At 37.7% G+C, this 207,861-nt stretch overlaps 8 protein-coding genes across 10 annotated transcripts; 3 read left to right on the plus strand and 5 right to left on the minus strand.

Annotated features, from left to right (window-relative positions):
• Positions 1–504: 504 nt before the first annotated feature.
• LOC134747224 (nuclear transcription factor Y subunit alpha) lies at positions 505–18,008 on the minus strand. Of its 3 annotated transcripts, none has more exons than XM_063681825.1 (9): positions 17,852–18,008; positions 17,055–17,228; positions 15,251–15,314; positions 14,346–14,474; positions 13,195–13,286; positions 10,160–10,348; positions 5,903–5,987; positions 5,245–5,339; positions 505–4,703 (listed from the first exon to the last, which is right to left on the minus strand). In XM_063681825.1, exons 2-9 carry the CDS (start codon positions 17,220–17,222, stop codon positions 4,629–4,631), a joined length of 897 nt encoding a protein of 298 aa, XP_063537895.1. In that variant the 5' UTR covers positions 17,223–17,228; positions 17,852–18,008; the 3' UTR covers positions 505–4,628. The 3 variants fall into 3 exon arrangements, with proteins under 3 accessions (XP_063537895.1, XP_063537897.1, XP_063537896.1); XM_063681827.1 differs by having other exon boundaries at positions 5,245–5,335; positions 5,905–5,987; positions 17,852–18,007; XM_063681826.1 differs by lacking the exon at positions 17,852–18,008 and adding an exon at positions 17,648–17,833.
• Positions 18,009–22,290: 4,282 nt separating this feature from the next.
• On the plus strand, positions 22,291–27,368 carry LOC134747273 (uncharacterized). Its single transcript, XM_063681893.1, has 4 exons — positions 22,291–22,487; positions 22,591–22,767; positions 23,461–23,814; positions 24,040–27,368. The coding sequence occupies exons 3-4, from the start codon at positions 23,471–23,473 to the stop codon at positions 24,662–24,664; spliced, it is 969 nt and encodes a 322-aa protein (XP_063537963.1). The 5' UTR covers positions 22,291–22,487; positions 22,591–22,767; positions 23,461–23,470; the 3' UTR covers positions 24,665–27,368.
• A 2,650-nt stretch (positions 27,369–30,018) lies between these two features.
• LOC134747225 (uncharacterized) lies at positions 30,019–32,055 on the minus strand. Its single transcript, XM_063681828.1, has one exon. It carries the CDS (start codon positions 31,940–31,942, stop codon positions 31,253–31,255), a length of 690 nt encoding a protein of 229 aa, XP_063537898.1. The 5' UTR covers positions 31,943–32,055; the 3' UTR covers positions 30,019–31,252.
• Positions 32,056–32,482: 427 nt separating this feature from the next.
• On the plus strand, positions 32,483–151,067 carry LOC134747253 (N-alpha-acetyltransferase 15, NatA auxiliary subunit). Its single transcript, XM_063681861.1, has 16 exons — positions 32,483–32,693; positions 32,968–33,052; positions 33,234–33,496; positions 34,759–35,066; positions 40,363–40,497; positions 41,298–41,438; positions 42,215–42,482; positions 43,562–43,718; positions 44,599–44,723; positions 45,576–45,789; positions 141,170–141,267; positions 143,017–143,115; positions 144,916–145,024; positions 145,611–145,768; positions 145,919–146,095; positions 147,697–151,067. The coding sequence occupies exons 1-16, from the start codon at positions 32,637–32,639 to the stop codon at positions 147,862–147,864; spliced, it is 2,562 nt and encodes an 853-aa protein (XP_063537931.1). The 5' UTR covers positions 32,483–32,636; the 3' UTR covers positions 147,865–151,067.
• Positions 47,955–61,805, minus strand: LOC134747250 (mucin-2). Its single transcript, XM_063681859.1, has 2 exons — positions 61,578–61,805; positions 47,955–51,715 (listed from the first exon to the last, which is right to left on the minus strand). Exon 2 carries the CDS (start codon positions 51,713–51,715, stop codon positions 48,380–48,382), a length of 3,336 nt encoding a protein of 1,111 aa, XP_063537929.1. The 5' UTR covers positions 61,578–61,805; the 3' UTR covers positions 47,955–48,379.
• On the minus strand, positions 150,817–156,945 carry LOC134747283 (deoxycytidylate deaminase). Its single transcript, XM_063681904.1, has 5 exons — positions 156,809–156,945; positions 156,512–156,667; positions 154,818–154,906; positions 153,233–153,446; positions 150,817–151,273 (listed from the first exon to the last, which is right to left on the minus strand). Exons 1-5 carry the CDS (start codon positions 156,847–156,849, stop codon positions 151,195–151,197), a joined length of 579 nt encoding a protein of 192 aa, XP_063537974.1. The 5' UTR covers positions 156,850–156,945; the 3' UTR covers positions 150,817–151,194.
• A 481-nt stretch (positions 156,946–157,426) lies between these two features.
• LOC134747256 (ecdysone oxidase-like) lies at positions 157,427–162,639 on the plus strand. The gene is made up of 3 exons (XM_063681871.1): positions 157,427–157,627; positions 158,296–158,429; positions 161,049–162,639. The coding sequence occupies exons 1-3, from the start codon at positions 157,510–157,512 to the stop codon at positions 162,612–162,614; spliced, it is 1,818 nt and encodes a 605-aa protein (XP_063537941.1). The 5' UTR covers positions 157,427–157,509; the 3' UTR covers positions 162,615–162,639.
• A 24,614-nt stretch (positions 162,640–187,253) lies between these two features.
• Positions 187,254–189,267, minus strand: LOC134747479 (alpha-(1,3)-fucosyltransferase C-like). Its single transcript, XM_063682100.1, has 2 exons — positions 188,241–189,267; positions 187,254–187,631 (listed from the first exon to the last, which is right to left on the minus strand). The coding sequence occupies exons 1-2, from the start codon at positions 189,257–189,259 to the stop codon at positions 187,346–187,348; spliced, it is 1,305 nt and encodes a 434-aa protein (XP_063538170.1). The 5' UTR covers positions 189,260–189,267; the 3' UTR covers positions 187,254–187,345.
• Between the last annotated feature and the right edge of the window lie 18,594 nt (positions 189,268–207,861).

Here is a 207,861-nt window from a genome sequence, read left to right on the forward strand (position 1 = left end):
CTTGTAACTTTTTAGTTTAGGTAAGTATGATTCGTTTTTACGATATCCGAATGTTGCTAATGAAGCTCTATCTTACATTCGAACCTTAAAAAAATCTTAAGTATGCATAACTGTTTAACTAATTAGATAAATAATTTTAAGAGTAGACAATTCAATCATTTTTTAACGAAAAAAAATCTTAGTGATGCTGATGCTCATCATTGTGTTTGTAAACTTGATATTATGAAGCTTATATTATTGTTTTAATATTTTAAATTATGTTGATATTTTGATAATTGTTATTTTAAATGTACGCTTTTATGTTATACTCTTATTGTTATTACATAGTAATTAGTAATTTAGATATTCATTAATTTAATTAAATATACCTGACACCTGTGAGGCCAATGGAACAGAAAACACTAATCTACCTAAACCTTCATATTATTAAAAGTAAATTTCTTAACGATTTATAATAAACTTTTTGAAACTGATTAGCATTTCATTATAGAAATAAAACGATCATTTTGGTGCATTTTATATTTTGTACTCGTTTAATTGCAATATAAAACACTAAAATACGTTTATACTCAGTTGTAGATATATAAAAAGTCATATTTACATACATACAAATGACTATGCAATAAAACCGAAAAGGAATCGTCTTTATTTCGTCTTCTATCCCGTTCGAAAAATAGAATATATCAAGGCCTGTTTACACATTAATTAGTGTTTTGTGAAAGTTCATATATTTGCCACTAAATGCAACTAGTAAATAAAATGTATGATCTCGCAATTGACACAAATCAATGTGGAAACAGGTCCTTATGAGTGCGAACAGAATATATAGAGGAAAAAATAGAAACTTGACAGCTTTCAGGCACATAGTAGTTTTACAATGGCGAAAATAATGTTACACCAACAAGTCTGTAAAAATTATCTTTGGATATAATTTGCTATAAACGAAATAAGTACAAAAAATTGCAAAGATACCGTTAATTGTGATATTGGCACTACATTTTGTAGGGTATCTGTCAAACATTGTGAATATTCCTGTGTTTATGTTAACTTAAGATACAGCAAAACTATTGGACAAATCATGCGGATCGTGCCACAAAATGTACATATTATAGGTACATACTTCAATCAACTTTTTCTTGTCACTCGTTGGTAAGGTTCCGGTCGCCTGGGTCACTTTTAGAACGTAGTTTCTTCAAACAAACTATGTTACTATTGTCGCCTGGCTGACGGGACAGAATAACAACAAAAAGTTGATCTACCCTAATACAATAGTCTAGATCTGGATTAATAAATACAAAAACAATGGAAGTTAAAAATATGGTGACCGCCAAACGGCGTTACGTCGTCTGTATCCTAAATGTACGGCTTACAAAATGTTTCATCGAAATATATATTTAAAGTACATATATCTAAAACTGTTTGTGATGCTCAACAAAAAAACAAGCAATATAAGATTGCTTGCGTGAAATTTGAACCTCGTGGTTAGCCCAAGTAGGGGATCGGACTGGCAGTTACTTTTAAACCCCTTTATTCATTAAACTGTCCCTTTCTAAGGATGGCATTCCACCTGTCCAATGGTCCAATGTCATTGCGTCTCACTCTCTCATTAAGCAAACTGTGAGACGCAATACACATTGGACCAAGAAATTGGACAGGTGTAGTACCACCCTAACAGACAAATCTGTAAATGATGGATAAGGCAAATGATTATCAAAAGCTTGTGAAACTTTTATGAATACACAAATTGAATTTGCCTTTTATTATTACAACATAATATATAATAATTAGCCTCATGCATGAAGTTTATATTTGAACGAAATACGTTTTATTCGGATGTTTGTTACCGTTATATCATGTTACTAATGCATTTCCGTTTTTAAATTACCATTTAATTACTTAAAATTATAAATAAAAAGTACAAAAATTTGCCCGCGAAAAGCTAGTGAGCGAAACGCTCGAAACGCCACGTGACGTCACGCGTTCGACAGATTAGTGTCATTAGTAGCAAACGTTAGTTGGGCCGCCCAACGTGTGACGTCATCACGCTCTGTCGAATTCGCGCCAAAAATTATGAGCGTTTCAACCGCTCAAAAATTTTCAACATTTTAAATATTTTTAATAAAATAATGTTAAGGTTTACAAAAGTATTTTTATCATTTCCGGTGTTCCAACGATATAAATTATGAATCGAAAAATAAAAATAAATTCATGCATGGAGCTAATTGTCAATTACTACTAAAAATCGGTAAAAGCGCAAAGTGAAAATTCGTTTTATTGTGTAGTTGGCTAAAATAATATATTATTTTTAATTATAAGTCCGATCCCCATATTTTACAAAACATTATCAGCAAAAATATCAAACTAACGCAAAATCTGCTGACCAATATTTGATGTAGTCTTTGCTGAGAAATCATTAAGTTTATTAAATATAACATAAATAATAATCAATTTTAAAACAATAATTTAACAATTTCAAGTAATATATCAGTAAATTGCCAGCAATATTTAAAAATAAAAACAAACGTCAACGAAACGTAAACGTGTTGCGAAAAAAGCCTCATGTACGATAGTTTAAAACGCTGATTGTGGCATAATCTTGCCACGAATTAGTCAAAATATTAAAATTATCAACCTACTCTAGCCATTACTACATAGTTTAACATTGATTATGGTATAGTAGTTAACGCTTTAAACGCGAAATCATAAGCATGTTGCATATGGGTGAATCAACTTTTTGTTAATGTCACCTGGGTCCAGTGTTGGCCGAACGTTAATTGCAATTAACCATTAACCAGTACAAATTGAACCGTAAACCGTAACGGACGGTTACAGTTTACGGTTCAACTTGTACTGGTTAGTGGTTAATTGCATTAACGTTTCGGCCAACACTGCCTGGGTCACTCTTAAAACCCTGGTTTTATTGTATTTAAAATAACCAAACATACATTTTTATGGCGGTTTTAAGCCATTTCCATAATGGGTCATCTACTTATTATAGTTAACGTATTTATAACATTATCTTACTATTGTCACTTGGCTGACGGGACAGAATAACAAGAAATAGTTGATCCACCCATATAATGGATTAAGATCCAATAATATAGACAGTCTAAGCGGTAATATTGTAAACCAATTTGGAGCTATCATTATTATTTCACGTCTATTACACATTTAATTGTTTTATGGGCAGTGTTGTAGTAATTTTAGAATTATTTAGATCACCAAGCTTTTAATCTATCTAATGCTAATATCTAGAAACTTCGATTTTAATTGCCTAAACTATTGATACTAATGGATTTTTTAAACAGTAAATAAAAATCAACAATACTTAGATTTAATGTCAATGTCAGGCCTTTACACGGCCCGATGTCTTCAAAAACATAAAATGTATATCACTGCTAAAAGGAGCTTTGCTCCGCAGTACTTAAGTTTACAAAACATGATTAATTTTGTCAGCTACTTAAATACTCTAAAGTAGTCTAAAGATTGTCGATAAGGGTGAATTTCTGATTGCATTCTTATAGAAGTTATGCCTTAGACTCTTTAGAGTCATCTTGAAATCGACCCCAAATTAAATTAATAGGAGTCACAATTTGACAATAAAGATGCTAAATAAATGATTTTAATCAGTCTAGATCGCACATATAATCTCTCTAAACGCAAATGCATCATAATTATCATTATATGTCTCGCTTCGATGCTCTTATCTTAAAAGCGGTCACATATCTACCCATCAATTTATAGGTATTATATATTGTCTATTATGTTATATAGTTTGTCGAAGGACTTTCCCATTTTAAACATAGACAGAGAGAATCATACTATCTTTGTCTTACACTAGTACTAGCATCCAAAAGAAAAGGATGTATAGTTTTTTTTGTTCTTATTTACTGACATTTTGGTTTGACTACCTATTATTTACGTAGCTGACATAAAAAAAGCCTGGCAGCAGTATGATTTCTAATAAATTAACATTTACACGAACCATGGGAAAGGCATCTGTAAAATTGACTGTCCCTACATAAAAAGGAACTATCGTCGAGAGCGCCATCTACAATTACCGCCTTTCACGTATCTCAGTCGATTGGTGTAGTTACGCGGTGGTTTTCTAATAGGCTAGCTTAGCCCTTTATCTTTAACCTTCTTCGAAATCTTTAACCATTTGTGTTGCCTTATGTCCTCACTCACACGCCAACATTATGAGCAAATGTGGGCCAATATAAACTTGACGAGAAAATATGTAGGTTACATTGACAACATACGCCGTAACACTTATAAACGTTCTTGGCACTGCGAGCACTGTTTGTGATCAATTTAGGTGCTCTTGGAGTAAATGTAAATAAATAAATGTAAATCCTAACGTCAATTGACGCACGTGGCTACAGCCTAATAACAACCTTCGTGCATTTCAACAAGGTTTACGATGACGCGTCGCACACGATAGACGTGGGCGTTCTAAAGGTTAACCGTAATAAAACATAACTCACCAATCAACTGAATAGGTGGTATAGCGGTCTTCCCCATAAATGTTCTCCTGGTGCGCTAACATGAAACGTTCGTCGTGTAACTAAAGTAAGCGACCGGCTCGGTCTAGTTCAGTCTCAGTGTGTGTGTGTGTGTGTCGGCTGCTACGCAGAAGGCACGGGTTGGTGTGGCGCGAGGCGCCGCCAGTGACTCCGCTGGCGTTCTTGGGACTCTTCATCCTGGAAAGGTGAGGAAAAATGGTAAGTTTAAAAAAAAAGAAAATAGAAATGATAACAAAACGATAATACACCGGGTACTGCTATGTCTTTCCCAGGCATAGTACGAGCGAGTTATCGATCACATGCGCGCCAATAGAATTACAACTTTAGCATTCGCATTTAAGGTTCAAACTAAATTGCACTTTCGGGAAATATTACTTGTCTTCAAATGAATCATCAAAGCTGGATTAATTGGAATTAATTTGAAATTTTTTGGGAAAACTTTGTAGATGGGTGCGGCCTGGAAAAGGGTAAAATTAGTCGTCGAGTCCGAGGGCAAATATAATATAAATGCTTATTTATATTATACTTTAGTTGGCGCTTGCCTTTTGTTTCTCTGGAGAAGGAAAACACCATGAGGAACCTGGACTAACCTCCAAAAGGTATGATTTACTGTGTTAAAAGGGTAGATGGCAATCGGTTTCGTAAAAACAGTCAGATGATTAGAAATGTTAGGAAGATTATTAATTTTGGCAACTTATAATGCAGAGAATATATTTACCTGAATAATGGTGATAGACACGGTATCCGGTTTGATATCTTCCAGAGGCTTATGTTCCTCCTCCGAGCCCTGCTCCGCCATCTCCATATTCCTACACATGTAATTTTAAAACACGTCAGTATGTGAACATAATGCTCGGCTCACAACCAAATAATTCTTGCACTCAGGAGAAAAATATATAACGCCATACTGGTAAAGTAAGGTCAAAAATATAAGAGCAACTTTTCCAGCTTCATACTATTTAAGGTTACTTCTTTTTTATGTAGTGTTACAATAGGGGGTATTACTGCAATGTTATGCCACCAGATTGCAGCATTAGCCAGTTTAGTAAACCATAGAGTAACTTATACATACTGTGCCTTTGACAGTTGTTTAACAAGTTTTCAGAGATAATAAATAATCAAAGCGGTTTGTCTACAGAGGACCTACCGGGAAACGCGAATCCGAAATTTCGCTATCTGCCTCTTTATCGCTCGAATATGCAAGAGTGACAGAGATGTTAGATAGCGAAATTTCAATTTTCTTGTTTCGTAATAGACCCTCAGATTGTGGTAGTGGCGCCCTCTACGCAGTTTCGCGTAATAATCCCTATTATGCTGGTACTTGTGTTGTGTCAAAAATACTAGGAAATGATTGTCCAAAATGTATACAGATACTTACTTCCTACTGCCGGAGTGGAACCTGCCACCCTCGCCGCGTATGCGATTCATTGCGTGCCTGTGCCTGGACTCGTGTAGATATTTCTAAAAACAAAAAAAATATATAATTAAAAAAAGTGTTTTAAAACTCTTTTAGGGTTCCGTACCCAAAGGGTAAACACGGGACCCTATTACTAAGACTCCACTGTCCGTCTGTCTGTCCGTCCGTATGTCTGTCACCAGGCTGTATCTGATGAACCGTGATAGAAACGCAGTTGAAATTTTCACAGATGATGTATTTCTGTTGCCGCTATAACAACAAATACTAAAAAGTACGGAACCCTCGGTTCGCGAGTCCGACTCGCATTTGGCCAGGTTTTTTTTGAAGGTATGTATGTAGTGAACTGACCGGCCTCTCCTTGGGTATCTTGCCCTGCTCGTGCAGCCTGCTTGTACTGAAGGTATGTATGTAGTGAACTGACGGTCTCTCCTTGGGTATCTTGCCCCGCTCGTGCAGCCTGCTTGTACTGAAGGTATGTATGTAGTGAACTGACCGGCCTCTCCTTGGGTATCTTGCCCTGCTCGTGCAGCCTGCTTGTACTGAAGGTATGTATGTAGTGAACTGACCGGCCTCTCCTTGGGTATCTTGCCCCGCTCGTGCAGCCTGCTTGTACTGAAGGTATGTATGTAGTGAACTGACCGGCCTCTCCTTGGGTATCTTGCCCCGCTCGTGCAGCCTGCTTGTACTGAAGGTATGTATGTAGTGAACTGACCGGCCTCTCCTTGGGTATCATGCCCTGCTCGTGCAGCCTGCTTGTACTGAAGGTATGTATGTAGTGAACTGACCGGCCTCTCCTTGGGTATCTTGCCCTGCTCGTGCAGCCTGCTTGTACTGAAGGTATGTATGTAGTGAACTGACCGGCCTCTCCTTGGGTATCTTGCCCTGCTCGTGCAGCCTGCTTGTACTGAAGGTATGTATGTAGTGAACTGACCGGCCTCTCCTTGGGTATCTTGCCCTGCTCGTGCAGCCTGCTTGTACTGAAGGTATGTATGTAGTGAACTGACCGGCCTCTCCTTGGGTATCTTGCCCTGCTCGTGCAGCCTGCTTGTACTGAAGGTATGTATGTAGTGAACTGACCGGCCTCTCCTTGGGTATCTTGCCCTGCTCGTGCAGCCTGCTTGTACTGAAGGTATGTATGTAGTGAACTGACCGGCCTCTCCTTGGGTATCTTGCCCTGCTCGTGCAGCCTGCTTGTACTGAAGGTATGTATGTAGTGAACTGACCGGCCTCTCCTTGGGTATCTTGCCCTGCTAGTGCAGCCTGCTTGTACTGAAGGTATGTATGTAGTGAACTGACCGGCCTCTCCTTGGGTATCTTGCCCTGCTCGTGCAGCCTGCTTGTACTGAAGGTATGTATGTAGTGAACTGACCGGCCTCTCCTTGGGTATCTTGCCCTGCTCGTGCAGCCTGCTTGTACTGAAGGTATGTATGTAGTGAACTGACCGGCCTCTCCTTGGGTATCTTGCCCTGCTCGTGCAGCCTGCTTGTACTGAAGGTATGTATGTAGTGAACTGACCGGCCTCTCCTTGGGTATCTTGCCCTGCTCGTGCAGCCTGCTTGTACTGAAGGTATGTATGTAGTGAACTGACCGGCCTCTCCTTGGGTATCTTGCCCTGCTCGTGCAGCCTGCTTGTACTGAAGGTATGTATGTAGTGAACTGACCGGCCTCTCCTTGGGTATCTTGCCCTGCTCGTGCAGCCTGCTTGTACTGAAGGTATGTATGTAGTGAACTGACCGGCCTCTCCTTGGGTATCTTGCCCTGCTAGTGCAGCCTGCTTGTACTGAAGGTATGTATGTAGTGAACTGACCGGCCTCTCCTTGGGTATCTTGCCCTGCTCGTGCAGCCTGCTTGTACTGAAGGTATGTATGTAGTGAACTGACCGGCCTCTCCTTGGGTATCTTGCCCTGCTCGTGCAGCCTGCTTGTACTGAAGGTATGTATGTAGTGAACTGACCGGCCTCTCCTTGGGTATCTTGCCCTGCTCGTGCAGCCTGCTTGTACTGAAGGTATGTATGTAGTGAACTGACCGGCCTCTCCTTGGGTATCTTGCCCTGCTCGTGCAGCCTGCTTGTACTGAAGGTATGTATGTAGTGAACTGACCGGCCTCTCCTTGGGTATCTTGCCCTGCTCGTGCAGCCTGCTTGTACTGAAGGTATGTATGTAGTGAACTGACCGGCCTCTCCTTGGGTATCTTGCCCTGCTCGTGCAGCCTGCTTGTACTGAAGGTATGTATGTAGTGAACTGACCGGCCTCTCCTTGGGTATCTTGCCCTGCTCGTGCAGCCTGCTTGTACTGAAGGTATGTATGTAGTGAACTGACCGGCCTCTCCTTGGGTATCTTGCCCTGCTCGTGCAGCCTGCTTGTACTGAAGGTATGTATGTAGTGAACTGACCGGCCTCTCCTTGGGTATCTTGCCCTGCTCGTGCAGCCTGCTTGTACTGAAGGTATGTATGTAGTGAACTGACCGGCCTCTCCTTGGGTATCTTGCCCTGCTCGTGCAGCCTGCTTGTACTGAAGGTATGTATGTAGTGAACTGACCGGCCTCTCCTTGGGTATCTTGCCCTGCTAGTGCAGCCTGCTTGTACTGAAGGTATGTATGTAGTGAACTGACCGGCCTCTCCTTGGGTATCTTGCCCTGCTCGTGCAGCCTGCTTGTACTGAAGGTATGTATGTAGTGAACTGACCGGCCTCTCCTTGGGTATCTTGCCCTGCTCGTGCAGCCTGCTTGTACTGAAGGTATGTATGTAGTGAACTGACCGGCCTCTCCTTGGGTATCTTGCCCTGCTCGTGCAGCCTGCTTGTACTGAAGGTATGTATGTAGTGAACTGACCGGCCTCTCCTTGGGTATCTTGCCCTGCTCGTGCAGCCTGCTTGTACTGAAGGTATGTATGTAGTGAACTGACCGGCCTCTCCTTGGGTATCTTGCCCTGCTCGTGCAGCCTGCTTGTACTGAAGGTATGTATGTAGTGAACTGACCGGCCTCTCCTTGGGTATCTTGCCCTGCTCGTGCAGCCTGCTTGTACTGAAGGTATGTATGTAGTGAACTGACCGGCCTCTCCTTGGGTATCTTGCCCTGCTCGTGCAGCCTGCTTGTACTGAAGGTATGTATGTAGTGAACTGACCGGCCTCTCCTTGGGTATCTTGCCCTGCTCGTGCAGCCTGCTTGTACTGAAGGTATGTATGTAGTGAACTGACCGGCCTCTCCTTGGGTATCTTGCCCTGCTAGTGCAGCCTGCTTGTACTGAAGGTATGTATGTAGTGAACTGACCGGCCTCTCCTTGGGTATCTTGCCCTGCTCGTGCAGCCTGCTTGTACTGAAGGTATGTATGTAGTGAACTGACCGGCCTCTCCTTGGGTATCTTGCCCTGCTCGTGCAGCCTGCTTGTACTGAAGGTATGTATGTAGTGAACTGACCGGCCTCTCCTTGGGTATCTTGCCCTGCTCGTGCAGCCTGCTTGTACTGAAGGTATGTATGTAGTGAACTGACCGGCCTCTCCTTGGGTATCTTGCCCTGCTCGTGCAGCCTGCTTGTACTGAAGGTATGTATGTAGTGAACTGACCGGCCTCTCCTTGGGTATCTTGCCCTGCTCGTGCAGCCTGCTTGTACTGAAGGTATGTATGTAGTGAACTGACCGGCCTCTCCTTGGGTATCTTGCCCTGCTCGTGCAGCCTGCTTGTACTGAAGGTATGTATGTAGTGAACTGACCGGCCTCTCCTTGGGTATCTTGCCCTGCTCGTGCAGCCTGCTTGTACTGAAGGTATGTATGTAGTGAACTGACCGGCCTCTCCTTGGGTATCTTGCCCTGCTCGTGTAGCCTGCTTGTACTGAAGGTATGTATGTAGTGAACTGACCGGCCTCTCCTTGGGTATCTTGCCCTGCTCGTGCAGCCTGCTTGTACTGAAGGTATGTATGTAGTGAACTGACCGGCCTCTCCTTGGGTATCTTGCCCTGCTCGTGCAGCCTGCTTGTACTGAAGGTATGTATGTAGTGAACTGACCGGCCTCTCCTTGGGTATCTTGCCCTGCTCGTGCAGCCTGCTTGTACTGAAGGTATGTATGTAGTGAACTGACCGGCCTCTCCTTGGGTATCTTGCCCTGCTCGTGCAGCCTGCTTGTACTGAAGGTATGTATGTAGTGAACTGACCGGCCTCTCCTTGGGTATCTTGCCCTGCTCGTGCAGCCTGCTTGTACTGAAGGTATGTATGTAGTGAACTGACCGGCCTCTCCTTGGGTATCTTGCCCTGCTCGTGCAGCCGGGCGCGCGCGGCGCGGCGCTTGAGGATGCGCTTGTACTGGCGCGCGTTCACGTACAGCAGCGGCTCCTCGTCCGACGCGCAGCTCTCCGACGGCGCCGACGACGTGCTGGCTCCCGTGCTGCTGCTGTTGTTGTTGTTGTTGTTTACCATCTGTGGAGAAATGTTTACGGTTAATAAAAACCGGACAAGTGCGAGTCGGACTTGCGCACGATGGGTTCCGTACCATCACTACATAGTATAAAATAAAGTCGCTTCCTGCTGTCTGTCCCTATCCCTCTGTATGCTTAGATCTTTAAAATTACGCAACGGATTTTGATAAGGTTTTTTTTTTAATAGTGATTCAAGAGGAAGGCTTATACCTAGTCGGCTCATAAGTTCTGTCACTGGCCTTTAAAATTTAAATTTGGAACTCCTAAAACAAAAACCGTTCTGCATTTGAATTTCGAATCTTTATTAAATATTTGAGTAGTATAATTTTGCAATTTTCTGTTTTCTTCAACATGGAGTGGACGCTTAAAGATAGCCGTACCGCAATAATTGCACTATATCGTTGTGGTCACTCGCCGACTAAATTTTTTAAGCTACTTGAAAATTTAAAATTCTCTCTAAGATTTGTGTATCGTACCATAGAAAGATACAGTGAGGTCTCTAGTTTAAATGACAAGAAAAGAAGCGGTCGTCCGCGTACAGCTAGGACTCCAGCGGTTGTACAAGCAATTAGGGCACGCATTGCCAGAAATCCCGCTAGGAAACAAAAAGTTATGGCGCTCCAGATGGGTTTGAGCAAAAACACGGTGAAAAGAGTGCTTAATCAAGACCTGAGACTTCGTGCTTATAAACGAAAAACTGGCCATCTTCTCAATGGTCGGCTTAAAGCTTTAAGGCTTAAAAGATCTAAAGCTTTATTGAAGAAGTACGCTAAAAATAAGCACCGTTGTATACTGTTTTCGGACGAGACTTTCGCTTTTAAAAAGCCGTTTTCTACTCCCAGCTATCAGCTGGTAAACGGAAGCAAGGTGGACAGCACCTACGTTACAAGGACATGCTTAAGCGTCACCTAACTGCCTGCGGTATACCACCTGACAAATGGGAGGAGTATGCTTCTCAGCGGCCAGAATGGCGTTCTCGTGTTAAGATGAGCGTAAAGAACTTTGAAGACGCTCGTCTCATTGAACTTGATACGAAACGTCAGATACGTAAGTCCCGGCCGAAACCCTCCTATAATTACACTTACAATGATTCTGGTCAGCTTTACTGCCCCACCTGCGATAGAGTCTTTAAAAATAAGTTCGGCTTTGCCAGCCATGTCAGAGCCCACGCTCGTAATTAGCTAGGGTCGCCGTTGCCGATTACGGCATGGAGCTATATATATATTCGGACGAGAAAATTTTTGACATAGAAGAAAACTGTAATAAACAAAATGATAGAGTGTACGCTCGCAATAGTAAAGAAGCGTCTAATAGCATTCCCCGTATTCAAAGAGGTCATCACCCTTCATCTGTGATGGTTTGGCTGGGAGTTTCTTATGCGGGCGTCACTAGTATGCATTTTTGTGAGAAAGGAGTAAAAACTAGTGCCAAAGTGTACCAAGACACGGTGTTGACTAATATTGTGAAACCACTATCCCATACGATGTTTCTAAACCAGCATTGGGTTTTCCAGCAGGACTCTGCTCCAGCCCATAAGGCAAAGTCTACACAAGCCTGGCTCGCCTCCAATAAAATCAACTTTATACGGCATGAAGATTGGCCCTCCTCTAGCCCAGATCTTAATCCTTTAGACTATAAAATATGGCAGTATTTAGAGGAAAAGGTGTGCTCAAAACCTCATGCAAATCTAGACTCGCTGAAAAAATCTCTTGCTACGGCAGTGGCCAATATCGACATGAAAGTGGTGCGTGAATCCATTGACGACTGGCCACGAAGACTTCAAGCCTGTGTAGATAATTATGGCGGTCATTTTAAATAAATGTTATACATTTAGATTCTCTAATTTATAAGCTTTCAAACGCTGTACAAATTATACGGAATAAACTTAAACTTTTGATTTTATTTGATACTATGTATATGACAGAACTTATGAGCCGACTAGGTATGTATAATTTGTAAAAGTTTTGTGTAAATTAATTGTACTACCCGTGCGAAGACGGGGCGGGTCGCTAGTTATCAATAAAAACGGCAAAAAAATCACATTTGTTGTATGGGAGCCTTAAATATTTATTTTATTCTGTTTTTTAGTATTTGTTGTTAAAGCGGCAACAGAAATACATCATCTGTAAAAATTTCAACTGTCTAACTATCACGGTTCATGAGATACAGCCTGGTGACAGACGGACAGACAGACGGACGGCCAGCGAAATCTTAGTAATCGGGTCCCGTTTTACCCTTTGGATACAGCACCCTGAAAAGCTGCAAATTGAGTAAATATAAGCGCTAAGAGTAAGGGAATGATCACAACATTAAATTCCACATTCCTGAATTTACTGCATAAATTCGGTAATTATTAACAAGATTTTTAACAAGAACGTTAAATTGGTCATATTTGCTTGGCGCAGCAGAGAAAGGCTTAAAAAACAGAATACTTAAATGTTGCGAACGCAACTTTTTATTTATATAAAATATTCCTAGCAGTAGCTAAACGCAGCCGTCGGGCTCGGTTAGTATGCGTATGCTCCACATCATTTGTATCGCGGCCAATTAGAGGCACCTAAATTTAAACCACCTTTTTCTGTTCAATTTCGCTAAATCACTCTCTCATCAGCCTCCATACCATAGCCACCGCTTCTACACTTTTTGAGCGTTTCGTAAACTGTACCTTTGTAACCAGTATTGAAGATTATATCAGTTCACTTCGAGTCAAAGTCTTTTTATTTGAGTCGTCGAGACCTGCACGGCAGCTACATAAACATAATTATGTCGACCCTGTTGTTCCTGGATTGTATATGAAAGAACAAAAACCCAATTTTATCAAACAAACCAGTATTCATTTATATTTACCATCACAATATTGGGCTGGTTGACAATTTGCTGCTGCTGCACCGCGTTGCCGACATTCGCTACTTGCACCAAATTACCATTTAAGTTGATAACTGAAAAAAAAAAAAACAAATTTCATTAGGTATAAACCAAGGGGCACACAAACAACAACAAATTAAAGATAAGAACCTGCCAAAGAGCCATGGAAAGGAGCAATCTCAGTATAAAACTAAAGGACAAGGTTAACAGCAAGTACATACGATCCAAAACAAACACCATAGATGCCCTCGAGTTTGTGCTGAAACAGAAATGGAGATGGGCCGGCCACATAGGAAGATTGACAGATGACAGATGGACCAACAAAGTCACAAAGTGGCCAGGACCCCATGGCAAAAGTAGGCGGGAAAACCCATAACAAGGTGGTCCAAGGATATTATAGCCACAGCCGGAGAAAATTGGCTAATCAAGGCAAAAGACCGAGAAAGGTGGAAAGATATGGAGGAGGCCTATACCCGACAGGGGTCCTTAAAATAGTAAAAATGGAAAACAATAATATTAGAAAACTTCTTTATCATGTAAAACTATTTAAGGAAAAATAAAGGCTTAAAAAATAAAAATAATAATAAATAATAATAAGCCAAGGAACATTAAAAAGTCAAAATGCCGAAAAATACAAAATACGATGTTTTTTTGGGATTTTAAGGTCCATTTTGTTCAAACGAAAATGACTGACAAGTGTCAGGACACGTAGTGAACCTGAGTCGAGAGTGATAGTGAGTCGAGAGTATACAATGGTAAATGGAACACGAATATTGTCTGTTCTATTCTATCAGGAGGAAAAGTCGAAGTCTAATTTATATCAGCAAAATCCACCCTGACATTAGTTTTGACTTTTATGAATCTCCTTTAACTCCATTAAATGAAAAGGCATTCATAAATTCCCATTTGTCCCCGACGGGCACGGGAAGCGCCTACGCTTCATATAATCATTCCCATAGTCCAGGCGGTCACGTGGGGCGGGGCTAATAGATATATAAATTGAAAAACAAATTTGAATATCGTGCCTTTTGCCTTTATTTATTATTTATTTATTTATTTTATTTTATTTATTTATTTAACTCAAAAATTGGCTTGACAGATTATAAATATGTATGTGTATGACTGTGAATTACCAGCAGGTTGATGGATGATCTGGTGCTGGTCTATGGAAGGCTGCGGAGCGCTGGCAGTTGGCTGGTAGATGAATGTTTGTCCGTCTGCTGTTTGCACCAGCTGCATTGGCTGCATGTTATTACTTGTGCCTGAAATACAAGTTATCACATTTGACATTTCATTGTAACACAAACCTGAACAAGAATATTCCATGGCCCTGTCCTTGACAGTTTTCTGGATCGATTTTTTTTTGTGAAAATCTACAAAACTATTTCTATGGGATGCATGATACATAATTTCGTAGTAAGATTGTAAAGTAAATAATTGCTATACATGTGTATAGTCGTTCGATTTGTAGCTGGCCCCGAATGGCTAATCCTTTGTAACCCTGCAAAAAAAGGGTCAGTCATTGGTGTATAATTCTAATTGGCACCTGAGCGCGGGCTCCAACGCTAAAAAAACCAGCGTAAGTGCGCTCTCCGATACGGCGCCTTTGTTACGCATCTCGATGACACATTTTAGACTGCTTCTATAGCGTTCGACTCGCCGGCACTCAGTAACCGTAAGAGGGACCACACAAGAAATCGCAATTTTTTTTCTGTTCATTTTGAACCTTATTGCAATCTACATAGTGGTAATTCAATAACCGGTTATAACGAACCAACCATTTTTTAATGCAGGTAAGTAGCACGTGCGGTTTTACTTACAATAGACAAAGAGTTATCCCTTAGGGGCCAGCTTGAAAGCTAACGACTATACCTTAAAATGTGACATCCCACGGTAAGGTAAAGGTATGGTGTGATCGGCGCTTACGTTGCGTAGCACCACATTGGAATTGGAGCGTCGTTGATAATAGCGCAAGCGCCAACCACCATAAGGTGCCTTTACCCGTGGAACGTCACAAATATTTTAGTATTGACCTTACCTTGAAGACTGGACAGAGGCAACACTTGTAATTGCTGGAGTTGCTGTCCATTGGGCGTTGTCATCTGTAAAAGTCAAGAAAATCTTATTTGGCAACTTTATACTTTTAATTAACACATTATACTACATGTATTATACTACATGTATGTAAAATGTATAATTTTGGTGCAATAAAGAATATTTACTTACTTACTATACTTGTAATTTAATATATTATATGTCCCCTTTAGCAAATTGTAATTCCTTCAGTACCAATGTTTCAGTGTTCATACTACACAAACATGGGGCATTTTCTATGAAAAGGGACCTTATTGTCGATGGCGCTTACGCCGCACAGCGTCGCGCGGCATTGTATTTATATCGGAGCATCGTTAATAATGGCCTAAGTGCCATCGACAATAAGGTCCCTTTTTATAGAAAATACCACACATATACTCATGGACAAATTTAGAGGAACGCAAAAAAAAGGTTTAATTACTGGATAGGTTTAACTACAGCACCTAAACTACCTAAAGTAATTTCAAAATTTGTAATTAAACTTTTTTTTTTGCGCACCTCTAAATTTGTCCATGAGATGATGTCACAAAATATTAGTTAGAATTTACTTGTGCAAATGATATTAATTAATCGCTTGTTAAAATACTACTACCTGGATTTGTGAAGTTCCCAGCTGCGTATGCATGTACAAATAAAAATAGTTTATAGTTTTATTACTAAATAAATGTTACATATCTAACTGAAATGCAATAATATTTTGAATTATCTAGTCTAGTCTTTCGAGATATTTGGCATAAAAGTTAAACAATTTTAGGCCAAAAAACTGGTTTTCTGGCCATAACTTTTGTGTTAATCAGTTTCAATTCAATTTATTTATTTCGCTTGAACATACACAGTTGTTATGGTTACATGTCATTAGGATGTTATAGGTACATAGTGTAGCTATTAAGTGTTACATGCATGTATGGTCTACCATGATATGGCATGCAAAATCTTAGACTAACTTAAAATAATAATCTAAATAATCTAATTACAATTAAAATGTCAAGTTATCAAAATATTCATTCAGATTATAAAATGGTCTTATTAGTAGAAATGATTAAAATTAAAACTTTAGACAAATTTTCAGCGACAACATAGATGAACCCAAATATATCGATTTCGTATATGTAAGATCATTCACAGCAATCGAGATACGAAAAAAGTGTTTTTTTAGACAATGTTTAAAAAAAAGATAAATATATAAGTATTCATTTCTTTCGAAATCCGGTAGACAAAAATGGAGATAAAAGATTGAAGAACCGATAGCTGTTTGTCTTATAATTCTATATGTAGTGCAAAAATAGAAGATATGATTCAAAACTTGTCAAAAATCAATGAACAACTCAGGTAGCCCATTAAAATAAAAATCTAAAACCATATTAGATAGACTCTGACCATGTTAACTTTGCACAAACTTGGCAGTGGCATGCCATGTGCTCCATACTTGTAGCACATGGCATGAAATTCTTGTCTAATTTTTAGTGTAAGAAATGTTATAATTTTTTTATTTAAAACTAGAAGATGTGGTTTGGTACACAGTTACATACATTAAAAAAAATACAAATAAAACAAGTATTTCCTCTACTCAGTTATCTACTACTTAGGTCAAATTAAGTTATTATATCTGCCTCCCTGCCTGTCAAATAAATACTAAAGGATTTTGTTTGATATAAAAACCTATTTATTTATTTTGTCGTGTCTGCATGGAAAAATATAAAAAAAAAACCATGATACCTTTAAATTTTAGGTTTAAATTTAAGCAATACCTGAATAGTTTGTGCCGTGGTTGGTATAGCGTGGACCACAATCTGCTGCCCATTGGGCCCCTGGATCATGTGCGGGCCGGCATTGTTCATCTGCAGCACCTGCAGCTGCTGCCCGTTGATAGTCATCACCTGCGTACCGTCCGAGCTCTGGATCTGAGCATGCTCCATGGCTCACTGGAATTTGTTACATTACACAGTTAAGTAGAAATAAGATATTGTACTTTATTGGATAACTATCTTGCGCACGACTTTGTATACATAGTATGGTTCACACCACGTTCACACTATGGTATGGGTTTTTGAGTTTTCAAACATTTAATTATTAGGTGCCTAGTTTATTAGGTACTTCATAAGAGTTACCGGTTGATATTTTTGCCGTCAAGCGTCTAAAACAAGTTTAATTATGTTGATGGAAGGTTAATTAATTAAGTAGGTATAAGAGTACAGTAGGAATATTCTACATTACATGCATGTAATGTTTATTGGAGTAGTTCGTATAAGTTACACAAACTGGTAGTATAAGAATACTTAAAACAAGCAGATAGAAAGGAGAAAGGAGTACCTAATATCTCGAAAAAGATAATTTCTCTTACGTGGAATAGGAAAAGTACTTTGTCATAAGATGTTCACGTCACTCGCTAGAACTATGAGCGAAGGCAACGCAATCAAAATGGCCGATTTCAAGTTATTTCTTCAAACATGTAACACATTTTCCCGTGTAAGATGAAACTTTTCCGATAATTCCAGTAAAGCATGTCCATTTCCAAAGTGATATTCAGTCAAAATTGTAAACTTACATTGGGTCTCCTCACTGGTTTTTCAATGATTGGTTGACAAAGGATAGACCAATGGCCGAAGTCAATGATCACGGGAACGCAGTAGATTGGTTCGGCGCATTACCACTCCCAAATAAGCGCGGACGTTCCACTATCCAATGTTCGCTCACGTAATTAAAATCTCGTCTATGGTTGGCTTCGCGTTTTGGGATACCCTACTAATGGTAGAAAACCGCACTAATCATGATGATTTCCTGCGATTGAATAAATTGTTGTGTTATTAAACTATTATTAATTATCATTAACCCATATTGGAATAAAGAATACAACGCAAAAGTAATCCTCTTTGTTACCTTTTTGTCGTTATCGTTACGTTACACAAAACGGTTTATGAAAGAAACAAAAATAGTATTTTATACAATCGTGATAAAATAGAGAGCTTTTCAGCCGAGTACTGTGTTTAAGCAACAACACCTCGTAACTGCTAAATTCAATTTTAAGACAGTTTTTAGGGTTCCGTACCTCAAAAGGAAAAAACGGAACCCTTATAGGATCACTCGTGTGTCTGTCTGTCTGTCCGTCTGTCACAGCCTATTTTCTCCGAAACTACTGGACCAATTAAGTTGAAATTTGATATACATATGTAAGTTTGTGACCCAAAGACGGACATGTAACGCAAACAAATGAATTTTAAACATGGGGGTCACTTTTGGGGGGTAAATGAGAAAATTAAAAAAATAAGTTTTTCAAACTATATCGTATTATATATCAAATGAAAGAGCTTATTGTGAGAATCTCAAATATATTTTTTTTATAATTTTAGGATAAACAATTTAGAAGTTATTCAAGAGAATAGGCAAAAAATGCCTCCTTCGCCTTCGCCTTTGTACTTCCATTACTGTAATTTATTTTTGTAAACCTGTGTTGTGTACAATAAAGTGATTACTACTACTACTGCTACTACTAAAAATGACCATTCCCCCCCCCCCTTTATCTCTGAAACTACTGGATCTAAAATTTAATAAAAAATATACAAAATAGATCTTTACCTATAAATTACAGGAAAACCTATTAGAAATTGCAGTCAAGCGTGAGTCGGACTTAATTACTTAGGTTTTGATCCGACCCCTACGGGTTTTTTAAAGACATTTAAGTCACGTGGAACCCTTGGAACGCAAGTCCGACTCGCACTTGGCCGGTTTTTGCCAGAGGGCAACCTTACTTACCGGCAGGAACACAACACAATGAGTAGGGTCTAGTGATATTTGGCTGCAGTTTTCTGTAAGGTGGAGGTACTTCCCCAGTTGGGCTCTGCTCTAGATCTGGAATGACATCCGCTATCCTGTGCCCTACCACACAAAGCGAGATGTCATTCACAGTGCCCAATAGCCCATACCTAAGCTCTCCTTCGGACGTAGTCTAAGGACATACCCAGGTCCTTGATTTATAGAGGGAACAAATTTGGGAATGAAAAAAAAAAAGGATAGATTTAAAAGCAGATTTGTTTAAAAATAAAGGTACCCAAATTACTAATTCCACGCAGACGAAGTCGCGGGCAAAAGCTAGTTATTAATAAAATTAAAAACATCAGTTATTTCAACGAGAGTTTTAAGAGAGATAGGTAACTATTTTACTTTAATTTTTATTCAGGTATTGGCTGTTGCATTTATAAATATTGCTATGTAATTTTCATGTCACTGTAAATGTTGTATAGAGTGTATAGACTTGTAAAAGACCCCTTGAGGTCTATTCTTGCAGAATAAATTTTGAATTTCGAATTTTTCAGCCCTGTTGGAGGCATTTTCTCGCCAAGCACCAGGGCGAATACCCAGTCCTTGGGCATTATTCATCAATTTGTTTATACTAGATTCGCACGACGGAATCCATCTTTTTTGAATGATAGTGATAGGTGGAGCGGCAATTCTTGCATTCAACTGACTGTTAGCCTCTGTTTACATCTATTCCAGAATTAAAAATCAAATTCATGTTGTGGAGTATTACAGGAGTAGAAATTAAAAACACATATGGACACATACAAGAGAGGAAATCAAATTGCTTTCAATGATGCAAGAATATCACGTTAGGTTTACACTGAAGTTCCGTTTTTTTTTTTGCCTCATTTTTATTGTATGGAATGTACAAGAAAGTTGTATAATGTAAATGGGGCTTTAATAGTCAAGTTTATTTATAGCCGGTCAAACAACTTTGTCAGTAGAAAAAGGCGCGAAATTCAAATTTGCGAATTACACTTTACACACACATTACATTTTGCGCCTACATTTTGTAAATTTGCCGCCTTTTTCTATTGACGTAAATGGCTTGACAGACTATATATGCCATTAATTCCTGTGTTGTGTTGTAAGTAAATCAGAATGTGAAAATATTGTAAAAATATAAAGAAATTTCATCTCAAACACACCTACTTTGTCAGTCGAAAAAGGCGCGAAATTCAAATTTTGTAGGGGGGGGGCCTTTATCTCTGAAACTACTGGATCTAAAATTTAATAAAAAATATACAAAATAGATCTTTACCTATAAATTACAGGAAAACCTATTAGAAATTGCAGTCAAGCGTGAGTCGGACTTAATTACTTAGGTTTTGATCCGACCCCTACGGGTTTTTTAAAGACATTTAAGTCACGTGGAACCCTTGGAACGCAAGTCCGACTCGCACTTGGCCGGTTTTTGCCAGAGGGCAACCTTACTTACCGGCAGGAACACAACACAATGAGTAGGGTCTAGTGATATTTGGCTGCAGTTTTCTGTAAGGTGGAGGTACTTCCCCAGTTGGGCTCTGCTCTAGATCTGGAATGACATCCGCTATCCTGTGCCCTACCACACAAAGCGAGATGTCATTCACAGTGCCCAATAGCCCATACCTAAGCTCTCCTTCGGACGTAGTCTAAGGACATACCCAGGTCCTTGATTTATAGAGGGAACAAATTTGGGAATGAAAAAAAAAAAGGATAGATTTAAAAGCAGATTTGTTTAAAAATAAAGGTACCCAAATTACTAATTCCACGCAGACGAAGTCGCGGGCAAAAGCTAGTTATTAATAAAATTAAAAACATCAGTTATTTCAACGAGAGTTTTAAGAGAGATAGGTAACTATTTTACTTTAATTTTTATTCAGGTATTGGCTGTTGCATTTATAAATATTGCTATGTAATTTTCATGTCACTGTAAATGTTGTATAGAGTGTATAGACTTGTAAAAGACCCCTTGAGGTCTATTCTTGCAGAATAAATTTTGAATTTCGAATTTTTCAGCCCTGTTGGAGGCATTTTCTCGCCAAGCACCAGGGCGAATACCCAGTCCTTGGGCATTATTCATCAATTTGTTTATACTAGATTCGCACGACGGAATCCATCTTTTTTGAATGATAGTGATAGGTGGAGCGGCAATTCTTGCATTCAACTGACTGTTAGCCTCTGTTTACATCTATTCCAGAATTAAAAATCAAATTCATGTTGTGGAGTATTACAGGAGTAGAAATTAAAAACACATATGGACACATACAAGAGAGGAAATCAAATTGCTTTCAATGATGCAAGTATATCACGTTAGGTTTACACTGAAGTTCCGTTTTTTTTTTTGCCTCATTTTTATTGTATGGAATGTACAAGAAAGTTGTATAATGTAAATGGGGCTTTAATAGTCAAGTTTATTTATAGCCGGTCAAACAACTTTGTCAGTAGAAAAAGGCGCGAAATTCAAATTTGCGAATTACACTTTACACACACATTACATTTTGCGCCTACATTTTGTAAATTTGCCGCCTTTTTCTATTGACGTAAATGGCTTGACAGACTATATATGCCATTAATTCCTGTGTTGTGTTGTAAGTAAATCAGAATGTGAAAATATTGTAAAAATATAAAGAAATTTCATCTCAAACACACCTACTTTGTCAGTCGAAAAAGGCGCGAAATTCAAATTTTGTAGGGAAGTCAACAATTCGCACATACATTTTTTAAATTTGCTGCCTTTTTCTACTGAAAAAGTGGGTGTGCCAGAGTATAAATCTAAAAATTTATTATAGCTAGTCAAGCAAATCTTGTCAGTAGAAAAAGGCGGCAAATTAAAAAAATGTAGGCGCGAAGGGATATCGTCCCATAGAAAATTTTAAATTGGCGCCTGTTTCTACTGACAAGACTTGCTTGACCAACTATAATTTCTATAATAGTAGTTTTTTACGGAAGCTGGTATCATTATTGAAGCCATAGACTATGATTACGTATAGATGTTGGGTGTTTTAATGACATAGTCACTAAAATAAAAATATATTTTATATAGTTTACAAAGGCGTCATTAAATTACAAATAAGCTCTACCATGACATTCATATTGACCTTTAAGTTACTATTCTGTATTTATTTGAATTGTTTACTTGTAAATAAATAGAAATGCATGACGGTTGTAGTATAAGGTATCTAATAACGAATCCGTTCCTTTATGTTATGACATAAAAGTTTTCTCTATGGTTTCGGTTTTGTGGAAGACGCTAAACATTTTTTTGTTTTCGTAAAACTATTATTTGTACATTGTGACTTAATCAGCGAATGTTAATATTTAAAAGTGCTTACATAAGATGTATTCGACAACATCTGAAGACTTGAGCCGGGATCAATTGGCTCAGCAAGTTACGAAATATCTAAGTAGGTTATGTTATGTTACAAAAAGTTTGTTACAATTGTTACATGAATTCAACTGTTTTAGTTTGCAATGACAACTAATTGACACTGGTTTATTTTGTTTCAGAGAAAATAGCGGAGAATCATCAAACTGTAACTCTATTACACAAGGAATTGGTAGAAATCGACCTGTCCTTTACTGCTTACATTGAGGAAAGTAAAAATCGCATTCAAAACCATCGTTTGAACCTTGCACGTCAAGCTAAAAGTTCCCAAGACGTAGTCGAAATACTCTCTGAGAAATGTATGTAGTACTTGAATTACTTTTATGAATATTAAGACACATTGTCTTTCATCCCTAAATAGTATGAACATGTGCATATAAATGTGTTGTTCAATCAATCTTATAAGATACCCATTAATTTTACTAAGGGCCACTTGTACCATTCACTAACCCAGGGTAAACCAGTTAAACCTGGAGTTAACTTGGTTACCAGTACAATTTGACACTTTGTTAAGGGTTTAACCGGTTAACCCCGGGTTAGTGGGATGGTGCAAGTGGCGCTAAGAGATGTGTGCTTATAGCCTAGACTGATAATGAAAGTATTATTTTGTCTAGTTTCATGCAGCGTTGGTATGTGGATTAAATAAATAAATAAAAATAAAAAAGCCTTTTATTTCTGGGTTGAAACAATCTAAATTTTTCTAAATGTCTAATATCTAATGATCACTCCAGAACCCTCCTAAGAGGTATAGGCCTCTTCCAGAATCTGCCAATTTCTTCGGTCTTGGGCCTCCCATATCCAGTTGGCCCCCACTGTTTTAATTATGTTGTCCGACCATCGTGCCAATGGCCGTCTTCTCTTCCTCTTTCCGTCTGGACCTTTCCAGGCCGTTGTGTGAAAAGTCCACCTCTATGTGGATTAATGAGTTAATATGAGAAAAACCATTTTATATTTTTGGTTTGTCATTGACAATTGTAATTTTTCCTTCACAGAATTCAAACCATGTCAAAATCTCCAGCTACTCCTCGCAAACAAAACAATATTCCCAAATACAAACTAAAAACATACAAAGAAGACAATAACAATGCCACCAATAAGTTTACCGAGCGCCAGCAAGCACGCACATTCATATCTTGGTACAAACGCATGATTGAACATGAGAGGCAGAACTTCGGCTTGTATCTATCAGATGACGCCATCCTTGAGTGGTTCGGCAGAACCATTAAAACTAGAAAGAAAGTTCAATCATTCATGAGATATGACATGCAGTGCTCCCGCCATGATTTTACAACTGTTGAGAGCATTAATAAAGTCCAATTAAGGCATGAAAGAATTATCAATAAGAGGTCTGTATAGAAATGAAGTTTTTTTTAAATAAATTTCTTGCTTTCTATGTAACTTCAAGTTTTCTTTAAATTACTCCTATTCCATACTTAATTCCTTACACCATCACAATTATAAACTATTTAAAATTGCTAGCGGCATTACTTGTATTTTTTTTAAAGCTGATATTAGAAACTTAGCAGGATAGTTAATTTCTTATTCTAATAAGAATCTTATTTACCTTTCAGAAAGGATGATACAGTTTTAGCTAGTCCTCTGCATTCACCTGAGCTAATAAGTTCCAAGTCATCAGCTAAGAAAAGGTTGCTCAGATCTAACTGTAACAGCCCTGAATGGGCAGAGGGTTGCCACCCTGATGATAAAAGCACAGAAAGAAAAAGGCTAAAGAGCAGACATATTGAATCTCTGCATGAATACCAACAAAAATGCTTAAAACGTGGTCACCCAGACTGTGATGTCAGTAGCAAGGGTGATGGTATTGTAGAAAGAAGGATGAAACAAAAGTGTATTGCTGTCACACCACCTAACCATGAGCTTGGACAAGGGGATTGCTTGCCCTCTACAAGCGCCAACACAGCATCTCATGAGGCACTTAATGCTCAGCTGCCAAAGCATGCGGTAGAGTGTAATGGGTACATAGAATTCACTAGAACTAGAAACAATCGCAGTACAGACTGCATGAAATGGGAAAGGAAATGTAAAGTACAAATTAGTTACTCGGAAGACCCATTGAATGTTGGGGAGTACATCATTTGGTCTTTACATTATATTGACGAAACCAAGTGTAGGAGAAATCTGATGGCTGCCTTTGAAGCAGCAGCCCAGGAGGAAGAATCAAATAAGATCAAGTGATTTTTGGTATTACATTTGTGTTTTAGCATTTTTATTTTATAAAGCTATATTATAAATGATGCTATATTTGTCACAAAATGCATGCTGATATGGCCGGTTAATTTGAGTTTTGCAATTACACATAATGCACATTTTCATATACATTTGCTAACCTTGTGATATGATGGTTATATTTTTATTTGTTACAACATTTTATTATTTTATGTGTTGTGTTCCTGATATAAGAATATCTTTACCTTTTGACAGAGCCTTAGGGTGTATGAACTTGATGTTATGATAGTATGTTTGTCTTCCAAACTTGCTTCTAAAAAAGTAAAATATTGTTAGTGGTACCTTTACTATAATTATTACTTTTAAGTTGACATTAAGAGAATATGTTATGAAATATGAATATTGTGATGATAAGGTGTAGATATTTCTTGTATTGATTTTCTGTTCAGCAGATAGTTTTCGCATATACTTATTAATAGAAAAAATGTTAATTCACAATGTAATAACAGTTTGTACTTCATGTAATTAGGGTTCCGTACCAAAAGGGTACAAAAGGAACCCTAATTTTTTATTGTCTTAAACAATTTTACCTGTAGTAAAATGTAAGATCTCTGTATGTATTTTAGTTATCTTTTGTAGCCATATGTCTGACTGATTATCAAGTAACTTGTATTTTTATAACTCATGAAGTGCCTCGAATTGTTTCTCTTGTAAGTCCAGTTTCTTTTCGATCTCTTTATATGACAGTGGTGGACTGGTCAAACTAAGCTGTATCATTTATACTCTTAATACCTTGTGACTAAAGTCGATATTCCTTTGCCAGTACCAATATACTGTTAGTTTTACCTCCACCGTTATCTGACCCCTAGTACATGTTTTGTAAAAATATCATTAACCTCGCATCTATTCATTTGATACTTGATAGAAAAAACTGCTGCTTACCTGTCCAGAATGTTTATGTTTCCAAGCCTGACCTAATTTTTTATGCATTATGGGATTGGTCCATAGTCTTTCAGTCAGTATGACCAGGGGGGCTAACTAAGATAACAATCGTTGATAGAAAACCTTAATCGAAACATAAGTAATGTATGAAACGTGACTTTTTGGAGCCTCTGTCATCCCGATATTTTTTTTTGTTTGGCTTTTGTCGATGTACGATTTGGCTAGGAAAGTCTGGAGGAAATACCATGTATCTAAATTCTAAAACAAACGCCTATGTGCTAGGGGGTCCTTTGACCCTTCTGTCACTATACCACCGATTTGTTTTTTTATTCCTAAAGGATAGTATGTTTAGTTTTAGTTATGTATAGGTTATATCTACTCATTATGTATAGAAAGGTGAAATAATGTTTAATTCTTAAAAAAATAATGCAATAGGTAATTATGTCAGCCTAATATGGCAATGGAAACCGAAGCCAAATCAAAATTTTATAAAAATTGACAATTAAATATCATCAGCAACTCTGTTTGGCTGGCCAAACATAGAAACACAACTGCCTGGTATATTATCTAATTATAATAGTTTTTACAGCTTTCACAAAGCTTGCCCGCTCAAAATGTTCTGCAAAAGAGAATGCTAACCTAATCCCAAATATCGTATAAATGGGGATGGCAACTGTCAAAGGTTTTTATAGATGGCGCCGGCATAGGTTATACCTGTCTCTTCTCTAGTTTTCTGAGATTTGGCCAGGCCATTAAAATGAATTTAACACTATGTGTAGGATTGGCAGGTAAATCCAATGCTGGCGCCATCTGTAAAATCTTCGACCCGCCAACCCCATTCAGATTCATGATTGTGTTGAAACGTTTTCTTTAACATGTTCAGTGCCAGCGCGAGCTACGCGCTTCGAGCGTAGCCAATAACATGGGAAAAATGTATGTAGCGAAAAACGGCTAAGACCAGAGAATCCGCCTGGCGGGTCGCTGGCAGGTCGCTGGCAGTGAATGTGTTGAGATTTAAGGCCTGCGCAAACCGGCGGAGCAACAACTAACAATCCTCCGTGATGCTCCGGGGTCGGTCTCAGGCTATTCAAAAGTATACCTTAAGGTAATTGAAATAGGGAAGAATTTACATTGATAAATTAAAGTGATCAACACTGCGTTCTGCCGGTTTGCGCAGGCCTTTATGATCTTTCTGGGTACCGCTAAGTTATCTACAGATCATATGAGCACTTCTACTAATAACTATATTAAAAAGTAAAAACAATAGTTATTGTATGGCTGTCTATTTTACTAGCGCTCTCTAGCGAAAGATGGCTGTACTAAAAATTGTACCTATATTTTAAACTTGAATGCTATGCGTCAGCGTCATTATATACGAGATCACGAGCGCAACCGTGCTAATACAAACCTTAATTGAAAGTGAAGGTTTGACATCGTGCGCTATTAGTTCTTGGCGCTGTGCGAACAACTACTTATTGGCGTTAAAAAGTATACTCCAGTTGATGTTTAGTTTCGGTTTAAAATTAATTCAGAATTATTTTAAAATAGTATAGTTTTACATTATGACGTATTTAATAATTATAAAATAATTACTCAATTATTTATAGAATTTCAGTAACTGAAAATGATTTTATTGACATGCATTGTTAATGAATATTGAGATTTAGCCTGTATCTTTTAAGTTGTTAGTTCATTACTTGAAGTAATGAGAGAACGGATTTTTGTTTCATTATGCTAAAGTGTATAAGCTCAATAAACCTGTTAAAATAAATCTGGTTTTATTTATTTAACACAAAAGCTGTCACTCGGACGTCACCGAAGTGTCAAAACTGAAATTGAACTTTATGCATATGCACGTAGGTCTATGTTGCTCTGTGGTCTTTGACCGATTAATCCGTCTTTGGCGTTGGACCTGCGGTGCCGATATATCCGACATGGGCGTCCAAAAGGTTAACATAGATACAAGCGCAGCGTTTAATTTTACAATGACTATTTCGAGCATAGTGAGAGATTCGAAGAAGCACTAAGTGGGCACATCAGGCCCATGACATTTTACATCCATGTATGAGACGTCAGTTCTTTACAGGGATCATCAATTCATCATCATCCTTTTAGCGTTGTCGCAGTATTTTGTAACGGCTCATCTGGGGTCCGCTCGGTCACCCAATCTCAAGAATTGACATAGGTACAGGTACTAGTTTTACGAAAGCGACTGTTATTTGACCTTCTAATCCAGAGGGGAAACGAGACTTCATTGGGATTAGTCCAGTTTCCTCACTACATTACAGGGATATATATAGGCTTGTTATCAATGAAACTTTCAGTATAAATATATATTTCAATTCTCTTCTTTATTCAATATACTATACATGGGTTTATACAACACAATCGCTATAGTAATGTATTAAAAAAAGAACGTCAAATACTAATTATACAACTCACTAGGTATGCTGTTTTCAAATATAAACTAAACTTGGAAGTAGTTATTATGCACTCCAAATTTAATGTTTTCGAGTATTGACTGTGTACGTATCCCCCAAACGGAGTAGCCATTAACAGGCGTTTCCCTAGCTCTGTTTGGTTATATCCTCCAAGTATGCCCCTATAGTTGACAATGTTAACTTCTTAGGGCCAGTTGCACCAAACCGTCTGTCACCGTTTTACCGTTCGCAAAATTTTATTGTATAGAAAGTTTCATAGTTCTGGTGGAACTGGCCCTTAGTCTCTCATCATTTTATCAATTATAATAATATCAATTTGATTTTTCTCCGTCTAGAGCTAGAGTAATAGTCAAAATAATAAATTATACCGTACATTTAGTGGCGTAACGTAACCGTATCAATTGGATAATTCATCTTATGCCCTCCCTTTTTTCTGTGGAAAATATTAAGACTTCCCTACCATATAGTTTCCCCACAGTCCTACAATAACCTCAGTCGAGGCAAGAGTCTCAAGCCATTTTAGGTCACAACCAAATAAATTTAGGCTACATTGGTGGCAAGGCAAACAAGCGCAAGGTCCGCCCTGATATTTGATAAATAAACATTCTTGAAAACAACACTGATAATAATAACTTGAGCAAAGAGTACACAAATCAGATCTAAAACTACTCAAATTGTGGCACCGCGATGGCTTATAATTTATAATACTTAATTCAGGCAAAACATTGCCACATGATAACAGCGAGTAAACAAACTGGTTTCTTATCTCACTACTGTCCTGGATGTTTGCATTAATTTGTAGCAATGTATGAACATATGCTCCATTTATAAACCTTTTATATATCAAATAACTTAGCATTTCGCTTATTTCATTTCCTTCTTAAACAAACGAAATTCATTCTAATTTACTATACAACAAAGTTCAAATTAAAAATAGGAAATATTTGTATGTGTGTTGACGACGATATTCATATTGGTTACGCGAACGCAGACAAATCAAGCGAATTCAGATTGTATCGCAAACTTCGAAGTTATTGGATAGCCATCTCTATCATTCTAATAACAGCATTCACCCAATAGCCTAGTAAATTTTAGATCAATAGTTGTTACACCTCTGCGGGTGCTGCCTCTGCATGCGTCCCATCACGGGCAAGGGCAGCATCCACTCGGTGTACTGCTTACATCTCATTAAAGTGTCAAAAGACGTAGACAAGGGGTGAGTGCTCAAACCCGATAACTCGAGCGAAAGGTTTTGTGAAATTAGAACTATATGTAACATACGTAGAGTTCTTATTTGAATGAAAAACTATCTCGACAGCGGGTTTGACCGCTCAGCCCTCGCGTTTATGTGTTGGCTTTAGCTCAGCGCCCGCTTTCCAAATGTCTGGAACACTATACTATTGTTCCGTGATGGGTAAAGTCAAGAGTAATAGAGATGAACATACATATACAATCTTAGAATTTCGAAGTTTTAATTTAAGTACCTCCCATGGTAACTTGAACTTTAAGTCTGTCTATTTTCACTAAATTGAAATAACTTTACAATTGACTATTTGTATAGCTTGTTATATCGTTATTGATACATTGACTTGGCATTCTTGTTGACACATTATACAGGTGACGATGCAAATGGAAACATGACATGAGTTAGGAAATTCTTCACTTAGTTATTTTTTATCCACATTTTTTGTAAGAAAGGTGTGCACAGTGCATTCTCATTCATATATTGTTCCTTGTTTTTACAGTTTCATTCTCCTATTTCATGATCCATTTGGTTTATTAACCCTGTATAAGGCGAATATACCCACATATATAAAAAACCAATTGATTTTATTGTAATGATGTGATATATTTTTAGAATCCCCTCAAAAAGCCCTTTCATATGATACCACACACGATAGGTTTTGAAAAAAAAAATTTTTTTTTCCATACAAAAAAAAAATATTTACCACAGCCCCCCCCCCCGCCCCGAAAATTTTTTTTAGGAACTGCGCGTCAAAAATTTTGTTTTGATCTCTAGTATGCGTGTGCCAAACGGCTAACCTGTACATCGATTTGCGGTTTTTCTTTGTAATGGGGGTCGAGCAGCTTCAGCTTGAGATTAATTTCAAAAGGTATTAACTGCTATACAGATTCATTGTATATTCGACTTTCTTTGACACATATGATATGAACACAAGATTGGTTTCCTGTTCATGTTAATGCCTCCATGTTCAATTTTCTCCTTGCACTATCCCACAACCATATACAAAATCATCAGAAAATAATAGTTTAATAACATATTGTTGACTTCACTATTGAATACAACAGTATATTTAAATATAAAAAAAATATTTCCTTATTTCTTTTTGATGTTTGTACCTATGCATAGTTAAAGCTAATATCAGGTCAGGTGTACTTTTCGGCTAAGATTTGTGTAGTGAAAAAAGATTACCAGATATTAGCATAACTATAAAATTACTTTTAATCAAAGTTAGTTTAGGGTATATGGTACCTTATTCAAAATAATAACAGGTACAATTTTGCAATATTTTGGGTAACAAAAAAAATACTTGTTTACCCAATGTGATTTGAAATGATTGCATGAATTCTTTATAAAAAAAACCATTTCATAATAGTTATTACACTTGTGTGTATTATGGCCTGCGTTGGCAGCATGGTTGCATTTTTATCGCCTGTCACTATGCCTGTCACTTTCACACTTCCATACTTGTTAGAACGTGACAGGCATGGTAACAGACGATAAAAATGCGACCTTGCTCAGTCCCCTGGTTTACTAACCAGATACATAAGCCTAGCTCTTTCCCTCATGTGTAGGCCAGCATTTAACAAAATTAATACATATTATATAAAACATGGAAACTTACCAATTACTCGGCAACAATAACCCTTCTAAATGGTAATTACTTCATATGATTAACAATAGATAACTAAATATAGAAAAATGAGTAGTAAATGCATAAATTAACTATTGTAATATCATATATGATAAAATGTCATGTATATAATTGCACTGGGAGTGTAGTTTTGTTCATACAAATAGTATAAGTAGCTAAAAATATCATAAATCATACTAATTACGGTATAAAATTAATTTGTGAGAACAATTTTATCGGAATTTAACACAATTTGGCTATGTTTTTCCTTATCAGTCAAGATGTAACAATCATCATTATTGCCCTGTCAATTAATCCTTACAATAAAACAAACTTATTTACATCTGTGGATCAAAACCTTGATCATCATTTAGCACATTTGTGTCATCAATGTCTTCCTTGGCATCATTGTCAAGGATAGGCTCATTAAGCGGTTCGTGAGCATTCAAAGCAGGGCTTAACTTAGGAGGCTGGGCGGCAGGAGTAACTTTAGATGACACTATGTTTGCTGCTGGCTTTGTAGCCATAGAAGCTAAAGTTGCCTTTAAATTTTCTACCTGCTTCTCCAAATCTTCTATCTTCTTTTTTCTATCAGCTAATTGATCCGTTAAAGTGACTTTTTCTAATCTCAAAGTCTGGATCACACCTTCTTTGCTCAGCTGCAGATTTTTTAAAGACTCCCGCTCCGCGACACATAGCTGCTCGTCCATTTTCGTTCTATTAACTTTAAGTTCAGTTTCTGTTAATCTATGTTTATAGTCTTTAATGTCGTCAATCAGCTTCCCTTTTTCTTTGTCGAGATCATCGAGTTTTGAAACGTAACCGTCTTTTTGTTCAAGAAGCCGCAGGGACTCTTCCATACATGAGGTCTGTTGTTTAGAGCATTCTTGAAGTTGTACGCTCATTTCAGCTACTCTGTTTCGCAACACGGTGAGCATACTTCCACTATTTAATAGTGAAAGGACCAGCAGAATGCACACGGCGAACATCAAATACATGGGCCAGCGACGCATGTTTTCTATACCCATATTATTTCACCTATCTTAAAAGTAACTATCACACTTATCTCCACTCAGCCACTCACAGTATCTTAAATAAAAATATTAAATATTCAATTTATTTATATACCATCAAAAATAAAAACGCAAGATTAGCCAATGACAATGATTGACGATTGACATTGGCCTGACTTTGACTTTACGTTATGCTTGTTGATAAAGGTTGTTATATTAAATTTAAACTTGATTTAAACAATAACCCACTAGACTGAATATTTATAACCAGTGTGTGAACGCCATACGATAAATAAATAATTAGACTTAGAACATTCATTTCATAAATGTATTAATTTTTTAAACATAAAAATCTTATATTTGATAACAACCTTACCTTGCTCAAATATGCTAAAAAACCTAGTAAGTGCTAGTAAGCAATTGAAATGCTTCTTCTTCGTAACGTTCTCTGTAAACGCAATTCTTCGTAATCATAGACAAAAATCATTTACTTTTAAATAAAGATGTTTATTGATGGTACGTCTGTCATTATTACATTTGAAATTGATGCTGGTATCACCTAATTTGGTCACGTGACCCACTTATCATCTTTCCGAAAGCCCATAGACAATCCTTCATCGACTTCTTTGGTTTATAGCCACGAGGTTTTTAGCTATATTTCAATTTATTAGTGAAATAATAAAAATACGCTTCGTTTTCTTTGAACAAAATGCCACCCAGTAATCCTTTGCCGCCCAAAGAAAATGCGCTATTCAAAAGAATTTTGGTAAGTGCAATTGTAAACATATATTTTGGTTCAGTATAGCTTGTCATCCTCGGCGATTATATTGAATTATAAAATAAAGCATATCTTTTGAATGACAACTCACGGCTCATGCAATTGTATGACACTATTATTTACTAAGGCTACCATCTGTTCCTATAAAAAATGTTTAGTATCATTATTTATATCATATATAACTGGCCTTGCATCTTCGGTGTGCCTGTATCTAATAATAAATAAGGTTAAATAATATCTAATTAAAGCTAATTTTTTCCAGCGTTGCTATGAACATAAACAATATAAAAATGGTTTGAAATTTGCCAAGCAAATCCTCTCCAATCCAAAATTCGCAGAACATGGAGGTGAGTGTTTTTTTACTAATAATTTATGTGTAAATAAGTGTTCCTAATGGTGTTTAAATATTGTTTTCTGTTATAAATAAAAAATCTGACTAACTTTCCATATTTTTGGTGGATATCTATTTTAGTCTAGTAGTAGTAGTAGTAGGGGATTTTAGTGATTCATGTTTGTTTTTTTTTTCAGAGACCCTGGCAATGAAAGGATTGACTCTAAACTGCCTGGGACGCAAAGAAGAAGCGTACGAATATGTGCGCCGAGGCCTTCGCAATGATCTCAAGTCCCCAGTGTGTTGGCATGTCTACGGCCTCCTGCAGCGGTCTGATAAGAAATATGATGAGGCAATCAAATGTTACCGGAATGCTCTTAAATGGGAAAAGGAGAATATACAGATTCTTCGGGATTTATCCCTTCTCCAGATCCAGATGAGAGATTTAGAAGGATACAAGGTATTATTATTTTGTTATCTACTCATAATAACGAATGCAATGCTATCTGAAAGTGTGAGTTGAGATAATATTTGTTACTAGAACAATTCATGCAACATGACAGTGAACTCAGTTGCATAGTAGAATTTATTTATCTCCTACTTATTGATTCATGTGAGACAAGGCTTTAAAACATAGTTGTTTTGTTATCCGAGTTAAAAGACACATTAATGTGGCTTAGCCATTGTGTATCGGAAGCCTAACTATAGCGTCTGAGATGTGTGACAATTTTTATGGATCATTAGCCTCTTCATGGGGTACTCATCAATTTTGCTATGTTTTTTCTGCTTTGCTATCGTGGTTTGCCACACTGGTCATTATACTTTGTATATGAATTGACTCATTTCAGCCCAAAGTACTTGTTAGGGTTCCGTACCCAAAGGGTAAAAATGGGACCCTATTACTAAGACTCTGCTGTCCTTAAATCATTTTACGGTTTAGACTCACTTGTTTTAGTCACTCGCGCGACATGTTTCGGAGAGCCTATGTCGCGCGAGTGACTAAAACAAGTGAGTCTAAACCGTAAAATGATTTAATGTTAGTATGTCTCACAACAGTTTAAACTCCGCTGTCCGTCTGTCTGTCTGCCACCAGGCTGTATCTCATGAACCGTGATAGGTAGACAGTTGAAATTTTCACAGATGATGTATTTCTGTTGCTGCTATAACAACAAATACTAAAAAGTACGGAACCCTCGGTGCGCGAGTCCGACTCGCACTTGGCCAGTTTATTTTTCGAATAGTTAACAGTACTTTACATACTAATTCTCTCTTAATATATTATTACTTGTGTTGGAATAATCTAGCAATCATATGATGGTTATATTATACACTAGCGTCTAGCTGTGACTTTGTCTGCATGAAATGATGATGATGATTGATAAAAACTATCCTATGTCCATTTCTGGGCGTTAAACTATCTCCATACCAAATTTTATCTCAATCGGTTCAGTGGTTTAAGCATGAAAAGATAACAGACAGACAGACAATTATTTAGGTAATATTAGTAGGTAGGTTAGTAGTTTATTTCAGTTTATTTCAATATTAGTAGGGAGTGAAAATTCATAAAATATATTTTGTTGTTGTCCTACGGCACCCCAGACGTGCAAAGGGCCTTCGGAAGCTCGTGCCACGCCTTTCTATCTTCAGCGGCCCTTCAGGCCTCGCTCCAGCTCAACTTTTGTATGCCATGCAACTTTCAAATTTTTATTTAAAAAAAATCAGGACACCCGGTACCAGCTGTTCATGCTCCGACCAACACAGAGGGCTTCCTGGATAGGCTTCGCGATGAGCTATCACCTACTCGGAGACTACGAAATGGCCAACAGCATTCTCGATGCCTTCCGTACAAACCAAATGAAAGGACCGTATGACTATGAACATTCAGAACTGCTTTTGTACCAAAACATGGTTCTTGCGGAGTCCGGACAGTTTGACAGGGCACTGTCACATTTACACAAGTTCCAGACGCAGATACTTGATAAATTATCAGTGAAAGAAACTAGTGGGGAATATTATTTGAAGTTGAAGAGGTTTGTAATTTTTTTTGTCTATCCATCTATGCCTATCCATATATACCTTATTTTAGTTCATTTTGTAGGTTGGTAGGTTTTTAAATACAGATAAAACCCTTAGACATGCAATACGTAGCACTAACAAATTAGCATAACAATGCCACTTTTGTTTAGAATGTTATTGTTAATACTTGTTAATAGAATTGATGTTATATATTGACATGTGGGTACATAGGAAGATCTGCGGGTACCCCCAGTTCGGTTCTAGCTAGCAAGCCAGCACACGTACGTAACATTCTGGCGACGGGATTTAATTCGGGAATCGCGGCTAAAAGTGCTTTAAACATAGTGTTTGAATGTTTAAAAGTGTTATTTAGTGAAATCAATAAAATGCCTCTAAAATTTAGTGAATTTCAGATGGACAAAGACAATTGGAAAAATTACGTGAATAGGTTCGGCTATTGTTTGCTCGCGAATAGTATTCAAACTGATGAGTTAAAAAAAGCGAATTTCTTTGCAGTTTGTGGTCGTGATTTATATGATCTCGTTGAATCGTTAATTTCACCGAAAAAGGTCACGGACATAACCTATACAACTGTAAAGGCCACGTTAGACGATCATTTTAATCCAAAACAAAATGAAATTGTGCAATCGTATAAGTTTCATATGAGGTGTCAATCGAGCAGTGAAAATATAAAAGAGTACGTGGCTAGTTTGCGTAAATTGGCTATAGAGTGCAATTTTACCGATTTGGATCGCACGTTGCGCGATCGGTTAGTATGTGGCATTCGTGATAAAGATGTACAGAAGCAACTATTGCAGCAGACAACATTAACTTTTGATCAAGCGGTAAAATTGGCGTTAACGGCTGAAACGGCGGACGCCGGAGTGATAGTCATGGCGACGCCAGCGACGGCAGCGACCTCTAGCGTGGCGCCTACTAGTACTACTAGTACAGGCAGTGACGAGCCAATGGAGGTTAATAGAATTAAAGCGAAACCGTTGGAACCGGGCAAAGATTGTTGGCGGTGTGGCAAAAGGCACGGAAATTTCTGTAGGTTCAGATATAGTAGGTGCTATGTGTGTAAAAGAATGGGCCATATTGCAGAAGTATGTTCGGATACACGAGACAAAAGTAAGTCAAGGGAATCAAGTCGGGTTAATGGATTGTATGAGGATGTCTTGTGTAATTTGGTGTCAAAAAAAGTGGATCCTTTTTATGCAAATGTGGAATTAAATGGTCGACTAGTCAATTTGGAAGTCGACACTGGAGCTGCATTTACCATGTTGAGAGAAAGTACAGCGAGGGAAATTTGGAATGGAAACATGCCAAGGTTGGATGAATCAAGTGTTAGGTTAACAACTTGGACTGAAAATCAGGTGGATTTGTTAGGAGAAGCGGCAGTTGAGGTAAGGTTTAAGAATATACATACAAAATTAAACTTACTGATCGCAAGAGGCAATGGGCCAAATTTGTTGGGCCGTGATTGGCTTCCAGAGTTAAAGATTGATATTCATGGAATTTATAACATGAAATTGGAGGATGGAGGTATAGATACTTTACTGGAAAAATATAAAGAAGTTTTTCAGTCTGGGTTAGGGAAGTACACCGGCCCAATAGTAACCATACCTGTGAAACCCGAAGCGAAACCAAAATTTTTGAAGTGTAGGCCGGTGGCGTTTGCAATTAAAGAGAGAGTGTTACAGGAGATTGACAGATTAGTTGCAGAAGATGTTTTGGAACCTGTCAGTCATTCTGAGTTTGCCAGTCCTATAGTACCTATCATTAAGAAGAATGGGAAAGTCAGACTTTGTGGGGATTACAGGGCCACAGTAAATATGGCTACTGAGACGGATACTTACCCTCTGCCAACTTTAAATGAAGCTTTTGCGGTTTTGCAAGGAGGAGTTATTTTCAGTAAGATAGATTTAGAGCAAGCTTACACCCAGGTGGTAGTGGATGAACCAACTTCAAAATTACTTACCTTAAATACTCCTAAAGGGTTATTCCGGTGTAAAAGGTTAGCATTTGGGGTTAAAGCCTGTCCTGGAATTTTTCAGCGCATGATGAGCAACTTATTGGCAGGTGTATCAGGAGCAGCGGTACTGCTGGATGATATTGTGGTCACCGGACACACAATAAAAGAACACAGTGACAGACTTCAACGCATCTTGCAGATCCTTAAGGAAGCCGGGTTGAGAGTCAACAAGGAGAAGTGCAAGTTTGGGAAGGCAAGCGTGGAGTTTCTAGGACATGTGATTGATGCCAATGGCCTGCATCCGTGTGGAGACAAGATCGAGGCTATAATGGAGACGCCAGCACCAAAAAATGTAAAGGAGTTACAGGCTTTTCTTGGATTACTGAATTTTTATGACAGATTTATAGCACAGAAAGCAACTGTAGCAGAACCACTGTACAAGTTATTGTTGAAAGGAGCCAAATGGGTATGGTCACCAAATTGCCAACAAGCTTTTAGTCTCTTGAAAAGAATGTTGACCACAGGGAACACATTAGTACATTATGATTTAAAGAAACCAGTGGTTATTACATGTGATGCTTCGCAGTACGGTCTCGGTGCGGTTCTGGAACATCGGATGGAGGATGGTTCTTTGAGACCAATCATGTTTGCTTCCAGGACGATGAGCTCTCATGAACGAAATTATTCGCAGATTGATAAAGAGGCTGCTGCAATTATTTTTGCAGTACAGAAATTTTACTCATATATTTTTGGCCGTAAGATAGTCATTCAGACGGACCATAAACCACTTTTGGGTATATTTGACCCAAAGAAGCCAATACCTAATGTAATATCACCCAGGATGTTAAGATGGGCCTTATTGTTAAACTCGTACGATTATGAGTTACAATATGTTGAAGGGAAAAAAATTGGGAATGCTGATGCCTTAAGTAGATGGCCTGGTCCTGAAAGCAGTGGAAAAGAAGAAGAGCTGCAAGAGGTGAATGTTTTGTTGCTCAATGAGACACCAGTTGAGTTACAGATGACGGCTAAGGATGTGGCTAAATTGAGTAGAACTGATGGTATATTAACAAAGGTGATGTTCTGGATTAGGAATGGTTGGCCAAGCAAAGTAGAAGAGAAATATAGAGATTATTATGTAAGAAGGGATGAATTAACAGAATACAATGACTGTATATTGTGGGGAGGTAGAGTAATTGTGCCTCTGAAGCTACGTGAAAGCGTTCTTAAAGAGCTCCACAGCAATCATGATGGTATAGTTATCACTAAAGCAATAGCAAGGAGTTATTTCTGGTGGCCTGGTCTCGACAGAGATATAGAGAGCTTGATACATAATTGCCAAACCTGTAAGGAAGTAAGGAATATGCCAGCCAAAGTGACTCACAGATGGATTACTCCACCAAAGGCTTGGTCTAGGCTGCATATTGATTTTGCAGGGCCTTTCATGGGCAAAATTTTCTTAATATTAATTGACTCATACTCAAAATGGCCGGAGGTAAAAATTGTTAGTGAGCAAAGTTCAAGTATGGTAATTAATAAGCTAGATGAGATATTTGCTGAACAAGGGCTGCCAGACACCATAGTGAGTGACAACGGGAAAGCGTTTGCGTCAGAACAGATATGTCAATATTTTAAACAGAATGGTATTAGACATATACTGGTACCTCCATATCATCCTGCGTCCAATGGACAGGCAGAGAGAACTGTCCAGACAATAAAATTGAAGTTAAAAAAGATGTCACATCTCCCATGGTCAACCAGACTGCAAAAGATATTGTATGGTTTGCGGACAACACCCAGTTCTGTCACTGGTAAGACACCCGCGGAACTCCTGAACAATAGACGTTTCCGAACTAAATTTGATAGGCTTCACCCCCTTTCGATTCAAGAAAAGGAGACAGAAGATATCCAGGAAAATGAAACAAAACGTGTGAGAGAATTTAGAGTGGGAGAGACAGTCTGTTTCAGGAACTATAGAACTGGGCCTAGATGGTTGGAAGGAACAATAGCCAAAAGGATTGGAGTGTTAAGATATAAAATTAAACAAGGAAATAAATTATTCATTAGACATGTCAACCAGATGCTTGGTTTTACTAGAAGTGACACAGAAGAAGAAAAACAAGCTGAAATCAAGGCAAGACCATCAAGTAATAGTAAAGAAGTTCAACAAGGGGAAGAAGAAAGAGAAGATAAGGGTTTTGGCACTATAAGAATCCCTCCACCGAGTCAGTGGGCAGAAATGATTGGTGTTAAAGGTCCAGAAGAGTGTGTAGTACTGGATTCGGATGATACAGTGCCTAGAAATGAACTTAACAGTAACAAGCGACCCCGGTCGAGTGAAAGCCCACCGTCCAACAGACCATCCTTGAAAAAGATAGCTCTCCAAGAATATGATAGTACAGACATTGAGTCTGGTAGTGGAGATGAGGAACATTATAGTGCAGATAGCCAATAGTTAGATAGTTACTCAATAATAACAAAAGACTATGAAAGCATGTTAGGGTATAAGTGAACAATATAGTTTAAGTGCATAAACAGTGTAGTGAAAAACTGACTATAGATATTGAATTCAAAATGTAGTGAAGTGTCATCTATCCAGAGGGAAAGGCATGTTATATATTGACATGTGGGTACATAGGAAGATCTGCGGGTACCCCCAGTTCGGTTCTAGCTAGCAAGCCAGCACACGTACGTAACAATTGAATAGAAAGTTTGTAAATTATGAGATGAAGTGTACTTTTGTATGACTTACACTATAACACCTTTGCTGTGGCAATTAGTGTAACTCGTAATTAACGTAGGCGGCTGAATGGCGTCGGATCGCACAGGATAGGAACGAATGGCGAAACCTAGTATCGGAGGCCAAGATCCACTTTGGGTCGCTGAGCCAGCGAAGTAAGTAAGTAAGTAAGTAATTAACAACTTTGCATGGGGTCTTTTGACCTGCATTAAATGAGTTAGGGTCTTGAGTTGTATATCCCTAGGATGCTTTGTATTGTAGCTTTAAGCCCGGTTCACATTTGTCTGTCGTGTTGTGTTGTGTCGTGACGCATTTAATATGATTGCGTTCAAATTTGTCTGATGCACGCTGCTTGCATTATTGTTGCCCTTTTGCTGTCAGTGGTTTTGACCCCATAAGGGCCTGGGTGATTCAAAAACTTTATCTTTATCAGTTCATTTGTAGCATTTGCTAAGATCAAGAGAAAACATGCATTTATCTGACAAAGTATTATTAACTTCCTATTTTAAACTATTCATATGGGCCCATGGCAGTTCCCTTTTGGTTCATTGATAAAGGAAGTTTTTCAAAAGAAAATTTTAATTATCGTTTTCAGATTTAAAGAGGCGGAGGCAGTTTATGAAGACTTACTAAAGCGGAACCCTGAAAATGTGATGTATTATCAGAAACTTATAGAAGCTAAACAACTTAGTGATCCTGATGAAAAAGTGGCCTTCTTCGATGTATATAAGTAAGTTTAACCCAGTATGTTGTTTGTTTGAAATGTAGGTTTATTTCAGATATGGTGATTCAGTTTTAATATGACATTATTAAGTCACCCCGTACTAGCGTGTTTTGAGCGTCGTCAGCGTTATTGAAATAGGCAGACATAGAGTTGACTAGACGACGACGCTCGGGAGATGCTAGTGTGGTGTGGCCCTAAATGAAGGGGATGTACCAAACAAATAAGAACTAACTTTAAATCTAGCAGATTATTGAGATAATATTTAATATACGTAATTTAATGCCCTGCAAAATAATACGGCATGCACCGAACGGCCAGGTTAACGAAATAGAAAAAACCGGCCAAGTGCGAGTCGGACTCGCGCACGAAGGATTCCGTATCATTGTGCAAATAACGGCAAAAAATCACGTTTGTTGTATGGGAGCCCCACTTAAATATTTATTTTATTCTGTTTTTAGTGTTTTTGGTTATAACGGCAACAGAAATACATCATCTATAAAAATTTCAACTGACAGACGGGCGGACAGCGGAGTCTTAGTAATAGGGTCCCGTTTTTACCCTATGGATACGGTACCCTGAAAAGTCTTCTTATTATGAGCTTTCTCAAAGCAATGTGTTAAGTAAACTTTTGTTACTTTTATTAACCCCGTGAACGCGAAGCCTCTCGTGCGCGCCGATAATGGGCCGTAGTCGCGCGCGCCAGTGACGTCTTTGGCGGGTGAAAGGGTTAAACACTTTCGATATGTCAACATTTTACGTCGTAGAACACAAATACACAAATCTAACGAATCACACGTTATTTCCAGGAAAGAGTATCCCAAAGCAATAGCGCCCCGGCGGCTGCAGCTGTCCGAGGCGGGCTCGGCGGCCGTGTTCGCGAGGCTGGTCGACGAGTACCTGCGCCACGGCCTGCACAAGGGCATCCCTCCGCTCTTCGTCGACATTAGGTATAGTAGACAATTGAAAGGCACTCATACTAGCCGAAGTATTTTGGCGCTCGAACGCAGTGAGAGCGCCAATAGTCCGAGGCTGAAATGATGCCTTTCACCCGAGTTAAACACTCTACTTTTCATTTCGAATACGGGGAAAGTAAAATGAATGTGTTTTTTTTTAAACATGACGTATACGTTTTGTAGTATTTCTCGAGGGTACTTTCAATTAACAATTTAGGCAAAAGTATAGTTATTTATGGAATGGAGAGTCAAATATCAGAATGGAAATTGTATAACAAATTCATTTAAACTCAATCTTAATTTGCTTATCATAAAAAAATTAAAAAAATCATACTTCGAACGTAAAACGCTCTAGTGCAGACACATATCGTTTTCTGCACCTTTTAGAACAACAATGACCCTCTTTCAGAGCATGAGAAATTAAGACAATATACCACGCGAGTCATGCTCTCAGTGGGTCTTTAGACTCTTTAGGTGACCTAGTTTGTAAAAACCTTGGAAGCAAATACTTCGACTGAAACATGGGAAAGCTCCTTGATTTTACCTCTTATGGTACAGGCTTTGAAGTACCTATTCAGGTAATTTTCAACGCCGCAATAAAATATAACGTGTTCAGGACATTCAGACCCATTGAAACCATGTCGTCAGAAGATATTCATCGAAATTATTAGATTTTCAAGTAATTATAATTTACATTTGTAGTGAATTATTACATCTTGTGATCTTAATAATATTCTACTATTTTAATTAAACACCTCTTTGGATTCCAGATCGTTATACGCAGACAAAAGCAAAGCCGAAACGATAGAAAACCTAGTACTGCAATACATGGAGAATTTATCCAAAACCGGCACATTCAGTTCCGACCCGAGCGAAGCGAAGCAGCCGGCCAGCGCTCTTCTATGGGCGTACTATTACGCCGCTCAGCACTTCGATTATAAGAAGGATACGGACCGGGCTTTGAAATATATTGACGCCGCGATAGAACACACGCCGACGTTGATAGAGCTGTTTATTGTTAAAGGAAGGATATATAAGGTTGGTGCAATGTTTTTATACAATTATCTTGTGTAATCTATGGGCGCACTATTACGCCGCTCAGCACTTCGATTATTCGAAGGATACGGACCGGGCTTTGAAATATATTTAAAATATATTATTATTAATAAATATATTTGAAATATATGTTGGTAGACTGTAATGTTCATACAATATTTTGTGTAACCTATGGGCGTACTATTACGCCGCTCAGCACTTCCATTATAAGAGGTTACGGCTTTGAAGTATATAGATAGAGGTGTTTATTGTTAAAGGAAGGATATGTAAAGTTAGTAAATAGTGTTTTCATGGAATCCATATATCTTGTTTAGTTAGAATTCTGGATTATTTTGCCTAAGGTCGGCAAAGGGAAGTTAGGAATGAGAAGTTACAAAAACCTAAAAATGCTCTTAGTAATATCAGCTTCGATCGCGGTTCATTTGTTCCTTACCGATGTATGGTGGTCGACGCCGCCAGTCTCACTTTCTCAGCCTCCTACGTCGAAGTGTTTAAGCGATTTACGAAGCGTTGAAGTTCAGTAGTAAAATGAAAAGTAAGCAGTATGAAAAAGACGTCATTCGGCTCGGCTCGCATCAGCCGACGCCTGCCGACGTGCCGATGCCTGCCGACGTGCCGATGCTTTTTTCGCTCTTATTGCGCAGACAATAGTTATTTTCGATACAAGTGCGGAAAAGAGGTAATTCGAAACGAGTGGCGATAAATTAAAACACGACCGCAGGGAGTGTTTTAAATTGACACGAGTTGCGAATTACCTATTCGCACGTGTATCGAACAACGTTTTACAGTACATATGGCCCTTTAAACTTTCGACATGTGCACGAAAAGTGTTCTTTTACGCACTAGTGCGAGAAAGTAGCACCATATGTACTGTAAATAACTATTTCTATCGGCTTTTGCCGATTCCGCGTCGACATATGTAGGGAGACCCTTATTCTAAGGTTTCGGCCACGAGGCGTCCCGAGCGCGCACGGTCCGCGTCAGCGTCGAGCATGCTTGGAGCAGTTAGAGCGTGCGTGTCTTGCCCCTCGGGTAAACGTGCCGTATTTTCAATGTTTCAGCACGCAGGCGACCCAGTATCGGCATACCAGTGGCTGGAGGAGGCGCAGGCGATGGACACGGCGGACCGCTACGTGAACAGCAAGTGCGCGCGCTACATGCTGCGCGCCGGACACGTGGCGCGCGCCGAGGAGATGTGCGCCAAGTTCACCAGAGAAGGTATAATGGCTTTGTGGAACATACGCTGGGTACGATTCGGAGAGCTCCGCATCCTTGCACATCTCTGGTGGAAACCCAGCCTAACGATAGGGATTTATAGTTGGTCAAGCAAATCTTGTCAGTGCAAAAAGGCGGCAAATTTAAAAAACGTAGGCGCTTTCTACAGACAAGATTTGCTTGACCAGCTATAGAACAAGGGATTCGTCGCTCAGAATTATAGTTCGTTTTTTTAGCATTAGAAAGAAAGCGAGCAAAGAACGTAAGCGATCTTGACGTGTCTTTTCTATTAAAAATCACATTTGAAAAATAAGTCACAGCAAATATGTTACGATTATAAAGCAAATACGATATTTTACATTCTTTTGCTTTCATAAGTAATATAAACTATTTTTTTAAAAGCGTTTTTCAATATTTTTCAATAAAAAGACATGTCAAGATTGTTTACCTTTTTTTTAAGGAATGTGCCACAGATAAGACTAGAAGGACTAAAACAATCAGTATATTGCATGGGAGGACTAGGGCTAAAGGCAAATACAAATAAAATAATACAGAAAATACAGCATTCAACAAGTAGAGGTAAACAAAAGTTCGGAGGGATAAAACTAAAATATATTCTTCAGGCAGTGCTAGAAGATATCTCCAGGGCTTAATGTGCGATTAACTAAAAGTTTATGCACCGCACCGGACAGATCTATAGCAGAAGAGCATTGGTAGAGCTGAGTTGAAAATAAGCTACACCAGGATTTGAGAAAAAAAAATCTTTGTATTTGTCTGTGCTTGCCTACGATTTATATTTTCTAAAAACGGTTTTATATTTCTCTGTATTAAATTTTATTCTGGTTGTCCACGCAAAACGCTAACATCTTTATTATTTTGACAGGTGTACCGGCCACAGAAAACTTGAATGAAATGCAGTGTATGTGGTTCCAAACTGAAGCCGCTACGGCCTACCAGCGCGCCCGGCAGTGGGGCGAGGCGCTCAAGAAGGCACATGAAGTTGACAGGGTGAGTGGATAATAGTGATGATGACACATGTTGAATTTTATAACAAAATCTAGTAACATAGATAGCAAATGAGCAATTTATCACAATAATGTAGATATTAAAATAATATATGGGGATAATACAAAAATACAGAACTTGAAAGTTTCAAAATTTAAGTAATTTTTCAACTTCCAAAAAGGAAAAAAGTAAGGGTACCATTCGATTCCTTACATTTTATCCAAAAAAATATTGTAGAGCAACTATATACATAAACGCAATATTTCACCGACAAAAACGCAATTTTCTTATTTTGTCTATACATTCAAAATGTGCTCTCAGTGAACTTGACGTCACGTTCACTTATCGTTTTGTTAGAAGCGTTTCGCGAGTAAAGTACGACTGTCGGGCTTTGACTATCATTTCTGACTTTTTTATTGCTTTAATACAATGGGTCCCATTTAGACATTTGATCCTAAAAATAAACCTGATCGATTGATATCATTAATAAAAATTTGTCATCTAGCCTATTAGTTACGCGTTATACAAATATGTGCTTTTTTTGGCAGGGTCGCCCTGTAATGTCTTCTCGAAAACAACTTTACTCTTTCATAATTTTGACTGAAATATTTAGTGTTTGTTACTTTCTCCCTATTTTACCCATCAATTTGTAATGAGTACCTAATATCTTGCGGGATATTTATTTTCAACGCATAAAAATGTAGAATATCAATATGGCATTATCTACTTTCGATGTTGACCGCCGATTTGCGATTCCGAGTCCTAATGACTAATTTTGTCCCCGAATTCGTATTTATGTGAGGGGCATTATGGCTTACAGATCAGAAATTCTGACATAATATTCTCCTCTCCCAGCACTTCTCCGAAATAATGGAGGACCAATTCGACTTCCACTCGTACTGCATGCGCAAAATGACGCTCCGCTCGTACGTGGGCCTGCTGCGGCTCGAGGACGTGCTGCGCGCGCATCCCTTCTACTTCCGCGCCGCGCGCGCCGCCATCTCCGTGTATCTGCGCCTTTACCAGTGCCCGCTGCAGGACAACGTGCAGCCGCAGGAGCCCGATACAGGTATGATCTCTCTCTCTCTCTCTCTCTCTCTCACTCTCTCTCTCTCTCTTTAGCCCTTTTCTACCCTTCATTTTGCGCCATTCGTCACGGTTCCGTGCGACTTGGAGCCACTGCTTCCCCGCAGTCCTCTTGATGTCGTCCCAACGCATCTGGGGTCTACTTTAAGGACGCTCTTCCCCCCATGGTCGCCACTCGAGTAGTCGTTTACTCCACGAATCGGTCTTTCGTTCTATATGATCGTTTCGTGGTATCTATGTTCATTTATACATGTCGGCGGCCGATCCTAAGATCCGGCAGATCATGAAATTTCTAGGCCTATCGTGAAACGTGGAAATCAATGCCTCGTTCCCAGGGTCGACGAAGCCCCGCTCCTATTTTTGGACAGTTTGCCCTTCGGGCACCTGAAGAAACCTAACGAACCTATCCTACCTCATCATCCTCCTTGCGTTATCCCGGCATTTTGCCATGGCTCATGGGAACCTCGGGTCCGCTTGACAACTAATCCTAAGAATTGACGATCCGACGAAGGTTTGAACCTGTCATACCTATCTATTGGTTTAATGTGACTACCGCCAAAACGTAGCACAGGAACTTTCGATCGAGCGGAACGATCGGCCGCCGACATAAATATCATATCATACTATATCACATCATTTATTCAGTAATAATCATACATTGTCATAGGTATGTACAGTCGCCATCAGATATATCGGAGCGGCCAAGGTGCTCACAAATATCTGAACACGCTTCTATTGTCAGGGCGCTAGGTGCGTGTTCAGATATTTTTGAGCACTTCAGCCGCTCCGATATATCTGATGGCGACTGTACATTTCACTTGAAGAAAAGATAACAAAAACGTAAATGTGAAATCAGAGAGCCAAGTTCAATATTAAGAATATGTGTCGTTGTTGACTCGCCGACAAAAGAATTGAGATCTAGGTATATGGGTGCCAAGTTCTGTCTGTGCTGTGTAGAAAATCGTGAAATTATAAAAAAAAATATCATTTTTTTTACCAACTAAATATTTGTTAAAACAAAATAAATTTAAAAGTGGAAAAATTACCGCCTTAGGTGAGACTTGAACTCTCGGCTGCTGGATCGATACTCCAGCGCTCTGCCAAGTCAGCCACTTTTAAATTTATTCTAAACTTAATAGCATCGTTCATCTGTTTCTGCTTGTTAAAAATTAATTTAAAACAAAATAATTTTCAATGTGGAAAATTTCTCAGTTTTGACAGCTTTCCAATGGCACCTCAGTAGCCGTCATCATCGATCTATCTATCTTATCATCATTACCATATCAGCCTAAATATTTGTACTGCTGGGCATAGGCTTCCCCCGAAGATTTTTACGACTAGTATTACGCTACCTTCATCCAATTGGTCTCTGAGATTTGGACCAGCAACGATCAACGCTCCATTATGCTCTTTGTCTTCATTCTATCTATTTATTATTTAGTCTTTAACTCAACATCATAAAAAAACCGGCAAGTGCGAGTCGAACTCGCGCACGAAGGGTTCCGTACCATTACGGAAAAAAACAGCAAAAAAATCACGTTTGTTGTATGGGAGCCCCATTTAAATATTTATGTTATTCTGTTTTTAGTATTTGTTGTTATAGCGGCAACAGAAATACATCATCTGTGAAAATTTCAATTGTCTAGCTATCACGGTTTATCTGATACAGCCTGGTGACAGACAGACAGACGGACAGCGGAGTCTTAGTAATAGGGTCCCGTTTTTACCCTTTGAGTACGGAACCCTAAAAACGGAAGGCAGCTAGAGAGTAAAATAGACGGCGTCAAACCGCAAACCGCCGTGAAGCCAAATAGAGCGAGACATTTGAAAAGTTCTAAATCTAGACTAATCATGTCATTTAACATAAATGCGCAGAAGATTATAATTACTAACGGTAATGGATGGTCTAAATAAAGCGCGACCTACCGGAAACAGGCTGTCGTCTTCTCATTTTGGAAAATCGGAACCATGTTACTATTTTTGTAATTGTAAAATTTAATGTTAATTTATGAAGATTGAAATAAACAGGTGAACCTCTCACATACAATATTATTTTGTATTGTAACATGTTTCTAATTCTGAGCCTATTTGCTAACTATATAATACGGTTTTTATAGTTCCACCTTGAGAGATAAAGAAAAACAAACGTTCAAATGTTTACATTGTTTTATTTTACTTTTTATATTCTTTGTATTAAAAATACAGTACAAAATCACAATGATTTGTTATTATTAATTTGTTAAAAATAACAATCATGACCATAATTACAACACAATATTCAGTATACTGTCACTCTTATCTATCATATCACACATTTCTAACATTTCGAAAATACTGACATAAATAAATAACAAACTATGCATGCACCGCAGTCTTAAAATAATTTAATAAATAATTACGAGCGTCCAACCATCGCTAACGTCCAACACTAAGGACGCACGTCCAAAAATCGTTCTAAATATGGCAACGCGGATTCGCCCGCTAGTCTCTCGCTTACACTACTTAGGACACTTTAACATCACATTTGCGCTTTATATTTACACAATACAACTGTTCAGACTAGAGCTTTGGTTTCACCGTCCGTAGCCGGCCGACCGGTACCTCTCACGTTCCCTCGTCTGCGTCGCCTGGGGCGTGAGGAAGTACACGTGAGCGCCTTCCCCGGGCAGACGGTACGACACGAACGAACCCGGCCGGCCTTCCCCTGCCGCGTTCACGGGCGTTATCCACTCCGCATCTGGGTTTATAGGCGGCAGCGGCCTTCTGTAATTAACCGCCGTATCACCAGCTAACGATGGTCTGTTTAAGTCATATTGCTCCCCTGCTGTGTACTGTGGCCTTTGAACTTGAGATGGCACCCTGTACTGCTGTGATCGGTATCCCGGATTCGGTATCGGGATAAACTCGCTGTCAGGGTTTATCGTTGGCCGCGGTAGCCGCTCGTTCACTAAAGTGTCATCGGCTAATGACGGCGGCTTGGGAGGCTGTACCAGTTCGGCGTTATGATGTCCTATGGGCTCGCTGTTAGGGTTTATCGTTGGCCTAGGGTGACGCTCGTTAACGAGAGTGTCTCTGTCCAGCGACGGCGGATTTGGACTCTGGGACTCGATGATTTCATACGCGTAATTCAGGTTGATGTTGTTATCTATCGGCGTCCTGACCGTTCCAATAGCAGGAGTCACCGCCAAACCGTTGACGTCATGAGTACTGTCTTCGATCTTCTTGCCGAAGATGTCGAAGGAGTTCTTAGTGATGTCGTCCAGATATCTCTCGTCCTGCTGCGTGTAGTACCCGTGGCTGATCGAGCTTGGGGTCACGCTGGGAACTCTGTGGCTGACGTGATGTTGTGCTGGCTTGTCGTTTTGTATCGGAATGTGGTTTTGATTGTTTTTCGGTCTGACTTCCTTGATTATCGGGTTGTCCTCGTAATCTTCGTCTCTGGTCTTCGTTTTAGGATAATATCTTGTAGATGTCGGTGTCTCGGTAGTTACTTGCACATTCTCTATTAAATATTGCTGGTGGGACACAGGCGAAGCTGATGGAGTGATGGCGTTAAACTCGTTATTCAAATTAAATGGCTTACTGTAGCTGACCATGGGTCTAAAAGGTTCAGGATCCAATTTCGGCGCTCGGAAACTGAATTGATCCGGTCTCGGCTTCGATTGATAACTAAACTGGTATACAGGTACTTGCACGGGTCTCGAGGTGATTGCCTTAGGTTTGTGGCCGTGTTGTCTGTGTTGCTTAGGCCTCTTAGTTGTAAACAAGTCGATAGTTTGCTGTATATCAGATATCTGCTGGTAGAATGCCTCAGGTCGTTTTTGTTGTGGTTGTACATACACGGGCTTCTGAATACTGAAGTATTCTTGTGTGAGCGTACGGGGGCCTTGTTTCTGTGGCCACAAGAACAGCGCATCGGCTTGATCGATCGCTCCGTAAGCTACGTCGACAGCCGGGTTATACGCTTGTTGGTTATTGATAGCTTGTTGATTTTGCTGCGGTGGCACAGTTTTATAATAGTTTCTACCATCGAAGAACGATGCTGGGGACGGAGAAGTTTTAGGCTGTTCGTCATAGAAGTAGAACGATGCCAAGGCGTTTTCATTTGGCCTTCGGTTGTACACAGGTTGAAGCTTCGTGATCGGTACGTTGCTATTTTGAGTGTTCGAGTAGTACGCTCTTAATGGCACTGGGGTTGATGTAACGAAGTTGTCCGTTATCACATCGGGAGTTCTCTCTGGCACTTTGTATACAATGTAAGGTTTCTCCGTTGTAGTAGGCGGGTTCTCGTATCTATCAGGATAGTCGTATAAAACGGACACCGACAAAGGCTTCGAGGTAACCTTACTCCTGATTTTGTATACAGGCTTTTCTGTTTTCGGCCTCGGGTTGATTTCTTCAGGTAGATTCTGGACTCGCACTGGGACTCGTTTCGGTATCTCCACAACGATTTGCGGCCTCAATTTCTGGGTCGGGACTTCTTCAACATACTGCGGCGTTGTTGTTGTGGTAGGTACTTCAGTTGTTCTTGTTGGGTATTCTGTGGTAGTGGTGGTAGTAGTGGTAGGTCTAGTCTTGTACTTATTGCGATGCACAGACGGTGTCGGCGACGGCCGTTTTATCGTCGGTTTCGGTCTGGCGTAGGTCGATGTGGTTGTCGGTCGAGTTGTCGATTTGGTCGCTGGCGTAGTTGTTTTATCTTCCAGAGGAGCAAAGAAGTCCGGAGGTGGGGGCAATATAATTCCAGGTACTAATGGTCCCGCAGGCACGCTATTGTTGTAGTCCGCGCGGTAAGAAAAATTGTAAGGCGGCGGATAGTAGATCGAAGGGTCGTCTTCGTCGTACAGGTCTGACTGGTTGCTCGGTGGTGGTAGGAATGCTGCGCCCGGCGGAAAGCCTTCTGGAAAAGAGCCGTTCATGGATGGAGGGAAAGGGAATGCTCCTTCGCTCGCATTCCCGGGTAGGAATGGGAACGGAGGAATTGGCAGCGACGCTCCCCCGGCAGAAGTGTTTCCCGGATGTTCACCCGGGGCGTAGGGCGGACCTGGTGCAAAGGGGAATGGCGGAGGATATAGAGGGCTCTCGCCTTCTCGCGTAGCGTAGGGAGGGAATTGGGGCGCAGGGACACTGCCGCTAGGAGTGAGGAAGACGAGCGGTCCGTCGTCGGAGAGTCGTACTGGAAAGGGCGGTGGCACTTTTGGTTTCTGCGGTAGCTTTACTTGCCTTCTGGGCGCCTCGTAATCGTCGATCGGGGGCCATGGCCTGCGAGCGGTCTCTTTCGTTCGCTCCGGGAAGGAACCACCTTTCAACACTAATAGATGGTCCTCCGCTAGCCAAATTTCGTCTTTCTTCAGACCTCCTAATGTTTGTATATTATCCTTATCTCTAGTTTCCGCGTTTGGCTCGTAACTCACTATTCCCGGCCGCTTAGGTGTTTTAGAGAAAATTTCATTCTGAATGAGACCATATTTCCCTTCGGCCACCTGATCGGAGAGCGTCTTTTTGTCCTCGTCCACCTCTTTGGGTTTGACGGCTTCTTTGCCTTCGCCAGCGCTGGACATGAGCATGCCATCGTCCCATATGCCCTGGTTCCATCCTACGGTGCTGCCCGACTGGTCCGGCACGACCACGCCTACGAACTTGCCGGTTTCGCTCTTGGCGTCGTACGCTATGGAGTTCTTGGGGTTGCCGTACTCTTTATCGGGTTTGATCTTGATATGTCCGCCGATGAGTCGCTTGATGGTTCGCTGCGACTCAGCGGGGTCGGCGTCGGGCGGAGGGCCGAGACTGCGCTGATCGCGCACGAACGAGTCGGGCGGCAGCACGTAGGTCGGCACGAGCACGCTAGCGCGCGCCTCGCACGCCCATGCCAGCGCTAGCACGAGCGCTATCGCCGCCCCTCTCACCATCTGAAAGTTTACAAAACATCACCTTTTAGTTATTACAAGTCACACTACGAGTATTACGTCTAACCAAACACAGGTGTTCTAAAACTATGAATTAACTCATCTAAGTAAGCAGATTGTTATTTAAATACGTTCCGTAGTTTACGCTCATGAGCGCGCGAAGTGAAAGGACTCGGAGACAAAGGCGACGGTCACTGATTCGGGCACTGCCGCGCCGCGCGCCGCTGCTCGCCTTTTATCAAGTTTTTCTGACCACCTCCGACCCGCCTGGCATTGAGAATCAAGCGTTTAATTGGAAATTGAATGGCCAGTAATAACCACGAGACAGGAAGGCCGGCCTTAATACGAAAACTGCGAGTGTCATGCTGTTCGGCTATGACTCCGTATTCCATTTTGGTTTCAATCAATCGCGCCTCATTGTTTTAGATCGCTCATTCTTCTTTAGCCTCGACGAGAGAAATGCTCATTAGGCGCAATCGCTAACGACATGAAATCTACGCGAGTTTTGAAACAATGATCGGATAATTTTTCAATATCGAACGGCACGAGCTTGTAATGCAATTTTATGGTCGAAGTCACGATTGTGCATTAGCCGAGTTGTGTGCAAAATCGCGTCTCTTTAGATGATTGCGGTGTGGGCGACATGTGACACGGGGCCGAAATGCGCGAAATGGTTAAACGACATTATATTGCGAAACGACCGCGTTTGCAGCGAAAGCGCTCGGAGGCTGTATCGAGTGGTTTAATGGTGGAGCTAGATTTAGAGCAGTTAGGGCAGTGAAGGTTGAGTCGCCGGTGTCCGGTGGGCGTTGCAGGGCGCCGTGAAAGGCACGGTAGCCTAGCCGCGATAAGAACACGAACGCTCGGCGGAAAGTGTACCGGCCCATTAAACAGAAATAGGCGGCCGCGCGTGCCCTGCCGCGCCTTGCAAAACTGCGCTATCGATGTTTTTAATTGGTTCGATTCTGCTCCAGATTGATACTAATGATATTACCCCAATAGGTTACTCTGACCTTTCAACTACAAGTTAGATACTAGATGAATTTTGGAGGGTAATGCTGGGACGTAAATCACGGCAACCTTGATTTGTTTAATAATCGCATTGTCGCGGTTGAGCAACGCTTGCATAACGCCCACCGGTTGTTTGCTTTCCGAACCCAGTAACTACCACTTTACTAAACTACATATATATAGCAGCGAAGACAGCGGAGTTAATTTTGTAATATTAACGTATACCGAAGTAAATAAGTAAAGTTCAAAGTAAATATTGAATAGGCACCTGACATTTGCCGAATCATCCTTTAAGTGCATCCTTTCGTTTATCTCGTTAGCCTTTATAAGAATTGTCGCGATTGTCACTACCACTACCGAACTAAATGTTTTATATTATTAAAAGGCTGTCGTAATGCGACATGAGCGATGGAAACTAAGACAAGCGCGCGGCCTTGCGGAGGCAAGGTGCCCAATTTTTTTTGCGGTCAGTAAAAAACGTGCAGTGATTAAACAAAACCAACGGCCTGGGGTTTTATTCCAATCGATTACCGAGCTCAGGGGAATCGAACGCTGCTGCAAACCAGTATAAGGTAGCTTTTCGATTACGCATAGTTGCTATGGATCTCGAGATCACCGATTTACTGGTTCACGTGGCTGAGTCAGCAATGGGAATGCACGGCCTGGGAGTGTCGCAGCCGCTTTCAACAATGCCCAGCCTTGTGGTTGTTGAGAACACGCCCTAACCACCGATCAGCACACAAAGCCATTGTTTTTCCCCCGATTCTAATGCTGTGAGCTTTCTTTACGTTCTCTTTTCACCGAGCGTTGGGAAACGGCCGGGTGATGCATTGTTGACGATTTGTATTCAGCTCGGATCGCCGACTTTCCATCGGCCTTTGTGTGTGCTCGCGTCCACACCAGGATGCGTTTCGTCACACGCATTTTTCAACCCGGTCCTTTCTCGCATCGTGTTTAGCTACTATTACCGTAATTACCGTACGGACGTCTCGGTCTGCATAATTGCATACATAGATCTCCTTGAGCTTACGGAACGACGGAAACCTACGCGTATTTATTACAACTTACACTAAGTACCGACTGTTTGCAACCTGTGGCTGTACCATATTATTAGTTTGATAACTTGTCCGTCAGGCTTGTTCTGGACACGCGTTAATATTGCACAATAAACAATAATGAATCGATCGTATCAAATATCGATATGTAATATTAAAAGTACACGTGGCGATCTGGTTTTGTCGCGACTTTCGAAACTGTAACAAATTGTTGACTGTGGCATTGGTGGCCCCGAGCGGCACAATTATGCACTTTGTCCTTATAAGGTAGTGTGTGTGCGCGGCGGGTAACAATGTGGTCATTATGGTCGGAATGTCCACCTTGAGTGGTCTTCGAAAATTGATTCGGAAATAGAGTTACCTATAATCATCTAGGTTTTCGTATCTTACCTGCATAACAATAATTAATTACTTAAAAACAATGTCAATTTTTTTTTAAACACGATACTGACATTACTGACCAGAACTAGAAAAGTAGCTTCGTTCATGTAATTCGTAGATAAACTCGTCATTTTTGAAAGAAAAAAATCTATTATCTACTATTTTTCGAATCCGGCCTTCACCACTGGAGGGCTTCGTCACTTTTTCTTTAATATATGACATCTATAACAGTTTTTACCATTTTACTAGTTAATGAAACACATTTTTTTTACTCTGGGTATATTATTATATCCCATAGTAATAATCAATATAATCATTATGCCGTATTCTTTCCTAATCAAAATAATTTCAATTTCAAACTATAATTATTTTCAAAAGTATACGGCAGTGTTAATTCGCGTTAACAAGTTGCGACGCCTCACGTAATTGAGTCGGTAAATGTTTCGGCTGAGCGGAGCCGGCCAGCCGTTTAGGATGCGCACGCGTCGCGTCGTAGCGTGAATCGATTAGGGTTGCTAGCATCAAACAAACTTTTTTTATTACGTTGCATAATGAGCATTTTGTACGGTCAACTATTTGTACCTCCTTGATATATCTATAAACAATACGTAAACAAGGGATCTCGATATATAACTTTTACTGTGATCAAGGTTCAGCGAGCTGCAAAAGTGCATACCCAATTCATTCATAAAGTGAGTAAGTATGCGCATTCGCAGCTGGGTGTACGTAGTAGCTTAGAAATCAAATTGGTTTAATGTCAATGGTTTCATCATATTTGTGTTTGTCTAGAATTTTCCGATTTTGTTAAATGGAAATGACTTTATGTTGCAATTTACCAAAATAAGCAACTTTATAAACCCTATTGTGTGAGTATATAACTAAAAGTCGTACCCAGTTCACCAACGAAATTGGCATGGAATGAGAAATGCGTAGGTTTCTGTAAACTCAATTTTATCTATCTCTAAGCTTCTGTTTCGTTGTCTTATAATTAAAACCCATCTGTAAATTACTTAACCATAACAAAACTGTCTAAAACGCGTATCCATGTTTCAACTGTACAGTTGTACACCTAATCTAAATCTTTCAAATCCCCACAAAAAGCGAAGAGAAATTGAAATTACTAAATAATTTTGCGTAACGCAGCCAACCCTAATCGAGCGCGTGCCGTCTGATTGATCTACGGCCTCATTATGCCGTTAAGTTTAAAAGGTCGCAAATACATTGCACTTTATATTATAAACGTGACTTTTGTAACTGACATTGTAGTTGTAGGTATGCTCGAAATTTATCGAAAAATTGTTGCATACAGAAGGTACGTTTTAGTCTGATTTAGTTGCGATGGTAGCAACAAACGTTTAGAGTAGACGTTCTGTAAACATAGTTTAAGGTCTGCAATTTAACCTCGCATCGAAACCAATCTTCCTAAAAATGCAAAATTAAATTTACAAACATACTAGACAGCCGAAACCTGTCATTTCAGCTTCACGGCTTAATAACAATCGACCGAAGCGTCAATAACAAAATTGAAAAGCGAATTCTAGATTAGAATATGACTGCAACTAGAAATCTGTGTCAATTGACACGATCACACTGGATGCGTCTACAATCTACAAACAGGTTCCTTCGCCTTGACCGCCGATCCCTGACACTATTTATTTGCATCTACTATAGGGAACAATAGAAACTTAACGTAATTAACGATACTGAAGACGACATTTGCGCATCCACGATGCTAACATTCAAAGGGATACAACCTTTGTCGATGTTCTGACATTCTGTGATAAATCATTGCGCTAGATATATTGCTTTAAGGTCAAAGAACAAAATAAAAATACGTATAGGAAAATTTTCTTTGATCTCAGAATTAATCAACTGGATGATAACAATAAGCGAGATATATTCTATTTTTGCGTACAATGTATTGAGACTGGATTTGAAATGTTTTGGTTAAACTCGCTCGTTTGCAGTAACAACATGAAAGCAATATTTGCTTTAATGTTGCTCTTACACATTTTATGTGTAAGAACATATTTGCTTTTTTATGTATACCTATTCGGATTGAGTTGTTGGCAGCTGAATGTTTGGGTACTTTTCATGTTTCTACCGTTTTATGTTTTTTGTCTTTTTGATGCATACGAGTTTTTCTATAAGGCATCTTTATTACCTCGAATCATCTCAATTGCTAAATGGAATTTAATGATTGTTTTATCGATTCGTCAGAACCTGTAGGTATACGTGGTTAACGGCTTGCGGGTTATGAGTTCGTAACAAGCCGGATTACTGTAATTTTGTTATGTTTAGGTATTTTCCACTGTTAGTTAACCTTATCGGTTTAAGGAAATAATATTTTAGATACAATATACAATACAATACAATATTATTGTCTAAAAGATGATAAAAAAATACTTGCTCAGTATGTGGAAAATCACTACTTACATTGCGTACCTAGTTTTCATTCATTTCTCATTCCTCTACTATAAATGTTTAGGTATTCTTATTATCTCAAACTATAGATTTAAGATAATGCAACAAAACTAAGTATTGTAATGTCATACTTTATCGTCACTGAATAAATTCGCCACGCCTGGTTAAGGTGCCCTAGACGTCGACCTCGCATTTTAATTCACCTTAATGTGGGAATTCCTTTATAATGTCTTAAACAACGTCTGAATCAGATTATGTTAGCTTTTAAAACACTATACCTTTGTCCAAATTTATAATATTGGGATTGAACGTAGGCGTTTACGATTATTAAGTCTTAAATGTTAAGAGTAATTAGTGATAATGATTGAAATCCTTTTTAGCGTGTCTATAGTTTTACTTAAATAGATTTTATTTGATTATTAAATTAATATTGAGTTCACTTTGCCTTTACCCGTGTGCCTTTTACAGTTTACATTGTCTTAGCGATGGGCTAAAAGAGATGAATTCGCCTCGAACTTTTTAATAATATGTTGTTTTACATTTTACTTCGGTATATTATGCTTATATACATTACCTACTGGTAATGTGCAAAAAAGTTTCTTCCAACCTACATAAATACATATAAGATTCGCAATGACAATAATCTTTGTTATTTTCATTGAATGGTATGAGATCACCTTGTAAAATCGATCTAATTCCCCGAGTCGTGACTAGGTACGGCGCGCACGCGCCAATAGCAGTAAGATATTTCAAACTATTTTTCTATGGGCTCTGTCATGTGGCCCATTGTTAGCAGATTTATGATTTATAATGATACTAAACTCCAAGGTAACGTGCACATTGTGCAAGTCTTTCTACAGTAATGGATATACAACAATTTTCATATGTTATTGTACTAGAAAATTCATTCGTTATGAACATACTTTAGACAGGTTCGTGGGTTGCTTGACCATCTATCCGTCTCTACAGTAGCATAGCATTGTATGCGTATAATTGTTAGTATCACTAGCAAAGTAAAGTACAATTAATCTCCATGCACAGCATTCTTCATCATTGTTGTACTGGTGTAACTTGGCAAGGTCTCAGTCTCATATATGTTGTATGTCGCTTTGACCTCCGATTGACAACTGTTTAGTAGGTTTGCAGAAATATGTATATGGTGTTGTATTATTAGCGGATGTCAAAGCACAATACAAAATATATAGAGCTGCGACCTCGCTATGACTTCGCATACAAATATGATGAAAAACGCAGCTTTGTATAAAAACAGTCTTGTTAATCTTTTTCTACTAGAATTCTGATGTGACTCTCAGGTCTATTGCATACTTACTTTACATATCAATTTACGTTGGTTTGTCGTCTATTTATTCAAATGCACACGTTGAATGCTATCTCACCCTTGAGTTTTTAAGAAAAGAACCTTCACACCAATTAAATTGGTAAACTTCCGTGTGCTAACTAGTTGCTAACTTCGTCTTACAAATATGTCGTGTGTCTCTTATTTAATGTAGAGATAACTATATCACACCGATCTTGATAGCGATAACATGTTTTCATTTGCCGGTTAATTAAACAGATCCATCTTAGTATCATGTCCCAATTTTAAAATTTATATAACTATTTACACACGTTTAGTTTGGCTTTCTTTTCCCACTAAGCGGCTTTCTTAGCATTGTTTCGTAATTCCGTAAAGTGGTCGCATCCAGCTTTATTGTACGTAATCTGCCGTGTAATGCGCTCCCATGTCATACGTTCGTAATTGCTGTTACAGCATCCTCAAATTCTACATCGTTCCGGCCCCATCGAGTACGTGGCTTGTTAACTTACGAACTTCCTTATCGACGACAATTTCATCAAATTAACCATTACTGTCTTTAACATGCATCTTTTATTGTTGCAGGTAAGTCATCTATCTATCATCTCACTGTTATTAGTGGCCAACGATTGAGATCGGAAGGTACGATCAACACCGCTTTGTGATATACCAGTATGAGGTAAACATCAATTAACTGATACATAGATAATGCTAGCTATTAGTTAGTTCTGTATTGTTTAATATGAGCCTCTTTTGCAAGAGTTTCAAAATTTTTCCGCCACTATGCTTTGCCTTTTGGTGTTTTTCGGAGCGTGGCGCATAATAGGCAACCTTAGATTGCGCGCGAGTCCTTCGCTCGGTGCGCGTGAAAAGCTGCATATTTTATTATCTGCTGCATTTTATAACATTATTTTCAAGCGACGGTGATTTGGATAGCTGTCAGATTATCGTTTACGGTAATTATTTCCAAGGTAAACTTTATATTTGTTGCGAGGTACGTGCGGAACTAGCGACATTATGGGCTGACAACGCTGTTATAATAACAGTACCTAATGATATTGTCTTCGGTTACCGCGATAGTTACTCATGAAATAAAACTATGAAAACGGATTATATCGCGTATATTGAATTTATAATACATCCCGACGTTTCGAACTCTTTACAGCGTTCGTGGTCAACGGGTGAGTACCTAATGAGTTATGGTTGCGGTTATTTCGTCTCGTTAGCCCGCTGATGACGAAGCGAGACTAACACAACTATTGTCTCAGTCTCTTGCTACATACGCGGTTACAAAAATCATTGTCTTTTTGTTTTTGCTATCTCGGTTTTCCCTGATCGTATATAGTTTTTGTTGCACTTATATATTCAGCCGGATCTTTACTTGTACCTCTTGACGTCAAACGCGGTCTCAGTCTCAACCCATTATAAATGAGTAGGTATTTAATCGTTATTTGCGTATGCTAATATATAATTCACGTTCGGAACGGCACGCGTTTCGTCTCGTTTATCGTTTAGCAACGTCTGGGTTACTAAAGCGCATATTGTCGAACCCCGTGTGAAATAGACCGAGGACGTCAGTCTTGTCCACTCAGTCACACATGAAATCTGATACTGCACATGTTGTCTGTTATTACCATTTTGTTTATTCAACTTTCTTATAGGTGTCTACATCTAATGTTTAAAGACAGTCAGTTTTTTACCTATCAATATAGGTAAAAGATGCCGAAGCCAAAAGGGCTAGTGCTAATTTGCGTAACAGGATTTTTTTACCTACTCCCAAGTATGGCCGATTTACTTATTGCGATTTTTAAAGATTTTTACTAGGAACTCATTAGTCATATATTTTGTATAAATTACTTGCTAAGTTAAATTTTCAGTCTTACTACATTGTTATTGTAAACACTCAACCCGTTTCGAATTCAAGGCAAAACTTCCATATGGCAGATGACATTGCAATCAGGTAAGTAAGACCCAAGAAGGTGACCTAGCTATGTAGATTATCGATGTGTCATCGCTATTTCTGATATAATACCATAACGGTTCACGTTTGCGCTAATATCAGTCTTATGTATGCGGAATCCTATGTTAAATTAAATGTGTGCGTTTCCACATAAAAGTGAAAATCTCTTTTACTTTCTATGCATTCAAATTTCTAGTGCTACTTGCTATGTTTAACAGACGTAAATACACTTTTAAACACATTTGCAGCTATTAGATTTACAATCACAATCCATATTTGCTTTATCGCGATTACGATCTTGGCTGTTATGGTTTTTTAACCGAATTTATCTGGTTTTTACTCACGGATACAATAAACGAATCTTTGTATACGCGTTTTAATTGATATTTGTGTTATTTTCACACGATTTGCCTAAACATTTAAATGATGAGGATTTACTATTGTTATTGTTTACTTCCTCAACTTTAATATTACGTTTGTATTGCTTCTATAAATAAGCTAACTAGCACTCTCATCTCTTAAGATTACATCATCCTCCTGTGTGGCTTTGGTGCATTTATTTTAATAGTGAGCGCGATCGGAAGTCACCAATTTACTCTCTAATGCTTGATAGCTACATGATCATTATTCATCTTCAACCCATATGGCGAGCAATCAAAATGTTTATATCAACTTTCTTCAATTAAAAAAAATGTAAATCGATTGGCAATTATAAATGGAACCTGCTCCAGATTTGAACGCTCTAGTAATCGATTATGTATTGATATACCTTCAACGATTTGATTATTAACGGGTATGTACGTGACATAAGAGTTAATCGAGTTACACGTATTGAACTAATCAAGCTTAAATAGTCACGTAATTCGTAACGTTAGTTCGATGCAAATATACCATTAGTATCGCGTACACGTTTGCACGACGTACCGTTAGGATTTTATGTCTTAGTTTACAGCAGAATTCTTAATTTCTATCGGTAATTGAAACAACAGTTCTAATTCAAAATGAGACTAAATCTGATTTGAAAATAAATTGTAAAATCCCAGCTACCATGGAATTCCATTGTTTTAACAACAGTATGGTGCAATGGAATGCACACTCATATGCTATTAAGGCACCATATCCTAGACAAAACTCATTATATCTAATAAAGTCATCTAGTCCATGTTAGGTGGTCTTCGCTGATTGCTTTGAATGAGTTGTTACGATGTTACTGATGCTTAACATTAACACACGCATATCCATCCATTCATAAAGTCCTACGCTTGATTTGCTATCGTTAGAATTGTTTTGAAGCGATACAACGTGTGGGTGAACATTTTGACATTGTAGGCGTTTCGGGTCATGTCTTTACTTATTGTTATATATTTGCGAAACTGTTTATTATTCTCTGTTATTTGCATTATCATCCAATTAATGGAATTGATATTCCTAAAGGGTTTAGTCATGTTTGGTAACCGAGTCTGAGATTCGATTCGCTGAAACGCGCATTTGTTTGCATTTTCCCACAGGTGTTTCTTTATACGTGCACGTCAATGAGTTTTATGTCGAAGGCTGAGCTCTGTGAAACTTTAAGTTTAATATTTCTGTCGCGATACCGAACCTTATTGTTGTGGCGTTCATTGTTGCCGGCGTCGTGAGATCTGGGTCGGGGCCCTACTGCAGAATTGTCAATATAAAACCATACTAAAACTCATAAAACAACAGTAAACTTGCGCTTACATTTCTGATAACGGTTGAGGCTGCGGCTATGGTCAACACTTCTTGATATTCAATCGCACATCACACGGATGCTAAAGTCACTTCACTTGAGTTGTTTTTTTTATCACTGTTCAGTCACTGGCACATGTCGGGAACTGTCACGGAGGTCGGTCGGTGCTCGAATGCTGGTTCCCGGGTCCTGTGGTGGGGTGGCACGTGTGGTCGTCTAGTCTCGCGGCGCATGAGTGGCGAGGTGGTAGGGGGCGCTCAGAGTAAATACTCCGGCCGTAGCGCGTGCGCCGCTCACGCACACACTGACGGTTGTCACCCACACGTGTATAACAATGACGTGTTTAACATCTAATGATGAGTGTTTGATACAAAATCGATGGGGGAGCCCTATCGTCCTCGTGCTTAGACGGATGTCGCCGGTACGCTATTGTTCATAAGATGATGTAACGTGTTTATGCTATGGATCTTGGATTAATTACATCCTACTATATAATTTAGTATTGCCCTTCTATGGTCCTTTGATTTGAAATGATTCACTTATGAGTACATAAGCTTCAATATCTAGAACTGATTAATAACTAAATATACTGACTGTATTATCGACCAGTTTTGCGTGGGTGGCTGTACAATTGCCCTTAACTCACGAAATATTTATAGGAAAAAAAAAAATTTACACACAAGTAAAATACAAACATGAACGCTGATAAGTGTTTTATACCTATTGGTTCCTTTCATCGTAAATGTGTTTACAGATAAAAATACTTTGATCTACCAAAATCTTAATTTAAGGGGAAAATGTGTTTTTTAGGGTTCGCCATGTCCGGCTGTCTGTCTGTCTGTCTGACCGTCTGTCCGATGCTTTTCTCTGTGATGGTTAGTGCTACAAAGCTGCAATTTGGCGTGTTTTTTTGAAGGTACCTCCGTAAAGTGGGGGTGGTTTTTTTTTTCGTTTCAACCCTAGGGTGTAAACCCTCCAGTGAATGAACAAAATCACGTGTTTTGCCTAAAATAAGAAATATTGTCATATCTACCACTTGTATTTTTTTTTCTTATTGGTAACTGTTTCCTTTACAATGTCAACACGTGATAAGTATTTATTTATAATTGTTCCATTACTGGCTTATCAAATGTTCTCAACGGTGAACGGTGTGTTCATTTACTGGTGTTGTCTCAATATATATGTTTTTTTTTTAATTTAAATGTTAACGTAATGATTTGAAGCTGATGTTTTGAGACTATGCATAGAGAATGATTCTGATTCATTTCTATAGTCAATTTACTAGCATTTTTTATTCCTATGTATGAACAAACAGAAATTTATTAGATTTCTACTAATCTATGATTCTATGTATGAGCAATGTAACGCCGAACGTATTTTTGCATATTTTGTAAATATTACTTTTTTAACGGGGCTTATTAATAAATTTAATGCTTTAAAAGTTTTTAAATGCTAAAATTAGGTTTTTGGGTATTTTTTGATAAATTCTTTTATAAAACTATGAAAGTATTAAAAAATCGCAGAAATCACATTCTTGTTTATTAAATGAGGATTGATTAAATTGTATTTAATTATTTCAATTATTGATAAATACTGAGAAATATTTTTTTTAAACTAAAAAAATGCTTTAGTGTTCATTCACTGGAGGTCTACCCTACAGTATCGTTGGATAGGTCTTGCAAAACGAATAGGAAAGTGAATATTTTTGGAAATATTCCCTTCGAAAGCAAAATAAATGTGTCCCCCCTCTAAAATATCGTAGAAATAGCTTAAAAATAACATTAAATGAAAACTATAGCGAACATAATCAGTTTAGCCGTTTTTGAGTTATCGCACAAAGTCTCCCCTTCATAATAAAAAGACGTATAGCCACAGCTCACATTTAAACGTTATTACGACATTAAATAAAGTAAAATGTAAGATAAAAATTGCTTATTGTACTCATTTAATTGATATATATATATATTTAATTTCTCTAAAACAGTTTCATTGGCGGAATGAATAATGCTGTCGAGTTGACTACGAGTATTGGCAGTTTCAGAACGATAAAGTAAATAATTAAAAAGTGAGAGGCAATCCCGCTGATTTTCGTAGTTTAATTAACAAATAATTTTAAAATTGCTGCAGTTTCCTACAATATGCGTTATTTTCGTAAATATTGCAATCCACGCAATCCACGAATGCAGTGTCGATACAAACCCGATAGGGTTTCACGGCACTTTTCTGTCTGATGTAATGTAAGATTTTAATATAGAATAAAAAAAAAAAAAAATGTTTTTACTAGTGGATTATTATTACCAGTCATGCAGTCTCCGATTGAAAGTAAGCTCTAAGGGAAAAATCATGGCCATACGTCTATTATTTTAATTAAGTACTGATTACGCAAATTTGCCTTGTCTTTTTGCTTTCCTCGTATTCGATATGATAAGTAGATTGTTTAACTCGGGTGGCAGGCACCAAGCAATCCAAGCACCATTTCATCCCTTTCTTAACAATCTTCTATACTAATAGCTCCAGTTTAGACTATTGTGACGGAATCGTAACTACGGAACCCTACACTGAGCATGGCCCGACATGCTCTTGGCCGGTTTTTTTTTCTTAATATGTATATTTCAATTGCCATCATTTGCCATGATATTTCTGTATTCACGTTTATTCGATTAATTACCTGGGGATATTATAAATCTTAATTTACTTAATAGCATTGTTGTTGTTGTTGGCAACACGGCCACTCGAATCTGAAACTAGTTAACGATCCTAACGTCGTTCCTTTAGGTATCGTCTCAACCAAGACCATCCGATGAGCGAGCAATGTTATTCCACCGCTCCACTTCCACCTGCATCACAATCAACGATTCACTCCAATAAGCAATTAAACAGCGTATAACAGGTTACGTAACGTGTCATCGACACCGCGTCCTCGTAAGGTCGCCCGGACCCCCAATTTGCATAATGGACTGTGTACAGAAACATTTTACAGTTGTTTTTTACGCGTCCCGGATCTTGGGAGTGCATTCCGGTGTGTAGAGTAGCCGATATCTAGAGCAGTCAGGTTTTCAATTGTGGTGAGAATAGGTAGTTTCTGGTTTTTCGTGTACTTTCGAATGTTATAGCCTACCTAGGGTTCCACTGCTTAACAATGACCTTTCCTTTTTCTACTCTGACCTTTTTATACGATTATACTTTTGCGATAATTAATTTAATTTTTAGGTTTACTTCGTTTTAATTTTATAATTAGTTTTTAGCATAATTGATCTGTATTTTTATGAATATCTTGTTTCATAGAAAATAATTTAATTTGTTCTTAGAGTATTATAATAACTAAGATATTGTTGGGCTTTAACAGAAAAAAAAGTATACTATAAATAAATCAATGAATAATTGGTACACTTGGCACGTTTCGGTCACTTTCACAGCATGCGACTGAAATATCCGTCAACTTTTTACCAATCTTAACAACTATCTTCTCGTTGTCATATACATATTATAAAGGCTTACTCAGACTCCGGGGATCTTTTTGTCAAATCAGTATCGGTTATTAGAACATAGTTTTGACCTTTAAAATCGAAATTTTACAGAATGTTACGTATTTCTAGCGTTTTTTTGACACCCACTTAGCAGAACGTACTCATAAATATGATGAAGCATTTCCTTTTATTTCCAAAATGATCTAGCACTTTTGTTGACCTTTAGAAGTCTATAAAAAACAAAACTAGAAGACGTCCTTATTGGCGCCATACGTTTTTTCCGCAGTATAATATTTTATATTATTCTTCGAATCGTGTTTTGGGTGGCGACGGTGTGGCGGCTCTTTGGACATTCCATAACTTTAATATTTACCACCTTTGGCGCGAAGGCTCCGTTTTGTTATTATACTTTAAAAACCGGCTAAGTGCGAGTCGGACTCGCGCACCGAGGGTTCCGTACTTTTTAGTATTTGTTGTTATAGCGGCAACAGAAATACATCATCTGTGAAAATTAGTAATAGGGTCCCGTTTTTACCCTTTGGGTACGAACCCTAAAAACACTTGAAGTAAGGAAGATTTTATAGGGGGAAATCAATATTATAATTAATGTATCACATCTCAGACTATGTAGAGTTTTTGTAGGCAAATAATAGTAAACACGAATTAAAAAAAAATCCTTCATGAACGCACCACGCATTGTTTAAAGCACGTTATTAGGATCTATAATCGCGTCTATTATGCATATTTATGAGTGACAAATACGACATATGACAAATACGAAGTCAAAAATATTATTTCGCACGCATATTAAATTAATAATTCAATTTGAAAATTTTGATCTTGTCGTAACAACTCCATAAAAACTCGTATCAGTCTCAAACTTTACGTGCGTTTTTTTCTTAATGCCCTATGGCCCTAAGTTAACTCATTTGTTCTGAATACGGACGAGATGCTCGCTTCGCGAGGAATGCGATGACAGTTGAACGTCGATCGATCATGACGTTATCGAAAAATTATTTTATTTGCATAGCGACCGTATGACGGTAATCGTTTATTTGATCTGACCAAATGCAGAATCTTTGATGCTGTGTTGAGGTTAAAGATAAAGATAGTTTAATATTCAAGTAGGCATATTACAATGCGCTTATGATCGTCAAATAAAGCTACGCCAGCTCTAACCTTAATAGGGGACATTACTGCAATGTTCTGCCACCAGAGTGCAGGACTAGCCTTTTTAGTAAACCATAGAGTATCGTATACATACTGTACCTACAACAGGTTTTTGACAAGTTTTCAGAGATAATAAAATATGACATTGATGCATCAAGGCTTGATGCTTACAGAGGACCTACCGGGAAACACGAATCCGAAAATTCGCTTTCTGCCTCTTTATCGCTCGAATATGCAAGAGTGACAGAGACGCTAGATAAAGAAGTTTTCTTGTTTCACGATAGACCCTCAGATTGTGGTAGTGGCGCCCTGGCGCCCCCTACGCAGAGTTTCGCGTAATATTTCCTATTGGATTTTCCATGTTTTCGGGTTTTCCATGTTTGTTATGTTCATGCCTGATATTTTTAGTGGATTTTGATATATTAGTATAAATAATACCTATACTAATTACAGCATAACGGCGTACAATAAAATCGGCGTTGAGTTGTAATCATTGTTGTATCGGTATTTTTTTAACCCTTAGACATACTTTGCGAGGTAACTGTAGATAGGTCTTCTTGAACAACTTTTACTATAGGATTAACCTCGAAATAGTGAAAAAAATTTAAAGGTTGGATTGCCTGTATAATAATAATACATTAACTATGTTTTAACTCAGAAAACGCCCTCGACACAAATCCTTAATAATTACTTTGCCGGAAAAAGTGTTGGCGACTGGCGTGTGTGGTGCTTAGCGTTACTCTAAGATTTCTGTCGGTATCTTACGGTATCTGCCGATATATTTTCGCTCCGTCTGTGGCGCGCTTAATCTTTAACCGTTATTTCTCGGCAAAAGGTAAAAATGCACGGTGTAAAAGCAATTCTCTGTAACACCACAATTTCTGATATGGCGCCTCGGTCACTTAAATTATGTAATCGAATATTCATGTCGATAGGTGCAACGCCTTTTCCACTTCCGCACCAGTACACAGCCTCGATGTTATAGATATAATCGATTTCACATTGTCTGTGCCATTTCTCATTATTAACCTGACTCGATTTTTTTTTGATATCTTTATCCGTAGCTTACGCTGTTTGGTAAGCCTTGCTCTTTTAATTGTTACGTCAGTTAGTTAAAATAACAGGTGTGTTTTTTTCTATAATAACGCTTGCTAATTAATTCTCATCTGAATTTGGCGACTGTGGTTAAATATGCCGTGACGTGAGCAAGGATGCTCTATTAATTCTCAAACGGATCCGTTGTTGTTATGCTTATCATGCAAATAAGTTTATTTTGCCCGTACAAGGTGTGCGGAATTCTTTTCATATGACGATATTTAAATTTGACGTAAAATTATAACCGGTTCGATAAATTACTAAGAGGCAAGTCGCAATAGATTGAAAATTATATATACCTATAATATCTTTATCATCTAGAACATTTATATTCGACCTTATCATTCATTATACTCGTAACATTTTTATCAAAGTTCATATATCTGTATTCATAAAATTTATATGGTCTGCGCTTATATCTATACTAGCTTCTGCCCGCGACTTCGTCTGCGTAGGAAGATGATGATGATTGATAAAAGCTAGGCCTAAAATTATCTCCCTACCAAATTTTACTAAGAATTACTTTCGCATGTATAATATTATGTAGTAGGGATTAATATCTTAAGCAACTCTGATTCATTATTGTCATATAAGATTATGATTATTATATCAATAATATAGTAATCAATAATCATACAGCCTACATACGCCCCACTGCTGGGCAGACAGACAGTTACTTTCGCATTTATAATATTAGTAGGGTTATATATATTCCTGTTTATAGAAAAATATATTTTTGAATAGTATTAGGGTATTCAGATCAAGGTTTTAATAAAATTGAAGCTTCCGTGGCTGTATTAGTTTTATGAAATCGTTCGTGCTAATTTAATATCAATACGTCATTTCGCTCAGAATAGCTTTCCTTCACACACATCTGCCATTTGACATTCACGACTTCAGAATATTACGTCTTTATTTATAATGTCAAGTTTATAAGCGTCAAGAACGTCATCTTCAGGTTTCTTAGTATTTATCCCGATGCCTGCCAAGCCCTTTATGAATCAAATAATTCTAGTATTACTGATTTTCTGCTAATTCTTATTTTGAGACTCAACGTTATGTATACGTAATTCAAGTCTTTGGATTACATCTTCTTCGAATTGTTTTGAGGGGAAGTAGGGGGGGGGGGAGTAGTTACGCTTTGTCTTGTTAATTTTCAATATTTTTTTTTAGAATGTATATACTACGTTAAACTTCATAGTGCTATATTTGAAATAGTTGAGCTTCGCACGCCAGGTTACGAAAAGACCCAAAATGTCTTTTGACTGGAACTGAAACCTTGATTAGCCATCCGCCTTCACCACTCTAATGATTAAATATAAATGATGTTTCTGAGGTCCGTTATACATATACTGTTCAAATTGTATAAACTTACCTATATATCCATATTTACATGCTTTCAACAACTAACGCATGACTTTTTTGTTGCAGGTCAGTGAACAACTCCTTATCTTTATTAAGGTACGTCCATACAATCTAAAATTTAATTGAATAATTGATTCTCATCCTAGAGGCTAATTAAGACTGCATGTTCGCACTATGATACATTTAATTCAATTGTTATGTTCTTCTGAACCTTTTCCCATGCGGTGTTGCAATTCGGGACCTCGCCCTGGTTTTTGCGCGAATTTAGCGGTTGTTAGCACCCTTGGTGCACTTAGTACGGGCGGCGATGAGTAACTTTTTAATTGACTTATGAAATTATGCTACATATCACTATTGGAACATACCAATTGTTTGGCTGTTAATTGGAATTTAGCTTTTGTTGTTGGAATTTGATAAAATATGGTCCAAGTTGCGGCATTAGAGACAATATTTATTTTACTTACCTTTTGTAATACAATTGAAAAATTTCCAGGAAGTTCTTGTCTAATATTGTTTGACAAGTCGAGGTCAGACTCGTTTACCTATTATCGTTTAAATGTCAACTGTCTTAACGTTTTATTCACATTTATTCAATGCGGTGAGACTTTTAATCTTCATATTTTAAATAGTTTTGTTTGGCTATTTTTTTTATTGATTACACAGTGCTTCGTAAGAAGCAAAAGGTAGCTATGAATGTTAATCAATTTAGAATAATATGTTATATGAAATATTCACTATGCGACTTTAATAAGGTACGACAGAGACAGCATTTCCGTGTCCTCTCATCATAATTCATATCAGCCGCAAGACGTCCAAACTGGTCATAGGTATCTCCACAATGACCGGTCGTGCGCTGCCCTCATCCATCAGCTCCCTGCGATCTTAACCAGATCGTTGAACCATCTTATTGTGGGTCTTGTCCTGATGCGTTTTCCGGTCGGTTTTCTAAGTCTGTACCATCGTTAAACATAAGCAACTCATCGCTCAAACTGATGCCATACCTCACTTATGCAAGTCCAATTATCATACGTCCAAAGAAAACTCTTACGGACGAGTGAGCGACCTTTAGGTCGGAGGACCTACATTTCGCAATTAACACACTTGCGAAACGCATTTTTGAGTCGACCATTTTAAAAACTGTATTTTTTTGGTTTATTGCCTAACAGTAAGTGATGTTAATTTCTTATGTCAGCATACCTACCTTACGACCTTTGTAAAGAGGGTACTGTTATGAATATTGCAATGCGTTCCAGTTGTTCATAAATAGTTTGTGTTGTTTAACTACAAAGTTCTTTAAAATTGTTTAAGTCAAATATGGATTATACTCGTACTGTCCCACAAATCCAGTTTCTGATTCTTTGTCGAAAATTGAGCTATAATAACGCAGGGGTAAAATATGTCGTTCCGAAAAATATGTTGTTTATCATGCATATACAGGGTGGTAAAAAAATAATGGGCCCCGGAGGGAAAGGCCTTAAAACCTTATGTTAGCTTTTGCTCATTTTACTTAAAGGAAACTTTCTTTTATTTTTATAAAGAAACAAAACTGCATTCAAAGATAATTCAATTTTGCCTATCTAAAATATTCTTGTGTACAAAATAATTGATTTTATGGGTATTTTGTACGACAGACGAGTGCAAGACCTAATGTTTCTTGGAGAAATGTTATCATTAACATTAACTGTATCGACGAGTAGAATAAAATAGCGAATGTTAATTTTTTGGAATTTTTGGTCGGTTCGATTCCCGGGCGAGACAAACAAATTTAAAAAAATCTTTGAATGCAGTTTTGCTCCATTTTAAAAATAAAAGAATGTTTCGTTTAAGTAAAATGAGCTAACATAAGGTTTTAAGGCACTTTACCTCCAGGGCCCATATTTTTTTCCACACAGTATACAGTGTGGAAAATTAGTATATTCGGTAGTTATAACTCGGTAGTTATAACTACCGAATATACTAATTATAACTACCGAATATACTAATTTTCCACACTGTATAGGTATACTGTGTGGAAAAAAATATGGGCCCTGGAGGTAAAGTGCCTTAAAACCTTATGTTAGCTCATTTTACTTAATAGCTCATTTTACTTAAAAGACGTCAACGCGAACATTGATTTAGTATTTAATATTATTTTAACGTAAAACCCAATTAAAATGAAATTTAACGAGTTTTATATTGCCTATAAAATTGTTTTGTTTTTTTTGTTCTAATGAGCTAATCAAGATACCGAATAAAAAATAAATAAATGTATAACCTGTGTATGTAGATTAAACTGGGTCATTCCTTCCCGGAACTGAATAGATGCGAATAAAATATGTTTTATATGATTAATTGTACAACCGAGATAGTAAACAGCAATCAAAAACCCCATAATTTCTCACCTATCATTATCCTTACTTATTCATAACGGCGCAAAATTCCAAGGTCGTCGCACTTTAGAGATTGCGGATTTGGTCCGCCGGCTCCGAACTATGCAAAACGGTATGAAAAATGCAAACTGCCGGATTTTACGCGGATACTCTTACCCCTCATACCCTCCTGAGACTGCGTTGGTGTGGCGTGCCACAAGGCTCTTACTACTCTTCCTATTCTTACTCATATTATTTGGTATTTTTGATGACAAATTAATGTTGATTTGACCCCCTGTGTTAGCTTGCTAGTTTGACGTAGAACTGTTTCCATTTCGGGTAAATACCTATTTGCTCACGATTCATTATCAAGTAAATTTGACCGTCTGCTGGTTTTGCGTTACAGATTTGGACAGGACCTTTACGTAGGTAAATATATTTTTATGACTTTTTTGAATACCGGTCTAACCTAGTAGTGACCCTGCCTATGAAGCCGATGGTCCCGGGTTCAAATCCCGGTAAGGGCATTTATTTGTGGGCAGATATTTGTTCCTGAGTCATGGGTGGTTTTCTATGTATATAAGTATGTATTTATCTATATACGTAAGAATATCGTCGCCTAGTACCCATTCTACAAGCTTTGCTTAGTTTGGGGCTATGTCGATCTGTGTAATATTTTTTTTTTTTTTATTTTTTTTTTTATTTTTTTTTTTTTATGTGATGTTCAGCAAACGAGCAGACGAGCCGCCTGATGGGAAGCAGTCATCGTCGCCCATGGACGTAAGCAACATCACAGGAGCCACTTAAGCATTGCCGACCCTTGAGAACCCTAAATACCCGCTTCTTGAAGAATCCCATGTCGTAGCACAAAGGAAATACCTCAGGAGGCAACTCATTCCACATTCTGCACGTTCTGGGAAGTTATTGTTGTTTGTTGTGTTATTGTGGTTTTTTATTTATTTAAATAGGTAACTTTTACAGAAAGAGTATTTGACTACTTTGAGTTATTTGAAAGGAATGTCTGAATGTACATTACATAACGTCATTACAATATTTCCTCAATAATTTCATACCTACCTACTACTTGTTTAATAGACAAATGTTTGATCCTTTGACCTTCCTTATCGCTTCACAGAACAATTGACTTTTTTGGATACCCGGCTAATGGCTTTTGGCGCGACAAGCTCCTTGTAATTACTCGGTTAGATTGACTGTCCAGGCGTCGTAGCACGGTACGCTTATCACCATGCCTGTCACGTTCTAACAAGTATGTGAGTGCGAAAGTGACGGACTTAGTGATAGGGGAACCATGCTGCGCGGGCTGACCGCAAACATTCTATAAGTATTCTGTCTAATCTTCTTAATCAAGACCACGTTACTATGTGGTGTGGACAGTAAAGAAAAAAAAAAACCAGACAAGTGCGAGTCGGACTCGCCCACCTAGGGTTCCGTACTTTTTAGTATTTTTTGTTATAGCGGCAGCAAAAATAAATTATCTGTGAAAATTTCAACTCTCTAGCTATCACGGTTCCGGTGACAGACAGACGGACAGCGGAGTCTTAGTAATAGGGTCCCGTTTTTACCCTTTGGGTACGGAACCCTAAAAGTTAAATCTTTGGGATCACATTCTGTGTAAATGTTGATTGCTTTTTAATTTTGTGGTTTTGCTTGCGCGAACGAAGTGGTCAAGCTCAATCATGGTCAATTTCACACGATGGAACTTTTGACTTCCATTCCAGTAATGGTATTAAACGAGTGGGGAAAATTTTAGTGAGGAGGTTCTGGAGTGAACTGTATCTATGAGTGTTTGGCATGGGCCAATGGAATTGGTATATATACCAATAATACAGATGAGTATTTGATAGTACAAAACAAAACAGAGTGGCATAAATTGAAGGATCAATTTTTTTTTTTTCGTGTGAAGTGTAAATATTTATTTTATTTTTATTTATTGATAATGGGAAACAAACAGCGAAAAATGACACAAATAGATAATTACACTTAAATACATACATAAGCCGAAACAGTTTCCACTAATGGAATGAGATAATTATGGTTGCTCAGACAACTTGTTTGTACAATTCAATTAAACTATCTCTAGATCTAGTGCTAAAGAACTAAACAATGCGAATTTGAAACCACAAACGTGACATGCATTAATTTAACTCATTTTACAATAGTAAACTTTCAAAATCAATTATATTATTTGCCCTAATAGGAGCAGAGTAATATATTATATTATTTGTTCATTTGCTCTTAATTGTAGAAACAAATTTTTACACGCTCTTACGATAAATCTGTTCTATTAATCGCAATTGAAGGAATTCCTCTTCAATTGGAATTAATAAATGCGAAGATAAATAGATAAGACATTCCTACATCATCAATATCATCAGGCCTCCTCGTTTGACTTTTTTCGATTTTTTTGATTAAACACCATGACTCGGGTACGAATAACTGCGCTCATCACATAAATAAATGCCCTTACCGGGATTCTATCCCAATAATAATATGACACTTCATGTTTAAAATACCTGAACAGCCTACTATGACAAACAATTAAACCCAAGCTCATGATAAGACAGGAGAGAGGCCATTACGCAACGGACGTATCCAGTTCCTGCGGACGCTAGAAAGTGGTCTGGGACCACATAAGTCAGCTGAAGGGAAAGGGATCGTGAGCAAAAACATCCGACGGAAAGAAACTGGGTACGTTTTTGATGAGGGGAGTGAACGGATAGACGGCGTTATTGTCATAACTGTTAGGGCTATTAGACAGTTTTAGATACTGTTGGTGCTTTGTATTCTCAAATATCGTTACTGGTAAAATAATGTAAACGTGCTCTGGGCTGTTTAATTTCGCACACATAAAGGTTATTATAACTATTGACTTTGAAATTAACATATGAAATCCGATTATATCGCTTATATTGAATTTATAATACATCCCGACGTTTCGAACCCTTTATAGCGTTCGTGGCCAACGGGTGACTGAGAAAAAACTACAGTGTGCAAAATTACCCACATACAAAACTCATAACCAATAAACCATAATGAACCATAATGAACCATAATTAACCATAATAAACTATAAACTTTAAGGCTGGTTATAATCCGATTTCATAGTTTTATTTCATGAGTAACTATCGCGGTAACCGAAGACAATATTATTGACTTTGAAGTTTTTAAGTCTGAAAGATGGTAATTAAATAATAAATGATTTAGGACATTTTTACACAAATTGACTAAGCCCCACGATAAGTTCAAGAAGGCTTGTGTTGTGGGTACTCAGATAACGATATATATAATATATAAATACTTAAATACATAGAAAACAACCATTACCCAGGAACAAACATCTGTGTCTTGATACAAATAAATTCCCTTACCGGGATTCGAACCCGGGACCATCGGCTTCACAGGCAGGGTCACTACCCACTAGGCCAGACCGGTCGTCGACCTTGACTCTTTTAATTACATCTTTCGAATATAAGCGGAAGATTTATCCGACAATCCCATGACAAGTATTTCTCAGTCTGACATTTCTCAGAAAATGTACCTATGTACATTCAATGCATTAATTGATTATCAGGAAAATCATCTCATATCATAACCCCACTGACCGAATAGATAACCGTCTGCATATCTTCGTATAACGTCACTAGTCACGTTTTGTTGTCTTTAATCAGAATAATCAAAGGAGACGTGCCTTTAATCTGTTCTTTAGAATTAATACGTCTGATATACAAGATATTCCTTAATTCATACAATCTATTGGAGCCAAGGGACGTAGCTTTATCAACCCATATTATTAGAATATGATCACGTGTAGAGTTTCTAAGATTAGCTGGAATTTACATATATAATCCGTTTTGAATGCCGCATAGGCGCCTTGTGCTAAATTAATGCGCTGGATATGTCTGTCTGTCGCAGATATGGAATATTTCGGGACTACCTTATGTGTATGGGTAAAACTGGTAAAAGGCGATATGGGACTATCGATAAATTTGATATGTATCTAATTGGGGGTCTCTTTGTTTGACATAATTATTGAAAGTCATAATGTAATAATTGTCATATTATCATTAGTCATAATTCTGAAACCGTTAACTTTCCAGGATTTTCCTCAGGTTATCCTATAGATAGATTAGGTTAGGTTAAGTTTCATAGTTCTTTGTAAACGTTAATCAGGCCGTCGATTGTGGCTGATGCAACCGGCCCTTGGTCTGGTCTAGTTTGTCTTTAAATTCCTACAGGGTGTGTTTACTGTGGAGTTTTTTGGTTTCATTTTCCCCTTAATTTTGAGCTAACAATTTTAAGCTCTATCCTTGTAAAATAATAGCACTTGTCAATCTACTCGGCACACTTCTTGTATGTATATGATTCTATAATAACAGTGGTTAGTTAAGAAAGTTGTTTAATTGAATTAACCTCCTATTAGATATGTATAATAATTACACCACTGCCGAATGTTCAGCTAACATTGACATTGATCGTAGATTACGCGGTCCGTCGAGTAAATCAAACGCCGATCGTAAACTTCGATCACGCGTGAAGCCTTTTTATGATTATGTATATTAAATGTTAACTTTATAAACCGTTATTAATCAGAAGCACACGTAAGTCACCATAAAAATAAAGCAAAGTTTTGCATACGTTCGTTTGTACCTAAAACTTCTAGTTTATTAACCTACCACCTACCTACTATTTACTTGTACTAAATACCCCTATCTCGTGAATCATTAAATAAATAGATGCAGTAGGCACACTGAATGCGGGTTATAAATAAATTAAGTTCTTGATTGTTTAAGGTACTTTTAACATGACACTTTATTTCTAATTTTTCACGATTATACTGCTATTTGCTATTTAACGGATGTTCACAATGTTGGGGTCACCTCAAGCTTTCCAGCATGAATCCATAGAAGATGGTTAAAGACAGAATTATTTTTATTTGATGTTAAAAATTTGCCCAAATCCGCATGTCCGCATTCCACCGCTTGCGTGCGCACGCGGCGCCGTCTCGACGACACTGGGTCGGGATTCCCGACCAACATACCCACACAACTAATTTACAAACTTAAAGCTTCAATAACACGGTGTATTTTGCTATAAGACTGTGTGGAGCTAAATGCTTGAAAGCCTGTTCCAATTTGGCCTTTTTTTACAACTGTGACAAAGTTTATTTCGTCGTTAGATGAGATTTGGCGCCAAGAAGAGTTATTTAATAACGTCGATGTATGAAATGAAAACATCTAGAAGTGACCATTGAAGTAAACGAGCGCAAATAAATATTTTTTTAACGTACCTATTTACTATGATAAAGTTGTTTATGTGAAAGTAGATTATGGTAACAACTATTTTGTTACCATTTTTTGATAAAATATGTTAAAATAAATAAAATATAATTTTACGCCTAGATTTGAGTTCACAGTGTTCACACGAGCACGTTGACGGACCAGCACAATTTCATGAAGAAAGTGTTGAACGAGGGCCGTGATTAATGTTAATATTAGTAAAGTGTCACGTGGGAATTTATGTCGTGACCTGTGTTGTGTATTATACCTATTAATTTCTATTTTCGCATGAAAAATGCTAACTTATGACCTATTATAACTTTTACATTAATCAAAGTCTTGTTTAGCGCTAGTTTAACTAATTTTAGTTTTTCTTTTTATTGTTGACTGATAATGATTGAAAATAGTGTCAATTATTTGTATACGGCAAAGTTACGAAAGAAAAATAAGTGAACAGGTAATGGGCCTCAGTAAATGTATCTCTTTCTGTACATAATAATATGTCCTACGTATGTACTAAGGCCAGGATTACACTCGTTTTTACTTGCGTAAGTAGGGACACAGCTAATATACTACAGAATGAGATATGAATATCGTTATCTCATTCTAGCAAATAGCTTTGTCCCTACTTACGTAAGTAAAACTTACTAGTGAAATCCTGGCCTAACAGCAGCTCTCTAAGTAGATGTAAACATTTTAGTACAGTATGTCTAATCCAAATACAATCCACATTTGTATAAATATTGGTGTTGGCCTTTTCTTTTTTTTTTAGATCCACGACAAAAGTGGATTTGATTATGACTGACTTATTTTGTTAAAGAATACCGATTCGGTAAATAATTCAAAAGGCGTGATTAATGTTGGGTCTAATATAAACAAGTTATAAAATCCGGCCCGCTATGGAACCGCCGACTTCTGTATTAACATATTTAGCATACCACATATAAAACTTCGTTTTTACTTTGTTTCTTGTATAGGTAGTCGTAGCTCGGATGACTAAAAAAAAGTACAACTAGCAAGTGCTTGCGTTTTATTGGACGAGTGGTGGACGGAATCGGCAAAATCCGATAGAAAAAACCTCTATATCGGCGCAATAATAGCGAAAAAGTCGTCATTCGGCTCGGCTCGCATCATCGACGGGAATCGGCAAATTTCGATAGAAAAAACATTTATATCGGCGCAATAAGAGCGAAAAAGTTGCCATTCGGCCCGGCTCGCATCGATTTTAGTATTTCGCGGTAGGGCCTCTGATGCCGACGCTTACTTTATCGCATATTAGTTATGTCGTAAGTAAACACTATGATGACGTGTTTTATCTTCTGAATAATATTGCATATGCTTAGTTATGTATTCGATATTTGTTTTTGTTATTTTATTTGGATCATCAACCTTGGATCTTGACCCTAAGAAATTGCTAGTGTATAACCACCTACACAGAAACATAAAAACATATACAGGAATGTTGTTGATGTCTTGTTTTAGCTTTTGCAATAAAAGTCAAAAGTTCAATCTAAATAGCTGATTAGCTTCAGCTTTATATTAAATTATTGTTTTAACACAATGAAACGGAAACGACCGGTATACGTCCTTGAACTTCTAAAGAAATCTAGAGATTTTATTATAATTTTAATCTAGATTTTAATAGGTACCACACCTTCGTTAAAACCGGCTCCAGAAGTAAATCCTTAGCCTGGATAATGGTTTTAGCTAGTTTAACATATATTTATAGTCAAATTCAATCAATGTCCAACACAGCATTCGATACGCAATTTAGTTATGGAAATCATAAGTCATACTAGTTACGCAGCGTCTACGTGCGCGTCTTACTTACCGCGGCACGGCGCGGCGGGCTCACGGTGTTCGCGTTCGCAACGAGATCGTCCACGTAGGACACTTCTATAGGTATCAAAGGATTGATTCACCCCGCGCCACGTGTTGTTCGCCTACGTAGTACGCTGCGTTAGGGTTCGAGTTAGAAAATTCCTTTTTTTTATTTGTGTTTTGATAGTCATATCGTTGTTTCTGATATTACAAAAAAGTTGGTTGAGTATGGTTTCAGTTAAATTTTTGGCAAAGGTACATTGAAACACGAATCCACAAAAATGCATTTAACTACTAGACTAGGACGTTGAAAACACTGCAAATAGGATTGTTCTAAACAAATCTGGACTATAGTCAGCTCCAGAAGTTGCTAAGCGGGCGAGGTGTTCACAATTACCTTGACACGCTCTTATTCCCTTAACAATAAAGTCGCGTCAAGATCATTTTGAACACCTGGCCCGCTTAGCAAGTTCTGCTGCTGACTGTACAAAGTTAAAACATATTTTACATGTATATGCTAATCTGTGAGTCGGAGTCACAGACACCAATGTGATAAGTGCTCTGTTTTTAAACTTTTGGTACAGAATCTTTAAAGAGTACCAAGAACTGGAACAGGCCTAGGTCATGCACAGCAATCATGTCTATTGTTAACATTAACAAGATGAAAGGAATCTGATTAGTCTAATTAGAAACCAGATAAAGCGAGGGAATATTTCACTTTCGATGTACGTATTGTGTTCGGTAGGAAAACTGCTTTTTTCCTACTACTAATCGTTGCATGTGTAATACTTGCAGTGGGTGGAGAGAAATGCCCACCTACCGGTGAATAAAGATGATGCTAGAAGGAGCTTTATTTATGATTTATCATAATATAATGTTAGTTGAAGATATTGGTTTAGGTAAATAAAAAAAAGCGAAAACATGTTTTATCTCTAATATATGTTGGTGTCCACTGTTGTTGTGGATTATTTAGATTTTGAGTAATGAGTTTCCTTACACGTGTAGGTAAATAAATTCTTTCTAAAGAATTAGTCTTGTTTCCGAGAATAGGACATTATAAAATTGTCAGGCTTTATGTTGTAATATGATATTTTTTACATAATGAGTAGATTACATAAATTCTTATAATGAACATTTCGGGTGTTATAAGAGACATTTTATTGTAGCTATTAGAATAACAATATGTTTGACCTCCACTGTGATATATGTATATTCATAAATTGACCGACGTTGATTTGTTATTTGCTACTGAGTTACGAAATCGCTTATAAATTGGGTCGTATTTTTCCAATTGTTTTCGTTACCTATACGTAAATAAAATTAGAATGATAGTCGCTGAAATTCTGTTTATAATCAGTGAATTAAGTCGCCGTTGGTATCTATATCTACCACCTGGGCCCGTTTCTCAAAAGCTTGTAAATTGTAATACAAGCGGATGTTACTTTTTGACAGCTTTTCTTAGAAAGGGACTTCCACTTGTATTACAAGTTACAAGCTTTTGAGAAACGGGCCTTTTTATTAAGTAGGTACCTACTAACTTCTGCCCATGACTGAGTCTGCGTACAATGATTATTTACGTGATAAAAACTACCTATTCTATGTATTATAAATTCGATATATCTACGCGATATAATCCGTTTTCATAGTTTTATTTCATCGCGGTAACCGAAGACAATATTATACCTATTCACTGTTCTTTCCCGGGACTCAAACTGACTCGATACCTAATCTCAACTAAATTGGTTGTGCGGTTTAAGTGTGAAAAGTTGCTTTCGTATAATATTAGCAGGGATTATGTTCTTACATCGAAGCTAGATTTATTTCAATGGGCTAGTTAGTATAGACTCGCCACTTTTTTACTAATTTGTGAGGGAGCTATTATTGTATAACGCTTTGTCTGTATTTATATCTCTGTTGTCTAAAATACTTTACAGTACATATAGTGCTACTTTACCTCACTAGTGCGATAATTAGCACATTACTTAACTTCGAAAATTTAAAGGGCCATATGTACTGTAAAACGTTGTACGATACATGTGCGAATTTCCTATTTTTAGCACTTGTATCGTAATGTACTATTTAAATCTCCGATTTGAATATCCGTGTTCACTCCGCCCCTGTATTTGAATTAATATAACGCCATACCAAGTATTGTGATGTTAACAGATAACAGTGCCGCCGAATATTATTAAGATTGGGATCAGAATACAGCCTTGATGTTACACAATTTCAGATATGAATCAGGTCTATCCCGCCATGTAGACTATTGAGATTTTTAATTCGCTGGCTATTAAAGACCATAGTACTTAATTGTTGTAAGTCCAGAGACCGGAATTATTGTGGCATTTTTGAACTGTCATAGGGAGTTCTCATATATCGACTTCCGATACACATATATAGAACACAAAATATACAATGTAGAACACAAAATATTAAAAAGTCATAATAGTAATGGATATTTGAATGTGAAAGAAGTAATTTAAGCAGACAATATGGAAACTGGATGGAAAGATGACTACATACTTATTTCTTTTATAAAGAAACTAATGGCATATTTCTTAGCATGTATAAATTATAATAATTATTATTTCAATTTAATGGGTTGATACCTAAATAATTAACATTTCTATTTTATTTATTTATTTATTTAAAACATACATTGAACGTGAAATTGAAAATTTTATTGCACATATCTATCTCGCATTTTCAACTACTCAAAAGTTATCTGGAATAGATCGCTCTTAAGCAATAAGACCGCTTGTCATGTATTTTAATCTTTTTTATTATGTTGTATTTTACGTTGTATCGATTTAGGTATATCGAAAGTCAATAAATGAGAAGTTCCTAATGACAATTCAAACTGCCACGATAATTCCGGCCTCTGGTTGTAACATACGTTTGACTAATAAATTTAAGTTCATAGAAAAATGTTATTGAATCTAATGTGCTTTCTGTCGGTATCTTTGAAGATGATGTTTCTTCAATTCGACACGGTACTGTACCTAAATAATAACACCCAGTCAAACTGAGCTACAAAAATGTCACCGCGGGCGTATTGGATTTTAATTAAATAGTAAGTGCCCCTTCTAACGGAGCCAACGATTTCGTCAATACGACATCGCGTTACGTTTTCCATCTTATTCACTAATGACTTCAAAAACATTGTCATCCGTCTGTATGATTATTACCTTTGTATCTTCCATTCTACCTGACATCCTCGCATCAAGTTTCTCACGGGAAGCGAGCAGCAACAATGAGCGGCCTCGACACTGACAATCAGATGATAACCCGACCACTTTCCACTTTCCCGAGGCTTCCCACAAGCGGACTCGTGAAAAGCAAGAAGCTGCCGGTGGAAATTATACCACTACTACGAGTAACTTATATTTTGTAGCGTTCTACTTACTACCGTGGATGCGCCGTTAGATAACAGCAACATTCTTAATCGACCATTGGTCGAACTTATGCATTTGCAAAACGGTTTGCTAATTGCCAGTTAGGTTAGAGTGTGGACGACAGGTACAAAATTTCGGTGGAATATTTAAGTCCTAATTGGCACGACGCGAAATCCTTCGCACTGGACTAATTACATTAGGATGAAAAGTTTATTATAATTCGATAGTGGCGCGGCGAATAATCTCTACTTGGAACAATTGATTTCAATGTTTTACGTATTGCAACGGTGATTTTCCACGTTACCTTCTAAAATCAATTATTAACTCCACTCTGCTAATACCTTTTGGCCTTCTATCCGATTTGGCCAAGAAATGTTTCAGTCGAACGCAGTTCTAAAGTTAATTTCACTACTACACAGAGAGTTCAATAAATCACCATAATAGCCTACAATTCCCAACTCGCACCGCTTTATCATCAATCGAGAATTTATAGTAAAGTGTCGGGATATCATAACTTACGGCCACTTAGACTTAATATCGGCGAGGAACATCCATCTCAGTTACCAACGCGACAGTTGTGCCAAATATGTCACGTTTCACTTATGAAAATATCTTAGAGCTTGTTAATAAACTGCCTGTACTTTCTACACAATTACTGCTAACTGCATAAAGTTTAATTAACATGGATATAGATACCCTTTCTGGAATGATAAAGCCATTATACTTGTAGTTTAATACCGGACGTTGCAACGGATTTGTTGTATTTCACACGTTTTGTGCAAAATTCGCAATCTAATGCTATTCCTATAAACTATAAACCTTCGAGTATGATCGTTAATTTTTACTTGTAAAGGATATACATAGAATTATTTACAAGTAGTAGTAGTAAATTTAGTTTATGTTTTACTTTATACATCTTGTCTTAATAATTCCCATCAATACCAACAATGCAAGGCATTCGTGGTGACATCACTACACCTTATAAAACAAAGTCCCCGCCGCGTCTGTTTGTCTGTATGTATGCATGTTCGCGATATCGCGATAAACTCAGAAACTAATGAACGAATTTTCGTGCGGTTTTCACCTATCAATAGTGATTCTTGAGGATGGGTTAGGTGTATAATTTGTTAAGGTTTTGTGTAAATTGGTGCGTGCAATGCCGAGGCGGGCGGGTCGCTAGTCTCTTATTAAAGTTATATCTATTGCCAGGGCCTACGATCCTAATCGTACACTGTATCTTTATTTTCGTTAAGACGTATTGATGTATCGTGGCTTAAAATAACATGATTCAATTTAGCACACTTGCAGATTACATATCGGTTTGTTTCCCTTACCCCAGCAGGTGCTTTAGATTTCCGTCCACATTTCAACACCTAATCACTGCACGCGGCCTGTACCTGCACATTTTCTCGGTTTGTTGCGTTACGAATACGATCACTTACTATTACAGTAGTCCATGTTATCTACATCGTTCTACATTTCGCTACTGCATTGGATTATTATAGTACAACTTCGAGGTATACTTAAAATGATACTCGAAAGTATACTTTTTCTATTGTGCAAGCAAATTGAAGAAAATTTGCTGCCTTGTTTATTTGTTTTCGAACATAACATGAAAATCGGAGCGTATGACAAGTATAAATTTTATTAAGGTTGATTTTTACCTCCATTCAAAATAGGTACTTGCAAGTGAAACTTGAAGTTACCGAGCAGCCTAGTTTTTCTACTGCTTTTCAATCTCTAATCAATACCTAACAATTGCCAAAGATAGAAACTCGCAGATTTAGCAAGAGTTTTTGGTATTTCAATATTATCACGTCATCTAAATTTATTGACTCCATTTAAAGGAGCGGGCACTAATTGAGGCAATATAAAGTTTATGCTTCCATAACTATCATTGCTTCTCAAATAACATAGTTCATTAGTATCCTATTGAGATTTGTTGCTTTTGGGAACTCCGCTATATATCAAACGAACTAGAAAAATATTTTCACATCATATCCACATAACTCTGTCTGAGTCTGTCTGACAAAGCACGTTCGTCGGTAACATGTTTTTTCATACTCGGGAAAACCAATCGATTCTTGCAAATTTATTTTGGAAATTTTAACTACCTACTGTTGCATCATAAATATTTTGTTTACCATCTACTAATGCTGATTTCATCTTATATAAAATCACCGGAGTGTTAAATCTTGTTTCTCATTAATTACCACGTTATTAATGATGCTAGTTTGCTAATCAACGGACTATTAGATTACGCGTAATCTGTAGATCCGTGAGGTCGTTCTCTACGGTGTGGGGTCAAGTTCAAGACTTCCACATTCGCGGTCCGCCGGCCGCATCTATTGACCCGTCGTGACCGAATGGGCACGTTCTGAGGCGAGATATTGAGGACGGCACCTAGTTCATGACTTGAACTTTGAGCTCTTTAGGAAATGCAGTGGATTTTGGCAATGACAATGAAGAAGCTCCCTTGCAAAATATTACCGTAGGCATATTGTAGTGTGGTTTAGCAAGCTTACAGTTTTCATAGATTATTTTGTCGACATAAGCTTTAAGAATTTAAATTCTGAACAATTGAAATACCACGTCGTTTTGCTAATTATACACAATTATTAGAGTTTTGAATGATTCACGGTTAGTTTCACTAGACTTATATTGACCGGGATATAGACCGTGATTACCTTTTGTATTATTTGTGAGCTCCCGATATTTCGACGCAGTTACATGCATCATGTTCACGGGTGACTGAAGATAGCGGGTGGGTGTCAAAGTTGTGTAGACAGCGCTCTGTCTACCCTCATTCTTGCGCGTCGGCTGCGTTCACTTTCAACGTTACCAACGGTCGCATTCACACTTGTTGGTCCGGTCGCGTTCACACTCGTTGGTCTGTCCAAACACACTACACTCACGGTGTCACTACGCGTGTTTGATTCGGATATCACTGGTTTTTTACACAAACAAATCACAGGATTCCACACATTTGACAGTTTAAACCCATCTTCACGATTAAAATTTTTGTATTTGTGAATTTCAACGGCTTCTCTTACCAATCTTGGTATATAGTGGCGTTCTGTCGAAATGACCTTGGGACTATGCAACTCGATCCAGTGATTTGTACCCGACTCAAGGAGATGCTGAGCAATAGCTGACTTGCGAACGTCATTGTTCTTGACCGCAGCAATGTGTTCTTTAATTCTGCAGGCAATAGTGCGTTTGGTCTGCCCAATGTACGAACTACCGCAGCTGCACTCAACTTTGTATACACCAGGTTTTTCCAGGGGAAAATTGTCTTTGGGCGACCGCAGAAATTGTGCAATTTTCTGGGGTGAAGATAGTTTTTACAGAGTAGTTATCAAACACGCGTAGTGACACCGTGAGTGTAGTGTGTTTGGACAGACCAACGAGTGTGAACGCGACCGGACCAACAAGTGTGAATGCGACCGTTGGTAACGTTGAAAGTGAACGCAGCCGACGCGCAAGAATGAGGGTAGACAGAGCGCTGTCTACACAACTTTGACACCCACCCGCTATCTTCAGTCACCCGTGAACATGATGCATGTAACTGCGTCGAAATATCGGGAGCTCACAAATAATACAAAAGGTAATCACGGTCTATATCCCGGTCAATATAAGTCTATACACAATTATATTAACATAATATAACTATTTAATCATAATAACTCGCAACAACAATTTCCCTTGTTGTCGTAAGTACCTTTTGTTGTAGTGTTATTATTTATATAATTAATGTCAAAGTACTAGCACGTTCAATTTAACCGTAGGGCTTTACTGTCAGATTGCAATTATCGATTCGATGCAAACATGTTACTACGTTTTGAAAATACACATTTGTTGTGTTAATCGTGTAGGAAGTTAAAAATCCATTACAATAGATAGTAAAAAATGTTGATATCATTAAAACCTTTATTGGTCATTGTTATCTTCCAACTAATAATATAGGTTTCTATGAACACTGTTTACTACTATATTATAATTAGTTTATGTTCATGACCGTTGGTGTGTGAAAGCATACAGGCCATACAGCCGTATAATTAGACAGCCGGATGTAAGGATATTTCTAACCGTGAACTTTTCGGCCAGCCTCAGTTCATTCACTTCTCTTTATGTGTGGCAAGAGTATATTCTTTTGTTGTCTATTTAAATAGTTACCAGTTACCAAACAATTTATTTTCTCATGCACTTATAAATTAATTTTCTATAAAATGCCACTGTAACCTCGATCAATCTTCTGAACAAAAATAGCACCGGAAGAATTTGCAACAGTAATGCCATTATACGATCAAAGATCGAAGCCTGTTGTTCCATTGTTATGCGTTAAATCAAGTCAACTGACTTATAACATACGACAATGACCTCGAATGTCACTATGTAAGTCTATTAGATCATACATTACACAAATGGTTAGTGCAAGATCACAATCTCCGACCGTGAATAGTTTAACTAATGTATTTTTAATTTAATCAATTTTTTTACTTTGTTCGCGCGCTGGCAGATCAATTTGCACCAATTGTTATTCTTTAACTATTGACCTTTGCTTTACTGCTGCCGCTTACTCTGATTTTGCAAGAATTAGACGTAGGAAAGGTACCTTTATCTAGTGTATTTAGTTTGGCTAGCAAGCTTAACGACTTTACTTCAATTTGGTTGTTTAGAGACAGTGCAGGGTTCGCTGTGTAAACCTACAACCATCTTCATCATAACTGTTGTTCTTCACTTTGTTTTTAATCAACTAAACAAAAAACAATTTGCATATGAATCTTCATTGCTTGGAGTTGTTCCTTGGTCTTACCCATTGTCAGTGTGGGAACCAAATAAGGTACTCTTGTGAAGCAACAATTAGCAGAATGAATTTCTATAAAACAATGAGTTCGAACCATTTGCAGTATTAGACATAAAACCTATGACGGAAAAAAGAGTCATTTATTTTGAAAAAGTGTTAGCATAAACCAGCAAAAGAAAGTAAGAGTATTTACTTCATTAGAATTATAGTCACTCTCAATGCTTTGCTTTTGGTATAGAAGAGTCTCCAGTTTATTAATTAACTACTACTGAATAAGACGTTTAATTGGAAAAATATGGTTGCTTTGACTAAAATTTCATTAATAGCAATAAAATATTACAATGGGCTATAATCCTTTACATTTTCGACCTATTCCCAGAATGTATCTTCGTGTAAACCGCAAAAAACCTTGTGTAATCATTATTCGATAACTGTATCAGACATAACATGGTTCCGAAAAAGCTCTATGCTTAGATGTGAATCATTATGTAAGAAATAGTTCCCCAGATACGTTTGGCATTAGACGGCGACACTACGCAACCGATGCGCCGGCGCCGCGCGCGCCGTGAACTTGACCGATTCGGATGCTCCGCCGCCGGTCAGCCTTCTCTCAATATGGCGATCGCAATGCCGATGCCACACCGCACCCTACTGATCTTGATCTTCTCTATATTCAATGGAGATTTTGCAAGCATTGCTGTCATTATTGAATGTGTATAGATCTATATTTGGATGCTGTTGTTTGTATGCAAGCCTTTATGTTTAGCGTTTCAACATTCAAAAGAAGTTCAGAGAGAAATCTCTGGTATTCCTGATAATTGATTTCGCAAACTACGTCTTCTCTAAATTCACCTTTAAAATCTCGACTCCGAGTCAACATTCGCAGTATATTTTTTAAATATGGGTCAAAGTTACGCGTGCGTGACATATTTATGCATTTGCGAAGGCAACGACTTTCGTTGGCCCACAAACATGGCCACGTTAGAAATCGTGACATGCACGAGCAAGTTCACAGTTTTACGGTTTTATTTGGCCCGTAATTATACTTTTGATTTATTGATATAGCTTTTTTGACCTCAGTTTTAAGTCACATCGTAAAATTGTAAAGTTTTCTATCCTTCGCAATATCCGTTGAATGGGTGTTGGGTTTTACGAAGGTCTTTTGAAGTTCGTACAGTTTATATTTACTCCGGGAAACAGCATTCTTAATGGTGTTCTGTCTTTTCGCCAACAAATTTCACTTGCCAAATTTTCGCAGAATGATTCACTTTGCCAGCAAATGGGTGGAATTGATTTACATATTGACATAGCGTTTTTGACCCCAGTTTTAAGTTCCAAGAATGCAATTTTGTTAAAGTCCTTTTTAATGTTAAAATCGTTTATTCTAATTTAGACATTCAAAGATAATTTTAGCTTTAGACATTAACTTGCATTATGTAGGATTTTATAATTTTTATTTTGGCAAATACTTACTGATAAAAAATGATAAACACGTACGTGGAACTATATTATACCGGTTATCAGTGCTTACTTCATTATAGCTTCTACTATAGCTACTTTTATCAAAGAACCAGCTTTACGATTGAAGCAAAATAGTATTCGAGATAAATTTAACTAGTTTATCACCTCGTCCCTCGTAATGGCTGGTTGTAGACTGTACACTCCAGAGCAATAAAAACGTCATTTACATATTTCCATAGAAAGTGACTCGCATTTATTGCGTTTGAGAACTATCAACATCATATTTAAATGACCATCGGTAGACCTTATGTATACGCAATAAGGGTTAACACACATTGGGAACAGTTTAACAGTGTGGACCTGTGGACCACGGTATATAAGTTCACCCGCTCAGTAAATTTCGTTGCGCCATGATACACTAAACGCCAAGCGTGTTGGACTGTTGGTCATGGACCCATGGTATTTGAAAGACAATTCTCATCGACCTTGCACGCTCGTGGCTGTCGTAGCCTTTGCATGTGGGACCGCGTTTTGACACGGCTCTGGCTGACATTGTGTGACTGTGACAGTTTATATTTTAATATTGTGGGCTAAGAATCCAAAATCACGAATTCGAATTTTCCACTCATTTAGTCTAAGGTGGTTAGCTGGAAGAGATCCCTTATAGGGATAAGCTCGCCTTTGTACCTAAATTTATATGAATTTCATGTTAACAATTTTTGTTTTGTACAATAAAGTGATTTACTACTACTACTACTACTACTAAGTTTGGCACGAATTCTGTTTTATAGGGTTCCGTACCCAAAGGGTAAAAACGGGACCCTATTACTAAGACTCCTCTGTCCGTCTGTCTGTCTGTCACTAGCGGCAGTAGCACGGTCGCATTTTTATCGCTTGTCACCATGCCTGTCACGTTCTAACAAGTATGTAAGTGCAAAAGTGACGGGCATAGTGACAGGCGATAAAAATGGAACCATGCTACGCCCGCTGGCTGTATCGCATGAATCGTGATAGAAACATAGACAGTTGAAGTTTTGACAGATGATATATTTCTGTTGCCGCTATAAACAACAAATATTAAAAAGTACGGAACCCTCGGCGGGCGAGTCCGACTCGCACTTGTCCGGTTTTTTATGTCGGTAAAGTCATTATCTTAATAAGTCGGTATTTAGACTACTTTGCTGAACTTACTGATTGAATTAATTATTACTCGTACCTACAGCACAACCTATGTCGCTTCCACAACCGAAACTGATCCAACAACTCCAAACACGTTTATCTTATCTAACAAATAAGTACTTAACCTACCATAAATTTGAAAAACCTTTTTTCATTAATCGAAAAGTTCTATAGGGCAGATGCCCGGTTTTGGCCAGTTGAAATTTTAATAAATATATAAGAAACTATAATATTAAAATTATCTTTTATTTTTGGTAACGAATCGGGTTTGTAATGATATATAAATATAACGAATAAGTTTATTTTATACATATTAAGTTTAGACAATAAATGGCCAAAACCGGGCCAGTGGCAACAACCGGGGCATCTGCCCTACCTAAAATGTAGGTATACATTAGTCAAATGAGCCGATGTACGACATAAGTACAGCTATATGATGCACAAGTTCAACAAGTAATTATGTATCAATATTAATCTTGTAGTTAGGGTTGCCTGGGTTAGTGTTGCAATATTTTTCTTCTTTTTGTGAAAATGTTACGGTAAAACATTTTCACAAACAGCAACATTCAGATAATATGTATTTACATTTGAGGATATACGACTAGTGATGGGCGAGCGGAAAGTTTCCTTTATGGGAAACTTTCGGTAACGTAATTTACTGAGAATATTTCCGCAATATTCTCCTGACGTGAAAAATAAGGAAATTTACATTTTTTTGATGATTATATTGCACTTTTCTTAGTGAGTAGAGCTGTCAAAAGAGTTACTTAGTAATATTGCAAATGGAAAATATAATACATACCTAAAAGGGTTTCTAAGGTAGGGATAGGAATATTTTGAAAATTTAAATTTAATAGAAAAATTAACGTACATAAATTTGTGCCCCATCATTCAATAGAGTTTTAAAAATGATTTCAAGGTATTTAAGATCATTTTTTGCTTAAATAAATACTTTGGGAGATAATCGAACCGAAAGTCTTAAGAGATTATGAACCTGAATCAACAGTTTCCTACAGTTTTACATTATTTTCTAGCTAAACTTTATTTATTTTGCTTTCTTATATTTGTATAAAATTTAAGAATCTTAAAAAAATCTAAGGAAACGTGTGTAAAAAGAGCGTATGTTCTAAAGAAACTTACGGCAGTTATGCCTTTTTGACGGTACCACTATTGTACCAAAAAAAAGTTAGTAGGTAACTAGGGATATTATGTGACCTCAACAATGAACTTTCGAAGAAACCAGTCTCATCGAGGGGACTGATTGATGCGTTCACATGCAGTTATAATTTGATTTAACATAACCAGCACTTAAGTAAGTAAGTAAGTAAATATTCTTTATTGCACCAAAATTATACATTTTACACACATGTAAAACTACAAAGAAATATTTAAAGAAAAAATAGAACCAGGTAACAACAGGCGGTCTTATCGCTAAAAAGCTTAAATATATGTCAATCACTAAAATGCATTTTTTAAGCATTTTTTTTGCGAGAAACAACATATAGAAATGTTATTTATACACCATATTTCCAAAATAAAACATAAATTACCAAGGAAATTTCCCTGCAATTTATGAGAATTTTACGGCAATTTAAGGAAATTTACGAAAAGTTCATGAAATTCAAGTGAAATGATCCTGGTTTCAACGTAAGGATAATGAACCTTGTATTTCTAAAATATTTCATCATTAGAAAAAATCTAGTTTCTATACAAAAAACACGCGCTTTTAGATAAATTGCCAGTTTTGGAAATGTTTCCGTAACATTTCCTAGAATATTCTCTCAATCGGAAATATTCTCGGCAATTTCCCATCACTATATACGACATATTAAATTATTTTAAAACGGGTCACTCACGTATTATTAAGTCGAATAGCTCGACATGTTTCGATTCTCGTAAATTGGATCGAAACATCGACCCAATCGTTCATTCAAGCTATTCGACTTAATAATACGTGAGTGACCCGTTTTAAAATAATATGTTTGAGTCTCACGGGAGTTTTATAGTTAAAATTGAAGATATACGACTTAGTTTAGAACCATAGTCGGGAGCGGGAGCTTTTGCATTATAATTGGGTGGTTGTACGGTACTTGTGAAGTTTAGTAATGAAATACATTTTGTTTCTAGTCTACATACGAGTAAACATAGCCTCCTTCATTTGTCAATAGTAATTTGAACGTAAACAATCACCTGAGTAAATCCTAACTATGAGTATTACCGATTGCTGCCTAGTTTGTCTTGTTAGTCATTTAACTTAACGTTCAATGAATCATTATCTCGGATTGTAGGCACCAAGGCTAGGAAAGTGGCGGCCAAAGGTCTTGTGGGCGCCACATACTAAGGAAACTCTTATTAATGATCAGATATATCCTTATTTGAACATATCATATGTCTATTGAATCATTATTCTTCACCGTAATCTTGATGCTATATTTCCATTGGAGAAAACGCATCTATCTTGCGGTTTTTCATTGGGAAACTGTTATTTATTAAGACGGCTACAGATAAATATATCCTGATGCAAATCCGTGATCGTAAAACCAAATAATCGTCCAGGTGTCAGCGAAGTTTATTAATCTGCTCGCAATCTGTTGAAATCGTTGCAAATTTAGTGTTTTGTCTTAACATTGGTCGGTAATTAATTTGTCCATTCTTATACAAATTTGTATCGATAGATACATGAAGCGGTTTGTAATTACTGTATACATACGTGTATACCGTGTACAAGAAATTTAAGATGGCTTATCTCTTATTAAGAGGCAACAGGAGTGGTAATTTCTCCATACATACGTACTCGACTGTTTCCTCCGTGGCTTTTGAAGCTAGAGCAATGATTTATTCAACACAGATTAATATTATTAATATCTGTGTCGGACTGTTTTCCTTTTTTTATATTTTTTTTTTTTTTTTAACCCGCTAGACAGTTCAAATATTCGCAAAACCGGCCTAATTTACTAGGCCGCAAAGAGAAGCATGGTATCTAAAACTGACATCAATTAATTCAATTAGCCTAAAAGGCAAAACAGTCTGACACAGATAATTTTATTACCATTTAGATCTCAACATTTCGTTACGTTTGGTTAAGTTTTGGAGGAGGAAACAGTTGGTACGAAACCTCGTTTTTTGAGATTTTTACTCAGGCTTGGCGAACGCACTAGTCTGAGGAGCCGCTTCCGTTACCGTGAGGGATATATTCACCTAAAACATTTACATCTCAGCTCCCATATCCTCTTAAGCACCTAAACAATGGTCTAATACTTTCAAAATGTCGAGCAAAGGTCAAACTGCCGACTGACCCTTTCTGACCGACAACTCTGACAAAACTCGATTTGTCTCAATTCAGAACACCAGCATGGTTCCTTTCATGTTGTCGAGTATTCATTTAAAAACATTTAATTACAAAGTAAAGAAATAATCGCAAACGACGGTTTTAAAAGTAGCAGCGTCTTGTTTACCAATGTAATGATGGTTGTATTCCTGACTTACAAGATACCTATTGATTAACTGTAGATATATTTTTCCTTTTTTATTGTGGGACAATCTATAAATTGTAAATACAGATGTCAAACACAATGAAAAAATCAACGATGATCACTCTGGCGGAATTGGTAACGCATTGGACTGGCAGTCCAAAGAGGTGGGTTCGAGAGTCTCACGTTGGCCAGAGTAGTAGTAGTAGTAGTAGTAAATCACTTTATTGTACAAAACAAAAATTGTTAACATGAAATTCATATAAATTTAGGTACAAAGGCGAGCTTATCCCTATAAGGGATTTCAGAGTTCCACATCGTTGATTTTTTCATTGTGATTGACATCTGTATTTACAATTTATAGGCATTGATTAACCTTTCCATACATTATAGACTAAACTCAGGACACTAAAAGTCCGGTTTAACCCACATTAATACCTCTTACATTTCAGTCCGCTTGTCCGCTAGCTAGGCGTGTCTCATTACTTCCTTATGTACGAACACGCGCTGGCTTTGTTCTAGCCAGACCCATTATATCGCTGGTTTGGGGAATGTTTGTTCACGACTTTTCAATGTGTTGCATTATATGCCAAGTTTTTTTAACAAACTACGAGTATATATTATGGTAGTATTTCCTATATCGTAATAGTTTGAGTAATTATACTTACGAATTGTAGCAAGGCCGGTTGGACAGTCGCCATCAGATATATCGGAGCGACCGAGGTGCTCAAAATATCTGAATAAAGTTGTCCGCGAGCCGGTACCCGCCACTTCAAGGGATATATTTGATGGCGCCTGGACCTGAATATACAAAGGCGTTAAAGAAGGGCCTTATTAATTTATTTACCTAAGAACAAGTGGTATAAACAACAAACAATAAAAGCCTTAAAATAAAAATTACAAACTAAAACTAAAAGCTAAAAACTAAACTAAATTTAAAATTTGCTCCTAATCGCCGTCTATTGGCAGCGTGTCCTTCTGGCTGGCACAGCATTGCCACGTTGTATGGCGTTAAATGAAGCCCGACCAATATTGTGCTTTTCGATGTATTGGTGACGTTTATGACTGCCTATCTAATTTATTAATACAATTTCTCAATTATCGTAAATGCTGACATGATTATACAAATGTTACAATATATTTTGACGACCGGTCTGGCCTAGTGGGTAGTGACTCTGCCTGTGAAGCCGATGGTCCTGGGTTCGAATCCCGGTAAGGGCATTTATTTGTGTGATGAGCACAGATATTTGTTCCTGAGTCGTGGGTGTTTTCTATGTATTTAAGTATTTATATATTATATATATCGTTGGCTGAGTACCCATAACACAAGCCTCCTTTGGCTTACCGTGGGACTTAGTCAATCTGTGTAAGAATGTCCTATAATATTTATTTATTTAAATTATTAATTTATATTATTTATTATTATATTTAATGCAATTATTCCTAAATGTATTCATTGAAATACGTTGTTCAGGGGTTGGTATTTATACAGAGGAACTAACCGCATTTGTAGAGATATTCAGGTTTACCAATTTCAGAGACAAGTTTTATTTTTATTTTAGTGCCAGCACGCTGTTGTGCTTGTACTAAAGGATGTGATATATCGCGTGACAGGACGGAACTCCGTCCAATTTGCAATTTCAAAGAGACACATTTTTTTTATTATAGTACCGACATGCTGTTATACCTACTTAAGTGTTTGTACTGGACTAAAGGATGTAAAATACCCCGGGGCATTACGGTACTCTTAGTCAATTTGCAATCTATAAATTATTCCATTATTCCACACTGTGAACTTCACGAAGTTACTAAATTGAAATCAACATTCGCACAAACCAAACAATAGAGTAGCATTTATTTGATGCATGAATTGAATGTGTTTATGCACAATGAATAAAGCTATTCTCACAATGATCGGGCGTTGGGCAATGGCAACTTAGCAACCTGTTGGTGCAGAAGTGCATTGAGCGGCTGTGTAGGTGTAGCAGGTCCATTGCGAAAGGGAGTTGAGATTTGTCAAAAATGGCGGCATTAAAGTGGTGCCATATTAACGGAAACAAGGGCTAAAGTGATTGGTCTTGTAAATTGAACCTGGTACTTGTGACGTCCATTAGTATGGTTACTTTTATGAATAACAATTGTGATCAAATTGCATAAATTTTTTACAAATATTGACCGCGATATGGCCACACGATTTGCGAACTGAAATAAAATTATCTAAGGCTAGTTTTACAAAAAAAAAAACTAGTAATGTAAGTCGCTTATTGTATGCTTTGAAATAGATACTATTTTACAGTGCAACAGGTTTCGCGATGGTATTTAAAGAAGATTAGCATACTGCATCGCAAGCGCAACGCCTGGCTGCGCATGAGTCGCATGACCTTGTAAGGTCGTACTTCGTCCGCCGAGGGCAAATCGCTTCAAACTAGTTGTATGGCGCATAGGGAAACTAGTTTCTTTTTAATCAACTTGAAAAATGTGGAGCATCTTCCTACTATTTTTTTACGTATATGTATTTGTACCTACTTTTTAGTACCATTTACATCTGTGGTTTTTTTTTAAATTAATTTTCCTATAAAAGCAAATTTTTCGATTGTAAGAGGAAAACCGGTGGATATCGAATTCTATGAATGCCTTATCTACTGGTATTTATACGTCACTTGTATTTACTTCTCTTATCAAAGTTATCATTCTTGCTAGATCAGTTTTGATCTCTGTTCTAGTAGTCGGAGTATCTAAAAGCATAATGGAGATTTAATTAAAATGCACAATAAAGTATGCAACGATTGCAAAATAACTGTTATGTCGATGACATTTTCATTTCACCTTAACAAAACCTTATTTTTGTTTAAAATGTCCCTGACATCTGTCAAATGTCATGACACTGTTAAGGACATGCAGATCATTCTATTATTAACATTTATCATTCGGAAAAGTTTTGAGTCATAATGCGTTCAGTTGTTTTGTGATTGAATTTTATCGTCTCCGTGACGTATACTCCGAATACGTATGTTCGTTGCCTAGCTATGTATGATAGTATGACGAAAAATTCATTCTTCAATTCTTTATTTTTAGATGCTGACAAATGTATTACAGCAAATCATCGTTAAAAGTAGGTAGTAATTTGAGACCGCCGTCCACAGAACTTATATGATAGTAGATTTTTAGAAAATGTTTCAAGTTATTCCAGTTCTTGCTGAAATGATGTCTTGGTAATGTTATTGTACTCGTATCCATATCTGCAAATGTTCTGTCTTACAATTATTTTCTTACTTTTTGTTGTTGAGACTCGCAAGCCTTAAAAATGCTTGAACTTTTTTGCAATTGCCCTTACCTGACGCTTCACTCTGACTGATAATATTGGCTCTAAGAATAATAAAATAAAATTGTCAAACAAAATTGTAGGCCATTTTGTTTAATATATGTAGCGCTCCATGTCACAGAATAACTAATAGTACTACCGTACAGAAAATTAACTCCTTCACAAAAGCCAGATTTAGGTATAAAATTATACCTACACTCGCCGCCTGCAAGCAAAATTGAAACATAACCGCGCACGAACCGTGAATCTTCTTTGCGCGCCGCAGTTTTATGACCGAGCTGTGAGTGTCGGCACGGGGTTGTCACTTGACAAGTTTTTCTACCTATACCTATTGATTTATTATTTTTAAGATAAATATGTAGGAATTACAAACGTTGATTCTGTAAACATTTTTAGCCGGAGATAGTATGTCTGATTCTCACGAAAGTAGGTATGCCACAGCCGTATTCCTTTGAAAATATGTCGGTTAGTTCCTAATATTGTTTCTGGGCGACCAATATTCAATAAATTAAGGATGTTTATTTTAACTAGCTATTACAAGTAAAGACTTAGGGAACTAAAGATTTTCAATTTTGCGCGAGCGCCACGTGACACGACTATCGTGCGAGCCGAGCGGCAGCCCACTGCCATACACCTGCCCGGGCGGTGCGCCGGCCAAATATACCTAAACTGCGTAGTGACACCCCCCATGTCTAAAGGGTCCTTATGCACAAGGAGCATCTGATGGAAAGCCACATACTGTCACACTCGTACAAATCTTGCTATTTCGCATGCCGTGCACAGCTAATTATTGGTTTTTAAGACGTCGTAATTTCTTCAATGGCTTCTTTACCTAATCAACCAGTTTAAAGTTGCGCAAGAATTTGCGCAATATAACTGTTTGTATTGTGTATTATGTAAACAATACTATGCTATTGTCGCTTACTTATATTAATTTGTACACCGAATTTTTACGCAATCGTGGGAAAACTTTCTTAGTTCTTCCGCATTGTTTTAACTGTTTTAATCGTTTCTGTGGAAATGTTTTTTACTGTGTTTATAGAATTAATCTCTTTTTAATTAACACTTTAAGCGATACATTAATTATATTGCCCAATTTTTACCACAGTACCGGCCATCAATATATTATGTTTATGCCCGAAATATTTGTCAAACTAAAAGGTTTAGTTTAGTTTATTCATTAAGCATAACGTAATATGATCATTACGTTATGGTTAAAGGTAAAGCTAATTAAACTACACTTTAGTTACAGTTAAAAATATCAACGTTGTGGGAAATGAAATACTTAGTATATGTCAGTTTTTATTACAAAGGTTTACTACAACGGTAATCATGCGCAAAACTATATAAGTATTGATGTTTGTTAAAGTTGTATATAAGTATTGAATATCCATTTTTAAGGTTTCGTACACAAAGGGTAAAAACGGAACCCTATTACTAAGACTTCGCTGTCCGTCCGTCCATCTGTCACCAGGCTGTATCTCATGAACCGTCATAGCTAGACAGTTGAAATTTTCACAGATGATGTATTTCTGTTGCCGCTATACCAACAAATACTAAAACAGAATAAAATTCATATTTAAGTGGGGCTCCCATACAACAAACGTGATTTTTTGCCGTTTTTTGCGTAATAGTACGGAACCCTTCGTGCGCTAGTCCGACTCACACTTTGCCGGTTTTTTTTAGGAACTTGTAACGAAAAACACATATTTAGACATCCAAGCATCAAACTTCTTTAACTGTTTTTCCACTTGATTCCGACACTTACTAAAAAACTGAGGATGCAAAAGGGTCTCTATTGTTTTCCATATAGTTTTAAGTCATAATGTATTGTTTGTCCACATTATCGTTAGTCATAATTTGGTTTTTGTCAGAAACGCGTATCTTTTCAGGATTGCCATAAAACAAACCTAACCTAACCTATCTTTAGGATAACCTGAGGAAAATCCTGAAAAGTTAACGGTTTCAGAATTATGATTAATGATAATATGACTTTCAATAATTATGTCAAACAAAGGGACCCCTGATGCGCAAAAACATCACGATGAGATACTATAAAATTAATTTGTTTTCGACAACCTTTTTTAATTGAGTCTTTTGCGTTATCAAAAAAACATGAAACCTTTTAAGCACGAAATTAATTAATGTTATTTTAAATGGCAGGTCACTTTTATTACACAGCAGTGGGTAATCAATCGAGTTCTAGAATAGGTATATTGCCGATTAATTACGGTGTATTTAGATAAATGTACTAAACGGGATCTGCACTACGCAGCGAGGATTTGTCCTCAAAATGAACTAACGACCTTGTCAAGGTCACCAGAAGATGATGAAGACAGGTTTAAGAGGGGACTAACGCAAAATTGTAGTTTTTGTTTTTATGCTGAATTGTTTCTCGATTTAACAAAGTCAAATGCCATGATAAAAATTACACAGAAACTATATTGGTAAATGGTAAGGGCAGACTCTAACCAAAAACCCTAAAAGGATAAAGTTGGCTCGATAGAAAAAACCGGCCAAGTGCGAGTCGGTATCGCGCACGAAGGGTTCCGTTCCATTACGCAAAAAACGGCAAAAAAATCACGTTATTCTGTTTTTAGTATTTGTTGTTATAGCGGCAACAGTAATACATCAAACATCATCTGTGAAAATTTCAGCTGGTCTAGGTATCACGGTTTATGAGATACAGCGTGGTACAGACAGACGGACAGAGGACCCTATGGTCCCGTTTATATCCTTGGGTACGGAACCCTAAAAATCACCACAACATGTATAATTTTCTTTTATTTTCAATTGTAAATCGTAAAAACAGCAATATAATTTTAGTATAAAAAAGCTAGTCATATACCCGAGGGATTTGACTAGCAAAATTTTAAACAGAAGTACTTGAGGAAAAACGTTAAAACCCACGTGATCGCCAAATTTTCCGTTCCAAGTTTCGCGCGGCGTGCCATATCTTTTGTTCCTTTCTAATTTGCTGGCTTTACGAGGATTACAAAAATCTTGTCGTTAAGTTTCGATTAACCACAAGTAGTTTAATTCAAAATTTGTCACTAACCTCGGAGGGTGGGTTTCACCACGCACGTGTAAATCGATGAACAGATAATTTAATTAACTTTACATAATTATGTCGCCGTGCACCATGCCGGCAGCTGTCCTCTCTTAGACACTGTCAAACAGTGCAAACCTCGACGTAGATTTTAACAAACCCATTAGGACTATTTTTGATGTCTTTGATTGCTCTCTAATTATATTTTAACAAGTTACTTACTGCAAACCGAACATCCAGGGTCTATCTTGTATCTTTGTTTCAAGCATCTAATATTCGGCCCACGTCATCTACTGATCTCGTTTTAATTATTAATATTGCCCAACTCATATCAACCCACTTGTTTGACGGACAGACGATAGTATCTCCTGGATGTCCGAACACTATGAACGATCGACTTTATATTGTTGTTTTGTTGTCGCAACAAAATATATCGTGCCATATTTTATGAGGAATTTAAGCATTGCTAACGCTTATATTACTAGTTTTGATTATGCGATATGCAAGATACTATGCGATATCTTTTTGCTAAACAGGGCGTATTATCTTGCGTGTGGTTTGCTAACAAACTGCATATTATAAGCGGATTAGAGACAAAAAGCTGTCGTGTTAGCCTAGGTTCTAAGCCGTTAGTACAAAAACATTACATAAAAGGTTTTGTTTCACATGTAAATAAGCAGATGTCTTAGTGCCTCACAATCAGCTTGATTGGACGTTGTTTAAAAAATCCGCATACAATAGAACTGCAATGTTTATTACTAAGACTTACCTAGCATAGGCGAGCCAAACGCTCAAGCGAACTGGTGTAAAATACTTTTTTGATTTAAGCTTAGTTGCTATGGATCTTGAAATTCTGGAAGTCACTGATACATTTGTGGTTCCTTCTGGCTAGCAATGGTAATGTTCGGCCTTATGCATAGAAATATCCGGCGCGTTGAAGTTTTCACACGCTCTGCCTCGTTGAGTTAATTAAACATTGCATGGGTTTGAACGGTCTTCAAGAAAAAAGTAGCATTTATGTTAATGTTGGCAAATCTTGAGGTAGGTCGGTATATCCATTATCAATTATTGTAGACACCTATTATGAAGTGCATTCGATGTATTAACTTAATGCACTATAATTGGCTTCTCTGATAACATTTACCACTGGTAATTTACTTACGTCTTGTATTTAACTGCGATTAGATTGGTCATGTAATGATTTGTATCGTTGATGTCATGCCAGATTTTACATAATAGTATTGTATGTTTATGTGTATTTATAAGTTAACTATGTGACTTAAATTTATTACGAGACCATAATACTATTTCTATGACACTGTCTCGCGCCAGTTGACAGCTTTCTTCTACGGCTAGCCTAGCACAAAAGTGAAATCACAATTCAATACGAAACACTGAAATCGTGATCTATCTAAACAGCACCTGCACTCGTGTGGTTTGGTTTGGATTAGGGTACCTACTAGAGGTATTTTAAAATTCATAACGACCCCGAGATGCAATCGATGTTGGTTTTTGACAGTTCCTGAAATTGCTAATCTTATGGTGTTCTCGTTTAACTTTCTGAATTGTGGACTTCAGAGAGTAACGTTTTGCAATTAGCCGTTTTTTATAAGTGTCTGTGATTAAGCTCGTAAATGTGATCAGATATGCTGCAAACGGTAAACGAAAAGGGAATATATACTTCTCGTGTTAATGGTACCTTCATTTGTATTTCGTTGCTTTCTATTATACCTATACAATTATTATAAATAGAAAATATAGTAACAAACATAGTAGGCAACAAAAACGTATAAATTGTTTACGAGACATCTTCTTCATATCGCCAGTACACGGCAAATTTACACACCATAAATAATCTTTATGTATATTGGCAGTTAGTTTAACAGCTAAGAAGGTGTCAGTCTTTACTATGACAGTTCATTATGACAGTTTTTACGCTTTCCCCGTCACAACATACTGCCGAGAAATTTCACGTGGGTGACAATCTTCACACAATGTTTGCAATTCTTATAGCGTCGTCATTTCGCAACTTTTACGCTTAATTGAGTATCTTTTAAATGGTTATTGTCTGCTAAATTTCTTATTTGCTCTTTGACACTTGCGAACAAATTGTCCTTTTGTTTGCATTGTGAGATCGTTTCTACATTTGTCTATCAACTGTCTAGTAATATTTACACTTTTTTTTCTTTCTCGTTATTACAATTTATTTAGGTTTTTTTCTTATCTTCCTATGCTTACGATTCCTTTCCTTTAAATTCTTTTATTAAGTAGTCCATCTACTGGGCCTTACTGAAAATCAGCGTCGCGGAGTGTGCCATGTTGGCTCACACCGGGACACCAAGCTGAGTAAGGACCATGTAGCGCAACCTCATTCTGTTTAATTATTTCTAGTTTTAGTCTTATGTTATGTTGTGCTAATAAATGCTTTTTCTTTCTTTCTTTCTTTCTTCTTTCTTTCAAATACACTCATAATTTAAAATACGACATAGAAAAAATAGGAGATGATTGTGCCACTTTATCCCCTTTTAGAATAATTCCTAGGTAAAAAGTATCTTAATTCTGATGTTCTTCCTCGGTACTCAAGTTGTTTTAACACCAAATATCTAATCTCATTATCATCAATACATCTTTTTCACACTCTACCGCTTAGTGTTAGTGTATCTCTATTAAACGTTCACTTAAATCATTGCCTAATGCTGTCCAAAGACAATGATTATATCTCGCCACTGATTAATGATACCCTGGCACCTTTCTTAACTAAATCGACGTATTTACGAGATACAGTTTTAATACGAATATAATTACCGGCCACACCAACAATGGACATTAAACATTCCTCGCTGACGGATGTGTCTGTCTTATTGTGCTATAGGTTGTGGCCTGCGGTTTCGTCTGTAAAAATATTGTTACGTTTTATAACTTTTGTAGTTTGTCAATGTTGTCTCAGACATGAGGTGTGCAATAAAGAGTATTGTATTGTATATTGGTGTTGAGGGAAATGTTATTAAGTGGTTTGTTTTTTTCTCGAGTCACGGTGCCTACCCTCTAAACCTTTCTGTATCTGGCTAGGGCTCGATGTATTGAGAGCTCTTACACATTAGCGTTTCTGCGCCGCGTTTTCTCATCGGTTCCATACTAATCGGCACGCCGCGTGAACGTCGCGAGTCGGATATTGAAGTCGTGACCTTTCTGATAGATGTTTTTATTATACGTCCTTTCCCTTTGCTCCTATTGCCATAATTGCAGGCTTTGCAGCCAACCACAGGAAGCTTTTCAAAGGAAAGCGTATTTAAATAATCCACTGCAAAAGGGTCCTGTAGATAAGCGCATTTCTCGTTCTGTCCACGGCCCGGGCTCTATAAAATTTGATTGGCGGATTTTATTCTGACGTAATGGATCTTGGAACACGCGTTACAAATTGTAATATATTCGAACCTTTTCCTGTATGCATCGCGTGAGCAACAGCAACTAAGTAAATTTCTAATGAACATCGCCATCGATACCTTAATGTGACAATTACACGAGTGAACCATTTCTCAGAAACCGTTAACAGATAAAAATGGTATTATGATTTTGATTAGCTTAGAATTGTTGATGTGGAAATTTCGAAATCTGGAAGCTTCTACTGACTAAACTTTCAGTCGTATGCTTGAATGTTTACTAGTTTTGTAACATTAAACATTATTGCCCGTAATGAAACCTCAAAGCTTGAAGCCACCCATAATTGTTGAACTAACAATGCCAACAATCACATTTGTCGCCACTGGCAGACAGGTTAAGATATTAATAAATTTCTTGCTTTACTGTAGTCATTATTTTGTTGAAAGAATTTGTCTGTTTATTTTCATTGACTTTCATAACAATAAAAAATATATGAAATAAAACTTTGAAAACGGATTATATCGCCACCGTCCGATCCGTTTCATAGTTTTATTTCATGAGTAACTATCGATAATATACTTTCCGAGTGTTCAGATTGACTTACGGGACACGATAATTAGCTGCGTGTCATTATTGAAAGTTGTTTTGGACGTAAGAGTACAGTCGGACTTACTTGTTCTAATCGCTTGATATTCTTCAACTGATTTCGTGAAAAGTTTTCAAAATGTCGCAGTTGTTTGACTTATTAAGCCAAAATATTTGAGGAACTACTCGAGGGTATATAAATCTCTGGCTTTCCCGGTCTTTCTACCTTGTTCCTAATAAAACATTTATTTTATAAAACATTTTTTTTATTCAAAGTAGTTATCCAAAGAATATACATTATCATTTCATGTGTACTCCTTTAAGCTTTGTTTATTAGGGTACCGACCCTACTGTAATACCCTGTATTTCGTGAGAATACACAAGCTTAAGCGAGGTTATAAACTAATTACCGTATCGGAGTAAGCACTAATATCTGTTAGTAGATATTTTTTTTGAGCGTTTTTTTATTAACTCCATCATCTCGTTTATCTAGTTTTGATGCAACACCAACATCGCGTGCTGTTTTGTTACGATCTATCGGCTCCGTTACGTCATGTAACGACGACTTTTCAATTACCTAATAAGTACGATTGTTTTATGTGTATTTACTGGGTCATGTTGGCCCGTGGTCATCACTAGTAACTAGACAACCAAGGACTAGATGTACAATACGGACCTATTATACCTTTTCAATACCAGTCAAAGCTGGTTTTCTTATACTCCAAAATGGTGGAGATGATGGGATGATCCGGACAATTGATTGATCCTTAGGAACTTACCTGTAAGTGATCTTGACATAGTTATACAGAGGAGGCGTCAACGAATATAATATCCAGTTTGTTCAGTGTTGGACTGCTGGTGATGAAAAATAGTAGCTGTATCCCAACTGCCACGCAATTCTCATTTAAAAAAAAGGAAGCCCGATATTAATGACTTGCCTATACCGATTACTACTCCGTAAACCTTAATAATAACATGTCAACTTGATTGATATTTCACACGTCAATATTAGTGTATTACGTATTTCTGGGCGTTTTAATTTATGTATCATGAATTCAGTTTGGTTGCCCGCGTCAAAGATAATTGCTCTAAACATGTGGGTTTGAAAATGTGTTTTAATTTGGTATTTATATTTATACTAGGCATTATTGTTTCAATTAACTATATACCTTCCTTTTTTCGTTTTAGGTATAAGAAAGCGAGGTTCAGTTCATGTTTGTCGAGCGTATGTTTGTATTAGATACCGACGTCACCCACGTGTTTGGCGCGCTCTACAGAACAACGGTAAAGCCGGATATTTTGTTATAATTATCTTATACTCGTCCAATCTGTGGCTTTACGTGTTTTTGTTAACTGACTCAATCCATAACACGAAAAGAAAACAGTTCGACTTATACTAAATAGTGTAAACGCATCCTAAATATCGGTGGCAGCGATGGTCGCGTGCTCTGCGAGTAAATATGCACTATTTCCACATCTATCCAACTGGTTTAAGAACCATCTCTTATGATCAGCCAGACACGAATTCAAAACAGTGACCGGCATTCCAAAACTAATTATAGTTACGCGCCCGCTCAAAACAGTTGCGTGAAATTGAAAATTATCAACTCGTAACTTTATAATCATTCATAATATATTATTATCGCTTAAGTGTATATTATAAAAAGACCGTTTATTACTGTTCGTTTTGCATACTTTAGTTTCTGATGACCATAACTACGCTGAGCTAATGCACCATCAAGTCCTGAATGATGCGTTATAGAATATTGATGTGATTTATTTTATTTTATTTTCTTTATTGGAGAAACAACAGAAGTAAGTACTTACAATAATAGCAAATGATAATAAGATACAGTTCAAAACATGAACATACCTCCTAAAACGCTCTCACTGAGAACTATACATAATATAATCATAATCATTGATTTCGTAAATGCACACAAAACATTACACGTCAGAAACAGGAAAATACATTTTCTATCATTAACATAAATAATAATAAAGATTTTTTTTAAAATTAATTAAATAATCCAATGTCAGTGTTAAATTAATAATAACAATAATGAAAAATAATAACAGATTAAAAATTACAATTAAACATCACAAAATTCGCGTATGTCATAGAAGGCATTATTAATTAACCATTTCTTTAATTCTTTGTAGAATGAATTATTATTTCAAATATTTTGAATGTCACTCGGAATGGCATTGTAAATTTTCGGACCGATTACGTAGTTGGTTTTGGTAGACTTGGTGAGTCTGCATTTGGTCGTAGCTAATTTTACTCTTTGCCTGTCTGTTTCCATAGGTAAGGTACTTAATGCTACAGTAAACTTAACTAAACTTAACGCATGATGTTTGTTTATAGGTGATTAAAACAACCGGATACTTAATTATTAGGTATCTTCTAGATGGAACGAAGCGTGATTATTTTTTAATGGTCCGTACTTAAGCTTCTCTGATGAATATGTAGTTGTTTCCTGAATTGTAATAGGGCACAACATTTAAGATTGCAAATATATAACCCTTTACATACTTGCAATCCTAACGACATGCGATCTTATCGCACATGTTAAATGTTCAATGCGTTCCAGAGAACATGTTGCATAATGCAACATAACAGGTATGTGACAAAATACTCGTAGAGAAAATTCACACGTGTTATTTTTAATTGCCAGTCTATTAAAGCAAATTTCTCTTGAGTTATACCTACTATTAAATCTCTCTAGTTATGCTTTATAGTAGGTACTTAAAAAGCAAAATTGTGTACGTGTAAGGGCCTATTTTTAATAAAATTACCATCTGAATGCAGATAAATATCGTCTGGCATGCATTAGCCGTCTGTATGCAAATCGTGTAGACTTTTAACGTACTTTTAATTTGCTAAAAATGCGTACGCATACCGAGACTCCGGCGCATCTTGCGTACGGCATCGCTAATTAATTGACGACTATACTGACAGTCGATTTCATACCTTATGCGTTTTAGATTTGGGTTGATTTTTGCGGTTAAAGTCGAATTCTCCATGACTTTTCGTATGGTTAGCAAGTTTACGCCTCGGCTGTGACTACTCACGTGTGACATCGTAGTCAATCAGTTTTGTTTTTTTTTTGTTTTATTGAATAGTTGATTATCTCGTTGGTGTAAACATATTCATGAAAAAAAAAAAGCTCAATTCGATGACTGATAGAGTGTTTAACTGTTTACAAATTGCTTATTAGGTTTACACATGAATTAATAAATAAATCAAAATAACAACGACTAATAGATAACTAAAAAATTCTCATAAATTCGTCGACTAATAAGATAACTACGAAGCAACTTTCTGGCAAAATAGACAAAAACATAAAATCCAATCTGAATCCGCTTATATAGTCCTCTACGGCTACTTAAACTTTTAAGTGATTCATATCTTGTACGTGGTATGTCATCACGAGCGATTCAGATTATCGGTTACCAAAAGTAAACGAGTACAACTAAAAGTAAAATTAGTTCTATTATGCTGACCACACGCATGATATGCGCTAGCTCATTGTGCCCATGGCATGCGCACGCGGCACGGCGGGCGCCGCGCTCGTGACCGGCGCGCGCCGGCGCCGCCAGCTGTCTTATCTATTCACAAGCCGTGGTTCTCGTCTATTACCTCTCTAGTGTTGTTCAACCATTGGACTCTTAAACGTATACTGGTCACAAAACGGTAAACCTTCTGAATTGCAGATCTGTATGTCCAAACGTAAAAGGGTTTAATGGCATAGCTTTGTGAATTGTTACAGTCTTTCTCATTCCGAACTCAGTCTAAGGGACTTGGTATGCAAGCAGCAATGTGAGACCGATAGATTTATTCTGTATATGTAAAACAAATGACCTTATTAGTAGTATCTTTTTCTCCTGTAGAAATGAATGGTTCTGAAACTTATATTAATGGTTTTGTAATGTTCTCCTGTAGAACTTAGTGGTTCCTAAAATACGCATGTCTTGTGCTTTCAAATTCAGCAGCACGTGCGATTGTTACGACAGTGTAAAAGTATGAATTGTATTCATGGATTTTCTTCTGAAAAGTCTGACGATACTGTTACGCTTAGACATTCAAATTAGACTTATTCCAAAGTATCTATGAAAAAATTAAATGAAAATGAAAATATTTATCTTCTGGCTGCCAGGTGGATGCCGTGTATACCGATTTCTCGAAATGTTTTGACAAAATTAACCATAATCACTTAATCAAGAAATTACTCGAACTCGGTATACATGGTGACCTTCTGAGGTGGATTAAATCGTACCTAACTAATCGAAGTCAGGCTACTGCCTTGAAGGGATACACATCATGCTTTCTCCCCATCCCCTCAGGAGTACTCCAAGGCTCACACTTGGGTCCATTGGTTTTTATCTTGTACGTTAATGATATGGCGACCTGTTTCCGGAGTTCTGAACATCTCGTCTACGCTGATGACACAAAATTTTTTAGGGCTATATCGTCGGAGGCTGACTGCCTATCATTACAACAAGACTTAAATAATTTCTTCCAATATTGCTCTGATAATCACTTGTTCCTAAACACTGAAGAATGTTTCGTTATTAGTTTTAGCCGAAAACAAAATCCAATAACTTTCAACTACACTTTTTCTGGTAATATCATAGCACGGGTATCATCCATCAGAGACTTGGGTGTTACCATGGACTCACAATTAAACTATAATTTGCATATCGATAATTTGTGTAAACGTGCTTATAAAAAGTTAGGGATGATCCTTCGTATTGGGCAGCCTTTCAAACGGCCTAATACCTATAAATTATTATTTTATTCCCTAGTTAGAAGTATCCTGGAATTTGGTAGCATAGTTTGGTCACCTCAGTACCAAGTCCACATTGACCGTTTGGAGGATACAAAATATTTTCTTAAAATCTTTAGCTTACAGAACAGGTACATACTTTGAAAATTCAGCATTAGCGGCAAAGCATTTTTGTGTCCCTTCTCTCCTTAATCGTAGGAATTACTTAGATATTATGTTTTTGTTTAAAATTTTAATAACAAAACTTCCGTGAGACAGACATATTAATATATTTAATTTGTTTAGAATTCTTAAAAGTAACATCAACTGTCCTGATCTCCTAAAATTAGTGACGTTTGGTTGTCCGCGTCTCCCTTTACGACCTAGATCTTTATTCCATGTGAGCTTTTCTCGCAAGAACTATTCTAGACATACCTTTTTCAGACGAGTCCCCAGTTTCTATAATAAATATTGATCGATATTGATCCTTTTAATAATCCCTTGTCTAGTCTAAAAACGCTAGTAAAACGTAAACATTTTTAGTAATTCTGTTAGTTAGTTATGTATTCTTAAACTTTAGTATTTATACTACGTTTTTCTTACCTACATTTTTATTCTATTAATATTGTTTTTATGAACCTCCAGGTCTGTTTGTATCGCATCTCAATTCGTACATTGTGTACAACATATGTAACATGCATGTTATGACTGTTTTAGTTCTAAATAAATAAATAAAAACAGACATCCTGGTGATAGTTATCTGTGGGTGTTTGGATATCTATAAATCTAACCACCTAATTACCTAAAAGGAAAGATGTATACCTAGGTACTAGGTAGCTATAGGTAACCTTAAGACAAGACCATAGATAAATACCTAATGTAATCAAATAACTAGATCACACGCTTTGTTTCTAGATGAATGCGACCACTTATTTACAGTACTCGCCTAAAGGTTTCCGTTCAGTTGTCGCTATAAGCCGCTCTATTTATAACGAATTCCTGCTACGGGCTCGATGCCGGTTAATTGGGAAATGCACGCACATTGTGTCGCGAGTGCGACTGTTTTGCGAATAACTTAAATGAATTCCTACAGCCGCTCCCCTTTTTGCACTGGGAAAGGGTTGCATTGTAGTTCCACCTCTATTGTTTTTGTTTCGTTAGTAACACTGAGAACTTTATTTTTAGGGTTCCGTACCCAAAGGGTAAAAACTGGACCCTATTACTAAGACTCCGTTGTCTGTCTGTTTGTCTGTCTGTCCGTCTGTCAGCAGGCTGTATCTCACGAACCGTGATAGCTAGATAGTTGAAATTTTCTCAGATGATATATTTCTGTTGCCGCTATAACAACAAATACTAAAAACAGAATAAAATAAATATTTAAGTGGGGCTCCCATACAACAAACATAATTTTTTTGCCATTTTTTTGCGTAATGGTACGGAACTCTTCGTGCGCGAGCCCGACTCGCACTTGGCCGGTTTTTTTATAAAAGCATTGCACGCTGCAAGTAAGTGAATCATACGACAACATTGTATGCAGCTATGCAGATACAGATGTGTTAACACGTTACCAGTTAGGTGCTTACGAAAGTATCTGTAGAAATGCAGACACTACCATCAAAAGTGAGAGAAATATTTAATCCTATTTGCATGTAAGCATGTAATGAACATTTACGGCTCGATTTTTAATTCCGTCATCAAAAGAGTGAACTGCGGAAAAATAATCGAATAGAAAATAAGTAAATAAAACATTTAGCACCAATGTGAAGACCCGGATGAAAGAAAAACCATACCCCCCCAAGCGGGGATTTCTTAATAATCTTATAAATATCGCAATTATGCCACTATGATCTCAACCATACGTCAACGCATGATGGAAAAAACATCTCAAGGACGTTGCAACTTGAAGTAAATTAAATTCGAGAATGCTGTATCACAATTACCTACATCTATAACTATACAAAGTACCTACCTAATACAAACTTGTTATAAATCGAATGACTGTTCGGAAAGAGTTACTTTTTTATGCGAGCGCCAGAGAGTCCTGCCAATATTCCGTATTAAAATGCAGTTTGCAATTTAAATACAACTGAGAATTATTCAAACGTGCAACTAATACAGTAGGTACTTCCTTTTCAAAAACCTCAACGATTCCATGTTGCTAAAATGCGGGAAATTATGCGTCGATGTTACAATTGTAGAAGGATACCTCCCTAGAACCCTTCATAGAATATGATTCTCAGTGGCTTGCTTTTCAGAACTAAGAACATTATCCTATAAGTATAGTCATACAAACTCCTGCTTAGACTAAGACCGATATCCTTACTTATCTAAACCACAATTGTTTCGATGTCTCTAGGACGGCACCATCAACATAGACGTACCTCTACATTACTTGCGTATGCGCTTTAGCTTGATGTACCTAATGATTATGGCGAAGTACGTTATTAATAATTCAAAATGAAACATGGCAATGAAATATCAACTCATTATGATTTTCCTATACGCCCTCCATCTGATCAAAGCAGGTACCGACTTTATAGGATCAATACAGTACTGGCGTAAATAAATATCAAAAGTTTTTGCAAACGCAACCTTAGGACTCAGCGATACAGCATATACTTCCAGTGAAGTGTGCTATGTAGTTTTCTAAACGCACATTTTGTACGAAGTCATTTTGCGCCCATGGGCTGACAAGGCCTGGCTCGTTCATTTTGATTTAACTGTAATTAAAACTTTGTTTTGACAAGTCATTTTATAATTGCAGGTTATGAAAATTGCTCCAACATGGGCGTAGAAACGTAGGAAGTTGTCTATTACTATAAGACGATTGGATATATTCATTGCCTCTTTGTTTTTTACAACGTGACCAATATTTTGTCTATGCGGGTCATTATAGCATCAGTTCCAAATTGTCTGGGAACCAGTTAAGATTTTTCGTGTTTGATTTAATCAACTTTAAATTTGCTTTGATATTATCTTCAACTATTCTAAATAATCCCCAAAAAAGTAACTAATGCCCTTGCACATTTTTGAGAAGAGCCAACCGTAGTAGAAATCACCAGTTTTAGAAATTTCAAAGAGCCGTAAATGTGGTTTTCAGTGGTTTAATAGCTCAAAATGTGATTTTTTTTTGGTCGCTTGAAGAGCCGCATGCAGCTCGCGAACCGCGGTTTGCCGACCGCTGATTTAGTAGATTAACAAAAACATGAATGAGCAAAACGGCATTCAAGGCAAATAAGTTTTGAAACTCTTTGTTTAAGAAGGCTTTAGTCTGGTTATCTTAAGTAAGCACTACGTATATCTTTACACATATTTGTGCTATAACACGTGCGCAAACATCATATTAAACGCGAGCACTGTATTTATATTTAATGACCATAGAACATTTTGCGCTGCAAACGGCCTGCTGATTACCACGGACGGTTTGAAGCGGCTAAAACGACACTTATCTTAATAGTAATCGCCTTGTTAATGGTAAAGCTTAACGTGTATCTCGTAATGTTGAAAGTAAAGCTTCCTGGTCTTTACTCTTTTTTATATACTTGAATTTTTTTTATGTTACATGTGTTGGCACAGTCGGCAGCCTAATATCCGTAAAATACAGTTTAGCCTTATTGGTGACATTCGACTAGAGAAAGGCGTGAAATTCAATATTTCTATTAGTGAGAAAATTGCCGCAACTACATTTTTTTACCTATATATACAAATATGTACGCAGGGTTGCTAAGCAAACAATCCAGCTGACTGAACCTAGAGTTACTCGTAATGAAGTATGTTTGCCTTTTTCTTAAAAACTTGATAAATAACTCCATGACCATCATTTTTAATTGTTAGAAAACTCTCTTGCTCTTGTAATTATCCAAAAGCGTTGTGAATTGGTTCTCTAATTGCCGTTCCGATTTTTCCGTATTTTTTTATTTAAACTATTGCACAATAAAAATATTCATTCTCTACCAGTCAACCAGTTTTTATTGTTTTTAATGCCCTTACAATTGCCTATTACGTCTCGACCAATTTAGAATGCTCTCCAATGGGTATTGCCCTCGGATCAACAACACATTAGCATCCGGCAAACGCGTACGTTGAATATGTATGTCACGATCGATCTTGCCCTTAGTGAAGTCCTGTATAAATTGTTTAATCCGTCTAACAATAGACGTGCAGGTTGCCAAAGGATGATGTACACACGTACAAGATAGGAAGACTTCCAGGGTAAATGCACAGATTTATATTTATAGTTGGATTTCCTCATAAGATTTTGCGTAAATGTGCCATTTTTAACCAAAAGGGTTTATTGTCGGTTGTCGATAAGACACAATTTCCATAAAGCTTTAATTTGAAATCAATGTCACAAATGTAGATTTGAGCAGTGCTGTTAGGTTTATGTGGTTTTCAGTTACATCATGAAAACCTATTTCCCCAAAACTTTTATACCACATCCTGTTCAGTTTCACGACCTCTCATTTAAATAGGCTCCTCAGCAATACTCTTATTCACTTGACCACTTCCGCTTCCAAACTGCAAACGATTTGTCTTGTGTAATTGTTAACGAGCGTCTCGAACTGCTAGAATGAGTAACGAAATATGCGCATCGAATCGACAAATTACTATGTTGAATGGTGGGCGAGACGATGAGTCCGTAAAAGGACACCTGCCATGGCGCCGTGATTCATGGTCCTTCGTCCGCAATTGGTAACAAGCATTTATTTTGCATGGACTACATAGAAATCTGAACGTAAATATATTAGTTCTTAAAAGGGCCTTATGTAGTATTAATCTTGTCTTAGTATCCTGATTCATTATAACAATCTAACCGTCACATCAAGTTTCAGCTTATTTTTAATTTTGTCATTTTATTTTTTTCTTTTGTTGAAATCAGTTTTAGTTATGGTCACAAGTAAAGAAAACTTTGGTTTTAGACATATTCCCCTTCTCTTTAAATATCGGTCAAAAGTTTGTTGTGTTTGTCATTCAATAAAATCGGCTCATTAGATTCGACGCTACGGTGTGAAACACGAACGATACGACCGATTATGATACGAACATCCAAATAATACCTATACATACATACTACATAGACTACTAAAACCAAACTGATTTTTTGGTTTTGCCGTGGTCTGAAAAAAAAAAATATGGAATTTGTGGTTTTCGTGCTGTCGCGTTGTGCCTTCAGTATTAAACCATTGTTCAAAACGCAACTATAATTGTTCTTCGTGTTTCTATTTTTTATTGCGACAGCTTCATCATGCAAATGAGCATTTACATAGCATCGTAAAAACCCCACACATTCGACGATTCAAAACAATAAGATCGTCCTTGTCAGCTGCAGATTTATTCGTTCCCACAGAATACGTTATTACACCAGGATCCACCTGACTATTGCTCTGTTCTCTTTATAATTATCTTTGTATTTCCTAGTACCGGGCGCTATTTCTATTACGTTTTTCTATCGTTTTATTATGGATGAGGCTTTGATTCAGCCTTCACATATTGTTTCATATCCTTACTCGTATATATGATCTATTCCAACTAATGTCGTTTTAAAATTATTAAGATACCTTAGCTAAAAAAATGTTTATGTGGTGAAGTAATCTTATCAAGGAACATGTATGGTGATTTGTGATTACATTTGCTTCATGGAATTAATTTTAATGGGTCACCGTTAAAGGCTGGTATTAATTCCGGTGACTTAGATATGATGTCAGAAATACGATTGTTGAAGGTAGTGGACATAAGAATAACGAGTACTTATGTTCTTGTTGGAGAATTATATGTTAGAAATGTTAACAGACTTGTTAAAAGGCTAAAAAGATGCAAAGACGTTTTTGGTAAGTTTATATTTCAGTTTAACGATGTTTGCGTGACGTGCATTTAGAAATAAACTGCTATATACTGGATTTATATTGTTCTCCTTTTTAATTCGCAGACACGTTTTGACCATATTCCTTTTTTCAAAGTGTTTAAGTCCCGGATCTTGGCGTTCAAGCAAGTTTGCACGTACTCCGGTATCCGGGTCGCTGCTCGCTTGGATACTATATCAGATTGTTGTCAATTGCCACATCCTGATTGCTGTTTTCGTTAATGTTTAACTAAATCGGATATGTCTTTTAGTCATTTGTGGTCATCGTTTATAAAAAGTTCTAGTACAAATAAGTTGTTATGAGTCACATATCTGTTTGTAGAAGCGGTGCTAAGTTCATTGTCAAATTATTTGTCACCGTTTAGCTATGCTCTGACGTTGAATATAATGTTTCGAGGTGATGAACATGATGTCATTGCGGTTTGGGGCTCGTCCCGTCATCTATGACGTATTATTTCAACATATATTCGAGCTTTTCTGTGTCGTCACATATAACGTTGTAGCATTCTGATATAATTGGTTTTGCAAGGCACATTCGATCCGAGCTGATACGCAAAAATATGTTGCTGGTGTTAGACACGGCAAGGAGGACTGAATTATGTAGCATTATCAATTACTGTAGCCATCTATTCTTTATATTGTTTCTGTTACTTAACATTAACACCGCTAATGGTTCTCTAAACATCATTATTTACCTATACCCAATTATCTTGATTTAACCTGGCTGCACCTTGACACGTTATCTTAGCCATACTTAGCGTTATGATGCATTGTCTGTTTCCGCTGACTTGGCAGGGTCAACGATTTATGCCTACGTCACTCCCACGTTTTCATTTATTGCCTATTGGCGTGATGAGGCTGTATGGATGCCGCGCACGCGCTTCGCCTACAACATCACCCAGCTTAGGGTATGACTACACGAAGTTGACGTGGTGTTCGTCACACAGGAATCGTGTAGGTTTTTCTCGGTACTTGCCGTGTAATTTTATGGGATTCACGAGCCCGAGCGACGTGAACTCTCAATCCGTAACCTAATATAATGTAATTGAAGAGCGCTTTTATACTGGTTTGTCCGAGCGATCAACAAGCGCAGCGATTGGGATGACTTTCATGTTTACGGCGCTAGCGGTGCGCGGACGCCGGCAGACTGCGAATTGGAAGCTTTACGGATGTGTATCGTGTGGATTTGCCAGCTGCTAATCGCGGTGTTTATGCATGCGTGACTTGCCGGTGTTTGTTTACATTTACATCGTTTTCGTAATTGGCTGAACATTTTATGTCATCACGCTTAGTCTCTGTTTATTAGATCTCTATCAAATTCGCATTCGCACTCGATCCATCTTAATTGACACCGTTCTGTTTGGAGCATGCCTAATAGCGACATTATCTCAATTATTTCCAGTTGCGTCTGTCTAGTACCTTTGTTACGGAAAATAAGATATTACCTTAACTGTCCTTCCCGGATTCTAAGTTGTAAATGAGCCTAGATTTGTTACAGATTTATGTAATTGACGTAATTTGCCTGTCATCGTCCTTCGCGGTCGCACGATCGCTGTGACGACAATTTGATAATTTTACTTACAATTATGAAAATCTATTTTGGTCGCTGTTTGTGTTGCAGGTTCGCCAATTTCTAGATTTTACGACTGACTAATCAATGTTTACTATGATTTAATGTGTATTTTAGGATTGTAATTGAAGATATCACCAAAACATTATTTTGCCGTGTCTATAAACTCTACTGTTTTGGAGACCTGACATATGTCATTTTATGAGATGAAATGTTTACTCAAGTGCATAACGTTACGGATTTCGTTTATAACCTCAAACTTAGAACTTAATACAAACTGTGCTCTATCAATTCAATTGCCTCTAGCATCCGCTTGTACCCTTTGCAACACTGTGACAGAGATCTGATCTGCCGCAGCCCTAAATCTGGACATGCTTTCTATTCCGAAACGTTATTCATAATTCTCGTAACGAACATGCGTAAACGATGTCGCAATACCGGTGATATAGATTTTATAGATTATCAAATGCGAAATGCACGATCGCAGACTGACTGTGTTCGTGTATATTAATGTAATGTCATGCTTTAATTCGCTATGGTTTAGTGAAATGTATTTATATTATATAGAAGTAATTTTCTATGGTGAACATTCGATACGATTTAATATCGCAATGTGCTTCTTTTAGACATGAATGCAAAATGGAGTATTTATACGATATCTAATATTCTCAAAACACTACGTGAACTGATTAATAGGTAATATTAAGTATGAATGTGTATACCTAATACTTAGGTAATAAATCCCTCACATCAACTTCTTACTACTCGTATATAAAGGTGGTTTTAATTTTAATTACCATACAAAAAGTTACAGCCAATAAAAAAAATACACACTTAAATATTGTCTACCTGTATTACATCGGGGGAAGTCCCCGAGTGGCGGACACCTAAGCCTTTTTGAAGAAAATAAAAAAAAATATGGAATATTGCCTACTATTCGGCCGAATACCGAATATCTGTTGCACCTACCTAAAAAGTAAAATTACTCATATTTAAAAAAAAAAATATATATTTTTGGAAAGTTGTTAAATACGAAAACCCTTTTTTGAGCATTTGTTCATTACTTACAAAAATATATTTTTTTATCATGGCTCTGATTAGATTGACTCGACATTCATTAATTGTTCAATAAAAAATATGTTATGTATAATTGTGACTCAAAATGTTCGCATGTCATGCAGAATATATATTATATGCCGAATATTCGGCGCTTCAGCCGAGAGAGGTGCCGTTTATTCGATATTCGGCCAAAACCACTATTCGGGCCATCTCTAGTTTATTTGCATAATATGTTTTAAATATGCGAAAATTAATACTGGCGGAAATGTAAATAGTCATCACATGCGCCGACCAAACTTGAAACTACGTGCAGCTGCTGAATTTCGTTCTTATTAAAGAACGGAGAACGGTAATATATTAATATTACCGTGTAAAGGAGCCGGAGACAAGTGTTTACTCAATTTTGGCGTCTGGAGATGTTTGAATTTATTATGGGAGGATGGTTATATTACTTAGAATATGTTACTACATAAATATCATATTATTTGTTTCTACGACGTAATGCATCAGGCATGATTTGTGGAGTTTCATTCATAAGTTTTATACGCCGGTCGCCAATACATAGATGTTCCTAATAGAATCGTAAACAAACTGAATCTAACAATCCTTTCAATTGATTTACATTAACAAACTTAAATTTCATTTATTTTACTAGAAGTATCTAGATAATGTTACTGCCGTTGATCGTATTATATAAGTATGTTTCGAGGCTGCGTTTAGTTCAACATATCTTATGATTTTTCGAAGTAGATATTTTTAACAATGTGTTAATGTGAAAAATTTCCTTTTTCCAGGTAAGCAACTGCTTCTACTAACAGGTCCTTGATGCAGTGTTAGGGCAACTAACGTAAGTATCCCGTCGGTTATATTCGTTTGGTTTGCAACGTTAAGGCTAATGTGTATGGAAGTTGCTTATGAGTAAATAAGGAGGAATATGGGAGAGACCTATGCCAAGAGCAACCAGACAAGACGTCTGCGGAGAAAGGCTAGCAGTAAGCAGTAAATAAGACGTCATAAGTGCACGAAGGTAGGGTGAGGTCACTAATGGCCAAAAATGCGATGACCTCAAAAAAGTATGGCAAAATCGAAATCTCTTAACCAAAACCAAATTAAGACACATACGCGCCGCTAGAACTGCATGGCAGTTTATAAATGAAGTTGAAGAACGTAGTGGAGGTTTTTACTACGTTTTATATTGTGAGAGATTTCTCACAACGAACACGATTTTCAGCATTGTGGTATATCTGCCAATCTTTCCATCCGTCAGTGGGCTGTCCTCATGGCGCGTTGACAGTTGACACACAGTTTATTGTACAAAATGTCTTCGCTGTTTCGTATAGGAATAAATTTCTCAGCCAATGTTAACGAATCCCAACCCGAAACCAATATCATGATTCGACCTAAACTTAAATAGTCTTGTGAAAGAAATACACAATCGTGTTTTCTATCAGCCTACCAGTTTACTGCTATCAATAGAATTTATCGACGTTTATTAAAATGTAGGACAGCGGCGCAACGCGGAACAAAAACGGCCACAGTGTAGCAAGTGCTGCTCCAAAACCAGGCTCAGCAACCTAGATCCGTCTGTGTCTGTCGGCGGCGCGAGTATCTCTAATGGCTGTTATTTTAACTGGAATATATCCTGCGAATGTCCTGCTGCTGCTAAATACATAATTTATATTGCCAGGTAACGAGAGAATTTTAACGTAGAACACTAAAATTCAATTTTGTAAACGAAAATCATACGGAAAACAACACAATCCAATCGCATGGTTGTACATTATGTACAAGCACATAGTAAATTGTGATAGAATAAGATAAAGCATAGATTGATATTATGACAAAGCAGGATTGTTAGATACGGACGCTTTTTTCCTTATAACTTAAGCATCGTAACTAAAATGTACGCTATCAGGGGCCCGTTTCTCAAAAGCTTCTTACTTGTAATACAAGTGGAAGTCCCTTTCTAACAAAATCTGTCTAAGTGACATCCGCTTACTAATTATTAATAATTATTTTGCTACTGACGTGATTAACGGATGTTTCATGTCATCCTGCATAACGTGCGAAAAGGTTGTTTTTTATTTTATTTGGTTGATACCAAAATATTACTTTGCTGTTTAGTTTAACCGTTTTCGTTGCCGGGTGTCAGACCTTCAACATCTCCTGAGGATGCCTCGTAGAGAGGCGAAACGCGTGTCGAGTATTGTTCTTTTGGTGGTGGTTTGTTATATTTATTTGCGTATTTATTCTTGAGGTGGGAGGGTGGGAACATTAATTGCATAAAAAAGCACGTTACCTTTTCGCGGATTAGCAAAGTAATATTTTGGTATTCATTAATAATTATGGATTTCCGCAAAGTAACGCCTGATTCTATTCATTATTTATTTGGTTGACTCACGTTAGTGCAGCTCTATTTCAGGACAGAGTATTTGGAAATAGTCCGGCTTTATATTTTATACACGTGATGCACCTGCGCAATGTTATTTCTAATTGCGAGCCGTAATGCATTTCTGGCACTGGAAATGTGACGGCATATTCACTCTTTCTTATCTTATTTATCCCGGTGTTCATGTTGATGCCAAGAATATAAAAGCACAAGCAGCTATAAATCTTATTAAGGTTTGGTTATATAATTTCTATAAACACTATAATTTAAATCATTGTACGAATTCATACGAGGTGGCACAAAATTTCTTACTAATATCTAAACAATAAACGACATTAACATCACACATTCATCACATCATCATTCATTCATCGACATTCGGCGCATCATTCTGCTGTACACAAGAATACGAGTTGACTTTATCGTTGTAACTAGTTGTATTGTAGGTGAGTACACAATCTTGTTAAAGCGCATTCATTCTTTTTACACACAAGAGAAGAGAACTATAGCTCTATAGCAAATACGCCAATTTGTAATTGGAAAGGCAATACAAGAACACGATTAAACAATTAAATTGATTACAACTGATGACTCAATATAGTTCACATTACGACGCGCATCAAAGCGCTCTTTTACCACACAGCATCGCGGGAAAGAACAAAGTCGGACATTATGAAACAATGTCAACAATCCAGCTTTCCTCGTAGACGGGCTCCAAAATAGTCACTTGCACAACGGTTATATAATAGCTCGATAAGGATTCCCTTAAACATAACTTAACGACTATGAAACGTGGTTCGTTACGTGCTTTCTCACAGTCGGTTGCCTGTTACCGGAATGTTCTGCTGGACATTGGGAAACGGGCAGCTTGCACTGCTTTACTTTTAACATGGATTTGTAAGACTGGGATATTACAGCTAGGTACATTCCAGTGCACTTTTCACTTGTTAGAAAAAAATAATGTTTTTTTTTTCAAATTTCAACAAGTGTGGTGAACTTTTAGATTAACCGATGAAAAGATTGGCTGTATAATAATGTTTTATTTTTCATTAAGTGATACAGTTATTGTTGATTGGTACCATCGTCCATACTGTTACATATCATCCCACCTAAGATCTTAATTGATGTAAATGAAATATACAATTCAATGGCCATAAAAGATCACAACAGACACAACAAAGTATGATATTACTGCTTGATAACACGTAAAGATACCAGAAGTACCTTACACAAGAAAACGATATTTATATTAATAGATAACGAGGCACAATTGTCTTTACTGACGCTGATAGGACGTCTAATCAACGAGCCTTCGGAGAACAGGTCCACGCAGGGTTAATTTACGCCATACGGCTTAGGTCTTGGATCAATGCCAACAGGAAAAACTAAGCGAGGACGATAAGTCAAGGGATTGTAGGTGTTCGATTTATGACTTATTCAATGAAATGCTTCTCGACATCGGAATTGCATCATAAGGATTCTATTAATAGTATTAATACCTACCGTAGATCCGGGAACTTCCCAGAGGTCTGTAAAGTTATAAAATTATATACGAGTTAAAGAAATCCTACAAAAACGTGTAAAATACTTACCTATCTATGCTGTTATGGTATGAGATTTACCAAGGCAAATATAGAAATTTGCCCCGTCATTATTAAAGCATTGTGCTAACTAATAAATACCTACCTCTCTGAAGATACGACACTTATAGACACACGAAGTTGCGATGATGTTATTAGTTACGATATGCCTTTTTCGTTAGCGACAACGAAGTTGCCCTTAGCGATACATTCCACACAGCCTAGCGATCGGAATGGAACGTCATTTCTCAAGATACGGTATTTAAACAATTACCCAATTTACGTTCACTGCCCAACCAGCTTAAATTGCTTAAGGCGTTAGGCGTTACTTATAACTAAGGGGCTGCAAATCACATCAGTTATTTAGAAGGTCGCAAGGGCTTGTCTTATAACACTGGCATTGGTGCATGGTGCATCCATCATTGGCTTTAACAATGATCTGATTTATACATATCCTTGTGTTAGTTACGTCGCTTGTCTGTTGAGTGTAGGTAAACAAACAGCAAAATGCGTTTATGTAACTTTTCAACCAGCTTTGTTGGCTTTAAAGTGTTCATTTGCGATCCACTTACTTATATTGATTTATATTGTTCGGACGTCTATTGTATAATGTTTATAAATGATTTGATTCATTTAGCAAGAATCCGTCCACTTAATCTGCTGATGACTCAATTGCCCAGTGAAACTAATTAATTAGTGAAAACTGACTTGTGATGAGGGTTGTTTGAGAAGTAGCTTTGTTTGATATGAAAAAATTATAACATTGCAAATGTATTTATTTTGTTTCTCTATATACGTACGCACGCACGCACGCACGCACGCACGCGCACACACACACACACACACACACACACACACACACACACACACACACACACACACACACACACACACACACACACACACACACACACACACACACACACACACACACACACACACACACACACACACAAAACACAGACGCCATCACATTCCAGCACTTCCAGCAGACGGAATGCATTTTGCTTTCTTTGGAGCTGGCTCCCCATGACCAAACCATTGTTTTGACTGTTGTTTTATCTCCGGGATGTAGTGATGGATCCAGTTTTCATCCATAGTTACAAAACGGCGAATAATTTTTTTTGATTTTTTTTAAACACCTGCAAATTTTCATCAGACATTCGCATGTGAATACGCATTGTACTGGAGTCAGTAATCGAGGCACCCACCTTGCACAAAACTTTTGAATGTGCAACTTGTTGTGTAAAATAAAATGCACCCGCTCAGAAGAGACGTTTGTGGCTTCAGCTAATTTGCGAATTTTCAATCTTCGGTCGGCTAAAACTATTCATCATGGATTTTATCGATGACTTCGGGTAAAACTGCCGTTTTCGGGGCTCCAGGGCGAGGTGCATCTTCAATGCTTGTCCTGCCTCGCATAAACTCATTTACCCAAAGTCGAACCGTTTCCTAGGAAGGACACGAACTACCTAACGTAGCCAAAATCCTTTCATGGATTTGAGTTTTGCCTTCCAAAACAAAAAGAACTAAATAAATCTACGAATTAAAATTTTCTCTATTTTGCCGCTGAACTCAAACCACTTTTGTTTGAACTTACTGTCAAATGTCAAATTCCCGCGAAAAATGACATGACGCCACAGATTAAATATTTTTAGTTACTAAACTAAATCAATACATATAGAGTTAACGCCAACCGATCTATACGTAGGCGAAACAAGTTACTTCTCAAAGCCCCCTCTTACTTAATAGGTCCAGACAGTTTTCCAGACAGTTACCCTTCAAATGACTTATTTGAACGTCATAACATCGGAATTTTGGGTCGTTCTTCGCACGACGTACATTTGAATACAAAGACTTATGATAATTTGACTTGTAGCAAAAATTGTACATTGTACATAATATAATATACTATACTATACTATACTATACTGTAACTGGGAAATCCCGACCAAAACAAGTTTCATGTTTTGACAATAAATACGATAATAATGCGAAAACAAACATTATAATTTTTGCTTTAGTTGTCTTAGCAACTCTGGGGAGACCTCTGGGGAGTGACAATTTTCAAGTATAACGTATAACTTATTATACGTTATTTATATTTAAAAATTGTCTATAATTAAGCTATAACTCATACAAATTGGAATTGAATCATTCCAATCATACATAAAAATATACCTATGCAACGCATTGATACTTCTTTTTTTGTCAGCTGCAGTAAGTGTCTAGTGGTTTGCACTTTCTGCCATGTGCGACTCTACAGACATATATTATTACCTTATATTATGACTGTCATTGAAGGTACATAATAATTCATCAATAATGGTATCCTGTAACTGATACAATGCAAGCGGCTAACCTCGCTGCCCAGTATTATTGCCAGCTTACGCAGGTTTCCGCCAGTGTCAATGTCACCAACGCCGTACAGTCAAGGTATTAAATATCGACACGGACAAAGTGCTAAAATATGTACACACTACCTTAATGTATGGGCAATACGGACGTGTATACGTATTTTTGGCACTTTGTCCGTGTCGATATTTAATATCTTACGCGACGCATCGCAAGTATCGCGGCGTCATGTGACGTCACATAAATTACTCTTTTCTTTAGTTTGTTATGACAATTTTTTTGCTGTCGATTGCAATATATGCATCCGTGTTCATTCTTTAAAATTAAAGTATGAGGACGAGAGACCTATGCAGACTTATAGGTACATGATATCAATCAATGATCATTTAGGTATTTCAAATAACAAAGATTACATGGTTAGTAACATAATAGCTCATTATCTTATTCTCTACGTTAGTATTCTTATATCTAAAAGGTTTACACTGTTATGTACATATAAATCAATACTCAATTGCAACAGTGCGCACATCACCCGACTACTTGAGCATTGTTATAGATGTGCACACTGCAGTAAGTCGTATGTAAGTACGGACAATCAATCCTATCAGCTATCATGGCCAGGATGCTGTTGCGGCTATCCCGCACCCGCCGCACCAGGGACGCGCATTTCTATTCGTTGGAACAACGAGCAAACCATGCGGGTCAACATATTGGCTCTCACTGACAACGCCCTACGCTCCCTTTTTAGATCACTATCGTCTTTAAGACTTGAGTATATGCCCCAAATACTTAAATTGCTGCACTCTGTTTAGTGGAGAACCATACAATTTAATCTCCGGTACACTACTAGGCACCTTATTTCCCTTACTAAAAACCATGTATTCGAATTTATTTACATTATATATCATACATCAACCCATGATTATGGGCACACTTTTCACTGCTACTCAGCAATTTCCTTAACCCACACACCGAGGCACTCAGCAGGACTATGTCGTCCGCGTAGCTTATATTGTTGAAGGCTGCGTAGTCCACATGACAACCAACATGTTGACTGCTAAGCTTCTCGACGAGTGAGTTTATATACACATTAAAATAAAAATACCTAATGATCACCACAATCAATTCCCACAACCTTCCTCACATCGGCAGAACACCTTGTAGAGGTCAAAATATGTGAAACAAAAACAGAATGTAAAGCATAATTTTATAGAATTATAACTCACGGTAATTATTCTGCAATTGGCTATGTATGGCAGTAGTTTGTGTTAATTTATAGTGTATAATTCAGAGCGAGTTTCAATCTCGTTAGAGACTAACAACCACTAGAACCTACTATTAAAGGTCCGTTTAAAAGCTTCGATAATCACATATTATCTCAACGTCGGATTCAAAAATCTCAGGTTTTAGCGCGACATATAGGGTGTCGGTATGGCGCCAAGGCTTAACTTCATAAATAAGAGATTTATGCCTTAAAATGCTTGAAAACAGTTGGGTCGGTAAGTGGTCGGGTCACAGCCCCATTGGCCACCATTATTGTAATTTACTCGGATCCGGCTATATTTTATGATATTTATATGGAAGGTAAATCCTACGCGGGCGGTAGACGTATTATTTTGCAGCGATTTTTCTTATCTGGTACATTTTGTTATTATCTAAGTTTTTTAAAGCTTACAATTCTTTGTTTTCGTGGAATTATAATGACTGTTTTAAACATTTAAATAAAATACGCGTTGATATCAGAAAACGCTCCAAGTTAGTTATGAAATAGATTTCCATCTAAGTTCTTAAACTTTATCAGTCAACAACTATATTATCGGTTACATTACAACCGCAGTAACCGCAAAGTTCAACATTCTTACAGGTGGTCTGCTTTCACAATGCGCTTCTAACTGTCATCAATCTAACCACATCATTATGAATGATAGGCACACGACGGCTTCAAAACCGTATGCATTCTTAACGATTCCTTTGTGTAATTATTTTCGGTTTGGTCAACTGTGTCAAGTCAAGGTCCGAGTTATGACAGAAAATCACAAAAGGGTAATTTGCTAATTTTGTTGAATGACTGGCTGAATAACTACATTAATAAAAAGTGTGCTTAGGAAAATCCTATTAAAATAAGTAATTTGTTTGGTCTTCTGTGCAAATTATTTTAAATTTCATCCGTATCTCGATGTGTGTTTATGCATATAGGTAAGAGAGTAATATGTTTGAATTTGTACGTATTCTCCTGTGTAAAACTCACAACTAGAGACGAATTTGATGTAAAAACGTAAGTTTAATTTGGCGTCCTATTTTTTTTTTGTCACTACACCTTATAAAACAAAGTCACCCGCTGCGTCTGTCTGTGTGTATGTATGTTCGCTATAAACTCAAAAACTACTGAACGGATTTTCATGCGGTTTTCACCTATCAATAAAGTGATTCTTGAGGAAGGTTTAGGTGTATAATTTGTTAAGGTTTTGTGTAACCCGTGCGGAGCCGGGGCGGGTCGCTAGTTATAAATAAATGACAAAAATGTCTTAGTAAATAGTAAACAAATCGAACTAACTTTATGATTGATGGATTAATGTCATAACATAAGGTAAATATGTATTTTTTACTTTGTATTAATTACTAAAATTGTTAATGAAAATGTCTCAGTTTCCTGTACTAATGTCGCCTTACATTTCTTTAACTTAACCTCTATCTTTAACACCATAGGGTTTCCGGTCGGACTCGGAAGTCACCTTGTGTCCGATATTCGGCACATTAGCCCATTGTCCACTTCAGAACCATGTGACAAGTCAACACGCCTTTTGTCTCGAACTCGTGCCCCTCACTTCCGATGTTGCGCAACCTTATTAGGAAGTGTCCCTCGAATCGACAGGTGCAGGCGCAGCCCATTAATACCTATCACGACACGTGCTCTTTCATCATCTGTCACGTTTCAACCTGGCTTTCTACCCATCGCTTACAAAAGCATGTGAACTCTAGACTATCTGTGGCCACCATATCTGTAACATCAAGGCATAATCGGAGAACAAAGTTATACCGGTCTACCTGATTGGAAAGTTTAGCAAGCGATTTGGAATTACTTGGAGCAGTTGGGCCACCATAAGACATGCCTGTCTCATCTTATTCAGTCATTGTGATTGCATCTTTATTGAGCGAGTAATTAAGTTCAGATTGAAAGTAATCGTTAGATGGTTCATTATAAAGCCCAATTTAATTCGGCAAATTAATCTTCGGATAAAAGTGCTCTCATCTCATTATGTAATGACAGGTGTTCATGTACATGTGCGAATGTTAGCAGCTCGCAGGATTAGAGATGGGATTAAATGTGTTTTTTGCAACAGTCAACGACTGTCGCAATGCTGGATACCTAAGTTGAAAGCTAAAACAGTATAATAGAAATCTTGTTTCACCCAAACAATATTTTGTAAGATTTTGAAAGTTCCTTTGTTATTTACAATTTGCTAAATATTTGCTACGTTTACAAATATGCAGAAGCACAGACCATAAAATAATTAGGTAAGGTTACCTTCGGTGCTTAGCTTACACTCAGCTGATATACAACGTTACAAAATATCAATGTTTTCCTTGTTAAAAACGTTATATAATGTAACTGCTGTGAGGAGGCACCTTTATAATTCACACTATATGTCTGAAATAATTGAATTCAATCAATGTAAAAACTTAATTCTAATAATGCGTACCCACAAAAACTGTCGACTATGATATCTCGCCCCGTAGATACTTGAAGTAACAAAAAACAAACAAGTAACATTCCTGTCTACAAGCTCAAAGGTGAACGAGTCACGACCTAAGCTGTCTGCCGAAAGAATTTGTATGTCCCTGTTAAACCTATACAAAGTATGTACTATGCACAATTGTACAGTCACATGGCAACAGGCAGACGTGTAAATAAGTTTATGGTTGCACATGCACATAGACCTAATGCCTAAAGGCATTCTCTACCAGCAGAGATGGGCATTAATCGATTAATATTTTAGTTAACTAATCAATCGATTAAAAATATCAATCGTCATTTTTTAATCGCGATTAATTTAGTTGCGATTAAATTAGTTGTGAGAATGTTCGACTAACAACTAAATTAGTTTTAGTTTCAATCGACTAAATTTCACGATTAAATCTATATTAAAACTACGTAGTCGCCCGTTTTTGCATTTTTTATCTTGCAATATGTAACTACAAGTACGTATGTATGTAACATACGGAGGTACTCGTATGTTGTAACTATGTTAGTTTGGGTAGAATTTTGCGACTTATTTTGAAGCAGATACATCCGATTGAGCTAAAATTATGTATACACGTTTAATTTGAAATGCTTGAATGACAATGCAAATAATGCCATAATATTATTATAACGATATATTGGTAATAACGACAAATAGCGAAAAACTGTATTGTTTACAAATCGCAAACAATAAAGTAGGTTGGTGCATCTATATCTTCTATACTTATAATAAAGCGGAAGAGGGTCGAAAGTCTGTACATGGAAGATATTCGAAAAAAAATTGGCTGGGGATACTTAGAATCGATAACAGAACACATTCCAACAGTTTTTAGAATTTTTGTCTGTTTATCTGTTTGTCTGTTTATCTGTTTGTCTGTTTATTTGACCGCGCTACAAATGAAAACGGCTGAACGGATTTTGATGCAAACTTTACTAATCTGTCGAAAAAATCCACGGCCAGGTTATAGGCTATAAAAATTTGAGAAATTTTACCCCTAAGGGGGTTAAAAAGGGGGATGAAAGTTTGTATGGAGTTCAAGATTTATTTTAAGCTAGCAATTTGAAACTTCGTAAGAAGATATATTATTGAAATACAAGAAAACTAATTTCAGCGTTTTTGAAAATTCATCCCATAAGGAGGTGAAATAGAGGTTGAAAGTTTGTATGGATTTCAATTTTTTTTTTGAGTGCGTTACTTGAAACTTTGTATAATGGGCATATTATTATAATACAGGAAAAGTAATTTTAGCGTTTTCAAGAATTCGTCACCTAACAGGGTTAAAAGGGGGTTGAAAGTTTGAATCCATTACAAATGCTTTGAAACTTCTTAGAAATGTATGATAGACGATTACAAAAAAACTAATTTTGACGTTTTTGGAAATTTAACCCCTCAGGGGGTTGAAAAGGGGATGAAAGTTTGTCTTGGGGTGCAAATTTTATTTTAAGTCAGGAACTTAAAACTTTGCAAAACGTTAATTATATTAAAAAGCAAGAAATTTTTTTTCAGCGTTTTTAAAAATTCATCCCCCATGGAAAAAGGGGTTAAAAACTTTATCTTGATAACTATATCATTTTAGCTACTAGGCCAAGTTAGGTATCGTTTTTGTATAAATCGGGTATGCCGAATTCATTTATGATATCAAAATGACACCATTCCCGAGTGAAAACACAAAAAAAAAATGAAAAAAACTTTTTTTAATTTCTCTTTACGCTTAAACCGCTAAACCGATTTAGATAAAATTTGGTATAGAGATAGTTTGAGTCCCGTGGAAGAACATAGGGTAGTTTTTATCCAAAAAATGGAGACTGCGTTTGCATGGAGAAGCGGCCGTGCCCTTTCCTCTTAATAATGGTCACGAATTTTTCAGTAAATGTCAAACGATTTGGGACTTATACGCGTTACCATGCCTTCCCGAAAAAAATCGAATCTTTCGCGAAAGTCTCGCAATGCATTGCGGCCACAAGGGGCACGGTCTCAGGAGTCTAAGAAAAACCACGGTGAGAGACTCAGTGGCGCTCTAGCCAGGCAGGTCGCTTCGCTTTCGGCTGAAACGGCAAGCCAGCGCGAGTCTCGATTGTGATCCCAAATACATCGTACGCAATACATATATAGGCGCAGATCCTGACGGAGTGTGGCGCCGGAGAAGCCGTGTTCATCCTGCGTATCCCCCTCCATTCCGAGCAACTTCCCGTTCCGCTTTAAGCGCCTACAGGTCCCCGTGAGCGCCTGCTTCGCTATGACTATCAACAAGTCGTAGGGGCAGACGCTACGCAGTTGCATTTCCCACTCCGAAAACAACAAAAAAAGGGGCAGACACTGCCCGCCGCCGGCGTCATGCTTAGACTGATTTCACTGGAGGACCGATTTGGATGACATGATTTTGATGGGAACACCCAAATATTCCGAAATACGTTTTTTCGATTTTTATAACCACGACTTTCATAATCCCGATTATTTATAAGTCCGAAATATCAAAATTACGATTTTTAAAAACACGATGGAATAAAATCACGAATGTGCTATTTCCGAAAACTTTAAATCCGATTGTCACTTGACAGAAAGCTTAAAGTTCCGATTTTACACTTTTCCGAAAATTTTTTTTTTCCGAATTCCTAAATTCCGAAAAATCATTGTCCGATCGGAAATAAAATAATTCGGTATTCAGAAATTCGGTTTTTTAAGATTGGAAAAATGAAGTCCGTGATATTCAAATGAAGACTCACGTTTTAGTAATTATTACGGGTACCTGTCGTGCCGCGTCATGGCATTCGGCATAAAATATTTTTGGCATAAAAATTCGGCATAAATAAATTAGACAGAACTGCGAACCGGAACTGTTGCTAGAAGTGGGTTAGGTTAGGTTAGAACTGCGACCCCCAAGAAAACAAACTGTTGCTAGAAGTGGGTTAGGTTAGGTTAGAATTGCGACCCCCAAGAAAACGAACTGTTGCCAGAAAAGTGGGTTAGGTTAGGTTAGAACTGCGACCCCCAAGAAAACGAACTGTTGCCAAAAAAGTGGAAATTTAAAAATTGGGATATTTAAAATAGGAATCGGATAAGGGCAATTCCGAATTCGTGATTTTGAAAATCGTAAATGTTAAATTCGGTGTTTGCCACCATCGGAATTGTTATAGTCGAAATTATGTAGTTCGGAATTTACAAAATTCGGCTTTTTGGGTTTTCGGAAATATAAATCTTCGTGATTTTCATCATTCGTAATTATGACAGTCGGAATTTTGATGGGTCGAGCATTTAAAAATCGGAATGATAAAATTCGACATTCTAAAATTCGGAATAATATTTTTTCGGAAATATGTAGTGTACCCGATTTGGATAGGTACAGTCAAGGACGTAAAAATACAAAAATGGTACTGTATCGTTCGATATACACCTACTACTCTATGCCGTTTAAATCACGTCAAAAATTTGAATAAGGGCAACAAAAACCTTTTGGAGTGTAATTTTATTTAGTGGTAGCAAAGAGGATGTAATATTATAGAGCGGTACTGTCATAGTAAATTTTGTAACCACACTGCCATCTATCGACACACTTTAAAACTAAAAATGAAGATTTATTAAAATACGATAAAATGTATTTAAATATGGATAAACGATCTTTTTTATTTGCATTAATTATTTATATTTTTTTGACCCATGTTCTTTCACTGATATGCGTTAAAATTGTTAAATAATAACAAACGAAACCGTTAACGCCCTCTATACGAGAGTAGGCAAAAGGTAGTAGCGACATCTGATCGAGAATCAAATTTTTGTGATTTTCGAGGCACGTTTTTTCCTTAGACTGTATCCATCTATTACGGAGTTATATCTATCTTTGGTGGTAGGTACCTAATTGTAAAATATTTTATCTGGACTACAGTCCTCTAGCGTATCCATTTGTCAACTTTACTTTAAGTTCCGTCTCCCGGGGACAGGGAGATAAATTAGGGGTGAATTAGCCGCTTACTGACACAGACCGAATTCCACGCAGGCGAAGCCGCGGGCACAGCTAGTTATTAATACTTTGAATTATACGATACTGAGTAAATCTTAGACATAGAAACTATCAATATTTTGCTGTCTCTGACAATAGTAAAACTCTTTTTAGTGTCACGCGGTGACAAAACAATGGGATAATCCTACTTACCTGGAACTGGAAGTTGTTTGTTGCATTTTGGTGCAAGTGCCGACGCATCTTCTAAAAATAACACGTTCTATTGAATGACACATCTGCATGTTGTTTATTATATACGCGGTCTATTTTGTTTTTAACGTGTGGTCATTAAACTTACTTACTTTTGTAGCAAAATAATAGTGAGAACAGATCTCACTCCTTAGAAACGGTCAAAATATCGTAAGTAATACATGACTATTTTATTTTTAAACATCCGTTAAGATGTCCTAATCAGTCTGTCAACATAGCCATACCGAGGTATTCTATTCAATTTGCTTCTAACATTAGTCGCGAGAAAATAGTCTAACTAATTAGTCGATTACAAAATTTAGTTGTCCGAAATCAATCGGCAACTAATTTAGTTGCAACTAAATTAGTTGCACTCTATACAACTAAGATTGATCAATCGTCGTTTTCAATCGTCAGTCGCAATTAATTCTTGTAATCTTAATCGTTAATCGTTAGTCGATTACATTTTGCCCATCTCTGTCTACCAGTCAACCATCTACCAGTTAAACATATACTTAATTTTGGGTACTTAAGCTTTTGTACAAATATATCTACATAATTAACTGTAGGTGTTGATGCCGCGGCATCTAAATTACGAAATTATCCATATGGAACACGATATTCTTCTTAATTTGTAAAAAAAAAAACTACTTTTTGAAAGCATACAGCAATTTGTACATCTGTATCTTTAGCTATTGTTCTATGCACGGTCATCAACTATTCATCAGGTAGAGTCATTTTATTAGTGACTTCCTATGACCGAACAAACAGTTCAAACTCACTTTATTCATTCCGCAGTCGGCACACGACACATACATTAATCTTGCAATAAATATTTAGAATAGTTTTCAAAATCGGTACTACTAAGACCTCGGGGCTATGCCATAGCAACCGTTCTATAAAGACAGCCGAACATTTCGAAATATAATCTAATAATTATTAGATACAAGTCTAAAGCAGACTAAAGCTCACCGCGCACGTGGGTGTTTTATAGGCTAATGTGCCTCATTTAGATCTCTTTATGATAGGGATTAAATTTTCAGATATCCTTGAGTTATTTATTTTTTGTTTCTGTTTTTGAGACACAGATGGCACAGAATTTTTTGAAACAAAAACCAGATATGTCTAAACTAATATATCTTGATCCAAAATATGTATTAGGTATCAAAACTGATCTTTTATTTGATAATTTGTTATTTGATATAAGAAAGTAGAAGTGACTTTATGTAACATAAGCATAATTTCTATTACTAACTTTCTAACAATAAGTGAGTGTATGTGAAACAAATATGTACATAACCATCACATCCATACATTGCCTTACAAGAAATTATCTTTCCGTAAAATGTAATTCGTTCTCAATCTCCTTTTAGTACAAAATGAAACCATAAATCACGTCATGTTTGTACAAGTTATTCCTTACAGAGTTGCAACACTTAGGGCTGGCTACCGTGCCCTCTGCGAAATTATACTAAAGCTCACATGCTTGCACCAAAGCGAAGTGATTTTCACTGCTCTACATGCAGAACTTGTACTGTGTACTTACCTACTGAATTCCAATGTGAATGTGTAATTTTCACACACTAACGAACGTCAGTCTCTAAAAATACATTGTTGAGTTTTCGTTAAGAGTTAAATAGGGTCCATTTAACTCCTATGACCTGAACCTATGATTGTAAAAATTAAAAAAATGTCTATTAGTACCTAGGGTACCTAGAATTGGCCGCAAGCAGAGGGCGACTTTCTTCGGATGGCATATTGTTTACACGCTTAAGTCGAGGGGTCAACTGTTTAACCTGGAGTTCAGACTTGCGGTTGACTTGCTGACAGAAACCTAAAGAAAACCTCCGGGCATATATCATTTGTACTGTGGAATTAAGCAATAAATTAAGCAAAACAATTATTTTAATAAAATTCTACGTTTATATGTAATAAAATTCTACGTTCATATGCATATAGTGTTTAGTGGGCGAGTTTCTCGAGAAGGAGCATGATTTTCCAGATTCAACACGTAAATTTGTTTATTAGGATCACCAACAGAAGATACAATTTACATACTAGTATTAACTTACAAAAAGGGCACATTTTTTATTGATCCCCCACTTACAGGCAATCACAGCATGCATTTATTATATTAATTTAAACATTAAGTCAACAGTAACACCTAGAAAAAAAACTTAGTATACATTACAATAATTTAATTTAATTTAAATATCATTCGAAACTCGGCCCTTTTTAAAGGGACGAACAGATTAGGAAGTTACATGTAGTTTGTAGGGCACTCAATCATCGCAAGAATAAATCAATAAATAACAATATAAAAATCGAGCTGCAATTCCATTTTAGTGCTCCATACAAAACTTTTTATTGCTACGTACGAAACATTCTTCACGGAACACTTATGAGATCACTTCGGTCTCACAAATCGATGCGTTTTTCTCAGAGACCTAAAATTTAAAATTAGAGAACTAAAATTTTGAACAAATAGCAACTACCACCACACTAACACTTTAAATAAGTCAAAACTGCATATTTTTATTTTAGGGGGAAATTTAGGGGGTTCGGAGGGGTAATCTGAATTATTTTTTTATTTGTAAGAATCGTGTAGGATACCATTAAGAAAGCTTACATAAAATTGAGTCGTAGGACTGACTGAGTTTATTTTATTTTATTATACGTGCAGGAGTTTCGGTAAAAAACGCGTTAAAAGTTGCAAGTTCAAGCTCCTCTGTCCCTGAGATTTTTCCAAAATAGTTAACCATGAAGGTTGTTATTATTTAACAAACTTAAATTATCAAGTTACCCTGATCTTTATTAATTTTTCGATTGCAGCCTGTTTATCCAAAATTCATAACAAAATGCTTGACCTCCGGCGACCCGGTATGCGCTCGCGGTTTCGTTTTAGTTTTACGAAACCCGAGTGAATTAGAGCAGCAATTTATGTGTGCGACGTGTCCTAGACGGATTAGGGCACAATGCGTTGCGTAACGCGTTATTAACGGAACCGCCGCATGCGCACGCACGCCCACGTTACAAAAAGCATGGCTTTTTAAGGATAATTCAGTTACTTATGTGCTTTTAGAAAAAGGCTAAACTGGGGATTTATCAAAAAGCACACGTTTTTTTAAAGTGTACCTTAGATGTGAAGCTTTAAGTTTAATCTAGAAGTCTTATCGAGACACATTCAGCAACTGGAACGCATTATCTTATGTGGATTATCGTCCTTATTATGGTACTAACTAAAGGGTAATAAACGGTACCTAATGCTGTGCAGCTCTTGAAGCAGAAAAAACATATTCACATTTTTAATTTTTATCAGTGGCCAGTGTTCATGACGAACGTGGACGATTCTCTAAAGAGTTTGTAAGCGATTAGTTTTAACGAGCGGGTATGCGAGTAAATGTATAGTGATGTATTCAATTAAAAAAAAATACCTTGTTATACCACAGATAAAATAAAGTAATTATATTCATTTGATAGCTTATTAAAGAGGCCTACATTGTTGAAAAATCTGGAGGTGTCGCTGGCGTGATAATACTCAAAAAAAAAAATGTATATTTTTTTAAGTTTTTGTATGGCAATATGTCACAAAATTAATATCATGTAATTGTCCTTACTACATGCACAATATACGTGACGCACGTCAAAATCGGCTGGCTAGAAACAAAAATATTGAAGAAAGATCATATTTCGTTTTTTTTTTTGTTTTTATTTAACTATAACGTTTGGGGAGCTGAAATTTGGCATACTCGATACTAATAGAAAGACAAATCAATAAAAACAATTACAAGCCAAAACTCGCTGGGGACAGACTCTCTTAGCTTATCCTGGCATGGCCTTTAAACTGAAACGGTCCATAAGACTTTGGAAATGAATTGTGCCAATCTGTTTTGGGCGAAAGACACGTAAGCCGGTCTTTGCTATCATTTCAATAACGTATTTAGTCATTAAATATATGAGGTTTCAGAAGTATCTATGAAATGCTATTCAAGTACTCGTACAAATTGAACTGCTTTAAACCTCAAGCAAGTTTCGTAATTCATTCTAGTGGTATTAGGTTATTTAAATTCAACGTTATCGAACGGCGCGCTTAAAACTTTATATCCCGTTTAGAAAATTGGTTTGGACTAATTTATCTGAATGGTTTTCGGTAGTAAACTTTAATTTCTTTATTACTATTTTACTCGCTGTGTATAATAAAATAATAATGTATTAACTATTTATTAATAACACTCGTTGTGTATAACACTAAAATAAGCATATTGGAAGGGTGTATTAAATTTTATGACATTAAGGATGTCTGACATGAAGCAACTTAGTAGAGAATTTTAGGAAACTTCAAAATGTTGTTTTCGTCCATGGTGATATCTTTAAAATAAAAATTAATACTTGGTTAGAAAACGTATTCAAAATTGAATTTTCTCTGAAATTGAATGGAAAACTATACGAAAAATGCCGTGATATATTGCAACGCTAATCGCAAAACAATTTCGAACGGAACGTTGTTATCAACTTATCAGCGATCAAGACCGGATCCGAGAGTAAAAGTATACTAACGCCAGGAACACCTGTTTTATTTAGCACTGTCCTTTCTTGAGGGTCATTTTACCCGTTCCACTGGAGTAAGAGCATTACAAAAGAATACTGATAAATACAGAACTGCTTCATGGCTATGAAATAAATAGGGCAACCCAGCATTAGACCTAGTTTAGAAAGACTACACTTTCCAATATAACTAAGCTCACAATTATTATTCTGCAAGTATTCGATAAAATCTACCGTTGGACTTGCTCTCGTATCAATTGAACCTACACTGACCTAATAAGAAACGACGTTTATCTCATAGATTTTTCTGTGCAGTTACGCCTTATTAAATCTGGACAGACAGTACTTATAGTAAAAAGTAGTCGAGATACGTGACTGTACAGCGGTTTATTGGTGCAATGTTATGCATAACGAGTCCCGATACCCGATGGCCATTGGTACGATACGTAGTAACCGTAGATCTTAGAACGCTGGAGACCACGATTGCTTAGTTAAAGCGGCAGGGGGATTGTGTAACATCCTAATTTGGTATTTTTAAGGAACCCAGGAATGTGTGGTGCCTTTAGGAATTTAGTTTTTAAGCAACACAACTCTATTTTCTTTGTCATTCTAATTGAATTCTTTACTTTTTTAGCGCCAACCAACTAACCAATGTAATTGTGTCGTCAATGTCAATCATTTCAATAACTCCCACTACTAACCCTGCCTATCTGGTTGTTTTGGAAGAAATATTTTTTTTGTCAAAGAGTCACGTAGCCATGGTTACCCCAGGCGCACCCGCGGCCGCCCGCGCTCGTGTCGCTGATGTTGCGAAACTGCAATGTCGCTGTGGTCAGCGACCTTAATGAAACCGCCCATTGTTCGGGGATAACTGCTGATACTAAAGGGACAGTTCAGTAATCAGACATGTGCGGTGGCGACACCTGGCTCCTTATTTTGACAGATTAGGTCATGATATATCGAGTATTGAATTCTAAATAAAGTGCTCATGTTATTTACTATGGTTTTGAGCGTAGCTAAAGGATTAAGTAAATCGCAACTAGCATCTCAATAGAGAAGATAAAGCACTCGTCACTTGATATAAATAGCCTGCTCATTAAAATTGCCTATAATATACGTGAGCCTAAACTGAGACCCAACAAGATCAGTATGTTGTTTGTAAAGCTCGCTTATTTCCTTTTGCTTTTATATGGTTGAATGTCGCGGAGTGTTCGTCACGGTTTGGGTGCTTGTGTCGGTATCTAACTTTCCCAAACTCGTGTCAGACTTGATCCACGTCATTATAAACACAAGCTTGTCCCCTCGGACTAAAGGTTACTTTTAAAATCATATGCCTAGCTCAATACCCGCTCTCTGAAAGCAGTTTATTATTTTTAGTTTCATTTCAGCCAGATAATGTCCATACTTGCCTCTGCGGTCGTATTAGCAGCTTGCAAATGATATAATGTCGTAATTGCCGGCCCGTATTTCTATTTATTTACGCATATTTTGTAAGCATACTTTCGTTAAAGAAATTGCTTCACGTGTCTTCATGTAGAACGGCTTCTAAAATATATGTATCGTAGTTCCTGCAATATAAGGTTATGCTATTAAATCGCAACTTCATTTGATTTACGCTTTCATTAAATGTAAATTGAGAAAATTTTGATCTTAATAAGAAGGCATAAGAACCATGATTGGGCCGGCATTAGGATTAGTGTTAACTTAGATATCCGAAAATCGTATCGGCGTAAGATAATTTTAGTTCGACAGGTTTTTGCTACTATTAGATATGCTACCTCAATATTTTATTTTCTAACCGGGTTAAAGTAATTAATAAATTAGTAATCGTGACAAATGAACAACTTGAATAAACATCTAGGTGAAAATAGATCAATACAACTGCGCTTGTCGGCGTCAAAGATGTTTATCTCGCTGTCAGTGGGGTCGTGACTCAAGCCCTGACCGGCTCACGCGCACCTTATCACCGGATCTGACATAATCGGCCGTGCCCACTTTGATAACGGCTGCCGAACCGGCTACCAGCTTAGGGAATTTAAGAACAAGCTGCGATTTATTGCGTCTTGCCTAATATAGATTTTAGTGCTAATTTGACCTACAAAGATTAGAATGTATTCTTAAATCCATATACTAAATATATTTCAGTTATAGATTAAACTAGTGGCTCTATGAGCTGTAGACCTCGTGAACTCTATTAGCTCTGACATTTTGAAAAAATAATTATTGAACCTGATTACCAAAATTCACGAAAATCGGTTGAAAAATGCGATCTGTGGTAGAGGAGAATATACGAAAGAATTTTTGCCCAAGGTGAAACGGAGACCTCTTTCGCTGGGTCAATTAAAGTTTCAGACTCGCTAGCTAAACGTTATTTTCTTTGGTCGGCAATTGATAAGTTCACGGTCGCTTTAGCTTTAGTAAAATACAACAGTACGGTATTTATCTATCAATCAATTATTTATTCACACTTGAATGCACCTGCGTTAACTACATTATGACAAAAAGTTGTCACCACAAGAACTAAACAAGCGTTATCGACCACTTGGCTTTTTCTAGTGGTTTTATCTACTCAACTCAACCGACAGCGAACCTTGTTTGAAAGCTGAGTGTTTTACTAGTATTTAATTAGTAGATCCTGTCTTGTGTAATATTGATAGCAGAGAAACCCACGCTCTTGAGCTAGAACTAGAGATTAGAGATACACCTAAGGATTTTGAACTAGTACGTACAGCGAGCTGCAAATATTATGAATTCATTCATGAAATGGCTCAATTTTGCAGCTTCGTCTACAGAAATAATTGAATCCACCTGCATAGAAATTCGTTTGCAGGGGGGGTTAACTAACTCTGCAGCTGACTGCACATTATGCTTACATTACTGTAATGAAAGCATAATGTTACACCCAGCTAAATATTTCAATGACTTTGTTCTAGTTGCTGCTACACTGCACTTAGTTCTTTGGATGACTGCTTCTTATCACTCACCGCTTTTCAAGCCAATGTATGAGCTAAACAAAGTCCGGAACACCTATTACGATAGGTGTTTTTGGTTAAGTCTGTGATCTCTATTATCGCTTAAAAACGTTTTTTCGTTGTCTACTTTAAAGAATAACCCAGAAGTAACGAGACGTTATCTTGAACAACAATAGTGTGGGTGAAGCGCGCTCCCACGCAGCATCGTTTGAAGACGTCCACTATTTGTTTTATTGTTCAATGCCATTTTACCGACTAGTTAATTTACCGCAACTACTCTCAAAGTGATTCTATTTCCTTTTCAATTTACAGGTCAAAGGCCTTATAATGACTAGCGTAGCCATTCTGGTGACCCTATGTGCAACAGTTGACCTTCGAAGTAAATTGCCATGTGCCTAACACATTGACAAAGTGCCTGCGTACCCTAATGCGGTTGCTAACAGCTGGCCGGCAGCTACGCTAATCGATGGATATTGGCCTTTTACAGTCATGGATAATGAATTAGAGTCGGACTAAGCTAACTCTGCTGGGCGTTTGCAATGGCAAAGTGTGAGAGAAAGGATTGAATATTATTTTTGACTACCTTAACTAGTCCTAGAAAAAGCAGCATCTTCACTAATTGATGCTGACACAGAGCTTTGTATTTTGTCGGGTTCTAAAAATTAGGAAGCTTGTATGGATGACACTATCCAAAACTTAACTGTTTAATAAAAAAAGCCTCAAATAAAATTTTGTAGAAGTAGGTACTTGTACAGAACCTTGAACTGTTAATGCGAACGTTCCCTTACTATCGCGATAAGACGTAGTCGAATTGCTATTAAACTTAGCTACCTAGAAACAGCATTGTTACACGATAATTTGTACCTGCTGAATTTTCCCATCATTTCATAAGTTAACAAAGTGCCGCCATTCAGTGTTTTCACACCATGGGCTATATTGTCACGCGTGATTTTGTACTTTTTATCGCAAAACCACACACTGTTTGCGTGTACGTATCGGTTTAGGTAACCCTCACAGAATAGTACCTTGTTTTACAAGGGGGCAAAGTTGTTTAATCCCGCGTGCTACCCGAGCAAACGAAAGATATCAAAATATAAACTAGCCAACATGAGGAAACAACTTATAACTTGCATCAAATTACTTTGTCACTTGTGAATTAAATGCAACTATCTCATTAATTATTTGAAGAATAAATCGGTGAAATGCGGCGAAAATAAAATTTCAACGTTTTCAGAAAAGGCTACACACATTTATTTTTTCTTCAATGTTGACTTGTAGAAAATGCACAGTGGCGATATTTGTATCGGAATATCGTTAATAATGTTATCGCCTGCTGTAGTCGTAAAACATTCATATCCGATAGACAAATACGTATCAACACGCATGGCTATCTCTACCACTTGTTAATGATGATAAATGATCTATTAAAAAGATAGCAACAAAATGGCCAAGCCCTTATACATCGACATTGACAGAAACTACAACGTAGGCGTTAAGCAAGGAGCGTCATTATTTATTTATTTTATTATTTAAGGAGTATAGATCGAATCATATCCACTGAGCTAATGCACTTACCTGTACTAACAATGGCATTGTATTATTACAATACTATTATCTGCTTTTGTTCTCGTAGCCGCCAACTAGTTACTTACAAAATAAGTTAGAAGTGCATTGCATGTATATTTAAAGTTTTAACCTTATTCCTTGTTGAATGGGGTTAAAATGGTCTAAAAACATGTTGTAACAAATGGTTTTCTACAGAGTGCATTCGTTTTGGGTGTCGATGGTTGTAAAATGCAAATAAAGCTATGTTAGCCATTATTTAGTTAGTGTATTTTGTAGCCTTTTGTTAAAAAATAGAGTCGTTAATCTATACTAACATTTCAAGGCGGTTATATGTAATCTGCTTTTACTACGAGGTAGTTATCCTAATTTGTAGTTTACGACTCAATGGCATTGTACTCTTGAGACTCTTTGAGTAAACAGGTAAATGCATTAGCTCAATTGATATGATCCATCTATACCAACAGCTACAAAATCATTATCCTTATTTAGGTAACTAACATCATTAACCATAATCATTTATTTGCACATAAAAAGGGTTTTACATAAAAGATAATATTATAAAAGTTACATGTCCTAGCCTTTTTAGCTGTTTTTTGGCAACATGAAGATGGTTCCTTATAATACATTAAATTTTTACTACATAAGAATACCTTAAATTAACTTCATTAATTACTAACTACATTAACTTAAATTAAACTACAATCAAGATCCCTATGAAGATGTACGACTATAATGTACTAACTTATTATACATAGTTATTGTCTTATTAAAGCCTATTTAGTTCTAATTCGCGTATTTATACGGTTCTAACAGCCTACCCTTTTATGCTATGTTGCGCTACATCGTTAGTTCGCATGAATTTTAATATACGCTTTACTTCCTAGTATGGTATTAGGTATTACGTGTCCAGTGTCGCCTATATGATGAGTTGCGTTATGGTCTGTGTTTTTAAGAAATATGCACACAGACATGATGTAGCGTATTTTATCTTCTGTGTGCTGTGTGTGTAATAATATTTTTTACTGATAAATTATTTATATTTTTTATTTTATTTCGTCATACGCAATATACGCATACAGTGTGGAAAAAAATTATGGGCCCTGGAGGGGAAGTGCCTTAAAACCTTAAGTTAGCTCATTTTACTTAAAGGAAACTTCTTTTATTTTTGAAAAGAAACAAAACTGCATTCCAAGATTTTTTTAAACTTGTCTTGCCCGCGAATCGAACCGACAAAAAATTTCAAAAAATAAACACTCGCAACATATTTTATTGTACTAGTCGATACAGTTAATGTTAATGATAACATTTCTCCAAGAAACATTAGGTCTTACACTCGTCTGTCATACAAAATATCCATAAAATCGAATATTTAATACTCAAGAATATTTTTGGACAAGCGAAATTGAAAAGAACAAAAAAAAAAACTTTGAATGCAGTTTTGTTTCTTTTTAAAAATAAAATAATGTTTCCTTTAAGTAAAATTTACAATATGTATAACCCGAAAGCTATGATAAGTAAGGTAGCTAATTGATAGATTTTACGAAACTTTACTCCGCTATGAACACAAGCACGTTCGTCGCGTATTTGCAAAATTCTGATATATTATGAAAGGTCACTATTTTTACTCATAAGTTACTATTTTTTATTAATTTCCTTTGTGGGAAAGTCTGGCCAGTGGAAGAGGTTTTTTTTACTAGGCCTATACTTACGGTACCTACCAAACATTTTGTGCTGTCTGTGGAAAGGTTTAGCCTGGATCAGCAATGTCCGAATAATAATGTTTTGCTTTGATTGTTACAGAGAATCTCGCGCCGTCCGAACTAAAGAAGCTGAGGAATAAACAGAGGAAAGCGAAGCGTAAAGCCGAACAGGAAAGCATGCTGGCGGCACAAGTACAGGTTGGTGTTTGGATGCAAACTATCTTCATATCACAAGTTGTCTAGCTTTTACTTCTGACTTTTCTTTCAACCGTATCGTCGTTCACAGACAAATAGGAAAGGATTTGTTGACTTATTACAAAGTTCCTGTGAGCTATTTTACTTATCCACCATTAAATCGCATTGTTATCTGAATTAATGCAGCATTGAGCAGAACCGAATGTTCGTACCTCCTCTATATTATGTTCACACCCTAATTCAGACAAACATACCTAAGAGAGACTTAATTATATAGCTAGGGTAGCGTAAAATCAGCACCAAGCCTTTAATGCTTTAGAAATAAGCTTGTGCTCCGATATATTTAATCACTTTGGCCGTTACTATTTGATGCCGTGTCAACGTCCTCCGTATATATAATATCTACTACCTGTTTTCTATACCTAGTAATTATATGGTGGTTGCGGATATTGGGAGAGTGCGTAACGGGCAGATTCTTCTTTGCTTTTTTCTGGGCGTCACTTTGTTCCACGAGTGACGTACCTAAGTATTACGTCCAGGACGAATACTAGCGGCTCTTTGAAGTTAGTAATAGCTAATATTATTTAGGAATCCAAATTGCCTTGCACCTCGCTACTGCCATCTCTCACGTACTTTTAATTACTAATAGGCATTTTGAAATTGCCACAAGATCACAGACACGGCATATTTATAATTCCCATGTAGAGTACACAAAATATATATTTTACCAGTTTAGAAAGTGCTAGCTTGTATCGGCTAATGAACCGCGATCTCCATAAAATGCAGTGCCGTATTAATTACTCGTACCAGTTCAGCTTTGGCTTGAGTCGCTGTACACGTGTGACTGGCTATTTGTAAGCTTTGTCAATGTGGAAATGGTTTATCAATGGTAATTTTGGAAGTTTCAAGATGTTCAAGAACACTAAAAATAAGTTAAGCGTTAATGTTTAACAATGCAGCTACCACGGAACGTACCTAATATGGCCTCGTACAGCGCCTGGTTCAATTGTCTATAGCAGGCCTATGATATATTGCTCAATTTATACATTGCTGCCTGCACATTACAGGCACTCAAGATTTTAGGGAACCGTGTTACATATTGGCGTGGCGTACTCAGTGACAAAAATTGCTTGGATTGGCAATTCTACCAATTTGTGCTATGAAACTTACACTTGACAAACAAATTATTAATATGGGACGCACGGAGACGCAACACCATCCAGTATGAATGATTATTGAGTTAATAAAATCGAAAATTTACTAATTTATTAAGTTAAAATAAAAATAATGGACCCAAATACTTAAATACATAGAAAACATCACCTATTGCAGGTAAAAAAAAATCAGACTTACCGGACGCCTCCCTAATAAAACGATATTCAATTTTATTTCTGGCAGACGGTGATTCGCCCATACAAAATGGGCCCCAGCAAAATGCGATATCTTAAGTCTCAAGGGCAACATTGACGTAGAAAAATGATACGGGACTTTTCACATATAGGCAAATCGACACTGGTTTCCTCATCTACCTTCGAGAACGCCAGCTCTTGACAGCCAACTAAGGCAGGCCAGAGACAGAGGGCCCTGTCAAACCCACCTGTCGGGTGACAGGACGCCCCAGGAGCGCTAAGGCAGGTACGTGGAGTTGCTACTCCATAAGCTGTCCTGCGGTGACTATTCGCCTGACCCCGGCACCAGTAGCGAGGTGGTCGTTACTAATTATAATTAATTATTATCTTGTTTGGTTTCCAGGTGAAGAGAGAGCAACACCACAAGGCGCGGCAGCAGCAGGAGCAGGGCGACCCGGAGGCTCCTCAACTAGACGAGCTTATCCCCGACAAATTGGCGAGGGTAAGTTGCTTTATCGATTGGCTTAATATAATACGAGGGAGTAGGATCAAGAAATTGATTTGTGTCACTTCGTATCTTGTCTACCTTGTCACTGTGATATCATCATCATCATCATATCCGCCCTTTATCGCTCACTGCTGAGCATAGGCCTCTCTTCCAGTACGCCACTTGTCCCGGTCCTGAGCTAATCTCATCCAGAAGTGACCCGCAATCTTCCGGATGTCGTCCACCCAACGAGCCAACGGACGCCAGGGGCTTCTTTCATTCGAAAGCGGCTACCACTCCACTGTGATATATGAGATCATAACTACTTTCATATTGCTGATCACTTTGACAAGGTATAAAGTGGCGCAGAAATCATATTCCTTGACTACTAGGTCGACTTGTGATGAGGTACCCCAGCGCTCATAGCTTTAGTTACCATAGACTTCACAGGCATAGCTAGTGTTGGTTGGGACTCGAGTCCTTTGAGTCCTCTGCTTCAAGACTCGACTCAGTTTTTCAGACTTTTATAATTAAATCTAAACTCGAGTTCTTTCCAACTTGTTAGTGTCCCGAGTCTTTTGTAGAGACTTCAGTCCTTTTCAGAGAGCTCTTGATTTTTTTACAAACAATTTCGAAATGCATTGTCTTTATGTAAAATTTGTAGATTATGTACACAAATCATACAACAATGCCTAATTTCTTTACAGTTATTTAGGATAAACCTATAAAAATGTTGACGGAGTCTTTATTCGGAGGCTCGAGTCCTTTTGAGTTGCTCGTTGAGAAAAGACTCGACTCGGGACTTAAAAGACTCAGAAGTGTTTGAAGCGCCGAGTCTCGTAAAAACGAGCTGAGTTCTTCAAATTCAGACTCAAAAGACTCGAGTTCCTACCAACACTAGGCATAGCATTATGAAGCGTTTACAAATAATCGAGATCACTACGCAATTTTATTTGTGAAATACAACATAGAGTATACTTCAACAGCCCATGTTCACCTCTACAACTAATCTTTTTAGGTATTTTCAATTTAGTTAAGCACAGGTCATTAACGTCGACGTAACTGAAACAAGCGTTCTTGCTATTACAATAAATTAGTAAGTAGGTACGAGGTAAGAGTCCTATGTGTGGTGACCGCCAATTATGTTATAATCTCCATCTATTAGCTGAGGTGATCTCTGAACCTCACGGATGTACGAGTAGGTAATGTTAAAAATTACAAACAGTGATTCTTCACTTCTAGACATCCGCTCAGACGCCGGTTAACTAGGATATCAGTCACGTTGACTGCAGACACGAGCATAAATAGACGTTTTATATACAGATTAAAATTATTATTATTATGGTGTAGTTCAGTAATGACTTTATTTAAGGATGTTGGAATTACCGTATTATATTACTTTAATGAAACGGCCCTATGTGCCATTGAAGTTTAATTGGCATATTACGGCTTTTAGTGTACGAGTATTGTCTTGTAAATGAAAATTCCCGCCGGAAACTAGTTACCTACTTAAAGTATTTTATGACACGACTAAAAGGAAACGATTAATATTACAAATATCATACTACTACTGCCACAGAAGGGCTTATTTTATCATATTTTTTGCAAATTTATAATTATACTAACCCTAACTTTTGGTAAACATACCTTAAGTGTGTCAAGGAGGCTTATTCTGAAATTATACCCTAACAATAGATAATTTATTTTAAATTCTGAACACTGAAATAGGTCCGATTTGGTTTGAGTCGTTAGTGGGTCGGTATGGCCCCAAGTAGTTAATAATAAATGCTTATGTATTAATTGTATGTGTTCCAGGCGGAGGACCCTCTAGAACAGGCGATCAAGTTCCTGCTGCCGCTACGGACGCTCGCCGCCGATAGAATAGAAACGTATTTAATGGCCTTCGAAATATACTTTAGGAAAGGTAAGCTACTACGTATAAACAGCTATATGCCCCAGTACAGATATTAATACCTAGTAGAATCCAGTATTGGACCAAGCCAAAGAGAAAATCAACGTAGTGACGTATCAGGAGCTCAAAACAGTGGCAGAAAGAAGGACGGAGTGGCGGTTACTCCACCGACAAGAGCCAGGCTCTTAAGAGTTATGATGATGAGAATCCACTTTTATATCCATTAAAATAACAGTTCGATTAGGCATTTTAACTACTACACAATCATCTTGTTTTTGCACTAAAGTGACAGATCAGTGAGAAAAAATGAGGCGATCGAAGTGTCGTTTTAGTATCTGGAATTTAAAAACGAGGGTTACGTAAGACGGTGATAATCCGTCTGACAAAACTATGTTTGACAGCAAAATGCGACGAATCACGTTGGGGGACATGGAAAGATCTCTCACGCATGTCATGTTTTCTTAGTCGCTTACTAGTCTGTGCTTCAATTACTGCTCGAAGCAGTCGTATTCCAACCGCTTCCAAACAATTGAGTAATATATTTCCCTTTTTAATATATTTTTCTATTAACATTTAAATATTATGTATATGATTGCAGAAAAACCCCTCCTAATGCTACAGAGCATAAAGCGCGCGTGGCGGTTGGAGCCCGGCCACCACCACCTGCACGACTGCCTGGTGCGCTTCCGCGGCTGGCTCGACCAGAACCAGCTGGCACCAGCCGTGGCCGAGGTCGTCAACAAGGAGACGCAGGAGGTAGGCAGATACCCCTCTTGACTACAGCTCACGTTCGAATTTGGGCTTTATTAAATTTCGTTATGCTCCTCTTGCAATTATTGAATAATGAAGCGTTTTACGAAAGGTCTCTCTGTTTTTGTACGGTAAAGTGCAACTTGTGTGTTTCAGTCGATGCGGGGTCGCAGCGCGAAACAGATGGCGGAAGAGTTCTTCTCTGGTCCCGCGCAGAGCTCCCAGGCGGGCGCGCTGTGGGGCGCGCGCGCGCTGGCCCGCCTCGCGCCCGAGCGCACCGCGCAGGCGCTCGCGCTCGCCACAAGGCTCGACCATCCCGACCTCACTATACAGGTACACGAATTAAGCCGCATTCACACGTCTGTCGTATCGCATCAGGCATCAGACGAACGTGAACGCAACCATATTAAATATATGAAAAGTGTGCTGTTACTTGTTTAAATATATGGCATTGCGCTAACGGCCGTCTGTGGTTTTACTCGCTCCTATCCCGTGCTTATCAAAACCGATACCCGTCACGACACAACGATAGACAAATGTGAATGCGGCTTTAGAATCTCAGTAGATAAAAATATAGTACAAAAGACATCAACGCACTTCTTATCATTAAATAGCGCGCTGACGTCTTTTGTTCTTGTACGCGGCGACACGTGATAGGTCAGTCATCACAGTTGACTAAAGCGTCTTTTGTGGTGCGCGTGCCGCGACCGCTGCAGGGGACCAGCGAGTGCGCCGACTTCTGGCCGAAGCGTGGCGTGTTTCGGAGGCTCCGGGGCAAACTACCTAATCCGACACAAGACCAGACGATTCAACGGAGCCATGCCGTTCTGTCGCCAAAATGTGTGTGTTTAGTTTTTAAATTTATGAAATTTATATGTATCTATAAGGTATATGTAATATGGCCCTTGTTGTCTGAATTAAATTTTAAAATAAAATAAAGCGTTTCGTAAGTAGTCAAATTATAGTTGAGTCCGGAGCCCATGCGATTAGGTACAGTTTGGTATAGGAAGTCTTAATTCAATTATTAAAGTTGAAGAGTAGAAAAAATAATATAACTCAAACTCCAAGGAAAATTACTCCACTGCTGGTGGACATAGAACTAAATTAATTTTGTGTCAAGCAGAAACGTCTGACGCGAAAGATGCTATTAAGCTTAGAAATAAATTAAACAGAAATTAGACATAAAACTAGACTAAGATACGTATTAAGCTAACGCGTAGAAGTCACTAATGGCTTCGCTCTGTACTTATACTGGAGGAACTTCATCGGACGACTTCGGGACAGCGCTTCCGGAATTTTTTCGCCCGATTTGATGATTTCGATCTCGCTACACATAGGAAATTAGGAAGTCATTATCGTTTTCCTAATGTTGTCTCGGTATTTTACCACGGCTCGCTCGCCAACTTAATCCTAAGAAGAAAAATAGGCCCGAGTTTTACCGTCTGACCTTTCAACCCGGAACGGAAACTAGGCCTCATGGAGACTAGTTCCATTTCCTCACGAAGCGAAAGCGAGTGATAAATTTAAAATGGTATTTTGTACATAAAGTTTGAGGTACGTTTGGCCGAGCCGGGACTAGAACCGGCGACCGTCAGTTTGGATACGTTCGGTACGAACAAACATGGGTTAAAATAACCAAGGGATATAAAGAGACCGGTAACTACCTAATCGTCTAAAGAACCTCTGTCAATATTCTTCTTCTTCGTCGGTCTCTCACTACTGAGAATCGGGACCGCTCGGTTTTGCTGCTCCCGTGATTTGTCTCCATCGGTTTCGATCTGCCGGAGCCCTCAATCGCTAACTTAATTTTGTCATAACTCAATATGTACTCCGCCCTTATCCTCGGAAGCCGGGCCGCGGATCTGAGGACGGTTTTTTATTAAAAAAAAAAAAAAAACAGCACGAGAGGTTAATCGCAATGTCATAATTTGCAGGGTTGCGGAGAAGTACTGGAGAGCCTCCAGGAGGGCGACTTCGGGTCGTGTCCCGCCGCGACGGAGGCCTACGTGGCGGCGTGCGCGGCGCGCTTCCCGCACGCGCGCGCCTTCCAGCCGCCGCGGCTCGACGAGCCCGCCCGCCCGCCCAGCGACCAGCACAACTGAGCCCTACCCTACCCTACCCTACTACTGAAGGCTGGGAGATCTACAAGCGGAAACGTGCGTCCGGGGTGCCTAGCCGAGGGGACGATCGTTTCCGCTCCGTAGCGAACGACACGCTATTGAGTGAAAGATAAACTCGGGGCGTTTCGTTGTCGGGGCGCAAGCGATTGTCACCCCGGCTAGGCACCTCGGTTTGACAAACGGGCCCCGAACGCCGGGCGCGTATATGAAAGGCTCGCTATAGACGGTTAGTCGCGTTAGAATTGATTTTTACGGTTATGAATTGACCCCTGCGGTCGATGTTCCTCGGTTTACGTAATTTCAAAATGTTATCGACCTTTCCGAAACGAACCGATCGGCAAACGAACCCCCCGGGTGGCCGATTCTGGGTCCCGAAACCTCTCCGGCGCGGGGAATGCTTCTTATTTAGCCACCCTGTGTATGAAGTGGGTCCTCGCGTGGGACCGATAGCCCTTCCTTCATATATGTAAATGTCGACTCGTAACTCAATTCTTACGTTGCTCCGACTATAACTGCTGGATTAATACAAATGACGCGCTAGTGACGCTTTTTGCAAATGTGGACGCACCTTAACGATCTGACCACCAATTTGTCGTTTAAATTTATTAAGTGACGCGGTAGGATAGAATGACGCGTGTGCAGGGACCGGCCCGCTATCCCTTATCGGGGTTTTATAAGGGTATTGCATAAGGCTTAACTCACCATACCCTTTGCCTGACGAAACCCTTTGTTTTGCTTTTAAAAACCCTTATATAAAGCTACCACATTTGAGTAATCGGTAGCCCAAATACCCTTACAAAACCCTTATCATCCGCTCACCAACACCTTGCATATTGCTTATAAGGGTTAGCCTTATAAAGGGCTTCACTTTTAGCATATAAGCGTGCTAATTTAAGTCGTCTACCTTGTTCATAAAGCACACATTACTTCGAATCCGAGCGATCATCGGCGGCGACGGCGGCGTTCTTTGACTAGGCACGTATTTTCTTTCCTTTTCATACACTACCGTAGATATATACTAATCCCGTCTCTTTCACGCAAAGGGAAACCTTTATAAAAAGCGCTTAAAGATAAGGGTAACCCTTATTAAGGGCTAGCCTTATTTTTGGTTAGCTTTTCGGTAAGGGTTAGTCAAAGGTAGGGGTATGAATGGGCTTGCAGTTCAAAAGGGAAAGTCTTTCAATGTGTTAGCCGTGTTTAAGTGTCGCCCATTGAAAGGGTTTTATCGCGGAAAGGGTTGTCCGGTCCCTGCGCGTGTGACTGCAAAAATTACAAATAATATCATAATACTCACAATGACTCACAACATAACGACGGATTTTTAAACGACAAACTGATAGTCAAGTTTTAAGTTTGTAGATCTCATCACTTGACTTATTTGGTAAACCGTCACATCGACAGACAAAAATGACGCTATTCGTAAATCCTGAAGTTATTGTTGACGTGTCGAGATTATACTGGCTTTTCTTCTGAGATATTTTGTTTATAATAAACTTGTTTAAGTTGTAGAGCTGTTTACCAAATGTCAAGTAAGAACATGAGTATGAATGACAGTCCGTAGTCTGTAATAATAGGGTGTGCAAGTGCGACGTATACAATAATAGGCGACGTATGTGTTCAGACGGCTCCTAAATTATTGTTACAGGTTCACAAATTGATCTTCAAATGTTTGAGTTATAGAAAAAAAATAGAAATGGTCAAAGTGAACCATTCAGGATTCGTCGCTAAAACTTGTAAAACCCTGTTATTTACTATCTTGTGCTTAAACCGCGCTCATTTCCCGAATGGCGAGTAGATATACGAAAGCATTTTTTGGTCTTTTACAATCCCCGACTGATTCTAATAAAAGAAAAGTTGCAGTTTAGTGACTGCGATGTGTTTGTTCGTTCTAAAAAATATTTTTAATCATAATAATTCCCAATCACAGATAGTTATTTATAAAAATAAAATATACATAACATAATTCTAGGCTTCATCGAATTCTCTTGATTCGAAATTGGCGTTCATATCAGTAAACATACAATTGTTGTCACAAATATCTGGACTGAAAGTTCTACAACTCAATTCTCACTGACAATTTTGCTTTCGTCGCCTAAATTTTTAGGTTTATATACGAAATTACTCCAAATGTGAAAGATTGATTGGCTAATATTAGATTATATTAGTACACCGACTCTCTTACCGTTGTGACAAGATTAATTTTGTTACCACAAACTAATGGTTATACTATAATTGGAAACAGGCTCAGTTGTTTGCTTGAAAACATGTTCCTTTTTATAGTTTTTAAGTGTCTGTTTAGAACATGTCGCGGACCGCCGTTATGAGGGCGACCTATGAGATATTTTTATTTTATTTGTAACGGATTGATGGTTTCAAATTCCTTTTACATGAATTGAACTGAAGTAAAGCAATATTTGCCAATACTTTACAATTATGATACCGAATTAACTAGGAACATAAAATATATAGCAAAATAAAAGGTCTTATGATGTTATATGATATGAATGATCGCAAGTCTAGTCCCGCTCACGCGCCGAAGGCCTCCTCACCAATAGGTACAATAATCTTTTATCTAATTAGTGTAAATTTTCGATATTTATAATAAGCATTTCGTATAAAAATCTGTGTAATCTCTATTTTGGTCTTAATTGACGAGTTAGCGGTGTGGCCTCACGTGTTCAATTCAAACAAATGTATTTAGGGGTTTTAATGACTGGTTTAAAATGTGTATAAAAATTGTGTGGCAATTTTCGAACCTCACGCAATATAGACTCTGAGGTATGCTTTGTAAATAATTCTTATATTTAAGTTTGTACTATACAATATCGTTAAACTCTGCAGTCGTGCAGTTGTCGACGAAGTATTGACTGCTGCTTGGGCGCTAGATATTATTTTACATTGTTCGAATAACATGGAATAAAAAAAATACGTTACTTTTTGTCAGACAGTATATTTATGTGTAAAGTTGGACAATAATTAAATAATTCGATATACCAAATTGTCATTAAATGCACACTGGTTGTGCTGGAACATAACATGCACATGTTAAACATTTATTTGTACTCTAATTACCACATAATTGTGTTAAGAACAGTCATTGTTTCCTATTCAGTTGTGTGACCGGAGTATTTGTACCTCTGTCATCGTGTACATAAAGTAATAAAATTTTATTTTACAAAATTGAATCAATTATTTTATTTCTCACAAAATGTCATAATATTAATATCAAACATTTTTACCAAATTATGGTAACACATTTTTAAAATTTAAATATCTATTAAATGTCCTTATATGTAGATAAATACAGTTGCGTCATTTTCTAGGGCTCATTCTGTCCCAATCAATATCACCGAAGTTTATTTCAATCTTCTCACTCTTTGGTTTAAATTGCCTGAAACAAAAGATTACCATTCTTAAGGCTGTTACCAAAGAGGATATAATAGGATAGAGCGGTACTGTCATAGTAAATTTTGTAACCACAGTAAATTCACTGCCATCTATATCTATACACACTTTAAAACTGAGCTCCCTGCCGAGGTTTTCCCGAGGGGCTACAGTATGGGGTTCATCAAAAAAGGAGTGTACAGGTTTTTAAAGGGTCGGCAACGCGCGTGTAATATCTCCGGTGTTGCAGGCGTCCATAGGCTACGGTAATTGCTTACCATCAGGCGGGCCGTATGCTTCATTGCCACCGACGTGGTATAAAAAATAAAAATGAAGATTTATAAAATACGATAAAATGTATTGAAATATGGATAAATGGTTTTTTTTTTTTATTTGAATTAATTATTTTTATATGATTTTGACTAGTGATGTACCGACTAGTAATTTGGCCGACCAGCCGACTAGTCGGCGCTCAGATGGCCGACAAGTCGGCCGACTAGTCGGCTTGGCCGATCATTGGTTTCGGCAGAGTTTGGATGCAATCGGAACCGTTTCGGTCGCCTCGTTCCTGAGGGCCTACCGCGAACCACGTTCGACGTGTTGCCTCTTTGTCGCACTTGTAAATTAGTACGTAAGTGTGACAGGGATGCAACACGTCGAACGTGGTTCGCGGTAGGCCCTCTGGCAGCACAAGTCTTGCGTTCATGTTTACGTATGACTAGTTTTGTCTACCTAAGTTTTCGTGATTTATTAGTCGCCCTTTCGTGTTTCATAGCGAAAACAAGAAATTGTAATAACTGCTTAAATAAATAATACATATAGTGCTCTTAATAAATACGAAAAATGTCGAAAAGGAAATCGCGAGTGTAGACTTTTTTTGAAGATGCTGAAGGCGATGCAAATAAAGTGAGGTGCACCCAGTGCTCGTTACTAAATCATATCAAATATAAACACAAACACCAAATGCTTCAGCTGGCCGCTGCAATTAAATCTAGCGATTCATCACCTCGTTCCATTTCTCTGCCGCAACTACCGCCGACACCATCACCGACACCGGCGGCTATATCGGCTCCAGCGGCCAGCCAATCTCAAGTTGTTATTCTCAACGTCAACAGAATATCAAAGACTGTTTTTGTTAGAGTAGAATTGAAAGAGTTGAAATAAAAATCTTATCTTTCCTGAAGATTAAATAGTGCCGACTATTCGGCTAATTTTGCCGACTAGTCGCCGACTACAAATGTGGCCGGATAGTCGGCTTTCCCGACTAGTCGGCGACTAGTCGGTACATCCCTAATTTTGACCCATGTTCTTTCACTGATATGCGTTAAAATTGTTAAATAACAAACGAAACCGTCAACGCCCTCTTCTATACGAGAATTACGAGAGTAGGCCAAAGGTAGTGGCGCCACCTGATTAAGAATCAAATTTTCGTGATTTTCGAGGCACATTTTTTCCTGAGACTGTATCCATCTATTACGGAGTTATATATATCTTTGCTGTTACTGCTAACTAGGCATGTGATGTGACCCTTTTCAAATCTACGTCTGATAAGTCGTAGGTATGATTAAATTAAAGTATTAGTAAAATGAACCCAAAATACCCAAATAGTTCACTAATATACTGGATTCACAAGATCTTTGCTATTCTAATCGGTAGTATTTTTAACGTCACATCAAATTACAATAATAATTTTTTCCCCATATGGCATCCGTTCATTGATGCCAAGTCAGATCTTATGCATTGCAACAGGATTTGTCAGACCACGCGAGTGCATTTTGTAACAAGATTAGTTTGAAACTTGGTACAAACATAAACAAGCTTTGCTTGTAATTTTAATCGTGAATAAAGGTAAGTTCATCAAAAGTGAAATTATAACACATCTAAGATGCCGAAAGGAATTATGTTTCAAAATCGAATGTCTCCAGTCTCCACATAAATGTCTAACCGCTTTATGGGGTAAACTTACCAATATTTGACGCCGGAACTGTCAAACATCCTTTTCGAGGCGACCGTCTCAGGCTTGTGTGCGTGCTTGTCTGACAGGTAAATCACCTCTTTGATCCCTGACTGTATGATTATTTTGGCACATTCGTTGCAGGGGAAGAGACCGACGTATATGGCACAGTCTTTGACGTCTGCTGAATTTTTGTTGACTATGGCATTCATTTCTGCATGGCATACTGAAAGACAAACAATAGGTTGGCATTTTTTTAATTAAAAATATACGATAGCTACAATGCAATTCTTCGTTAGCAAACGGAGGATCTTTCTCTTTTACTCCAATTAAGGCCTAATTAGAGTGACAGAGAAAGATGCCCGCAATTTGCGAACTTCGATTTTCGCGGTTATAGCCCAGGTATACGGGCTATACGGCCCGCCTGATGGTAAGCATTTCAATATTATTCTTTAATTTGAATTTGAATGTAGTGTACCTATGTGTACAATGTTAATAATTTTAGATTGATCCATAATTTTTACAAGCTTTTATTTAACTTAGAATGTATTATGTATGTTTGTACGGGTCAAATCTTGCAAGTTATATTGGACCCACTTCCCGACTTCCAATCAAGCTGATTTGCATACATATGTAAGTCTGGTGAGAACGCAATATTATGGTACCATCGAGCTGACCTGATGATGGAGTCAGGAGGTGGCCATAGGGACTTTGTGATTAAACAACGCAACCTTGTTTGGGGTTTTTAGAATTGTCTTGATGAGTATTAGTTGCCTATGGAAAGAATTTTTGACAAAAACTTATTACATGTAAATTCTGCCAAATAGCCCTATCTCAAAAACAAATGATTTTGAAAATGAAACTCAGCTATAGAAACTAAAGTATAAGTTAGCAATGAATTGTCTTTTGAGATAGCGCTATTTGGCTTAGTAGGGCAGAATTGGTATTATGAAAAAAAAAGCCGGGCAAGTGCGATTCGGACTCGCCCACCGAGGGTTCCGTACAAATTTGACTTTTAGTATTTGTTGTTATAGCGGCAACAAAAATACATAATATGTGAAAATTTCAACTGACTAACTATCACGGTTCATGAGATTCAAACTGGTGACAGACAGACGAACAGCAGAGTCTTAGCAAAGATAGATATAACTCCGTAATAGATGGAAACAGTCTAAGAATGTGCCTCGAAAATCAAGAAAATTTGATTCTCGATCAGAGGGCGCTACTAGCTTTGGCCTAGCGTTAGCGTTGACGTTTTCGTTTGTTATTTAACAATTTTAACGCATATCAGTGAAAGAACATAGGTCAAAATCATAAAAATAATTAATGCAAATAAAAAAAAACATTTCTCCATATTTAAATACATTTTATCGTATTTTTATAAATCTTCATTTTTAGTTTTAAAGTGTGTCGATAGATGGCAGTGAATTTACTGTGGTTACAAAATCTACTATGACAGTACCGCTCTATCTTATTATATCCTCTTTGGTCTTAGTAATCGGGACCCTATTTTTCCCCTTGGGTACGGAACCCTAAAAACGAACATGAACATGAATACTACAGCAAGAAATGTAATTAATATGCATCAATTACTTACCATATAGATACTTGCTATCTAATGGAGATGGAGTATTCTTTCCCCACGGGAACACATCATCGCTACATCCCATAGGCATCCCATTATATCTGTAAACATATTTGTATGAATATACTTATAGGTAATACTTATAAACATTTATGATAATTTGGTGCATGTGTGTCTGTTTTTGTGTGTATTTAATTTGTTTTTTTTTTAATGCCCTGGATGCCAGTCCTTTAAGCCAAATCTCATAGAAAAAGGGGCAAGCTATGATGGCGCCATCTCTGCAAACCTTTTGAGTTGCCAACCCCATTGTCCTAGTATATAAGCGACTTGGTTTCTGTTGACTGTAATGCTTATACATTTTGTAATAAATAAATGATAAATGATGATGATATTTTTCAAGGCCTGGATTAATTACAGTAACAAAATTTTTGAATATAACCTTATTACGTTCTTTGTTGAACTTGACCTGTGATGTAAATCAAGTTATGTTAACGACTCATATATTAACCTTGCACTGAGTAGTCAATGTGAACTACACAACATTCAAGATACAAGTCCTTAAGGTAGTGTAGGCCTATACTCCACAGAGGATGGACAGTTTAACTTGTAATATAATATATAAAATATAACAAAAATACAATTATAGAATGGTTTAAATATAATGCGGTGACAAACATATTTCCTGAATATTGTGGTAAGTACTTCATATTTATTAATTACGTAGTAATAAATGCACTTTACTTCTAAAGGCACACTATCAACTTTAAGGATAACATGATTTGATAATAGTGTAGTTTTGGTCTATAGTCTAGTTATCACTTGCCTAATTACAGGAAATAAAGCTTAATATTTAAAAATAAACAATAGCAAGAGCCTCTAATTGCCTTTGAATAATAGCATATGTATGTCAGTGAAAATTAGGACCTAATATAACAAAATCCCGATGGAGTTGGATCAAACCACTAGTGACCAATGTTTCTATAAGAAACTTAAATCTAAACTGGCGTCTGACGTGCACTGCTCAGTCAATGCCCTTTTTGAGACCCAACACTGTACCGAGTAGATAAAACAGTATATACATAATTATTTATTAAACAAAAATAAACAACTGGTTCGCTGGCTCAGCCTTTTCTGGCCAATTATGTAAATCTAATATTGATATTATAAGCTTTAGCATTAAGCACATATTAAATCACATTTAGAAACGGGTCTATCGCGAATTTATTTTGTTACCTTTATTTACCGACGTTTCGACACAGGTTTCACTGGTCCTGGTCGCGGCTAACTGACATCCCAGCAAAATGTCAAAACAGAGATTTGTGTGACTACCCCACGAAAAGTGCATTTAAAGTTCGATTTAGCATTAAGCATTGTAATCTGATATGTAAAATTTTATTTTATCAATAAAGTATTGAAATTGAAATAGTATATACTAGACAGATTTAATCTTAAAATTGTTAAATTAAGACACTCAGATTTTGATAGTTTACGGAAGTAGTTTTGACACTATTCATGCATTTGTACAGTTAAATATAAAATATGACGAAATAAAATTAATTTTTAGTTACTTCGTCAACGTAATGGTTAATAAGTTTATGTTAACAATAATTATGGTTGCTATAAAAAATTACAGCAAAACTGAAAACAGGTAAAGCAAAACATAAAAAATAAAATTTATTTGATGCTATAATTGTTTTTCAACTTACCCAATGCCAACTATTTTGTTGTCTTTATTGACAACGCAAGCACCGACTTGTGAGCTGGGATCCTTGCTACGTTTTGCGGCCAAAAAAGCCGTGGCCATGAAATACTCTCGCCAGTCAATATAGTCTTCTCGTTTTTTCTGAACGCTACTGCTTATACTGAAATTCAGAAAAAGGCCATCTTAAGTCACGGGAATAACAAAACACTGTTATTCTGAGCCGGAAAAAGACATGATAGACAGAGGCATTCGCTGCAACTCAAATACTAATAATTCTAATAAACACGAAATAAGCTCTTACTTTTGTAAAGACATATTAGCGGTCATTTCAGCGAGATCCATTGTTTAAAATTATGAATATTTACTATGGAAAAAGACCACGTTGAGTTTATTCTAGCAGTTGAATCTGAACCAAAACGTCTCAACTCAACGGGCCAAATGAATGTCACTATCTGTCAATATTGTCAACTTGTCATATATCATCGACTTCTGTCAATTTTGGTGTTGCCTGGTAAAATCTACATACATAAGGAACGCCATTCATGAAACTATTTAAAAAAATATTTATAATGAACCAATCTTGTTGTATTTTATGATATTATGAATACTTATTTTATATTATATTTCAGTGAATAAATATGACGTTGTTTTAGAATTGCTATGATTAAAATGAGATAATTTCCGCGGGGCAATTTTAAGGTCCCGAACAAGTCCTAAACATATACCGCGAAAATCGAAGAAACATCTCGAGTGACCCATAACGAGCACCCCTAATTACGTAACATGCAAAAATAATGAAAAAGTGTCCAAAATAATTAAATCAATTGCTCATGTAGGGATACTGTACTGTATTTTAGTTGAAAATATTAAAATACAATTCATAATTCTTGTTATAAATTGAATTTTATTTTATCATTAGGTATCAAAAAGCTTTCCCGCGTAAATATTGAGATCATCAAGATAGCATCAGTGAATCGAACAGTGAACGACGTCCTGTCTTCGATGCAGTCAACGGCCACGAAATCTAGTCTGATACGATGGTTTTTGCAGACACTGGCTATCTTCCAGGCTGTTGAGGTTGTGATGCCGATTGGATGGCCAGCAGCGCATAAGTTAAAAGGTGGGCTATCATGTAAAAGTTAAAGTGCATTACGTTCGTGCGTGCGTTCGTGCATTCGAATGTACCTAATGTTTGTACTGATTCTCTTACTCTGATTACAATTAGGTACAAATCAATATCATGGTGGGTGGTGATAGTCCAGCGAACAAAATCCGAAAAGTCAAGTAAATAGGTTTTTGAAATTAAAACTTACGTTCCGTGAGTGTTTGTTCCAAAATTATCCCGACTTATCGGGTTTTACGTCACTCGCCTCACAGTTTTCATTTTATGGGGGATAGTGATGTTGCCGAAATTGCTCGGTCAATTAAGGTAGGCAATTGTCAGCAGATACTAAAATCAAAAACAATCACATTATTCATCCTCTAAAGAAAGCTATCCCAGCAACTCAGCAGCAGCAGGTTTTTAGAAAACCGAATAACACTAGACCCTACTAATAGTGTTGTGTTCCTGCCGGTGAGTAAGGTTGCCAGAGCTCAACGAGGGAGAGGAGTGTTAGGGTCGGCAACGCGCATGTAACTCCTCTGGAGTTGCAGGCGTACATAGGCTACGGAGACTGCTTAACATCAGGCGGGCCGTATTCTTGTTTGGCACCGACGTATAAAAGAGACCGTAGTATAAAAAAAAAACTATTTACGCTAGGTTCGGCTACATTCTAGTTTTTTCGGCAGATGGGGAGAAGTTTGACTTCATTGTGGTGGGTGCGGGGTCGTCGGGTGCCGCGCTAGCAGCTCGACTGAGCGAGGTGCCGCACTGGCAAGTGCTACTGATAGAGGCAGGAGGAGACCCACCGCCTGCTAGCGTGGTATGTAACTATACTCTGGCAAACCAATTTGTTGTTGTAGAAAAAAGTAAGAAATTCAATCGCGTAACAATTTTAAAAATTTCCGAGTTTCCTACCGACGAAATTGGTTAATTCCATGGCCGAACAGATCATGAAAATAACCAAGTCTAGCATCTGGCTACGATACGACGAAAAAAAAATATATCTAGTTACAGCTTTCAGTAGGTACAGTAATAATCGGTGTCCATCTTACTGACTTTTACCTCATCTTAATATAGGTAGCCGAAATACCTATGTCCACTACTGGATAGTGAACGTCTTCTTCTTCTTCTTTTTCTTTTATTTAGTGGCGGTCTGGCCAACCAAGTTGGCACAAATTTGCCAATGTCAAGTGTTTTGAGGTCTGCACCTGAGGACAGAGGACCACTGTCACACTTACGTACGAATTTACAAGTGCGACAGAGAGGCAACACGTCGAACGTGGTTAGTCGTCGAACCCAGTAATGGGCAGCGTTTATCCAACAGTTTCCTTCTTTTAGTATATTTAGGTTAAATTGCACTGATTCCTTAATCTATGCTTTTTATTAACTGATCTGATTAACTTTTGTTACAGAGGTAAAAATATCTCTAGCTTTTTTCAGGAGATAACTGTGTTAAATTAAGAACCCATCAACGTGCTCACTGGCGCCACTGCTAATAATGAGGGCTATCGTTTTTTTGCTCACCAGTTGGCGCCTCTGTTGATGGTGGTCCAAAAGACTAAAGAACAGCTGTCAGTCATTGAAGTGACAAGTGACATTTGACATTTCGAACTATGGAAAAGACCACCATCTACACTAGCGCCCCTAGCGGCGAATTCATACGCGTTAGCCCTCATTGTGATTATTTAAATTTAACGATAGGTATTTAAAAAAGGGGGGCCGCTACGTACTGTATTTTGTATTTAATTACCTTTATTAAACTAGTTTTTATGTTGCTGGATTCGTCGATCTATAAACTCGAAACAAAAAACGGCCGTTTTAACTTTGGACGCATAAATTGACGAATCCAGCCACGTAAAAACTATTATAATATAGTCAAAAGGTACTTAAATACAAAATACAGTACGTAGCGGCCCTCCTTTTTTAAATATCTGTCGCTAAATTTAAATAGTCACAATTATTTAGCAGTGGCGCTAGTGAGCACGTTGATGGGCTCTGTGTGATTGAATCACATACTACTACTGAGCGCACCAAAAGCAGTGGGAACGGGTATGCGCAGTTGTAATGTTGCCTTGTCCTAGAAATTTTAATTCAGAAAAACAAGATTCCTGCCCAAAACAGCTATATGATCATGACCTTCGCGATGACTGGCTAGCTCCGAAGGTTTTTTATGATGTAATACTTAATGTGAAAAATACTGAATTATTTATTTACAAAGAAGATATATACAGTGGTACTTATCTGAAAAATTTAATTAACAGTTTTGTAGTTGTCCTGCGTAAGGCGGTTATTACATCTGATGCAGATCCACACGTGGCCCCGGTGTGGGAGAGGGACATCGCTATATCAAGCGATACGTATACGTGCGTTGCCCTGTCTCGCTCACACAGCGGTGTGCGAATCCGCAGTGTGATAACCGTAAAATAGTGGTATGTTATGTTTTCCTCTTAACAGAATAGGCGCTAGATATCAATATCAAATTCAGTTTGACATCCAGAAGAATAGATTCCTCTAGAATGAGGGCTAACGCGTATGAATGCGGAAGCTAGGTAATCAAAAAGTCGTTACAAACGTCATAGGTGCATTATGGCAAAGAGCATATAATCACTACATTATGGTAGAGAAGCAAAAACTTGAATTTTGACACTAAATATATCCTCAGTACCTTAAAACCTGCCAACTATAGCCCCGCCGATATACCGACCTTCATGTCGTAAGACCTACGAAATAAGTATTTTTATGTTTTTATGTAATAGGTAGCTTACTAATGTAGTTTTACAAGTGTCTTGCTTGTAACTAACAATTTATGGATCTCAGCTATCTGAAAATAAATAATTTTTATTTTTAATTTTTATTTTATTTTAATTTATTTATTATTATAGTCCAAAGCTCTCAACTATGGTCCAAAATTTACTGTAATTTTTTCGTTCAGGGGCCCGTTTCTCAAAAGTTTGTAACTCGTATTACAAGCGGATGTCACTTTTTGACAGCTGTTGTTAGAAAGAGACTTCCACTTGTATTACAAGTTACAAGCTTTTATTTTGAAAGCTTGGTAACTTTTTACACGGGAATATTGCTAATTTAATATGCAAAAACAGACAGGGCAAATATTCCAAGAAAAACCTCTTCTTAAGAAACTCCATGAGGATATATAAGGTTTTTGCTCAAACCTAAAGGCATAAAGATTACTACTTAAAGTGTATTCAAGAACAAAGCATTAGGTAACCCAGTTTGTTTACAAATAACATTGGTGCACTGCCATTCATGCGTGCGCGCATTATACATTATGCAACACTTAGCCTTGATTGGCAATTAAAGCCCTCAGCACGTCGGCGTCGTCTTTGTGCCGAGACCCTGATAATCCTTAGGAAATCAGTGGGGTTTCTTTGCTCTTGCTCTGGAGGGGTAAACGGTCTCATTGTAAATGTCTGTGTTTCAGTCACCCAGCATGTTCGCGACCCTAGCACACAACCCCACTGACTGGGACTACAAGGCTTCGCTTGACTCAGGAGTGGGCAGCAGCCATCCCAACCGCACAATCTTCATGACCCGCGGCAAAATGCTCGGCGGCTCCTCCTCCAACAACTACGAGATCTACGCCAGGGGCGTCCCGGCAGATTACGACCGGTGGGACCGAATAGCTCCTGGTTGGAATTGGGACACAGTACTACACTACTTCAAAAAACTTGAACGCATGACTGATCCTAGCGTCTTGAAAGCAAACCATTTCCTCCATTCTACAGAAGGACCAGTCGCAATATCGAGACCGGTTCAAAATACTTTATTTGAAGCTATAAATGAGAGGATGCTTAACTCTCTCGATGAAATAGGAGTAAAAAGAGTGCTCGAGAATTATGGACCTGCAAATTTTGGCGCGTCCAAACCACATTTCACGTTTGCAAATGGAAGGAGATCTAGTACTGCTGAAGCTTATTTAGTGCCATTAAAAAATAGACCTAATATTCATATAGCTAAGTTTTCTAGAGTCACAAAAGTTCTTGTCGATCTCTCTACGCGCCATGCCTATGGGATACAAGTAATGACAAAGTCTAAAAGAGTTTACAATATTTTCGCTAATTCAGAGGTAGTTTTGTCTGCAGGTGCGATTGACTCGCCTAAACTTCTAATGCTGTCTGGAATTGGACCAAAAAAGGAATTAGATAAACTGGATATTGAAGTCATTTCCGACCTTCCAGTTGGTATGAATCTCCATGATCATATGTTGACTCCTATTATATTTCAAGGGCAAAGTGGTTTTCAGACAACAGTTCAAAATCTAGCTTCAGTTACAGAGTTAGATTCTTATCCTACACCTATTCAGGTTGGGTTATTCAAATTAAACACATCATCGGCTAATTATATAATGGAAAATAAACCTCAATTTCAGTCATTTAACATTCATATGGGAGCTGGCCTGACCCCTTTTATAAATATTGGTTGTATAATTGTATCTAATTACGATCCCTCTTTCTGTGCGTCAATCGGCAATGCCAACATTTTTAATGAGATTGACTATACCAACTTAGTTCTCTTACATCCTAAATCTCGAGGACAAGTCAAGCTTCGAAGCAAAAATCCCCTCGACAGTCCTGTTATAGAATTAGGGTATTATAGGGATAAAAATGATTTAGACGTCATGGTTGAGGGGATCAAATATATGACGCGTTTGGCGAAGACGTCTTATTTCCGAAAGGTGGGAGGTAAAGTAGCGAGATTAAACGTGAAAAAATGTAGGGGTTTGAAATGGGGTTCAGTTAGTTATTGGAGATGTTACGCTAGGAATACGGTGACATCATTGCTTCACCCGGTGGGTACATGCGCTATGGGGCCTGATGGCGTGGTGGACGAGACCTTGAAGGTGCATGGCTTGTCTGGATTGAGGGTCGTGGACGCTTCCGTTATGCCTACGATTCCAAGTGGTAACACGAACATACCTGCTATCATGGTTGGCGAAAGGGCGGCCGATTTGATTAAGGCTGATTACCAATCTACGTTCATGTTTTAAGTAAATGAGAAAGAATTCGTTTCGTTTGTTTTACTTTTGATTTTTGACAATTATACCGGGTGTTTCCTGTAACAGGAGCAATAAATTAAGCTGTAGGCTGTACTCCACAAACTGACCAACATTAGTTCATCAACTTTTAAAAATAACATGTGTTTTGATTTTTATTACACTAAGTTTATTCTAAGACGCAATGTATTGCAAAATTTGTTATGTTTAAAGGGTGACAAGCAACGTCAAACACACAGATGGCAGCGTACATTGAAAATAATATTTAATTAGTATGGAAAAGGTATAATCTAAAAATTTCATAATTTTAAAAAGTTTCTGAACAAATGTTGGTCAGTTTGAGAAGTACAGCCTACAGTTTAATTTATTGCTCCTGTTACAGGAAACACCGTGTATATAACAGTGAAGTAAAATATTTCGGGATCGGCAATTATAATAAGACAGTACAATAATTTTTGTTTTATACCACTGAGTTCACTTACTATCCGTGGATCTATTCTCCAAAGTATTTACGAGGTACGTAAGGAAAGTGGATAACATATTATGTACATCGCACCTGTTTATTGGCTCTATCGAAAATTCCACATATGCAGAGGTACTAACATAATACGGCAAAACATTCCAAATGATAGGCCCACGAAGTTATATCCATAACATCAACATGGTAATCCTCAATAAGAAAGGTATCTCAACAGCGTAGGTAATTAATGTTTTCGTGCCACGAATCAGTGCTGAAACTCAAATTAACTCTCCGACTGAAAAACAATGAAAGAACCTCGGCATTAGCATAAACTGAAGGGTAGCTTTGTGATGGTAATGACTGCCTGCGCCCTCCGTAGCGGCGCTTAACACCGCTTCAATTACAATATTGTCTTTGTCTTCCCGAGGCCCGTGTTGTGGAATCTAATCTCAATCTCTGGAAGGTTCACGTGATTTGTAGATAGAAAACGATACGTGAATATATTAGTGTAGGATACCGCGCTATTGCTGCACAGTATGAGAAATAAATTTTCGTACTTTATGAGTACCTAAAAAAAATGTGTGCGTGTAATCCAAGTGTAATCTTTACGCGCGATTGAAGTAAAACTTCTTTGACGATGTGTCAATCAATCAATCAATCTTTATGTAGAATGGCTCCATCGATACTGTCGATGATTTCGCCAACGTCAAAGTGGGATCCACGTGGGATCGAGTTATAATTCTTCAATCTTGATGTAAATCAGCCAGTGTACAATAAAAGTATAAATAATACAATTATGGCCTCTAGGGCTCTATCCAGATACGGTTAGAGGTAGAAATACCAAATGCTCTTAGAGCACGACGTTGTTCGGTAGTTGTGATATTATGAGCTCTTGTATAGCGATAGCGACTATACAAGGGCCACGAGGAGCTACTTGGCGTTGACGCCAAAACGGTGGATAAACTCGTATCTAGATTAATTCTTCATTATCCGCACACGTCTTCATTAGTTTACTGCATAATAAGCTATCAGTATTACACTTTAAACAACGGTAATGAGCAAAAACAAAAAATTAATCCCGACTCGATGTCGCCAAGATGGCGGTCGTCAAGCAACTCCGACGTGTGTCCTATTGTGCGTGTGTTACTACTGAGCGTACTTCCGTCAAAAAAAAAAAATCTGAATTACCCTCTAGTCGCGCCTAAAGAAGTTTTACTTCAAAAAGTATAGGTACCAAGTAGGTAGACTTAGTTCAAACAGGTTCAAAGATGTATCTCTGGAGCGGTTTAAACAGCTGAAATATAAGACGTTGCAGCATGCTATACGTTTTGTAGTACCAAGATCATCCAAAGTTATTGTCAAACTGTCGAATTAGCTAGACGAAACAGCGTAGGTAAGTCTACCGATTGTTTCAAATACGTCGTTATGCTTTTGATCAATAAGAGAGAGATGAACTTACGGATTCGCTAATATTAATATAGGATAGCTCTTTCTGTTATCTACGTAAAATTCTTTCCGGTGCATCGTTGATGTGACATCAGTTTAAAATCATAACCGCGGCCTGACCCTTGAAATGGGGCGGTCGCTCGACGAGGCCGTAAAGGGCTCGTTAACATGACTAAGTCTTAGCTGCTGCTATTACACCATGATTATTTCGACTTTGTGTCACTATGAAAACTCACAGCAATCGCGTTATAGAAAGCAGCAAAATAGGGATGATGACACATGTTGAATTTTATAACAAAATCTAATAATATATGTAGCAAATGAGCAATTTATTACAATAATGTAGATATTAAAATAATATATGAAAATAATACAAAAATACAGGACTTCAAAATTTAAGTAGTTTTTTTACTTCCAAAAAGGAAAAAAGTAAAGAAGGTACCATTCGATTCCTTACATTTTATTCAAAAAAGATTGTATAGCAACTTTGCAACATAAACGTAATATTTTACCGACAAAAAAAGCGATTTTATTGTTTTGTCCATACATTCAAGATGGGCTCTCACTGACCTTGACGTCACGTTCACTTATCGTTTTGTTAGGAGCGTTGCGCGAGTGAAGTACGACTATCGGACTTTGACTATCATTTCTGACTTTTGTATTGCTTTAATGCAGTTGGGTCCCATATAGACATTTGATCCTAAAAATAAACCTGATCGAATGATACCATAAATACAAAATTTGTCATCTAGCCTTGCATGACAGAAATATGAATACAATACGAAGTACAGCCGCCATCTTATCGGAGCATCGAAGGTATTTACAATATTTGAACGGAACCTCATCATATGAAGACGTTAATTAAAATGCATGTTCAGATATTTTGAGCGCTTCGATATCTGGCGACTGTACCTACTATTACTATGCAAATCTGGATCTAGCAGCAACTTAATCAATAATAAACAATAACCATTTTTTTTGCTAGGTCATTTATTATTTTTATTAACAATTATGTACCTACCTACAATAACAGGGGTAACAAAATATAATATAAATTAAAGCTAAAACTAATATAACCAATTTGTAGCTAAACTTGTTTCGTGAACATTTTTCGCTTTGTTTAACTAATAGTAGAATAAGATGTGAGTAATGTAAAAGGCAACGTTACCTGCTAGCACGTAATTCTAAAAGTATGCAGTATTGTATCGAGACCGTATTGATTACGCACACAGAGTACTAAGTAAGGGCACTACGAGATGAGACACATGGAATATTCATCAAGCTTTATCTTCTCATCACATGTACATTCCAAGTTTTCATTGCGTACTTAGTCTACAAATAAGTTATTTGCATACGTGTATACAAGTGTGTTTTTCAATTCAACCATTGAACTCCGCAAATTGAAGTTTCTTGTAGTAAAAGTTTTTTCGTAGGTGTTCAATTTAAGGATGACTCAAGCTAGAGCTAGAACGTCCCGGGTCGTCTCTTCAGTATTCTATAGAAAGCATCACATGATCACTGATTACCGATAATACCCATCATAGAAAACCAAGCCTTGGCCCGGACTCGGGACCTTTCTAGCGAGAATCATTCTTTACTCTGCTCTACGGAGAATGGCTTAGGGTTGCAAGTTAAAAAAAACTTTTTATAGGGAGTGTGCAGCTAAACAACTTTACTGAATATCGTTACCTATCCAGATCGCGCGTTTTCTTATTTAGAAATTTTGTGGTGAAATCTAATCCGTTAACCGTTAAGTGACTATACCAGCCAGCAGTTACTGCTGCAAGGACGCAGAGGCGTTGGTCACGAAAGAGAGGGAAGGGAGGAGAGGCTCATCGAGCTTGCTCAAATACTCGTGCTGGTGCGATCCAGGCCGTCGGTCAGAGGCGTATGCTAACAACCCACTCACTCTCAATCAATTGCTCAAAGGTTAACTGGAAGAGATCCCTTATAAGTTCGCCTTTGTACATTGTATATATTTTGTTTTTATTGTGTTTGCAATCTGTCTTATGTACAATAGTGTTTACATACATACATACAACTTCCGTCCAGACAAACCTGTTCTGAGCTAGAACGTGTGTTCGGCCTACTCGTGTACTCCTCCCTTCATCTGCCACCCCGGCATGCTCAACTGACCCTCCTGCCCGAGACACCGGTGAGCCAATAATACAGGTCGGGAGTGTGGGGCGATCGGGATTGACGGGAGTAGAAGAACCAGACCAAATACTAGCACGAGCCCAGTGTAGGACTGTATAGTATAGGGAAGACGGATAGAGTCAAACCAAGAAAAGTCTGCAGACATTTAGCTTCACACGCAGTGCAGCATTTTGAACGTCAAACTTCTATGAAATTATGTCGTATAAAGGCTACCCGTTTCGGTATCTTATCCGGCATCTTCCATTTACTGCTAATAGGTACTTGGTATCTCTTAGTTTGCAATTCATGTTAATATATTTAAAAAAATGCGTACGTATTTATGTATTTGAAGTCTCTAGATCTCTACCATCACATATATACCTTGCGTCCGGCGTGGTAAAAGTCGAATTCAGTGTGCCGTATTTTAGTGGTGAAATCTAATCTGTTTTAAATTCATCAACTGCGAGTATCGAGTGACAACCCTTCCCGTAGTACCAATATGTATCAGGGGTAATGACCCAACTCGCCACGCCGAAATGGGGCTTAATGTCTTGGAATACAGTCGGTTGTCCCCCGCCCCTGATGATAATGTTCACCACTTCACGAACGGCGGAGATACAAAAAGTAATGAAGACGTTCGCGAACCTATCGTTATTCTGATTTGGTTTTTGCTGAAGTATTTGAATATGTATAAAAGTAGGTACTCTTTAAAAGGGTGATTCTTCGGGTTTATGAGCGTGACTAGTGCACATATAAAACGACCTATAGTTTCATTACAAAGAAAATGTTTGTGGGATTACTCCTTTTTTTTGTAAGCGTAGGTTGTATAGGTAAAATAAAACACACGGTTAAATAAAACCCTGTGGCTGGCTATGTGCACAAATGGGGCACATTCGTTATTTGGCCATTGGCAGATGTCATATAAGTAAAAATTTGTGAGTCCTGGGCCTAGCAAAGCGAACTTTGAGTGCGACCATCACTTTTAGTTTCTTCACTATGTATTTACCACATTACAAAACACGTCGTGAAAAATAAGTCGTTATATGTAATGTAGTCGTATCAAAAATAAATAGAAAATTAAGTTTTTGAGTTAGTAAAATCTTAGAGCTCTCCAACTTTTTGCCAATAGAATCAACTGGGTTTGTGTACTTAGCTTTGTTATTTCCTGCATTATTTTATCCCCCCTAAACAAATCTTCACGCTGATCCTAAAAAGCGCCTAACGAATAATTTAATAATTGCGGATCCATTACGGTAGGTAATAATGGGCTAAAAATAGCGGATTTGTGCATTAAATTGAGTAATTCGCGTCGGGGAGCGGAGGCGGATCTCGCAAATGAGATTGAGGATAAGCCCCGAATCCATTTAGAAAAAGTGGGGCTTACACGTGAAAAACAAAGGACTCATCTATATTAAAACTGGTCAGGCGAGGGAACTATCAAAGGTGCCGTTTTAAAGATGTCCACTGGAATAAGTTTATTTCAAAATCAATCAGGCTACTGCGGGGAGTATAGTTCGTTTCGACTTGGCTATTGAAGTTATTACCTAATTTTAGGTATTTGAATATCCATCGGGGTATGATATCTAGTTATATGCCAATGTATACTTATCGTTCTTAGCGTCTCCCGAGCGATGCCCGTTCCATAGCGATACGGAAGAAATACCATATTGTGTGGTGACCCTAATTGTGGTGCTAACCAATAGGCAGGCCGACGCACTTGGCCACTCTGCTCCACCACGCACAACAACCATTTAAAAACAGTTTGTGAGTTTGAATTTGGAATTCCTAACGCGAGAATACGATAAACAAAACAATCCAATGATTTTTCTAACAGTGTTTACCGTTAATATTTCTATGGTTTTTACATACATACAAAAAAGTCAAAAAGAGGTGTAATTGACAAGCATCAAACACTTAAATCTAATATAGAATATTGAACCTCTCTCGCCCACGTACGTACATACAGCGAAATACTCGTAACGCAATGGACGCTGCACCCGCGCCGCATACGGAATGGCGGGTAAGTAACTCGTCTTGCCGTGGGGCTACAAAGTGCCGGTCTTCCCTGGAACCGTTTTGGACACGAGGGCAGAGGTTATAGTCATCTTTACAAACAAGCTTGGGTCTTTCAAAGATATGTTTTTTTATATGAATTTCGCGGGGCCTATCCAAAATGACAATAGAAAACAGTAATCGAAGCTAAAATAACAGGAAATAATAGTCACGTGACTTTTCAGAGCATCTGTCATCCCGATAATGTTTAACTTTTCGTTTGGCGTTTGCCGATGTACGATCAGTATGGCTACCAGTTTGGCACTGGCATAAACGCTATCGTCAACGTAACTTACTTTCTATGCATCGCGCTCGTACTGACATATTAGTGCGAGCGAGATGTATGAAAAGTAAATTACGAAGACGTTAGCGTATATGTCAGTGTTGACACTGTCAGTGCCTCGTGGTATGGGTACAGTACGATTGCTATCTTGCCTAGGCCAGGTTTACCCATGTATGAATATTAATTTCCTGTTTTTTTTAACAAATAATTGACACGGTCTGATTTTGGCCCTCAAAATTGTATATGAAATGTTTGCTATTAAACTACAAAGCCTTGTAAGCATTGTCATGTAGGTGGTTTTGCTCGCGTGATTTTTATTATACTTACTTTCTTTATTTATTTTTCTTCTTAGGGTTTTTATAATATGAATATACAAGTCAAATATAAAAGTACTTATAAAACAATATATACGCTGCGGGCGGCACCCTAGGTTAGGTTTCTTATAATATGTTTATATGTATTTTGTATTAAATATTTTTGTGTAACTTTTTGTATTTTACTTTTATATCCATATTATAAAAACCTAACTTAGGAAGAAAAATAAATAAAGGATAATAAATAAGTAAATTGACATACCTAAAATAAATACTTACCTATAAATAAATGCTTGGAAAAACTGACTAATTGTTGTAATGTAATGTATCAAATTGGACTCAAAATAAAAGGCTTTTAAATTTTATTTTATTTATTTATTTATATTGTTAGTTTTAATACTACTAAAAGGGAGGGTAGCCTAGGTAATAGCCTCTTATGCATTTTCAATAATCGTATGTACTTTGAGTGAGACAACCTTACTTAACTTTACAAAAATATTTATAAAAAGTGTTTCAACATCTCCAGTTTTATAGTTCTACGTAACTTATTTATAACGAATACGCGAGGTTGAAAAACCTGTATTTAGAAGGTTAATGAAACCCGGTTTAAGTTAAATATCGAAACAACTTTCTTTAAATCATGATTTTTGAAACAATATTAAGTATATGGTGGCGCTTATCGAAATGACAAGATAAACGGCCTTTTCTTATTGACGCGCGATGTCGCAAAGTGACCTATGATACCTCCACTACACAACAGCAACAACCTTTTAATACTAATTTTGGAATTTATTTCGTAAAAATATTTTTTTTATGTTTTCCAACATACAGCTGTATGCATTTTAAACTAGTAGCACCACCGTTTTTTTAATCATCCCTTTTACTCAATATGACATCAAATAGTTACCCACCACAAATATGAAATAACTACGTAACTACCTAACTACTTATACCTAAACCTATAAACTGAAATGAAGTAGTGTTTCTACTTGAAATAAAAACAAATTGAAATATTTTCTGAAAATATTTTTTTTTTTACTAGCCCATTATGGTGTCCCACTGCTGGGCAAAGGCCTCTCCCCTTGTCTTCCACGACTCCCGATATAGTGCCTCCTCCAGCCAGTTGTTGAGAAAGGTGTCTAGGTCGTCCCGCCATCTCCGTCTGGGCCTGCCGGGTCCGCGCCCCTCTTCTGGCATCCATTTGGTGGCTATGCTAGCCCATCTGTCTGGATGCATGCAGCAGACGTGACCGGCCCAGTCCCATTTGAGCCAGCAGTCTTCTCACCGACGTCAGCAATGCGGGTTTTTGCTCTAATACTTCTAATATATTTTGTTCTAATACTTCTAATAGTATTTATACCTAGATTATGATGCCTACATAATAGGGCAAAAAATATGTAGCAAAAAATACGTTTATTTTCTAAAATTAACAAGTCATTAGAGATCCTAGTCTAGTCAATCTAATGTACCTACCAATTTATCTAGTAATCCCCGATCCTCTATGCACCTGGCCCCACTGGTTACGTGCCTGAAATAGTAAAGTGCACGTATAAATGCATTTCGCAAGTGAATGCAGTTCACTTTCCGCGGCTTTGCGACTAAATCGAATGTTTACCAATACAAGGTCTGTTTATTGAATTATCACAAATAACAAGATAATTCTTAAAACCGTTTTGCAATTGTCCGACCCGATATCGGATGTCGGATACGAATACAAAGAAGCAAAACGTGCCTTTTTATATTTAAATTTAAAAAATATTAAATTTTTGTTTGTTGTTCAAAAGAAATCGTTAAATACAAAAATAAAAGGACTTGGACTATTAGCACTTCTAGCTGGACTATTAAGACTAGCAGCTGTTTTTCTCCAAGGATCATCCGATATCGGATATCGGATCGGACAATGTGAAAACGCTCTTAGGGTTCCGTGCGAAAAAGGTAAAAAGGAAACTATGGTGCGATTCTGTCTACCTGCGCACAAGTCTGACTCGTAAATAAATCTTTGGTCGAATTTATAATTATATATTCTACCTGCTGTGAAATTTTATGCGTTTCTACATCATAAAATATTTCGGGGTCCATTTTTATTTTGTTGTAATTTTTTTTTCTTTCGATTTTAATAAAATTTGGCTGGTTGGAAGAGCTCCTCATTCTAGGCGGAATGAATATGAAATCAAAATTTGTCCCTAAAAAAACGTATGCAATTTTCCGTTCATTTGCGGAAATACCATTACACAACTTGCGAAATTAAATTTTCGTGACTTAAATGAATTGTTTCAGGAAATCAGGACATACAGTGAAATTGCGCTACATATATTGTACAGAATATGAAACTCTACCTTATCCACCAAATTTTATCGAAATCTAACGAAGAAATAAAATCGATAACAAAATAAAAATCAGCCCTTTTGAGTCCGACTGTATTTTTACAAAATATACTTTTTCTTCAGACGACGCGTTACTGTTATAATTCTACCAAAAGCGAAGGGTTAGCGGAAAGTGTGAGGTGCGTTATAAATCGAAAGTACAGCGATAAACCCCGCGATATGACGCGACACATGCTGCGAATGTGCTAACTTTGTACTTTCGCTAGTATAGTCGTAGTCAGCTAACGAACAACTAATATAACTCGTGTAAAATAAAATTAATGTAATATTAAATGTCACGATTATATTCATTTTATATTTTGATCGGACGAGAAATCCTATATCGCATGTCTTTTATCGTTAAGACTAAAAATGTTATACAAAGAAAATAGAACAAGTAGAAGTCTTGTCTAAACAATACTTTATTTCCAAGAATATGGTACATACAATGTTGGTTAGTAAAGGTGTTAGGTCAGCATATTCTGCCGGCATCATGCATCGGTGTAGAAATATTTACATAACTATTTACATGAAGAGTAAATTTAAACATTAAAATTAAAATTCAGTCAGTATGAGATTAGCAAAATTAATTAACAATTTATAATAAATATCATCTTAAAGATTATCTACATTCTACAGGGTAATAACATAATATAATAGCCCGAGATCCCTTTAGGCGGGCCAGGACAGCACCTCTCGCGCATGAGAGGAGACTGCCAAGCAGTCTGAAAACTCCTTAACGGTGTGAAGTTTGAGTGGAAACGTAATTACAAATAGAGTGTGTGCCGAAAGAGAAGTGTCATAGAATGTATTGGTTACCTTATATTCCACGACCCTTCTCATTCCTCACAGATTCTACCTATTATCTAAAGGGGCCCACTGATTACCAGTACGCCGGACGATATCGGCCTGTTAGTTGGTTGGAACCGTCAAATTTTTGTTCTTACTGACAGGCCCATATCGTCCTGCCGACTGATAATCAGTCCAATTTATTTTGATAAATTGCTAATTTTGTATCTATTTAACTAGATTTAGTTGCTTATTTATAAAATTCAACATGTGTCAACTACCCTACTGGCAGAAAACGGCGCAGGATCGGATAAATTGGCGTGCTCTCGTTTCGGAGGCCAAAACCTTCTTTGGGTCGCTGAGCCATATTAGTTAGTTAGTTCTTAGTTGGATTGTTAAGAATGTTAAGATGTTTACGGACTCGACCCGTAGCTATGTCATTCTGTGCGGTATACTATCTAATTGTCTAGAAGTCAAAGAAAGCAATTCACCGAGTTGATGATTTCATTGAATAACTATTAAATAAATAAAAAAAACCCTACGCTTAATGCAAAAAAAAAAACATTAAATGCCAAAAATGCCTTATCATTTTTGAAAAGAGCTGATACTTTTCAAACTGCTGAAATTTCAATCAAACATAGCTAAGAACCACCGCAAGGAAACTCGCTTTCACATAAATAAAACCGCATCGAAATCGGTCCATCCGTTGGAGAGATACGATCCCACAGACAGACGGACAGAAAGACAGACATTGGTGTCAGACATATAACACCCCTCTTTTTGCGTCAGGGGTTAAACATGGCAAGGTTCTGTTAGAATCCTATGATTTAAGTACCTAATATGCCTGTAAATATACTTATACCACCAATTTCAAGGGGTCACTGTCGTCGCACAGGATCCGGATGTTGACCGGACGAGAGTTGATGGACCGAACCGCATGATTGATGAGTTCGCATGAAGCGGACGTATCAATGAAATAGGGTATTTGCCTGACTAAGGCCTGACTAGTCAAATCAGTTTCTTTTTTCGAACTGTCAATACGATAAGCCATTATGGAATTTATGTGAAATGTGAAAAGCACAACAAGTGACGTCACGGTCAAATTACCTATGGTACCTTTAAGTAAGTAAGTAAGTAAGTAAGTATTTATTTGCAAAGAATAAGTAGGTACAATAGTGTCTTAGGTGGTAAGTGACAATTGGTTGCTTATTCTGCTATTTGTACTATACAGGTTGTACTAGCATGCAAAAATCTTAAAACTAGAAACTACTACAAATATAACTAATATATATATATAATAATAATATATATTTTATATTATAACTAAAGTTTAACATTACTAAAGACAGCAGTTATTTTTTGACACAATTTCTATTTAAGGCCGTGATGCCACTTGTTCTATTTTTCATATAAACTCCATAGTGTCTAATCGTTTTTAACAAATACTCTATAATAAGAGTAGCTATTTATATCCGGATATCATTTACAACACGCCTGTAATATACTCCATACGCGAGCTTACTCCAAGGTGTCTGGAAGCTAAGCCGTGTAATACATCGTTAACGCTTGTTAAAACAGCATCCGTCTCTAATCCCGCCCGTACCTGATCCCTCACGGAACTCGGAGGCCAATTCAAACTTACGTTATGACATCAAAATGATATTTAAATGATGTCAGTCGCGCATGCATTTCGCTCTTACTTATCCGTACATGTATTGACAGATAATGTATGTGTATGATCTGGCATCATTTTGATGTTACAATGTGGTAAATTTGAATTGGCCTTTCGAAGTGCACAACAAATTAACTACCATCTCCATTGAATCTGACTGACTGGCATTGGAAACTAAACCTAGCATGGTCGGGCTAAAGTTGAAAGTTGAACTGGATTGTTAAATAAACCCTCACCAGATGTATGTACCTCACCGGAGAAGGGATGAAGCCGGGAAGAAGTCCCTTGAGGATATAATGAAAATCCTGAAGGCCAGGCCAGTTCTGTGGAAAATACGAGTACAAGAAAAGTTAACGACTCTGGTAGCTACTCTATAAAATGTGTATGACCTATAAATAAAGTTGACAATGGAATATTGTAAGGTTTGCTGGGCACTTTAGCTAGAGCTAAGCAGGTAACGGCTCCGAACACGAGTTTTACAAGGAATACATAAAGGTACCTACCTAGCAACATACTGCGAGGTGGTTACTGTATTAACGCTAAGGGCTACTTTATCGAACACGGACTGTAGAAGCGGCAGGAGGTGCTCCGGGAATTTAAGAAAGTAAGTAGATTTGGTTTAGAAGCGAACAGCCCCGAACACGAGTTGTACACGGAAGACATAGGCACCTACTGCGAGGAGGTTACTTGTGTAAACGCTAAAGGCTATTTTATCATACACGGACTGTGGAAGCAACCGAAGATGCTCGCTTGAACACGGTGTACGGTGAACGGGCGTAACCTTACGTAGCTGCAGCGGAGGTTAAATTGGTGAGCAGCTGCGGACGCCCGAATGACAACTATTAATAGCTTTCAATCGGTATATTTAGTTACCTACGTGTACGCACGTGTGTGCGATTGGGGAGAGACTAACTGGGCGACGGGATTTACTTACCTAGCCTGCTAAGCCCCGAACGCTCGCGCCAGCATATGTATCCCCACACGGGACACCTGAAGTTTGATAATGATACCTATCACTGTCTTCAAATTGTTTTCAATTTGTTTTAGTGCTGTAAATTTTCCACGATGCAAAGTAGAGTGAGGTAAGAGAAGAGTCATAGAATGTATTGGTTCCCTTACATTCCAAGACTACTCTTTCCACACAGATTCTATCTAACTTATTCTTCTGAGCAGTCAAACTGTACCCCAAAGGCAAACCTTCACACAAAAACAAAGGAGTGACAAAGAGACGTGTAAACGAAACTTCGATATTCTATGTTCGCAGTAGTTCCGCTGTTTACGGGTTTCAAAACAGTCTGTGTGATTTCCGCGGGCTTCGTCCACGGGCGTGATAATAAAAAGCACGCGCGCACTTGTCACCTCTTCGGCCCCGGGCCGGCCCGGACCCCAATAAATTACCATGTGCACTCAATAACCGGGGTTTATGAGTCCTCTTGATCCGGTACGGTTGTTGCGAACTTGTGCCGATTTTGTGAAATTGTAGCAAATATTAGGTATTTGCTACAATTTGCCTGCGTTTTTGAGAACGTATGTATCTGGCTGTAATGTATGTATGTTTTACTCCGGGATTCAAATTGTCTACACACCAATTTCATGTAAATCGGTTCAGCGGTTAAATCGTGAAGGTATAATATTAATATTCGCATTTATAATATAACTAGTGTCAGCATGTGACTTCGTCTGCGTGGGATGATGATGATGATGATGGATAAAAACTCCTAAATACATCCCCGGGCCTCAGTAAATCAAATTCAAATTGTAAAATTGACAGTGACAGCTTCCGCGTCAAGGTCGCAGCAGTAATGTCCCAGTAGTAATGCTGCTGCAGTTGTCATACGAACGTCATCTTTAGGAGAGTTTGCATGCCGAAACAATTTCTTTCTCCTCACAACACAAGTTTTTTTTTATAATTTTGATTAAAAAAACAAGTAGGTAGGTAGGTTTAACCTCTCGTATGCTTAGGAGATCTGCTCCATATATATTCAACTTAAACATGAAGTTGTCACGATTGCTATTTATATGGCAATTTTTTGATATGCGCATACGAAAGGTTAAGTTTAAACGAACACATCTCCTTAACAGCATCAAGGATTGGGTTTTACTCGCAGAGGGCAGGTAATCAACCACATCTAAGGTAGTAAGTCCGACAAATGGCCTCGCGAAACAATTCACTCACGGGGATCGATGTCCGGATCACGGGAATCAATCCTGCTGCCGAAGAAACCCAATCCGTTTCGTAAGCGACAAGCTAACCCTACTATAACTTAGAAGGTTGGAGAGGCAGTTGCGAATTGTGATTTAAACTATTTTCACATGTTGTTATTTACGATGGTACTCGCGTAACATCTCATGCATAAAGCCGTGACGAGTGGTGGAAGACAGGAGAGGCCCTGCAGTGCTGAGGCGTCTGGCAGTTCATTTTTACACCTACACCTGTTTTAGGTGATCGGTAATTATTTCAGAAAACAAAGTGCCGAAAGCTTCTGCCCGGATCTGGACCGGCTTAGAGTGAGTCATCCCTTATGACATCTTATTCAGAATTATCGCTCATGCTTTACGGTATACCCATCAGAATACCAAATTCTACCGTGCTCATTACGCGGAGCCTCCATCCATCTCGGACGCGGCAATAAGTTACGCACACGCCATCCGCGGAATGAGGGCGGACGCGAATCGCTTTATTTATGCACGCACCCTTAGCGGGGATCACCTTGCGGGCGAAACTGATTGAATTCACCGCGTGGCGAGTTGATAAGCGGAGCGGGGAGCGGAACGGGTCTACAATAGTGAACATTTTACGGTAGCTAGGTACCTTGTAAGTGGTAGTACTGTACGATATGGGCATGATATACCTTACCTACCTATTAAACCTCTAGCAAATGAAATAGTGGATTCTTATATCCAATGCCGCTGTTCCACAGCTTTTATCGAGGCAACAGATAACAAAGATGTATAACAATTATGATTAGAGGTGGGCCGAATATGGTATTCAGCCGATTGTTCGGTTAAAATCTCCTTCCGAATCGAATATTCGGCCGAATTATTCGGTTCATCTGTATAATTCTAATAAATCATATAAAAACGCTTCAATGACATAAGCAGCATTAATTGAATCGCTTCCTAGGCAATTCTCTAGAAATAAGCAGCTCAAAAGGCAAGAGACTAGCAAACAATTTTTCAACACTCCATATATAATCAAAACGACGTATGAAATCAACATGTCTCATCACGTGTTTTAATGACAGCGTGAAAACGTAACCTGGTGGAATAGAGTAATTGAAAAGTTCCGGAGGAGCTTCCTTTTTCAAGTGTTGCACAAAGAAGAACATAATAAAATAATGTTGGTCGAATATTCGGAACTAACCGAATAATTCGGCCAAATACGAACATTGGAAAACTTGCTGAATATGCCGAACACCGAATAATTACCGAATATTCGGCCCATCTCTAATTATTGACAATGTAACTTACGGTTATAACAGACACATCTGTCTCTCTACACTACACAGAACGAGAACTCTCTATCGTTGCATAGTAAATTGTATATTGTATTCAAACCAACCAGCGTATTCTTTCGACTAGTTCGTCTTTGCCGAATACTGACTTCGCATAACATCATACCAGCCAAATAAAAGACATAAATTACTGAACAAAATGCTCCAATATGAATCCTGGCGAAGTCTGTCGCTGCCCTTGCGTTTGAGGCATCTTTATACCGCAAAAATCAGCCGGTACCGGTGCCCGGAAAAACCACCCAACTATATATATAGTCCAAAACTGAAACAAATGTCATACTTATATATAAGAAAAAGTGACGAAGCCGACGGATTCGAACCGGCGTCTTTAGCAATCTGGGCTAACGCCTTGAACCCCTAGGCCACTTCGCCACGGCGGAACCGGTCCCAATTTCTCGACTATATGCCATCTTACTAAGACTAGGCGTCTTTGACCAACTCTAATGGCGTGCAGTATGCGCTTGCACATCCTATACGAATTCCTCATGGAATTACGATATAGCGTAACACAAAACAAAAATATTTAATAAAATAATTTGATTTGTTCCCAAAGTCGTGTATACTCTAAAAGTTCCGAATTAGCTTCGCTGCCCCTATCACTAAGCCAGCCGCCGCCTGCTGCCATGTTCGTACATTATTCACCCATCCGAGAAGCACTTTTATTTGTCCCTCATTGTACTCCTCGTTCAGCCTCGTTACCGTGTAACTCATCATACGTAATCTTTTATTCAGCCTACAGTTTCTTTACGGCCACTTAAATTTTATAGTTGAATAATATTGGATGGAGCGTAAACGAAACGTATTAACGTAAGTCACAATCAAATCTAAATAACTGACAATAGTTTATAGGCAACGTCAATAGAAACTTAAGGCTGCTTTTCCACTAAGGCTGAGATGAGAGGAGACGTCAGGGAACCAACTAAAGGCATTGGCTGTAATCCAGCGGAGCGGGGAAAAGATGTGGATATTGTGGATACCTAACCAACCAACTGCCACTCATTTATTATTATTACTATAAATGAACGCCAATCGAAATTTATATAATGTATGAAAATGATGATATGACTTTCCGTCACATCTGTCATCTCAATACAGTTTTACCTTTCGATTAGCTTTTGTCTGTTACTGCATATTTTGTGGTAATTAAATTATGAAACAACAACTTTGAAAACCAAAGTATTTCTTAGACTATACCTCTTCTTCTATAAACCACTTTTTGTTACCCACTTAAGTTATGAAGCAGAAATAAAGTCCTTATAACAGCCTAGACCTAGGTTTCATCTCTTGACTGGACGGAGAGCGAGAAAATCGGCGCCAGGATTTGGTCTGCGCTCGACCCGTACAACTCGCAATTTTCCCTGCCGGGTTTCAATACAATACAAAAATGTATGCAGTACTCTGTCAAAAATTGTCTTTTAACGGCCTCCGTGTTTAGTTAGTAGTGACCTTGCCTACGAAGTATGAGGTCCCGTGTTCAAATCTTGAGAAGGGCAGTTCACAAAAGGACATAATGTAGAGTGGTTCTAACCGGTTAAACTATTTGTGTTTTCCCACTCATTGCATCTCAAGGAGGAGGAATGAGGACTTTTGTCAGAGGTATACTGACTGCTTTGCCTCCTTGCAAAACAAATTTAATTGTCTGTTTAGTCGTTTTTATAAATTTTTATTTTACGTGTTAATGTCAAATATCTTATTACACTTCTGGGCACTATAGGTCTTGGTTATTTTTTCTTTCGTGCATCAATTTAATTTAAGTTCATCATTCATAATTTCAATTTTAGTATATATAGTAGCGTTTCTACTTGAAATTACAATAATTATCTTCATAAAATTATTTGATAATTTATTTCAATTACGAGTACAGTCCGATCCCTCATTATGGTGGAGCAATGTACTGGTTATTAATACATATATTGTGAGCTTAGGCGCTTAAGCCGAAACCTTATAAAACTGCACTGGGTGAAAGGTCCAACTTTGCCGCAATTGCCAGGGATTTAACTCAAATTTTGCAATCGATCTAAACTTCGTTAGGAATAATTTAATACAGTGCCTGTGAGCTGTAAAACTTGGGAACCCCCATGGCTCCGTCATTTTGAATAATTTAAAATAATTAAATCATCGAACCGGGGGGCCGATTTTTGAATTTCGAACGCTCGATTTCTTGTGGTTTCCTTCAGCGAGGTTTAGACTAGCAAGAACTTGCATGCAATTTTCATTACATTGCGGTATCTGATAAACATTTTGAATGCAGTTTATCTTAGTAGTCAGCAATGTAACGTAAATTGCATGCAAGTTCTTGCTAGTCTAAACCTTGCTTTCAATATATCTACTATTAGGCATTGAAATTCTACTAATAGAATTGAAAACGAGTGCTCAATACCACTAGATTCTCAATAGGGGATATTACTGCAATGTTCTGCTACCAGAGTGCAGCACTAGCCTTTTTAGTAAACCATAGAATAACTTATACATACTGTACCTATAACAGGTTTTTGACAAGTTTTGAGAGATAATAAAATATGACATTGATGCATCAAGGCGGTTTGTTTACAGAGGACCTACCGGGAAACGCGAATCAGAAATTTCGCTATCTGCCTCTTTATCGCTCGAATATGCAAGAGTGACAAAGATGTTAGATAACGAAATTTCGATTTTCTTGTTTTGCGTTAGACCCTCAGATTGTGGTACTGGCGCCACCTACGCAGAGTTTCGCGTAATATTCCCTATTTATATTGCTCGTATTTCAAAAATATCAATTCGCCGGTTTCTACAGATTTTCGAGTGATGAAATCGAGCGCTCGAAATTCAAAAATCGCCCCCTGGTCACAAAATTTCACAATAAAAGATCGAGGAATGTGATAGAGTCTGTGCGGAAAGAGAAGAGTCGTGCAATGTATGGGATGTGTAAATTATAAGGCAGCGAAATTAATTGATAACCACCAAAGACAAACTAGTAAGTAATAAGGGTCTTTATGTGGATGAGCACTGCGAATGGAAAGAGCAAGTAAAGGCAGTCTGCAACAAAATTAATAAATTTGTATTTGCAATAAAAAAAATTAGACTAGTAACATCACATAAAACTGCCCTGTTAGTATATTATGGACACGTGTGTTCTGCTCTCAGATATGGAATTGTATTGTGGGGCAACTCATCTGACATATCGAAGGTTTTCATAGCTCAAAAGCGCTGCATAAGAGCGATATTCGGTTTAAAACCTCTAGACTCGTGTAGACCTATATTTAAAGAACACAGAATTTTAACGCTCACCTGTCTATACATTCTGGAGGCATGTACTTTTGTAAAGAAACACATGGATCTGTTTCTGATTAAAGACAATAATAATAAACGAACAATTACACAAAAACCTTTGAACATGCCAGCAGCAAATTTGAGTCTATTTAAAAAGAACTCCTATTATATGCTAAGCAAAATTTATAATACTGTGCCGAAACCTATTACTAGTTTAGTTGGACACAAATTTTATACAAATCTTAAGACATGGTTAATTGAAGAATGTTACTATTCATTAAATGATTTCTTTAATAATAATAATTCTTAGCAATTGACATATTTATTACATAATCTGACATTTAGTATTAATTATTACCTTATTTTTAAAATTCATATAGATTTAGATTTCAAAATAGCCAAATTGTTAATGATTTAAATTCTGTTTTTCTTGCTCTCAACTCTTAGATATGTTAATTGTAGATAACTTGTGTACATCATATTGCATGTTGTGAGAGATTTTAGATTTAGGTGTATATTTTGCATGCTGCAATTCAGCTAAATGTGTGATACTTTTTTGATTTATAATGTTTAAGACCTTTTTGTTAACCGCATTTAACGCAAATAAAGAGCTTACTTACTTTACTTACTTACAATATTTTCAACATGTATACCTGAATGTAATAAGATTTATATATATCTATCCACATATAGCTTTATATCCGTTTGAGGGCTCGCTGGTAAGGTATTAAGCCTCTCACCTCTCACCACTGTACAAAAACAACCCACATTCAAGAGTGTTCACTGTTCACTGTCCCCATACAAAATGATATGACAGTCACACGTCCAAGTGTCCTTTCACTTTGAAGTTGTGCCCCCATAGTGGATGCACAGACTCCTGAAAAAAAGCTTCACATTGGTGCACCCAGACAGGGAACGTGTTAAATATTGAATATAAATAATGTTGAATAAATAATGTTGTTTATGTGCAATAAGGTTCTGGAGTGGCGTCCGCGTACCGGAAGACGAACTGCCGGTAGGCCTCCAACGAGATGAAGGTCGCGGGAATTCGGTGGTTGAGAGCGGCACAAGATCGGTCGGAGTGGCGAGCCTTGGGGGAGGCCTATGTCCAGCAGTGGACGTCTATCGGCTGACATGATGATGATGATGATGTGCAAGAAAGTTTAAATGAATAAATAAATGGTGAATTCTCATTAAATGTAACTTTAGTTTATAATATACTTTTATGTAGGTACTTGCAAAGAAGATTTGTTTAATTTAACTTCCTATATTCCAACACAATTACTAGTCTTTCGTTGTTTCAAATTAGACAAAGTTGTAAATGGCTGCTGTCCCCAATCCGCATCACGTGACGTCACCGTATCTATACTATATACTAGCTTTCGGAACACGACGGTTCGAGTGTAAGCCGCTTATACTACCTTACCTTATCAAGCCAGAAAGACGTATCTGCGACACATAAAGCATTTTGAAATAGGATATGTTACGCTACTTATAAGACGAAAGCGTAGTCCTCATTTTTCTCTCTGGATATTAACATTATTGAAAATATATTGACACAATTAGTTGTATATGAACCACAGCTATGCCTCTACGTATGATTTTTCTCGAATTTTAAATTATTATAAAAGTTAGGAGCATTTAAAAATGGTATGAAATCTGTTTTTCGCTTCTAACTTTTACAATAATCAAAAAATCGAAAAAAAGTCAAACGTAGCACGGCATAGCTATGGTAAATATACATCAAAATATTATGTAAAAATATTTTCCATAACTTCAATATCTAGAGAGGAAAATGTGGACTACGTTTGTATGGAGAAGTGGCCGTACCCTTTCCTCTTAAATACTTTAAAGTGGAGTTAAATATAAATTGAAAATAATGTAAACAAGCCCATTTATCTTCATTACTTCGTAATCTCGCAGTTCGCACTTTTTAGGGTTCCGTACCCAACGGGTAAAAACGCGACCCTAATATTACTAAGCCTCCGCTGTCCGTCTGTCCGTCTGTCTGTCGCCAGGCTGTCTCTCATGAACCGTGATAGCTAGTCAGTTGAATTTTTCACAGATCATGTATTTCTATTGCCACTATAACAACAAATACTAAAAAGAACGGAACTCTCGGTGCGCGAGTCCAACTCGCACTTGGCCGGTTTTTTATTAAGAACAACCATGATCTTATCAACAGTTTATATACTTTCATCTTCTATTAATATCAATTTCAGTTAAAATAGTGAAAACATCGTTCGAAAAAAATGTTAGGTTTTTATGTGAAATGCTAACAAAATCTGTGATATTATATTTGCAAATTCTATTGAATTCCACTTTAAGACAAAATGTTGTCTTTTCTGTATACAAGTCAAACTTAACGAAGTGTTTTGGCTAAAGGATGACTCACGCTAGACTGGCCCGGGCCCGGGCCGAGGCGCCCAACACGTCATTCTCTATGACGGCTTATCGGTGATCACGTGGTGCTTTCCATAGAAAACGAAGCGCCGGAAGCTCCGACCCGGCCCCGGCCAGGTCTAGCGTGTCATCCTTTATACGAGCAGTCAGGCAGTACCACGGCCAAAATTACAACTGCTGGGGGCCTAGCCACGATGACATTTGTTAATACAATACGCCAATCAAAATTTTCTCTTTTTGTTTGGCGTTTGTAGATGATGTGCGATCTTGACTAGGCCCCCTGATCGCCAAACGCCAAACGAAAAGTAAAATGTATCGAAATGATAGATGCAATGTAAAAGTGGTTCCAAATGGTTCGTGTAATACCGCTGCGTCGCCAGTTCTCTTCTTTTGAACTTGGTCATAGAATAATTAATAGTACTAGCAAGTACTAGGTACAGAAGATTCACTCTAACAAAACGCGTCTATTACGACACGACAGATATGACCGCTAGGTGGCGCAAGCGCGAACAGGCGTCCGTTCCGTAGCGGTGCGCGGCAACTACTATGGCTAGACACCAAAATTGGTGTGGGCCGCATGTACTTGTAGCGACGCGACGAAATCGCGGAGTGAGCCACGCCGGACTTGGATTGACAGTATTGACACGCTACCGTATGTCTAGATTTTTATTTTACCTGGTATAACGTAGTGATCAAGGTGCTTATAAATGAAGACGACATTTAATTATTGTCAAGTTAATAAAACTGTTCTATATAAACATGAAAACTCGTCCGTAACAGACGAGCGAGTATTCTTAAGTTTTCCTTATAAACATATTGCGTCCCGCATAGGGTTGCCACCTTTTTTCTTTACACACATAGTATTTTTGTTAAAATATTGAAAAAATATAGTATTTACTGGGAAAAAAAAAATAGGACGCCGATTTGAGGCGAATTAAAAATCCAATTCGCATACGATGTGATATCGGTGACATTTGTATAACAATTTCTTGAGTTATGAAAATATAGTATTTTTCGTACTATATTGTTTTTGTATAATCTATAGTACTAAAATATAGTACGATAATATTATAGTATGGGTGGCAACCCTCTCCCGCATAAGACGGCATCACAATATCGCCCATACAACCAAGATCCGAGATTTTTCGGCCACTCAACAATTTCCGTATCACAGAGGGCTCAGGGCGACCACACGGGACAAAGCGGAGTCAGCCCACCGGCGGGGATTATCCCGGGAGATTTATCGTGTTGTCCGCCTAGTCATAGTCAGCGTTCTTTGTGGTTATTGTATGGTATGGGGATAGGAATGTTTTACAAATCTTAAATTTTATTGCTGAAATATTTAGTCAAGTGTAAAATATGTGCACACATCATACTCAAAAATATGTCCCATTAACTCTTATGTCGTCGAATTAAGAACTATGGGACATATTTTTGAGAAGTAAATGCACCCATATTTTTACACTTGACTGGACTTGTTAATCTAACAAACAAAATATGTAGCAGGTGTTTTGTATATTATGTATCTTATCTTAGCAGTGGCATAAGCGATGACCATAAAACAGTTTAAAAAACAGCAGTTTATCTCGTAGGTATTCATCAGATTTGTTTAGCAGTTACGCTGCGTCTTACGCGATGCGACGCGGGGCGAATTAATCCTTTGACACCTATAGTGTCCTACGTGGTCCGCCGCTTCGCTTCGCGTTCGCGTGTTGTTCGCCTACGTAGTACGCTGCGTTAGTACCGTAAACTCAGGTAACTATATAGGCCTACATATAGATACTACACCTATGGTCCAATTTTTAACCTTGATTTTTAACGAGCTTCAATTATACTCGTTAGGTATATTTATTTTCGAGCTTAAATATACTAGTCTCTTTCTATTTAACATGTTTAATATAATTTCAAAATACGTATAAATATTTTTAAACGAACTAAAGTTAGCTGAGTTTACGGTACTAATATTGTCCGGCAATTGTAATATGATGTACATTATCGTGTAATAATATCACAGAATAACTACCAAAAGCATTTTCATGTAAAATGTTGCCAAGACGAAACCATAAGGCTCGCACTGTCAAAAAGTTATCAGATCTCACGTAGAGCCAAGCTTCTAACTCTACAAGCCCTTACTTCACAAACTCTACAGTCTACACCTCAAAATATGTGGCTTGGCCGTTTCGTTACATGAACTTCACTTTACGCCTACAAGACACCATAAAAAGTGTTTTTAGAACAATAGTTTAGGAAGGTAAATGTATGATAATTTGGATTAATTCGCTTTCTTACATTTTTTTTAAATTTCAAAATAATAATCAGACTCAAGACCCAGATGCTTATGTTTATTACCTATGCTATTTTTCACAAATTTTGAGAGATTTTTCCCTGTACTTGTAGTGTATGACGATAATACTTGCCAAATTTCATAGTTCTAGGTCAACGGGAAGTACCCTATACATTTTTGATCCCTTGAGAGTGTTGAAAATATACGTTTTTCGCGGCATAAACGGCCGATTTTTTTTTACGTTAACTTAGTTTTTTCAATTAAAAGTAAAACTAAAACTAACTAAGAATAACAACTTATAAATAATAAAAATTAAAAAACAAAACTACTCTTAAGTAAAAAACATCTAAATAAGGCCCCCGCGGTATTGTGCCAAAGATGCTGGCAGCATTCCCTCGCTGAATGGCAATACTTATGCCATAATACTAATCCCTTTTTTTTTCAGAACTTCAAGGGACCATAAACCTGAGCATATGGTCTTAATTTCAACTCGATATCTCCACGCGTTCCCGAGATAAAAGGCCTTGACAGACAGACGGACGGACGGAGGAAGGGCAGGGACAAAGTGATCCTATAAGGGTTTCGTTTTTTCCTTTCGAGGTACGGAACCCTAAAAAATAGTTTTTAATATATAGACAATAATGCTGTGTAGATAATTTGTAATTTAAAGATCATACATAAAACGTTGAACCACAATCATAACAAACGGCAAGCAAAGTTCAAAACAAATTCAACAAAACAGATTTCACCACAATTATTTCTCAAAGCGTCCAAAGAGGAACTTTCCATTGTGACCAGCAATAAAATGAAAGTAATGGTAAAGCGTAATAAAAGAAATAATGATAAAAAATAATGCGTTCTTTGTACAACAGGGGAGGCCTTTAGGAAATTTAAATTGAATTCGACGAGCAGTCGTTATCTTTCGAAATGCGTCACCTGTCTTTAAAAAAATGTTTTTAAACAACAATAGAGCGACGTTTTGTTTTTCACGAGTTTCGTGACTACAGGGGCCCATTTCTCGAACGATATTAGACTAATAAAATTAGTGTGTTGCTATGGAAATTCATACGATTTGACAGTTCGTGGACTAATAGTATTAGTATAATATCGTTCGAGAAATGGGCCCCTAGAGGTAAAGTGGAGTTCAATACAAAAGACAAATATGACAGATTTTTGTTAGCATTTGACGTATAAAGACCGTATCGTAATTATGTTATTAGCCGTGTTTTGGTACTATATTTTTATTTAAAAATTACACATTGTTTCATTAGTGCTTTAATAAGGTACGCATTTCGTCTTGGGACAAATGTTATGAGCAATACTAGAAGGTTAAGTAAACTTTTTTAGTTTACCTGGATACACCTAGTATTACCCAAGCCTCTTGGGTAAAGCCCGAAAATCGGCGTTTACCCGTTTACATCTAGGTCTACCCAACACTGGGAGGGTAATGTCAGAAGTGATGATGCAGCAAACCAGTGTTGGGTAGACCTAGATGTGTACGAGTAAACGTCGAATACAGATTAATGTTGTTTAAATTTTCGGACTTTATCCAAAAGGCTGGGGTAATACTAGGTATACCAGGGTAAACTTGAGATTAATTAACCTTCTAGCATTACCCGTAACCAAATTGACAATCATGACACATGCCGCAAATTGAGAAAAATATTGTTAGCATTATTTTGCTAATAGAATACAGGTAGGCCATAAAACACTTTAATATTGCAATCGAGTTCAACCAAAATGTCTATGTCAATTAAGATCAAGTGCTCCAATTGTCATCTTGACATCTCTCTTCCCAGTCCGAATTCCACCAACTCCTGAAATGCGGATACGTGGACTCCATCGTCACCATATTGTTATCATTGAGCGCCGAGCACAAGTTGCACACGTCCTCTTTTTGTTCTGACTCGGAGTACTTGTAGTGGTTCCGCCATCGGAAGAACTCGTGGTACTTGCTCGGGTTGGCTATGATGTCCGCCATGACGTGGGCCAGGGATTCTGGCTCGTGGTGGCGAGCGTCGATGTAGGAGCCGGGCGGGAGGAACCTGGGAAAAAGGTGACAGTTTATGGTAGATGTCGCTGGTTGCCTGTGACGTGCAAAAGTAGTGATTTAAAATTGGTTGACTTGTGTCCTCGAAAAGTGACACAAGCTAATTGCGAAGATCACATGTTTGTCCTGCATGAGATGAGTTTTAAAAACGGTACCTAATAAAACTTCCCCATTCTGTCCCCTATTTAAATTTACTTAAACTACTTAAAATTGATTATTTTGTGAGGTTTCGTATCGTAGTGGTTATCCAAATAAAGAGATTAAATTTATTAGTTGGACTGCCAATAAGTTGGCAAATTTCTTCTACAAGCTGTTAGGACTGTTTTTTATTGGAATTAAAGTGATAATTGTATTTGTCTGTATTTAAAATAAATTATTTTACACCATGCAAGAAATAAAGCACCAGAAGATTAATAGAGAAACGTCAGTTATTTTTTGTCACAATTTCTATTTTAAAACTCGTATAAAACTATAAAGAGTAGGTAATCGTGACGTCACATGCTAGTGTTTCATATAAATTCCATAGTAGCAAAATCGTTTAGACAGCTCGAAAAAGGAAACTGATTTGACTAGTAGTCAAATATATACCTTATTGAACAAATACCTGGTGTAGTTTGATCCTCCCAGTACAATTGGCACTGCGTCATTATTCAACGCGGTCAGCAACTTCTCTGTCACATAGTCCTCCGCGAAGGCATTCTCAAAAGAAAGATAGAAGTAATAATCAGATGATACCATAGCCCAACACTTATTTTTCTCATACCCGTGGCACACCAACGTACCACAATGTCCGTATATGTCTACTGTCAACCCATAAGGTTCCAACGCCTTCTGAAGTGACTTCACATATTTCTCTCTCTTACTTCTAGTGATGCAGTGAGATACAAACCAAGCTGCCGCCTTCTTCTTACTCTTTAACTTCTCTTTTAACGTGTCGTCAATTTCTTTCATATCTTTAACCCAGTCCATGTCTATTCTAGGTCCAACGTGTACGCCATTCATATCCCTTATATAAATATACGAGTACATTACATCAGAGTTCAGCTTGTAAGTGGATGTCCAGTTGAAAAAGTTGTCCCACCAAGGGTTGCAGACCGGTTGGTAAGTAGAGGACTCTACGTTGAAGAAGATGTATTTCTGATGAGGCGATCTTTGCTGGGGCAGCTCAGATTCTTTTACGTATCTCAAGTTCCGCCCGTTAAAAGCTACGGCATCGAATTTTGTAAGGTCTCCTTTGAAATATCTCCTGTTATCAGTCACGTAACAATTTGTAAACTCACACTTGTTCATAATAAATACGATTTGTCCTGTTCCAAAAAAATTAAACGGAAGAGAAGATTTTGGTGTCCAAAGCAATATGTACTTTAGGGTATTTTGGTCAAATTTACTAGTATTTTCTATTCTAGGAGTATATTGGTTTGCAAAAGATGAATCCAGAACTGGATTATTCAATGCTTCTTGGATTACTTGGACATCGAGATCTGTGTTAAAACGTTGAAACCAGTTCATGTATAGTATGAATACGAAGAAAGCAAAACATAGCAATACAAAAAATATTTTTGAAAATCTTGAAACTCGGGTAGGCCCAACTTGCGGTGAACTTAATAGAGTGTGTTTCGTCATTATGCGTTGTAACATGAGATTTCGTGTCTCCAATTAATAACTAGATTATTTTCATTTTACTGTTTGTTCTGACATACACGTATTTTTTTAACACTTATTTGTCCAAAAATCTTGTTTGAGGGGCACAGAATAACACTGTTCGACGTCTTGGCCTGGAATTATAAAATAGAATCAAGAGAAACCTTACAATGGTTTATTTACTAGGGCTGCAATGGAACTAGTTGAGAAAACGGATGAGAAAATCGATCAAAAAGTCATTTTAATATCGTTAGTCAAAGGATCATACCTATTTCTAAAAAAACATACATAATTGATAATAGAAAGGTATTAAGTTCGAGAAATACTAATCAACCATTAAACATAAATAAACTTATATGTATAGGTAAGAGGTATAACTACCTAAATAATGACCTAATATTAACCTTCATTTTGTACCTTTAAGTACCTACCTTTATATTATGTTTGCTAGCTTGTAAAGATAAACCTGGTCGCCCCTCCCCATACCATAGAGCTTGCCATATGTGAATGTATTTTACATTACAAGGTACTTTAAATCTGAGCGTAAGTGCTTATATAGGTAAGGCTATTATTTTCAAAATGACTATTCTTATTATCAACGATATTGGCATTTGCGATTTTTGGATATGACAAATGACTGTCTAAAGTATAAGTTGCATCTCCAACTCGCAATTCTGTGTCAAGTCACTAGTGGCACTACACTCACTACCTACCGTTGGCATTCAGCAATACCAATAATAAGCGTGACTAAAATGCGTCGACACGATTCACACAGGGCCGTTTCATTCATATCTTATATGTTTATACTAAGTTGATATACCGGGTGTTTCCTGTAACAGGAGCAATAAGTTAAGCTGTAGGCTGTACTCCTCAAACTGACCAACATTAGTTCAGCAACTTTTAAAAAAAACCTTGTGTTTTGATTTTTATTACACTTTAAAGTTTATTCTAAGACGCAATGTATTGCAAAATTTGTTATGTTTAAATGGTGACAAGCAACGTCAAACACACAGATGGCAGCGTACATTGAAAATAATATTTAATTAGTATGAAAAAGGTATAATCTAAAAATTTCATAATTTTAAAAAGTTGCTGAACAAATGTTGGTCAGTTTGAGGCGCATAGCCTCCAGTTTAATTATTTGCTCCTGTTACAGGAAACACCGTGTATATAACAGTGTGATTTCCTTTAATCCTTGGCCATACCACAGTCTATAAAACAATATTTGACAAAGCCGTCTAGACAGAGCAATCGTGCGGGGTGCGAGGGGCGAGGGGTGTACCGCGCGCACCCGAGCTGCATACATTCGCCATTGTTACGCAGCGTCTTACGTAGGCGAACAACACGCGAACGCGAAGCGAAGCGGTGCGGCGCGGGTGCATCAATCCATTGATACCTATAAAGACCTATGGAGTATATGCCGGCAAACACCCGTTGGCGAAGAAATCGCGACACGGAAATGGAAATGGATAGGACATACTTTCGAAGAGGGGAAACGAATAACGCAACCATTGCTTGGCGCCCTTTACACTTTGTAATTAGTGACCTACAAGCGGTCGGGTTGAGCTGGCGAGGCCAGAGGGGTCGCTGAAGATAAGAAGGCGTGGCGCGAGCTTGTGAAGGCCCTTTGCACCTCTGGGGTGCCATAGGACAACAACAGCAACAACATAACATAATGGATATAGCTCTTGTTATTAGAACCTATTAGCGTGGTCGGATTCTAGAAAACCTGTGCAAATTGTTTGCTATATCCGAACTAGGAGCGATAGCGAATAGCGGTGTAATACCGAGTTATTGTTACTGACTTCTTGGCATCAAAACACGGCTGTCCACCATATGCCAACACCAGTTGCTTTCTTAATTTGGCCATGTTATGCGTAGAGGTGATGAAAGCTTGGAATAAGTGATCGTACTCGAAAAAGTGGAAGGCGACCTCAGGGCCCCCCACCAAGATGGTCCGACCGAGTTAAAAAGGCCACCTCAGGAAAACTCCATCAAGCGGTGAGGGCTACAGGAAATCAAATGAAAGGAGCTGCTGAAGTGGTCACGATCCTCAATCCTCAGTAATGAGGGACAGACAAAGAAGAAGAAGAAGTTATCGACTTACCACGTTTATTAAACAATCCTTTAAAATATCACATGTATCAACTGACACAAATACGGTGGTAAAAAGGTGGTAGACACACCGTGAGTACACTATCGACTGACACCGTTTCAGTATAATGTGCACGTACACGCGTATCGTTCTAACCATAGAAGGATAACGATAATAAATAGATATCATTATCTAATCCTTCCACGATATCCACCTTTGACACTGTCCAAATTTACTTAAAATAGATTTCAATTCAAATTCATATTCGATACAAGATTTTTTCAGTAATCAGTGTGTTTATTGCTGTCATAGGTATACAAGTTGGTACATTTTATTGGTTCAGCTATGAAACCCTGTAGGGCAATGCAATATAACTTAAATCTAACTTAATTACTATGGCTTAAAGCTATCCCTAATACATTGCTTATAATGACCATGCATCATATTATATTATATTATATTATATACATCTTTCAAACGGTTACAAATATTTTTAATTGTACAGCCGACTCTATTTTTTTTAAATCTTGTAAGTCCCAGCGTGCTTGTACAAATACCAAATTGTATGTAAAATGTGATAGTTTGGATTAATTAGCTTTCTTGCATTAATTTAAAAAATATAAACAAGTTTGGGAACAAATCAAATTATTTTATTAAATATTTTGATTTGTTTTTTTTAAGTAGTTACACTACTATATATAATTTAAAATCTGTAATAGTTGTCATATATTAAAGAAAAAGTGACGAAGCCCTCCAGTGGTGAAGGCCGGATCCGGCACTTTTTCTTTAATATATGACATCTATTACAGTTTTTAAAAAATATATCCTACACAAAAGCCTCGAATGCTTATCGAGTTTCCCAACCGAGTACCTACTCTAAAAATAAAAGCAGGTTGTGGTGGGTTGATAAGTTGATTAAAAAAATGCTGTTTATTTCGCAGTTATTAAGTATGGCAGGGCTATTATAGTTATAGGTGACACAGGCACAGCCCAGGTAAGAAAGCACATCAATTATTTTATGTAGGTACGTACTTCTTAACAAAATTTATATAATACGTATATATTCTCATTTCTTTTATTAATTTTATTTTCTTTTCATTTTTGAACATTACATATATATTTTTAAATCAAATTTCTATAAAGAAAAGCACCTATATACTGTATGTAATTTCATGAATTCTAGTATAGTAATTTAAAGTAAAGTAGTTGCAGTTGCTGTCGCCTTAAATCAAACGCCCAGTACCCGTACCATGAGTCACTGACAGTGTCAAAACTTACATGTACGCTAACGTCTTACGTAATTTACTTTCTATACATCTCGCTCGCACTAATATGCGACTAAGAGCGAGATGCATAGAAAATAAGTTACGTTCTCAATAGCGTTTGTCAGTGCCAAACTGGTGGTAGCCACACAGATTTACAAAGCGATAGGCAGGGGATATATAGACTAAATAGTAGGTACGTAATCTTCGAACAAAATTAACTATTGGAGCAATCGGAATAGGTTCCATTTTTAACTATAAAACTCCCGTGAGACTCAAACATATTGAATTATATTCGAGCTATTCTACTTAATAATACGTAGGTTCAATTTGTTTTCAATTCTGCATCATGAATTTTTTTTTATTTTCTGGCAAAATATTACTCGTAGACTTATGATTATTTTTATTTTATCGATACATAGGTACCTACTCGTATAGTTTATCTATTTACAGAAATTCCTACCAAATCGTATTGTTACTTAATACGAAACGGGCATTGCGTATCTGGTAACCTCGTAACAGTCGTAACAACAGATATACATCTATAATAGACGACGGATGTACACTACAGTATCGTCTGTAGTGTACATCCGTCGTCAAAGATATGTTTACACCAATAAATCAGATATATATATAACTATAGATAGGTTAGGCTCATACATAAGGAGCATAAAAATTCTTCCATATTTATTTCTACTACATTACCTACAAATGATAATGAGACCATTATATGAATGTTATTTGAATATTAATGTCAAATTTAATGTTATTTCAGAATGTAGTTTTAAAATGAGCCTCACTAGCCTAACTTAGATTGTATAGCGGCTGGCACTATAAGGCTGGCATTTATCGAAAACCCTCAATAGGTACTTGTAAAGAAAAAAGTATTGATAATATGAATATAGCGTCAGCCCGCGACTTCGTCTTCATAGAATGATGATGATGACTGATAAAAACTATGGCCGGGCCCGGGCCTGAAACTATCTCCATTTGTACCAAATGCCATCTTAATTGGTTCAGCGGTTTAGCGTGAAGAGGTTACGGGCAGTTACTTTCACATTTATAATATTAGTATGGATGCACGCGAAAGTTCACTTGAGTGATCTACAAAGATGCATGTCCGTTGTCCTAACCTCGTTTACTAGTTGTCGGAACGGTTCGTTAGACGGACGGACAAGCTCGTTTGGAAAAACAATACGGAGCTTAGGTACAATTACGTTTTATTGTTAAGGGGCCCACTGACTATCAGTCCGCCGGACGATATCGGCCTGTCAGTTAGAACAAAAATTTGACAGTTTCGAACAAATGACAGGCCGATATCGTCAGGCGGACTGATAGTCAGTGGGCCCCTTTACAGTAACCAACAGAACACGGATATGGAGTTTAGCATTATAATATGGTTTAATCCCTAAATAAATAAAGTGATTTGGGATAATTTCGAAAGCAGGGTAACTTTGGAAATTCCAATCCCACCAAAATCATTTTCATGTATTGTTGCCTGCCATAGAAAACGAAGTGTTGGAAGCCTCGACCCGGGCCCGGACCGTTCTAGCGTGAGTCATCCTTTAAGCAACGACAAATACATTGGTAATTCATATTTTTAGTATCTCCCTCCAAAATTAGTTTTACGTAACAAATTACGTTATTGTTTCGATGTTTGTAAAACCGACTGCCACAGGCGCCTTTTTAATCAAAATAAATGTTTAAAATTATGTCTAGTTAATGCTATGTGCCTAGCGGGAATGAATAAATGTTTGCCGTGCTCCCGACTCAGGGGAAATTACAAAATAGCCAGTAGCAGAAATGCTTAGTCTAAAAAAAATGTGTTCATCTTATATTTGGTACATACTCTACATGTCATGACCTTTTCAACTTAATATTTTTGTAAAGGGAAAACTGATCAAGTGATAATTTCAAAAATTTCTATGACTTTAAAATTAATGTCAATCACACCCGTTCGGAAACCAATCTCAGATCTCAGCTGTAGCGACAATCGGGAGCTCCAATATTATTGCGGCGCTCATTTCTCAGGTTCCTTGCAGTAGGTATTGATATTGCTCGGCATTACGCGCCGAAAGCTTGCAGCGCCGTCGCAGACCTGGGAAGGGTTAGAAGTTTGTTGTTTTATTAACTGCGGATTTTGAAAGTTATTAAGATCGGCAAAGTACGAGTATTGTCGCCCTCGGACAATAAGGTGTGACTTATCGACGAATCGAAGCCAGCAAAAAATTGTTTGCGGGTTACGATTATTACCCCTGGTCCCACCAACATGTCCCCCAGGTGGGTCCACGGGTCCACATTTTTTTAATCAGTTGTCCTACCGTTGTACCGTTGTCGTGTCTTACAGGCCAGGGACTTAAAGAATCTGGCCGAGGACCGCGAAAACTGGCGCATACTCCACCGACAAGAGCCATCATCATGCTCTTAAATTATGATGATTATGATGATCTCTACCGTTCTAATCTAAACAGTGTTCGCCAGTGGCTCTACGGGTAATTTATTTTTACCATGATCCCACCGCACTGCGCGCCTTAGGGCCACTTGCACCATCCCACTAACCTGGAGTTAACCCGTTAAACCGTTAACCCAGTGTGAAATTGTACTGATAACCATGGTACTGAATGGTGCAAGTGGCCCTTAGGGGGAGACGCCTAGCAAAATCTACCGTAAAGTTTAAAGGATGACTCACGCAAGAATGGTCCGGGCTCGGGACGAGGCTTCCGATTTTTCTTTTTCTATGACAAGTGATCGGTGATCGGTGAAGTGCGGGCACCCCTTTACTTTACTTTACGGTCATCCTTTACACTTCAATCAAACAGCTACCGGAGTTTCAAGGCATATTGGAAATTTCACCAGTAACAGTGCGCTACGACATACTCAATTAATTTTTCGTTTTGTGGTGTCGTTTATCCCTTTCAGAGGGGCTACCGTGAAAATCGAAGTTTGCAAATTGCGGTCATCTTTCTCTGTCTCTCTAATTACTCCTTAATTGAAGAGAAAGATGCCCGCAATTTGCGAACTTCGATTTTCGCGGCTATAGTCCAGTTACTCCAAGCCCTGAGTAAAATTATTTCCAAGCCACTTCTACCCGTTCATAGTGCACGGAGCCGCTCGGGTGATATTTGTTTAATCTGCAGTCGGCGACGTCCCGACTATTGCTCGATAATCTAAACTCTACATTAATATCCACCGAGTTATATTGCGATATTCCGTAATATTGCGATATGAATTTAGGGTAAGAAGCATATAAAGAGACTGTTTAATATAATAAGGCCGTGGAGGAAAATTAGAAACTAAAGAGTAGAGACAGATAAAGTTCTTGGAGACCACGGAGAGAGAAGAAACTAGAATTAAAATATGAATTTATTATTAGAATACAGTATTTTATACAATCGTGATATAATGGAGGGCTTTTCAATCGAGTAGCGTGTTAAGGCCACGAAGCTTGCTGAGTGGCCTTAGTAGGTATGAGATTGAAAAGCTTGATTATATCACTATTGTATACAATACTTTTTCTATTACGAGTCAACAAAAATAATGCTTCAAATAGGTACTATAATTTGTTATTTCACCAAATAAATCACCCTAAAACCCTGCAGGTTTTTGAGTTTATTATTTTATTTTATCTAAACTACTGAACTGATTTTTTTGTAACTTATACATATTATGTAAGTTATCTCGATATATTATTAAATAAAATGGAGTTCCAAATATCGGATATTTTATTTTTAAATTTTCTCTAAAACAGGAGCGGTATTTGACATGCGTTAAGTGACGTTTCGTGTTGAACTTCAGTTGAATGGAAGAAATCGTGTGTTGTCGAATAGGTAAATTTGACATTAGCAATACACAGTTAGGTGACAACGAAACCAAACCGAGCCACGCCGAGTTCAGAGCCATTTTAAACCGTATAGTAGTAAGAAAACAAAGTTGATTTTTGTTGCATAATTTATTCAATGAATGAGTTTTGGTTGTACCAAATGATACTTTCCACAGTTGATGAACAAATGATTCATTCCACTGTTGAATTGATGGTGAAGCCGAAACTGACAGTTGTGCATCTCGAATAGGGCCCCTGAGCTAATTAATTAGCAAAACGGCAATAAATTTGGCAATACGAGTATATCTATGCTGTTTTATGTTCGTTTGATAAATAAATACATCCAATAGGATGTAATTAACTTCACAATCATCCATCTTTTTTTAAATGGAAGTTGGTATCTCGGTTTCCTTTGATTCAGCTATACGTTCCATGCTAAACAGGCGGTAACAGGGTTCGTTCGAGGGTAGACAAAAATCTCATTTCCTGGCGACTGATAACTCATGCTTGGCCGGCTCGGGAATATGCAAAGGCACGTGTTTACCTTCAAAAGCAGAGAATGGTAAATGCCTGGATTTTTTGTAGTAAGTAGTAGCTACCCGATTTTTGGCTCATAATAATATTAAACACACGTGCTTTTTCATTATATTATAAAACTCGTGCTTTTTCACTATAATATCCGACTGAGTTAAGAAGGTAACTGATTGCTAATAATATGCATGGAAACGGAGCCTTCTTTAATTGGTCGGACTGGCGGGCACCGGCGCGCCCCGACCGCCTGCCGCGGCCCGGCCGGCCCGCCTGCGGCCGGGACGAGGGGCGGCCGGCAGTATGACAGATGCAAAACTTTTACTAACTGTTTTAACAATTAAAATTTGATTAATATGAAAGTTTCTTTTTTTTCTCGCAAGTGTGTTGAAAAACGTCGTATGAAACGCGTGTGCATTGGTCATTACACACATCGCTCACAATATCGCCTCGCGTGTAATGACCAACTTGTATCACAATGTACTATTATATACCCATTATTTTATAACGCCTTCAAAAATAGAGAAGGTTGCAAATTGTAACTGTATTTTCATGGCGTGTTTTGACATACCACAATTAAAGAATGAAGTAGTTATTAATACAGTTGCTCTATTTTACGTAGCTTTCGCAAAGTCGGTTTTGGCGAACTAGTGCTTAATACTTTTCCAGCTTTTTAAAATTTAATTCTTATATACTTGTCCCGTGTCTTTTGACTTCTCGGGACTTGTAAATAATAGCACACTTTCCACACTTGCATCACAGACTGCATACTATCTAGCTAGTCGTTTTAAAATGTGAGCATAACTACGTTTATATATGTAGAGAACCGAGCTTACTGCGGACTCTTAAAGGAGTCTTCATTAACACTACCGCCACTGCTAGAACCTACCTACTTTATCGATACTAAAGCCGAAGGGCTCCCAATCACGATTTTTATGGCTCAGCTAATTGCGCGCGATGCCACCGGAAGCGATAAAAGTTATTAATTGTTCTCCGTCACCGGCCGGAAGTTGTAAATACAGCCGCTACTATTTCCGGTCAATCGGCGCGCGTGTTTCGCCGAATTGTTTGCGCTTCGCGGGCTGGGTGTAATTCGAAGTTTCAAAATATTAACTCGATTTGATATTACTTGCAGTTCAATAATCATTGATTTTACAAGACCTCTCGCGCTAAATATGAGTTTCTTCATAGGTATTTCTGTTGGTTGGAATTTATTAAAAAATATTTAAGAAGTATGGTTACGGTATTTTTATTACTTAGGTACTCGTAAATCTTACATGTCTAAAGAGCGTACTCCCATCTTAAAGGCCGGCAACGCACTTACAACCCCTCTGGTGTTGTGGGTGTCCATGGGCGGCGGTAAGCGCTCACCATCAGGTGATCCGTCTGCTCGTTTGCCTCCTATTTCATAAAAAAAAAATGAATGTGCTAAAGTTCCCAAAAATGTCTACAAACATTTTACGTAACAGCTACTCCATATATAAAAAGGAAGATTCGTAGGGTCAAGAGGTAGGTATAGATGTGTAATGTCTAAGACTAAAGAGACTCACGCTAAACCGGGCCGGGCCCGGGCCGAGGCGTCTGACATGTCATTTTCTATGACGACTGATCGGTGATCAGTTGATCACGTTGTGCTTTCCATAGAAAAAGAAGCGCCGGAAGCTCCGGCCCCGGCCGGGTCTAGCATGGGTCATCCTTAATTCGTGCCGGGTCGCTGCTCTGTACACTATGCGATAACTTTGGTTGGCAAAGGTAGTGGACCAGACTATGGGTCAAAAGTATCTGCCATTTTCTAACAGCTTAATGAAAAGAGATGTGCCTCTGTATTTATTAGACTGTGGCAAATACTTTCAAACACGAATTGTAGAGAAATATCTTTTTTTGGAGACGTATTCAGGGTGGCAGAAACTTTTGGCACGTTGTTTCAAGAACTGACTATTGATGCTGATTGTACATACGTACATTTAAGTCAAAGAGGATATAATAAGATAGAGCGATACTGTCAGTAAATTTTGTAACCACTGTAAATTCACTGCCATCTATCGACATACTTTAAAACTAAAAATGAAGATTTATAAAAATACGGTAAAATGTATTTAAATATGGATAAATGATTTTTTTATTTGCATTAATTATTTTTATATGATTTTGACCCATGTTCTTTCACTGATATGCTTTAAAATTATAAATAACAAACAAAACCGTCAGCGCCCTTCATACGAGAGTAGGCCAAAACTAGTGGCGCCATCTGATCGAGAATCAAATTTTCGTGATTTTCGAGGCACGTTTTTTCCTTAGACTGTATCCATCTATTACGAAGTTATATCTATCTTTGATTTAAGTAAAAGCAAAATGCACTGCGATTAATTTCAAAACGATATCAAAAAGTTGCGATTTCTAAAGTTCGAACGCCGTGATTGAAGGCTTTAGTGGAACTTTAACCTCAAAAACCCTCGTAAAAATTTTCGCGTTAACAATTTTCACAAAATTTATGGTAAATAACTAGTAATCTCCTCTAATATAACTACATAATATTACTAGTATAACTTTCTTAATTTTTTGGTATACTTACCTAAACATAAACAATGCGTTAGAATCAACTAATTATTGTAATAATCAATCCAAACTAACTAGTTATTTGAGTGAGCACGTTTGGACCCTTGCCCTTACAACCCCTAAACGTGACTTCAATTAATGTCTAAGTGCGCTAATCCTTAGATGTCGGTTTTTCTCCGATTCCAAGAGGGAGTCTGATTGACCCCTCAAACCAAAAGCGATAGCGATGCATTGGAACTTAAGAGGGGGCCTATCCAAGATGACAGAAGTCACAGAAAACGTAGTAGAAAACGCCAATCGAAACATATTTTATCTTATACCTTTAAATGAGCAATTCTTATATATACAGGGTGGCCAAATAACAGGTATACACTTTAGTTTTGTAATTTTATGTTATCAGATCTCTTGTAGAGCCAAGCTTCTAACTCTACAAGCCAACTTCACAGTTCACAACCTCTGCACCTTAGTCGAATTAAGTGGCTTGGCAGTTTCGTTACTACAAAAACTACTGTATAAAAAAAAATTAATAGTGAATAATTTTTTCACCTTACGTCCATGTGACGGTAGCGAAACGGCCAAGCCACATATTTTGACTAAGGTGTAGAGTTTGTGAAGTTAGGGCTTGTAGAATTAAAAGCTTGGCTCTACAACAGATCTGATAACTATTTGACAGTGCGAGCCTTATGGTTTCGTCTTGGCAAGATTTTACATGAAAATGTTTTTGGTGAGATAGCGTTGTCTTACTCGCATACCGGAGTAACCGCCTAAAGGGGCCCACTGACTATCAGTCCGCCGGACGATATCGGCCTGTCAGTTGTTCGGAACTGTCAAATTTTTGTTCTAACTGACAGGCCGATATCGTCCGGCGGCCTGATAGTCAGTGGGCCCCTTAAGTATGTGACTTGGACCATGCGTCAAGCTTTGGCCGTCACAAGTGCATGCGGTAAATGATGTCAGATTACTCCAGTAAAAACGGCGTCTCCCTGAGAGCATTCCATTGTTTGGTCGGATTACAGGATAACGAAGCGATACGACCCTTGTCCTTTCAACCGTGGACCTAAAATACAACGGACATAACGTTGCCAAGACAAAACTGTGACTACATAACACGCTGATTTTCCTCGTCTTTACGTGCGCACGCACACATTCACACGCTCAAACCCATAAGTGAGTATGTGTGCGTGCAAAATCGGAGTGTCATGAATTCACAGCTTCGTCTTAGCGACGTCGTTGTACAGGGCTGATTTCTGGGTAGTGATCCAAATCCACTTTTTCTGACTGTAAATGATCCACATTATCATATGGTAGTATTTGATTAAAAGATTATTAGTTTAATACTTCTTATTTTTCAAGAAAAAATAATCTTATAGTACTAAGTAATCATGGTCACCCTATGACTTTCGATATACGCTGTATAGAAAGCGACAAGACGTCACATTGAGTAGGGTGACCCAATAAAAAAAAAATCATAATTATAGGTGATAAAAAATAATTAACTTTGACGACCGGGTTGGCCTAGTGGGTAGTGACCCTGCCTGTGAAGCCGATGGTCCTGGGTTCGAATCCCGGTAAGGGCATTTATTTGTGTGATGAGCACAGATATTTGTTCCTGAGTCATGGGTGTTTTCTATGTATTTAAGTATTTATATATTATATATATCGTTGCCTGAGTACCCATAACACAAGCCTCCTTAGGCTTACCGTGGGACTTAGTCAATCTGTGTAAGAATGTGCTATAATATTTATTTATTATTTATAATTAACAACGTCATAGGATGTCTTGTTCTCTTGCTACACGACCCCGAAATCACTCTGTATATAATTTGTAGCACAGCAGTTGCATTGTACATCTTGTACAAGCGTTCTGTTGAGTCACAGTTTATCGCGATCTTTCGAATTTAAATATTCGTCGCGGAGCCGTTCTTTCGACCCACTTTATGCTTAGTATCATGCGTTACGATACAGCTCACTCTTACCATAGAGTAACTTATACTAGAGCGGTACTGTCATAGTAAATTTTGTAACCCCAGTAAATTCACTGCCATCTGTCGACACAAAATACGATAAAATGTATTTAAATATGGATAAATGATTTTTTTTATTTGCATTAATTATTTTTATGATTTTGACCCATGTTCTTTCACTGATATGCGTTAAAATTGATAAATAACAAACGAAACCGTCAACGCCCTCTATACGACAGTAGGCCAAAGCTAGCAGCGCCCTCTTAACGAGAATCAAATTTTCTTGATTTTCAAGGCACGTTTTTTCCTTAGACTGTATCCATCTATTACGGAGTTATATCTATCTTTGCTCTTACGGATAGTCTGGTTCACATATGGGAGGTACCATACTTAAGTTGATTTTTCTCAGTCTAATTTATAATACATGTATTTAACAATTCGTAAGTTCCGCAGCTAACCTGCCTGAAATAAGCCAGATGTAAAACCGCAAGTCACATAAATAAGAATCCTTATAAAAATCCTAATTTTTCCAGTTTCTCTCCTGATTCCGGCAGACGCCCGATTTACAAAAGATCGTAACTGTCACAGTAAACGTATGTAATTTCGTCGTTTTGTTTGAGGACAGGTGGCTTTGATCTCGCCGCGAGTGGCTGCGTGCTGCCGCGCTGAGGAAACCGTGTAATGGATGGAGGGCTCACTTTGTAGGGCTGCTACGCGCACTGTTTTAACAAGTTTTAATTAGGGTCCCGTACCCAAAGGGTTAAAACGGGACCCTATTACTAAGACTCCGCTGTCCGTCTGTCCGTCTGTCTGTCACCAGGCTGTATCTCATGAACCGTGATAGCTAGACAGTTGAAATTTTCACAGATGATGTATTTCTGTTGCCGCTATAACAATAAATAAACGTGTTAGAATCTGTCTCAACTGCACAGACATGACAGTGACAAAGTGTGGCAGCGCTTCTAAAAACCTCATCTTTTCATAAGAATTTGCAGGGAGTGTGTCAATGGGAATTTGACATTTTTGTTGGCGCTTACACAGGACGTTACATAGGTTAGCCGCACTTTAGTATGTTAACTAGTCCTAAGTCGGTTCTGTGGAAGCCGATGATACATTTGGGTGTGTTAGAATCATCTCGTTGAGAAGTGTAGTACTTAGATGTTTGTTGCAAAAAAGTAGTCTGTCTAGTAAAAAGCCTATAATTGACCTCAAATAGTTCCACGAGATGAACCTTGAAAACCCCCTGTATGTATTTGCAAAGCAAGTAAATAGTCTAGTTCTGAGCTACATAACTGCAACTGTGACATAGTCAAGGGAGAAAGTAAGTTTAATTCAAAGCAAACGAAGTGCCAACCCTAAACATGAGGTATGGCCTACGGTTAATAGGTATCCATTACTGGGCACTTGTCGCGCCGTAAGCCACTGCCTCCAGTACTAATTCACTCGACCGCCAGCCACTGGCGTTCCATTTGGACGGTAATGAGGTGAGCATTGATTGTTGTTGTGGTGATTACCTTAATGAACTCCCTTTGGATTTGAAGTACGCGCGGAGACCGCATGATCTACTACGTCATCTGATACAAGGATAAGCCCCATGGTACACGTTCATAAAAGTGATGCTGTTTGGATTTTTTTTTAAAGAAAATATAATTGGCCGAAAGCACGAAAAAAGTACCACTTCGGGTTACAAAATAAAGTGAAATTCACGTCATCTATTACAAAGAGGAGACTGGTAGCAAGAGGTAGGAATTTATATGTAGATTCAGAAAACACTTTAAGGATTACCTTTCTTCGTACCTTGAAATGCCCGGCAGACGCACTTTCGGCCATTTGGGAGCTGGCAGACGAGTGTTTTCTGAATCTACATATAAATTCCTACCTGTTGGTACCAGTCTCATCTTTGTAACAGATGACGTAAATTCCACTTTTTTTGTAACTGGAAGTGGTATTTTTTTTGGTGCTTGGGCCAATTCTATGTCTTTTACTATTTTTTCAAACTTAGCATCACTTTTATGAACGTGTGTCATGGGGCTTATCCTTGTATCAGATGACGTAGTAGATCATACGGTCGCCGCCCGTACTATAAGGGCTATTCAAAAGTGTTTTTAAACCCGCCGCAAACAGAGGAGTGTTATAAGTTTGACGCCAATGTCTGTCTGTCCACCTTTCTGTCTGTCTGTACGCCTTTCTGTTTGTCTGTGGCATCGTAGCTCTCAAACGGATGGACCAATTTCGATGCGGTTTTGACAGAACAGGTGAAATAGCTGAGAAAATAATGAAGGGGAAACGAATGGCCTATGAGGCACGTGGGGTGCATTCTTACAATTCCCACTTTTTGGGAAAATCGGTTTATGTAACTTGGCCAAGTTGCTTTGTATCAAATTAGAAATACGCTGTTATTATAAGTATATTAGTAGATATGATGGATTAGCATTAGTTTTATGTTAAAAAAGAATTATAAAAATCGAACTCCTCTGTAAAAAGTTTCCGCGTCGACTTGAGAACCTCCTCCGTGTTTTCGTCGGTTAAAAGCTGGTAGTTTTTATTTTACAAGGCTCAGAGCAAAAAGCGTACGAAGCCCCCCACCTACCCCTAGTGGATAGAAGAATGCACGATAACTACCAGCCACCATCTAATTGTTTTACCTACAAATAAAGATGTATCTCTACATCAAAAGTATCTGCAACACTGATTATTTCACACAATGATATACACCGTGGCTAAGAAATAGGTGCATTCCCATTGCCAGGGAGGTTTTGGGATTATATTGAGCAACTTTTACTATGGGACCAACCACGAAATCGCGAAAAAAAAATTGGCTGTTTCATACATTTTGGCTGGTCCATTTTCTATGGGAGGGTAAAAATTTTTTTCGCGATTTCGTGGTTGGTCCCATACTAAAAGTTGCTCAGTATGAAACCTCCCTGGCAACAGGAATGCACTTATTTTTTAGCCACCCTGTAAGTATATTTTTTTGCAATCATATCCTCGTTTTGATGCGCAGTCTTATCCACTAATATTAATGGTAACTCTAAGTAGGAGGAAAATCGCAATGAAATTGGTCTTTACTACATCGCTTGCAAGTTCCTTCTCCGCCCGCGGATTGTGCGTAAAGCGGTCTTCACATTGGTTGCTTATCCGCACGCCGCCCTGGTGTGCGAGTGGGACATCACTATACACGTGCATAGCGCTGTCTCGCTCACACGCCGGAGCGGCGTACGGATCCGCATCAGTGTGATAAGTGTATATCGCGCGCATTTGTGATAAAAATCCCCCGGCACGGCCGGAGAGTGCCTATCGCTCGCTGATGTCATTACGGGGCCCCTGAGCAGAAGCGATCACACCGAGCTACGATTATCCATCTACCCACGACGGATCGGACGCGGTATGTCCTTTCTGCATTTACTGTGGCCACAGATTATACTACTGTGTGTATATAATACTGTGGCGCTATCCCGGCCATAGGGATCGTGCGCGTTGGAGGGTCTGCCTTGGGTAGGATGCCAATCTCTTATGGCAGAATTGTTGCAAAAGTGACCGCTTTCAGCTTTAAATAATAGTTCCTAATCTCTCCGGTGGCGCTAGTTAGGCTCTGGGACATGAGTATAACATGATCAACAAATAACCCGACCAAATTACGTAGGTTGTTTTTGGTAGTATTTCGGTGTATGGTGGCGCCGCCTAATTACTGTTTTTTGATGGACACTTTTCATACATAGAGATTTGGCTCCTTTTTATAGTCTTCATGGCCTTGGGATCCCGTTGTTTGACATAATTATTGAAAGTTGATTGTCAGATTATCATTAGTCATAATTCTAAAACCGTTAATATTTTAGGATTTTCGTAAGGTTACCCTGTATATAGGTTAGGTTAGGTTTTTTTTATGGTCCATGGGTGTGGGTACTCTGGCGCAAGATAAGCCAGGGCCGCCGGAAGGAGTCACGGTAGAATCTCAGGCATCCCATGGCGCCTTCAAAACGTTAAGACGGGTGACGCCGGAGTGGCTTTTAGTGGGTATACCTCTTTATAGGAGAGGATGGCTGCAGGAGGGAGTGCCACATATCCCCAATGGCTCCCCAGGCCGGGGGAATGCGTAACGCAATTTACCACTCCGTCGACATAAAAAAAGGTTTGTTTAATGGCAATCCTGAAAAGTTACGCGTTTCTAAGAAAAACCAAATTATGACTAACGAAAATTCGGACATTAATACATTATGACTTAAAACTTGATAAGAAACAATAGAGACCCGTCTGACATCTTGTGGCCTGAATCGGAAACATAAACATGTAATAATGCCAAAGCAAGTGCTATCATAGTAGGTTCTTATGCATAGTAGGTTCTGCCATCTTTTTATGTGGGCTACATCGGAAGCTTTATGCTTCACATTTACGCCTCGCGCCAAAAATCTGAAGGCTCCTATGCTGCCCCTTAGTTCATGCACGCTCCCTATATTCACGGCCTACCACGAATTTCAAGGAAGGAAATATCGTTATCAGTATCAATTTCGATGTAGAATCACAGAATAAATATTATACCGTGCACGCAAGGGACGTCAAGTTGTGCCAACCCTAATAATTGCTCGGAGTAATGCTGAGCCGAACGGAGCCGAGTTTGCTCGAAGCGAGGAGTTTCGCACCCCTGGTAGAATGCCCGGGTGGTTTTCCACCTGTCCAATTTCATTCAGAAATTAGAAATCAGAAATCATCGTGAATTTCAATTTGATTTGCGTCTCACTCTCTCACTAAGCAAAATGTGAGACTCAAATATACATGGGATAAATAAATTGGTTCGGTGAAATTCATACCAACCTTACTCATTTTGGACCTGCGTTAAGTTAGCATACATTAGCATATATGACTAATATGACATATCAATGACATGACAGTTTATTTGACAAGATGTTTTCGTAATGCAATATATTACAAAAGATTTTCTTTAAAACTATACAATTCGTGGAACAATCAGTCCTAAATGTTGTTTCTCTTATTTTCAGGTAAGAAATTTGGCAAACTTTGGAGATTCCATATAAACTATAGTTTTTTAGTTATTTAATAATGTAGTATAAGATATATTTATATTGTTTATATAAGATTTGCATGCCCATTATTTGGCTGAATACACTGTTCTTTGAAATGTATTTGACAACATCCATTTGACTAATATTTGAAGAAATAACATTTTTCAGATCAACTGAACTAAGGTTTTGTTTCACTAACGTTTTAAATTAAGTCGCCAGTAGGTACAGAGCCGCCGAATAGACCCGGAAATATTACGCGAAACTCTGCGTAGGCGGCGCCACTACCACCACCACCACCACTAATCTGAGGGTCTATCGCGAAACAAGAAAATCGAACATATATCTAACATCTCTGTCACTCTTTTTCGGATTCGCGTCTCGCGGTAGGTCCTCTGTAAACAAACCGCCTTGCCATATTTTATTATCTCTGAATACTTGTCAAAAAACTGTTAAAGGCACAGTATGTATAAGTTACTCTATGGTTTACTAAAGGGACTAGTGCTGCACTCTGGTGGCAGAACATTGCAGAATACCCGGGTATTCACCTTTTCATACAATCGAAGTTACGCTCCCATTTTATAACGCCATGCTCGAATAACATTAAATTTGGCATGAACATTGAAGTAACATAGGTATACAGTGTGAAAAGAAAAATGGGCCCTTGAGGGAAAGGTCGTACAAAATATCCATAAAATCGCATATTTAGTATTTTTGAATTTTTAGCCGGTTCTATTCCCGGACGAGGGAAGCGAATTTAAAAAATCTTTGAATGCAGTTTTGTTTATTTTAAGAAATAAAAGAATGTCCCCTTTAAGGAAAATGAGCTAACTTAAGGTTTTGAGGTAATTTCCCTCCGGGGCCCATAATTTTTTTCCACACTGTATATAATATTGGCATGACCCATTGTTGCATTTCCTAGTCGAAGCATGAGCTGCATGAGCGTACCTAGAGAAAGTGGAATCTTGACCGTTGCGAAGGTTTCAAGGCACAAGGTTAAACAAGCTTTGCTACCCAGTAAAAAACAAAATTATTCACCATATTAAAGCGAAGAAAATAGGTAAATGTTTTTTTTTGACATGGCTCATGGGGTACGCTTGACAACTAATCCCGAGAATTGGCGTAAGCACTATTTTTTACGAAAGCGACTGCCATCTGACCTTCTAACCAAAAGGGTCTATAGGCCTTAATGGGATTAGCCCGGTTTAAGGACCGAATCGTAAGGACGATGTTTTCCTTCACCGAAAAACGACTGGTAAATGGTATATTTAAAATTTCGCACATAAGTTCCGAGAAAGTCATTGGTACGAGCCGGGGTTTGAACCCGCGACCTCTGGAATGAAA

Source organism: Cydia strobilella, chromosome 14 (genome assembly GCF_947568885.1).
Source record: "Cydia strobilella chromosome 14, ilCydStro3.1, whole genome shotgun sequence".
NCBI lineage: Eukaryota > Metazoa > Arthropoda > Insecta > Lepidoptera > Tortricidae > Cydia > Cydia strobilella.

Bases quoted from the DNA above. Each gene is read 5' to 3' on its own strand.
- LOC134747224 (XM_063681825.1), bottom strand. From the start codon at position 17,222: ATGGAGCATGCTCAGATCCAGAGCTCGGACGGTACGCAGGTGATGACT. The intron at 15,315-17,054 runs GTATTGCTTAAA...TGACTTTTACAG, and splicing joins CCACGGCACAAACTATTCAG to ATGACAACGCCCAATGGACA. The intron at 5,340-5,902 runs AAGTATCTGTAT...AAAATTACATGT, and splicing joins CCACTCCGGCAGTAGGAAGT to GTAGGAATATGGAGATGGCG.
- LOC134747273 (XM_063681893.1), top strand. From the start codon at position 23,471: ATGTCAAAATCTCCAGCTACTCCTCGCAAACAAAACAATATTCCCAAA. The intron at 23,815-24,039 runs GTCTGTATAGAA...TTTACCTTTCAG, and splicing joins GAAAGAATTATCAATAAGAG to AAAGGATGATACAGTTTTAG.
- LOC134747225 (XM_063681828.1), bottom strand. From the start codon at position 31,942: ATGGGTATAGAAAACATGCGTCGCTGGCCCATGTATTTGATGTTCGCC.
- LOC134747253 (XM_063681861.1), top strand. From the start codon at position 32,637: ATGCCACCCAGTAATCCTTTGCCGCCCAAAGAAAATGCGCTATTCAAA. The intron at 42,483-43,561 runs GTTGGTGCAATG...TCAATGTTTCAG, and splicing joins TTAAAGGAAGGATATATAAG to CACGCAGGCGACCCAGTATC. The intron at 145,025-145,610 runs GTAAGCTACTAC...ATATGATTGCAG, and splicing joins CGAAATATACTTTAGGAAAG to AAAAACCCCTCCTAATGCTA.
- LOC134747250 (XM_063681859.1), bottom strand. From the start codon at position 51,715: ATGGTGAGAGGGGCGGCGATAGCGCTCGTGCTAGCGCTGGCATGGGCG.
- LOC134747283 (XM_063681904.1), bottom strand. From the start codon at position 156,849: ATGGATCTCGCTGAAATGACCGCTAATATGTCTTTACAAAA. The intron at 156,668-156,808 runs GTAAGAGCTTAT...TCTGAATTTCAG, and splicing joins GCTAATATGTCTTTACAAAA to TATAAGCAGTAGCGTTCAGA. The intron at 153,447-154,817 runs GTAAGTAATTGA...TTTGTCTTTCAG, and splicing joins AGATAGCAAGTATCTATATG to TATGCCATGCAGAAATGAAT.
- LOC134747256 (XM_063681871.1), top strand. From the start codon at position 157,510: ATGCAGTCAACGGCCACGAAATCTAGTCTGATACGATGGTTTTTGCAG. The intron at 157,628-158,295 runs GTGGGCTATCAT...TTTTTTCGGCAG, and splicing joins AGCAGCGCATAAGTTAAAAG to ATGGGGAGAAGTTTGACTTC. The intron at 158,430-161,048 runs GTATGTAACTAT...TCTGTGTTTCAG, and splicing joins ACCCACCGCCTGCTAGCGTG to TCACCCAGCATGTTCGCGAC.
- LOC134747479 (XM_063682100.1), bottom strand. From the start codon at position 189,259: ATGACGAAACACACTCTATTAAGTTCACCGCAAGTTGGGCCTACCCGA. The intron at 187,632-188,240 runs GTATTTGTTCAA...CCTTTTTCCCAG, and splicing joins GGAGGATCAAACTACACCAG to GTTCCTCCCGCCCGGCTCCT.